This window comes from Xyrauchen texanus, chromosome 23, assembly GCF_025860055.1.
Source record: "Xyrauchen texanus isolate HMW12.3.18 chromosome 23, RBS_HiC_50CHRs, whole genome shotgun sequence".
NCBI classification, from domain to species: domain Eukaryota; kingdom Metazoa; phylum Chordata; class Actinopteri; order Cypriniformes; family Catostomidae; genus Xyrauchen; species Xyrauchen texanus.
The window spans coordinates 37,013,349-37,301,706 of record NC_068298.1 but is presented as its reverse complement, the minus strand read 5'-3'; the positions used below and the strand labels follow the sequence as shown (position 1 = coordinate 37,301,706).

Below are 288,358 nucleotides of genomic sequence, written 5' to 3'. Positions count from 1 at the left end.
TTTTAAGGACCTAAACTCCTAAGAGAAATAGACCAGTGTCTCTTAGCAGTCTTAGCATGCATGCGTTGATCGCCTGTTTTTGTGGGCATGGTTAAATGGAGTATACTTTGAGCTTTGAGCCTTCGAATGTAAGCAAACGCTATCGTACATGTAAAAACCAAAGTATACTTTGGGCTTTATGGTTAGTCTTTAGTATTTATAACTAGCTTTATAAGAAAACAATAGAAATGTATGGTACTCATTAGCTAGGTAAACGTGTGTGTATGTGTGTGTGTGTGTGTGTGTGTGTGTGTGTGTGTGTGTGTGTCTCACCTGCACTCACACTGGTTGTGTTCTGTGAAAGGCAGCTTTACAAGTTCATGCTTCATATATGAGGTCCTCATGAGCTGTAGAGAGTTTAACACAGTGGTCAGGAGTCAGTGTTCAGACAGACATGTACACACATGCACACACACAGATGCACAGTCTGTTCCGCATAGTAATGACACCATCTTTTATCCCTCAATCTCTCTATACAGGACGTGACCAAGATCCAGCCAGATCCATTACACTTGAGACCAAATCCACCCACTTTGAATATGTATGACTAACTCATGCTGTGTGTGTGTGTGTGTGTGTGTGTGTGTGTGTGTGTGTGTGTGTGTGTGTGTGTGTGTGTCTTACTAGCTGTTACATATACATATAAGTAATGGATAATGTACTGTCAGCTGGTAATTATCACAAAATAAACCTTCTCGCAAAGCATAGCAATCTTCATCAGCCTGAAGGACTTTGTTTTGCGATAATGACTTTACATTTTCCTGCTTATTACATGGCTACCTACCAAAAAAAAGAAAAGAAAGAAATGGGTAAAAAATACTGACGTGAGTTAAAATTATTTTATTATGTATAAACAAAGAGACCGTGAAGTGAAACTAGCAGAGTAATGAAGGAAATCTGTTGTCAATAAATAATACAGTTTAGTGCCTATTATACAAAAACATCAGGATGCCACGATTGACCAATCACGTATTCCAGAGAGACATGTTATAAATGTTATATATCTGTAGGGTATGTCAATATTGAAAATTGCATACTCCAAGATAAGTGTATGCAACATGTGTGTGTGTGCACTTAAATAATGTGTTGATATGCAGGTATGTGTGTTTTGGGCAGTTTGTATAAGTAGGGTCATGTTGTATATTTCTGCATAATATAAGCCTGAAACGTTTTTGTTTGTTGGTCTATCCATGTTTAATGCATTCATGGTTATTGTGTATGTCATACAAACATTACCGTTCAGAATAGTTGAAAACTGTTTTCATTTATTTAAAACAATGTGCCCATGATGATAAAGCCCTATTTTCAGCAGTCATTCGTCCAGTCTACAAATCCAAGGAAAGAAAAAGCTTGCACACAATGTCCATAGAAACAATCTTCCAGGACAATTATTAAGAGGACAAAAAAGTGCAAAAAGTGTCCCTGATGACAATGTACATCGAAAACGTTTTGTCCTGCACTTTTTTGGCCTCTCAATAAATGTCCTGGAATTTTGTTTCTATGGACATTGTGTGCAAGCTTTTTCTTTCCTTGGATTCAATTATTTTAAGCCTACTCACCAAAGAAAAGTGGATATTTTTCTTTGGTGAGTAGCTTTTCAGTCACTCACTAAGCTTTTCAGTCTTTGGCACAAATGTTTTGTCCAGACAACAAAGAATATACTGTGTCACGTAATTCTTGAGAAATTCACTTTATTATAATGTTCCAGTTGTTAAAATGAGTTAATGCTTTATGTATCGTGGCAAAAATTAACAATATTTTTCACAGCATTTATTAATCTTTGATAATGTTATTTAATAAAAATAAAAATTTTCATTATCAGTTCATGTTAGTTCATAGTTCATTAAATAATGTTAACAAATACAACTTTTGAGTAAAATATTATTTTTAAAATATGTATCACCGTCACCTGTTCATCATTATCTCCCCTATATCTGGACTGCCCCTTTCATTGTTACTTTGCGAAGTGTTGTTTTGCTCTGCAGACATTACCAAGCGTTATTCCCTGATTCCCGTTATTATCTGGACCTTAGATCTCTGCCTGGACTCTAGACTCTGTGAACCTTTGCTGCCTGCCCTGACCCTTGCCTGTGTCTGATTACGAGTACTGGATTGTCCCTTTATCAGAGCCTGTTTCTGTTTATGTCTGCTTCTCTCTGTTTGATCACATGTGTGAATAAACTACTGCAAATGGATCCAAACGCCTCTGCCTCTACACTACAGAACACTTCGCCATCACAGGATCCAGCAGAGTTGTTCCGCCTAGCCCACAAGGTTTCTTCGCAAGCATCGGAGTTGGTTACACATCGTCAGCAGCTGGTTAAATTGACTACTCTGACTGAGGAACTGGTGAAATCTGTACGAGCACTCACCCCAGCGATCACGGCCGCTAATCAGGCTCCAGCACCCGCCGCACCTGCACCTTCACAGCCTGTTGTGAGTACCTCTTCCAGCAATCCCAAAATGTCACTCCCCAAAAAATTCACTGGATCACCCATCACTTGTAAAGGTTTTCTGATGCAGTGTGAGATTTATTTTAACCAGTCACGGGAGCACACCACCGACGACAGCCGTATCTCCTTTGTGTGATCGCTCCTCACTGGAAAGGCGCTGGAGTGGGCAACGGCGATGTGGTCAGGAGGTCAGCTCTCTACTTTCTCTTATGATATGTTTGTTACTCACTTCAGAGAGGTGTTCGAACACCCAGCGGGTGGAAAGGATCCGGGGGAACTTCTTCTTTCGTTACGCCAGGGAAGCTCCACAGAGGCCGATTACACTCTCGCCTTTCGGACGCTCGCTGCACAGACGGGCTGGGCTGAGGAGCCCCTCAAGCTCTTATACCGAAAGGGTCTCATCTCGGAGCTTCAGGGAGAGCTAGCCTGCCGCGATGATGGAAAGACTTTAAACCAGATTATGGAGCTCGCCATTCGTCTCGATCATCTCATCCGGGCTCGTCGCTCATCGTACAAAACTAACTTCTTTGTTAATCCCCCAGTAAGTACAGAACCCGAGCCTATGCAGATCGGCTTCACCCATATCACTACGGCCGAGCGTGAGAGGAGAAGGCGGCATAATCTATGCATGTATTGCGCTCAACCTGGTCATCTGAGAGCTTCCTGTCCAGTGAGACCTCCTGGGAGACCCACATCCATAGATTCGATTGCGGTGAGTCCTCATGTTTCATCTCTAAACTCACTCATTTTGGAGATTTCGCTATATTCAAATGGAGAGGGTGTCAAAACTAAAGCATTAATTGACTCAGGAGCAGCAGGGTGTTTTGTTGATCTTGCTTTTGCCAAAACTCATCGTCTTCCTCTCGTCTCTTGTGATCCCCGGATGGCAGTTGCAGCGTTGGATGGGCGCCTCCTGGGGACCGGGAAAGTGCGGTACATCACACAACCCCTCACGCTTAACATCGGCTCACAGCACACCGAAACTATACAGCTGTTTACCATTAATTCACCTCTTCATCCAGTAATACTAGGATTTCCCTGGTTGGAGAATCACAACCCCAAGATTTCCTGGTCAGAGAGGAGGATTTCCCAGTGGTCTCCCCGTTGTCAGAAGAACTGCGCACCCACTGTCCAAGGTCCTGAAGCATGCCTCGTTTCATCTACGGAATCGAATCTTCATAAGGTACCGGCAGTTTATCATGATTTAAGCCAGACATTCAGCGAGAGAGAAGCTGATCAACTACCGCCACATCGAGCGGGTGACTGTGCCATTGAACTCCTACCTGCGGCTGTACCACCTCGCGGGAGAGTTTGCCGTTATCTCAGCCTGAGACTGAGTCCATGGAAGCATATATAGAGGAGCAACTGTCCAAGGGCTTCATTACTACCTCTACATCCCCTGCTTCAGCTGGATTCTTTTTCGTGAGGAAGAGGGACGGTGGTCTCCAGCCGTGCATTGACTTTTGGGGCCTGAATGAGGTGACCGTTAAATATCGATATCCTCTGCCGTTAGTTCCTGCTGCCTTGGAGATGCTTCGCACAGCCCGGTACTTCACCAAGCTGGATCTACGGAATGCTTATAATCTGATATGCATACGCAAGGGTGACGAGTGGAAGACAGCATTTTCTACTACTTCCGGCCACTATGAATATCGGGTTATGCCGTTCGGACTTTCCAATAGTCCCTCCGTGTTCCAGGCTTTTGTCAACGAGATATTCCGAGACCTGCTTTACCGAAACGTCATAGTTTACATGGATGACATCTTTATCTATTCTGAGACTCTCGAAACGCACGTTAGGGATGTGCGAGCCGTCCTGAAATGCTTAATTGACAATAAGCTATACGCCAAGATTCAGAAATTCGAGTTTCATCAGACCCAAATCTCTTTCCTGGGCTACATTATCAGCGCCGAAGGGGTCTTTATGGATGATAGCAAGGTCCAAGCTGTGGTCAATTGGCCTCAACCCTCATCTGTGAAGGAGTTGCAACGCTTTCTGGGGTTTGCCAACTTTTATTGCAGATTTATATGGAATTTCAGCATTATCGTGGCTCCCCTCACATCCCTTCTCCGGGGTGAAGTTCAGTTGGTCTCCCGAGTGCACTTCAGCGTTTGAACGGCTGAAAGAGAGATTCACCACAGCTCCCATTCTTCATCACCCTAATCCAGACAGGGAGTTTATCGTGGAGGTGGATGCTTCTAACACAGGAGTGGGTGCGATTCTTTCACAACGCCATGGCAACCCGGCCAAGATGTTCCCCTGTGCGTTTCATTCTTGCAAGCTCAATTCAGCAGAACGTAATTATGATGTGGGCAATCGTGAACTCCTGGCCATGAAGGCAGCCTTTGAAGAGTGGAGGCACTGGTTGGAGGGCGCGCGTCAGCCTTTCACTGTCCTCACGGACCACAGGAATCTGGAATACATCAAATCCGCCAAGCGTTTGAATGCGCGTCAAGCTCGCTGGTCTCTGTTCTTTTTCAGATTTAACTTCAAGATCACTTACAGACCAGGGTCTAAAAACAGGAAGGCTGACGCTCTCTCTCGTCTGTTTGATAGTCCCCATGAACCATCCAAACCTGAGTCTATTCTTCCCTCCACGCTAACTGTGGCACCCGTGCAATGGGATACAATTGCTGAGGTAACTGCTTCACAGCAAGATCACGCTGCTCCGGCAGAATGCCCTGCAGATTGCCTCTATTTTCCTCTCGAGCTTCGCCATCGTGTCCTCCAATGGGTTCACTGCACTCCCAGTGCAGGACATCCTGGTATCACGGCTACCACTCAGCTCGTCTCCAACCGTTTCTGGTGGCCTACTTTGCAAGCCGATGTCATCACTCTCATCCACCAATGTGTTATTTGCAATACCGTCAAATCCTCTCATCTCAAGCCTGCTGGTCTATTACAACCTCTGCCCGTTCCTCAGCGCCCCTGGCCCCACATTGCCGTGGACTTTGTTACTGATCTGCCTCAGTCCCAGGGATTCACTACCATCCTACGGTAGTTGATCGCTTTTCCAAGTCATGCCACTTTATTCCTATGGCTGGATTGCCTACCACCCTTCAAACAGCTGAGGCTCTCGTGAATCATGTGTTTCGTCTCTTCGGACTTCCAGATGACATTGTTTCTGACCGCGGTCCCCAGTTCACATCTAGAGTCTGCAGAAAGAGCTCTGCACTAAACTAAACATCAACGTAAGCCTCACATCGGGTTACCACCCTCAGGCCAACGGTCAGGTGGAGCGGCTCAACCAGGATCTCATCCGTTTTCTGCGCACCTATTGCCACCAGAATCAACACAACTGGAGTCGCTTCTTGGTCTGGGCAGAGTACGCCCAGAATTCTCTGTTGAAACCAGCTACAGGATTAACCCCATTTCAATGTGTTCTAGGCTTTCAACCTCCGCTCTTCCCATGGGCTGGAGAACCATCTGATCTCCCCGCAGTGGATGTGTGGCTACGGTGCAGCGAGGCTACCTGGGACTCCGCCCACGTCCACTTACAGCGCGCTATCCGCCACTATCAGCAGCACGCAGATCGGAGAAGGCGCAGCGGACCTCAATACAGGCCTGGCCAGTGGGTGTGGCTCTCCACCAGGGATCTCCGTCTTAAGCTTGCCTGCAAAAAACTTTCTCCTCGGTTCATCGGGCCATTCAAAATTCTCTGCCAGATCACTCCAGTCTCTTTTCGTTTGGCACTACCAGCTCATTACTGCATCTAACCCACTTTTCATGTGTCTCTTTTCAGACCCGCTACTACTCCCAGGAGAGAGGTGGTCCAGGAGGAGATCGCCCCAGTGCAGGCTCCTCCCATTGAGGTCGGCGGCGCAGAGGCGTACCGGGTGCGAATGGTCCTGGATTCCAGATGCCGCGCCGGGGTACTACAGTATCTCATTGACTGGGAGGGATACGGTCCCGAAGAACGCTCCTGGGTTAGGTCTCAGGATATTCTAGACTCCTCGTTACTCTCCACTTTCCATCGAGACCACCCAGATCGACCCGCACCAAGACCCCGTGGAAGACCCCGTCGTCGGTCAGGTCCTCGCTTCCGGAGCCGCTCGCGGGGGGGGGGCTCTGTCACGGAGCGCTCAGCTACGCCTCCCTCTGGTCTCATCCGCTCCCTCTCTCCGGAGTTTTAAAACTGCACTTCCCATCTTTCCCTCTGGTCATTATCTATCTCCATCCCTGCCTGGTTTATCTGATTATCCTCATCACCGTCACCTGTTCATCATTATCTCCCCTATATCTGGACTGCCCCTTTCATTGTTACTTTGCGAAGTGTTGTTTTGCTCTGCAGACATTCCCAAGCGTTATTCCCTGATTCCCGTTATTATCTGGACCTTAGATCTCTGCCTGGACTCTAGACTCTGTGAACCTTTGCCCCCTGCCCTGACCCTTGCCTGTGTCTGATTACGAGTACTGGATTGTCCCTTTATCAGAGCCTGTTTCTGTTTATGTCTGCTTCTCTCTGTTTGATCACATGTGTGAATAAACTACTGCAAATGGATCCAAACGCCTCTACACTACAGTATGTATACGCAGGTTTGGGAGGGTTACTTTTGAAACGTATTCATTCTGTAAAATGTCATTTGTAATGTATTCCATTAGATTACTCAAGTTCTGTAACGTATTCTAAATACTTTGGATTACTTCTTCAGCACTGGTAGATTTTTTTCACTTGTTTTGTCTATAAAAACACAGTTAGACAAAATACACATGTTAAAAATACATTCTCTGAAAGACCTGAATATCTTATGCAGTGTTGTTTCTAAAACAAGATCAATCAAACTGATCTTATTTTAAGGATTTTTAGGATATTATTTTTGACCTAATATCAAAGGTCTTACTAGAAATAAATAAATTATGATCTAACGTGAATTGTCTTGATAATAAAATATGATCAGCAACGTGTACATTTAAAATGGCTTGAAATAGAATTTAAAGCTGACAATTTACTCAAAGTTTATTTCTATTTCTTCTGCTCCAAACGTACTTCAAAAGTACTTCTCTGTCTGCTCGTATGAATGTGACACATCATAAGAAAGTGTTTCACCGCTGTTCAAATTAATTTTGATCGCATAATTTAGATGTATAAATGTTTTCATCTGAAAGGACTAAATATTAAAAATGGTGAAAGGAATAAATATTAAAAATGGTAAATGGTCTGCACTTATTTAGCACTTTTTCTAACCTTAGAGGTTACCAAAGCACTTTACACTGTATCCCAATCACCCATTCACACACACACTCTAGCCTGCCACTGGGAGCAACTTAGGGTTCAGTGTCTTGCCCATGGATACTTCAGCATGTGGAGTCATGTGGGCCGGGAATCGAACCGCCAACCCTGCAATTAGCAGCCGACCCGCTCTACCACCTGAGCCACAGCCGCCTTTATTGATATATGAATAAAATTATAATTAAAAAGTAATCTCTTTAGTAAAAAAACATTTTTTCTTTGAATGGAACTGTATTCTAAATACCAATTATTTAAATTGTAACTGTATGAGAATACAGTTACTTATATTTTGTATTTTAAAAACGTAATTCCACTACAAGTATTTAGTTATTCCCCAAACCTGTGTATATGCATATATATATATGATTCTGTATATAACGCTTGTCTTGAAATTATGTTAAATCTGTTTACAGGTGTGTTATGGTTTAATAAGGTGACAGTTAAGTAAATGTGATTATGTTAAAAGTGTTAAATGCTTTTCTTTAATGTTTCCTTTCTTAAGGGTTTATAAAGTGGTTCATTAATGGCTAATAAGTCATTTACAAATGCATTATAAATTGATGATATGTAATTATAGCAACAAAAATAATAAGGGAAACTTTCATGCAATATTTGCCAAATGGTGAGCATTTTAACTAGCGTGTTATAGATGCTTAATAAATACACTTATTCATACTTATATTAATCAGAAACATACTGTAAAATGCCCTTATGTCACAATGCTGCAAATAGACTATTATTGGGAGATTAAAAGGAGGGATTATGTCATTTTTGCAACAGTCCGCTTTGTGCTTCTATTCATTAATGTAAAGTCTTGCCTCACTTGTGTTGTTACTTTCTTTGTCACGTTGATGTCAAAAGAATGGTGCTACTCTGAGTGTTGTCCCAACTTACCTAGACCTAGTTACCTAAAGTCCACTGAAAAAAACACTTTTCAGATCTTCATGCTCATTCACATCGAATATCAATTAATAAAAGCCTGATGACCATTAAACCATACTGAACTTTATATACATAGGCTACACTGTTGGAAACTTCTTGACAAATTCTTTATATTTGTCCACTTTACACTTTACTTTACATTTTCATACGTAACTGATGTTGAATAAGTGTTTATAATGTGAGGTAAAATAGCTCAATATTTTCAGGTATTGCATGAAAGTCACCCTTTTTATGCATGTTGTTATAACTGCATATCAATAATTTATAATGGATTTGTAAATTAATTTCATGTCATTAAATAACAATGTTATAAACCCTTAACAAAGGGAAAATTAATGTTAGGTGTTACCAAAGTGTGATAGTGCATGTGTACCTCCATGATGAGTGTGTGTGTCTGTGATGGCACACACTCCAGCGCTTCGTCAGAGCAGCAGCCTCCACAGCGGTGCAGTGTTACACACGACGGCAGGAAGAGGTGATGTGTCTCCCATGGAAACTCCCGCCAAACTTCCACCAGCGTCTCTCTGGGATGACACCCACTTCTTTGATACACATCCAACCACCTCACCACTGACAGACAGAGAAAGAGAGAATGAGGAATTACATGAGAGAGAGAAAAACATACTGCCAAGCAAGAAAACCAAGCACTCTTAAAAATAAAGGTCCCAATGACACCATGCGAGGGCTGGACGTGTGAACGGAGAGCTCTGCGCACATTGCTAGTTTTTAATACTTTTTGTGTCATAAACCAATGAGATTCTGTTCCATAACTGTTCGATGAAGACAAAATGTCAAAGAATTCAAAATCCCCTAAATACATTAAAAGACAATTACATGCTCGAGCTGATATCCCTGACAAGGCCGCAGAACGGGGACTCAGTTTGGATGGTGCAGTGGGAGAGATTCAACGTCGGCAAAGATGGCGAATGTCATTGCTGACTTGGAGGATCTTGCTGTAATATGTCAATCGATCACTGCCAAGGAGACCAAATTCTTTGAGTTGGTTACAAGAGTGAGGGATGTCAAGAAACGGATTGAATATCTGGAGTCATTGATGAGGGAATTAGCTACTAAACCGCTAGTGACCAAGACAGACTTGGAGCGCGTTTGTGAAAAGTTGGAAGACCTTGAGAATCATAACTGGCGAAACAACGTCCGAATTGTTGGAATTTCTGAGACCGAAGAAAGCTGAGATATGGTGATATTCCGAGACAAGCTCTTCCCGAGTCACAACATAACAGGCCATAAACTGGAAATCAAGCAAGCTCACAGATTTCCGGCTCTGAGATCTGCTGAGGGAGACAGGCCCCGGTCAATTCTGGCCAGATTTCTTAGATTATCTAATAAAGATCTTGTGTTATGCGAGGCAAGGAGTAAAGGAAGGCTTTCTTGGTAAACCACAGCATTTTCTTGTTCCCAGTCTTTGCGAATTCGACAAGAGAGAAACGGGATTGATTCAAGGAATTCAAGAAACTCTTACATCAACAGAATGTCGCTTTTGCACTGATGTTCCCAGCCAATTTGAGAATAGATACTAAGGATGGCCGCAAAATATTTACATGCCCACAGCAAGTGATATCCTTCATAAAGACAATGGAATGAGTAAGTCACTGTGTGACGCCCTCGATGCAGCTGAGTGGACCTGACTCACTAAACATTCTGTTCGAGGAAAATGTTGTGCTGGTTCCACCTAGCGGCTGGAGTTTGTTTTGTGGAATAACACTCCTTCGGGACAGTATGTGGATGAATCTGCACGTTCTTTGTGCTTATTTCTCCTATTGGATGGAGTTTGATTTATAGATGATTTTCTGTTGTGTAATTATGTCTCAAAATGTGTTAATAGAAACACCGGCCTTGAGCAATCCGACGGCAGAAGTGTTGGGTGGGCTCTTGCAGGCGTACATGGACTGTTTGAGTTTAGAGGGATGGATGCCAGTTGGTGCTGTCGTGCACAAGGTTAATGGGTACATTTTTGGTCTTTATAATTTTGTTTTTGACACACAATCAATTTTTTCTAATATGTCAAAATGTGAAATGTTAATATGAGTGGATTGTCTCTCTCCACGTGGAATGTGAATGGGTTGGGGCACCCCATAAAAAGAAGGAAAGTTATTTATTTTCTTAAACTTAAGAAATATGATATAGTGTTTCTTCAAGAAATGGGGTGGACATGTTTTCTTTAATGCTGGCTCAAGTAAGAGCAGGGGAGTCATTATACTGATAAGTAAACATCTACAATTCAAATGTCTCAAACAGATTAAAGATAAATTAGGAAGAGTCATTATTGTTTTAGCACAAATTCAAGGGCAAAGTTTGATTTTGGCTAATATTTATGTACCTAACATTTTATAGATCTTGAAAGGATGTTGCAAGCCGCTGGCACCCCTCATGAAATAATCCTGGGAGGAGACTGTAATCTTTTGATGGACTCAGTCCTTGATCATTGTGAAGGAAAAGTGTGTAAGCCCCCTAGAGCAACATTGACGCTTCACAGGATGTCTAAAAATCATGGTCTTACAGATTTTTGGAGACTTTTGAACCTATCTGGTAGGGACTATACATTGTTTTCCTCTGTCCATAAGATTTATTCTAGAATAGATTTTTTTATATATATCTAAGTCCCTCATTTCATCTGTTGTGGATTGTTCAATTGGAAACATTTTAATCTCAGATCACGCCCTGGTGAGTTTAGAGGTGTTGCCGCATACGGAGAAAAAGAATGTATCCCTTTTGCAAAATCCAACAAATGATAATGGCTGAAATCAGTGTCTATATGGAGACCAACTGGACCTCAGTATCCTCTTTGGGTGTGGCTTGGGAGGCACTTAAGACAGTTCTTAGGGGTCGGATCATAGAGTATGCCTCATTCATCAAAAAATCCAAAGCATGGGAACTCGTGGAGTTGGAAGAGAATATTAAAAGTGCCGAGGCAGAGCTGAAGTGCCATATGCCGTCTGATGGCCTCATAGAATTGACCTGATCCTGTTTTTTTGCGGAAGGTGGAGTTTTGGCTATTCAGGTCAAGGCAGTCGAGGGACAAAGCAGGGAAGCTTTTGTCTAGATATATAAAGCAGAGAGAGCCTTTTTCTACCATTCCATCAGTGAAATCTGCTGTTGGTGAAATATTTACCCCAGCCATTGATAATAATAATGCTTTTAAAGAATTCTATCTTGATCTCTATAGTTCCATAAGAAACTTTGAAGAAATTGAAGAATTTGCAAAATAATTATCTTGATTCTGAGATAAACTTGGAGGAGCCTGGCAAGGTAATTAAGGCCATGCCTTTAGGCAAGGCTCCAGGGCCAGATGGTTTTGCCGCTGAATTTTTTAGATCTTATGCTACAAAACTGGCTCCACTTTTGTTAGAAGTTTATACGGAATCATTAAAGAATGGAAAGCTTCCGCCAACCAAGACACAAGCCTGGATCAATCTGATTCTTAAAAATAGACAAAGATCTAAGCGAGTGTAAGAGTTACCGTCCAATTTCCCATATCCAGCTAGACGAACAAATATTGTCAAAAATTCTGGCTAACCGATTAAGTAAAGTTATGACATCTCTTATACATATAGATTAGGTGGGGTTTATTCAGGGCAGCAGCTCTTCTGATAACATTAGGCATTTCATCAATATCATGTGGTCAGACTCCGGTCGTGGCCATCTCACTTGATGCCGAAAAGTCGTTTAATATGGAAAATGGGATAATCTTTTGAAGATTTTGGAAATATATGGGTTCGAAAATACTTAGATTGGATGGATTAGGTTACTTTATAGACACCCGGTAGCGGCGGTACAAACAAATTGATTAATTTCATATTATTTTACTCTGGATAGGGGCACCCGACAGGGTTGCCCTCTTTCCCCATTATTCTTCTGTCTTGCATTTGAACAATAAGCATCCATGATTTACACAGATGTTATTTTATTATTTGTCTCTGACCCCACTAGATCTATGCCTTGCCTCCATAGAATTATTAATTCCTTTTCTAAATTCTCAGGATACAGAGACAATTTGTATAAATCCGAAGCTTTCGCTCTGATAGCGTACTGCCAAGTAAGGGTTTTCCATCCAGGCACTTTCCAGTTGCCCAAACATTTGGGCATTTTAGTCCCAGAAAATTTGTCTGATTTAGAGTTCATTTTGACCCCTTAATAAAAATGTTTTCAAGCAATGTGGCCAGGTGGGCTTCATTACATTTATCTAAGATTGGGAAGGTTAATGTTATTTTTTTGTAATTAACATTTCTTATTGATTCATATGTACATGACAAAGAAAAAACAAACACATATACCAGGAATCAACATTTTACATTCAAACCCCACTAATACAATCCCACTCTGACTACTAAAGAAAACCCCTATGGTCCCAAATAATAACACACACACACACAACCCCAAAAACAAACAAACATATATATATATATATATATATATATATATATATATATATATATATATATATATATATATATATATAATAATAATAAAAGTACATAATTAAACTAAACGCTACACTCTCCACATCTCCTCCCAGAGATCTCCCCAAAAAAACGAACTAAAATAAAACATATTTTTTAACAAATAAGTCCCTAAACGCCAGCCTTCTACTTACCACTTCCTCAAATGCTGCTTCCCTCCCCATTTCCCCACACCCCTCTGAGAAGAAGGCGCTCCATTCGACTTCCAACCCCTTAAAGTTATTTGCCAGCCGATCATGAGACTGGTCAGAACCCAATTTTTAATGTGATTGTCCCCCAAATGTATGACCATCCCATCACCCAAAATACAGAGTCTGGGACAAAGTCAAATTTGAATGTTCGAAACGTCACACAAATAATTCCGAACCTTTAACCAAAAATCTTGGATCTTAACACCCCCTAAAAAGACATGGGTTGTTGGTGCTACTACCAAAAACAGTACAGATCATGTGACGTAGCTGTAAATACCTATAAAACTGAGATCTGGGAATCCCAAAATGATGACCCAAATTCTCAATAGATCTCAACACTCTCATATAGGTCGCCGAGTGTAGTAACCCCCTCACAATCCACTCTGACCAACAGAAACGGGACTTGTTGATACATAATTTAGGGTTCAGCCAAGTGCTTGAGGCAATATATAAATACATGTCTGAATTAAATAATCTGGCCACTCTTGTCCAAATCACATACAAATGTGAAATAATGGGGTGTGACTTAACTTCTCCGATTGGTTTGATAGAAAGGATTTGCAATGGAGAAATAGGGGCAAGGACTTCCTTTTCAATAGAAAACCAGGGAGGGGCTCTTTCAGGTGGAAGTGACCAATGAGCCAAATGCCTGAGACTGAACGCATAATAATAAAACAAAATCTTGGGTAGGCCAAGACCACTTTTTTCAATCGGCCCATGTAAATTGTTGAAATGTCGTATGGGACGTTTAACATTCCAAATGAAGGACTTCGCTATGCTATCAAATTGCTTGAAATAAGAGAGGGGGAAATATATAGGGAGTGACTGTAGAAGGTAGTTGAATTTTGGAATACAGTTCATTTTAATAACATTAACCTTCCCAATCATTAATAAATGTAATGAAGCCCACCTGTCCACATTGCTCGAAAACCTTTTTATTAAAGGGTCAAAATTAACCAAATTACATGCTCTAAACAAGACAAATTTGCTGGGAATAAAATACCCAAATACTCAATGCCCTGTTTGGCCCACTGGAAGGTTCCCGGCTGAAAAGCTGTTACTGGGCAGTACGCTGTCAGAGCCAAAGCTTGGGATTTAGACCAATTGACTTAGTATCCTGAGAACATGGAAAAGGACTTAATAATTCTGTGGAGGCAAGGCATCTAGTAGGGTCAGAGATAAATAATAAAATATAATCTGCATAAAGCAGAAGCCTATGTGCCTCTGGAATCACCCCTGGAAAATCATCTTCCTTTCTTATCACGGCTGCTAATGGTTCCAGGGCATGATGGAAAAATAATGGGGAAAGAGGGCAACCCTGCCGAGTGCCCCTATTCAGAGTAAAATAATATGAAATTAATCCATTTGTTTGTACGCTGCTACAGGGTGTCTATAAAGTAACTTAATACAACAATAAATGTACTCCCAAACCCATACATTTCCAAAATCTTAAAAAGATAATCCCATTCTACCATATCAAACGCCTTTTTGGCATCAAGTAAGATGGTAGCGACAGGAGACTGATCATTCGCTACTGACCACATGATATTGATGAAATGACTAATGTTATCAGAAGAGCTATGTCCAAGAATAAACCCCACCTGATCTATATGTATAAGAGGTGTCATAACTTCACTTATCATATTTACCAACATTTTTGACAATATTTTTACATCTAGCTGGATCAGGGAAATTAGACGGTAACTTTTACATTCACTTGGATCGTTGTCTTTTTTAAATAATCAGACTGATCCGGGCTTGTGTCATGGTTGGCGGAAGCTTTCCATTCTTTAATGATTCCGTATAAACTTCTAACAAAAGTGGAGCCAATTCTGTAGCAGAAGATCTAAAAATGTAATTAGCAAAACCATCTGGCCCCGGAGCTTTTCTTGTAGGTAAGGCCTTAATTACCTCATCAAGCTCCTCCAAGGTTATCTCAGAATCAAGAGACTTTTTTTGCTCAGTCGTCAGTTTAGGTGGTTCTAATGGTTCCACAAATTTTCTAATATCTTCATCAGTATACGAAAGACTTGGAACTATAGAGATCAAGATAGAACTCTTTAAAAGCATTATTAATATCAATTGTCAAGGTAAATATTTCACCACCAGCAGATTTCACTGAGGTAATGTAGAAAAAGTCTCTCTGCTTTATATATCTAGCCAAAAGTTTCCCTGCTTTGTCCCCTGACTCAAAGTATGACTGTCTTGCCCTGAATAACCAAAACTCCACTTTAAATAGTATTATATCTGTATTTCTATCAGGTCAATTCTCTGAGGCCATCAGACAACATTCGGCACTTCAGCACTGCCTCTACACTTTTAATATTCCCTTCCAACTCCACGAGTTCTTGTGCTTTGAATTTTTTGGTAAATGAGCCATACTGTATGATCCGACCCCTAAGAACCACCTTAAGAGCCTCCCAAGCCACGCTTACAGAAGAAACTATGGACCAGTTGGACTCCATATAAACATTGATTTCAGTCTTTAACATTTGTTGGAAATCAGGATTGATCAAAAGGTATACATTAAAGCGGCAACTATATGATTTGTTTTTCTCCGTATGTGGCAAAATCTCTAAACTCAACAGGGCATGATCTGAGAATAAGATGTTTCCATTTGAGCAATCCACAACAGGATTTAGATATAAAAAAATTCTACTCTAGAATAAATCTTATGGACTGATGAAAAAAATCTATATGCCTACTATATGGGTTTAAAAGTCCCCAAATATCTACAAGATATTGCAAAGATTAAAGTCTCCTCCCAATATTATATCATGAGGGGTGCCAGCAGTTCGCAACATCCCTTCAAGATCAATAATAAAGCCCTGATCGTCAATGTTAGGCATGTGCTAAAACAATAATGATTCTCCCCAATTTATCTTTAATAAATGAAATTTGAATTGTAGATGTTTATTTATCAACATAATGACTCCCCTGCGCTTACTTGAGCCAGCACTAAAGAAAACATGCCCACACCATATCTTCCCAAATTTTTCAGCTTCCTGCAAGGAAAGATGTGTTTCTTGAAGAAACACTGTCGTATTTCTTACGCTTAAGAAAATAAATAACCATCATCTTTTTATAGGGTGCCCCAAACCATTCACATTCCATGTGGAAAAGATAACCCACTCATATTTGACATTTTTTTTATAATAGAAAAAATGTATTATGTGTCAAAAACAAGATAATAAAGACCACATTTCCACATTAGTACGACAATGAAAACACAAAAATCCCCCAGAAAAAAAAAGAAAGAAAAACATGCGCATTAGCCCCGCGCACGACTAAAAGGTCCATGTACGCCTACGAGAGCCCCTGTGACAACTTTGCCATCGGATTGCTCAAGTCCGTTGCTTCTGCACAAATGTTGTAAGGCAAAATGACATAACAGAAAATACTAATTCCAACCTATATAAAGCCGTTCAGTTTCCTTGGACAGACAAAAGTGAGCCCGCTGTTTATGAGCGCAGCAGATGACATAATCAGATGACAGAATCGTTCATGTCCTGTCTCCCTCAGCAGATCTCAATTTCTCAAAATCTGCCACTCTTGTAACCAACTCAGAGGATTTTGTCTCCATCGCCGCAATTGATCGACGTATTGCTACGAGATCCCCCAAGTCAGCAACAATATTCGTCAGCATCACAAACATGTTGGACTGTTGACACTGGATTTCTTCCCCCACCGTGCCATCCAAATTGAGTCCCCGGTCAGCAGGTCCATCAGAGGTTTTATCTTGAGCACATAAGTGTCTTTTAATGTCCCAGAGTCTGAGGATTTTGACTTCTTTGCCATGTTTACCTCAAAGAACAAATCTGAAAATAATTAAAACTAGCAAAGTGCGAAGAGCTCATCACTCACATGTCTGCTGCATGCATGGCGTCGCGTAACCCCCGAAGGTTAATATTGTTAAAATGAATTGTATTCCAAAATATAACTACTTTTTACAATATCTCCCTGTAGATGTCCCCTCTCTTTTTTCAAGCAATTTGATAGCATAGTGAAGTCCTTCATTTTGAATGGTAAACGTCCCAGATTACATTTGAATAATTTCGGATGAATAATGCTGGAGTCGGATATAGTCCAGTTTATTGTCCAGGGAGCAAACATTTGAGAGCAGGATAGACGGGAGAGCCGGCCGGCTAGGGTTTGTTTTTAGCCTAGCATGGACCCCCGCCCTCTTTCAGGCTTCGCTTTCGCACACCGCTTACGACATCCTCTCCCCCGGCCACCGGCATCGGCGACGCCGAGGGCTGGAGGCCTGGTCTCCGCAGCAAGCCGAGTACGCGTAGCGCCTCCTGCAGGTCATCATGCAGCTTGGTTTTTGCATGAGTCTTATATTTGAGTAGTGTCTGGCGATGGTAGACACGAACACTGGTTGCTCCGATGTCCATGTGTTGCAAAAGTCGGGCTTTTTTAACAAAAATAGCACCATTGTGGATCCGGAGTGGCTGATGCGTGCTACCGCGCCGCCATCTTAGAGTTTCCAACTAGAGACTCTATGCTAGTCTCTAGTTACTGTTCATCGCTGTTGGAGCTTGTGACTGTTAGATGCAGACCTTTTTATCTACCACGGGAATTCACCACTGTTTGCATAACCGAGTTTACATTCCCCCAGCTAACGCTAAGGAAGCGCTCTGTGAACTGTATGGGGCTATGAGCGAACTGCAGAACGCTCACCCCGACGGACTGTTTATTGTCGCCGGAGATTTCAACCATGCAAATCTCAAGACAGTGCTCCCTAAATTCCATCAGTATGTGGACTTTGCAAGAGAGGGCGAACGGCTTGATCTTGTTTACACAAACATCCCAGGCGCGTGCGGGCGGAGCCCCGCCCCCACCTCGGCTACTCAGACCACATCTCTGTTATGTTAATTCCAGCATACAGACCGGCTCGTCAGACGCACAAAACCGCTTCAGAAGCAGGTGAAAACCTGGCCAGCAGGAGCCATCTCTGCTCTTCAGGACTGTTTTGAGTGTACTGACTGGCACATGTTCAGGGAGGCTGCAACATATGGCGATTCTACCAACTTGGAGGAATACACAGCATCAGTGACCAGCTACATCAGCAAGTGCATTGATGATGTCACTTTCTCCAAGACCATCACCACACGCTCCAACCAGAAGCCGTGGATGACTGCGGAGGTGCGCACGCTGCTGAGGTCCCGAGACTCCGCCTTCAGAGCAGGCGATAAGGCAGCCCTAAGAACAGCTAGGGCCAAACTGTCACGGGCAATCAGAGAGGCAAAGCGCGCACATGCCCAGAGAATCCACAGTCACTTCCAGGACAGCGGTGACACGCAGCGCATGTGGCAGGGCATCCAGGCCATCACCAACTACAGGACAACATCAGTTGCCTGTGACAAAGATGCCTCCCTTCCAGATGCGCTGAACGACTTCTACGCTCGGTTTGAAGTGCAGAACGACGTGATGGCGAGGAAGTCCACCCCTCCTCCTAACGACCAGGTGCTCTGTCTTACCACGGCAGATGTGAGGAAAACTCTACGTAGAGTCAACCCACGGAAGGCTGCTGGACCAGACAACATTCCTGGCAGAGTGCTCAGAGGATGTGCAGACCAGCTAGCAGATGTTCTTACCGACATCTTCAACATCTCTCTGAGCAGCGGCGTCGTTCCAACGTGCTTCAAGGCCACCACCATCATCCCCATGCCAAAGAAGTCTTCAGTGTCCTGCCTCAACGACTACCGTCCCGTCGCACTTACACCCATCATCATGAAGTGCTTCGAGAGGCTCGTCATGAGGCAGATTAAGACCCAGCTGCCCCCTCACTAGACCCACTGCAGTTTGCGTATCGTTCAAACCGTTCAACGGATCGATGCCATCACCACAACTCTCCATCTGGCCCTCACCCACCTAGACAATAAGGACTCATACGTTCGAATGCTGTTCATAGATTTCAGCTCAGCATTCAACACAATCATTCCCCAGCACCTGATTGGAAAGCTGAACCTGCTGGGCCTGGACACCTCCCTCTGCAACTGGATCCTGGACTTCCTGACTGGGAGACCTCAGTCAGTCCGGATCGGGAACAGCATCTCCACCACCACCACACTGAGCACTGGGGCCCCCAGGGCTGTGTGCTCAGTCCACTGCTGTTCACTCTGCTGACTCACGACTGTGCAGCAATGCACAGCTCGAATCACATCATCAAGTTCGCCGATGACACGACCGTGGTGGGTCTCATCAGCAAGAACAACGAGTCAGCATACAGAGAGGAGGTGCAGCGGCTGATCGAACTGGTGTAGAGCCAACAACCTGTCCCTGAATGTCGACAAAACAAAAGAGATGGTTGTTGACTTTAGGAGAGCACAAGGTGAACACACTCCGCTGAACATCGACGGCTCCTCTGTGGAGATCGTCAAGAGCACCAAATTCCTTGGTGTTCACTTGGCGGAGAGCCTCACCTGGTCCCTCAACACCAGCTCTATCACCAAGAAAGCCCAGCAGCGTCTCTACTTTCTTCGAAGGCTGAGGAAAGCACATCTCCCAACCCCCATCCTCACTACATTCTATAGAGGGACTATTGAGAGCATCCTGAGCAGCTGCATCACTGCCTGGTTTGGGACTTGCACCGTTTCGGACCGCAAAGCCCTGCAGAGGATAGTGAGGACAGCTGAGAAGATCATTGGGGTCTCTCTTCCCTCCATCAAAGACATTTACAAAAAACACTGTATCCATAAAGCAACCAGCATTGTGGACGACCCCACACACCCCTCACACAAACTCTTTACCCTCCTGCCGTCTGGCAAGAGGTACCGAAGCATTCGGGCCCTCACGGCCAGACTGTGTAACAGCTTCTTCCCCAAGCCATCAGACTCCTTAATACTCAGAGACTGGTTTGACACACACTTGTCCTGAGTTGCACTTTAATTACTGTCACTTTATAACTGTCTGCTACCTCAATAACTGCTATGTGCATAGAACATTATCTCATAGTATGTTATGTTTATGTTTACATTTTTAGAAACTGTCATCTTTTTGCACTACTGAGTACTGGTCGGCGCTGCACTGTCTATTGTCCTGTTCATTGTCAGAAATTTGTTGTACTGTCCTGTACTTTTTGCACATGTTTGCACGTGCACTTTATATAGGTATATATAGGTAGTTTATATAGGTATTGTATTTCGTTGTGTAGTCTCATGTGGTCCTATGTTGGTCCTTTGTTGTTTTTATGTAGCACCATGGTCCTGGAGGAACGTTGTCTCGTTTTGCTGTGTACTGTACTAACTGTATATGGTTGAAACGACAATAAAAACCACTTGACTTGACTTGACAAAGGTGGGCTAGGCCTACCCAAGATTTTGTTTTATTAGTATGTATTCCATCTCAGACATCTGGCTCATTGGTCGCTTCCACCTGAGAGAGCCCCTCCCTGGTTTTGTATTGAACAGGAAGTTCTTGCCACTGTTTTGACATTGCAAAGCCTTTCTATCAAACTAATCTGCGAAGTTAAGTTACACCCTATTACCTTGAATTTGCACTCGGTATGGACAAACGTGTCCAGAGTGTTTAAATTCGGACATTTATTTAAATGTTGCCTCGAGCATATGGATGAACCCTAAATTGTGTATTGACAGGTCCCCTTTCTGCTGGTTAGAGGGAGGTTACTACACTCTGTGACATATATGAGAGTGGAGTGTTGTGATCTTTTGAAAATTTGGTTAAACATTTTAGGATTCCCAGATCTCAGTTCTATAGGTATTTACAGCTGTGCTACCTACTCTGTACTATTTTTGTGTGTGTGTGTCTGTGTGTGTTATTATGTTGGGGGTCAGGGTGGGGTTGTTGAATGTGAAGGGATATTAGTGGGGGTTGAATGTTAAATGTTTACTTGCAAAAAAAAAGGTTCCAATGAATGAACATAAGTCCGTAAGGATTGAAAATATATCTTTCCACAAACTTTTGTCAGAGGACAAAAATTCTCCAGAAACTTTTAGAAAATTAGACATGACACTAGACACTAGGAAATTAGTGCTATATATTTATTCCTCAAAGCATTGTTTTCAGTTACTGTATGTCAAATTAAAAAGGTTGTCTATCCTGGCTTAGGTCCATTCAAACAAAAAAGCCTTAGTTTTTAAAGCCTTAGGAGAAACTTCTCCATAAAGAACTTTATATTCTCTAGTTCTTTAGAAAAACCCAGAAACCAAAACACTGATCTGAAGATCTTATAATGAAACATACTGCTGCTTGTGCAAGAGCCCTGTGCGTCACTGTATATATGTCAAAAGGGCCCTCGTGTCTGTATTGTGACCCGGCATGTATGCGCATTGCAATGCAATGAGGAACCTTTGACGTCAGTTGACTGATGTAAAGTCAATCTTGAAGCTTACAGTATCAAAACAGTTTAAACCTTATAAATAATACACACACATCATTAACCTAACAGAAAAAGAGTGAAAGCATGGCTCAATACCTTCTCCAGCTCTGTGGCTCTCGGTCAGCTTCCAGTGCTCTGACTAAAGGAAAGAACACAGAAACCATGTGAGACACAACATAGAGCAGGAACAATAAAAAAACTGCATATTTGGTTCTATGAATGGAAAAATAAAAAGCTGGTTCCGGTGTCTTAACATATCACTGAACGTGTGAATAATGTTTTTTTCCTGAATCAGCTGGCTGTGTATTTGTGCCAGAGCAGGACAAAGGTGGAAATTAGCACACATTCACGCAATCATGCCCCTCTATACAGTGGGGTTCACACTCTGAAACAACAAATTTATAACTCGCTTTTTGCATCCCTTCGTGGACATTTCATCCAAAAAATGGAGCTCACACATGCCCAGATGCACAACAACACTTAGTGCTTTGGCCACTGGGGGCATTGTTTCACATTTAGCTAAGTACAGACCGATTTCAGCTAAAGAAATGTTAACCTATTGTTTCCGATTTCACTTGTGAGATCAGTCTGGTTTGTCAGTGACTGAAATGAGATAATGAGATTTAAGAGCTATGGCATAGGGGGACATTTTCAATGAATAACTACTTACATTTCGGTCTGTTCCTCACACAAAGCTATCATATACTTCAGACATCTTGGAATATAGTGTACAAGTCATATGGACTACTTTTATGGTGCTTTATGGTGCATTTTAGAGCTTGGAAGCAACTGGTCACCATTCAATTTCATTGCATGGAAAAGAGCACCTTGAAGATTCTGCTAAACTTCTCTTTTTGTGTTTCATGGAAGAAAGTCATACGGGTCTGGAACAATGTGCAGGTGAGGAAAATGATGACAGAATTTTTGGGTGTATTTTGGTATTTAACATTGGTTTGTAACAGTATGTTTGGGGAGGCATCCACAGATTCTGTGTTGAAATATGAAGGCTGAGTCAGTCCATTCATCTACCGCTTGCCTTTGTGCCACTGTGAAATACAGCAGCCAGGCTTAGAGTTGGCAAGGCAGACTGGCACACACACACTAACATTCACTTACTTTCTTAGAAACACACTCACACACACTATAAATGTCAGAGATGCCAGATTTTTTCAGTAGCAGTTGGTTGGTTTTGGCTCAGTCAGGCTTCTCTTTGTAAGAGCCCTTGATTTAGAGCACCAATGATGAGCTCAGCTGCCCTGCTCTCCCACAATCCTCCTCCACCTGCAGCCTGGGCGTCAATCTGGTGACTGTGAATGCATTCAAGTGTTCGGAACTGAAGTTTTCAATCTGAACAACAGATGTCAAGCTATCATAGGTCTACATGTCTAAACTAAGCTAAACGCTAAACTGTAAACACAAGATATATTCATATTCTACACCTGCATACAGCAACTTCGGTATCACTAATATCAGAGTTTTCAAAAAGGGGGGTCCCAGAAGGTACTGCAGGGGCAGTCGCGGATCTTGGCATAGGCAAAATAGGTCAACATGGTCACGCGGGAAGCCAGCACGTTGTTTTCGAGAGTTCTTGTACCCTAGGATCAGCCACATTATGTCGAATGACCAACACATTTTTCAGATATTTTGCATTGGCTTCAGCGTATTAACCTTCCACTGTGGTGTGACAAAAGTGCGTTGCGACAGCAGTTTAAGAGACCCAGGTTCGTATCCCTCGTTGAAACTAGGCGGTAATTGCGTTTGCATAATCAGTGATGAGTTAAATTTTCCCCTCTAACATCACATTTTACTCCACTGATGGATAGGTTTAGGTTTAGGTTTGGGGTTTGGGTTGGGGATACAGTTTATAAAACATGCATTTTCTTCTCTGTATTACTGCCTGTAAAGTTGCTCATGTCTGACCTCGCCTAGGGTACCATGTGAGTCAGAACCGCCACTGTGCAGGGGATCTCTTGACTGATAAGCTTATTTAAATAATATTAAAAAATATACATTCTATATTTCAACATGTATTTTTAAATGTGTGGTTGAAATAAACAGCAAATGATTTCATATTTGATTGATTCTACAGAGCATAAAATCATAAATCGATTTGAATTTCCTTCCTCTGTTGGTCAGTAATGTGGCACTATGTGATATAGCATGTAAAATTAGGCTAGTTAACTGAGGAAAATGGTTTACCATTAAAGGAGCAATATGTAACATTGACATTAAGTGTTTGAAATGGGTATGGCAGTCCAAATTCAAAATATTTGGGAGAATTTTCTCCCCCGCCCCCTCCTCCCCAGACTCAAAGCTCACACAGTTGCCAGGTTGAGGTCACGCAACAGGAACAAGCAAACTGACAATGGCAAGCGACGAGCCTTAAATTTTTTTACAACTCTGTCAATGTTAGCTAGATGTATTGCTGGCTTCCACGGCTGCAGCGCACTGTGTTTGCTCGCTAACTTGTTCAAAATCTGGCAACCTGGTGTGTTGAAATACTATTAGGAAATGGGCAGTGGGGGGATCATGCAGGCCAAAACACAAACAGAAATGGACATTTCAAAATAGAATATACAGGCTGTAGCATTGTTTTCGTGGAAGCCAGTATTTCAACTTAGCATGTTTCCAAAATCTCTAATAACCTAATGATAATATTGTGCTTTAGTACAGTAAATATATTACATATTGCTCCTTTAAGTAATAATCTTTGTCAATGTCATTAATGGAAGATATAAACAGGGTTATTTAGAAAACTGAGCATTCATGTATATTTGGGAGGTCCCCTGGGATGGGTGACAATCTGGGTGGGGTGGTATTCCTTGGTTCGGACAAGGTTGAACCATCATCATTGCCAAATGCAGTCTAAAATAAATCAATCACGTGTCGGCAAAACACAACAGGACAAATTATGACTTTCTTGTATGGAGGAGCTGCATCATTATGAAGATTTAAGATATGATTCCACAAAGCACAGCTCCGGTCACACGTACGCCGACCACATAACGCGCAGGAGCTGCATACACTTAATATCAGCTTTTTGATTCAAATTCTATAACTCTGAAAGCTTATATAGACCATATCCAATAAGTGCTATATACTGTCCTAATGGCTGTAATGTTGACAAGAGCATGTGCAAGTGAAGATAAAGATAAGAAATTCTGTGTGTCTCAGTTTGAGACCCAGCATAAAAGAAATTAAAAATGCATAATTAGTGTTTATGGCATAATAGCATTACAACATATATATATATATATATATATATATATATATATATATATATATATATATATATATATATATATATATATATATATATATATAATGTTAAATATTTTAACACTATTATTTTATGACTATTATTATCATGACATCATATCACAATGGTATCTTATATTAATATTAATAGTGACCACGCCCCCAAACATTTGGTATCACTGCTAAACCCAGTTGTGCTCTTTAACATCCACCAGGACTTAAAACAGTGCAATGTAAACATATTAGGCACTATAGCTACTGAATATAAAATGAATTGCTGGGTCTCAAAAGGATTTTATTATGGCATTATAGCTTTAAACCCAACACTTGTGCCATCATGCCACACGTCAATGACCGTCAGGTTATTTCAACACAAAAATCGTAAATCCTAAGAAGAGTGTTGTGCATTAACTCAGCTCTATAAACTTTGATTTTACAAGCAGTAGTTTGGAATATGTTATGGGAAAATATACGTGTCAAGTGAGCCATCCCAGAGTAGTTCAACTGATCAAACAGAAGCTTAAAGACTCAATAAAAGAGTGCAAATAAAGGGTGTCTAAATAATGGGTCACACTTCACAGCAGTGTTCAAAGTGTAATCAAATTAGTAATTACTAAGTAATTCTTAAATATTTATAAAATAATATGCACAATATATATTTTTTTAAATATATATAATACTTTTAAATAACATTTTAGTAAAAATGTAAAAAATATATGTATGTTCAACAATATAAAAACATAATTATTAAATAATTATTTAAAAAAATGTGTAAATATTTAAAGTTATTTTGTGGAGCTGACCATCTTCATTTGCTGTTGTTATGACGATAGTATAGGCTTATTAATTATTATAGTAGCCTAATTTCTGCAAACTCGACACTGTAATATAAAGTGATACTGTCCAATCTTTTAAAACAATAGTAATAATTCTGATATTCATTTAAACCGATGTTCTTACCGGTGTCTTGGCACAGTATGTGGGCATTCCAGTAAGTGACACGAAGTGAAACATTCCCAGAATAACTCGTAGCTTCATCCCCATTGTTTGAGTTGACCAAGAAAAGTCAGAAATAATTATATGATATAACCGGTCCAACGTCCAGTCCTTACAGTTATTTAATGACTATTGCCAACTTTCACAACGAATCCAACATCTTTAATCCAAACAGGCACAATTTACTGAGTAGATTTTCAAATAACTGTGCGATCGTCGTTCCTCGTCGTGGTTTCATGAGAAGATGAACACCCCCAGACAACATTAAATAGATGAAGTTTTAAAAGCAGATGAAAAGGGGACACAAGAAAGGCTCCTTGAGATGTACAGAAACAGTATTCTGCCTTAAAGAAGGTCGCATTCATTATAAATAGTTAATAATAAATTCCAATGATCTGTATAGAGTTTGCACGCGCCGGTATAATATTAAGCATTTCATTGACAAAAATCCCGCTCCTGTTATAATACGTCCTAATGATCCAAGGAACTAGATATCCAATAACAGATATACATATATAAATCCTCAAGAAACGATGCTGTGTGGCTTCTGAAGGTCCCTGTCCCTCCCGTCTGGCATTTCAGACTCGCTTTGAGCGGCGCATCCCGTGCTACTGAAGGGCACCACGGAAATCATGCCCACCTAAAACCCGTGATGACGTTTGCCTTGACAGACACAACACCACATAATACTATAAAACACACGACATAGACATAAGCTATGTTGCATGTGCACAATGTAAAGCACACACGACCATATGGTATGAGAGAAGTGCACCCTTGGTATGGTTAGTTCGTTTTTCCTATTCTCTTCTTTGCCCTTCAGGACTCAAGTAGGGGCGCACACGCGCCGCAACTCTCGTCGCGCGTCACCGTCGCGCTCGTGGAACTTTTCTTTTTTTCGACACGCAGAGTAATGCTCGTGCATCGTGAAGTGGACAATTATTAACTAACTATCTTCAGTCTGTTTTGAGTGTTTTTCTATGTCAGGGTGTTTGTTTTGGGTTCTATTTTTTAAAGGTGACTTGCAATTCTCAAATAATTTATCGTTTAATATCATACAACCATAGAAGATAATCGCTCCTTCAATTATTCAACCATAAACTAATATTCTCAGAACATTGCAGAGAGGTTTTTGTTTAACAACCTTAAAAAAAATTTGACAAAAAGTTATGTTTTTATAACAATAAACTAACCTACCCAGAATGTTGCTTTGAGGTATTTATGGTGCAACTCAAAGAGAACTTATACAGAAAGTTCACTAAAGGTCATTTTTATGTTTCAGTCACATAACTATCAATTACAATGATGTGATGATCCACAGTTAAATAATACATTTCTGTTATTTTATTACATGCTGTGGAGGTAAGGGTGTGATCGAGTGCCTGTCTGGGGAGAGAGAAAGCAGTAAGGACATCCAACTGAGATGAATTGTAACTAATTACAATCTCTATGTTCACAGTGAGAGTCAGGGCAGATAAAAGACCAGTCCACAGAGAGAGAGAGAGAGAGTCTGGCTAGCACAGAGAGTCTCAGCGAGCACAGTCTGGCTATAGAGACGGGCCGCCGCAGACAGACATGGCTACCCCGCGAGGACAGACTGTGCTCCCAATGCATCCTGGGAGTGATTGAGACAGAACTACACTTCCTCACAGAATGCCCAAAATACCAACCAATTAGAAACAAATATTACCACAAATTTAACAATATATGCCCAGAGTTCAATGAATGTACCCCGACACAAAAAATGTGTTTTATTCTGGGTGAAAAGGAAGAATGTGCCAATATAGCTGCAAGATTTGTAGTATCCTGTAGAAACCTGAGGGACAACCAGAACTAAAATAAAATAAATAAATAATACGAATAATAATACATGAATGTATTGATGACCCCTGACCCCAATCCCCGACCCCTGTATCCAAACCTGTATAATGTTGCATTAATGATGAATATTATCTCTTTATAGTTATTATTGTTCTCGTGCTTGTTCAGTTCCTGTTCTGTTTTTCTATGTAATTGCTTTGGCAATACAAAATGTCTTTGTCATGCCAATAAAGCTTGTTGAATTGAATTGAATTGAATTGAGAGAGACAGACCAGAGTCTTCATGTCTTGTGTGAAGCTGTATAGCGGTTCCCGCTCCCTCCTTTATCTGCCCAATGCAAACCTTTATTACACTGGTGCCAAAACCTGAGCTGCTCTGGAGTTGTCTTTGCCACTGGAGGAAGTGTTCACCAGGCCCTCATGGATCTGCGGGCGGAGCAGCAACAGCGCTTTGAGTTACTCCTTCAAGGCCAAGAAGAGAACCGACGGGTGTTGCGGGGGGTGGGGGTTGCATGTGGCGCCGACGAAGATGGGGGTGCAAGATGAGCCGGAGACCTTTCTGGAGCTCTTTGAACACACGGCCCACACTCTGGAATGGCCGTGGGCTCAATGGGCATTCCACCTCCTACCACTGCTGACCGGGGAGGCCCAACTCGCGGCCCAACAACTCCCAGTTGGAAACCTCCTGAGGTACCCTAAGCTGAAGAAACCATCCTGCAGCGGGTCGGCCGCAGTCCTAAAGAGCATTGCCGCTGACGCTGAGCAAAATCGACCACCCGTTTGCCCTGACTCAACAGCTCCACAACGCCTGTCGGCAGTGGGTCCTTTTCCGAGGAGCCCAGCAACGTCAGGGGTGTCATCGATCTCATGGTACTGGAACAATTAATCTCCAAACTACCGAAAGGAACTGTGGAGTGGGTCCAATGCCACCGACCGGCATTGCTGGAGGAAGAAGTGCAGTTGGTGGAGGACCATATAGCGGCATACCCAGGAGCCTTCAAGCCCCCCTCTCGTTCTCTCTCTCTGTCATCCCCACCCCCACCCCTGCCCCCTCCCCTCCTTCTTTCCAACCTATCTCTTTCCCCTGGAAATGGTGGAACAGTCTCCCGAGACCGGTGCCCTGGCCTCGGAGGTGTACTAACACTCCTGTCTCTCTCTCCCCAGCTTTACCCATTGTGGATTCAGGTTAAAACCAAACCTCCATTCATTAATGCTTGGTTCAAAATGGGGCATTGGAGCATTACATTGAGGCTGTGTTATTTCCCACCTCAAACATCAACCAATTTTGGGTACTAATTAGGCAGATTTTCCTGAATCATGTAAAGGGGTTGTGTTTGGATGGGACCTGTAATACAGTAATGCGGTCTGGGGTGTTCAATGCGCTGATGAGGGAGGCGGAGCCGGGGCCATCTACGTCAGCTCCGCATCAAGATGATGTATCAAGATAAAGCCCCACTGGGGATTTCCCTCTGGAGCAGATGCAAGATGAGACTCTTAAGCACGTGTTTGACCAAGTGAAAGTAATTGATGGTCAGCGCCTTCAGCCGTGCACTGCACTCACATATCTGTAATTCTCAATTATAAATGATCGGTTGTATAGAGTGACACAGGATTCTCAGACAAAAGAAGATACATAGTACCAAGGAGCTGTCGGGAAATGTTGTTTCAGGCAGCTCATCATAGTCCGATGGCAGGTCACTTGGGACAGGGGAAAACACTAAGCCGTGGCCCATTTCTACTGGCCAGGCATTCGAGGGGATGTTAGCCTGTGGTGTGTGACATGCTGCGAATGTCAGCCGGTGAATCCACTGGCCACTCCAAAAGCACCATTGCGCCCTCTTCCGTTGATCAAGGTTACCTTTGGCAGAGTTGGCATGGACCTTGTCGGACCATTAGAATGGCCTGCACACGGGTATCACTTTGGTTCTAGATGACTACGCAACATGATGCTCAGAAGCAGGGCCTCTTCACAACATCTCAGCATTTAGTGTTGCAGAGGCATTCTTCAGAATAGTCTCCCGAGTGGGGATTCTGAAAGAAATCGTCACAGATCAGGGCACTACTATTATTAGGTATGAAATCGATTCGGACAAGCTTGTACCATCCACAAATGGACGGCTTGGTCTTACAATTTAATAAAACCTTAAAAAATATGATTCTTAAGTTCATGCTCAAAAATGCTCGGAATTGGGATAGGTGGCTCGAACCCTGTTATTTGCAGTACAAGAGGTCCCACAAGCCTCCACTGGGTTTTCCCCATTTGAATGATTATATGCCCCGTGGCCAGTCAGACGTCATGAAGGAAAATTGGGAGGAGGGACCTTCAAAGAGCAAAAATTTAATTAAATATGATCTTGACCTGAGAGCAAAACTCCACACACTGGGGAGACTATCACAGTAGAATTTGCTACAGGTGCAAGAATGGCAGTCCCGGCTGTATAACAGGGGAGCTCAGCTACAAGAATTTGCACCGGGAGATAATACAAGTACTTGTATTACTGCCTACATGGATCTCTAAATTTCTTTTGAGAACACACGGCAGGTTGGGGAAGTCGATTATGAGGTAGTACAGGTAGGGGTGGGGCTTGTCAAATTTACCACCTCAACCAAATAAAAGTTGGTTGAGGAGATGAGTCTAAAAGCCAATCAGTTCACCCCCGTTCCTTGCGGAGACCACCTCTTGACGTCACAATGTATGGAGGTTCCCAGGTTGCAAAATAATTGCTCTGACGTGTTCTTGCCTCACCCCGGCCGCATGAAACTCAGCCTGGTGGTTCTGGTGCATAAGAGCGATGGCTCGGTCCAGTTCTGTGTTGATTATAGAAAGGTCAACACGGTGTCTAAATTTTATGCTGATCCAATGACTCGTATTGATGAACAGCTTGATTAGTTGGGCTCGGCTCGCTTTTATTTGACACTGGCATTGACAAAGGGATATTGGCAGGTCCCCTTAATGCCAATGTCCCGTGAGAAAACGGCCTTCTCCACACTGTTTGGATTACACCAATTTGTGACCATTCCGTTCAGTTTGTTTGGGGCCCCGGCAATGTTTCAGCATCTTATGGACCGAGTCCTCAGACCACACGCTTCATATTGTTATACAGGTCCTTCTCAAAAAATTAGCATATTGTGATAAAGGTCATTATTTTCCATAATGTAATGATAAAAATTAAACTTTCATATATTTTAGATTCATTGCACACCAACTGAAATATTTCAGGTCTTTTATTGTTTTAATACTGATGATTTTGGCATACAGCTCATGAAAACCCAAAATTCCTATCTCAAAAAATTAGCATATTTCATCCGACCAATAAAAGAAGTGTTTTTAATACCAAAAAAAGAGTCAACCTTCAAATAATTATGTTCAGTTATGCATTCAATACTTGGTCGGGAATCCTTTTGCAGAAATGACTGCTTCAATGCGGCGTGGCATGGAGGCAATCAGCCTGTGGCACTGCTGAGGTGTTATGGAGGCCCAGGATGCTTCGATAGCGGCCTTAAGCTCATCCAGAGTGTTGGGTCTTGCGTCTCTCAACTTTCTCTTCACAATATCCCACAGGTTCTCTATGGGGTTCAGGTCAGGAGAGTTGGCAAGCCAATTGAGCACAGTAATACCATGGTCAGTAAACCATTTACCAGTGGTTTTGGCACTGTGAGCAGGTGCCAGGTCGTGCTGAAAAATGAAATCTTCATCTCCATAAAGCTTTTCAGCAGATGGAAGCATGAAGTGCTCCAAAATCTCCTGATAGCTAGCTGCATTGACCCTGCCCTTGATAAAACACAGTGGACCAACACCAGCAGCTGACATGGCACCCCAGACCATCACTGACTGTGGGTACTTGACACTGGACTTCAGGCATTTTGGCATTTCCTTCTCCCCAGTCTTCCTCCAGACTCTGGCACCTTGATTTCGAATGACATGCAAAATTTGCTTTCATCCGAAAAAAGTACTTTGGACCACTGAGCAACAGTCCAGTGCTGCTTCTCTGTAGCCCAGGTCAGGCGCTTCTGCCGCTGTTTCTGGTTCAAAAGTGGCTTGACCTGGGGAATGCAGGGATGTTTCTACTCCAGACTCAGTCCACTGCTTCCGCGAGGTCCCCAAGGTCTGGAATCGGTCCTTCTCCACAATCTTCCTCACGGTCCGGTCACCTCTTCTCGTTGTGCAGCGTTTTTGCCACACTTTTGCCTTCCCACATACTTCCCACTGAGGTGCCTTGATACAGCACTCTGGGAACAGCCTATTTATTCAGAAATTTCTTTCTGTGTCTTACCCTCTTGCTTGAGGGTGTCAGTGATGTCCTTCTGGACAGCAGTCAGGTCGGCAGTCTTACCCATGATTGCGGTTTTGAGTAATGAAACAGGCTGGGAGTTTTTAAAAGCCTCAGGAATCTTTTGCAGGTGTTTAGAGTTAATTAGTTGATTCAGATGATTAGGTTAATAGCTTGTTTAGAGACCCTTTTCATGATATGCTAATTTTTTGAGATAGGAATTTTGGGTTTTCATGAGCTGTATGCCAAAATCATCAGTATTAAAACAATAAAAGACCTGAAATATTTCAGTTGGTGTGCAATGAATCTAAAATATATGAAAGTTTAATTTTTATCATTACATTATGGAAAATAATGACCTTTATCACAATATGCTAATTTTTTGAGAAGGACCTGTATATTCCCTGTCTTTGTCTAGACTTTTATGTTGAAATTCTTCTGTGACATGGCAGCCAAAGAATGAGGATCGAAATGCAGCTTTATTTACAAAAGAATAAACAAACTAACTCAGAATATAATGAAAACAAAACACAGAGAACCAGGCACAGAGCATCCAACAAAACATGCAAAGACTGACAAACTAACCAAGGGAAACAAGGGCTAAATACACAAAAGAAAACATGGAACACCTGGGGAAACAATCAGGGAATGAGGAACACCTGGGTAACAATCAAGGAGAAATAATCATGAAATAAAACTACAAAGGACTACAAAACTAACACTAAACAAGAATTTCAACATAAAAGTATAGAACAAAGACAGGGAATATATGACACATATGCAGTTTATTTGGATTACATCATAATTTATAATGATTACATGATTGGCAATGGCATGTGCAGCATCTGAGGGCAGTTCTGAGGTCGCTGTTACAAGCAGGGCTCACAGCAAACGCAGTGAGCCAAAGAAGTGCGCAATTGGTCAGGTGGAGGTATGGTATCTGGGGTTCCACTTGGATCATGGGCAGGTGCAACCCCAAATTGATAAAACCACAGACATTGTGACCTGCCCAAGACCCAAGACCAAAAAGGAGGTGAGACATTTTCTGGGGCTGGCCGGTTACTATAGAAGGTTTGTGCCTAATTTTTCCAATGTCACCAGCCCACTGACAAGCTTTCACGCGTTTATAATTTTTTTTCACTGAACATTTTTATTATCATTCAGTAATTTTTTTTAATAAACAGAGAGTTGACAGACAACAATGACTGACAGTACAGCATTTAATTAAATGTAGAAAAAAGTTAAAAGTATATGGAATTTGAACACATTATGATGAATAGGTGACTGTGAGCATAGAAGAAGAATAAAATGTAACCTTCCAACTTTAATAACTTATCTTAATATTGTGTCGGGGTGAGCAAGAGACAGACACAGCGGGTATGGAATCAGGCCTCAGACAGGCATTTATTGAATATATTAATAAACAGAAAAGGGGGAATAAAGTGTCCAAATAGAAAGTGTCCAAAAGAAAGTATAATCTGTCATCTTCAAGGTGCATGTGGCTATGTGAAGGAAGACAGTGCAGAGTAGGTAAAGTCCAGGTGTAGTGGGTGGGATCCAGCGGCAGCAACGCGCTCCCCACCTTGGTACGGGGTGCGAGGGTTGGCGGCCATACTACAAGTCAAATGCACACAGGGACAAAGATCTTACTTTTTGGAGAAATGTCCTCTGGTCTGATGAAACAAAAATGGAACTATTTGGCCATAATGACCAGCGCTATGTTTAGCTCATGACATTTTATCAAATAAACTTTGTCTCCACCGTGCATTTTGGAGATTTTAATCACATCTTGATGTTTCCATCAAACATTGTTTAAGCAATATTCCAAAATGTGCATAAAAATATGCGGATGAAAATCCCTATTTACTTTGTAACTGTTTATGTCACTGCACAGTACTTATAGAGACCAACTCTAGATAGTAACCTTTGCGGAAGAATGGAACTTACTTAAAAGCAACTTCACTACATTGTGTTTTACAAACCCTTTAGCAGTGACTAATTTCACAATAAAGCACAGCCTCTTAAAAAGCACAGTACCTTATTGCTTAAGTACAATATCCTCTACTTGGGCTACGTGTTCATTGTTAGGCTTGAGTTGAACAATCACTAAGCTGGTTGATTCAACAAACTGGTGAACTGTGACATGCACAGAATGGGGAAGCAGGGGCACAAGCCCCTTTTATTCACAAATCTAAAGGTGCCCTTCTCGAAATTTGTATAATTACATTAAAATAGTTAAATAATAATGAAAAAAATCTCGTAATAATCTCACAGTAACAGTAATAATGTGTTATTATGAGGTTTCTTTGTAAATCGTGGGTGTATTAAAGAAAATTATGTGTAGGTGGCTTCTAATCGCAAGTGATCCTCCCTATGTCCTATTTACTCCAAAGTGCAGTGGGTACTCTGAAGGGAACATGGAATTACTGTATGAATGTGACCTTCTTCAGGTGGAAAGGCCCATTCATTTTCTCACTTTGTTGGAACGAGCTTTCAAGTGGCATTCCCTTCTGCAGCAGTGCTCTTTGAGGGAGCAAAAATTTCGTTTTGAATTCACCCCAGAGCATCGAAGTCGCGTCACGGAACATCAGCCCTTTAATTATTCTGTTTGTGTTTCATGAAGTTACAAACAAAACACAACAGAAGATATCTGTTTACGTCATGTAAACTATAAAAGCTTTTTTCTCCAGGCCATTACTTGATATTAATTTAATATGTGAATGAAATAATGTGTTGCTTTCTACTCGCCAACTTTCCGATCGGAAACTGTTTGAACATTTGTGTAGAGTAAATAATTATAAATCACCTGGTAAGTGTTGGTTATATTGCCTGTGTGCATTGTAAAGTCTTTAAAATGACACCAATTTTGTGTTAATGAGGCGAGTAGTTATTAACAGTGGTGTAAAGTAAAGAATTAAAAATACTCATGTTACTGTAATTAACTACTTTCTTCCAAGAATTTTACTTTAGGTAGTTTAAAATGTGTATACTTTTACTTTTACTTGAGTACATTTTAAGTGCTGTAACTGTACTTTTAATGTGCTTTTTTCCCACCATCTTATGTTCGCTAGGGAGAGTCTCGTGACTTCTGTCAAATCAAATCACACGTTAAAAACTTGAACAGCAGCTGCAGATCTGGCGCTAACTGTTATGGATGTGGAGAATGCCTCAAGTATATTTTACAGCTGAACATCTCGGCCGCACCTGAAAGGGCTTTTCGCAGTGAAAAAGGCCAATTGCCTGACTGTATCATGTGAGTTTAACTTGCTCTAGCCATATATCAGCATTAATCCTGCCTCTAATTTCAAGAAACATATAGAGGTAAATGTAATATTTCTGATTATTAGATTCTGTGTGTCTATAATGTAGCCTGTAGTTTAACTATCTATAACAATTTATTGGGCTGCTGTGAGAGATTAATGCAATGTTATCAATAGTGCTGGGCGATAGAACAATCTTGATGTGTATCTGAAAAAATAAAAGAGATATGTCCGCGATATCGATGATAAACTTCTGAGTAATTTTCTATACTTCGAGTATACATATATTCTACATCTAGAATAGGGGTGTTCATTACATCAATCGTGATAGCAAAAGCACCACTGGTTGGTTGATCTAGATAAAAAATATTTCCTGACATCTGTACCTGCACGCGGTTTGATTCACAGGCAGCTAATGTTTGAGCACTTATGCGGTTATGTGCCTAAAGGATCAAATACACTTTAAATGGTCTGCACTTATATAGTGCCTTTTTAAAATTAGCAGTTTTCAAAGCACTTTGCACTTCATCTCATTCACACACTATTGATGGCAGAGCTGCCATGCAAGGCTCTAGCCTGCCATTGGGAGCAACTTGGGGTTCAGTGTCTTGCCCATAGTGTCTTGCCCAAGGACACTTCAGCATGTGGTGTCAAGTGGGCCGGGAATCGAACCACCAACCCTGCGATTAGTGGACAACCCGCTCTACCACTTGAGCCACAGCTGCCCCTTTATACTTTAACCAATTTATAAATCCACCAATGCCCATCTTGGTGAGGCATCACTGTAAATTTAGTCCGTCTGGTCGAAATTAGACGTATGCTGTTGGACATATCAAATGCTGAACTTGAAGTGTACCTGTAACCGGATTGAGCATATGTCATATAAAGACTATTAATCAAACAACAGTAACAAGGAAATGAAAAAAAAAACACACTACTTTTGGCTGAATAACTTCAGTAGCTTTAAAAGTATTAATGTAACATCATTTATAATAATATTTGTAATAATATTGTTAGGTTTTTTTTTTTTTTATAATACAGACCCCTGATGTAGAGATTGTGTTCATTTGTATAATAAATAACCAGGATAGAGATGATAAAATAATTTCTAATTAGATCAACATTTGCAGAGCAATACTTCAGCAGAACATTCCACCAGTCACAAACTTCAGAAAATTGTCCATCATGCATTAGAATGAGAACACAACTATTTCTGGGCTTAAAAGATATAAGATCTACATTGTATCTCAAAAGGAGGACAATGTGGACCCCCATGTGCTATTTTAAGAAATAATTCACACGAACATGAAAATTCTCTTATCATTTACTCACCCTCATACCATCTGTCTATGACTTTCTTTCATCAGAACACAAATTAAGATAAAAAAAGCACATAAAGGCAGCATAAAAGTAGCCTAATCCATGTGACTCCAGTAGTTAAATCCATCTTAATTTGTTTTCTGCTTAAGAAAGAAAGTCAAACACATCCGAGATGGCATGAGGGTCAGTAAATAATGAGAGAATTAAAATTTTTGTGTGAACTATCCCTTTAAAGCCTGATGTGGCCCCTGTACCAAACAAATTACTCTACCGCCTTTATTGTGCCAAGTGACCCTGCTTTTTATTGTTTTGTTTTTTTGCATTCCTCACATGTTTTATGCGCAACAATAACTCTCGCAGTTGGCATTAGGGGAAATTTAGACCCTACACATAAACTGATTTTAATGTAATTATTTCATACTTTATTTTATTGAAAACTTTCATCTTTTCATTTCTGTAATCATATGCCCTTTTAATTTTTTAAAATCAGATTCAGGTAGTGTTTACAGTATCATAGATAAGTGATTTATTTTAAAAGTTGTCAATCACAAACACCAATAAAATACCTATATTTTGTATTCTTTCTGGCAAATGGCCATAAATGGGAATGTAAACTACGGTATGTGTGCCTCATTTTTAAATCGCAGCATAGAGTTTTATTATAAAGGTCATAACTATTGCAACTCAGTACTCGCTACTCATGAGTTCTTTTAAACAAGCTACTTTTTTACTTACTTGAGTAGTTTTTAGGACAGGTACTTTTACTCTACTCAAACTACATTTTTTAAGAAGTAACAGTACTTTTACTTGAGTATTATTTTTCAGTACTCTTTCCATCCCTGGTTATTAATTATGTACATATCTTTTTCAGCACGGAACGTCAAAAGTATGCCAAAACATGTTTGTGTATTATTATTTAAGCGACTCACAGTTACAGTAATTTCTTCATTTATTTTCTGCCGACAACATGAATAATAAATCATATGTAACTAAACATGTTCACATACTTTGAACTCATTTTTAATGCTACAATAATTTAATAAATGCTTTAGAATCCAGAAATGACATTGCTTTTGATTATTTATGAAACATAGTTAACATTTTGGCAGTGTACTCACAGAACGACGCTGACACATCAACACAGGTCAGATAAAATGTCCACTCTATGTATTGTGTTGTAAATAATCAACAGATTAATACTCGACTGCTACCGCATTTACGACATCAGATGGCACACCTGCAGTGTAGACAGCTTTATTTATTATAATGGGAGCGGTAGAGTCCTTTTCAGTGATAGAAATGTAATACGTCTTTTATAGAATACTGCCATTAACTGAAGGAGCTGTCTGATTCAGCCAAAGCAAGTTTGCCTTTTAGTTTTTAGTAGACTAATCACTTTCAGAAAAATACCATGGCCATTTTTGGACATGTAGGCTACCCATTCAAAACCATGGTGAGAGGTCAGAATGGAGTCAGCAGAGATAAACTGATAATGTGAGGGTGCAGAGATGAGAGAAGTGAAAAGAGTGATGAGACAAGAAAAATGCTTAAATAAAAAAATTAAATAAAAAAAAAAACATTATAATAAATACAAAAAATCAGTGCCCTTTTTCGCCCCTGTCCCTGCTGAGGTCTGTGGTGAACCTGTAACAGCTCACATTAACCCTCCCCACTTTGTTTGCATGTGAAGACCCTCAACATCAGCCACAGGTATGTTTGGGTTATACCCAACATAGAAACACGTGGGCTGCAGGAATGCGGGCTGTTCTATCTCTCCTGGACTGCTAACATCATTAGACCTGACAACCGCAAAGAACCCTTTCAGAGTATAACTATCGAAAGTCCTTCGTGAAAAGTCACAGTGGTGAGTAGAGAAGGTCCAGTCATTGCATGTCCAAATAAACAACCCAGGCCAATGTCACAAGATTTCACTCTTGATACTGGTAAACGATGGGTGAAGGTTCCCCATAGCACAAGATTGAAAGATCGGCACTTTAATAATTCAAAATGTTTGATGTAACGTGTGCTCTTGTACAGACAGACAGGAAGAAAAAAACACTGAATCTGTCCCTAATTCATTCCTGAGAGCTGGTATCTCCAAGATCAGACCTGAGCAAAGAGGAGCACCTGCATATGGGTACATCCACTATCAGAAAACCACATCAGACTGTGTCCCAGGCTGAGGAGTCACAGAAGATTGTCAACATCTGCATAGGGTTTGGAAATGTGAGACATCCGTTATGTGTTCACTGCAGTGGTTCTAGAAAGCTGCAACGAAGAACATCTTAGGTGGGATGACTTATGATGTGTTAAAAAAGTGGGACAAAAAAACTACTAGATCAGTTGTTCTCAACTGTGGTTTTACCATAAATATCAAGGTTAAAAAACGGTAACTGTAACAGAACCATGGAAAATTGTAAAACTTGTTTTAAGGGAGCGCAAAACGTATTATGAGTGCAAAACATATTGCGAGGGAACCCAAAAGTTATTGCAATGGAACACAGAGTGTAGCCTATTGTGATGAAGTGCAAAACATATTGCAAAGCAAAACTTTTGTTTTCTGAAGAAAATGTTTGTGTTATATACATTAGTAAAACTCACTGCCATGACATTAGGGTGTTGTGGGAGATTTCCAGGGCATTGTTATGTGGTTGCTAAGGTATTCAAATTGATGTTCAAATAATAATAAAAAAAAAACGTGAAAAAAAATGTGTTTAGTTCAAATTCCGGTCTCATAACTGCTATAATAATAGTGATGCTTCCCAAAATTAACAACAGGCAGAAAAACACACATATGCATACAGATGAAAAAGAAATTAAAAACCTCTGGAAATAGTTTATTGGACTTCCATATAATTTTAATTACTCATCACTGCAGGAAACAATGAAAAACAGAAAAATAAGGCTCTCATTACAGTGATCTCATAATCACTAACAATCGTGTGTATGTGGTCATTTAGGCTGGTTGTCTATTGCAGAATATCCATTTAATGTCAACCCAAATACTTCATTCTGAAAGAAAGGCAACCAATCTTATTTGAGATTTCACTCCTTCAAGGTGTACATGATGTACAGCATGGATCTATTACAAAAAATGTCCAAAGCGCCATTCACTCATGTTTGAGATAAGATTTGATGTGGCACTGGAAAATAACCAGCACCTGAAATACAACTCAAGTCTTTATGATACCACATTAGAGAGCACTGTTCTGCCTTCTAGTACCCCCAATACACACACACACACACACACACACACACATGTTGGGTTTCCATGTTTTAATGGGACTTTCCATAGACATATACATGTTTTTTATACTATACAAACTATTCTATCCCCTAATCCTAACCCTACCCCTAAACCTAACCCTCACAGAAAACCTTCTGCATAGTATGATTCATAAGCTGTTTTCCTCATGGGGACTGACAAAATGTCCCCACAAAGTGATAAATGCATGCTCACGCACGCACGCACGCACACACACACACACACACACACACACACACACACTTAACTTAACCAAGTGCACAATGTACAGTGTTTTCATGCACTACTTTATCAGGAATACAATGTTTCCATAACACCCTTTCCAGGTGCAGTTACAATGCCGACTGTAAATCCAGGCAATACAGAAGATATACAGGTGTTTTAGACATCTGATGAGCAACCATATTCTCCTACAATCTTCCTTGCTGTCTGTGACCTTAATCTGACTGCAAGAACTGTTAAAAAAATAGGGGGCAACATTGCCGTGCTGGAAAGACGGAACATTTTGAAACAATCTACAAGCATTCGCCATCTAAACTGAGACAGCTTTATCTGGGGATTTTTTTTTTTTTAATCCCCTTTCTCCTAATTTGGAATGCCCAATTCCCCCTACTTAGTAGGTCCTCGTGGTGGCGCAGTTACTCACTTCAATCTGATGGACCTTTTTTGAGTATCTGACACAACGTGACCAAAACTATTACCACACATTACTATTTCACCTTCAACATTCATCCACCCACAAGCACTCTCTCAACAAACCCTGTGTGATGAGTTCCCCAGGCTGTCTGATCTTCTTTATTTTATTTCTCTTCTCCATTATTGCAGATCTTGTATCACTCGAAGAAATATGCATGTTTCTGTATCAAGATCTCCTGTTGTTTCTTAAAGCTGTTCACTCTGAAGAAGAATAGAAAGCAACATGATATAATGATTCAGTCATGAAACACTACATGGCACAAGCCACTTTAACATATTTAGCTGTTCGCCAATCGGCTCACATACGCTATGGCCCAATCGGATAAGTCCTTTGACATGTAATCTGTTAGCCAGCTAACTTCCATACTCTCTCTTTGCCTAACATTTCAACTGCCACAGTTGTTTGCAGGTAAACGTCTAGGTTACTAGTGTAATCCCTGTTCCCTGATGGAGGGAACGAGACGTTGTGTCGATTGTAGTGACACAAGGGGGCTTCTTTTGAGAGCCTCGGATACCTCTGAATATGAGAAAAGGCCAATGCCAAATTGGTGAACAGAATTTGCATGTCCCGCCCCCAGATATGCGGGTATAAAAGGTGGGGATCGTGCAACTGTTCAGTCAGGTTCTGCACTGAGGAGCCGAGAATAAGGTTTAGCCATTACAGCGGCTTGGTACAGTGTTGTGGCAAGGGGGAAACAATGTCTCGTTCCCTCCATCAGGGAACGGGGGTTACACTAGTGGTGGCTGGTGGTAGGCCACTTAGATCTTCCACGACCCGTCCGAGGGCCAGACGTGGAGGTTCCAGAGGTCTGGACGCGGATGGCAGAGAGTGCCCCGTCTCTGAGAACGAAGGTTCTTCCTCAGGGGAATCCGCCAGGGAGGTGCTGTCACTAGGAGCGTGAGGTCCGAGAGCCAAGTCCGAACAATGACTTGTTCCCCGTCCTCCCTGACCTTGCACAGTTGGGATCCCGAGGGGAGCCTCCGATAGGGAGTACCAGAGCAGGCAGTGGGAGTTTTCCTGGGAAGCAAACAGGTCTACCTGTGCTTCGCCGTATTGCTCCCAAATCAGCTGGACCACCTGGGGATGGAGCCTCCACTCTCCACTGAGCATGGCCTGTCATGACAGTGCGTCTGCTGCCGTGTAGAGGGTGCCTGGGACATGAGTGACCTCAGTTGCTGCTGACTCCAGAGGAGGAGATGGCGGGCGAGTTGTGACATTTGACGAGAACGCATGACACCTTCGTGATTTATGTACGCTACCGTCGTGGTGCTGTCTGAATGGATCAAGACGTGCTTGTCCTGAATCAGTGGGAAAAACCTCCGCAGGGCAAGAAATACAGCCAGCAACAGTTGCAAACGGTGCCCCAACCCAGTTGGGAGGCATCTGCGGTGACCACGACGCGTCTGGACATCTGCTGTGGGGGGGGACTCCTGTTCGCAGAAAACAGAGGTCTGTCCAGGGGTTGAGTAGCTGACGGCAGGAAGGGTTGAAGATCACATTGTATGTGCCGTGGTGCCATGCTCATCTCGGGACTCGAGTCTGAAGCCAGTGCTGAAGCTGTCTCATATATATTAACCTTGAGTTTCTTTAGTCAATCCAGCTGAACCGTGGCTTAATGGAACTACTCGATCCTGTTGTGTAGAACAACTTGACATTGCTTTTTAAAGTAAATCCATAAGTTTGTTTTTATTTTTTGAGTGTGTATATAATTTAAAATGATTATGATTATTGATTGTTATTGATCAGTCAGTATTGGTTTGATGTACTGACATCCCTATTATCGCTGGGTATTGGTACAAATTTCCAGATTCCATTTTCAGTAAATAACAACTTCAATTTCATTCTGTTCCTCACTTAAAGCTTTAATGTATCTTCAGAAGACTAGGAATATAGAGCATGAATCATATAAACACTTTTTTCTTTTAATGGAGCTATTTTGTCCTTTTTGGTGCACGACAGCATCTACCCCCATTCACTTTTAACATCAATTAGAGCAATGCAAACATAGCAGTGCCTCCTTTTGTGTTCCATGGAAGAAAGTAAGTCATATGGGTTTTGAACGACATGAGGGTGAGTAAATGATGACTTTTCAGGAGAACATATTCCTTTTGGGCAAAATGTTCCTTAAAAATCTGCCAAAGATGCTGCCAAATTTCATCACAAAATCTGATAACTCTCCTTAACATTTCAACACTGTCTCCCCTCATGGCCTCAAAAGCAACAGCTTTATTTTTTAAAGGCAATGATCCACTTCCTGAGGCCTACACACGTCACTTCAAAGCTCTCCCCACCTGGCTCTTTTTTTGGATTCATTGTCGATCTCAATGATGATCCTGTCCTTCTCATCCATGAAGTTATTATGGACCTCTTCCACCTTCCTGCATGATAGATAAACCCAGAAGTCAAAGGTGAAAAGATTTACTGCCAACATATATATTTAGAGGGGTAACAAACATCCACAATAATTTTGGGTTCCCATTGAAACCGGCTCATGGGCACTTACAAGGCAGTAAAATATTTGATAAATTTTCAAAACATTTCAAGTGCACTTCTGCTTTGCGTCAGCCAAGCAATGTCTGTTTATAGAAGATACTAAATCTCAGTTGCCTGAATTCAAGGTGTAAAAACATTTGGCTGATACTGAAAAGCATAACTAAACATCAGGGATTTTGGGAAACTAGTGAACACACTCTGGGGTTTGTCTGGCTCTGGGAAAGATGAAATGGGTTTCAAAAACAAAACATTATTATCATGTTCTCATCTGAAACACAAATGGAAGAAAAACAAAGCACTTTTGCACTGTGTTTCATACAAACAGTTGCAAAACACTTCAGTTATCAGTGTGGAATCATTTCAAATGATGTTTTCTTTCATATGAATATGTGAACCATTAGCCTCCGCATTGAGAGGAAGAGAGAAACAGGTATTTTAGCCATTGAACTATAGGTTATAGACAAACAGTAGTAACAGCCTTAACAAGCTTAATCTAATCTAATCCCAATGGAAAAACGAAAGGCACATCATACATAATTTCCATTTGAATATTCTGTTTCACACATTATGGAGGTTAAATTCAATATGAAATAAATATGGATCTTTTTTACACATTACTTATTGTGCATGATTCAGAAGTGCATGTTATTTCAAAGTAAAAGTTTTTTTTTTTTTTTACAATCACAAAGTTTTTTTTTATTTGTCTACTAACAATGTCTTAACAGAATGTCATTTTCTTCTTTTTTTTCTGAAAGTCCTTAAAATTCCCACCACAGAGTCATTTCCAGCACTTCTCACATTCTGTATTGAGTTTAATAGAATTATGTGCTAGAAATGACATTTGTATCATTTTGGAGATAAATGGCTAATTCCTTTATCACGTTAAGGCAAATTTTATAGCTAACATTTTATGTATCCTAAATACACAAAATTAAATCATATTTACATAATTTGGCAAAATTACAGCTTGATTGGAAATGACGGGCAAAAACAATATTCTGCTTAGAAGTGATTTTAACCTTGATATTTCCTTACAAATTCTCTTGATTCTGAGATAACCCTGGAGGAGCTTGTCAAGGTAATTAAGGCCTTGACTACAGGCAAGGCTCCGGAGCCCGATGGTTTTGCTGCTGAATTTTTTTAGAGCTTATTCTACAGACCTCGCTCCACTTTTGCTAGAAGTTCATATGGAATCATTAAAGAATGTAAAGCTTCCGCCAACCATTAAGTTACTTTATAGTCACCCGGTAGTGGCGGTACAGACAAATTGATTAATTTCAGATTATTTTACTCTGGACAAGGGCACCCTTCAGGGTTGCCCTCTTTCCACTTATTGCTCTATCTTGCCCGTAACCATTAGCAGCCGTGATAAAAAAGGAGGATGATTTTTCCAGGGGTGGTGGTGGGAGGTGTGGCACACAAGCTTTTGCTTTACGATATTTTATTGTATATATTGTATTATTTTGGTCTAAATCTGAAGCTTTGGCTGACAGCGTACTGCCATGTAACAGCTTTTTGACAAGGTGCCTTGCAGTGGCCCAAATAGGGCATTAAGTATTTGGGTATTTTATTCCCAGCAAAATTGTGTGATTTAGTTTTTGTGTGAGTTAATTTTGACCCTTTAATAAAAAAAGGTAAAAAATAAATAAACGTCCCAGATTACATTTCAGTAAATTACATAGGCCGATTGACAAAGGTGAGCTAAGCCTACACAAGATTTTGTTTTATTATTATGCATTCAGACTCAGATATTTGGCTCATTGAACGCTCCCACCTGAGAGTGCCCCTCCCTGGTTTTGAATTGAACAAAAATGTATTGCCCCATAATCACCATTCCAAAGCCTTTCTATCAAACTAACCAGAGAAGTTAAGTTACACCCAGTTATCTCGTATTTGCACTCGGTATGGAAAAAAGTGTCCAGAGTGTTTAATTCGGGCATTTATTTAAATGTAGCCTCGAGCATATGGATGAACCCAAACTTATGTATTAATAAGCCCCTTTCTGCTGGACAGAGTGGATTGTGAGGGAGGTTAATACACTCAGTGGCCTATATAAGAGTGGAGTGTTGAGATCCTTTGAAAATATGGTTCAATATTCTGGGATTCCCAGATCTCAGTTCTTTAGGTATTTACAGCTGCGCCACCTGCTCAGCACAATTTTTGGGAGTAGCATACAGCCCCCCTAAAGCAGCAGATACTCTGGGTGTGTACTGCTTTTGGAAAAGGTCATAAGTCATTAGTGTATTACTCCTTGCTACAGCCATGGCCAAAAGTATTGGCAGTGATATCAATTTTGTGTTTTGCAAAGTTTGCTGCTTCAGTATTTGTAGATAATTTTTTCACATGTTTCTATGGTATACTGGAAAACAATGATAAGCATTTCAGGAGTTTTAAAGGCTTTTATTGGCAAAAACATTCAATATGTGCAAAGAGTCAGTATTTACAGTGTTGACCCTTGTTCATCATAACTTCTGCAATTCGTTCTGGCATGCTGGATATCAGCTTCTGGGCCAAATCCTGACTGATGGCGATCCCTTCTTGCCTTATTAGTGCTCAGAGTTGATCACAATTTTTGGGCCACTCGCCTTTTGAGAATTGACCACAGGTTCTCTATGGGATTAAGATCCGGGGTTTGCCTGGCCACGGATCCAAAATTTCAATGTAATGATCTCCGAGCCACTTCATTATCACTCTTGCCTTGTGACATGGAGCTCCATCATGCTGTAAAATGCACAGATCATCACCAAATTTCTCCTGGATTGTTGGGAGAAGTTGCTCTTGCAGGATGTTTTGATACCATTCTTTATTCGTAGCAGTGTTTTTGGGCAAAAATGTGAGAGGGCCCACTCCCTTGGATGAAAAGCAACCCCACACATGGATGGTCTCAGAATGCTTCACTGTTGGCACAACCAAAAATGTTAGAACTCATGGTAGCATTCACCTTTTCTTCTCCGGACTATCAATTTTCCAGATGTCCCAAAAAAGTCGGAAGGGGGCTTCATCAGAAAAAATAAATTTGCACCAGTCTTTTGCTGTCCAATCCTTGTACTTCCTGCAGAATTTCAGTCTGTCCTTGATGGATTTCTTGGAGAGAAGTGGTTTCTCTGCTGCCCTTCTTGACACCAGGCCATTGTCCAAAAGTCTTCGCTTCACTAAGCGTGCAGATGTACTCACACCAACCTGCTGCCAATATTGAGCAAGCTCTGCACTGGACACGATTCCATAGCTCCTCCTCAGGAGGAAACGGTCCTGGCGTTTGCTGGACACTCTAAGATGTCCTGAAGCCTTCTTCACTGCAGTTGAACCTCTCTCCTTGAAGTTCTTGATTATTCGGTAAATTATTCTTTCAGGTGCAATATTCTTTGCAGCAATTTCCTTGCATGCGAGGCCATTTTGATGCAAAGCGATGATGGCTGCACGTCTTTCTTTAGAAGTAACCATTCCGAACAAGAACACAATGCTTGGAAGCACTTCTTCCCTCCTTTTATAGCAATCAGTCTGCTCTTAATCTAAACAGAATGATAGAGTGATTTCACCTGACTAGTACTCATTCACACTTTCCCAGGTGCTGCTTCTGGAGAATAATAATAATAATAAAAAGAAATTACTTTCCTTTTGGAGCTTCAAAGTTCTGGTCACCATTCACAAGCATTGTATGGACCTACAGAGTTTAAATATTCTTTTAAAAATCTTTATTTGTGTTCAGTAGAAGAAAGACAGTCATACACAAGTAGGATGGCATGTGGGGAGTAAATGATGAGAAATTTCATTTTTGGGTGAACTATCCCTTTAAAAGTGACGTGTGTCATTTCAGTGACACTGCAATCTGTTTGTTTGAGAGGCTCGTCATTGCAACTTTTGGCTCAACCAATGGCATTTGGGGTGGTACTATCTGTCTGTCTGAACATGAAGATGGGGGAAGCATTTGGGAAACCTATTTTCAAAAATAATCATTATTTTAGCAATTCCATTTGATGCTACTAGTGCTGCAAAAATAAAGCAATTTTAAAGAATTCAATTGATAAAAACATTGATTAAAGAGGATCAGATAATACATTTTTCATGTTTGCATGGCTTATCTTTCTGACCTTTTCACCTCTCTGCTCTCACTTCTGTATGTCACATAGATCATAAAGCTTATATCTGCCTCTGAAACAATGAGCCTGTATCCCCTTCTTGTACCCTTATGTTATGTCCCATCAAACACACACACACACACACACACACACACACACACACACACACACACACACACACACACACACACACACACACACACACACACACCTAATCTCACAGTCCTCCTCCACTCACCAACACAAACATATATTTCATCCAGCCACTTTTTACACAATTGTCCCTTTCCTTTTTTGCTCTCTGTAGATGTCTCAAAGACATGCATTTATTTATTTCCACCTCAATAAATAGATACAAGCCACAATGATTTAGCAAAGGATGGCATTCAAGATTAAAAACCTGTGAACTGGACATCTCATAAATTAAGGATGTAGTATGGGAACAGACAACATTGCTTGTGTCTCAGCCTCAATGAAACAGCCTCCTCTAGGGGCGAGCAGGAGAATTACTAGACCACAGAAATGTCAAGTTTTCTTCTGTACAGTTGCACTAAATCAGCACCTTTTTGTATTGTGTTGTGGCCCTCATGACCCTGGCTGATCATTTCAACAGAGAAAGTCTAAAGAATCTGAACAAGAAAGTTTAATGTGTTGGGGCTAAAGCTTTGCGTGCTTCAGCAAGGTGCTTAGTTCACCCAAAAATGAAAATTATCTCATCATTAACTCTCCCTCATGCCATCCCAGATGTGTATGACTTTCTTTCTTCTGCTGAACACAAATAAAGATTTATAAAATAATATTTCAGCTTGGTAAGTCCATACAATTCAAGTGAATGGAGACCAAAACTTTGCCGCTCACTTAAAGGCAGCATCAAAGTAATCCATAAGACTCCAGTGGTTTAATCCATGTCTTTAGAAGTGATATGATAGGTGTGGGCGAGAAACAATATAGTCCTTTTTTAATGTAAATCTCCTCCATTGACCAGCCCCGACCAGTAGGTGGCAATATGCACGAAGAATGCAAATGACGAAAAACAAAAGAATGTGGAAGTGAAAGTGTACATTTCAGTTAAAAAAATTTATATTGATCTTTTTCTCTCCCACACATATAATATAACTTCTGAAGACATGGATTTAACCTCAGGAGTTTTATGGATTACTTTTATGCTGCCTTTATGTGAATTTTGGACCTTCTGGGATCTGGTTACCATTCACTTGCATTATATAGACCTACAGAGCTGAAATATTATTTTAAAAATCTTTGTGTTCTACTGGGATGGCATGAGGGTGAGTAAATTAGGAGAGGATTTTCATTTTTGGGTGAACTATCCCTTTAAATTACCTGATGTTAATGATGTGAATGAATAGCTATCAAACCTAATCTGTCAGTTTAAAATAAAGTCAAATTATTTAATTCTGTTCTTCAACCAAAATTAATTCACATCCTGAGGTGCAAAGGCCACATCACTACGCAACCACCTCAGGGTGTGAATACATTTTCAAACAAATCAGTGGTTCAACCATCGTCATCGTTTACATTTACAACTCAACATTACAGCAATGTTAATCTCCAAAATGCACATCAAAAATGTATACGCTCGCTTGAGGTGGATACATTTTGTATTCGATCATAAGAAAAGCTCATAAATTACGATGGAACACAATTATTGAACACACTTCTACAGAATTTATAAGGAATACAAGATGCGCATCTAAAAAAATGTATGTGACTAAATAACACGTTCATAACTGGACTAACCAGCAGAAAAATCATCGCATCTGAAATGTTGCTCTTGTCATCCTGAAATATTGGTGTCCTGAAAGTCCAAAGCCTGCAACGTGTTTGCATAGCAAATAAATTGGTTACAAACTTGAACTGTGTCAATGAGCAGGTTTATTCAGGGTTCCCATTCTTTTCAAGGCACAATTTTCGAGGTGTGTGTATATTGTTAAAATGTTATTAAATTTCATCATCAAAATGGTGTAAAATCGAATTAATTAATTATAAATTAATTAATTAATAAATTCTTAATCAAATTAAAATATAATTATTTTAATAAATTAAATGTTAATGTTATTTTTAGCAAATGAAGTGCTTTATCAAAATCCTCACAGCACCATCCGAATCAACACTGAAGATATCTGTGACGAGGAGGGGCGCGTGGCCAGGCCGTGAGTATGCATTCCCGTGCTGAACTGTCCTAATCATCCGGGAGGGGGATAAAGGCGAGCCGGAGGCGCCTGTTCGAGAGAGAGAGAGAGAGAGAGAGAGAGAGAGAGAGACTGCTGTGTGTTTAAGTTGATTTATGTCATTAAAAGTTTTGTTGACTGCTCAGCTGGTTCCCGCCTCCTCCTTGCCCGTCCTTACCCATTATAATATTTTTGTCAAATGAAGTGCTGCAAAACAGTACATCTCAGATGTGAGATATTGCTTTAATACATTATTATTACAACTACTACTACTATTATTATTATTTAATCGAATTAAACATGATCTTTTTCCCATATCACACGTTATTAAGAATCTCAATTGGAGTCACGTAATGCCATTTTGTGTCAGAAACCGGTAAGACTCGATACACCATCATTTGTAACTGTTCTAGGAAGACAATATGTCAAATAATTCAATATCCTCAGGCTCTGGAGACATTAAAAGACACTTACATACTCAAGCTGAAGCCCACGAGCAGCAGGCCGAAAGCCAGAGACTCAATTTGGCCAGTGAGGTGAAAGAAATTCAGCATCTGCACATTCTTTGTGCTTATGCATCCTATTGGTTGGAGTTTGTTTTGTGGAGTATTTCTTGCAGGACATTGCACTGACATATTTGCCTCCACAGAGACAGCCCACTGCCCTCTTTGGCATGGAGTACCATGTCCCAAGCCCCGATGTGAGGGGATGCCTTGGCCCACAAGTGCCCGACGAAATGCAAATATGCTTTCCCCTGGTACATCTCCTCCACTCTGTCATCAGCACAGTCAGAGATGACAAGAAAACGGTTCTGTTGGTTGTGCCAAAATGGCCTAACCAGCCATGGTTTCCAGAAATGATGGAGATATTTGCCGGCCCTCCATGGGAAATACCGCTGAGGAGGAATCCGCTCTCTCAAGGGCAGGGTACGATTTGGCATCCCCAGCTGAAGCTGTGGAACAAACACGTATGGCCCTTGAACGAAGCATAGCGCACATGCTGGAATTGGCTCCGTCTATAAGGAACAGCATTTTGCAAGCTAGAGTGCCGTCTACGAGTCTATGGACTTAAATGGCGTGCGTTTGCGGTTTGGTGCTCTTCACGCAACACAGACCCGGTGAATTGCTCCATAACAAAGATCTTCACATTCCTTCAAGAGCGGTTGGATGCAGGTCTTACTCCATCAACCCTTAATGTCTAGGTACTGATCATATCGGCATTTCATGCCCCAGAGGCTGGTTCTTCTATTGGCAGACATGATCTGATCATAAAGCTCCTTTTGGGACTGAGGCGCTTGAACCCCCCTCACTCTGCTACGGTACCAACATGGGACATAAATCTGGTGCTGATGGCACTCACAACAGTTCATGTCTGGAATTCGGTCTGGGGCTTTCAAAAGCCACCATCAAACACACAAAAGGCTATATGCCTAAGGTGCTTTCCACACCCTTCAGGCCTTAGATAGTGCACGTACAAGCTTTCTCTTCTCCACTGTCTAATTCAGGTGAGGACCAGTTAGCACATTTATTATGCCCTGTGCAGGCATTGCAGTTTAGACTGTCAGATCAGCTCTTTGTTTGTTATGGAGGATCCACAAAAGGCATGTCCGTCTCCAAACAAAGGCTCCCTCATTGGATCATTGATACAATCGCCCTCGCTTATGATTCACAGGGCATTAGATGCCCTATTGGTTTAAAGGCACATTCAACTAGAGGCATGGCTTCCTCATGGGCATGGACAAACGGTATATCCCTACAGGATACATGCTTTGCAGCAGGACGGTCTTAGCAGAACACATTTGCAAACCTAGATGTTGCATCCATTATTTCATGAGTCCTCTCTGTCTTGAGAGCTACTATTCCTTCACCCAGTGGGTGAGCCTGAGCTCCTTGAAACGGGGCTCCGTGAAAGGGCGGGGTAGTGTCCAAAGGATAGCCCAGGCACGGGATGGGTCAATCAGCCACTCGCGCTTCCCTCGAAAGTCCACGGCGCAAGGGGCGGAGGCATCACTAGCGGCCTGTCTTCCCAGGCCCACAGCAAGCATGAGGGGTTCACCCCCGGCGACTCATCAACATGTCTGGGGGTCTGAGGAACGGATCCGGCGGCACACCATCTCGTCCTGCTCCGAACCCTCCCAGATCTGGTCCTAGTGTGTGCACACATGGAGATTTAAAGCCAGCTCTGAAGAGGTGCGCTCTGCGTTTTAAAGACAGCAGTGATTAAGCATTATTCCCATCTTGTGTGATTCATTCACGCTGACTAAACAAGGCTTATTAATTATGCACCTCTTCTTGCTCTCCTGCTTAACTCCTGTCGTAAGCCTGGCTAAAGTGCAGCCCAAAGAGGCGGGGTGATGATGACGAGCTGGAGGGGCGGATCATTCCTCCACATTGGTTACTCATGTAGCCTCGATTCCCTGAGATGAAGGGAACGAGACATTGCAAAACTTGGCCGCACTACTACGTCAGATTTCGAGGAATGAGTGACGTGTTCTTGTCCCTTAGTCACAAATTCTGAAGAAATTACATTTGAACAATATCTCATTCCCCTACATGAGTAACTGGAGATGGTTTTGTGAGTAACAGTGAAAACACAGAAAAATAGCAGAGGAACTTAAATTTGTCTGAGAATTTTGTGTAAATCATGTAACATACTTTCATTGCTAATCTAAAAACATGTTTGGTCTGTGAACAATAGATGATTTTTTGGTTGTGCATACCTGTGCGCAGTAGAGAGAGAGAGAGAGAGAGAGAGAGAGAGAGAGAGAGAGAGAGATCAGCCACTGAGAACTCTTGCAGTACCACAAACAACTCTGACAGACACACAGATGAGCTTCAAACTGCATGACGCTCCCACACAAATAAACTTCATGTAGATGAGAATCTAAAGAGCAGGGGGAGATCTGTTTTTGAAATATGTGAGACATAGCATATGCTATAAACTGATTAGAAACAACCATTCAAATATGTGTTCATGTTATAGGAATTCGCTTTTGAACACCATAACATTGTTGCTGTCTGAATGCTTTGTCATATGTTATGCTGAGGTTTCATCATGTTCAATGCATGCTGTCTTTTGTTTAAGTTCCAGCATGCTGAATGTGTTTTGTGTCTGAGTGAGGCTTTATCATGTTGAATGCATGTTGTTTTGGAGGCGGGGGTTTGATCGAGTGCCGATTTGTGGAGAGTGAGGTACCGACCACTGTAGAAAATCCCTAAATTCTCTGGAATGAGGAAGCGGGAGATGGCATACTTCGTTCCAAATTACAGTCTTTATTGAAACACAAAAACCTTTGCTTTTCAGCAGAACGCTCTCAAACGCGCACACACACACACTCTCTGCTCTCTCCCTTCTGCCACCGTCTCCTCCCCTATTATCTCAATGTCACAGTTCACTGGGAATACAGACAGGTGTTGGCACAGATGTAAATCCTTAACCACTCTTCACGGACCTCATTATCCACAGATCGGTGCTCGAACCCCCCCCCCCCGCCTCCACAGTTGTGTTTAACTTTCGGCATGTTGAATACATGTTGTCTTTGGGTGAAATTGTATCACGTTGGATACATGCGGTTTTTGGATGAGCTTGATCTTGTTCAATGCATGTTGTGTTTGCTTAAAGCTTTATCGAGCTGAATGCAGATTTTGTTTGAGTTAGGTTTTATCATATTGACTGAAGGTTTACACGTTGAATGCCTGTTGTGTTTTGGTGCGAGTGCATACCGTTCAGCAGGGTCCCATTGAAATACAGCCTGTCAGCAGCTCTGCAGGAGACCCTGAATAGACAGACACACACACACACGTTTTTTCATATCATGGTGTGAACCTCCCATCGACATAATGTTCGACAATAAATAAACCCCACACCCATGTGTAGTTCTTTTGTGTAGACATGATTTAGTCCCTTTTTATGTAGCCGTTTTCCCACAAGGTTGGTTCCCATAATATAGATTTTTCATAAATTTTACTCTCACTGTAGGGGACATGACAAAGGATTGCGCACACACACGAGCCGGAGGAACCAGTTAGATAGGGAGAGAGACACATGAGGCCGCTGTGTGTGTCTGTTTCCGTTGTTTTTAAGTTGATTTATGTCATTAAGGTTATGTTGACTGTTCTGCCGGTTCCCACCTCTTCCTTGCCCATCCTGAACCCTGTTACATTGGTGACAAAGCGCTGCCCTCCGCCAGGAAGGGGGTGAGACGTTACCATCCACCAGGGGTTGGAGGACTCGACAACATCCGCCAGAGGAGCAGCGGCTGTTGTCCACCAGAGGGCGGAGGAGTGGCTGAGGACCAGGCGACAGCGCATCCGGGGACCGGAGAATGATTTTTGCTCTCTCTCTCTCTATCTTTCTGTCTCTCCCCCTCACTCTTTCCCTCCCCCGTCTTCCTCCCCTCGCCTCTCCCAGGGCTTCAGAAGGGCGGGAAAGACATGCCAACAGAAGGACGGCCGGAAGTGCAACACCTCACCTCGAGGAAGGGAGGGGAGACTGTCAAGCCAGAGGTTTCCCTGGGCTGAGATGGGCGGTGGACGAGTATGACGAGGAGGGGGGTGTGGCCAGGCTGTGAGGATGCACGACTTGCGCTGAGGTGTCCCAAGTGATAAAAATTCACTCCTTGTCCATCCTGAACCCTTTTACACTGAGTTAATGATATTTTCTATCCCCTAAATCTCTCACAAACCTTTTTGCATTTTTACATTTTCATTAAAGGTTTTTAATGAAAAATACTTTTATATTTAAAAAAAATATTTATTTATATTAAATAAAGTTGTTTTCATCATGGGGACCCTTGTCTGCTTTCATAAAAAAATTCAGATTTAGGGTTTTTCAAAGTTTCAAGAATGTGGACAAAATCTGTCCCAAAACACTGAGTGTAATGTAATTATGTGTCCTATCTAGTCACTAAACCTGGGAAACTAATATGAATATATGGTCAATACATAATGAAATACTTTAAAGGATTATTCCAGGTTCAATACAAGTTAAGCTCAATCGACAGCATTTGTGGCATAATGTTGATTACCACAAAAATGAATTTAGACTCATCCCTCCTTTTCTTTTAAAAAAGAAAGTAATCAAGGTTACATTTAGATACTTACAATGGAAGTGAATTGGGACAATTTTTGGAGGGTTTAAAGGCAGAAATGTGAAGCTTAGAATTTTATAAATGCACTTATATTAAATCTTCTGTTTAAAATCATCATTTTATGTGCATTTTATGATTTACATCATCAAGACAATGACATTGTAAAATTGGCTAAGTGATTTTATCACACTAAAATCATGTTTACATGAATATTGTTTACATCTTGTGGCTATATAAAAAAAATAAAATAAATAAAAATAAATATAAAAGAATTTTAATTGTCCAACATTACTTTCCATTACTTTCCATTGTAAGTGCCCTCTCTGTAACCCAGATTTTGGCTTTCCCTCCTTTTTTGTAGGGACCAGTCGAAATATTTTTTTTTAGTAAATCAACATTATGCCACAAATGCTGTTGCTTGACTTGAATTGAACCTGGAAAATATAACAAGAAAAACATCATTGTCTGTGTCTCGTTTGGAAAGATGCATGCTCCGGAGGTCGCATTTGACGGCCGCATACGTCATCGAGGCAGTCTCGTTTGAGAAAAGGGAGTATATATAGTAGGACACTTCGAATACAGCCTTCTTTCGTGAGAATTTGGAGGACATACACAACCTACAATTCTTTGCTTCAACGGAAATGTCAAAAAACGAATTACGCCAATTTGCCCATAAATATGATTTTCAAACGCAAGTAATGATAATTCCGAAAGTTGAAGTACCTCAGTAGACCGGTGCACAGGGGCGTGTCTAGGAGGAGGCTGGGGGAGGCAGTGCCTCCCCTAGGATAAGCTCTGCCTCCCCTGAGAATTTGAGAAATAATCTGTCCATCTGATGATAAATTACAATTTAAAAGTGGATTGTTTTGTGCATATTTTTCCATCGCTAGCAGATGAGTGAGGTCTGACACAACAAAAATCCAGTTTTGGCGCTGTTTCACAGTCTTGTGCGAGCTCGGCGTACCAGCTCAGAAAAAGTGCATTATGTCAGAACAGAACGCCAATGAAATGTTTACCTGGCAGAGCTTTAAAGCACGAGCAAACAATGAACTTTTGTGATTGCGAATAAGTGCAGTGTCCTGTGAGTGTAACTCTACCGCTGCATTAACATATGATGTGAATGTACGTCGAGTTTTCGGGGACTGATCGAGGTGCCAGAGCTGCAGAATGTGCGGCGATGAGAAAGCAGTGTGCAGTGCACTGTATGCGGTGCACGAGCAGCGCGAGATGCTTTCACATATGCTGCGTTACTTTGTAGGCTAACTGATCCGCGGCTGTACCGTACCAGAAACACATAGGCATACTCACTATTTTTTTTATTTCAAATCCAGAAGTTATCAACAACTTTTATTTAAAAAAAAAAAAAAGTTTTGTCTGCATTGCGTTTCTCTTTGTACACATATACACTCTTTAATAGACGTATTCACGTTAAAACCCAATTTAATCAACGTATTCAATGCATTACTTCTATACAGATGTATATATTAATTTGCTCGAGCAATTAAGTGGAAAAATATTTAACCATGTATTTATATTAAAATTGCAAACATTTTAAATTAAAACTTAAAATTGACAAAAACAGCAGACTCATACCTTTTATTTTGCATTTAAATTTTAATACAATAAATCATTTCACAAAGAACTTGTTTTTCCACCTCCACGAATGAGACTAGAGTCGTTCATTATCCCGCCTTGTTGAGGTAAATTTTAGTTTTCCTTGCTTTACCCCGGTCTTAAAGTAAAAATGAGACTGTGAAAAATAGTAGTATAATTAAATACATTTATCTAAGTCTATTTTGACTATAGGTCTCAAAACTCCTCCAGTAGCCCCTTAAATAAAAAACGAACAGTCCTAACTAGAACGTTCATTAAAAAAAATGTAGCCTATTGCTTTTCTATAGGCCGTTATTGGGTGTGTCAGTCTGCTGCCGGATCATATTAACAACCAGAGTGCGCAGTAGTCACAGTCGTCAGCACTTACAACCAGAGAATAACATAAAAATACTGTTGTCATACCGTTCAAATGAGCATATCAAAATTTTTTACCTGGGGCCGCATTCACAAAGAATCTTATAAGAGGCTACAAGTAGCTTCATAACTTTAGACTCCTAATGTGTTTTACTAAGAGTAATTCACAAAGCATTTTAGCCCTAAAAGTAGCACCTAAGTCTGGAACAGCTTAGAAGAAGAAACAAATGAATTTACCTCTTGTCTATACAAACGTGACTTCAGATTCATTTAAAAAACTCTCTCGTCTCGGTTGCCTACTTGTGTAGCACGTCTTCTCACAAGCAAACACCTGTCACTCATCACCAGGCAATCACCGTGATCAGATATATGAATCTGTCAATAATAATAATAAATAATAATAATATCATCATCATATTATTAATGTTGACCTGGTTTAACTAACTTTTATGTGATAGCCCTATAGTCTAATAGGGGCCCTGTGCCTATCTCTGGGTTCCTGACTTAGAAAAAGATATGCACTAAAACAGATTGTGTGTAGTATAGCTTAATTTTGCGCCGATTTTTTCAATTGTTTATGTTGCCCCCCCAAACAAGCCAAATGCCCCCCCAAACATGATATCCTGGTAACCCCTCTGCCGGTGCAGAGTAAATAACATGTATAATTATATTAATATTTAATTAAAATAAAGTATTAGACAAAAAGTACACCTGTAATATATATTTTATTTTCTCTTTACATCATTATAACTCTCCTAAAATGTACCTCATACACTCCCTTTCAGAGGGACTTCGTTCCCTTCTCACTCAAAGCGCTGGCACTTGTTAAAGTGTGGCGTGCTGTCATAGCAACTATGTTACGTTCCATTTCCGTTTGTCCTATGAAGGCCGTCTCGTTTATTCGAGACTTGTTAAAAGCAGGACACTCTGTATACTGCAGCCTTCAAAGGACGCGTCCTACCTAGCATGCAGCCTTCCAAACGAGACACAGGCATTGTGAGCTCTAAGTGAACTGAGCATAGGCGCAGTTCATGGGCATAGCCGCACAAATTCAGCTGACTCGAGCCTAGTTTCCATCCACCTTTTGCGCTATTTTGTTAACGACAAAGTGAAAATGCGAAAATAAAATGGCGACATTTGCCGCCTTCTGCCCGTTTCCACTCAAATGGCATTTTATCAATAAAAAGGGTGTGCGTGGTGACGTCATGTTTAAAAAAACACTATGTCGCATAAGTTTTGGTTTAGCGCAAAAGAAATCTGCCCTCAAGCCGTTTCCATTCAGAAATGTGTCGCTAATTCGCCACCCAGATGTCCCTAGTTTTTTTTCCTCCTAAGTTTTGGTAAAATGAGGAGAGTATTGAGACAATTCATTAAAAGTGAATGATGAATTGAAGGTAAAATGTTCCACTTTACCTTCATTTTAATTTCACAAATAAAAGCAATCAGAAGAGGAGGACTTGCAATCAACACTTCTGATTGGACTGTAATATTGGTCCTGATGTTGCCCCTATCGCAGGTTGGCACCGGTTCCGACCTGAAAGCGGATCGTCATGGCCCTGTTCAAGCTGGCAACCTGCCGGCAAAAGTAGTGGCGGAAACGTTCTGTCTCAGTATAAGGACCACCAATCGATGTGTAAATGCTGTGTGCACAACTATTAAAGAAAAAAAAATGATGTGGTGTAATATCAGGGTTTACATATGATACATTCCTGATATTCAATATTTTGAACAATCATCTAATCTAAAGCATCACAACTGCGTTATGTCCCGCATATTTCTCCAGCAACTTTTAATGACCAACTGAACTTGATTATCATCTAAAATTTATTTTAGCTTCAAAAAGCAAATTTATATTTTCTGAAGAAGCAGTAAATGTGATCCGAGGTAAAGAGGGTTAGATTTAAAATATTTAAACGTTTTAAAATGTTCAAAAGCTCGTTTTCTGAACTCTGCATTGGTTCTGATAGTTTATAGACTAGAAAAAAGTGCAGAACATTTGGAGAATGTAATTCAGGCTACTTTTTTCATCAACAGAACAGGGTAAAGCTAATTTTGTGAAAAGAATATAGGTCTCAAAATGTATATTTTTTTCATTTGGTAATTATCTTTTTTTATTTAATGCCTTTTTTTCGTTTTGTAATTAATTTTTTTATTCAAATTCTTTTTCGTTTTGTAATTTATTTAATTTTATTTATTTAAATTTATATATATATATATATATATATATATATATATATATATATAAAAAATCTTTCAAAAGTAAACCAAATAATAATTTAATAGAATTGGCCTGTAGGCCTAAGTGTTCCAAAAAAAAAAAAGAAAAGAAAAGAAAAAAGCACGCTGAAGCTTTTCTCCTAGTATTGTGTATAAATGTTTTGTGTACATTTGATGTATCGACATAGAGTTTATGCTCTTGAGTTAAACAGAAAAATATTATGTCGACATTTGTGACTTTTTAGCAATAATGTGCGTTTCCATCAGCTTTATGCGTGTTCGCTGTCCTTTTCTGCATAGCGCGGTGCCGTTTTGTGGTCCGTTCTGCATAATGCGGTGGCTCATTTTAGCTTATCGCGGCCCATTCGGCACGTTTCGCGGCCGGCACACCGGCCCGCTCGGTTCTCCCGATGGCCAGTCCTCCCCTGATCGGACCAAAAATGCGTTGTACCACCGGAAAAATCAAAGGCCTTTAAAACAAACAGAAAAAAAGAGTGAGAAATAGATATGACTACATTTTATGTATTTATGTACAACCGCCCATCTGCAATTGGTCAGCTAACAGAAAGTCTCGCCCCAAACTCATGCCGTTGGCTGATCCAATGTTGCTATATTCACATATAATAATATTAAAATGAAATAAAATATAATAGTCAATGCTGACCTCAGAGAAAGAAGGAAAGTGATGGACAATGTAGGCAGCTCTGACACGATGCTCTGCTTCACTGTTATACTGAATCGCTTCAAGCAGAGGAACACCATTCATAATCGTTAACTCCACAAGCACCTGTCAAGAGAAGCAGGGCCCATCATAAGCTTCATAAAGTGATCCGTGAGAAGGGTTCTTGTTCTGTTTACCTGTGGGCTATTGGATAGCAGCATGTGCAGCAACTCCAGGCCCAGAGTCACCACCTCAGACTCGGCCATCTTCAGCGTGGCACAGAGGGCAGTGAGCAGCCCCTCCTGAATCAACCCAACACAATATTGAGTGCCATGATGGCCGATATTACCTACAACTCTCAGCACCTGTTTCAAAACAGACAGCATACAGGGAATGAGAGTGAGAACTGAAATAAGGGTGTGTCTGTTAAAATAATGTTGATGTGACAGTGAACATGAGTTTTTTTGGACCTTAAAAAAATATTGTTCATGTGGTTCATGTCGTGTATTATGTGATTATGCCAATCTGTCAAAACAGTGATTAACTATGAGATTCAGCATCAGAGCATTTAATTATTGATCAGAATCAAACTAGTATCAACAGAGCTCAACTACTGAGACTGTCACTTCGGGCTAATGTTCACCATATCTTACATTCATATATCTTGTGCATGTGTTTTTATGTCTTGCAAACTTAAACATTTGGTTTTCAGTGGTAAATAGAATACATTTGCACATTTGTCAGTTGGGTTCAGCCTACATTGATGAGGTTTGTACTGAGCTCTTGGGAGGAAGGGATTTATTTTCTGAAATAATTTTTTTTCCACTCAATAAGTTTTGGATGCACTCACAATAAACTAAAGGAATATTCTGGGTTCAACACAAGTTTAGCTCAATCTAGCATTTGTAGCACAATGTTGATTACCACAAAAGTTGGTTTCGACCCGTTTCTGCTTATCTTTAAAAAAAAAGAAGCAAAAATCACAGTGAGGCAGTTGCAATGGAAGTGAATGGGGCCAACTCGTAAATGTTAAAATATTCACTGTTTCAAAAGTATAGCAACAAGACGTAAACAATATTTGTGTTAACATGATTTTAGTGTAATAAGTCATTTACTGACCTTTTCTGTCTAAAGTTTTAAAATGGTCTATAACTTCGTTGTCATCTCAAATACTACACAAGTTTTAACAGAAAAATGAATGTAGATGCTTTTATATAATTTATAAAAAAATATTATACAATAAACTTCACATTTACTCCCATTGTAAGTCTCACAGTTACCAACATTTAAAAAAAAAAAAAAATTAAAGAAAAGAAGGGACGAGTCTAAATACACTTTTATGGTAATCAACATTATGCCACAAATGCTGTCGATTGAGCTTAACTAGTAATCATATTTTGTTTTGTTTTATTTTTTGGTCTAAAACCCTGGTTTGGAAACAATTAATCATGGTTTTACTACAGTAATACTTTAATTTGTGGTATAATAACCATAGTTTAATGATTGTTAAACTGCTACAGTTACCAAAGGCAACCTTGACATTAAAAATAAACTCTTTACAAAAAATATTTTAGGTTGATGACTTCTTTTAAGGTCAGACTTTAACGTGGGTAAATTTAATATCATGCACCTCACATTTTTCGTTTCTGACAGTGCAATTACATATTTCATTTTAAACTCATGTATATATGCACACACATTCGTCACCATTGAGTTGATTCCTTTAGAGAAAGACAGAAGCTGATTCAACACAGGAACTAGTTTAAGAGCAGCAGGCCACTGGAACCATCTGAGAAATATAAATGACATTCTGACAATGGTGTTTTCTCCAGTCAAACAATAGTTTATTTTAGTTTGAATATTTATTTTAGTTTTAGTTTGAACTGAAATAATTTTGTAGGAAAATGACGTCACATTTGAAATGTGTCCTGCGCACCTGTGAGGTTGTTGAGGGTCCACAGGCTCTCTCTACACAGAGCTGGGTGAGGGTGAAGATAAGCCTGGCTGAAGACACAAAGGACGGTGAAGAAATGAGTGTCCTCTGGCATTACATCACACCCTTCACTCACCAGCAGGTTACCAAGGCAACGCAGGAGAGGACAAATGAGCTGCAAAGCAAAAAATTTATGGACCTGAGAGAAGCAAGAATTATTCCTATGAGAGGAATTTTTTCAGATGATGAGAGTTATCACGTGTGTTTTGATGAACCAACGACATCATAGTGCTGAAATAAAGGTGTCATTGGTTCATCTTGAGGGCTGAAGCTCAATTATTGTCTGAGGCCAGCTGTACCAGCATGAGTGAATTTCATGAAAACATGTCCAGATCACATTTCATCACAAAATCAAAAAACAAATATTTTGAAAAAGAAAATAAAGATTTATAGTAACATACTACAAGTATTGCACTGTTACATTATTTTCATGACATTAAGCCCCTTAATAATTCTCAATATTACTTAAATATGTCCAGATGTTTTGCATTTGATTATATATATATATATTGTAATTCTCATTCATTATTCTCAAAGGTGTTTCTCATTAGATTCTTATTACTGAAATGCTAATATATATATATATATATATATACATATATATATATATATATATATATATATATATATATATATATATATATATACATATATATTTTAACTGACCCTTTTTATGTTAAATTTCAAAAGCTTGTAATACAGGTGAAACTCGAAAAATTAGAATATTACATGAAATCAATAAAAAAAAAAAAGGATTTTAAATACAGAAATGTCGGCCCTCTGAAAAGTATAATCATGCATATGTACTCAGTACTTGGTTTGGGCCCCTTTTGCATTAATTACTGTCTCTTATGCGGCGTGGCATGGATGCTATCAGCCTGTGGCACTGCTGAGGTGTTATGGAAGACCAAGATGCTTCAATAGCGGCCTTCAGCTCTTCTGCATTGTTTGGTCTCATGTCTCTCATCTTTCTCTTGGCAATGCCCCATAGATTCTCTATGGGGTTCAGGTCAGGCGAGTTTGCTGGCCAATCAAGCACAGTAATACCATGGTCATTGAACCAGGTTTTGGTACTTTTGGCAGTGTGGGCAGGTGCCAAGTCCTGCTGGAAAATGAAGTCAGCATCTCCATAAAGCTTGTCTGCTGAAGGAAGCATGAAGTGCTCTAAAATGTCCCGGTAGACGGCTGCGTTGACTCTGGACTTAATAAAGCACAGTGGACCAACACCAGCCGATGACATGGCTCCCCAAACCAACACAGACTGTGGAAACTTCACACTGGACTTCAAGCATCTTGGATTGTGTGCCTCTCCTCTCTTTCTCCAGACTCTGGGACCTTGGTTTCCAAATGAGATGCAAAATTTGCTCTCATCAGAAAAGAGGACTTTGGACCACTGAGCAACAGACCAGTTCTTTTTTTCTTTAGCCCAGGTAAGACATTTGACATTTGAAGCCCATGTCCAGGACCCGTCTGTGTGTGGTGGCTCTTGATGCAGTAACTCCAGCCTCAGTCCACTCCTTGTGAAGCTCCCCCACACATTTGAATGGCCTTTTCCTGACAATCCTCTCCAGGCTACGGTCATCCCTGCTGCTTGTGCACCTTTTTCTTCCACACTTTTCCCTTCCACTTAACTTTCTATTAATGTGCTTTGATACAGCACTTTGAGAACATCCAACTTCTTTTGCAATTACCTTTTGAGGCTTTCCCTCCTTGTGGAGGGTGTCAATGATGGTTTTCTGCACAACTGTCAGGTCAGCAGTCTTCCCCATGATTGTGAATTCAACTGAACCAGACTGAGAGACCATTTAAAGGCTCAGGAACCCTTTGCAGGTGTTTAGCTGATTAGAGTGTGACACTTTGAGCCTACAATACTGAACCTTTTCACAATATTCGAATTTTCTGAGATTCTGAATTTGGGGTTTTCATAAGCTGTAAGCCATAATCATCAAAATTATATCAAATAAAGGCTTGAAATATCTTACTTTGCTTGTAATGAGTCTATATAATATATTAGTTTCACCTTTTAAGTTGAATTACTGAAATTAATGAACTTTTGCACGATATTCTAATTTTTCGAGTTTCACCTGTAAATGCTCTGTTAGCTTTATCTCTCTACTTTTCTTAAATCATTCGTCTAGGTTTTAGCTAACATTAGAACAAATATTTTCATCCATTATCCATCACATTATACAGATCAGAAAAGCAGGAGACCCCATAAAACCCATAAACATGGAACCACAACGTTGTGTGTGTGTGTGCGCAATTATGAGTATGAGTGTTTTTTTAATAACATTTTGACCTTTTCTACAATTTTATGGTGAGGCATCTCAAAAAAACTGGATGTCTATGGGACTTCCAGATCTGTATATTGTGATAGAGGGTAGTAGAGAAAAACATATTTTTTGTGTGTGTTAGTTGGCAGTAAAAGTAGGCAACTTGATGAACTATTTAAGACCAAAAGTACTGTAGAGAGATACAAACAGAGCCAGTATTACAAGCTTTTGAAATTGAACATAAAAAGGGTAATGTTTCTGTTTTAGTAGGGACTTTTTTTGTAGCTTTGTGTATAAATACATGAAATTTTTTAAAAAAATTACATTGCCAGGTTCAGATCACCTCTGTGGAGTTAGTTAAGTTGATGTAAATCAGTGTTAAAAATTCAAAAGGGGTCGAATTGACACATAAGACCAAGGAAGGGTTCATTTGTTTAGCTTTTTGTTCCACATATGAATATGCACAAGTTTGTGATTGACTGAATGATTGATTAATGACTGAAATTCATTGAGAAACACTTTAATATGATATTGATGTGTTTTTCTTGACCAAGGCAGTTGGCTCAAAAATGTAAATACTTTATACTACTGAAAAATTGAGTGCCTTGCAGTATGCACAGTATATACAGTATGTTTGTGAAGTGGACAATGAATGACCAGCTCCATTCCATCCACAAGGTTTTCTCGAGCAACAGCACCTCCTAATGTTATTAAGACAGCAGTGCACTGTGAGAGGGCCCCTAGACAAGCAGCATTGAGTGATCCACATTACTGCAAACCAGAACATCAATGTCAAATTTCAACCTTCAAAGGAGAATTTATGTAATCTAAAAGAATGGAAAAATATGTTAAAAACAGGTTTGAAACCATTGTCCATTATTTTCTGGCACTGTTGAGAAACAAGCTTTAATGAATGAAGAAAAGGCCACCACACCTGCTGACTAAATAGTGCAAACACCACGCACACTCAATTGCTGCTCCAAACCCAAACGCTGATATCAAATGAGGGAAAATTCCATTGGCCATGACTGCTCTGTGGGGTGTAAAATAAAATAAAATTACAACACAATACAAGATCATGTTATTTGTCATGAACCACAGTATTATATTACATCATATCAGTTTCAGTTTTCTTGCAGTTTGGACGTGAGGAAGATAACTTATGGGATGATTTGTTCAGCAGCATCTTTACCCTGCTGCAACTGGTATGAGTTGAAGCCAACGGCCTGGTTTCTGCTCAGCTCAGAGGAACACCGAATGGTTTTACATACCACATACAAATTTAAACCTTGAGGTGATAATATAATGTTAGCAAACTAAATGTAAACGTACCTGAAAGCAGTTTGTCAGTGCAGAAATGAGCCAGGAGCTTCTCTCTAACTAAAGCGCTGTCAGGACACAGGTTTCCTAGAGTGTATAAACAGAGTTCCTAAAGGAAAACAGACTGAAGAGAAAAAGCTCAATGAAGTCTACTGCATCCCTCTGATACTGATTTTAAAGCAAGCTAGCCACTGACTGTCAGCTTAGTGCTCTGACAAGAGAGGTAGGTGAGGAGATACGGGCCAGCAGGCAGACAGGCCTGGCCAACGCTAGGGTGAGGAGAGTGAGACAGCTCATGGAGACAGTGTGCTGCTTCCAGCCGACACTGGGCATTATGACCACTGAGCTGCCCCAAACTGGAATACTATAATATTAAATTCTAAAACATTAATGTTGACTTAACAAAATAGTTTTTAAATAGTTTTAAAAGTTTAAAAACTACTTGTTGACAGTTGGGGTTTGAATTAAGGAGCATTTTGTTGGCAAATTGAACATTCCGTCAATGTAAGTCTATGGGATTGTTCTGATTTTTTATGTACCACTGTATGAAAACCTTAAGTCCCGACAGAGACCATTTAGCAGATATGGGACACATCTATTAAAATGAATGGGAGAAATTGGAACACTCAACTAAGAAGCTCCAATGGTCAACAGATGTAGAAATTAAGTCCCGCCTTACCATTAAAAGAGCCAATCACCTTTTAGATACAGACAACACCTGTCAATCTACTCGAGAACACGCATGCACAATAGCTCTATAAGCCGGATTTTTTGCGGAATATGAAAAAAAATCATATATAAAAATCACAATTTATGATTCCAGTATTGTCAGATTTTATTGCTGATTTGAAATAGGTTCTTTTTCTCCCCTTTTCACCCCAATTTGGAATGCCCAATTCCCAATGTGCTCTAAATCCTTGCAATGGCGTAGTGACTTGCCTTAATCCGGGTGGTGGAGGATGAATCTCAGTTGGCTCCACATCTGAGACTGTCAATTCACACATCTTACCACGTGGCTTGTTGATCCTGTTACCGCGGAGACATGTTGTGCATGTGTGGAGGCTTCACACTATTTTACGCGGTATCCACACACAACTCACCTCATTCCCCACCAAGAGCGAACCACATTATAGCATTATAATGGTGTGTCCTTACAAGACGAGTTTGTAGATTGTTCATGCATTCACTGCGAGAACATGACCATGGCAGCGTTGCAGTCACAGCTCTCCGCGTCGCTCCTTCTTCCCACGGATTGAGGACGACCCGGCTGGCGATGAAGGCAATTTGGGGATGACGACGGGCTCGGATTCGCCGGGCAAATCCCCACGAACCACCCTCCCCCCGGCACGCTCGCTTGCTTCCGTCCGAGCTCGGGATGAGTGCGGTTCGCCTCGCGGCCAGCCAGCATTCCCCCTTGAGCCCCGGAATTGGATGATGACATCGCCACTGCATCGGAGAGCGTCCAGCGTCTGAAGTGGAGGACTCGACTGGGCTGCCGCCTTGGGGCCAGCCCGCCCAGTCTGAGGCTGACACGCAGATGGCTGACATGCTTGCCCGGGCTGCAATGAGCGTGGGCTTGGACTGGAACCCTCCGTCCTCCCCACAGCCTTCATGGCTCGACGACTGGTACCTCGGCTCAGGGCACTGCTCCCATAAGTGCATGACAAGATAATACGGTTATGGAGGGCACCTTTTACTGCCCGGAACTGCCTTTACAAGGAGTGGACTGAGGCTGGAGTTACTGCATCAAGAGCCACCACACACAGACGGGTCCTGGACATGGGCTTCAAATGTCAAATGTCTTACCTGGGCTAAAGAAAAAAAGAACTGGTCTGTTACTCAGTGGTCCAAAGTCCTCTTTTCTGATGAGAGCAAATTTTGCATCTCATTTGGAAACCAAGGTCCCAGAGTCTGGAGGAAGAATGGAGAGGCACACAATCCAAGATGCTTGAAGTCCAGTGTGAAGTTTCCACAGTCTATGTTGGTTTGGGGAGCCATGTCATCGGCTGGTGTTGGTCCACTGTGCTTTATTAAGTCCAGAGTCAATGCAGCCATCTACCGGGACATTTTAGAGCACTTCATGCTTCCTTCAGCAGACAAGCTTTATGGAGATGCTGACTTCATTTTCCAGCAGGACTTGGCACCTGCCCACACTGCCAAAAGTACCAAAACCTGGTTCAATGACCATGGTATTACTGTGCTTGATTGGCCAGCAAACTCACCTGACCTGAACCCCATAGAGAATCTATGAGGCATTGCCAAGAGAAAGATGAGAGACATGAGACCAAACAATGCAGAAGAGCTGAAGGCCGCTATTGAAGCATCTTGGTCTTCCATAACACCTCAGCAGTGCCACAGGCTGATAGAATCCATGCCACGCCGCATTGAGGCAGTAATTAATGCAAAAGGGGCCCAAACCAAGTACTGAGTACATATGCATGATTATACTTTTCAGAGGGCCGACATTTCTGTATTTAAAATCCTTTTTTTTTTATTGATTTCATGTAATATTCTAATTTTCTGAGATTCTGAATTTGGGGTTTTCATAAGCTGTAAGCCATAATCATAAAAATTATATCAAATAAAGGCTTGAAATATCTTACTTTGCTTGTAATGAGTCTATATAATATATTAGTTTCACCTTTTAAGTTGAATTACTGAAATTAATGAACTTTTGCACGATATTCTAATTTTTCGAGTTTCACCTGTACATATTGCACCTATTGTATACTTAACACATTTTTCTGTTGAGTAGTTTGTAGCTTAGATAGCTACATTTGAGTAGCTTGCCCAACACCACCTTATGGTTTCAGAGTATAAGAAACCCCAGTTATTGAACTAATTTAAATTCACTAAGAAAATGCTTAGACCTAAACAAAAAGTCCTTTTGTTACTTTCTGCAATCAAAGCAACTGCAAAATTTTTTTCTCTCTTCCAAATACATGTTTTCAATGTATATTGTGCACACCTCCCACTTTCTTGAATGGCAAACTCATAAAATCCACTGATATATAAATAGAACTGGATTGCTGACACAATGGTAAACTGCCAACAGGAGGTGAAGACACTGGAAGTTTTCGAGTGGCCATTTTATTATGTTAAAATTAGAATTAGAGCCAAAACTTACCTCAGCGTGCTGCTTCAAGTTGAAGCTGTGACTTTAATCTTTAAATATCAGCTTATCTTGGTGTTAAATGAAGAGATTGCATGATTAAACTATTCTTTTTTTTTTACTTTGTGGAGCGAAGAAATTGTTTCACTTTGAAAAGTTTGATGCTGCTGCACTTGAGTGACAGCTCGTCACTCAAGTGGGAGCGTCTCATCAATAATCTCTCAATAAATTACACATTAATTCAAATTAAACCCAGTAATGTAACGACAGTAACGCCACACATTGTAAAGTAAAATTAAAACAATTTATTACAAATTAGCTAATTTTGCACAATTGTGCAGTTAACTTGCTTTACTTGAATCATTAAAATCGCTGGAATTGGTGCTTTTAGCTAATAATAATAAAAAAAAGCATATACATTTGCTGTGGTATTACAATAATTAATTTGCAAGAACAAATCTACAAATTAGAAAAAACTGTAAATTTGTTATTTTTTCATTACCCATTTAGCGATCTTGCCACCTGTGACCTCATTACACAGTATACATGTGACTTGACAGTGGTGTGCTGTGGTATTTTTTTATTCGTAAAAAGTGTGCAGTAGCAGAAAAGTTTGGGAAACACTTCCATATATTACTAATGAATGGAGAGCCGAAAAATGACAACTTCGCAAAATTGTATTTGACCTCTCTTATAAAACATCCAATTAGGAAAGGTGGTTAATTAATCACGTTTATTAATAAAAAGTGGTACTAACGTACTAAACTATCTCCTCCATTGATATCCATTAAAAAATAACAGCATCTGGTCTGCTCGCCAGTGTACAGCCGTGTTATGCGTTGTTTTGCTAACTGGAAAAAATAAATGTTTCCTCCCAACAAACATTTACCATGGTAAAAATATTCATTCATTGTGGGGTTTACTGTATTAACAATAACATTAGTAAGTATAATATTTTGGCGGAAGCTATGGTTACCTTTGTTGTAGAGTTGTGTGTTGTGTCGGACATGAGCTTTTATTTTGGAATTTCGAACTTCCGCTATTTCTCCAGTCACACTTGCGTTTGGCTTCATACTTCATAGAAGATACCTCGAGTAAACGCTAGCGATTCACCTCGATGCCGTTTGTAATACATCTTAGAGTAAATTCAGAGTTTTATAACGATTTTCAAGGTAGGTAATTTTACAAAATGTTATCTTTACGATGCAAGTAGTATATAATCTTAGACGTTAAAATGTATCATGTATTCAAACTGACTCAGCAGAAAGGCCACATGTTTATACAGCATTCTTTAATATAATGACTGTAGTGTTGTGCATTCATTCAGAATGTGGTATGTTTATTGATGCACGTGATGGGTACACACTATGTAATTGTTATTCTGGGGTGATAAACATATAGTTGCTTGTGATGATGTTATTTGGGAAAGTCTCACTTTGTTCATTCTTGACATTCCACACTATGTACCTATCGTAACTCGAATAATTCCCATTTTCAGGTGACAGTATTGTGAGAGATTTATATCCACCATGTCGAAGGCAACCAAACGCAAGCACGTAGTGAAAGAAGTTCTGGAGGATTGCGTCACACCCACTGAAGAGCAGCTCATCATGAGGGTACATCGGTCACCTGTCATCACACTTCTGATTTTTAATTTTAAATGGATTGCAACAGTGTAATCCAAGAGATTAAAAGGGACTGTACTTCAAGTTAGAAATGAAACAAACAGGTTTTATGTTACATCAGCTGTAATATTCATCTTTTGGACTTATATGGAGGAAATCATTTCTGATCAATTGGTTCTTGAATATTTTTTCCTCGACATTTATAAAGCCTTTGACAAGGTAGCACACCAACTTTGTCAAATATTTAGATTCTTTTGGATTAGGAAATAAAGTCATTAATGCCGTGAAAATGCTGTTTAGAAGTCTAGTTCTATAATATTGAATTTGCGCATCTTTAACAGAGAGATTACAATTTGTTTTAAATAAAAAGAAACCGACGAGTCATACCAGTTTAAATACAATTAAAACTTTTTCTAGCATTTCTGGGCTTAAACTTAATTGATCTAAATGTGAAATAATTTGTCTATATGAAACCTCAGAGACTCGTCGACAGTATACCAGCTCAAAATGATGTGAAGTATTTGGGAATTCATATAACAAGAATTTGATTATCAGAAAACATTTGAATTTCTCATCTGGACTGCTTAAAACTAGAAGTATATTTAACAACTGGCTTCAAATAGATAGGTCAATATTAAGTAGTCTTTTTGTCCAAGGCAGATGGATTATGTTTAGAAAAAATTGAAAGAAATTAGTATTCCTTGATATAATTTGAAGAAAAAAGAAAAGAAAAATCGTAAAAATTAAAGAAAAAGTTCTTGTAAATAAAAGATGTGATCAGGGTTCAAAATAAATACTATAAATACAATAGTTGCTTTTTGAAACAATCGGTTATCGTAAAATCCACTATCAGTCGACCTCTAGGAAACAGATAATATTTATTGCAGACTTATTTTCTAGTAAAGGGGATCTTTTATCGTGTAAAGAGTTTTGACTGTTTCCTTTTAAATTATGAGATATGCCAGAATCTATTTGTTGAGTAAATCCTTTAATAATACATTTATTTGACAATTATTGGATTCCAGAAATTCAAACTCCCCAATAGGAAAATTCTATTGGATCACCTTTATTGACTATATACATTGGAGAAAAACATGGATGTTACCATACAGCTATTGTATGTAAAGAAATTCTCTTCAAAATTGCACAGAATTTACCCTTGTAATGCACTACTCTCTAAGTACTGTGATGTGAGTGATACATCATGCACCTTTTGTGAAGACAAGAGTGAAAGCCTTGAGCACCTGTTCTTTGTGTGCAATGACTTCTGTTTTTTGGTGTGAATTAAGGATGCATTGTGGGGGTTTGGGTAGCTCAGCAAGTACTACCACACCTGGAGTCACAAGTTTGAATCTTGGGCATTCTGATTGACTCCAGTCAGGCTTCCCATGCAACCAATTGCTATGGTGGGTAGAGTCATGTTGGGTTAACCTCCTTGTTGTCGCTATAATGTGGTTCTCGCTGTAGGTGAGTTGTGCGTGGATGCCGCGGAGAAAAGTGTGAAGCCTCCACACGAGCTATGTCTCCGCGGTAATGCGCTCAACAAGCAACGTGATGAGATGCGCAGGTTGACGGATTCAGATGCGGAGGTAGGGCTGGGGCGGTATGGCTTTTTTCTAACCGCGGTTGAAAAGCAAGATATTCCCGCGGTATAGCGGTAAACCGCATTAAATACATTACATTGGATCAGAGAAGTCTTAGGCTACAGTAGCCTAGTAGTCAGGTTTGCCGATGTGCGTTACTATTTATTTATTTATTTTTATCCCTGTGCGCCAATCGGAAACGGACTTCACTGCTGATATTCTGGGGATACAACATAGCCAATAGGCTATAGCCTACTAGGGACTTTAGCCTTTAAAATATCTTTGCTGCATTGGATCAGTCTCCTTTCTAGAACAGCCAAGAGCTTTCTAGCCTCGCGGCAGCAGCGCCTTGCATCGCTCAGACCTTAAAACAGTCAGCGCCGCGGATGCGGTTTTGAAAATTTATCAAAAAGCGTTGGTGCGGACAGATGAGTTTTGTGATGCGGTTGCGGATTAAATAATAATAGCCCATCCGCGCATCTCTAATACAAATGGAATGTTATTATGTGTCATGGAACATTGCGCTCCCCAACTCGCGAAAGGTCGGATTTGCTCCATATTTTGATAAGTTTTGTTTAGAAAACCTTGAATCCATGTAGGCTAATATCATTAGACATAATCCATATCATTAGAATCAATGAATCCATGTCATTAGACACAACGAATCCATGTCATTAGACACAACGTGCACACATGTGCAGGCCAATGTTTTTTTTGTTTTTGTTTTTTTGCGGTGACGACGGTGACAAGCTCAGACCCGCGGTTGGAGTCACGTGACCGCGGTATTGCGGTAATGCGGTAACCGTCCCAGCCCTATGCGGAGGCAACTAAGATTTGTCCTCTGCCACCCAGATGGAGGCGAGTTGCTACGCCACCACAAGGACTTAGAGCACATTGGGAATTGGGCATTCCAAATTTGGGAGAAAATCCAAAAATAAATAAAGTATGCATTGTTTTTCCAGTTTAATGTTGAGCTATAATTTTTATCTTTAGGACAGTTTTGTTATTATATATAAAACAAAAATTCATATTTCTCTTCAACTTTAATGTTTGTACGCTTACACTGTTTAATTCTGTATGTTCACAATTGTTTTATTGGAAAAAATGAGGGTGCATTGGCAATAGAGTTTTGAATGTGCTTTTGGGATGTGAGAGAAATTGTCAAGGCAAATGTACATCTCTAATAATCTCATGCCCCATGTGTATCACACAGGTCTTGGGAAGTAACGGCAATAACCTCCATGAAGCTGTGACCGACAGTGGTGAGAAATTTCTGATCAGCATGCCTACAAAGTTCCGCAAGAACATCTGGATCAAACGCGGTAAGTTTTTTTTATGGAATTTTCTGTGGGTTTTTATAATGGCAATTTTGAATTTATGAGTAAAATAATATCTGTGGTGAAAACGTTTTGCTCTAGAATGTAAATTGCACACGTCATACCTCAATAGTGGATTTTGAAGCTGTCGTGTTTTTTTAAAACCGCATGTTGCTAGATAAGGACTACGATGCTTTTCCATTTCATCTGGCATGTACACTCAAATGCTTGTGGTATTTGTAGTCCTTATTTAGCAACTCATTGGCAACAAACATTGGGGGGAAAAAACACAGCAACTTCAAAATTCACGTTCAAGATATGACTGTTTAATTTATGTTATTGAACAAAACATCTATGTACCTTTGTTATGTTTACCACAGACCTTATTTTACACACAAAAATAAAATATTATAAAAAACTAGAACCCATGGCTGATTAGACTTCTGGATTTGTCTACAAATTGAACTGCTCTCTTCTTATATTAAAAGTAGGGCCCTATGAAACCTGTTTATTTTTTACCAAATTCTGTGTTTTCACTTTTATTTTCTCTGAATTCCGGGTTTTAAAGTTTCATTACATTTTATCATTTAAAAAAAACTGTCTAATCAAATGAATTTATAGAATTTTAATAAACTGAAAACAGAACAATTACTTATCAACATTTCAATGAATTATTTGTATTAAATGAAGAGCTTCTAAACTGATCCTCACTGCACAATACAAAACACAACCTTTGAGTTTGTTTTTTTTAATGTATTTGTTATGTCAGATACAGTGCTGCACAGTAGAGCAGTGTTTCCCAAACTTTTTCTGCCACTGAACAATTTTTACAAATAAAAAATACCACAAAGTGGCATTCAACATCCTAGTGTATAGTCAGGACATTAATAACATGAAAAATTACAATTTGAGAATTTTTTTTTTTTAGAACTTTTTAAACGCCTTCAAAGAGTTCTCATCAAAAAATCCTCCACGTGCAGCAATGACAGCTTTGCAGATTCTTGGCATTCTAGCTGTCAGTTTGTTCAGATACTCCGGTGACATTTCACCCCACACTTCCTGTAGCACTTGACATAGATGTGACTGTCTTGTCGGGCACTTCTCACGCACCTTACAGTCTAGCTGATCCCATAAAAGCTCAACATGGTTCAGAGGCAGAAAACTCTTTTCCAATTATCTGTTTTCCAATGTCTGTGTTTCTTTGACCACTCTAATCTTTTCTTTTTGCTTTTCTGTTTCAAAAGTGGCTTTTTCTTTGCAATTCTTCCCATAAGGCTGCACACCTGAGTCTTTTCTTTGCTGTTGTACATGAAACTGGTGTTGAGCGGGTAGAATTCAATGAAGCTGTCAGCTGAGGACATGTGAGGCGTCTATTTCTCAAACTAGAGACTCTGATGTACTTATCCTCTTGTTTAGTTGTACATCTGATCTTCCACATCTCTTTCTGTTCTTGTTAGAGCCAGTTGTGCTTTGTCTTTGAAGACTGTAGTTACATCTTTTATATGAAATCTTCAGTTTTTTTGGCAATTTCAAGCATTGTATAGCCTTCATTCCTCAAAACAATGATTGACTGACGAGTTTATAGAGAGAGGTTTTAATTTTTTTATTGTTGCCATTTTTGACCTAATATTGACCTTAAGACATGCCAGTCTTACTGTCATACTGTGGCAACTCAAAAACAAACACAACGCTTCGTTTAATGAACCAAATAGCTTTCAGCTGTGTTTGATATAATGGCAAGTGATTTTCTAGTACCAAATGATCAATGATTACTCAAGGATAAGGTGTTGGAATGATGGCTGCTGGAAATGGGGTGTGTCTAGATTTGATCAAAAATAACTTTTTTCAAATAGTGACGGTGCTGTTTTTTTTACATCAGAAAGACACTTGTACATGTCCTGACTCTACTTTGTGATCAGTTTAATGCCACTTTGGTGAATTAAAGTACCAATTTCCTTCCGAAACATCAAAATCTGTACATTATTCCAAACTTGTTGCCACCAGTGTGTGTGTGTGTTTTGGTGGCACATGGGGGACCTTCATAAGGCAGGTGGTTTTAATGTTGTGGCTGATCCGTGTATAAGACCATAATTTGTTTAATTAAATGTCAGCCTTTTTGTGGTTTAATGGTCACACTAGGACATATCACAATTTTAATTTGATTATTTGTGCATGTATACATTAATTTTATCCCAAATTTTTCCATTTCCATGGCATTCCGTATTCTGTAGTTAATTCAGTTTTTTTTTTACCTGGAATCTGCGATTCCGTCAGTGTTTTCTGCAAATCATAGGTCTCCAAAAACATTTGCTTCTCTCTTTTAGGGGACTTTGTCATCGTTGATCCCATCAAAGAAGGTGGAAAGGTGAAAGGAGAAATCAGCTCTATTCTTTATCGGGACCACATGCAGTACCTGAGGAAACTTGGTGTCTGGTAAGGCCATTGCGTGTCTTTTTAACCTCCCAAAAATGTAAATTCTCTCATGATTTACTCCCCCTCATGCCATCACAGATGTGTATGGTTTTCTTTTTCTGCTGAAAACAAATTAAGATTTTTAAAAGAATATTTCAGCTCTGTAGGTCTATACAATGCAAGTGAATGATGGCCAGAACTTTGAAGCTCAAAAAGGCAGCATAAAAGTAAATCCATAAGACTCCAGTTGTTTAATCCATATCTTCTGAAGCAATATGATAGGTGTGGGAGAGAAACAGATCAATATTTAAATCTTTTTTTTACTGTTAATCTCTACTTTCACATTCTTTTGTTTTTGGCGATTCACATTCTTCATGCATATTGCCACCTACTGGGCAGAGAGAAGAATTTATAGTAAAAAAGGTCGAATTGATCTGTTGTGGTGTTTTACTAATATTGCTGTTGCTTAAACATCCTGACCTGCCCAACATTGTAACATTGGCATTTTTGCAATTCAGTTTGGTGTCACTAGTGTTGCAGAAATGACACACTTCACCTTGAATCAAATATCTGATTCAATGGTATAAATGTGAGTGAAAATTGTCATTGCTCTTAGTCAGTCGTCACTGCTGTTTATATATGACTGTATATTGTATTTGCTCCAGTATTGCTTTTAATCCCAACAATGAGGATTCCTGTTAACATGTTTTTCAATATCTGTTGAACAAGTAAAAGCTAAAATGTGTTTAGTAAACTGTAGTCACACTTCACACAGGCCAGAAGGATTCCAGGAAGGCTGCACATCCAGTGAGAGGAACAAGGGATTAACATATGAGAAAAGCGAAAGGAAAACTGAGGAGGAGGGTGACAGCGACTCCGAGGATGATGACAGTGATCTCTTTGTAAACAACAATCGTGCCACGGTTCTCTATAGCGAGAGTGATGAAGAGACTGATGAGTAAAATAAAGAGGAAGATGAAAGAATAAAAAATGGCCTGTAATTGCAGAAATATTGGATATGTATACAATAGCATGACCAAGATTAGAGATTTCAATGATAATGCAACCTACATTGGGATTTTAAACCTGAATAATACCAGTGATGCGTGAGACTCAGGGTTGGAATTAGTTTTTTTTTTACATTTAATTTGTGTTTCAAATCACAAACTAATTTCTTTTTGTTAAAAGAAAGATTGTGTATCATAATTGTAAATAAGCTTGTTATAAACTTGATTACTTTTGTATGCTCATTTTTTCTCCTACATTTGTCAAATAAAATGTATATATCAGAATGACATCTGACAATAGTAGTAGATTCACAGTGAAATGATCGATATATAAGGGTCATTGATTAGTGAGGTGTTTTTTTTTTTTAATAACTTTAAAAATGTCAAGCGGTGTAACAATCAAGGTTAATGTATTAAAGGAATAGTTCAGCCAAAAATGAAGATTCTCATTTACTCATGCCATCCCAGATGTGTCTGACTGACTTCTGCTGAACACAAATTAAGAATTTGAAAGAATGTCTCCACTCTGTCGGTCCATACAATGCAAGTGAATGGTGACCTGAACCTTGAGCCTCCAAAAACCACAAAGGCAGAAAAAAATAATCCATGACTTCAGAAGAGATATGATAGGTGTGAATGTTTCAAAAGCAAAGTCTTTTTATAAACTGCCATAACATAAAATTTGTAACACAATTAATTGTAAGTCAAGCTTATATAATGTAAGTGATATAAAAATAGACAAAACACAAAAGGAACACAATGAAAATTGAGACATTAAGTTTCCCCGTGAAATTTTGCCCAATGGTATAAATTAAGTCAAACAAATAAAATATATATAAATATATAATGCATCAAGAGGAGAATTGAGACTTAAGATTTCCTTCTTGAATTTCTCTCAAAATGTCACTTTAGGTAGGAGTCCATTCTAGAATTGGCAAGATTTGTCTTCATGTGTGATAATGAACATGCATTTTATTTTTCTCAAATGAGAGCTTCTAATATGTTTAAAACTTTACATTGAATGTCCTTTGTATTCTGTGCATTCATGAATAACTTCTATTTTATAAGCTTGACTTGGACGCTATGAATGTTTATAAAAAGACCTTGCTTTTGTCACTTTACTTGAAGCATACCTAATATAAATACATACACCGATCAGCCAAAACATTAAAACCACCTGCCTAATATAGAGTAGGTCCCCCTCCTGCCGCCTAAACAGCACCAACCCACATCACAGAATAGCATTCTGACATTATAACAATGTTATAAATACAATGTTGAGAAATACACAAACCAGCCCGTCTGACACCATAAATCATGCCACGGTCCAAATCACTAAGATCCATGCATTTATCTAATCAGCCAATCATGTGGCAGCAGTGCATACAATCATGCAGATACTGGTGATGAGCTTCAGTTAATGTTGACATCAACCATCAGAATGGGGAAAGTTTTGATCTCAGTGATTTGGACTGTGGCATGATTGTTGATGCCAGGCGGGCTGGTTTGAGTATTTCTGTAACTGATGATCTGGGATTTTCACACACAACAGTCTCTAGAATTTACTCAGAATGATGTCAATAACAAAAAACATCCAGTGAGCGGCAGTTCTGCAGATGGAAACACCTTGTTGATGAGAGAGGTCAACAGAGAATGGCCAGACTGGTTCAAACTGATAACGTCTACAGTAACTCAGATAACCCCTCTGTACAATTGCTGTGAGAAGAATATAATGTCAGAATGCTCTTCTGAGATGAGGGTTGGCGCTGTTTTCTGCAGCTTGAGGGGGACCTACACGATATTAGGCAAGTGGTTTTAATGTTGTGGCTGATCGGTAAAATTTGATGTTGGCCATGTTATTTGTTAAAAAATGTATAATAGTAGACTATTCCAAACTACTTATGCCAACATTTCTTTTTTCAAGGATTTCAGCTTTTAATGAGACTGTTTTTACTGTCTCCAGACAATTACACCACTTAGACATTTTTGCATCAGAAAAAAATATCAAACTGACTTTGAACTGCCAGCAGACATATCATCCTGTAGCTATAAACTGGTTGCCCACTGAAACCAAGCAGGGTTGTGCCTGGTCAGAACCTAGATGGGAGACCTCCTGGGAAAACTAAGGTTGCTGCTGGAAGAGGTATTAGGGAGTCCAGCAGTGGGTGCTCACTATACTGTACACTATACTGTAAAAAAGCACCATCCTTCGGATGAGACGTTAAATCAAGGTCATGACTCGCTGTGGTCATTAAAAATCCCAGGGCACTTCTTGTAATGAGTAGGGGTGTAACCCCGATGTCCTGGCCAAATCTCTTGGCTCTCATCAATCATAGCCTCCTAATAATCCACATCCACGAATTGGCTCTAAAAATCTACTATGTCCTCCTCATTAATAGCTGGTGTGTGGTGAGCATACTGGCACACTATGGTGGTTGAGGAGATTGCCCCTATACTATGTAAAGTGCTTTGAGTGTCTAGAAAAGCACTATATAAATGTAATGTTCAGAGGTGAGAAGCAGATCAATATTTCAGCCCTTTTTTTTTTTTTAACTGTTAAACTCCACTTTTACTTTCACATGCTTTTGTTTTTGCCGATTCACCTTCATAGAGCATATTGCCACCTACTGGGCAAGGAGAAGAATTTATAGTAAAAAAGGACTTAAATATTGATCTGTTGTGGTGCTTTACAAATAGACTTTGAACTGCATTCTAGTGTATTTCTAAATATGTTTACAAATCTGGACAAAAAGGAGTATTAAAATAACTGACCCATAGAACTAGAAGTGAGATAACACATAGTTTTATAAAAGTACAAGAATTATAACCCCTTTGAGAAGCAGCAAAATGATTTCAATTATAAAAAAAGTTACAAAGATTTAAAACTACATAGCAAAAAGCCTTCAAGTATGAGTTCAAAATTAATACAACACACCATGTAATGTATAACAGCAAAAAAGCTTTTCAAGTTGAGGAAGAAAGCTAATAGCTTGTTTAAGACACACATCAGGGGGTGACCAACCCTGCTGGAGAGAGCACACCTGATCAATGTGTAATCAAACACACCTGAACCAGTTTATCAAGGTCTTTAGGATTTTAGGATGTTGGAGCTAAACTCTGCAGGAAGGTAGCTCTCCAGGAGCAGGGTTGGTCACCCCTGCAGTACATTATGACTGTTTGGCATTTAAATACAGGTAATTTAAATCTGCTGGGTGACAACTTGATTTGACTAACAAAAAAACCTGTTGAGACTTGGATATAGTCCACTTCAATCAATCAACTCCTCAGTGATGCATTTCTACATCTGGAGCTGGGCGTCGACGTTTCAATCCAAAGTCTGAACATTTCAGCTGGGCTGCGCTTGTGCACTAGGAGGATGGTGTGATTTGCACAGGGATCCTTGGACTCTTCTTTGGGGAAGTCAAAGGTGAGGAAGGCAGGGTGGTTGATAGGGTAGACCCCTAGTCTTTTTAAGCACATGCCCAGGTAAACGTCATCAATAGGGAATAGGTGAACCCATTGTGACACCTCCAAAAGCCGATGGGCCAGAGAACCGGAGTAAACCACTCCTCCTCCACCAGGATATGATGGGTACAAGCCTTTGTAGAAGCTCTCCGGGATGTAGTACTTAGCCTCGTTAGAGCGTATCGGCATTGCATTGTTTATTATATCCCCTACAACAAACCCCTCCATTTCATTTGTCTCCGTAGACTCTTTCAAGTGTCTTTCATCAGCCTTTTCCTTCTCTTTCAGCAAATAGTCTAGGACAGCAGGCATCCTAACAAAGACATCATCATCGCCCTTAAAGATGAAGTGGGCATGTGGGCAAAGCCTTGAGAACCAATCCCAGAACAGCACATCCTTCAGTGTAAGGTTGAAGAAAGTATCCATAAAGTCCCACTGGATGATATCGGCATATTTATTAGCCTCTAGTTGTAATTCCTTTTCAGTACGCAAGTCTTCTGTCTTCCCCAAAAGAAAGACCCTGCGAACAAGTCCTTGTCTTCCTTGGCCCTTTACCATTCCTGTACGCCCCCATGTTTGTCTTATTGCTTCCCTGTTCTCAAAGTTCGCAGTCTGAGTTTTGATGGCCATGAGCAACATTGGAGCCTGAATCTTTGCCAGCGGTCCGTGGTTGCACACATCTTTAGGGGCAATGATTAGCGGATAATCTCGACAGTGCATGGTGGCGACAAAATTTTTCATCTGGGTTGGTAGAGTTGAGTAATCAGGAATTTTACTGATTATCGCAGAATCCGGAGAACATCCAGTCCCCTTTCCTGTGGCCAAATTACTGGAGACATGTGCAGAATTAGCCAGTCCAGGCCTCAGGATTGGGTTATTCTGGCGATCTGTAACATGCTGGATAAAGTTCCATAGTGCTCCACTTTCTAGCTCGGTCCTCCAGAAGGACTTCTTGGGGTGGGGAGCCAGATCACTGGAGTGTTTAAGCCCACTGGCAACAAATCGTAGCGGTAGCACAGAAACTTTGGGTGTGCTGTATTTAATGGCAAAGAACAAAGCTATTGTGACATAGAGGTAGACTGGGAGCAGCAGTATGCATGGTGAACAGCAACACAGGATCCGGCGGCGATATCGACACAAACATGAAGCCATATACTGAGGAAAGAACGAATAAAAGACAGGTGTTACTGTAATAATAACAGTAGATAATTCAGATATCATCATCATCATCATCATCATCAGGTAACAGGTAATTTAGTACATTTGTAATTAAAAATGGGTTAGTGCAACCCATTTACCATGGTAATCATAGTGCAAAATGTCATAAATAAAGGAGCTTTAACAATTGTATTTTGGTGGAAGCTGTTTACCATAATTTTGAAAGGGCATGTTATATAAAATAATAGAATATATAAAAATAGTGACTTTATAGAGTAAAACTTACAGCATGAAATCTAGCAAAATATAGCATCAAAATCGTTTTTTAAAAAAATGTTTTTTACTGAATTTATTTTACTATATAAATATAGCTATATAAAGATATAACTTAAAATTATATTTTACTTTGTAATTAAAAACTATACTTAAAGTATAGTTTTATTTTTTTATAGAAATAAATGAAGATATCATTTATATAAAAATATTTATAATGGCAAAAAACTACACTTGCAAAATAACAGGTTTTGCATAAAATTATTTAGCATAAAATGAAGTAGCCCAATATGCAGCATATTTTTAAACTAAATGAAGATATAATTTATTTTCAAATAGTTTTAATTTTAATTTAAACTATTGTTAAAAAAAAGTTGTATATATTTTTTGTCAAATAAAATTCTTACAAACATACTTTTTTACCTACCAAATAAGAGATTTTGATCTCATTCTGACAAATCACAAAGGCAAAACGTTTAAATGTGTAAAACCATAGCGAAAATGTTATTATTTTCTTTTATCTCTGTATTTATATATTTATATAAGTATTTAGACTTGATTGGTACAAAGCCAAACGATTTTCATTCAAGAAACTTACCACGTTTTGTTCTGGTGATAGATTTTCGCTTGTCATTCACACCGCCGCAACAATCATGAATGAAGCATGCGGGAATTTCAAATAGTCCATACACCCATACGAAAAAAACAAATACAATCCGCCGTGTTCAACGGTAAACTCGTGTGACTCGTGCAGAGCTTGTGAAGTGACCGTGCCGCTCTCAGGTGCGAAACTCACCTGTGTGTGTGTGAGGCCACGCCCACGATACTCGTCATCAAATTAAAGCTGTAGTGATAGGATTATTATGGCAATAGGCAAAACGAACCCATGATTCGTAAAATAATCAGATGATATTCACACATAGCAATGCATCTTCTGATAGATTGCTCCTTATTGTGCTTTCATTCACCTATCAAATGTGTTATTTGACTAGTGTGATGGGTTATCATTACTGAAATGTTTGCCTTACAGAAAACCTAACTGAGACCTTAGACCCTTAAAAATACCTTTTTTACCATTTTTAAAGGTAAGTGGTGGCACACAATTGATTTAAATTCTGGGATCTCCAAGTTAATTTTTTTTTGTTTTTGAAATGTCTTCTCTCTGTCATTCTGGTTTGTCTAGAAAATCAGCTTTTGAATGCTGTTCAATGATGGGAAAACTAAATCCATTTAGTATTTTAACACAAGGCAGTATTGTGTAAACACAAATTTAACATCTATTGATTACAAACTACAACTATCTGGCCACTCCCTCCAAACAAAATGTGAAGAGAGAACCTCAGCTGAAACTTTTTGTAATTGATTTCAAATTTTAAAAAAATAATTTTTCCTCCCCTTTTCTCCCAATTTGGAATGCCCAATCTCCAATATGCTCTAAGTCCTCGTGGTGGCATAGTAACTCACCTCAATCTGGGTGGCAGAGATCAAATCTCAGTTGCCTCTGTGTCTGAGACCATCAATCCGCACATCTTATCACGTGGCTTGTTGAGCGTGTTACCACAGAGCAGGACTTGATTGGGAAGAGAAATCGGCCTGATATTTTACACGGCCAACTGTTGGGGCAAAATGTTGTAGAGAGGGGTTGTTCGCTGTCCTTTTCTGCATATTGCGGCATCGTTTTGTTGTCCGTACTGCATAACGCGGCGGCTCATTGTTGCTTATCGAGGCCCATTCCGCACGTTTCGCGGCCGACCCACCGGCACGCTCCGTTCTCCCGATGGATATTCCGCCCCAGATAGGCCCAAAACTGCGTCGGCCCACCGGGAAAATGCCCGGTATGCCAGATTACCAGTCCAGCCCTGCCGTAGAGACATAGCGCATGTGGAGGCTTCATGCTATTCTCCGCGGCATTCACGCACAACTCGCCACACACCCCACATAGAGTGAGAACCACATTATAGTGATCACGAGGAGGTTGACCCATGTGAATGTACCCTCCCTAGCAACCAGGCCAATTTGGTTGTTTAGGAGACCTGGCTGGAGTCACTCAGCACACCCTGGATTTGAACTCATGACTCCAGGGGTGGTAGTCAGCGTCAATACTCGCTGAGCTAATCAGTCCCCCAAAATATATTTGAAATGAATCAAAAGAGCAAAATGTTATAATGTAAAAGGGTCATTGACAAATATTTGGATATTCGAGGTGTTAAAAATGGAAAAATATTTTTAAAATAACTGTTTAAACAAATTTGTCAGGTTTGCATCAGTTTAGTTTTTGTGTTCATATAAGTTTCATTCGTTTTTGAAAAACATTTCTAGCAATACATATGTACATAAAACATTGCTTTGAATATAGTACATAGGCTATATCTATCTGTCTGTCTGCCATCCGTTTGTCATCCATCCATCGGTCGGTCAGTCTTCTGTCTGTCTGTTTATCATCTGTCTGTCTGTCTGTCGGCCGGTCTGTCCGTTCATCCGTCCATCATCTGTCAGTCTGTCTGTCTGTCTGTCTATCTCTGTCTTATACAAATATCATAGAAAAAGAAAACTTTTAGATCACTTTGGTTTTAATAATTAATTTTCCTCAATTCCTTTTACTATCACTCAGAAGTAAAAACCTATGTGGGAACCACCAGAAAAAAATGTGTCCCCTTTTATTAAGAAAATGATTCAAAGAGATTGAAATGTCTAAAAAGAAAATTTCTATAATCAGGATTCTATGGATAACTTAACAATGAAACAACGCAGGACTTTAAAGTTTTTAAAATCAAACTGGAATATTGTTGTAAAACCAGAAGTTAAAGGTTCAGCCATAGTAATTATGGATAGCAGCCAATATCTTATAAAAGCAAATTGTCAATTAAGTTCTCTTTCAAATTCCGTACAGGAAGAGACCCAAAAAACACATAAGACAAGTAGTAAATACTGTATGAGATTAAGATACCATGGACATGGACGGTTCCCTTTGAAGTTCCGTGTGGTCGACCCAAAGTATCGTACTATTGCTTTGAGTAATGTCGGGTGGCAGAAAATACTGATTATTTTTTAAATCCTCCATCACAGAAGCATCCCAGTTACATAAAGGATACATTTCATTTTGTGCAGTGACTTATTGTAGTGACTGAAAATACATTTTTGTATTCTATTGGTATTGATAGTACTGCTACAGCCTTGGGACTCAAGGAATAAAGAACATATTTGAGCAGTGGTGATATCTCAGGGCCAGCAAAGCCTTATCTGCTGGCCTAACATGCCAAATAAATCAATATTATTAATCCTATCATTCTCAATCACATTTTTGCCTTTGTATTTTTAACCACTTTCCACTATTAATTAATCTACACACAAATAGAGAAAAACAAAAAGATTATCCAGTCAGAATTTATTCCTTGATGCTTACAAGCAAAGTGTGACAACTGTTTCACAAATCACATGCCCGAAGCAGCAGATGAGTTTGAGACCCCCCCACACCCCCAGCCTTCAGAATTTCTACAGAATCCCTCAACAGTGCAAATGAATGAGCAACTAAAGTCAGATTGTCATATTCATCAGCCAATCAGATTGATTTATTTGTTCTTGGTGGGTGTGATCTTAAGGATATGTTCCTGTGTACGTCCTGATTTTGCCAAGTGGTTGTTGTTCCCGTGTACGTCCTGACCCGAGGTCAACATCGTGTAACAGAGAATAAAGCTGTGATGACTCGAGCTCAACATTGATAATATGGTCTGAGCACAACTTCGTGTAACAGAGAATAAAGCAGCGATGACCTGAGGTCAACATTGATACGATGGTCTGAGGACAACATCGTGTAACAGAGAATAAAGCAGCGATACCTGAGGTCAACATTGATACGATGGTCTGAGGACAACATCGTGTAACAGAGAATAAAGCAGCGATGACCCGAGGTCAACATTGATACGATGGTCTGAGGACAACAGACATTGTTTAGTATTGGCTTGGTGGCTTGCTAGCTTGGTCATGTTTTCTTGCTAGCTAAGTTTTAGTTGTTGTTTTGTAGCTAGGCATGCTTTAAACCCTATTAACATCAGATTTTTTCAGTTTGAGCCAGAAAGTTAGCAATGCTCATCAGTTTTGGCTGGTTGCATACCTGACTATGCAGTATTGCTTCAGTAGTTGGTCTTTTACGAGTAACTCAATTCTTAAGTCAATAGAAATACTACATAAGAAGGCGATAAAAGTGTTTGATAAAAAACCCCTTTCATTTCACCACTGTAATATAAATAAGAAACATAATCTATTGAGTTTTTAAAAATTGTAATTTTTTTTAAGTATGCGTGCTTTGTTTATAAGGTCTGGCATGGCCTTGCTCCACCTCCATTGAAGGAGTTTATTAAACAGAGGGGAGATTGTGGTATTGGTACCAGGTCTGTCAGTAGAGTGGACTGGGAAGTACCAAGTAGGCGAACATCCTTTGGCCAGAAAGTTTTATCAGTGATGGGGAGCAAATATTTTAATAGTTTGCCACAGTCAATACGACAATGTTCTACTTATCACACTTTTAAAGAACATCTTAAGGAGTGGCTTATGAAAAATCAAGTGTGTATACATTTTTCTTAGTAATTTTTGTGATGTGTTTTTATGTATTGTGTTTTTTAGTTGAGTCTTGTGTATATTGAGTATTTGTTATTTGTGTGTACCTGCCTAGGGACTACGGACGTAAATTAGCAATACTGCTATAATCCGGCTTGTTTACATCTTGTATTCTGTACAAATGTTCATCAACATGCTTTGTCCCTATCAAATAAAAAAAAAATAAAAAAAAAAAACTCACCTATGCAAACTAATGTTACCTTACTTCCATGGTGGAAAAATACTAATCTAAATAGCAAATATGCATTTTATTATCATCATAATAATAAAGCAGCAGTATCACAGTATCATAAGAAAATATGAAAACTCTGATGTCGTTCTCACCTTGTAACTCGCGCCTTTTTCAGGACGTGCAACATTAGTTAGTGCAACATTCTGCATATAAGTTTCTATCTTGGTATCTTTTAACAAATTCTGCTACTTTGAGTAGTCCCAGTGTACAAACTTTTACATATGGGTCGCCAGGAGCCGGGCAAAAGTTTATATTCTTTTTTTAGTGATCATTCAGTTGCAAGTCAATCAGTCAGTCAGTCTGCCTGCCTGTCTGTCTGTCACCATCCATCTGTCAAACCATCCCTTTGTCTGTCTGTCCGTCATCTATCTGTCTGTCTATCTATCTGTCTGGCTGTCTCTCAGTCGGTCGGTCACCGTTCATCCATCCATCCCTCTGTCTGTCTGCCTGACTTGTCAGTCTGCCATCCATCCATCCATCCATCCATCCATCCCTTTGTCTGTCTGTCCGTCATCTATCTATCTGTCGGTTGGTCCATCCATCCATCCATCCATCCCTTTGTCTGTCTGTCCGTCATCTATCTATCTGTCGGTTGGTCCATCCATCCATCCATCCATCCCTTTGTCTGTCTGTCCGTCATCTATCTATCTGTCGGTTGGTCCATCCATCCATCCATCCCTTTGTCTGTCTGTCCGTCATCTATCTATCTATCTATCTGTCGGTCGGTCGGTCGGCCGGTCACCGTCTGTCTGTCCATACATCCCTTTGTCTGTCTGTCTGTCATCTATCTATCTATATGTCGGTTGGTCCATCCATCCCTTTGTCTGTCCGTCATCTATCTATCTATCTGTCTGTCTGTCTATCTATTTTTTTATAAAATAATAATAATGAATATTCTTCACTACTCATGGCAATTTCTTCTTTTCAAGAATTTCAGCTTTGAATGAGAATACGATTTTTTTAATTAGATTTTTTTTACTGTCTCTGGATGGTTACGCATGACATTTTGCACTTTAAGCCCCAGAAAAAAATATAAAAATGACTTTGATCTCAGTAACTGAAAACATATACAGTTGAGGTGTATGTAAGTAACGATATCATGTGAATTGCATTTGTGATGTATTTATGAATAGCACATGAATAAACATTTTCCTCCGTAGGCTGTAGAAATGAATGGTCTTGAATAGAATCTAGAATTGTGTTCTAAATATTCTAGCTCTGATCTTCACTCTTAGACAACTTACCCACCATTGACTGCTGTCAAAATTGTTGTAACTTCTTCATACCAGGCATTATTTGAAGGTGACAACAGAAGAAAAAACCCTTGACAGAGTCTTTGTCAAGCAGGTTTTTTGTAACACAGTTGATTCTTGGCCTCATTACAACAGGTTGAGTAGGGGTAGGTAACTGCGTTGTTTGCGTTTGTCTCTTCTGATGTGCTTCTTTTAATATTGTATGTAATCAGCTAAGTAATGCAGGCCAAACTTCTAATGTTGTTTATCAACAGCATTGCACTAAAAATAGCACAGTGTAACGTCATGCCCAAGCACATTTTGGGGAAATTTGTAACTAGTTACTATGATTATAAACAAACTCATGCTTTATATAGAAAAAAAGCAAGATATACATCTTATGAAACATGTATTTTGGAAATGTTGCTAGACCTATTATTTGTGTCCGATTATTTGTTTATTTGATCAGAAAGTGTGTAAATTATGTTTTAATATTGAATGCGTTTCAATGAGGCATTCGTTTCTTATAGTCTATGGAGTACTAATGGATATAAATCTAGAATTCAATTAGATTCTCAACTAAGCTTTTAAATGGATGTAAAGGTTAAAAAGTGCACATCCAGTGTAATGATCAACTAACAGATGGTTTCAAACAGCTGGCGTGCATAACAGTATGCCACTCAGATAATGTAGGCCTTCCTTTGTAAAAAGGGTCAAAACAGCCCTTGTTATATTCTCTATTGGAACATATTGACTGAAAAACTGTACAAAACATAAGGTTAGCTAGCAATACTTATTAGGTTTACATATAGCTATGTTACCTTTACTAATGTGTAGTTACAACACATTGTAGCTACTATAACTTATAGTAAAAATAATTAAAGAATATTATCTCTCTGTTTGATGGAGTACTCTTTTGTTAATAAATGAGGCTGGACATAGAAATGCATCTATTCTCTGACACATACATGTTTATTAAGTTCTGTTCTCTGGTTTGTGTGCAGCTGTGTTGTGTTCTGTTGTTAGTATCGCTGTGGTGGACCTGTTTTTAGATGAACAAAATTAGTTTTCGCTTGAACGCCCCGTCTTGTGACAGATACTGCTCTTGTGCAGTCTCATTAAATGGAGGAGAACAATGGTCGGTCAACAGTTTTACTAAATAATACATTAGATTTCAGTTTGTTTCTCACCAAACCTTATCGTATGCTTTCATAACAATCATGAGTCTCATGGAATAATTAATTAGACTTTGAACTTGAATTATACTTTTGCATCCTCTTGAAGATTGAAGAGGTGATGACCATAAACTGTCATTGTGTGACATCACTGAGCGTAATGTTTTTTATTTTCACTGTTTCTCCCTTTGTGTTAAGAAAAAGAAAGTAATTCAGATGGGGTTGTAACAAAACAGGAGTGAGTATACAATCACATTTTTGGGTGAACTAGCCCTTTAAGCTAATAAGAGCATTGTAGTTTTGTTTCCTTAAACATCACTTTCCGAGCATCGGGCAATGGAATGCCTTTATGGTTGGAGATCGGAGATATCATGAAGGAATACCCCACATCCAAATTTGAATGCATTTGAATGAGTACCCATGGGCAAAGATGGTAATATGCAGTTCACATACTACTTGGGTTGCATGTGCCAGCTAAACTATAGCTCTCTCCAGCTATAGTGTTTCCTTGAAAATGATAATTTAATAAAAACACAAAAAATTAAACAAAAAACTAAACAATAATAAAAAAAAGAACATGACATACTGTACAACCTGATGAATTCATTTTTAAAATGGTAGGAATTAAGATTTATTTTTTTTCCATATGAACAAGTGATTCGATTTTAAGTACTATTTTTGAGAAAACTTGCAAAAATGTCTAGCATATTCCAAGTCAAGAATGAACATGAAAAAAGGGGATTTATTGCTGAATGTCAAATAAAAACTACACTTTCACTGTATAAATATGACTCGGTTGCTGCGGTAACCATGCATCCAACTACCTGAACCACTAGAACATGCAGAGGGAGAGATGCCTTCACAGGCAGGGAGGAAGAACAGGAGAAACAGAGAAAGACAGGAAGGAAAGAAATCAGTGAGACAAGTGGTCCTTTAAATGAGTGTGTTTAAAGGTGAGTACATAGAATTAATCTTAAGTAAGTGTGTGTGTGCGTAAGTGTAGGTATCTGCGTGTGTCTAAAAGTCCAAGTGAACATTTGCAGGTAGGTTTTTGCCATTTGCCTTTTTAAATGTATTGTAGATTGTTGGATTCTGAAAGGAGATGTTTACTCTTTATAATCTACGTCTAGTGATAGCCAAACACACGAGCAAATCCCCAGCTTACATACAGATATACAGTGGCATTCAAAAGTCTGAGACCTTTAAAGCTTTAGAACAAAGTTTTAGGACTTAAAACACTTCCAGCTCCAGCTCGCAAGTAAATTCGAGACAATAACCATATTCGCTACAAAAGGTCAGATTTCCTTGCTTCCATTAAAGCACACATGGTGCTCTTTGGAACATTCTCAAGTCATGCTGGATAACATGATCATCAAGTTTTGCACAGACACGAAGAATCCATGTCTGCTCGAGAGCTTGCTGTCATTAAAGAATAAAGGAGACATACTAAATACTATGTAATACAATATAATGAAGCAATATCACACAAACAAGAGTGCTGTTGTATAGAATATCAGGTAATCACAGCTGTCCTGATAATCAGTACAAAACCACAATTTACGAGTGTGATATTGATTATATACTCCAGTTCTATTAAGTTAATATAGAGTAACTTACATTTCAGACACAATATAGCCAGTTATTTAGTGTAATTGCATAAAGTGCGCATTGCGTTTCTGGAGTGACAGAAACAGTGAAGCAATGCTGTGCTGTTATACTAAATATCAGCACTCTTGGAATGCTGCTTGATCAATCAGATGAGATCACTTTAAAACAGATGCAGTTTTAAATAGTTTGGTAACTATTCACATTAATTTTCTCTTTGATAAGGGTTAATTAATGGGTTTATTAATGACTAATAAATAATTTACAAATGCAAAGCATATCATTGGTATACAGTTATAACAACATGAATCAAAAGGGCGACTTTCATGTAATACCTGCCAAATAGTAAGCATTTTAAGTTGCATGTTATAAATGCTTAATAAATACACTTATTCATGCTTAGACTGTAATGATCAAAAACATAAAATGCCCCAATTCTTGATTTATGTCAAAATGCTGCAAAAAAATAGACTATTATAGTGATATTTGAAGGATGTATTATGTCATTTTGCCACAGTCTGCTTTGTGTTTATATTCCTTATTGTAATGTCTTGACACACTTGTCACGTTGACGTCAAAAGGATGGTGCAGCTATGAGTCCAACTTACCTTGTCCTAGTTACCTAAAGTCCTCTGCAAAAACACTTTTCAGCTGTTCATGCTCATTCACAGCACATCATTGTGGAGTGGGGGAGTGTGGGGTGGGGGGGGGGCGGGTCGGAATAACGCGCGCGGGATATTCCGACCCGGCCCCGCCCCCATCCCCTCCACAATCGTGTAATAAAGTCTGATGACAATTAAACCATACTGAACTTAAACAAGTTGATAATATTAGGAACTCCTTAATAAATGTTTAAAATGTGTCCAGTTTACATTTAGGAACATTTTAATAGGTTACTAATGTTAAAATATGTGTTATTAAATATTTATAACCTTTAACAAAGGAAACATGAATGTAAAGTGTTATCAGTTTAGTTAACATATGTTGGCAGCTTTATATAAACGTAAATTTTCATAGGTTACTAATGTTGAAGAAGTGTTTTTAAGTATTTATAACATGAGGTTAAATGGCTCAGTATTTGGCAGGTATTGCATGATAGTCATTCTTATTATGCATGTTGTTATAACCGCATATCAATGATTTATAATCCCTTTGTAAATTACTTCTAAATGAACCCCTTTATAAGACTTCAACAAAGGGAACATTAATGTAAAGTGTTATCAAGCATTTTGACTAGTTTGCCTTGCAATTGCGTTCAATCTAGTCATATAATCAACTTTTCCTGTGACAGACATGTTTGGCTAAACTATGCTCAGATTCAGAGAAAACAGACTCAGACCGAGTGTTAGCGTAGTTACTTTTAGTGTTGGTGTAGTTACTGTGTTTTGCCTTTATAGGGCAGTAGTGGTCTTAGACATTTGGACCCCACTGTATGTCAAAAGAGAGGACACAGCTTTGAACAACCCCACCAAAAACAAAACAGGAAGACAAGCTAACAAATATATCAATGGACCATTCACAAACACAGCTGGTCTTATCATCCTTCATAGTCTCACCAGCATGACATGGACACAACAGTAGTACTCGATCTGTTCCAGTTGGACAGGTGCTTTATGGGTAATGTAGTTTTTGATGGAAAGTCCTGAGACACAGTGCGGCTTAAAGCTGCTGACATAGGAATGGGAACGTGTGGGCTAAGGGGAGTGATGTAGGTCCTTGTAGGCTAGAATCAGGCTGGATTGGTTCCCTCACAGGCAGCACTGCGGCCAATGACTACACATGGAAGGAAGATTACAGTGCAATGAGCTCATCTCACCACAAGGGGGTGGAAAAGTCACCAGCATGTCTCTCTCTGTTGTTTAAAAGGTATAGTTCACCCCAAAATGTAATTACTGTCCTTTTTTTTTTGTACCATCATGTCGTTTTAACCTGTACGCTGATATTATTCTGTCAAACTCAAAACAAAGATTTTTTACACCACAACAGTTCATAATGACGATGCTGTGAAGCTCAGAGAAGGGAGTGAGGGGCATACCTGTCAACATTTGGGTACCAAAATCCGGGAGACATCTGGGATGGCAGAGGCAGGCTAAATACATACAAATTGTGCCGTTGTGATTTAATGTGCTGAGTTATGTAATTTTTCCCACCGTGTCCGATATTAAAACCAGTGCGACACACTTTGCAAAAGGTGTGGGCACTGTCGATATGGCTTCGAGATATGAAATTAAATTCTTCCTTCCAGCTGTTGTTAAATATACATATATATTCAGTTTTTTTTTCACCAGAGCACCACCTGAGTCTTCTCTGGTGGGGGGAAGGTCCTTTTCTGCATATCGCGGTGCCATTTTGTGGTCCGTTTTGCATAACGCGGTGGCTCATTTTAGCTTATCACGGCCTATTCTTCCCGTTTCGTGGCCGACCCACTAGTCCGCTCGGTTCTCCCGATGGCCAGTCTGCCCCTGATCGGCCCCAAAGTGCATTGGCCCACTGGGAAAATGCCTGGTATGCCAGATTACCAGTCCAGCCCTGCTTTCCATCTACCAGTGATGCTTGATTCAACTTCCCTTGCCTACTACCTGCGCAGATATCAACAGCACAACTGGGTTGTATTGTAGGTTGTCAGGTTGAGGTCACAAATAGGTTGAAATTTGTATGATATGTCGATTGTGTGAGTAGGATGTGTTTCATACAAGATCTGGCAACTGGACAACCTTGGAATTATATATTGATGTGATTATTCATATAACAAGGGCCATACAAATTACAGGAGTTTCCCGGGAGAAATAACAAAACGGGAGGGGGTCGGGAGATGGGTGTGAAATAAGGGAAACTCCCGGGAAAAACAGGAGTGTTGACAGGTATGGTGAGGGGTGGTGCGCCATATGCCATTTTGCATTGTTTTCCAAGCCTTCTAAAGCCATACGATACGTGGAATAGACTGAAATTAAAGTTGTTATTCATCATAATGTTTCTCCATTACGGAAGCTCTGAGTTCTCATTTGTGTCTGTGTCAGATCCATAAATGGAGAATATGCGGAATAGAGAATGAGATTTAAGGGCTGCAGCGGAAGGGAAGATTTTATCTAAATAACAACTTAAATTTCAGTCTGTTCCTCATATAAAATGATCAAATGGCTTCAGGAGACGTGGAAAATAGTGCACAAGTAACATGGACTACTTTTGGTACTTTTACAGTGTCTTTGAACTTTTCTGAGATGCATGAAGATTCTTCAAGAATTCTCTTTTATTCTATGGAACAAAATAACGCCATATGGGTTTGGAACCCCATGAGGGTAAGTACATGATGACCACATTTTCATTTTTGGGTGAACTATCCCTTTAACCCATTAGTGTAACATTATTTAAGAACAAAACTGAAATCATAAAGTAATACAAGCATACTCACACACATTTACAGGAACACTAGTACTCATAGGTGTATGTCTACACTCACAAACACACACATACACACACTCAAAACGTTAACCTGAAGACATACACAATGCTACACGCACAAACTAAATGTTTCCTCACACAAAAAGGCAGCCACTACTGTGTACACAAAGATACATACATATACACTGAGATTAAAAATTCAAACGCTACTCTCACACACTCACAGAAGTGTAAACACATTCATTGGACGTACAGACTACCATTTTTGAAAACCCTGAACACCAGGACCGATACTGTGACCCAGCGCCGTGCCCTGTGAACTCCTGCAAACCTCTGTTTCCATGGAAACAATATGCAACGACCAGTTGAGAAAAACAATAAACTAAACTAGAACAAAAATCAAAAGCAAACAGCGATCTGATTGATTATGTTGGCACAGAATGAATGAACCACTCTGTGTGGTTGGTGTTCACATGAATCTACATCTGTTGCATTTTAACATCTGTTACGTGTGGATGTCAATCCTACTCATGAAAACAAACACCTTACACAAAAAGTGATTCGATATTGCATGGTGTCTGAATAATATCACAGTTCAAATGGGGAGATCCTGAACAAACAAAACAAACTAAAAAGACAGTGAAACATGTCTATAAAACCCAAGAGTCTGTTTAAGAAAGGCTACAAAAACTCAACTGAACCTCCCTCATCGGCAAACAGCAAAAGGCACCACAATATTATTCAATTTCTAACTCGTGAAAAAATTGGCACGTAATTCTTTTTCATAATGCTGTAAATCAAAAAATGAAATAACATACAAATAGTTTTCCCCCTATAAAAAAATTCTTTGCTGCTAGCAAGTAGACAATATTTGCTGAAATGAAAATAAATATTTCATTTGTTTAGAATATCTGTCTGTTATATAAAATAAAAAATATTTCTCGTAGGTGCAGGTCTATAGCATATCATTTGTTTTTCACTCCTAGATACATTTGTTCATCCTTGTTTTGTTAGTCTTTTTTAAAGGGGTGCATTGTTTGGTCTGGACCGAGACTGCGACAGTTTGTTCGTTGGCACGTTGCCATGGGAACCAGATCGTCCTGTGTCACTGTAAGTCCGTGTGTCATTGGCACGGCATATGGTGACTGGCTCGGTGGCGTTCATGTTCTGCATACTGAGAAACGGCGTGCTCTCGCCGTGGCCGAGGTCGCCTACCTCATCATCCTCCCACTCGCTGTCTGACAGGCAGCTTTGCGAGCTGTAGTTTCTGGATGCTGATGCACGCTGCGATACGTGTCCGTTGTGTCGCGATCTCCTGCGCCAACGATGGCCACTGCTGCTCTTTTTCGGCTGCTCTCGTGAGGTCATGTACTCCTGTGTGGTCTCGTAGTCCTCATCATCCACAAAACGATACGGGCTGGATGGAAGGGAGCCTGTGCTCTCTGCCGCATAATATGGCCGACGGGAGCGCCGGTAATGGTGCAGAAGTGGCAGGTTGTCATCAGGTGAATAGGCTCCCATGGCAACAGCGGAGGTGGCGGGCGGCAAGCAGAGGGCATGGTTGGCGTTGGGTGTGGTAATCTGGAAGGTAGGCACCTGCGGGGGCAGTGAGGAGTGGAAGTCCACTGGAGACAGACGTGCTGGCGTGGTCAGAGCAGACACATACCTGAAAAGATACAGAACACAAGAGGGTACAGGTAGAAAAGAAAAGGCTACTGGTGAAGTAGAAAAATAACAAATAATAACCCTCAATCTTTGGCCCAAAACATACTCTATGCAAGTCTGTGAATGCACTACTAACTACGCAAGCAATATTTTGTAAGTTGTTGCATTCCAAAATATGTCAGACCACAATTCATGACACAACGCATAGTATGCATTACATTCTCAGCATAGCCAACATTAGTTTGAGCTAGTTTGAGCTGTTTCTTTTTCAAGTCAACTACTGCCATGGCAGAGCACCAGTTTGAAAAAAAAAATCTTGCTGAGCAAGTAAGATATATTTATAGCAACTTTCCTGATTATTAAGTTTAATGGCACAGACTTTAGAAGGTAACTCCATTGAGTTCCTTGAGTTCTAATTTTGTTCCCACCACAGCAATGCAAGAATGCACATTAAGAATGCTGAAACAGTTTGTGCATTGGCAACTCATTGACCATGCATTCCCATCCGCATTTGCTAGTATGTTTCTAGCCCTACAACATGCCTAACATTCATATTTGGTAAGACACCCAACAACAATTCATACTGATCTCAACACAAGAATCATGTGGGGCAGCTTCTAAACAGACCATGGTTCACATTTATTTACATTTATAGAAAGGGCTGTCACGCTATAAATAGAGGCTTGTTGAGTTTTCCGGCCAATATGCCAAGTTCCTAACCAGTTGGCGTCTTGATCATTGGTTACGTAAATGTGGCCTTGGTCTGAGTCTCATTACTTAATGTCGTGGTCTAGATCTTGTTCACGGCTTGTGATCTTGTACAGGAACACAGTCTATTCCTAACACACTAAAGGTGGTACCTCAAGCACAGGTCAGAATAGTATCTTCACCATTCTCTAGAAGTCACTGAACATGTCTGGCATGGGGCCCTATGTGGTAATGTATATAAAAAATGTAAAGCAATGAAAATATGTTTACTGGATTCTTGGTTATCTGAAATGAATGCTGAAATAAATTCAGAACTCTGTTCCCATAATGATGACTGTATTTCACCTGTGGAAGTTTGCAGTGCAAAGCTAAATGTGACTGAGCCTGTAGTCTCATTTCATGTTTGACTTTGCAAATATAGAATTTCTGTTAATATAAGGTTTAGTTTCCTCATCTGATTTTTTACAGTTACTTAACCAGCAGGAGAGAACGCATGTGTACTATAAATATGCACAGCTCATTTCTTTTGTAAAGGTGAACACTTCTTTTGTGATGATGACTTACCTGTCACTGTGAGGTGAATCCCGCAGGGAGTCATAAGAGTCTCCATACTGTAGGGGACACTGTGTAGTGTCAGGATAACCAAAGTATGCCTCACGGCGAGCGCGTGCCTCCATACACGCCGGGCTGCTGCATTTACTTGTGCCGATGGAAGAAGACATTGCCCCTGACTGACAGTCAGAGTGTATGCTGTCTGTCCGTTCCATACTCCAAGTGCGCTCCTCATGTCTGAGAAATGGGAACAACAGAGAGAGAAGATATGTGATGGGGTATATGCAAGAGATAATCCACAAGTTCAAAGAAACAAGAGAAAATTTGAGAGAAACAGAACAGTAAAGCCAAGACCAAAAAAATGTGTTAAGGAAGGAAGGAAAGATGGGTGGATGGAAATGAAGTAGGGTAACTGGGCTGTTAAATGGGTGGAGGGATGATGGATGGATGGATGCAAAGATAGATGGATAGGTGGATGGATGACAGGATGGATGGATGAATGGATAGATGGAAGGGTGGGTGGATGTATGGATAAAACGTGGATGGATTAAGGGATGGATGGATATATGGGTAGATGATTTATTGGATGGATGGGTAGGTGGATGGATGAAGTGATGGATGGATTGTTTGATGGGTGATAGGTGGATGAATGACGGAATGGATGGATTCTGGGTGGATAGATGATGGGTGAATGGATGAAGGAATGGATGGATGATTGGTGGATGGATGGATGGAAGAATGGATAGATGGATAAAGGGATGGATGGGTGGATGGATGATTGGTGGATGAAAGAATGGATGTATGGAAATTATGTAGGATAGCTGGGTTGGTGGAACATAAATTGGTAAGTGAATAGATAGATGGATGGAAGCTGTGTAAGATTGATGGGTTGGTTAATGAATGGGTAAATAGACAGATTGATGGGAAAATGTATGTATTGATGGAGCGATAAGAAATAACAGTCCGTACCGGTGACTGGAAGCGTGAGAAGCTGTGGAAGTGTGGTGGGACCTCGATGACATTTGACTGCCTGAGAAATTGCCTGATGTCTCTGTTCCTTGTCGTATTACTCGCTCAGTTGCTGGTACATTCTTTGATATATACTGCAATAAAAAAATAGTCATGAGATTGGTTGTCTGAACCCAACTTCAGCTGTCCCCTCTTACCCCTGCTGAACTGCTTTCACACTGGGTTATGTTGTTCCAAACTGGAGAACGTATGCAATATTCTTTCATCATCAATATGAGCACCACAACTGTGTCACTGCTAAATATAAACAAACAATTTACTTCCAGATTCCCCTTACATCCAGCAGATTGTACTCAAGTGTTGTTCCTTCATTCGTACCATGGTGAGATTTGATGATGGCTTTCACAGCAATCAAATTAACCAAACTTTATGGCCAGCTGAGCCCACGTCTACACCAAAGAATCTAGTGTGAAAGCAACTTTGAATTTTTTTTATGGTTGTTTCCCTGTCGAAAAGACCAGAATTGCTGGTCATCAGCATATGTTGGGATTGGGATTCAGGTAGGCAGCATGGGATACTGGCATGCTGATGGCCTCACCAGGCTTCTTAACCTGCTTAATCAGCAAGACATCCATGGACATCCATGGATCTCAGAAATCATAAACCCGCCCCTGAGCATAACTCAGCATGAAAATGTAAGCTGGCCTAAGATGGTCTATTCCGCATTGTTTCCAGAATTGCTTCTTGTGATGACCATGACTTCAATCTGCATATAAAGAACTAGCTAACTTGCAATTTAATACTGAAGGAATACTGAATAAGGCATATTGCTTTCATAATAATAATAAGATTCATCAATAATATTGAAAACATGCAAATGATTTATCAACAAACATAAAATTAGGCCCAGAAAAACTCACTTCCACCATGGGGATTTCCTCCGAGACAGGGCCTGGGTGGTTGGGTCCATTGGCCAGCATACGGTTTGAATGCTCTGAACACATGTTCTGGTGCAGGTGGTTATGCATCTTCTTCCTTTGTTTCCTGTTGAGAGATCCATTCTGTAATGTGATCTGCATCTATACCACTTCAGCAATGGCACAGCGCCCAGTTGAAAGAAACACTTAAGCTTAGAAACCCTTAGTTACAATAGCCTTACAATTATAATGTTTCGATTACTTGTGTAAAAAGACATTGCATCAGAAGCTGACATTATGGGAGAGCCCATCAGGAGTCGGACTTAGAAACCCTATACCATCACACCGATTTGGTTGGTGGTTATTTTTATTTGATTGGCTGGATTTCTCTTGTCCCATAAAAGCAAAAAATCAGTAGCAGTGGCCAGCTACACATCTCATTCCCTCTTCTCAGGGATCCAAGTTTATGCTAGTAGCCAAAACGTTCCCTTTCAAGAAGGTACTTTTGACGCTGCATCAGAAACTGACACTACAGGAGCTGTATACCATAAAATTGAAGCACTGATTTGCAATGCCTACTAGCCATTATAGGGTAGTCAAAAGCATTGCCCTAGCCACCCCTTTATATTGAGAAATAGGAAGGGATGTGGGAGCAATAAACCAATGGCTCAATGCCACGACAGAGACACTAGACATGCTGGGTAGTGGAGGGTTATCTTAACACCTATATCCCAGTTAGTGGGAAGGATGGGAGCAGAGTGATCGCCTGGCCAACATGTTCGTGAAACATCGTACACATACTCTCATTCACCTGAGTGGGAATAAAGAGACCACAGAGTAACACCAATACTAACCAATTGGTCAGTAAACAACAGTCTTCCTCTGTAAAGATCTGGGGAGAGAGGGAAGTTATAAAACCTGGCAAGGTGTTAAGGGAAGCCCAACTTGGAACCAGACATACTGTAGGTCTTCTAGAGACACGGCCTTTGCCGAAGACCATGCCTAGGAGGAGGCCATACTCATGGTAGAATGGGCTTTTATGCCCAAGGGACATTGAATGCCTTGCAAGTAATATGTAATTGCAATAGTATCCACGACCCAGTTGGAAATTCTTTGCTTAAAGATGGTCAAACCCTATGTGCAGCCTCCAAAGCAAACAAACAATTGTTCTGATAACCTGAATTGACAGGCTTTTTCAATGTACTTGTGCAAAGCTTTTACTAGGGAGAGCATTTGTTGCCTCATCACCTTGTCCAACTCAAAGAGAGGGAGGGGAGAATGCTCGTAGGATAACAACCTAAAGGGGGTTGCCAGCACTTTGGGCACAAAAACTTCCCTGGGTGTAAGAATGTCCTTTGACAGACCTGGTCCGAACTCTACACAGGTGTTATTGACTGAACATTTGTCTGATGCCAAAGCAATTAACAGCACAGTCTCCAAAGTGAGTATGCATATGCTCACCACCTCTAGTGGCTCAAACGGGAAACCCAGAAGTGTGTTTAACACCAGCACTAAGTAACAGTCCTGGATGGTAGTGTGGTGAAAAAGGCTCTTTTCTATCTCATACCAAACAGGCATCTTCTGACCATCAGTGGTCACTATGGTAGTAACATAAACAATGAGCATGGATTGAGTGAGTCAATGCTTTGTGTCCTCACTCCGGGAGGGGCACCAATTTACAAAGAGTCTCCACTTCAAGGCATAAGGCCACCTCATTGAGGAGGCCCTGGTCTGTAGTGTGGTGTTTAACACCGTTTGCACAGCCCTTTAGTGTCAGATGATCCCTGTTTAGAGCCCAGACAGTCTCAATAGCTCTGGCCAAGGATGCCAGATTGTGTCTTAAGCTTGCAAGAGCAGATCTGACCTCAAGCAAATGTCCCATGGGGAAGCATCCACAGCTCTACCACATCAGGAACCAGTGGCTGTTGTGTAATTTGGCATGGCTAGTATCACTGTTTACTTGTCTTTCCGTATCTTGCACAATAGTGGCCATCAGTGGCTAAACGCCACTACCTATTGGGGTAACCTAGTCGGCTCACTTTTGTGAACATGTTTGTTACTTGAGCAATTGACGAAGTATGCCAGTTGTGCTGCTAAAACAGGGCTGTTAAAAACAGGGCTTAAAAATAGATGGTACACTCTCTTTTCTGGCTGAAAACAGCAGGGAAAGTGAGATGATGATTTCTGACAATTTTAGCCAGGGGTGTTATTCCACTGACACCATTCCTCCCATAGACCTGCCAATTTACTGGCCAAAGATATTGGTGACTGGGGTGCCAATTTATGTCATGGTGCTTTTAAGAAGTACCACAAAGGTGGCTGAACTATAGACTTGAACTCTCACTCCATAGGGAGAACATCAAGTCAAAATGTGCAATTATGGAAAGGATAGCACAGGCGGCATAGCAAGGTGAATGGTGAACACCTTTATTATGCCAAGGTTCTCTCCAGCTTGAACCTTGTAAACCTACATAGGAGAGTGGACTGAACACTTTAGTTGGCCTTGTGTGCTGACATGGCCACTGAGTTACTGAATGGGCACCAACACACTCTTTATCCAGTTGCCATTGTTTTTAGGGCTCAAGTGAAAACCTCAAGAAACTCAGTCTCAGAGGCCACTATGTCTGTTTCCCACCCTCAACAGAAAGTGCCTCACCTAAGTGCATTCATATTGCACTAATAAGAGACCAGCGATATAGCATTACCTTTATCTCTGCCGAACATGAATATTTTATGTGGCACTTGTAGGGTGCCAATCATACACCTAATACGAAAGTGTGCATGCAAGGTTTGAGACGTCGAGCCAAACATCATGAGTTTCATACGCTCATATGGAATGCAATCAGTCTCGATAAGCTCTGTTAGAGAACAGCTTTCAAGCCCGTCAGCAAGAGTGATGTATCGCTTGCAGATGGAAAACACATGTGAAACATTTCTGTCTTAAAAAATTACTTTTCAGCAAGTGAATCTTTTAGTTTTCTTCAATACACTCTAGTAAAAGTTTGTTCACTAAGATTTCAATTCTTAAAATAAAGTTTTGTATAGGAGGCTTGTTAAAATGTAATGCCTATATTAGGGTTAGGGTAAGACATATTATGACATATTATTATATCATATTATGATATTTTACAGGTCCGCCATGTTGTATACGTGTTTGAATTACCAATAAACAATTGTAAAGTACAGTACTTAATAAACTGGATTTTCCAGAAATAGGTATTATGATATGATTATTAAATAGATAAACCATTTTCTCTTAAATTTTATTCTGTTAAAAATAACCATGATATAAATGACTCATTTAGCATATAAGATGTTGATTGTCCCACCACCCCTAATGTGGATAATGTTTTTAAAGATATGCTTTTATATTTTAATCTGTGAGTGTGCAAAGCTCTTTACTGATCTATTGATGAATAGAGCTCCTGGGGCTTACTTGGTTTTGCAGTATGCCACCACACACAGGATGCCAACAACCAGCAGTGCCACACAGATGCCTGTTATCGTCAGCACACGTTTTTGGTACAGCTCCTCTGCCTCTGAATGCAAAAGATATGTGGACAAGCACACACATATGCACAGACATAGACACACATATAAACACATATAAACAATGCCCATTGAGCACAAAGACACACACACATACAAACACACAACCATTGAATCAGTGGCAGCCTTTAAGCCACAAAATAGATAAAGTCAAACAAACCCATTCAGGCCTCAACACTTTCTACATTTGATTAAAAAAAACATAGCTGAAAACATGTTAGTTATATTTGTAATAGCTAAAAATAAACATATCCAAAACTAAAAACTTAATTTCTTAATGGGCACTGAGGGCTAGAATACATCTCTCTTAGCTAATATCAGGCAGCATGCATTATCCTATATGTAATCCAATGATTTTGGAAGACAGAGTGATCTTAGCCTATATTCTTGCATGAGAGCATACCTTTAAGGGTTAAAACACACACAAACAAATGTTTTCTAGAAGAGTTCTTTAGAGAGCTATTCATAAAACTCTGTTGAAAAAAATCAGTCGGGAATAATCAGGGCTTAGAAACGTACAGTTCTCATATAAATATTTACAGCAAATTCAAGCTAAATGTGCATTAAAGTCCACACGAAACCAAAGTTGACCCTATTGCATAATACATGTTCAGCATTCATTATTTCACGTTATTCCCCCCATAAAACACAACAAATATTGTTGTAATCTTTCATTTAAAAGCTCCACTTCTGCAATGACTTTCATTTTTGCCTAATGTTTTGGCTTATTTGGCTTCATGTTTGAACCCCTCCACTCCAATTTCCACCTTTCATGATCTAATCAGTTCCCGATGGATAAAATCAAAACCTATTCCCACCCTGTATCAAGTCCCTGTTCTCACTGAATATTCCGTTTTCATTTAGAAATCACATTACAGTTGCACAATGTGTTGTGAACGCTAGTTCATGTTGACTTTAAATCTGATGAAGGGCTCCTTTCAATAAAAGCTTCAGGTTTAATGAAGACCATCTATTCAGATGTTTTGACCACATTATGTATATATATATATATTTCTAGATCTGATTTTTAAATATGATAATATTAGAAACATCCTCTTGTGTACTGCAAGTGGGCAGCAACTGAGGAAACATATAGAACATGGAGATACGAAAAACGAAAAAAAAAAAAAAAACGAGAGGAAGGAGAGGAGACAAACGAGGGCCAAACAGTAGGGAATGAGTGTGTAATAAAAGAGAAACGCAGGGAGGGAAAAGGGAGGGGGCGGTTGAGTCAGACACTGATATTGCATTGCATGCTTGTTACAGGAAACAGACAGAGTACAGAGTATACAAGAGAAAGAAAACTTAGTGCGAGATGTCTCCACACTAACTGCTAATGTACTCTAGTGCAGAGAGAAACAGAGAAGAGATGCAACACTCATTTTTGTCTCACTCGTCTCTGAGATTTATGGTACGTTGTAGGCAGGTAAAAAGGGAAATTATGTTTTATTAAATGTAGTCATTAATGGAGAATTAGAAAGTAGATCAGTAGTTCCCAACTAGTTTTGATTCAGGACCCAGATTTTAGTTTGGACATCAAGTAGCAACCCAACACAATAACAAAATTGTTAATCCTACAAAAGTAAACAAAAATGTTCTTAGAGTCCAACATTGAAAGTATGTCTGTCAATCAATAAAAATGTTGAATTTAATTAATGACATGATATGCCACTTAATTAATTGACTTAACCACAGTTTATTGCAAATGATTTGCCAAGAAAGGCCCCCAAATAAAAATAATTCAATTTGATCTATATTATACACAAATGCGTCAGATGAATGCTTTTGGCATGTCTCACTTGGTTGCGTTGCATCAAAAACACAACATTTTTCATGTTAAAGCTATGTCAAGTTAAATGTAGTTTGAAATGTAGAAAAACATGCCCTGAGACCCCTGCATTCAGAGTTGCGCTCTGTCCATCTGTTTTTGTACACCTCCTTATTTTGTGCTGTCTGCTGTAAGTTTGGTTTGTTGCCTGAATAGCTGGAGTTGCGTTTACTGCCCCGACTGACTATGACTCTTAAAAACATATGATACTTCAGGCCAGGGCTGGACTTGGAAGAGAATTCAGGCCTGAATTTTACATGGCAACTGGCCCAAAACAGGAGGGGTGGGCTGTCTGAGTCTGCATATCGCGGCACCGTTCTGCGTAATGCGGTGGCTCATTTATGCTTATCGCGGCCCATTCGGCACTGTTCACGGCCGACAGTGATAATCGCACTGAATCTCTGAATCACAATTTTCATTTCTAAAGGTCTCTTGATTTTCGATGGCTTCATGCAATTTTCAACCAGTAATTTACATGTTTATCCTTGGTGAAAGCAAATGCATATTTAATGCAATCTGGTTTTTATTTTTTTTAGTGGTAGTTTTATTCTTGGTTATCGAAGATTAAGTCATATCACACAACCTGGGGTGCATTTCCCATACAATGACGTAACTCAATGCATAACCACCAAAGCATGCATCAATGTAGAAATGAACTAGTTAATAACCGTAGTATGTCGCACAACCATAGTTCAAATCACATTGGTTTCCCAATATAGAGCTACGCAGGGGGTGGAGTAATACCTTCCGCAGAGATCATACAGAACGTATACCAAAAATATATATATGCACATTAGCAAGGCGTTTAATGTAAGAAAGCTGCTGAAGACACGAAAGCGGCATGTGATATGTAATGAGACAGATGCATTGTACTTCAAAAGTGGAGTTTCCCTCTACATCAGACTTTATAATTCACATGCAAACTCTTCAATGGTTGCCATTCAATTTATATTATTTTAATAGAAATTCAGTTTGAAGTGATCTTACAACATGACAATTATGATCCCTTCAAAGTGCCCTACAGAGGTTGATTTATTGCATTTGAAACACAGCCAAGAATGCCACTTACTTTATGTGATAACATTATGGGTGTAAGATATCTTCTTTGACAGAAACAATGTGTATGAAAGCGCTTTCTCTTAACAGTTTTTAATCCCTTAAACTGCGTAAGGAAGGCTGCATTAAAATGTTCATGCCGTTTCAGAACAATGCATTTGCAAACTCCAGAATAAACACTTAAATGCATGAAAAAGTCTTGGTTACTTAGAATGTAACCCTGGTTCCCTGAGTGGGAACGAGACACTGCATAAATGCTATGTGACAAGTCTAAGTGTCACGTGGCCTGAAGCCCTTATACAATCACCCCAATTTATTGGCTGATGGCACTTAAGCGACGCCACTATGGAGCTACGTCATGGGCTCCATAAAAGCACTCACTTTCATAGTATCGAGTCAGATTTTCTGCAGATTTTCTACAATACCTATGCAGCTGCTAGAGAGTATGGCCAGCTATGCAGTGTCTCGTTCCCAATCAGGGAACAAGGGTTCCGTTCCACGTAACTGAGATGTTCCCTTTCGTAGGAACACAAGCTGCGTAATCACTATGGGAGCGATATACATTCACGCTAAGCCTGTGGCAAGCATATAGTGCTGCACCAGCGAGCTAAAGCATCCAAATAAAAAGAAGGAATTATGAGGTTACTCTTGTTCCACCAGAGAAAACCTGGGAAGCAGGAGTCAATCCCTTGTCCAGATTATAAAATCTAACAAATGGATGTGGAATTGACCTCCCTATTGCCATACAAATGCCCTCCAAGGACACACCTCTCACCAAAGCCTATTAGGATGCCATGCTCCTCGTAGAATGGGCTCGAATACCCAAAGGCGAATGTAAACTGCGCTCTTCGTAAGCACTTGAACTTGCATCAATAAGCCAATGAGACTTTGCTTGGACACAGAAACACCTCTGATGCAGTAACCAAAGTGGAGCACCCAATAGCGCCTCTAAAACAACAGATAAATCCTATAAAGTTAAGCGGATGGGACAAAAAGTTATAAGCCTGTGTACTCCATGCATAAAACGAAAGACAAGAGAATGTCTACAGACAGAGACTCCATTGATAAGTGCATGCTCAGCTGCTATAGCACCAACATTTTAAGTCAACCCCGGCCCTGAGACATTTCTGCAAAAATTCCAGCACTGTACCGTCAGGGCAGTGAACTGGATTTTCACCTTGTGCCATACACCAAGAAGCAAAAAAACACCAGCTGAACATATAAAGCCTCCTAGTTGATGGAGCTCTAGCATTTAGAATAGTATCAACCACAGCGGGGGATAACGAATCGGTTACCTTACGTAACCTCGGTTCTCTCTAGAAGAGGGAACGAGTATTGCGTAAGCTAGCTTACGCTACGGGAAAGATTCATCTTTTCTGAGATATTGAAGCCAAAAAATTATCCTTAATTTTGTATCCATTGTCAACGCAGTGCAGCAACTTCATACCTTGAGCGGGCTAGCTAGCGAGCTCATAGGTTGCTCTGCGGCAACTGCTGCAGCCTATAGACGAACTTGAGTGAACTTGCGTCCAATGACAGGCGCTCACGCCGTCACTGCATCAAAGCCCGCCAAAATGGGTGTGGCTAGAGTGCATATAAGCGTAAGTTCGTAGGCTGGAACCCTGGTTTTCATTGAATGAAGCGAAAATCGCTCGTGGCGCGAGCACGGACGGCTACGCAATACTCGTTCCCTCTTCTAGAGAGAACCGAGGTTACGTAAGGTAACCGATTCGTTCTCTTACGAGAGGTTCTCTCGTATTGTGTAAGCTAGCTTACGCTACGGGAACCCATTGTCAACGCCGTGTGCGCCAAGCATCCACTGCATGAGCCCCGGGGGTGGGGGGGACCCGGGGGAGCCCTTGTGAGTGGGAAAATAATATTTGGCCGGCAAGAGTGCGGGCCAGTGTGTGTGTAATACATAAGCACATAGTGGGAAGGAAAAGACAGAGCGGCGGTGCCGGTCTGTGTGGAATGTGTCCCATCAGTGCAGCTCACCAGGGGAGCTGTAGCGTATTAAACCGCTAGTAGTTTCGCCTGCAGGGCGGGCACTTCCAGATTGTAAAATCTGACAAAGGTGGAGGGGGAAGCCCAGCCCGCTGCCACACATATGTTGTGAATGGAAATCCCGCTGGACCATGCCCACGAGGAGGCCAGGCCTCTAGTGGAGTGAGCCCTAATGCCTATTCTTTTGACGCGTACGCGGCAGCAATAGCGTCCACTATCCATCTAGACAGTGTCTGTTTCGAGGCGGCGAAACCTTTGGTGCACACTCCGAACGAAACGAAAAGCTGCTCAGAGCGTCTGAAAGAAGCGGAGCGCGCAGTATACAATCTCAGTGCTCTGACTGGGCAAAGGAGATTGGCGTCGCATTCGCTATCGGATGCTGGGCCAGTCCTGGGCCAGTGCGTCCTCGCTTTTCGAGAAAAATACTGGGCAGTGAGAGTTCTCTTCTGACGCAAAGAGGTCTATGTCTGCTCTGCCGAATATGCTCCATAACTTCTGGACTGTTTGAGCGTGCAGGGACCATTCCCCTGGGGGAATATTGTCTCTGGACAGTCTGTCTGGGCTGTCGTTCAGATGGCCTGGCACGTGCGTCGCCCTCAGCGCGCGCAGGTGGCACTGGGACCAACTCAGTATGCATTTTGTCAGATGGAAGAGGTTCCTGGATCTGACACCGCCCTGACGGTTTAGATAGGATACCACAGATCTGTTGTCCGAACGGACCAGGATGTGGTGACCCTGAATGATCGGGAGGAAGCGCACGCAGCGTGCATCGACCGCTATCATTTCCAGACAATTTATGTGAAGGAGCTTTTCCTGAACTGACCATAGGCCAAAAACCGGAGAGCCCTCGCGAGACCGCGCCCCAACCCGTGTTGGACGCGTCTGTCGAGATGACTTTTCGGCGAGATACAGCTCCCATCGTCACTCTCCGCTGATACCATTCGGCCACTGCCCAGGGCTGCAGAGCTGAGATACAGGTCTGAGTCACTCTGATCGGCTGGCGGCCCGTGGCCCAAGCCCGGCGATACTCGCGGGTGTTTAGCCAATGCTGAAGCGGGCGCATGCACAGTAAGCCCAGCTGAAGTACTGCTGCGGCTGAGGCCATGTAACCTAGCATTCTCTGAAATTTTTTCAGAGGCGTGAGGCTGTTCATCTGAAAGGTTGCGGCTAGTCACTGAACACGGCGCGCGCGCTGTGTAGATAAGCGAGCCGTCATCGCCATGGAGTCTAGTTCTATTCCAAGGAAGGAAATTGCCTGACTGGGCTGTAGTGAGCTCTTGGTCCAATTGACTGCAAGGCCCAAACTGATCAGATGACTGAGGAGAACTGTCCTGTGAGACAGAAGCTCCGTATGTGACTGTGCCAAAATCAGCCAATCGTACAAATAGTTCAGAATTCGCAAGCCCTGACTCCGCAGGGGTGCGAGCGCCACATCCATGCACTTCGTGAAAGTACGGGGTGCTAAAGACAGGCCGAACGGAAGGACGGTGTATTGATAAACCTGGCCGTCGAAGGCGAATCTCAAGAATGGCCTGTGACGGGGATTTATCTGAATCTGAAAGTAAGCATCTTTCAGATCGAGAGAAATAAACCAGTCCCCCGGCGCACATGCGCGAGGAGTTTCCTGATTGTAAGCATTTTGAACGGTCTTTTTGCGAGCACCTTGTTCAAAACCCTGAGATCTAATATTGGTCTGAGGCCGCCGTCTTTCTTGGGGACAAGAAAATAACGGCTGTAAAACCCCGACTCGCTCAGAGAAGGTGGCACTCTCTCTATGGCCCTTTTGCACAGAAGGTTTGCTATTTCTGAACGAAGCATGCAGGCTGCTTCCGTGTTCACAATAGTTTCGAGCCGCGCTCTGAAGCGGGGAGGGCGGCGATCGAACTGTAGCAAATAGCCCTGTTTTATTGTGCTTAACACCCATTTGGAAATCCCTGGGATAGCTTTCCACGCTTTGAAGCGTAACGCTAGAGGGTGAATGGCCAAGTCGCCCTGATTGCCGCACACAGCGAGCTGAACAGAATGTGCTTATGCATGACTGCTCGCAGACAGCAGGGACAGGCTGTTCTGTGAGTGACTTCCCGATTGAGGTGAATGGGGAAAGAGTCACATCTGTGAAGTGATGCGCGAGCATAGTCACGGGCATGGGACTTACATACAGAGAGGTGTTTGCTGGCCGTGTGACAGAGCGGGCAGAGAAGGGGCGCGCGCACGGATTCGTGGGCGCGTTTATTGACTCTAACACTCGAGCTGGCTGTGCCTGCTTTATGTGAGTGGGCTCTGATAGGGACACGGGAAGTGTAATGCTTGTGTGTAGGGGTGAACACTGGATTGTGGGCACATTTTCTACACATAAGGCATGTTTGCTTTTCACAAAATTTATTTTGTCCGCCGTGAAAACGGCATTTGAGTGCAGGCAAGCGGCAGTATCACCGGCTTGTTAGCTGCTGAATCCACGACTGCAGTAGCCTGAGAGAAGGGGACTGACAGGGGGCGAAGCTTTGACGGTGGTCCGGCCGCGGCGGGACTGAGCCGTCGTTTCCTTAACAAAGCTAGGAGGACTTCGGTTGCTCAGGTTTCAATGCAATCTTAGGCCGAGGCCCGCGGGGGGGTGGCGGTCTGCGGCGGCTGTCTGAGCGCGTTCTAGGGTGGCCGCCCTGTCGACGCTGAGAAGTCTGGCTTTGCTGAGCTGGGCGCTGTGAAGAGGCTTGTGCAGGAGGCTGGTCATGTGGGCGGCCTGCAGAGGAGCTAGCGCGACGAGGCAGGAAGAGATTCATGGCTTGGGTGGCTTTCTGGACTTCCGAAAAACGGTCAACAATGCCACTCACCGCGGAACTGAAGAGACCGGACGGAGAGAGCGGCCGTTGAGAAACGTGGAGCACTCAGCTTCTCCCATATCGGCTAGTGTTATCCATAGGTGTCTCTCGGTCACGGTCAGCGCGGCCATGCACTTCCCTAGGGCTTGAGCTGCAGCTTTGGTGGCGCGAAGGGCGAGATCTGTCGCGCTCCTTAGATCTGAAACAGCCTCTGGGTGCCTGCCTTTCTCATCCCATTCTCGGAGAAGGTCCGCTTGGAGGATCTGTAAAACGGCCATGGAATGCAGAGCAGATGCGGCTTGGCGGGCGGCGCATAGGCGCGCCAACACAGGCGGAAGTAGTTCTGCAGGCCTTAGACGGGAGCACTGGCTTAGACCGCCATCTCGCGGAGGGCGGGCAAAGGTGTGCTGCTACCGAATCCTCGACCGGGGGATGGAAGAGTAGCCCCTCTCGGTGGCGCCGTCCACCAGAGCAAGAGAGGTGGAGACGTGGGATCGGTTCCTGGCCGAGAGAGGCGCATTCCACAATTTAGAGAGCTCGGCGTGGAGTTCCGGCAGGAAGGGCGCGGCCCGGGCCTCGGGCGCCGCGCGGCGACGGCTCTGAAGAAAGCAGCCGTCGAGTCTGTTGGGAGCCTGCTCAGATGGCGGTGACCACTCGAGCCCGAGGCAGTCAACGGCCTGTGTAAGGAGGTGCGTTAGTTCTTCCTCGACTCCGGCGCGGGTCCTGCTGGATTCCTGGGCCGAGGAGGAGGCTTGGGAGCCTGACCACTCCTCGCTGTCCAAAGCCATGATGGAACAGCAGCCCTTATCCTCCGCCTCGTCATCCGAGATGGCAACAGTGCGGCCGCTCGGCGGCAAACTGCGCGTCCCGGGAGGGCGGGAAGGGTGAAAGCGAGGCTCGAGGGAGAGGCTCCGGCGAGGTAGTCGCTTCTAACACCGGTTCCGGCAGCCTTTGGGAGCGGCGCTTCTTTCTGCGTGGTGAAACGAAAGGCTTCGGTTTTGAGTGCTTCGAGTCGAGCCCGCAGGGTCAACATCAGAAGCTCCTCGCAGAGGTCGCATCCGCCGCCAGCGAGGGCGAGCTCTGCATGTTCCAGTCCCAGGCAGAGAGCGCAGATGAGGTGGCGGTCTCCGGCGCTGAGAGGGGCGCCGCATGAGGCGCAGGTGGTGCGAGGCATCTTAAAAAAGACGCTCGTTGCTCTTTTTGTGAAGTTCGCTGAGGAACTTGCTTGCTCTAAAAAGGATACGTCGCTGGATGGCGTAGCTCGCAGGACTGCTGAAGGTGGCGAAGACGGCCGGCTTCTTCGAGCGCTGTTCAAGCTTGCTAGATGCCCCTCGAACGGCGACACGGCTTCTGCAGTTCAGAGATGCGAAGAGCTTCGCTGAATAGATGAAAATCAGGGTTCCAGCCTACAAACTTACGCTTATATGCACTCTAGCCACGGCCATTTTGGCGGGCTTTGATGCAGTGACGGCGCGGGCGCCTGTCATTGGACGCAAGTTCACTCAAGTTCGTCTATAGGCTGCAGCAGTTGCCGCAGAGCAACCTATGAGCTCGCTAGCTAGCCCGCTCAAGGTATGCAGTTGCTGCACTGCGTTGACAATGGATACAAAATTAAGGATAATTTTTTGGCTTCAATATCTCAGAAAAGATGAATCTTTCCCGTAGCGTAAGCTAGCTTACGCATTACGAGAGAACCTCTCGTAAAAGAACCCATATTTCTAAATAACATCCCATTGAGGGGCCATATCCATAACTTCCACAAGTCTGGCCGGGGGCACCAAATGGTAGAAACGTGTAAAGATGCGCTGTCAGCCACTGATGCACCAATGCACTGATGCAGTGCGATTTATCGCTTGAAGCAAACAGGTCTAATTCCTCTCTGTCGGACCTTCTCCAGATTTGTTCCAAAATTTGAGTATGTAATGTCCACTGCCTGGGCACCAAGCCCTGTTGGAATAGCTCCAAATTCAAATAGCCCAGTACATGTACAGCTCGTAGAGACAGAACATTGTCCCATGCCCACAGAAGAATGCAACTCCCTGGTGATTGATGTAGGACACCACCATCCTTTTGCCTGAATTGATGAGGACATGCTGTCCTGAATCTCTGGAAGGAAAACGTTAACACCAGCAGCACCGTGACCATCTCCAAACAACCAATATTGCTGCTGACCCGTCTAAAACCCATAGGCTGGATGACCCTCGTATACATCAACCCAACCCATGGAGGAGACTTCTGTCGTTATCACCTTGTGGCGACACACCTGTCCCAACAGAATGTCCGACATCAGAAGGCGGGTCCGTTTCCATGGTAACATAGTTTGGTAGCACTCACGTGTCACTTTGAAGAGACGGAACGCATGTGTCAGTGATTGAAGTCCCTTAGTGGAGTTCATCCAGCACTGAAAAGGTCTTGCATACAACATGCCCAGGGGAATGACAGTGGAAGCCGCAATCATGAGCCCCAAAAGCCTGTGAAATGTTCTCGCAGGGAGAATGCGTCCCACTCTGAACATCGCTAGACACTTGCATACTGACAGAAATATGAGCTGGAAACAGGCACGCTTGCATTGCCTGCAAGTCTAGCTCCATACCTATACACAGAGTCTGTTGTTTTGGCAACAGGATGCTCTTGTCTAGGTTTACACACAGAGCTAGATTGCTTAAATGGCTCAGAACAACATCTTGATGGTAGGCAGCCAAAGTCTCCATGTGCGCTAACACCAACCGATCATCGAGATAATGCAAAACGCGGATGCCTTGAAGCTTCAAGGGCATCAACGCTGCATCAAAGCATTTTGTGAAAATGCGTAGTGCCATTGCAATTCTGAGCGGAAGGATGCAAAATTGGTACGCTTTGCTCCTGAATGCAAATCTAAGAAAACGCAAAGGTGGTTACTCACCTCAATCAAGGTGGTGTAGGACAAGTCTCAGTTGCTTCCACTTCTGAGACAGTCAATCTACACATCTTATCACGTGGCTCCACGGAGACTCACAGCACGTGGAGGCTCATGCTATTCTCCGCAATCCACGCACAACTTACCCCATGCCTCATTGAGAGCGTGAACCACTAATCGCGACCACAATGGGGTTATGTGACTCTACCCTACCTAGCAACCGGGCCAATTTGGTTGCTTAGGAGACCTGGCTGGAGTCTCTCAGCACACCCTGAATTCAAACTCGCGACTCCAGAGGTGGTAGTCAGCGATAAAAGTTGCTGAGCTATGGTTGAAGGGAATTTGATAAAGTTTTGGCTTTATTGTATTATGCATAAATAATTAGTAAATCTACAGCAGGGATGCTGACAGAATAAAGCTTTTCCCTAGTATTTTCAACAAGAAAAAGTGTCTAAATTTTGGGGGGAATATTTAATTGAGAAAAATGTTTTGCCATTCATTATGGGGGACAACGTGTGGTGCTTATGTTCACTTTGTTTTGCGTGCACTTGTACTTGATGAACATCGAATTCTGTTATGCATGTCTCAAACCTTTGGTCATGAAGACAGAGGCCGAATTCGATCAGGCAATTGTAAATAGCAGTCACTTTTAATGTATTTACAGCAGAGAATGCCAGATAAACCATCTTCCCAAGCAAGGAACAGGGAAGAATGTGCGATCATGGAGGGAACTGAGAGCAAGTAGGTTCGCCACAATGGCCCCAGCATTCTTTATGGGGGGACAATATGTGGTGCTTATGGTCACTGTGTTTTGTTTACACTTGCACTTGATCCAACAGCTGACTTAAAAGAGTGACATCCATGCAGCCACTGAAAGAAATCGAGCAGAGACAGCAGTGCATGACTCTTGTCTCGCCAGAATGCCCATATGGTCCACGAAAGAGCGAAAGATAAAACTCATTAAAATACCTTGCATCTCCTGACAGAATCCAGGAAGAATAATTGCACCGACTAAGCATTCCACGTGTTGGATCGTCATCATTCCTTTGGGGAATATTCTCTTATTCCAGCCCCCTCACTAAATGCCTCCTATTAATTCTTTAACATAGTTTACAGTTAATAATAGTTAATTATTAAATCAATTATTATGTCAATACAGTTAATTATTTTGATTAAACTAAATTCAGTTAAAATAATTATTTGATGTAGTTTTAGACTACAGTTTAAGAATTTGAAACAACTTTTGATATAAATTACACCGTCATCTGAATTTCTACATTAAAATTACAATGATGACTTTCACATTGACATGTCCCTGTCCCCCACCCCTATGGTTTTTCAACAAATCACACCAATGTGAATTAAAACAATGGTACTTGTACCCCAAAATAACTATAGTGCGACTAGAGTAAACTGTCGTAACCAGAATTATTAAAATATATTTTTTTATTTTTCACCCAATTTGAAATGCCCAATTCCCAATGCGCTTTTAAGTCCTCGTGGTTGTTTAGTGACTCGCCTCAATCTGGGTGGCGGATGATGCGTCTGAGACATCACATGGCTTGCTGAGCGCGTTGCAAGCGAACTCCAAGGGTGGTAGCCAGCATCTTTACCACTGAGCTACCCAGGGCCCTATTACAATATTTATGAACATTTTGATTTTTCTGTATTATTACTATAGTTTTACTATGAAAATCATGGCTAAAGTTTACTGCAGTTTTGCATTTACCATTGTTTTTCCCCTGCTATTTCCCTCCTGACCATATAAGAACAGACCAGTTTTGGGGTTGCGACCCACCAGTTGAGAACCACTGAACTAAACTTGATGTTTGCAGCAGTATAAGGCCTAGCTAGAACTTAGAACGTCAAGAGAGGCTATAGTACAATCACTGTAACACGGCCTCTTGCGGCTTTTTACTTTTTATGTAAGAGTAGACTCGGCTCATCCAATCAGATATCTGAGTCAGAACTATTTGTTTTTTCGAAATATTCATCTACTAGTCCACCCTGCTGGAAACAAACAAACAAACAAAAAATAACAGCTTAAACCAGCCTAAACTGGTTTGCTAGTCTCAAGCCTAGCCAAACAGGTCTTCAACTGGTCTAGCTGGTATCCTAACTGGCTAAGCTGGTTCTCAGTTGGTCTCCCAGTTTGACCAGCTAACAAGTGACCAAAACCCTTCTAAAGCCAGCAAACAGACAAGTCCGGCCAGGTTGGGAGACCAGCCAAAACCAATGAAACAACTTAGGCTGGTTTAAGCTGTTTGTTTCAGCAGGGTAACGTGTATCTTTCCATATTCCCAAAATGAGTGTTACTTTGAGTTGAAAAAGTATATCAGAAGCTGAGGATGCATTTGTGCTCAAATATAGGACAGAGAAAATAGAACGAGACGAATTCTGATGTAAAAAAGCTTTGTCACACTAGGTCATAAAATTATATCATGAGCCTTAAAAACTAAAGAATCAAACAAATAATAACTTCATACCCATGATTTCAATTCCAAGATGCTCTGCCAATGCAGAAAGTTGACAATGTAAAACAAAGAAAAAACAAGAAAACAGGTTTCAGGTAAAAATGTCCACTTGTTGAGGTAGAGGCGGCTTATGCGATTAGTAGTGTTGTTTGTTTTGGTTTTGTTTGAGACACTGAGGTGAGTGACTGTACGTTCCAGTAACAGACAGACAATGCAGACAAACACCGGCCAACTCCATATTCCTCATGAAAATGAAAACGAAACAAACAAAAATACCAATAAACAACACAACACCTTTCCTGTTAAGAATACATACAGTGAGCAAGCGTGCAAATGCATGCAGACACAGACAGCCACACTTACTGCCATATTTACTAGACCTCATTTCTGGGTTAAAGATTTAAGAAAAAACAAATAAACAAACAAAAGCATTACAGAGAAAAGCACAATGTATAACACAAAAAAATTCAGTCAATAACAAATGAGTGTAGACACAAATAATGTAGTTTCTAATGACTTATAGGCAAATCGACAAACAGATGGCTTTTGTTTAATCACAATGTTACATTTTCATAATACAGAACGTGTCCAAATTCATCGAATTCAACACATCTTCAGCTACAGCATGCATGATACTGTTTCTCTAGCAATATATTACTGTTTGGAAAGCAGTAGTTCAAGAGGTCAAAGGGTCATGCATCATGCCTCAGTCACTGTTAAAAATCTGGAAAAACAGTATCAAAATCACTCAACAACCACAATCTTACATGAGTCCCTATCAAACATTTCATAAATCTGTCTGATAGACGAAGTTCACACTCTTGATTATATCATGTCTTGTTTAATGTATACTGTATAATGTATAAAAGTAACACAAATTGTAATATATTGGAACCTAATATACAATAAAAAGCGTCATGCTTTATTTTTTTAATTAGCACATTATTGGTCCACTTCTTTTGTACTATTTCTTATCTTTTGATATATTATCTCTTTAATAATATATCAATACGCTATCCATATCCTGTAATATCCCTTTAACACTTCAAATCAATGACGTTCTACTTACATTTCTCCAATAAGTCAAACTAAATAAAAACTGAAATGGACATACAGAGGCAGAGACTGTACGTGCACACGCACATCATAGCCAGCATGCAGCTTCAGGGCAGAGTGACAGTCAGATAGACAGACAGATAGACAAACAGACAGGAAGAAGAAATGGACATACTGTAGAAACCGGCCATAACGGAGGTTTGACAGCGTTCGCCGGTATAATCGTTTGGACACCTGATGGAAGGAAACAAACCAACAGAGGAAGGAAGGTACGAGAGGGAGGGGGGAGAGCAGAGAGAGAAAGAGAGAGAGAGAGAGAGAGAGAGAGAGAGAGAGAGAGAGAGACGAGAGACATGCAGTTAGAACAACAGAGAACAACCCATGTGACCCAACTCAAGGCAGAGCTGTTCCTCCAGATGATGTATACTGGATGTAAATACATGCAAACGGAAGTACTACTTTACTGATGGGTTCATCAGCTTATTCAAACACACCCCATTAAGGTAATATGAGATTATTCAGTTATATCCACCACAACATAGACAGCCTATAATATTACTTCTGCACAGGCAATGTAGCAAACACACAGGTGAACTAAGTTACGTGCAAGTCAGAATGCAGATCTCAGGTTGTGAATAAGCCATTGCTGTAATGGAAATTTTACCCTCTAAAAGTATGAAGAATTCACAACACACTAAGTAGCGAATATTACACTGTACTCATTATATGCTGTTATTGCAGGAATTTATTTTCACAAGGTCTTATTTAAGTTTAATGCATGTTTAACCTCTTGAGACCAGAGCATGTCTGCTGTGTACATTTTCCATTTCTCTTTTTTATTTGTAACATTTTTTTTTAGAGCAAATAGTTTTCCTATTTCCTACAAATTTTAAAGGGATAGTTCACCCAAAAACGAAAATGATCATATTCACCTTTATGATATCCCAGGTGTGTATGACTTTCTTTCTTCACCAGAACACATTTTAACAAATATAGAAAAATATCTTAGCTTAGTAGATCCTTAAAATGCAAGTGAATGGAGATTTCTCTTTTGAAGCTCCACAAATCACAGACAGTCAGCATAAACTTCATCCATACAACTCCAGCTGTTAAATTAATAACTTCTAAAGCGATACAATTAATGTTGGTGCAAAAAATATAAATTTTCAAGTACTTTTGTTTTTACTCTAAATCATGCTTCCATTCTTCAGCGGTGAGCACATGTGATGTAATCACATTGGCACTTGAAACACGCAAGATTCAAGAACTAAGGCATGTGCGACACAGCCGGAAGAGCAGCGCTGTTTACAAGTGAGAAGGAGGAATGCTGTACAGAAGCTTCAGTGGTTTTTGTTTAGATCTGTTATTATCTGTTTCTTTAAACACAATGGTGCGTTTGTGTGCTTATCCTGGATGTCTCAACAGAGTGGAGATTGTGAGAAATCTCCGTATCCATGTCAACACGAACACGTCACATGAGAGACCGCTTGGACTCCACCCTCTCGACACTTATCTTTTTTTTTGCACCAAAAGCGATCATATCGAGTCGTATGGATGAAGTTTATGCTGACTGTCTGTAAATTATGGACCTTAAAAAGAAAACTTGCATTTTAAGGACCAACTGAACCAAAATATTTTTCTTCAAATGCGTTCTGGTGAAGAAAGAATGTCATACACACCTGGGATATCATGAGGGTGAGTAAATAATGAGAGAATTTCATTGTTTGGGTGAACTGTCCCTTTAATGAATAGAACCGTAATGTACAGTGATAACAAAATCAAATATAACAAAATCAATATTAAAATGAAGTGAAATGAACCACAGATGTGTTAATTTTGAAAGGTATTCAAAATAACTAATATGTTTTTTTTGTGCCATAATGCCCCATAATCCACATACTGTAAGCATGCACCAGTATCAAGGAGGGTTTGGTAATTACACACGGAACACGGCAAAACCAGCACTCTTTCACTCGCGATGAAGTTGCAATATCTGTGAGAGAAATATGTTATGCATACTGTATTTTATCTCACCTCATTGAGAAGTGCCCTGGCAACACTTTGTTGTATAATTCAGATGCAGTTGGACTATACATTGTGATCAGTTGAATGCCACTTTGGTGAATAAACGTACCAATTTCTTTCCATAAGAGCAAACTCTGTACATTACTCCAAACTTTTGGACACCGGTGTAGATAAACGAGTGATAAAGTAAAAATGGCATTTGTGTTTATTTTGATTTGTGTCTGTCTTTGATCTGCTTTATCTGAGATCCTAGTTTTAGAGAATGCATTATTTTATGCATCATTTAACAATACACAATCATTTAATCATTTGTTGTTATTTTTAATTTAATTAGAATTGAGTAAAGTGCTTTGTGTAGCCTATGGTTTATGACTACATAGACTGCATGACACCTTCTGTTAAATTTCATTTTGCACTTTATTTTACCTGGCAACTAATTTGCGCACTCACAAGCTCCCAAGTGCTGGCTGGCTTTTTAAAAAAAAAAATTATGGCTTTTTTAAATCTCTATAAAGTCGATATCTATATATAACTCGAGAAATTCCTCTTCATGTTATCAGCAGTCTGCTATGAGCTCATTAAAATTTTGTATGATTGGTTGTGAATAAAACATTTAGATTATTAGTTAAGCCTGACGTGACTGCCGTTAACGTGAAAGTGGCAGGATTTTTGTGTAGGCTTACAGGTGTATCACTTGTTATTTAATATGTATTTGTTTTAAATAATAAAAAACTGTTAAACACCCAAAATGATTAATAGAAAGTTGGCATATTATAAAAGAATGTGGGTCTTCTCGGGTCCATCTGGTAAAAACACATTAATTAAAAAATTACCCAAGACCTACTATCAGTCCCGACCCATGTCCGAGGCACTCATCAACATTTTGTGTGTGACCTCGGGTCGGACCTCTGATTTTTGGATTCAAGTGTACACGTGAAGACTTCTAGCATGTAGTGAAGCCAAAATACATCATCCATGCATGTGGATACTGGGTTGCAAGAGGTTAAATGAATAAATGTTTATTTAAATCTTTTTAGTTTTGACTACAGTTCAAAAGACTAAAATTATAACTAAAACAAAAATCTGTGTAAAAAATATAGATTAAAATTCCAAGTCTTCAGAAGGCATTCAATCAACCTAATCTTGTTGACCGAATTTGAAAAACACTGCCCCAGACCATAAAGCAGAAAGTGTTTTAGACTTATATAAACAAGTGTGCCATCCATTTATATCCAGGAGAGGTCACTAGAAGCATGTTGTAAACAGAATCGTTTTCAGCAGAACAGGGTGTAAAACAGTGAAAAGAAATGCTTATTTTATTTCATCTACCCCCCCCAACCAAAACCCAAATCTAACCACAACCATTAGGAGAGACAAAATGCAATGTAATTGATAAAAATGCAACCTCCTTATCATGCTCGTGATTGTTTAAACAAACGTGATTTGAATGGGGATCCAACTGTGGTCTCTTTTGCAACTAACACCATGCGCTAACAGTTGCACCACAAGGGAAAGTAACTATGGTGAAAACATGTCTGATAAAAGACATGTCAGAGAGTCGGCATACTGTTGCTGATCCTAGGGTACCGGAATTTTTGGAAAAGCATGCCGACTTCCCGTGTGATCATATTGGTTGTATAAGATTTGGAGAGAAAGAACCAGAAATGTACAGCATGTCATTTTTCAGAGGAAATCTTGACGTCTGTTGCACATTAATAAGCAACATGAGACAAGCTTGTTCACAGTAGCACGTTCACGTGAGAATATGCATCATTTTTTAGTACTAAACAGCTCAAGTTCTTACCTGAGCAAGCATGCATGAGGGTGATTAAATTACTACAGAACTTTTTATTTTTGAGGCAATTTGATCAAATATTTTATATATTTTTTAAAAGTTGCAAATTTATGTAGCTAATGAATGTCCTGGAAATTATCACATTTATTTTTGTTCAACGTGATTGAATCCAAAAAATTTCAATAACTGTGCAATGTATTTCTTGAATCTTGAGACCCTTTGTGAACAGAAAAAAGCACATTTTCACAGTGAAGTGCTTTAAGCACAGCTTACTTTACACTATTGACATATTTCCTACTGAAGCATGAATTTGGGGCAGGATTTGTTGAACGGCTTGTGCCATTCTTCAAATTATTAATTTGAAGAAATGTTGGCATGCGGTAAGACTGTCTCGCTGCCATTCAACTCTCTAAATCTTTCTCTGTAACAGCAATAGCAAACTGCAAGTGGTAACATATTCAAAAGCAACTTTCTTCATTTCAAGATTACTACATGGATTTTCTTCTATATTGTGACTCTTGTCGCAAACTCAGTGCGGTCATATATGGTCAATATCGAGCTCAATGCATGGAAAATGAAAACACCTGTCCCAAACATCTAGTGCTTCCTTTGTTCTGTGGATATATCGGCATATGTTTGCCTGTCGGACAATTTGCTTCGTACTGCAATGTACTTAATAATGGAAAAGCGATTATCCCAAACGCCTCTTTCAAAAACAAAACAACCAAACTGCCGAGGAATCGTTCTGGATACCTGTTTGTCACACTCCTGCTTGCGGTGGATGTGCATCTTAATCCCGGGCCAACCGCTGGTGACGTGGGCCCAGTTTGACATCATCCAGCAGCACTTGCAGGGAATGTGTATCACTATCCTAGATTGGATGATATTACACAAACTTTCTACTAACAGCAATCAGCTTAACATCGAAGCCAGTATGGGGCCTGGGTAGTTCAGCGAGAATTGACGCTGACTAACACACCTGGAGTCGCAAGTTCGAATCCAGGACGTGCTGAGTAAATCCAGTCAGGCTTCCTAAGCAACCAATTGGCCCGGTTGCTAGGGTGGGTAGGGTCACGTTGAGTTAACCTCCTCGTGGTCACTATAACGGAGAAGCGATCTATCTACAGGAGTCTGCAGTCTGCAGTTGTATGTAAGTGTGTTTATTTCATTGTTTTTAATGTTGTTATAGTGGTATTCATTGCTAGATCAGGTGCTGTTTGTGTACTGTCTTGAACGCGGGTCGCTTAGACGTGTGTTTGGTGTGTGTGCGCGCTATATTTGTGTTGACTTGTCCCATAGTATTGGCTGATAGAATTGCTAGACTTGTTTAAACTTGTCACGTAGGATTCGTTGCTAGATTTGCTTAGACTTCGGGTTGGTTATCCTGTGTGTGTGTAAAACTTTCGTCGTTTTAGTGTCTGCAAACAGTGCTTCACTGGTTTCAGAGTATTATTTATTGCTAAGTGCAGCATAATTTATTTGCGCTGTACAGAAGTTGCATTTGTTCCCGCGCAACCCTGCGTTTCGGTTTCGGGTGACCACGTGACTAGCTTTGTTGTGATAAGTAGCATTAAGGCGTGGCTGCTTTTTTCCACTGAACGGCTCGTAAAAGTTGTTATTTATTGGACTTAATGCTGACGCGGAAGCGGCAGCGGAAGTGGCGGCCCTCGTGTGAAGACCTACTTGGGTAAAGACCAGCGAGTCTACCTGTGCGAGTCCACCGAGCAAGGACACTGACAAGGCGCCACTCACCAAAGCACTTAAGTATTTTTCTATTCTATCTCTTTTATTATTTTACTTATACATACATATTAACATGTCTAGTTCACTAATAACACATGCCTTCAAGCACATCCCTGTTATCTGTTGTAGACCGTTCACAAGATACAGATGCAAGACAAAACGCAACCCACACAACCTACGGCCGCTTTGCACTTCAACACCTGCTCCACTCTCATTCTCAGTGGGACTCTGGAACTGCCAGTCTGCTGTGAACAAAGCTGCCTTCATTCCAGCTTTCGCCACGCAGTCCACCCTCAGCATCCTGGCACTGACAAAGACATGGATACGTCCTGAGGATACAGCAACACCTGCTGCTCTCTCTAACAACTTCTCCTTCTCCCACACCCCTCGACATACTGGTAGGGGTGGGGGAACAGGTTTGCTCATTCATAATAACTGGACTTTTTCACCACATGCTTCACTATGTAACAATACATCTTTTGAATTCCATGCCATTACTACAATGCAACCCACAAAATTACATGTTGTTGTCATCTATCAGCCCCCAGGTCAGCTGACAAGCTTTCTTGAGGAATTGGATGTCCTGCTGTCCTCCTTGCCAGAGGATGGCAGGCCACTTGTGGTTCTTGGTGATTTCAACATACACCAGGACAAACCCCAGGCCATTGAACTGAATACTCTTCTGGCCTCATTTGACTTGGAAAGACTACACACCACAGCAACTCACAGGTCGGGCAACCAGCTGGACCTCATTTTTACACGTAACTGTACCACCTCTAATATTCTTGTTACACCTTTACATGTTTCTGATCACTACTTTGTTCAATTCAACATGATTCTCCCATCCATTGTAAAACCGACCCCACCTTTGGTTTCCTTTCACCGTAACCTCCGTTCCCTCTCACCCTCTCGCCTTTCCACTGATGTCTCTGCCTCTCTTCCCACAATAAATGTATTTTCCATGCTTGATGTGAACACTGCCACAGACACACTTAGCTCTACTTTAACAACCTGTCTAGACAACATCTGTCCTCTCTCCTCTAGACCAGCACGGACTACACCACCCAGCCCCTGGCTGTCTGACGTCCTTCGTGAACATCGGACTGATCTCAGGGCAGCTGAGAGGAGATGGCGGAAATCTAAAGATCCAGCTGATCTAGGTAAATATCAGCTTCTGCTCGCAACTTTTTCAAATAACATTAAAACTGCAAAAACTTCATATTACCAGACCAAGATCAACAGCACCACAGACACTCGTAGCTTGTTTAGAACATTTAACACACTTCTCTGCCCTCCCCTCCACCACCTGACACATCACTGACAGCAGATATATTCGCCACATTTTTTACTGATAAGGTTACAGCCATCAGCAATACATTCACAGCACCACACCCTGTCAAACACCTGGCTCCTGTATGCAACCATTCTTTCCCTATGTTCTCTCCTTTAACTGACACTGAGGTCTCTAAACTCCTCCTCTCCAACCACCCCACAACCTGTTCCCTTGACCCCATTCCATCACACCTTCTCCAGGCCATCTCTCCGTCCATCCTACCGGCACTTACACACATAATTAACACATCCCTTCTTGCAGGCACTTTTCCCACTACATTTAAGCAGGCTCGAGTAACCCCACTGCTGAAAAAACCTGCACTTAACCCCACACAGATAGAACAATACAGACCAGTCTCTCTCATCCCATTCATGGCAAAAACACTTGAAAGGGCAGTTTTCAATCAGATCTCCGCCTATCTCTCACAGAACAAGCTGCTGGATGACAATCAGTCGGGCTTCAAAAGTGGACACTCCACTGAGACTGCCCTGCTGTCTGTCATCGAGTCGCTGAGACAGGCGAGAGCTGAATCAAGATCGTCCGTTCTGATTTTGCTGGACCTTTCTGCTGCCTTTGACACAGTCAACCATCAGATCCTACTCTCCACCCTCTCTAAACTGGGTATCACTGGAACTGTGCTTGACTGGTTCAACTCTTATCTCTCAGAAAGGTCCTTTGAGGTAGCATGGAGAGGGAAGTATCCAAGCCACACAAGTTACTTACTGGGGTACCTCAGGGATCAGTGCTTGGGCCACTTCTCTTCTCCATATACACAACATCACTGGGACCCATCATCCAGTCACACGGTTTCTCTTACCACTGCTACGCTGATGACACGCTAACTCTACTTGTCTTTCCAGCCCAACGACACCACAGTGACCGTTCGAATCGCTGCCTGTCTGGCAGACATCTCGGCCTGGATGAAGGAACACCACCTTCAACTCAACCCTGCCAAGACCGAACTCCTTGTCTTTCCAGCCAACCCGGCTGTTGAACACAACATCACCGTGCAGCTGGGTCCAACTACAGTTTCGCCTTCCAAAACGGTCAGAAATCTAGGGGTAACCATTGATGATGAGCTAAATTTCACAGACCACATTTCAAAAACTGCAAGATCTTGTAGATTTACACTCTACAATATCAGGAAGATAAGACCCTTCCTCTCTGTACATGCCACACAACTGCTCGTTCAGTCCCTTGTCATAACTAGACTGGACTACTGTAACACTCTCATTGCAGGCCTTCCTGCATGTGCTATTAGACCTCTCCAAATGATCCAGAATGCAGCAGCACGTCTGGTCTTTAATGAACCTAAGAGAGCACATGTTACACCACTCTTTGTCTCTCTCCACTGGCTGCCGGTTCATGCCCGTTTTAAATTCAAGGCCCTGATGCTGGCATATAAAACAGTCACTGGGTCTGCTCCAGCATACCTTAAAACATTTATGCAGAGCTACGTTCCCACCAGAAGCCTGCGGTCGGCTAAGGAACGTCGCCTTGTCGTACCAAAACAAAGAGGCACCAAAACACTTTCCCGGACTTTCAGTTTCATCATACCACGGTGGTGGAATGACCTTCCCAACTCAATCCGGAAGCTAACTCACTCTCTATCTTCAAAAAACGGCTAAAAACACATCTTTTCCAAAAGCACTTAACCGGTCAATAAAAAAAAAAAAAAAAAAAAAAAATAATATATATATATATATATATATATATATATATATATATATATATATATATATATATATATATATATTTACATTTCTTGTTGCACTTAAATCTGTTTTGTATACTATTATGATGATAGTGAAACTTTGTAATATGGCACTTTTTTTGTACCACTGTCTCCCTAAGATGATTCGCTGATGTTCTTCCTCTTTTGTAAGTCGCTTTGGATAAAAGCGTCTGCCAAATGAATAAATGTAAATGTAAATGTAAATAACGTGGTTTTCGATCTCGGTGGGGCACGTGGTGAGTTGTGTGTAGATGCCGCGGTAATGCACTCAACAAGCCATGTGATAAGATGCTCGGATTGACGTTCTCAGATGGGGAGGCAACTGAGGTTCGTCCTTTGCCACCCGGACTGAGGCGAGCCATTACGCCACCACAAGTACTTATAGCACAGTGGGAATTTGGCATTAAAAATTGGGGAGAAAATGGGAGGAAAAAACAAAACAAAAAAATTATCTAAGCCAGCAGACTGGGTGAGCTTTTAACTAATTAAATACCAGTAACTACATCACTAGCAGTTATCTTGCCAAGATATATGCCATCTTTCATGGCGAATCATGTGCAAAGGATTAACCCCGCATCACCAAACAAGTTTAAAACACAAGATAAATCCTATAATTGTAAAGCACCGTGGCTTTCAACTTCTCAGAATAGTAAACCAGTCTTGAATTTTCTGTGACTCCCATACAAAACCAAGTGGGTTATTCATTTGAACAAGTGATATTCCTAAAAGTAAACAAGTACAACACCTTTTATATGAATCAAATTTGGATTTCCTATGACTATCAGAAACATGGCTACCCCAAAACTCCCCTGCTGACATAATAAAGGTATATAATATATATTGATGAGAATGAACTGATGGTCGGTGCGGCGGTGTTCTATTTTATGTCAAGGATAGTATAAGCTGTATGCAAAACCAATGGTCATGTGTTAATGACTTGGAATGTATTGGTCTCAAATTAACTCTTTCAGTCTAAATGTCATTCACTGTGATTGGAATTTATAGACCACTGTCTGCAAAAATCATGTTTTATGATAAATTAAAAACTCTTATGAAAGAGTGTGATACTAACAATGAGATCATTTACTAAGAGATTTTAATATAAATTGGAATGACAAAGCAAAAAGAAAAGAGCTAAAATGTAAAAATCAAGTAATTTAGATTTTCAACAGATTATTTAAGGCCCGAATAAGATAACTAGTTCCTCAGAAACGCTTATTGATTTGGCTTTCACTAATAGACCAGAAAGAATAAAGAAATCTTACAATCTGGTTAGGATTGTCTGACCACAATATGATTCGGATTGTAAGAAAGCTCCCTAAAAGAAGATTGAGTCCATCAGCCTACAAGAAGCTAGAAGACTATAAAAGTCCTAATAGTCAGTTAACCAATTTTGATAAATCAATTAAAGAAATAAATTGGAATGAGCACTTTGTACAGAAAAGTATGGATGATTATTGTAATTCTATTATGGTGGAACTGCAAACTACTATAAATAGTTTTATGAGGAAATTAAATGTAAACCATCAAAGAAACTATCTATCATGGTTAAATGAAAAAAATCTATTACTTATGAAACAATGGGATCATGCTCTCAAGAATAAGATGGAACATGAGAGACATTTATTTACCACACTAAGAAATAAGGTTGTAAAAGAGCTCAGTAAGGCAAAAGCACAATTTTTCATGAAGGCTATTATTGAAGCAAAGGGAAATGCCAAAGAAATCTGTCCGAATTTAAAGAAATTGACAGAGAAATCTAATACCATATTATTCAGTCACTCCCCTAAATACTGATGTTCCCATTCTGTTTTTTAGAGAAGTGACCATCTCCAAAGTACATATGATTATTTCCTCTCTCAACTTTTATAGTACAAAAGTAAATGGGATGGATACAGTATTTATCAAAACCCATAAGAAGGCACTCATTCCTCCTATTTCAAAAATTGTAAATTGGTCCATTAATGAAAGAGTGTTTCCAAGTGCTTTGAAATCTGCAATAACTATACCAGTGTTTAAATTAGGTGAACACACGGTTATTGGTAATTACAGACCCATTGGTATCCTTCCAGCAGTATCAAAAATTGCAGAAAAATTTATCTCTGAACAGATAATATTACATTTGAATAGTACTTCATTCTCATTGCATCTGATGCAATTTGGGTTTAGAAAACATCATTCCACAGAAACTGCTAATTGTTTTCTTCTGGAAAATATTAAAGCTAAATTGGACAAGTGAGGTGTGGTAGGAGCTGTTTACCTGGATTTAAAGAAAGCCTTTGATACAGATAAACATGGTGTTCTAATTAACAAGTTATCAAAGTTAAATTTTTCACCTATTGTAATTAAATGGATAAAATCATACCTCTGAAACTGATAGAAAACAATGTGTTCAGAAGACCATAAAACCTCACAAATGGTTGATCATTTTGTTGGCATACCTCAAGGTTCAACACTGGGTCCATTGTTATTTAGTTTGTATATTAATGACCTGCCTGAAGTTTGCCCACCTATTGTAAACTGTCAGATGTACGCTGATGAAACGGTTGTATATTTACATGTTAAAAACAAGAAGGAAGCCGCACAAGAATTATCAGCTTCAATGGCCAATATCACTAATTGGTTAACAAACTCATGTTTACAACTTAATGTCAGCAAAACTGTATGTATGTTTTTTTTTCCTTCAAAGTCTGCAAATAGAGATCCATACCCAGATGTTATAATAGCAGTGAGAAGACTATCGGTAGTGCATGAGTATTAATATTTAGGCATAATAATAGACTATGATCACACTCAAAACACAAGTTAAAAAAGTTAACTTGTGCTTGTGTTATCAGAACCAAAGATAGGACCACATTACAATCAGTGGAAAGACTCTATAAGCAGGCTTTGAAAACATTGGATAAAAAGTCATTCATATCATCATTGTAAAATTGTAATTAAATATGATATCTTAAACTGGGAAAATATGATCAAATTTGCAGATATTGTACTGGTTTGGTGCTTATGTGTTTTTGTTTTTATGTGTCTATGTGCTAATGTGTCTGTGCTTACATCTACAGTATGTGTCTTTGTATGTTTCTTTAATGTTGTACTGTATATGCCACATGGCTATATTATTGTTTCATTATCTGTATGTGCATATGTGCTTTTGTCTATGCTTGTGAGCTGATGTGCTTATGTGCTTTGTACGTTTTCTATGCCTTAAACCTGTCAGGGATTGCAGATGAAAATGAGCCTGTTTGGCTAAATCTGGCACATACATGATGGACATAAGTGCTAATGTTAATTCATGTGCATTGTCCCTTTTTTAAATAAAATAAACATAAAATAGCCAATAAGCACAGACACACACACACACACACACACACACACACACACACACACACACACACACCACACACACACACACACACACACACATGTTGTGTTTCCATGTTTTATGGGGACTTTCCATAGACATAATGGTTTTTATACTGTACAAACTTTATATTCTATCCCCTAAACCTAACCCTACCCCTAAACCTAACCCTCACAGAAAACTTTCTGCATTTTTACATTTTCAAAAAACATAATTTAGTATGATTTATAAGCTGTTTTCCTCATGGGGACCGACTAAATGTCCCCACAAGGTCAAAAATTTCGGGTTTTACTATCCTTATGGGGATATTTGGTCCCCACAAAGTGATAAATACACGCTCACACACACACACACACACACACACACACACACACACACACACACACACACACACACACACACACACACACACACACACACACACATTCCTCTGTCCATTGTGCTGCTGTCAGAGAGTGAAGCTGTACAGAAACAGAGCAATCTCATCCTAGTTTGGCCGCTTTTCCACTGACTTGAGATCAGAACAATGATCAAACTGACCCTGTTACTATCCATAACTAACCCACATACAAAAACAGCGCATTGCGGAACTTCACTTATGATGAGGCAGGAGCTGTTGTGCAATCATTAAGATGAATCAGATTCAAGCGAATAAAACATTAAAACATGTCAATGTTTTCAATCACACTACACTAAATAGAAAGAGCAAAGAAAACATATCTGTGATCTATGGATACATCCCAAGAAACCTCTGAAAAACAGCGACATTTCATTGCCAAACTCCTGAGAGCACGTTCCAATCAGAAGTGATAGTCCCTATGCCCTATTCCCTTCAAAGACAATTGCCCTCCACTCTGAGGGCTTCAGGGGGCTGAAAGGTGATAATGGTCAGTCACAACTCACTTCTACAGTGAATATTATTGGAAATTCTGTTTGGAAAGTCCCCACAACATGGATTGTGCTCTCTTTGGAAGGAACCATCAGCATTCTAGAAGGCATTTGATTGGAAAAGTTGCTCTAGTGCAGTTTAACATCATGATTTGATTGTGTCTTTCTAACTGGAAGAGCGAGACTGCAGAATTTACATTCTTAAATCTTCTGAAAATGAATTTGACCAACCTTGAGAAGCACACTGACATATAGATGACCCTAAAGCTTATAGATATGGAATAAAAGCAGTCTTTAAGGTGTGCCTTTAGCCCCATTGTACCCTACTGATGTAAGTGTTTGGCCATACCGCTTACTCCGCCCCTAAAAGTGAAGCTTCAGTGATGTTGAAGATAAACTCCATCTCAATTATGTAAGTTAATCACTTTGTCCAGAAAGCCAAGACTAACACACACTATTTCCAAATAAGAGAGTGTGTCCCTGAGGGCCATCAACCCTTATAGCTGGTTCAAACGCTCTTTACTGTAAATTAAAGAAACTGACTCTACAAGTCACGGTTAAAGGATGACATCTCCCCAAAGGGTTTGAGATTTAAACAGCTTTAATGTGTTTGTTTCTCTTCCTTTAAAAAAATTGGCATACACACCAAACACCGTAAATCTGAGCTGCCCTCTCCAAAATCGCTGATAAGAGCAATGCATTGTGTCTCTTGTATCACAGTGGAGCTGTTACTCAGCATACCTAATGATAACAGCAGGATGCATTGACAGACTTGACAGAGGACACAGCAGTCCATGTTTCACCCCACACACTGTATTGAGAGAATTAACTACAGTCCCATTAAAAACAATGGAAAAAAATATAAAACCACTGATTTAAAGTTGTTGATTTTAAGCATAGAAACAATACATTTAAAGTAATTAGCAAAATATTCAGATACATACAAATATTTAGGCTACATAGTTTGAGAGTGTAGGAAGACTGACTTGCTAGGGTCTTTTGATGTGCTTTGTTGGCCACGATTCTGTGATTGGTGGATCTCTTTTCAGGATCATGGGTAGTGTAGTTCTTCAGCAGAAATTCAACTATTAAACACGATTTATTTTTAATTAAGTTGAAATAATGCGGACTGATGGCTTCAACAGAAACATTTACCATCGATTAACAACCTTTAGAGCTCACTGTAGGTCTGTCTTGAACTGTTTAGAAGTTATCATCAATAATTAATTCCCCTATGGAAAACAATTATTGGAATTGAATGAAAATCATACTTTTGCACTCCATTATGGAGAACATAGGGAAGTAACATCATAGGAAGTGTGGGCAGGAGTCTTAAAATACAGGAGATGTTTGTATAATTTTTCTTTGTGGTTGTTCACTGAAAAGTAATAGTAAATGAAATGTACATAAGAAAAAATACTTTTAAAGTTATCTAAAAAAAAATATTTTAATTGGAGCCAAGTGATGTCAAACCAAAGTTTCTGGAAACACTGTGAAAGTATAAATAATGTAACCCCCTAAACATACTCCTGAAACAAATATGAATTTGTGGGATTGGTATGAGTAAGATATGTGAAAAACAAAAAGAACGTGGAAGGAATGTGTGTAACTTACTTGCAGGACAGCTGATTTATACCATTTATAAAATAACAGTCGCCACCGTTAACGCAATATGTCTTCTCCGTTTCATTGCACTTCCTGGCATGACTTGAGCCCGGAGACAATGTGGTGGATACTATGGAAACACACACACACACACACACACACACACACACACACACACACACACACACACACACACACACACACGAGAGAGAGAGAGAGAGAGAGAGAGAGAGAGAGAGAGAGAGAGAGAGAAAGACCAATATGAGTATTATACATTATGACAATGTGGGAAAAGTCTCAATGGCTATATTAAGAATGGAATACCATAGTTGTTCTTAATACATACCACACCATGATTTTTTTTTTAAACAGTAGGAACACTTTACAATAATGTTCCCTTTGTTAAATGTTTATAAAGGGTTTTATTTATTACAATTAATTAATATACTAATGCATTATAAATCACTGAAATGCTGTTATAACAACATGCATAAAAAGGGTGACTTTATTGCAATACCTGCCAAATTGTGAGCCATTTTACCTCACATGTTATAAATGCTTAATAACTCTTATTCAACACTAGTAACCTATATAAATCTACCTTAATGTAAAGTGAACACCTATTTATTGAGAAGCTGTTAACACGAGTATTTACATAAAGTTCAATAGGGTTTGAAGGTCATCAGGCTTTATTATATGATATTTGCTGTGAATGAGCATGAAGAGCTGAAAAGTGATTTTGCAGAGGACTTTAGGTAACTAGGACTAGATAAATTGGGACAACACTTGGAGTAGCACCATTCTTATGACATCAGTTCCTTTTAATCTCACAGTAATAGTCTATTTTGCTGCATTGTGACATAAATCATTTATAAGTTAAAATGTTTCTTGGCAAGTATTGGATGAAATGTGCCCTTTTTATGCATGTTAACTGCATATAATTAATTTATAATGCATTTCTAATGGACTTACTAGTAATTAACCTTTTATAAATCCCTTACAAATGGAACATTAATGTAAAGTGTTACCAAAATGGTATATGGAACAGTGTGCAATTTTCAGTATGTATACCTCACTGCATAGTATGTTTATTTTAGTGAATTGCATCTAGTAATCATCTCATAAATAAATACAGTCATTTTGCATGTAAAAGAAATATTCTAAAAATCTTTTATCTTCTGACAGTCTGTGCTCAGGCTGTATAGTTCCCCTTCTGTTACTCACTCAACGTTGTGTCGAATGTAGTGACACAAGGTGTCTTTCTTGAGAGCCTTGCATACCTCTGAACTTAAGAAAAGGCTAATGAGAAATTGACAGACAGAATTTGCATGTTCCACCCCCGGACATATGTATGCCGACACGGTATGCGTCTGTCGGTCAGATTTTTTCTTCAGAGCCGAGCGGTTGTGCAGCAGCAAGCTGAGTCTTACTATTGTTCCACTCACCTCTATCAGAGCATTGCTGTTGGATCTCGTTACCAGTGGCTTTCTCCCTCTCTGCACGCTGTGCAGTCCACGCCCCTGGGCGCTTTAACAGCGCTTCTGTAAAAGAGTGTATACCTCTAAAAGAGAAGTATCTTTCCCCTCTAAAAGAGAGTATTTTCACTCACAAATAAGCAATACACAGCAGGCATTGAACGTCCTTTTCAGGACACATCTTTTTAAAGATGTCTTTCCACCTCTGTGTAGTTCTTGGATGTGGATGTGTTTTCGCTCCACTCCTGATGGTCATAAGTGCTGCCTCATGTGTCTGGGCTGCGATCACACGGAGGCAGCATTTATGTATGGTTTATGTTCTCATTGCGAGAACATAGCCATGGCAACATTGCGGTCGCGGCTTTCTGCCGCCGAGGGAATAAGGCCGGCGTGTCCAGTGATGAAGGCGATTTGGGGAGACGGACTTGGTTTCGCAAAGTAAATCCCCACAAACCACCCGCCCCCAGCACACTCGTTTGCTTCCGTCCGGGTCCGATGCAAGACCGGCTCGCCGAACAGTCCGTTGTCTCATTCGGACCCCGCAAGCTGGATGATGATTGCGCCACTACATCGGAGAGCATCACAGCGGCATCTGGTGCTAATGACTCGTCTGGACTGCCACCTTCGGGTCTGTTCGCCCAGTCTGAGGCTGACGCGCGGATGTCGCTATGCTTTCCCGGGCCGCCATGACTGTGTGAGGCTGAACTGGAAATTTCAGTCTTCCCCCTCACCCCTCACGGCTAGTCGATTGCTTCCTTGGGTCAGGGCGCTGCTCATAGCCATGCCCCCCCCCTCCCGGTTTCTATCTTCCCGGAAGTGTATGACGAGGTCATGGAGGGCACATTTTACTACCCAGATCTGACCTCCTCGCGCATCCTCTCTCACTACACTTGACGGTGGGGTGGCCCATGGGTACACGGAGGTTCCCGAGGTGGATAGGGCAGTTACGTTCCAAAAAGGCGGTGGGTTGCAGCCAATCTTGGACTTGCGAGTTCTCAACCGGGCTTTACACAAACTCCCATTCAAAACCTGCGTTCGGCATCAGATAGGTTTGCAGCGGTAGACCTGAAGGATGTGTACTCCATCGTCTCCATTCTGCCTTGACATCGACCCTTCCTATGGTTCGCATACCTCCCATTCGGCCTGTCCCTGTCCCCTCGCAACTTCACCAAGGTCGCAGAAGCAGCCCTTGCCCTGCTATGGGAAGTGGGCATCCGCATACTCAATTACCTCAAAGACTGGCTAATTGTAGCTCTCGAGCGTTACTATGCGCTCACATGGACCAGGTGCTCAGGCACCTCAGCCATCTAGTGCTTCAGGTCAACTGGGAAAAGAGCAAGCTCTCTCCGGTTCTGAACATCTCTTTTCTTGGCATGGAGTTAAACTCAGTCTCAATGACAGCGCGCCTCACGAACGAGCACACTCAGTCAGTGCTAAGGTGCCTCGCTCTCTTCGAGCCGGGCACAGCAGTTCCTCTAAACAGTTCCAGAGGCTCCTGGGGCATATGGCATCCTCAGCCGCGGTAACGCCGCTCGGATTGATGCATATGAGACCGCTTCAGCACTGGCTTCAGATTCAAGTCCTGAGATGGGCATGGCGCACGGCACATACCGTGTGTTAATTACCCCTTCTTGCTGTCAGACTTTCAACCCTTGGACAGACCTCTGTTTTCTGCAGACTGGAGTCCCCCTATAGAAGGTGTCCAGACATATCGTGGTCACCACAGACGCCTCTCAACTGGGCTGGCGTGTTTTGTCAGGTCCAAGCTGGTAGAACTCGATAATACGGAACAGCCGACCGGGTGTTCCGCTTGCACTTAGTGCCATTCACCAAAGTGATCCATTGTGCTCTCTCTCTCCCAGGTTAGCCACTAAGCTCTCGCTTCCTGGATGTTCTTCCTCCCTAGCCTTCTGGCCTGCAACCAGACCCACTACGATCCTCAAGTGCTCTGTACTGGGGTAGGGCTCCACAGGCCTAATTACCAATTCAGGCAACTCCCTGTGATGTATTTTCCACAGTTAGGTCCCCCTGCTGGCGGACCCACATCTCCCTTGGGCAGTCCCTCTGCCCCCGGTCGCTGTGTTTGTAGAGCTCACCTGCCACCATGCCACTTCCACGTGTGGCTTGACAACGCATGTGACATATTGGCCACACGTTACCTCCCCCCAGTCTTTTCCCCCTGAAAGAATAGGAACGGAATAGGTTGCCTTCCCCGACGCATTTCATAGCATTAAGATTTATGCTTTATGCACTACTATGCACTATGACGAGAAACATAGAGAGAAAAGGCCGCAACTGGCCGGCTTGCTCCCATGATAGTCATGTCGACTGTTCCCCCCTTAGGGGTGCTGGGAACCTAAGCTCTCTATATGACACCTTTATCTGGGGGCATTGGGGAGGGATACGTGCGGCCGATACAGTTACTTCTAGCACGCAGTACCTTGCTTGCACCTGTGTCAGCAGTTCACGTAACACGGTCTAGTGCATAGCATTTTTAAATGAGACCACCTTATTCTCAGCTCCTCAGTGCAAAAACCTGACTGACAGACGCACGCCCGCTTCCTTTAATACCCGTATGTCTGGGGGCGGGACATGCAAATTCTGTCTGCCAATTTCTCATTGGCCTTTTCTCAAGTTCAGAGGTACGCGATGCTCTCAAGAAAGGGACCGTATAGATTTGCATACTGTGCATACTAGTATACATACTGCATAATATCTTTCAAAAATAGTATGTTAAAAAGTAGTATGTCACTATCCAATATCAATACAGACAGAAAGGTAATTTGGTCTCAAGAGGTGGAGCAGAGGCTGATCCAGCATGCAATTATTTAATTAATCTGAATAACAGACTTTCAAAAAACCTTCAGAAGTAATTTAAAATACAGTTTTGTAAACTTCAGAGTAAAAAAAACTTCAGAGTATTAGAATTCTTCCTTTCTTTATGAGAAAACAACTGCTAAATATTTCTTATGGTAACAGGACTGATACCTCATGCACACAAACATAAAAGGCACTGTATCATTGCGTCTATAAACTAGAGTGAGACACACACTGCCAAATATGGCAGATGGGAGGATGTTCTCGCAGTCATCGCTGGCTCACAGCCACACAGAGGGTTTAGATTTTCTGCAGTGTGTCAGAGTCACGCAGATTCAAGCTGTGCACTGCAGACACGAGCACATCACATCTGGATCTCTGCAGCCACAGAGGTGGAGAAACCATGATTGAACTGTCTTCCCCGACACACAACCACACAGAGTAACAGACTGGCAGGTGTGAAAGACAGAGAAAGAGAGCAATACTAGCGCACAGCTCACTGTACAGTATACTGCATTATAAAAACTTAAAATAGTATGTGAAACAGCATGTAGTATGCAACAAGAATTGTTTCCAAAAGTAGTATGACTTCACAACATTGCATGTTAAATTTAGCAAGTAGCATCCAGTTTTATTTTGCATATAAAACATTATCATGGCTGTGTTTTAAATGGAATACTAGCCTACTATTTACTGAATTCTGCACAGTTTATATTGCCAATTAAATGTCTTTTTATAATACATGAACTGATTATACAATGACTTCAAATGGTTGTATGCTGTAAATACAGTAGTTGAATATGATTGGGGAGCAACGAAATACACGTAACTGCTTTACCTATTTTAAGGACCTGTGTTCCAATACAGTTACAATCTAAATATTTATTAATCAGAATACAGTTACATTTTGATTACTGAAGGAATTACTTGCAAGTTTTGTCTTGTTTTCCAGCATAAATATTGAGAAAATCGAAGATAAAGTTTCTTGAAACAACACTGCATAAAATATTGAAGTTTTTTTTCTCATAGACTGTATTTAGTCTCTATCATTTGTAAATCACTTGTTTATAATTAATACATGTAAAACCAATCTGCCAGTGCTTAAGAAGTAATCCAATGTAGGAGACAGATAGACATGCTGCGATAAGAAACAAAACAAAGCTATGTGCTCTCACAAGACAAAAAAACACCCGAATGGCATGAGCGCCAATCGCCAAGAAAATAAGGCAATATATGCCTATGCCAACCGTCAAACAAGACGAGAGAATGCGTATCAACGCCAAACAAAGCGATGTTACGCATTCTCACACTAAACAAAACCTGAGTGTACATCGCAAGGCAAATGCCATGCAATGCACGCAACAGGCGACAAAAACAAGATAGGACACCTGTGTGAGAGTTCGGCAACAAACAAACCTGACAGCTTAGGCCGAAGTGACTGAACATCAGCACAACATGCTGACAGCTCAATGCCCGGCATCCCAAAAGGGGAACATCAATACAAAAGAGAGACAAAACGAACACTAACAGAAAACAGAAAACACAACAGAAAGGTAAGGAAGGATGGAAACCAGGGAGGGATCTTAAGGAAAGGGGAAGAGTACGGTGGCCTGGGGGGAGGCATCAGGGTGGAGGCAGGGTCTGACGGCCTGGGAGAAGTCCTCGAGACAAAGGTAGGGTCTGGTGGCCTAGGAGGAGACCTCAGAGCAAAGAGCGGGGTCTGGCAGCCTGGGAGGAGGCCTCAGGGCAGAGGGGACAGAGTACTGGATGGTGGCCACTGGACATGGGTCAGAGGACCAGGCGGCAGCTGCTGGACAGAAGTCAGAGGACTGGCTCAGGAACGGACGAGGCTTCAGATGCCAATCTGGGATGGACGAGGCTTCAGACACTGGTTCTGGGATGGACAAGAAATAAAACCATAAAAGCCACGTGCTCTCACAAGACAAAAAAACACCCGAATGGCATGAGTGCACATAGCCAAGAAAATAAGGTAATATACGCCCATGACAACCGACAAACAAGACAAGTGAATGCGTAGCAAGGCCAAATAAAGCGATGCCATGCATTCTCACACTAAACGAAACCTGAGTGTACATCATGAGGCAAATGGCACGCACTGCACGCAACAGGCGACAAAAACAAGACGGGACACCTGTGTGAGAGTTCGGCCACAAACACACCTGACAGCTTAGACTGAAGTGACTGAACCTCAGCACAACATGAAGATAGCTCGCAACTCGGGCACGCAACGCAAGCATGTGAGGTGCACCCGTGTTCGCGAGAGTCAGACAAACTATTGACACGAGTGCATGCTAACAAGATGAAATACGAGCGATGCACCCACAACAATAACAGACAGACATAAAGCATCAGTGTCCGGATTTTGACACAGACCGAACCAGACTGGAAGTCAAGACCCAGACACCATACTGCAGACATGAAACAAGACAGACGGAAGAGCGACTGAAACCATGTGCTCACACATAGACAGACAACAAAACACAAGACAGACATTGGACGCTGATGCCACAGTCCTGTCATACAAAACTCCAGACTGACTGACTGACAGGACCGTGACACCCAACCATGTAATTATCATATAACCACATCACTGCAGTGTGTTTAGTAAGTCCCACAGACACATTACATTAACCCCTACATCCTAAACCTAACCTTAACCTTACCTTAGAAAAAATAATCTTGGTTTTCCTACAGTAACCATAGCATCACCATGGTATTTTGTTTTAAATTTACCGTAACCACAAAATTAATTAATGGTTACCATGGTTATTACATTAAAACTATGGTTTCTGCCTAAAAACATGGTTACTGCAATATTATAATAGCAATACAGTGATGTAATCTACACACAAACGCTGCCGAGCCACGTGCACGAGTGCAATCAACAGACCCCAACTCCGGATCAAACCCTTCTCTGCACTCCTTGACATTCACTGTGACCAAATCACTGCAATGAAATTAACATTTATATAAATTTGTATCTATTATTTTAAGAACTATTAAAGGAAATGTTAAGAGTGGAAACAGGAAATCGGATGGGAAAAAGAGTGGGAGAAAAGGCAAAACTGAACCAGGGTCACTAGGACAACACTACACATCCACACACTGTCTTTACACCCCATGCCACTGCAGCGACATCTGTTGGTTAGTTTGTGTATATTTCTCTGGCTCCACTAGACTATTAAGGTGCAAATAGCTGCACTGTGTGGCAGATGCTATTTACACAAGGGTGCAAATAGACACTCCATTAAATTAATCAAAAATACTTCCACAAACAATCGAAATGTTGAAAATGATTATGACTTAAATTACTATGAAATAACTGTTTTATATTGTTATTTATTTTTTAAATATAATTTTTACTCATGATGGCAAAGCCCCATTTGTAGCAGTCATTCCTCCAGTTTACTAAGAAAATAACATGTCACGTAATCCTTTTTTTTTCCTAATGTGCTAATTTAAGAAACACTTCTTATTTTTAGAACAGCTGAAAACAGTTGTGCTATTTACATATGTTGTAACAGTTGTACATATGAACATTGCAATACATAGTCTTTTTAAGTGAGTTTACACAAAGCAAGAAAGAATGGCCTAAAATATTTTTTTTTTTAAAGAAATGCATCTGTCTATTGTTCTTTTGAGAGATGAAGGCTATTCCGTGCACTACTGTCATAAAAGAAGAAAGAAAACTGGATCTAAACAGAACAGAAAGAGGAGTGGAAAGCTAAGATACACCACAACAAGAAGACGAGTACAACAGAGTCTCTAGTTTGAGAAACAGAATCCTCACAGGTGCGAAACTGGCAGCTTCAATAACCAGTACATGCCAAACACCAGCTTCATCTGCAGCAGTGAAGAGAAGACTCTGGGACACTGGTCTTTTAGGCAGACTTTCAAAGGAAAAGTCACATCTGGAACTGGCAAATAAGCAGAATGGGTGGATGGATGAGTCTAAGTTTGAGGTGTTAAATTGTTTGATGGTTAAATCTGTGACAAGTTTCAGATCATGGGATTAAAACTTCACGTGGATTTCCGAAGTGTTATTCAATATGATTACTTTCTCAAACTAGTAAAAAGCAGAGAAGTATGTTCCCCTTCTGTCACTCACTCGACGTTGTGTCAAATGAAGTGACACAAGGGGTCTTCCTGGGACGCCAAACGTACTTCTGAACCTAAGAAAAGGCCAATGTCAAGTTGGCAGACAGAATTTGCATGCCCCGCCCCGGACATACGGGTATAAAGGGAAGCGGGGCACTGAATGCCAGTCAGAAGTTTTCTTCTGAGCCGAACGGTTGTGCAACAGCAAGCTGAGTTCACCACTGTTTTTACCTCTATTGTGATAAGCACTGCTGTTGGATGTACGGCACGTTTCCAGCTGGCGTTCGCTCTCTCTGCATGCTGTGCAGTCTACGCCCCTGGGTACTTCGACAGAGCTTTCATTGCCTGAGAGTGTTTCTCCTCCTAAAAAGAGTTTATTTCCTCTAAAGGTTTGAGTTCCCACTCATAAAAGAGCAATACACAGCAAGCGTTGAACCTTTTCAGGACGCGTCTTTTTAAAGATGTCTTTCCGCCTCTGTGTAGTTCCTGGTTGCGGTTGATTCCGTCTGAGCTCAGGATGAGTGCAGCTCGCCTCGCGGCCAGCCGGCATTCTCCCTTGAGCCCCCGAAATTGGATGACGATATCGCCGCTGCATCGGATAGCGTCACAGTCTGATGCTGATGACTCGTCTGGGCTGCCATCTTCGGGTCTGCTTGCCCAGCGCGAGGCTGGACTGGAAACCTCCCCTCACGGCTGCTCGATCGGTTCCTCGGGTCAGGGCGCCACTCATAGCCATGCCTCTGGCTGAACATGGTCGAGCTCTGGCTGAACATGTTCGAGATGTGCGACGTTGACAAGGTGTGCTTTCTCAATGCTCCCGTCTCCCAGCTTGGCCTCCCTGTGGCTAAACAACAGGTAGCTCCGCCTCAACCCCGGCCCAGCTCTCAGCCCCAGCGTCGAGCACCTCGCAGGTGGCGTACGCCCCCCCGTCTCCAGGACCCCTTCCAGGACCAGGAAAGCTCCAAAGCGCTCCTGAGATGGGCGACCCAGGCAGTCAGACGTTCGCTCCGGAGCTGGTACCAAGACCACTCCATCTCCCGGTGGAGGGCCGGGAGGAGAATCCTTGTTTCATTTGCCGCACCGCCTTCAGGCTGCGGCACCCACATTCTCTATAATTCTTTCCTCACTCCCTGGGTCATCCAGCTGGTGCGTGCCGTTCACACGACACCCCGGCCCCCGGCCCCAAAAATCTACAGCCCCGTGACTGCTCAGCCCCGGGTGCGCAGACCAAGGTAAGTGCTTTGAGTCTTTTATCAGCACCCAGGCCTCAGGATGCTCTTCTGCCTCCCCACGCGCTATTACCTGCCGCGAAGCCCCGCCCAGTATGTCAAAAGCGATCGTCCCGTTAGTGCCCCTCACGTGGAGTTTGGATGCATCAAACTCGGCTACGCGATTCAGTTTGCCCGGCTCCCACCTCGTTTCAGCGGTGTTCGCTCCACTTCCGTGTGCGCCGAGAAAGCCAGCTTGTTACGAGCAGGAATCACCTTATTTTCAGCTCTTCAGTGCAAAATCCTGACTGGCACTCGGTGCCCCGTTTCCCTTTATACCCGTATGTCCGGGGTGGGGCATACAATTCTGCCTGCCAACTTGACATTGGCCTTTTCTCAGGTTCAGAGGTACGTTTGGCATCCCAGGAAGACCCCTTGTGTCACTTCATTCGACACAACGTCTCGTTCCTTCCCTTGGGGAACGGAGTTTACAACAGTAACCATGACAATTACAATTTTAAAGAAGTTATTATTAGTTTGTATGGGATTACTATTTTTGAGTAACTTACCCCACACTGTTCGTGTGTACAGAAAATGTGCATACTATGCACAGTACGCATACTACATCACAGTAATATGCTATTTTGATTGTAGTATACAGTAGGCAAGCTCAAGATGTCATGTGGTGTGTGTGTGTGTGTGTGTGTGTGTTACAGAGAGAGCTGAGGCCTCACTGTTAGTGTGTGTGTGAGCTGACTAAGCTGTAGGATTTGTGAGTGTATAGACAGATCATCCCTCGGTGTATGTGATCTGACAGAGCATCTGCTTGTGTAAGTGTGTGTTTGGCGGTTAATATGACATTGAAATTCCTGAAATACTTGTTCTTGTTCTCACCTCCCAGACACCAGTGGTACTGGGCACAATTCCTGTGTGTCTGTGTGTATGTATCAGTCCCAAACTCATGTAATTTCTTTCCTCCTGTGTACTAATTAGTGTACTATATAATACAATACTATACTATACCTTACCATGGCTTTGATAAACTTCATGAAAATAAGTCTTTTAGATTTAAAAGAGTCTGTGACAGTATGCTCCATGCATCTGGTTGAAAATAAATAAATAAATAAGTAGCTTAAAATGTGCTTTTGGTAGTGAAACTAGCTACTTTCTCTTAAGTGTAGCTTCCAGCATAGTTGGTAGCTTAAATTGCTATATTTTTTGAGTAGCATGCGCAACACTGTATCTCCAGTATCACCAAAAATTCTGAGAGAGATTCCCTATGTTAAATACAACTTTACCTAGTCATTCACGTGCACTCGTAATGATGATATTTCTGACTTTACTTGAAGGCTGCATTCATTCTTTCCTTAAGCAGTCCTAGGTCATGGTCACACAATTTTAGAACAATTTCACCATTCAACTAAATTCGTCAATGATCACACCATCCAAGACAGCCAGAAATCTTGGGGTTGTGTTTGACGATCAGTTAAACTTCAGGACCAACATCGCAAGGACTGCCAGATCTTGCAGTTTTGCTCTGTACAACATCAGGAAAATCAGGCCCTTCCTTTCTGAGAATGCCTTGCGCTATCCAGGCTGGACTACTGCAATGGCCTTCTTGTAGGCCTTTCTGCACATACAGTCAAACCTCTGCAATTGATCCAGAATGCACCGGTGCGATTGGTCTTCAACGAGCCCAAGAGAGCGCATGTCACACCTCTCTTTATCAAACCGCACTGGCTGCCAATGGTTGCTTGCATTAAGTTCAAGGCATTAATGCTTGCTTGCAGAACAACCACCGGCTATGCACCCCCATATCTACACTCACAACTTCAGATCAACGTGCTCTCCAGAAGTTTGCATTCTGTGGGTGAATGGCACCTCATAGTGCCATCTCAAAGAAGCAAAAATCACTGTCCAGGACTTTCACTTTAACTGTTCCTTGCTGGTGGAATGACTTCCCAAACTCGCCCAAGCAGCTGGTTCTCTAACATCTTTCAAAAAGCATCTAAAGACCCTTGACCCAATCCATTTAGTGTACTGTCTTCTACTTATTAATAATAAAAAAAGTATCTCGTCCTCCTTGCTAAGGGTACTTTTCTAAACAATGAACTAGTGTTACTAATGTCTCTCTAGGATGATTCACTTCTGTTGTTCTCGAAGAAGGCGTGGCGGATGTTGAGCATGTGTGAAACCAGCAAAAAACTAACTGCCAAGCAAACTCTTTTTAATGCTGCACTTATACTCTGTGAGTGAAGTTAAAAAGAAACTCACCGCTAAAATTATATCATTGTCCTTTTGAATACTCAGTGTAACTCTGTATGATGCTCTGCCCACACAGAGGACACTGCCAAACCAATCAACATCCTATTGGTCAACGCGATAAATTCTCCTGTCAAATTTAAAAAGTTTACCAAACTGGAACTTCATACAAAATCTGTGAGGGTAAATTCTTTACCCCCGGTAGTCCATTGAGCGAATATCACAAACGCACGGATTCCCCTTGAGATGACTGTATTCCACCCGCCAAATTTTGCAGTGCGAAGGTAAAAGTGACCGCGCCTTAAGAAGTTACTACTTATGAGTTTGAAAGTGTTAATTACAAATTTAACTTACTGGCAACATAAGCGTTTTAAGCTATTTTAGCATTTAGCATGTAAACATTGCCTGCTTTATCTATCAACGATCCTATCGTTCCTGTGTGGCCAGTAGCTTAAATTTTGGGATATAGCATAAAAATGCTCAATGTTAACATGCGAGTGAGCATATAGTTTTCAAAATGCACCTAAAAAACTTGTTTGAGGAGGATTATTTTATTCAGTAATAAGATGTCATAAACTTATGCCGCTTATATTCCTATTGTATATATAAATAAATATAAAGGTTAGTTGCACATCAAAAAGTCATGTGACTTTGCTTCAACTAGCCATGTTGATTATGTGCACTGAGAATATTATCGCATAGCATCTCAAATGTTGCTCTGGTTATTCTGAAATGCCAAAGCCTGTCATCAAAATGATCTACTATATTACCTCATAGGTCTTATGAGGCATCTGTCACTGAACGCTAGCAAACATGAAGTTTGTCAGCATGCATGCCTGTTATCTTATCATAAACCAGTTAAAATGTATTTTTTGGCAAGCTTTATCACTATACGTCATCAACAGTACACAAAATGCACTCAAAACTAAACTATCCTCTCAACATTTACAATTGCAAATTGCTATGATCAATCATAGTAGAAGTGAACGATATCAGTTCACTTCTACAAAGATTTTGGAATTGAAATGTCCACAATTCAAAGAGTATGGTGTTGAAGAAAATAGAGAGAGAGAATGTATATGTGTGGATATAGTTCATGTAATTCAAAAGTGTCAGGTAAATCCCAGCAGAACCTACAGCCGTGAGCCCACACTGAGTGATGCAGCAAAAGACTGAACCACCACCTGAGCCATGCCATTTCTAAACTAGCTAATTAACACACATCCACAGCAGAGAAGAGAGGATGAGCGTAGAGCGAGAAGAGATGTCTCAGAGCTCACAATAGCTCTGCGTCTCTAAAGGTCACACATCAGTCCAACAGGAAATGGAGGAGAGCACAATGATATCACAGCTAACATTCGAGCTTCCATCTGTCTGAAACATATGTCTTCTTCTACAGTGTCTCTTATGTCTCTTCTACAACAGTGAATGTGTGTGTGCCATTGAGCAGCAAACATTGTTGGCCAGTAACCACTTTCACTTTCTCTGTTCTTCCACAAGGGCTAAGAAAATCAAATCCTCCTTTCCTCAATTCTCAGTGTATTTTGATGTAGTCGTATTAGATACTGTAAAGTATACTTGTAAAATCTATTCATTTAAAGGAATAAGTGTTACACCAAGGCCTGTACTCTTGAAAGGGATCGATTTGGAGGTGGAGGGTCCATCATGGTCTGGGGCGGTGTGTCACAGCATCATCGGACTGAGCTTGTTGTCATTGCAGGCAATCTCAATGCTGTGCGTTACAGGGAAGACATCCTTCTCCCTCATGTGGTACCCTTCCTGCAGGCTCATCCTAACATGACCCTCCAGCATGACAATGCCACCAGTCATACTGCTCTTTCTGTGCATGATTTCCTGCAAGACAGGAATGTCAGTGTTCTGCCATGGCCAGCAAAGAGTCCGGATCTCAATCCCATTGAGCACATCTGGGACCTGTTGGATCGGAGGGTGAGGGCTAGGGCCATTCCCCCCAGAAATGTCCTGGAACTTGCAAGTGCCTTGGTGGAAGATTGGGGTAACACTTCACAGCAAGAACTGTCAAATCTGGTGCAGTCCACGAGGAGGAGATGCACTGCAGTACTTAATGCAGCTGGTGGCCACACCAGATACTGACTGTTACTTTACCCCCAGATACCCCCCTTTCTTTAAGGACACATTATTCTATTTCTGTTAGTCACATGTCTGTGAAACTTGTTCAGTTTATGTCTTAGTTGTTGAATCTTTTTATGTTCATACAAATATGTACACATGTTAAGTTTGCTGAAAATAAAAGCAGCTGAAATTTAGAGGACGTTTCTTTTTTTGCTGAGTTTATAAATAAACTCCCTATACAGAAAATAACTACAATTGGTCCAGCATTGAGATAAGTAACAAATGACACATCAATGCCATCTATATGCTGTTTCAGCAGCATTTAGACAAACAATTGACATCATTTTAATGACACTGAGAAACTTTAATTGTCATTAGTCATGTTTCCATCAAAGTTACGAATACAATTTACGTGATAAATCTAAATATCACAAAAATGATTTGAGAATAAAGCAGCCTTTCCTTCCTGTGTGAACCTCTTGGGAAATTGCGAAATAACATGAAAATGGAAGTTAAAGCCACTGGCTCTTTTATTAAATGTAATAAATTACTTGCGGTTTAGAGCGCACAGACAAAACGCTCTGACAAACGTAATCTTTGCTAGGGTCTGGGAGCTAAAACGTTTTCAGACAGTGCTGGGAGGTAATAGTAACCAATCATGATGACAGGCTTTACATCCGGCATTTCAAAACCAGAGTAACATTTGAGATGACACTAATGATATTCTCCAAGCAAATTCTGTGTTCACACAGCAAAGTCACACAACTTTTTTAATATGAATATATATTCCTTTATATGCTTTACAGGAATCTATTCAGTAAATGTGTTTCCACATAGTTTATGCACACATCTTCCACCACAAGTAAGTATATTTTTAGGGGATGGAAACTAAGCTACTGAATTAAAGATACACATACATATACTCTTTATGAGTTAAAACAGGGAACTTTTCTCATGGAAAAGTCACTGCTATGGCCATAGCATTTTATGCAGTTGTTAAAGTGTTCTGGGATGTTTGCTAGGTGTTTGTTAACTGATTCAAGACAACAGAGCCCGATCTCAAGTCTCTCTGTTGTTCTGGTCCCAAGATTTAGCTCCTTGGGAGAGTCTTTGGGATTTTTTGGTCTGTTGATCATAACTCCAATTGCTTAGAAAATTAAATTAGATTTTTATGAATATGGAATGAATAGAAGTTTGTTCAAATTCCTACCCAAAATATGAGCAATAGTAATAGTAGGGGTGGGATATATATATATATAAATTATATTATAATATTCTTGACATTTTTGGGTCAATATGCACATTCTAGGAAAACTGAATAAAACACTTATAAAAATATAATCCAAAGTCAGGGTTGGGGAGTAACGGAATACATGTAATGGGATTACATATTAAAAATACAAAATATAAGTAACTGTATTCCACTACAGTTACAATTTAAATCATTGGTAATTTAGAATAAAGTTATGTTCAAAAAGTATTTTGATTACTGAAGAGATTACTTTGCATTTCATTGTCATTTATTTATTTTAATATTTAGTCCTTTCAGATGGAAAACATTTATACATATAAATGATGTGATCCAAGTGCATTTGAACAGCGGTGAAACACTTTCTTATGATGTGTTACATTCATACAAGCAGACAGAGAAGTACGTCTGAAGTAAGTTTGAAGTATGTTTGAAGCAGAAGAAATAGAAATAAACCTTGTGTAAATTGTTAGCTTTACGCTAAGCTAAAATGCTATTTCTACTCATTTTACATGCGCATGTTACAGACACGATCACATTTTTTATCAAGAAAATTAATGTTAGATCATAATTTCTTCTTTCTAGTAAGATCTTTAATATTAGGGTAAAAATCATATTCTTGACAATAATTTTTGTATTGTTTTCCTGTAAAAATATAAAAAAAAATCCTTAAAACAAGATTAATTTGATTGATCTTGTTTTAGAAGCAACACTGCATAAGATATTTAAGTTTTTCAGAGAATGTATTTTTAACATGTGTATTTTGAGTTTTTATAGTCAAATCAAGTGAAAAAAATCTACCAGTGCTGAAGAAGTAATCCAAAGTATTTAGATTATGTTACTGACCTTGAGTAATCTAACAGAATACGTTACAAATTACATTTTACAGCATGTATTCTGTAATCTGTAGTGGAATACATTTCAAAAGTAACCCTCCCAACCTGATTGTGTGTGTGTGTGTGTGCATGAGACAGAGAGAGCACTCTTATCTAAGACCGTGAGGAAAAAGGCAACTTTCAATGCAAAAATAATGCAAAAGTTACTGTACTAATGATTTATAAAAATATAATGATTATAATTAGGGCTGTCAATTTAACGCATTCATTCAGTGAGATGAATTATATAAAAAATAACATGTTAAAAAATGATGCAAAGAATTTTCCGACAGTACCATCAGAGAAATTTAAGTTTGAAGTAACACATTCATGTTTAACCAAACTGACAGCAGACAGCTCAAGATAAGTACGTGTTCTTGTGTTCAAACACAGCTGGACGGAGTGCAACTCTGAATGCACTGGTCACGAGACATATTTTTCTAAATTTTAAACTGTTTCAATTGACACAGCTTCCTAAATACACTTGTTACGCATCCAGGGTGAGATGTTTTAAAAGTATTCGTCTGATGCGTGCGCCTTAGAAAACCTTTATAATAATTCTACCTCGAACATGTCGTTGGGCACCCCAAATGAGTGCATGGTAATTCATTAGCAATGAGATTACTTTTTAAAGTAATTATTAAAGTAATCATGTTACATTTTTTTAGAGAAGTAATTAGTAATTTTTAGCAGATTACTTTATTTGAGTAACTTACCCAACATTGTTCCCAACCATGCAGCTGCATTTTCAAAACCGTGTTAGAAACGAGACACTAAATCTTCTACCGGCTGACACATTTCTACCGATTTAACTAATATATAGTCCACTCTTAAGTAATAGTGACGTTTGCCTTAGCAAACAAGACTAGTTATTATTTAAATCGTGCTTGACCAATTAGAGGCAATGTATGGGCTCTTCCTCTGCCCATTTTTGGTCCCCACGTTTTATACCTCTTTAGTTCTACTACATTATTCAATATCTAAGGTGTGTACAGTACTTGGGGATGGCCGATAGTTTCGCTTTTCTGAAATGTGTGTGAGTGTGTGTGTACGGACCATATCAGCATATGTCTTCCCAGGAGGGAGATAGTGAGTTTATGCAATCATGACTGAAAGACAATAATGTTGATCAGGTGCTTCGCTGGCAGTGCATCTGTTCTCAGCTTTAAATAGATCTGGAGCAAAGCTTTTAAACACTGCACATATTTCCTTGCATCCCGCAGTCCATCCTGGTACGGCAGGATATTAGCTCCATTAGCCTTGTATTGGAGCCAAAGGATGGATGTGGACAGGCGGGAGAACATGATTCACACTCCATAGAGGGAGGGGGGTCGCGGGGAAGGCCGTAAGTCACACAGGGGCCCGTACGGGGCATCCAATCCACTCAAGCAGGTAGCGATCAATGACATTGAACCACTAACAGGCAGTCACTATTCAGGGAACATTCAAAGACATGTCCACAGCAAGAGTAATCTGCACACACACAAGCACACACATGCACACACTGCAGAAATGCATGTGAAGGGTAATAACAAGTGGAGTGAATGGAAGGAGGAATGGATGGTTGAAGGAGAGAGATTGTCAGGAAGGAGAACAAGTGACGGGAAAGAGAATTAAAGAGAGGCATTTAAACAATGGGTATTTATTTTTAGAAAGGAAGTAGTATGCAGAGTATATACTTTGCATAGTATGTGAATTTTAAGTATGCATGTGCTCGTGTTAATCTCACCAGCGGAATTACTGATGAAAATGTTTGTTAACGATGTTTTTTTAATCTTATTTTGTCAATGAAAAAGATGCATCATGATGATTATCAAAAGGTCAATTAAGTATAATGCTGATGAAAATACGGAAAGAAAGAATCTAGAAAAATGAATCAATCAAATAATCCAGTCACAGTACTTAGTGTATTTCACTGCTTGTTCTGCAAGAGCTGGATGCCTGTACAATGAACTTTACTAAAGGGTTAATAACCTCACTCAAACACATGTGAGATTAATCAACAATATCCACAACATAAATGTAATATTACAACTTACATCTGCACAGAGAATGAAGTGAATGAACAGGTGAACTTGAACTTTGTTCCGCGCTAATCAGAATGCATAACTTGTGATTACGAGAGAGAGAGAATGACGTGGAGCTGCTCTGTGTTTATGTTTGTGTGTTTTCCTTTCAGTTTATTATTAAAAATACTATTTATATTGCCACGCTGGTTCTCGCCTCCTCCTTTCCCTTAACCCGCTTTATATTCAGTATTTTAGTGTATACAATTATTTCAGGAGCTCAGGTTTTTAGGACAGATTTCTTTTTTGTATAATCTGTATTTTTATTTGTGTCATATTAAACATATTCATCTTTAACATGTTTGATTCGTGTTTAAGTAGATTTAAAATTTTCTGAATATTTGAATATTTGGCTAAAGTTTGGTCTGTTACAGTTTGATACAAGTTTGTGTCATTTTGCACATTATTGTCAACTAAAATATTATTGAATTTTAATATATAAATGTTTTATATGCCATTTAAAAATGGATGAAATATTGACAAAATTTAAAGGACATTTATACATGTGGTAATTAACACTAATGTACTCAGATGACCAAATACATTTAGCAAAATATGTAGTACACAACTGTATTCCTTAATGCAATGGACTTCACTTGACCATCTCTCTACAATGTGATAAATGAAGCAGAAATATTATCAGCCGTGATTAGTAACATTTCTATTTCAACACATTTGATTGCACAGCCAAAAACAAAGACAATTTTGTACAAAAGTGAATTGAAAATGCAAAACAATTGGACAACACACACATGCATTATGATGAGGTCACGGGAAAACAACACAGCATTCTGCAGTTTGAAACAATAATGCCTACTATTTTACTATTTTTGCCAAGTCAATTTTATTTTTAAAACGCAGTTTTGTGTAAAAATGTAAAAAAGTGCATTACAAAAATAAGATATCTAATTTAAAAAGAAAAAACATTAAGCACAACCCAAATTCCGAAAAAGCTGGGACAGTATGGAAAATGTAAAAAAAAAAAAACATTTATTCACACTGTGTATGGAAGTAAATTAATGGCAAATATCTTTGAAACAAAAAAAGCACACTGAATTGCACTAATTGAAATATACACATTGCATTAACGATGATTTGGGGATGAAATTTCATATGGTTGTATATTTAGGCTGTGAATATTTCAACTGAAAACTTTTCACACAAAATGTCATCATTGAAATTCAAAAATAAAAAAATTCTATCTTTATTATTCAACAGTTAATATTCGGTCCATTATCTTTCGCTTAGCAAATTTGCCTCTAAAATTTCAGTGGTTAAAATTTGGATGGAAATTCGCTTTTGTCATCAATTTACCTCCATACCTGTGCTATATTGAAAGCAACAACAACGCTTATATATATATATATATATATATATATATATATATATATATATATATATATATATATATATATATATATATATATATTTTCACTCATTTCCAATCAGATTTTTGGACAGTTTTCTTTTGTTGTATAGTCTTACATATTAAACGCATTCATCTTTAACATGTTTGATTCATCTATAAACAATTGTAAATTGTTTATACATTTTTATGAATATTTGGTAAAATTTGGTCTGTTGTCCTTAATTTACCTCCATACATGTGTTGTATATGATGACCTTGTGATTTATAATTTTTTAATATATTCACTCATTTCTAATTAGATGATTGCAACACACCCCCAAAAAGTGGAGGCAGTCAAGTGTTTACCACTGTGTAACATCACCATTTCTTTTAATTTCACTTATTAAGTGTTTGGGCACTGAAGACACAAGTTTGTTTGCCACATTGTAAGCTTTATAATGCACCACACAATCGAGACAAGTCAAGATTGCAGGAACACCAGTCTAGCATCTGCACTCTCTGCTTACTCAGCTATGCCCTTGTAATTCGGGCAGTATGTGGTTTGGTGTTGTCCTACTGGAAAATGCAGGGACGTCCCTGGAAAAGATGTGTACATATCTGTCTGCATTAATGGTGCCCTCACAGATGTGTGAGCTACCCATGCCATGGGCACAGACACACCCCCATACCATGACAGACACTGGCTTTTGGACCTGATGCTGATAACAGCTTGGATGGTCCTTTTCCTCTTTGGCCCAGAGAACATGACGGCTGTGTTTTTAAAAAAAATATTTGAAATGTGGACTCGTCTGACCAAAAAACATGGTTCCACTTTACTTCTCTCCATCTCAGATGAGACTGACACCAGAGAAGTCAGCGGCGCTTCTGGACAGTGTTGATGTATGGCTTCTCCTTTACGTAGTAAAGACTTAACTTGCCTCTGTGGATGTAGCGGTGAATGATGTTGACTGACAAAAGTTTACAAAAGTATTCTCGTGAATTCAGTGAATATTAACACTCCAAACATAGCCATACAACCTACTATATTTGTAGTAAACAGTTGTGTATGCTGCAAACAGTGTTTGGTTTTTCTACCTGTTTACATGTTTAAAGATGCAATAAACAACCAGTGCACATTTTGTGTGTTAATATATGCTCCTGACATGACCTTTAATTTCCAGTGTGACCAGTGAAGCAATATCCTTGGGTCAAGACAGTTACAATAACATATTTACATCTGAGATGATAAATGGATCGCTGAATTAAACAAGCAAAGTAGTGAGGTCATGTGACAACAATGAAGCATACTGCTTAAAACAATTAATGTTGCATACTGCAAAATATTAACAATTTATTTTTAACAAATAGACGGAAGCATGACTATACATGTAATAGTCTACTGTATACAGTCAGAGATTGACAGGCAGTGGATGCAGAGCTGTGTGTGCGGGATTGTGTTTTATGTCTGTTTGCGTCAGACTCATTAGGTTGCAGGTATCAGTGCTAGCAGTTGATGGAGACTCATTCTACAGTTTCTTATCCTCTTTATTTCAAACAGAACTCTGTGGATCCAGAATATTCAGTTTAACATGAGTGTGTCCACGTGCCTTTGTTTATACCCACCTGGTCTCACAGAATCACTATAACTACATTTACGTGGCTCTTTGTACATATCGTGGCAGTCCACTAACACTATTTTTTTTTTACTCTCACTCTCTGATGAATTGTGCCCAATAAAACTAGTGAGAAAGGAATCATTTACCACCCAAAATTTAATTCTATCATCATTTATGCACCCTGATGCCATTCCACACCTGTTTGACTTTCTTCTGTGGTTCACAAATGAAGACGTGTTGAAGAATGTACATATTTATTTTCCCTGTACAATGAAAGCATGTATTGACAAGGGGCTGTCAAGCTCCGAAAATGGCAAAAAAGCACCATAAAAGAAGTCCTTTGTAATTTCCATATTCGTTGATACTGTACACTGGCTTTTGAGATTCAGAGGGCAATTTTAAGTGAATAACAACTAAATTAACGGTCTGTTCCTCAAGCAAAGCTTTCATGTGACTTCAAAAGCATCGGTGTTACTACACCCTTTTTAGCAGGGCTTCAGCCCCCCTAAAATGAATCTCAGCACCCCTAAAAATCTGTGACTTTGCAGAAGTGTTTTGAACAGCTGCAGCCGCAATGCTGCACTTGTTTGAATCACGAGGTGTTTTGGTGGCTTTTCTTGCCTGTAATAACTGACTACAGTGACAGCCAATAGCATTGGAGTGTGGGCTGTTAAGGAGCATATCATTGGGTTGACCCACTAAACGAATAAGCCCTCTTTCCTCATTCAATTCATGATGAGCGAGGATCAGCATCATTATGACCTACTGACAGAGTATGCTGCTCGTTTAGTTCGGTAATCTTGTTTAACAAGGAGAGAAAGGGGCTGAATTTATTAAGAGTAAAAGTGACTAATGACATTACAATGACATCAGGACGTAATTAAAACCTGTAATTACTTTTAGGACATGTTGTCTTTTTTTTATTCCTTGATGGTCATGCACAGCAGTTCACAAAATGATATACTTTGTTGTCACTTGCAGGGAAAACGCTGCTATATTTAAACACTGCTAAAGTCTCTTAAAGACACAGTCATTTTAATAAAGTATAATTAGACATCTCTGTGCTTTATTATCAATAGTTTAATGAGATAAAATACATAAAAAACATTAATTTGTTGCCACCTGCTGGAGTAAAATTATGATTTACAAAAATAGTTATCTGAACAAATCTTATATCTATATATTTCCATATCTGTCTATATATATATTTACATACATACAAAATACCTTTATTGTACCTGGGTTATTCTATTGAAATTACAATCTCTTTTCTGAATAATTTTTGTGCTGCTTGGAATAATTAGAATCTACAGTATACTGTTATGTTAGATTTTCTATAATATATATATATATATATATATATATATATATATATATATATATATATATATATATATATATATATATAAACGGAATAGATGTCAAATTAAAAAATGAGTATTTGAATGGTTCTTTAAACAGTTTCAGTTTTTAATAAAGTTATAAGTGTGTTAATTATAGAAAATGACAAAATTCTAAATGAATATTAGCCAGCTATCTTGAATGATGTAAACACAGTAAAAAACAAAAAAACAAAACATTATCTATGCTAAAGAGTGGAATACATTAAATGTGCATATCTAATAGTGTCAAGATTGAAATCCTAGAATCGCCCCTGTTCACAATATTTGGAATATAGCACACAAGTCGTATGGACTGCTTTTATGATGCTTATTTGTTCTTATAGGAGCTTAAATATTTTGCCCAAACCTTTCCATATGTGTTCCACTGAAGAAAGAAAGTCATACGGGTTTGGAACAACATAACAGAATTTAAAATTATGGCTGTTCCTTTAAGGATGTAAACAGGGTCAATTTTGAAGACTTTTGGTATGCAGCTGAAGAATTCAGTGACCAGCTGGCTTCACGTCACACAAACATATAGACAAAAACGTAAACACACACACTCTCCTTCTTAATGACCCGTCTTCAAGGACATTGTGTTTAGTCAATGCCATTATTGCCTTTTATAAGAATCTCTCTTTAACACACACACACACACACACACACACGCACACACACACACACACACACACACACGTTGCTGCACCTATTATTATGAATAGTCTCCATGAACATAATTTTATACCATACAAACTAAAGATTATATCCCCTAACCCAAACCCTAACTCTACCCCTAAACCTACCCCTCACCATAAACATTCTGCATTTTTAAATAAAAAAAAATAAATAAAATATATTAGTATGTTTTTTAAGTGATTTGAATGATGGGGACACTAAAAATATCCTCATAAATCACATTTATAGCATATTATCTTTGTAATTACCAGTTTGTAACATAAAAAAAGTCCTCGAAAACCACTTAAACCTGCCCACCCACACACACACACACACATACACACGCACACAACTTTTCTCTTTATTCTCAAATACTGCAGAGCATTACCCTGGTGACCCTCCATATGGCCACTAGAGCAACTCTCTCTCTCTCTCTCTCTCTCTCTCTCTCTCTCTCCCTAGTTGTGTGTGTACTGTTATTTATAGTTGATATCTTTGCACTTATAGACTAAAATGGTGTTGGTTCCTGGAGTGCAGAATCTGCCAAAATGACACAATTTATCTTTATTAAGCAAAGGGAATCATCTGCAGCCACACACACACACACACACACACACACACACAGAATTTTCTTATTGACACAAAAACAGAAATGCATACAACACAAGCAGATAAAAACTACCTCTCTCTCTCTCTCTCTCTCTACACACACACACACACACACACACACAAAGAAACACGCACACAAAGAAACACACACATACACGTATCCTAAAATGACCATTTTAGCTTTCACAGTTAACTTATAATAGATCTCAGATTATTAAACACCCCAATTACCACACAGAGCAGAGAAGCACACACACACACATGCACACACACCCACACACACTGTGACAAACACACATCCTACAGCAATCTGAATTTTCAGACGTGTAGCTCCTGCCACTCACTTAATCATTATTTTATTCATTCATTCACTCACCCACTACATTTTCCATTCATTCATTCATTCACTCATACAAACCCTCAATCTTTCACTCACTCGTTTGCTCATTTATTCATCCATCCACTCTTTCATTTACTTCAATCATTCATTCACTCTTACACTTAATTCATTCATTGAATTATTAATTCATTCACTCACTAAATTGTTAACTTAATTATTCATGCCCTCAGACACCATTTATTAATTCACTGTTCCTTCACTAAATAACTCACTAATTTGATAATTAATTATTCATGATTCATCATGATTTCATTTGATCACTAATTTTTTAACTCACTTGCTAATTCATTCATTCATTCATTTCAATAATTTATTCACACATGTATTCATTTGATTATACATTCACTCCTTAACTTCATTCATTCATTGGTTCATTCACTCAATCAATCAATCACTTAATTGTTAACTCGTTTATTTATCTCGCTTATGAGTCCCTCACTCACTCCTTCACTACAATCATTCTTTCACTTACTAATTTGTTCATTGATTCATTCATTAGCTCAATAGCTCATTCTTTCACTCAGTTTTTTTCTTATTTAATTCATTAATTTATTCACTTCAATCATTCATTCACTCACTCATGTTTTAAAGTGTTTGTTCATTCATTCATTCACTCACTCACTCCTTTCCTTCATTCATTGATTGATTCATTCATTGACTTAACCATCAACTTGTTTATTTATTTTATTCCCTTAGTCACTAGCTCACTCAGTCACTCATTCACTACAATTATTTATTCAAGCCTTAATATATCATGTATTCATCCATTTACTTAATCACCCACTTGCTAATTAATTCAGCCACTTCAATCATTAATTTGCTCATGCATTCATTTGTTTGTTTATTAATTTACTCCTACACTTAATTTATTGATTGAGTGATTGATTAATTCATTCATTCATACAATCGTAAATGTGTTTATTAATTCATGTTACTCACTCATTCATTCATGTACTACTTCACTGCACCCATTCATTCACTCACTAATTGTATTAATTATTTTTACTCACTTGTTAATTCATTTACATTAATCCCCCTTCACTCATGCCTTAATTTGTTTGTTTGTACATTAATTTGCTCCTTCACTCAATTTATTCATTCAGTAATTTATTCATGCACTCAATTGTTCACTTGTTTATTTATTACTTCAGTTACTCACTAATTCATTAATTCAATCCTTCACTACACTCACTCACACATTTTTTCTATTAATTTATTCAATCAGTTGTTAATTTCATTCACTCATTTCAATAATTCATTCACTCACACAATTTGTTTGATTGTTCATTTCTTCACTCACGTCACTACATTCATTCATTCACTCACTCACTCACTCACTCACTCACTCACTCATTCATTCATGTATTCATTAATTAATTCACTCAGTAATTCATTTATTCATTCACTCACTCACATAAATAATTAATTCACTAATGCATTTATCTGTTTGTTTAATTGTTTATCCATTCACTCTTTCAATTAGTTTATTTATTTATTCATACCCTCATTCACTCACTCACTCACTAATTCATACTTTAGTTTATTAATTGACACTAATTTGTTTGTCGATACATTCATTCCCTTACACATTTCATTGATTGATTCATTCACTTATTTGTTCATTCATTCATTTATTCGTTCTCTCTCTCCATGACACTCTGCTGACACATCAGATAATGGATGGGTTTGGTGGAAAGCTAGAGGACAAAGACCCCCTATTTCACAAACCACTCAACCATTACTGCACTTAAGATGAGCTAGATAGAGTTCACATTAGTCATACACACGCACACGCATACACACACACAAACACCAAATGCCTCGGGCTGATGTGATATACTCCAGGGACTGAAGCAGGTGTGGAGATCCTTAAGTAAAACAGCAGAGAAGAGAGGTGTGGACTTCACACTAGCATGCAAACTTGCATAATCCACCAAATATCTCCACACCAGCACAACCATACACACACCCAATGAACACAGTTCAACCTATGTTACAATAACTTTTGCAAACTAAGCAACCAACTTAAACTAAGCATTAAACTTAATTGTGTAAGTGTGCTTGGCACCGTTTCTACTACAGACAGAAAGATAAATCAAATCAATGGGGGATGGGGTTTGGGGGAGTTGGACATGCGGATTGGAGGTGTACCTGTGGATGTAGTTTAACTCAGTGCCTTTTTGCTTGACATACTGGGAAAATCAAAAGAAATTAGCCAAGACCTCAGAAAAAAAATTGTGGACCTCCACAAGTCTGGTTCATCCTTGGGAGCAATTTCCAAATGCCTGAAGGTACCACATTCATCTGTACAAACAATTGTATGCAAGTATAAACATATAGTCTCCTAGAGATGAATGTAGTTTGGTACGAAAAGTGCAAATCAATCCCAGAACAACAGCAAAGGACCTTGTAGAAAAAGGTAGACAAGTATCTATATCCACAGTAAAACGAGTTATATATCAACATAACCTGAAAGGCTGCTCAGCAAAGAAGAAGCCACTGCTCCAAAACTGCCATAAAAAGCCAGGCTACAGTTTGCAAGTGCACATGGGGACAAAGATGTCCATTGTTATGTTTGTAGGAAAAAGGGTGAGGCTTGCAAGTTGAAGAACATCATCCCAACCGTGAAGCATGGTGGTGGCAGCATCATGTTGTGGGGGTGCTTTGCTGCAGGAGGGACTGGTGCACTTCACAAAATAGATGGCATCATGAGGAAGGAAAATTAAATGGATATATTGAAGCAACATCTCAAGACATCAGTTAGGAAGTTAAAGCTCGGTCGCAAATGAGTCTTCCAAATGGACAACAAGCATACCTCGAAAGTTGTGGCAAAATGGCTTAAGAACAACAAAGTCAAGGTATTGGAGTGGCCATCACAAAGCACTGACATCAATACAATAGTACATTTGTGGGCAGAACTGAAAAAGTGTGTGCGAGCTAGGAGGCCTACAATCCTGACTCAGTTACACCAGTTCTGTCTGGAGGAATGGGCCAAAATTCCAGCAACTTATTGTGAGAAGCTTGTGGAAGTCTACCCAAAACATTTGACCCAAGTTAAACAATTTAAAGGCAATGCTACCAAATACTAACAAAGTGTATGTGAACTTGTGACCCACTGGGAATGTGATGAAAGAAATAAAAACTGAAATAAATAATTCTCTCTACTATTATTCTGACATTTCACATTCTTAAAATAAAGTAGTGATCCTAACTGACCTAAAATAGGGAATGTTTTCTATGATTAAAAGTCAGGAATTGTGAAAAACTTAGTTTACAACAGCAACATGCTAAAAGGCAAGAATCTCTCGTGTTTTCTTAAAAAAAAGGTACAATTCTAGTGTAGTTTGACCAAAGCAGAATAAAAGGACATCTGAATGATCAAAAACAGCCATAAGAATAACATATAGACAGGCCCCATCTGCTTCAACAGTTATCTTACAAAGCACATCTATGTGCAAACTGCATATGCAGAGACACCTGCCGAATGCTGAGTAATATAATTGCTGGTCTCCTGTAGCTAAGAGGTAAGCAAGAGGGAAATAATGATGGTGCTATTACTGCTTTGGACGTTGACGTAGCTGGTGGTGTTCTCTCTGCCCAGTGAGTTTTCTACCACACAGGTGTAGTTCCCAGAGTCCTCCAGTCTCACTCTGCTGATGTGAAGCTTTGAGTTTTTCCTGCACAGATGTGACAAAGAGAAAGAGAGCGAGAGAGAAGTAAGTTTATATGAAGATTGAAATATGAAGAGAGACAGACGATAAGTCGAACAGGTCAGGGCCAGGGTAAAAATTATATACTGTAAAAAGAGAAAGAGAGAACAGAGAAAAAAACAGAGAATAGACAGATGCTCTAGAGGTGAGAAAAACAAATCAAACGAGGTAGAGAAAAAGTACTGGTAAAATTCTTTACATTTTCCTTGCTAAAATACGGTAAACTGGCTTTTTCATCATACGCGTGCAGGTGTTCTTGCATCTCGTGTAGAGCTGATGTTTGTCATTTTTGCCATGTTAAATGTATTTCTTGTGTTCTGGAATTTGTTTGAAAGCAGATTATTTTTGCAATTCTGTTTGGTGATGCTAGTGCCGCAGAAATGACACTCCTCAGCTTAAATGTGATGTTTTTAAGAAGGACATGTTTCTGGAACAACATACCTGTTGATACTGGAATAACATTCCCATAAACCAGTCAGATTTAAGACTAGAGATAGGCTGCGGTTATGGGCTTGAACAACATTCAGCTCAACCTATAATTTCCATTCTAATTTTAGGGTAGGGTTAGGTTAAGTTAGGTTGCATTTGGAAATGTTAGGTTAGGTAAGGTTAGGGAAGGATTAAAGGAATAGTTCACTCACCCTAACCCTAAGCCTACCCTACCTTAAAGGAATAATTCACCTAACAATGAACATTTGCTGATAATTTACTCACCCTCAGGCCATCCAAGATGTATCTGAGTTTCTTTCTTTATCAAAACAGAATTTAAGATTTTTAGGTTTACATTTCAGGCCTCCTCCATTAAACAATGCAAGTGAATGTACTGAACCCAAACGACTGATTATTTTAATAAAAAACTAAACTTATATACTTTTTAACTACAAATGTTCGCTTCCGTACATCTCTGTGAAGCACGCTCATAGAGGGATGACATAAGCTCGTTGGTAAGGTCACACACATTGAGGAGGAGGAGGCAGGAAGCGCGTAACTGTTAAAAATCGTAAATGCTGTTTTGATGAAGAAAGAAACTCAGATACATCTTGGATGGCCTGAGGGTGAGTAAATTATCAGCAAATGTTCATTGTTAGGTGAATTATTCCTTTAAGTTAGGCTTAGGGTTAGGGTGGGGTAAGGGTTGGTTTAGGGTAAGGGTGGGGAAAGGGTAGGTTTGGGGTAGGTTTACAGAAAGTTAAGGGTAAGGGTTAGGGTCATTTAAGTTAGATTAGGTTAGGATAGGAAAGGTTGGCTTTAGGGAAGGGTAGAGGTAGGGTAGGGCTAGGACATGGGGTCTCTTTTGGAATCAGTCTGATATTCAGATTGTCTCTTAGTCCCTCTCCTTAGGTCAGTATGTGAACAGCTCATTAGAAGAGTGAAGCTCTTGAAAGAGCTCAATCTGGAGCAAAACATAGAAAAAAATGGCAGTCCTGTGCACCGCTGGACTGTCCTTACTTTACCTCCATCATTATCAAAATATCCCTGTCCACCCTGTCAGCTATCTGTGTAAGTGTGCCTACGGATGCGTGTGTGTGCCTGTGTGTGGATTTGCAGTTTCAGCACACGCACATTTGAAAAATTACACAAGGGACCAGTGAAAAGGCAATCCTGTTAGAGTGAGCTGCTTTCTGCAGAAAAATGCAGCTCAGCACTTTTTCTCGGAGAACAGAAGCGGACCGCCATGTTACAAAATGCCCTGAATTCTCATGCGCTTCCATGAAAGTATGTATGTTTCTCTGTGGCCACTGTATATTGAATGCAGAAGACAAAAACAGACAGGAAATGCATGGATACATATGGGTTGTATATACAGCTACTTGTACACTATTGATTTTTGTTTCAAATGGCTAAATGACATTGATGCAATGTTACAGTGATATGCACAGCTCAGCAACTTTAAATTCGATCTTTATTCCCATTTCAGAGCACACCACCAAGAAGATTGCATGATTATACAACTCTCATGGAAGACTAGATTATGTAGACTCTAGAGTGCATACTGTAAACTTAGTCATATGTTTTTTTATTCCTTTCTCCACCTACGGATGCCACTGAAGATAACTAATGCATGTTCAGGCCCACTCACTCTGCCTCAGAAACACCAGTAACCCACGGTCCCATCGGCAAGGGAAACACTGAAGAAAGTCAAGCGAAGTTACACACAATTCATTGATGGCCTTTTCATGAAGTGGCTCATCAGAACCTGGTTCCTGGTGAGATTCAATCCCAGGATCGTGTAGGTGGAAGTTTCTAGATGAAATGTACACTACAAAAACTTCTAGGTTACGTATGTAACCTCCGTTCCCCGATGGAGGGAACGAGACGTTGTGTCAGAGAAGCGACACTAGGGGTCTCTCTTGAGCGCCGATATTCACCTCTGAACTATAAAAAAAGGCCAATGAGTGTTGGCAACCAGTATTTGCATGTCCCACCCCCGGACATACGGGTATTTAAGCGGCGCAAATACGGGAGTTCATTCAGGATTTTTCTGAGGAGCCGGAAATGGTCCGGCCACAACAGGGGCTCGGCTCAGCGACGTGGCAGGGGAGACACAACGTCTCGTTCCCTCCATCGGGGAACGGAGGTTACATACGTAACCTAGATGTTCCCCTTCTGTCGCTCTCTCCACGTTGTGTCAGAGAAGCGACACTAGGGGTCCACTTAAAAAGAGCCATGCGCTGAGCCGTGTACGTGATCCGCTGATACAGGAGCGAGCAGGTATTCCTACGTGCAGAACGACCAACTGTATCAGGCTGCATGTACCCTTCCCCAATGCCCCATTTAAGCCATCAGGATTCCTTATCGTTACCCTGGAGGGGGGAACAAGGTGACGGCCGCCAACATGGGAACGGGCCAGCCTGGCTGGGCCTCTTTTCTCTCTATGTTTCTCGCATAGAGCAACTACGGCCGGGGCCCTTACACGCATTGAGGGAAGGGGTCTTAGCCCTTATTAGGGCGGAGAAGACCCTGCGGAGGCCACACCTACCCAGGAGGGGAGGCAAATTTTGAGTGGCAAATACATTGCATGGCCTATACTTAGGTCTTATGCGGAACAGTAGTGTGGTGGTAGATCCAGCCTCGCAGAGGGGGGAAGCATACAGCACGGCACCCTAGGCAGCTGTAACTGCCTAAGGAAAACACAGAGTCAACTCTGGTGAGGGGACAGAACCGTGGTTTTACACACAGGGGGAGTCCGAACAGGAGGCCTTACCTGTGGGGCACCTATACCAGTACAGGGTAGCTAGTGGTACCCGCAGTGGTTTGGGTCGGCGAGTTCCTCTGCAGAACTGGACTCAAGTCTGGAGCCAATGCTGAAGTGGTCTCATATGCATCAACCCCAGTGGCGCGGCCGCCGCGGAGGATGCCATATGCCCCAGGAGCCGTTGGAAACGTTTCAAAGGGACCACGGTGCCTGGTTCGAAAGAAGCGAGGCATTCCAGCACTGACTGAGCACGCTCGTTGGAGAGACGTGCTGTCATTGAGACTGAGTCTAACTACAAACCGAGAACAGAGATGCTCTGGACCGGGGTGAGCTTGCTCTTTTCCCAGTTGACCTGAAACCCTAAACGGCTGAGGTGCTCGAGCACCTGGTCTCTGTGTGCGCATAGTAATTCCTGCGAGGAGGCCAAAATGAGCCAATCGTTGAGGTAATTGAGTATGCGTATGCCCGCTCCTCGTAGCGGGGCAAGAGCCGCCTCTGCGACCTTCGTGAAGACGCGAGGGGACAGAGACAGGCCGAAGGGGAGGACCTTGTACTGATACGCCTGGCCGTCGAACGCGAACCGTAGAAAGGGTCAATGTCGAGGGCGAATTGAGACGTGGAAGTACGCATCCTTCAGGTCTACCGCTGCGAACCAATCTAGATGCCGGACGCCAGATAGAATTTGTTTCTGGGTAAGCATTTTGAACGGGAGTTTGGACAAGGTCCGGTTGAAAACTCGCAGGTCCAAGATCGGTTGTATGCCGCTGCCTTTCTTGGGTACAACGAAGTAAGGGCTGTAGAAACCCTTCTTCGTTTCGGTCGGAGGGACAGGCTCTATCGCGTCCTTGATTAGAAGGGAGGCGATTTCCTTGCGCAGGGAGTGGGCATGTTCGCCGTGCACTGCGGAGGAACGAACGCCCACGAAGGGGCGGAGACCTGGCAAACTGAATTGCGTAACCGAGTCGGATGGTCCGGTGCAGCCACCGTGACGAGCTGGGCAGTGAAAGCCATGCCTCTAAGCTCCGTGCTAGGGGCACCAAGGGGACGAGTATTTTGGACGTACCCGGCGGGGCTTCGCAGCGGTGCGGAACAGGTAACATGGCGTCGGGAGGCGCTGTGGCATCCTGAGGCTCTGGTGCTGAGAATAAACTCAAAGCACTTACCTTGTTCCGCGCACCCGGCAGGGGGCGGGTTCATGACTGAGGAGGAGGTCTGATGCTGGTGTCCTCTGGACTCATCTGAACCGGCCGGCCGGGGAACAGTCGTGGGGCTGAGGGCGGAAGCACCGCATCCTGGGCGCCGAGACTGTTGAGGCCTGAAAGCAAAGTGCCGTGAGAACGGCATTTGCGGGCCATGTGACCCAGAGGTAAAGGAAATAGCTCTTTTATTGAGAATTTGGGTACCGCAGCCCCCGTCAGGGGGTGCAGCAAATGAAAAAACAAAAGATTCTCCTCCCGGCCCTCCACCGGGGGATGGAGTGGTCTTACCACCTCCGGAGCTAACTTCTCGTCCTCTGGGTCCGCTGTCTCAGGGACGCTTGGGAGCCTTCCGGGTCCTCGAAGGGGTCCGTGAGGCAGGGGGTGTATGCTTCCTGCGGTTTGCTGGATGCCGGGGCTGAGAGCTGGGCCCAGGTTGGGGCGGAGCAGAAGGTCTTCTGGCCACGGGAGGACGCCCTCGGCGAGCAGGTGGGGCCTGGGCCATGGCGGCAAGCTTGCGGCGTGGCATGATGTGCGAAATGGCCTCCGTCTGCTTCTTCATCAGGGAGAACTGCTGGGCAAAGTCCTCAACGGTGTCGCCGAAGAGGCCGAACTGGGAGACAGGGGCGTTGAGGAAGCGAGTCTTGTCAGCTTCACGCATCTCAACCAAGTCCAGCCATTGCTGACATTCCTGGACCACCAGAGTGGCCATCGCCTGCCCGAGTGCCTGCGCTGTGACCTTCGTCGCTCTCAGGGCGAGGTCGGTCGCTGAGCGCAGTTCCTGCAGCTTGTCGGGATCAGGGCCACCCCCGTGCATGTTGCGAAGTGCCTTGGCTTGGTGGACCTGCAGGAGAGCCATGGCATGCAGGGCGGAAGCGGCGCGTCCGGTAGCGCTGTAAGCCTTCGCGGTGAGCGAGGATGTTGCTCTACAGGACCGGGAAGGGAGTACAGGGCGGCCCTGCCAGGTGGTAGTGCTTCCGGGACATAAGTGGAGCGCAACAGCTCTATCCACCTGGGGGATCTCCGTGTACCCGTGGCGCGCTCTGCCGTCGAGGGTGGCGAGGGCGGATGAGCAGGTGGCAGTGCGACGAGTGGAGAGAGGTGCTCTCCACGAAGACGTCAGCTCATCATGCACCTCCGGGAAGAAAGGAACCGGGGCGAGGCTGTGAGCGGCGCCCCACGCCCAAGAACCAATCGTCCAGCCGTGATGGCTGTGGGGAGGATGGAGGGTTCCAATCCAGGCCCACGCTGTTGGCTGCCCGGGAAAGCATATCGGACATCTGTGCGTCGGCCTCCTCCTGGGCGTGCAAGCCCAAGGCGGCAGCCCAGAGGAGCCCTCAGCATCAGAGCCCATGCCCTCCGATGTCGCGGCGAACTCATCTGCTTCCATCGCAAGAGGGTATGCAGACTGGCTGTGAGGCGAGTCGCCGCCACCTCGAGCGGGACGGAGTCAACGAGCGTGCCGGGCGCGGGTGGTCCGAGGGGCGTACCGGCGGAGCTGCACCCGCTGCCATCCCCGAATCGCCTCCATCGCCAGCCGCATCGTCCTCAATCCCGTGGGAAGAAGGAGCGACGTGGGGGGCGGCTGGAGTGGCTTGCTTACGGTTGTAAGCAAGCCGCGACCGCCACGTTGTCATGGTCATGTTCTCGCAATGAGAACATGAACCATCCACAAACGCAGCCTCGGTATGATCGCTACCCAGACACACGAGACAACGCCTGTGGCCGTCGGAAGCGGACAGTACTCTACCGCATCCAGGAACAACACAGGGGCGGAAAGGCATCTTTATAAAGACGTGTCCTTAAAAGGACGTTCAACGCCGCTGTGTTTTTTTCTCTTTTAGAGGAAATTACTCTTTTAAATAAAATCACTCTTTTATGAATGAAAGAACTCGTGAGAGATCTTTCTTATCTGCAACTGTCGATGCGCTCAGGGGCAGGAAGTGCACAGCCGTGCAAACAGGAGAAAGCCGCTGTTGTGCGCCGTAGAATCCAACAGCATGCAGCAGAGGATAGCAGGAACTCGGTGTGTAAAACGCAGCAGTCTGCAAACACGACCATCAGCTCCGAAGAAATTTTCTGAATGAACTCCTGTATTTGCGCCGCTTAAATACCTGTATGTCCGGGGGCGGGACATGCAAATACTGGCTGCCAACTCTCATTGGCCTTTTTTCATAGTTCAGAGGTGAATATCAGCGCTCAAGAGAGACCCCTAGTGTCGCTTCTCTGACACAACGTGGAGAGAGCGACAGAAGGGGAACTGTGTGTTACTCACATTCATACTAAGCATAAGGTCAAAAGCTCATTAGGACTTACTAAACACCTCTTTTTCTCTCTATTCTCATACACTACGTTATGATATCGACACACTTTTACTCTAACGCATCGTTTGAAAAATGAGATTTTTTTTTAACACATGTATTATAGACCTTCCTACTTATATGCGCTTATTCTGATATAATCAGCTTGCATGATAGAGCACTGGACTTTGAACCCAGCAGACCGAGTATAAGACCGCTCAAGAACGCAAGCTGACACATGACACCACAGTGATATAGAAAGATATTTCTTCAGAATATGTCTTTTTCATTTTTACTTTTGCATTTTAAAACACTATCGGTTGGGTTTAGGGGTTAGTTGGGTTAGGTTGTCTTTGTTATCATCTCATTTATATTTTAAAACACTATTGGTTAGGTTTAGTGTCTAGGGATGTACATTTTACTCATTAAAACCTCCAAATCCACCTTCAAATGCTCATCTGAATACAACCTAATTTCACTAGGTTTTGGCGCTGTCAGCTGGACATTTAACTTTCAAACTGCAGCCATACCATTGATATATATATATATATAGAAAACGTATTAGTGTGGACTATGCCTAACAAACATCATCAGCGAACAGATCAGCTGAAAGTTCACTGAAACTGAGGTAAGATACAAACAGACATTTTCAGACTTATTTATTGTGATCATCAAAGTGTATGTTCAGAGTTACTTGTTTTATGTTTTTAAAAGAAAAGTGCCTTTTTCACGTGCTCTCTCCCTCTATCACGTGCAAAGTAAAGTTGGTTCAAATTAAACTGATACACAAGATTTAAATGGCAGACGAACACATAGGCCTATTTATGACATGTATCCATGACTACAGAGAGCACTTCAACTTGAAAACAAGCAACTCCAGGGCATTTAAGGTGATTTAGAAATCCCTGTGTGACTTTTTTAAAGACAAGTTTTTAACCTTGTTTACATGTCCATATGGTGTTTTTTATATGCTAGAAGACATACTATAAGTGAAATCAGCAGTCAACACCATGGCTGAGCATTTTCACCTTGGAACAGCAGTGTACCAAAGACAATCTCAAAAACACGGATTCAGACAGACAGGGTTTCATACGTCACAGGGAACCACTCCTGTCAACTTGTGGGGTGGGGCTTTCCATATCAATAGCATACGCTACGGCGACGCAAGGGGTATCAGGAGAAGCCAGGTGTTAGTACGTATCGGTATTTTGCAAGACATGTTCTGTTTTTGGATACAAAGCTGCGAAAGGACAAATGATGAGCCTTCATGTATTACCAAAGGATCTGAAAATCCAAGATAATTGGGTGCAGTTTATTTGGAAAAATTGTAATGTCCCAGCAAATCTTCCAAAGAAAACTCAGGTTTGCAGAAGTCATTTTCCAAATAACGGTTGCAAAATTTTTACCCAAAAACAGATGGGTTTTGCCTCTAAACGTATATTGAAGCCCAACGCGGTTCCATCAATTTACCCAATTTACACAGTGAGCCCGAGCTGCAGGCGAGGGGTGCAGGGGGTGAGTGGAGATGGAGGAAGGACTAATTTACATATTCATAGATCCGTGCATACTAAATGAGTCAAAGGTGTAGAGTTATATCTAAGTCATTTTAAGGCATGAAGGGATTATTTTAATGGAAAAAATCAGGGGTTAAACCAGTGACTGTAGAGACTTTAAAAGTCCCTTTCTGGGGTAAGGACGTATTGTCAACCTAAACCAGCAGATATTACTGCTTTTCCTACTTGCATTACAAATTATGGACAGTTTTGCTGCACCCTTTTTGTTGTGCTGCACTGAAAGACTGAACACGGGGACAGGGGAATGCTTTGACATCACGATCAGTGTATGTCTTCTCCCTCGTTACGAATATTATCCATAATGAGCAAATTAAACATTAAACATGATTGTCACTAGAGGGCAAAATGCAAATGTTGCATCCACAGGTCGTAGAGGGTGAAACAGGTGTTTTCGACAGTCAGTCAGTGATGATCTATGAGAGTTTGGACATAATAAGATGGCCGCTCGAACACTTCTGGTGGCTTCCCCTCCAGCAGGCAGTTTACCATTGCGTCAGCAATCCAGTTCTATATATATATATCAGTGAGCCAAATGTGTAATACACTATGTAAATTAAGTTTTTGCAAAAACATAGCAATACCCACGTAAATTTCATGAGACCAGGCTGAAAAAAATTATATTTTGTCAATGATTTCTTACCCACTTGTTACCTCATATTATTTTTAGGGATGTCAATTTGATGTGATAAATCAGTGTGATTAATTATGTAAAATTATGTATTTATAATTAATCATGTTCCCAGACCATAATATGGAATATTCGTGCCATAGGAGCAAGCATGAAGCATGAAGTACCATGTATTTTCAGCAGGGGGCAGTAGGTGGTACTCCAGACATAGGTAACATGCAGCTGTACAGAGAACAAACCACACACAGGCTTCCTCTAGCAACAGCACAAGATGGAATACCTTCTTGCGTTCAACAGCTGGACGGAGCGTAATTCTGAGTGCAGGGACATGAAACGTGTTTTTCTCAAACTATGTTTAGCTTGACACAGTGACAAAAAAAAACGCTGTTTTTGACACGACACAACCAAAACGAGGCACTCCAAAAGTGTCCGTCTGATACAAGTGGACATTGAGATGTCCTTAGAAAAGCCCTTATAATAAATCTATCTCAGACAGATTAACAAATTCACTTGCAAAATGGATTTCTGTGGATGTAGGCCAATGATAGGCTTATGTTCAATAATATAGAAATAAAAATGATACTGCCTTCTAAAGCCACTTTTTGTCTTGTCTTATCAAGGTTTTACTCGTCTGACAATATAATGTAATTCATTGTAATTATCTGAAATATTATGATATAGTATGAACATTCTTCATAATTTCTCCTTTTGTGTTTCACAAAAGAAAGTCAGTCATACAGGTCTGGAATAATATGAGAGTAAATGATAAATTCATTTATTTTAATTTTTTCAGGTGAACTATTCCTTTTAAAAGAAGCCTGCATCTCTCTCTCCCTTCTGAGAAGCTCTGAGTCTATTTACAAACTGGGACAATCTTCTGCTAGAGTCGATGGGAGATGTTTTTTTAATACCTCTGATGCTAAGAATAGTTCTGCCATTGTATGAATACTGTGTTTTGGTGTGTGTGTGTGTGCGTGTGTGTGTGCATTAGATTTACTTGTTGGATTTGATTTTGACGTCTTTTCTCTTGTGGAGCTGGCTGCCATCTTTGTACCAGTTGAAGGAGGGGCTTGGATTGCCTGCGGCATCACACTTCAGAGTCAGCTTTCTACCTTCCAGTAGCAACTGAGAATCCATGGGCTTCACCTTCGGAGCTGATGCTACAGACAGATAAAAGAGAAAGATTATGAGCGGAAGGTGGTGAAAATGTGGGGTTGCCCCTTGGGAAAAATAATCCCAAATGAGATCTTTAATTAATCAGTTGTTTCTCTTGAGTAATGAGATTAAATGGGTTTCTCTTAGACAATAATTAAACTAAATGGAGAGTGAAGGCCCAGGTATACTTTTTTTTTGCACGATCAGGATCGTTTCGCAATGCGTGCGTGGATCAAGAAAATTTAGGTAGTGCGGGTTCAAGCCCTGCTGTGCTGATCACGCAATTTGCGTCACACATACTGTGCGCGGAGCGAGCCGCAACACAGACACCCAAAGTATACTTTGGCTTTAAGTGGAGTCTTTGCTAGATTCTCCTGCATCTCAGATCTTTCTCCTGAGAAACAGACCAGATTAATCACATTTGTGCCTCCTCTAGAATTAAGAAAGAGACCTCAACAATGTTCCAAAATGCACATAGATTTGCCAAGATCCCAAAATTTTGCAATCAAACGTCAAGGATTTTGATTCTCATCAAATTCACCCAAGTCCAAATTATCAGAGCTATGCTATCCAGGTGTATCTCAAGAAAACTGTCAAATTGTCACATGTCCAGGTCATATTTCACCCCAAAATTAAAAGAAAGAAATGATATATAGTATTGTGCAAAAGTCTTAACAGAAGGCACATCATATTTTTAACAAAAAACCTTTGTCTTTAAGTGTATCCGTAGGAAATATCCATTTTAGATTTCAACATTCCCTTTGCAAATAGAATTGAACAGATGTAGAACAAGGAGCCCTACCACACATGATCTGACCCCCACAGACCCCGAATCTCAACATCATTGAGTCAGTCTGGGATTACAAGTAGAGACAGAAGCAATTGTGCTGTTTGTCACACCAAATATTGATTTAGCTTTTTTTATTATTATTTACTAGACTTTGTATCATGATAATAGACAAAGGAAAGGAAAAGTATATATGGCATTGTTCTTGAAGACATCCTCACTATATCAACAAGTGACTAACACTTTTGCACATCTTTATGTTTATCCTTTTTTATATATATATATATATACACAACATATATATATATATATATATATATATATATATATATATATATATATATATATATATATATATTTTAAATACATACAGCAATGAGAATCTAATGAGATTGAAAAAAAAATTCTATGATTGAGAATCACCCATCCACATTTTAGGACAATATGCGAATTTTAGGACAAACACCCGACACTTCATACTCAAATGGAAAATACAGTAAGTGAGACCTCCAGTAAACATGAGAAATGAAAGAGCAACCTCTGAGCAATATAATGTTCCTCTGGGTGGAGGTGAGATGGATTGAGGTGACAAGGGGGAGAGAAAGAGAAATTAATGGAGAAGGGGGAGGGGGTGTACAGACGGAGGAAAAGGGAGGGATTGTGGCAAGAGAGGAATGCAAGAAAAAGAAAAACAAGAAGGTATGACGGCTAAAAATGGAGGGAAACATGTTGAGAGACAGATGCAGACAGGGGGATGAAGAGAAGGCATGATTTATACAGAAGAGTGGAAATCAGTGAAGGGAAGAACTGAAAAAAGAGAGTCCTTATGAGGACTTTCCATAGACATAATGATTTTTATACTGTACGAACTATAGATTATATCCCCTACCCCTAACCCTCACAAAAAACTTTCTGCATTTTACATTTTCAAAACAAACAGTTTAGAATATTTTTTAAGTGATTTGAATGATGGGGACACTAGAAATATCCTTATAAACCACATTTATAGCATACCCTTGTAATTACCAGTTTGTAACCAAAATAAATGTCCTCGTAACCCCCAAAAAACTGCCAAAGTCCCTAGCCACTCAACATTTTCACTAGCCAAAATCCCCCACCCCACATAAAGTGATAGAAGTAACTGGAGACTGTAACTGCATGCATTTGTTTAGACATTTAAACAAGAAGGATATGAGTTCAGCAGGACACAGCCCTTATGATTAAGGTCATCTCCTAGAATATCTAAAAGCAAATACACTGCTAAGCCACAACAATAAAACCACTGACAAGTGAAGTGAATAGCATTGATTATCTCATTACAATGGGACCTATCAATGGGGTGGGTTATATTAGGCAGCAAATGAACAGTCAATTCTTGAATTTCATGTGTTGAAAGCAGGAAAAAGGGGTAAGCGTACTGATCTGAGCGACTTTGACAAGAGCCAAATTGTGATGGCTAGGCGACTGGGTCAGAGAATCTCCAAAACAACAGGTCTTGTGGGGTGTTGCCGGTATGCAGTGGTTAGTAGCTACCAAAAGTCGTCCAAGGAAGGACAACCGGTGAACTGGCGACAGGGTCATGGGCGCCCAAGGGTCATTAATGTGTGTAGGGAGTGAAGGATCGCCTGTCTGGTCTGATCCCACAGAAGAGCTACTGTAGCACAATTTGCTGAAAAATGTAATACTGGCCATGATAGAAAGGTGTTCACTGTCCTTTACTGCATATCGTGGCACCGTTTTGTGGTCAGTTCTGCATAACGCGGTGGCTCGTTTTAGCTTATCGTGGCTCATTCTGCCTGTTATGAGGCCGACCCGCTGGCCCGATCGATTTTACCAATGGCCAGTCCGCCCCTGATCGGTCCCAAAGTGGGTCGGCCCACAGGGAAAATGCCCAATATGCCAGGTGACCAGTCCAGCCCTGCATCTATTCCAGTTACCAGTTAGTGTTGCTGCACTCAAAACATTTTAGTTTGGATGATGATGTGTATTTTATAAACCTTGTAAACGATGTTATTGCATGGCACCCTGTTGCATTGTTACCTCATCAGTGGTGATTATAATGTCAGGGCTGTCTAGCAGTTTGAGAGTTTCGACCCTCCATATACTGTAGCTCTTTAAAGTAGAAGATTCTCAGTAGAATTCAAATGGGTCACAAATGTTTTGTGGTCCCCCAGGCCACTGCGAGTGAAGCCTGTCTGAATCAAGCAAGTTTTGCTCTGTGCTGTCCCAGAACTCTGGCGATCTTATCTCAGGAGCCTGCTGGTGTGTGAGCTGCACTGGTTAGCATGAAAGCATGCTTCATTTGCCCTGCGGAGATGTACATGCAACTTATAGGAGGCATTTTTACTGCTTATCGAGCGCTACAAGTAAGATAAATACAATAAAATTTGCTTCGGCTGTGGCCACCCTGCTTATGTATTTGAAGGGTGGTTGCTTTTAATGTCAAGGCCTGTTTGTATGACTAAAATAACAATAGAAAACAAAAAAAACACACTGTTTCTTCCAAATACTTAAGAGGCATAAAAGATTTGGTGATAAAATAATGCTTTATAAAGGAGACAACAGTAAAAATAGTCCAGTCTAACACAAGTTGTACATGTGAAGTGTTAATAATTCTATTAATTTAAAAGTACTCATGGATAGTGAGTATTGAGTACTGAGTTGCAAAACCTATGCCCCATTATAATGAACACTGTACGCCAACTTTTAAAATACATCACTTATCTATGAAAAAATGCTACATTAATCTGATTCCAAAAAATAAAAGGGAGACGTGATATCAGAAATGAAAAGTTATTTTCAGTACACTGATCACCATTTTAAATCGTAATGTATGAAACAATGACATTAAAATCAGTTTATGTGTAGGGTCTAAATTTCCCCCAATGCTGACAGAGAGTTATTGTTGTGCATAAAACATGCTCAAACAATGCAAGGAATGCCAAAAAATGCTAAATAAGCAGGATCACTTGGCATGTCATGTCCTGCACAATAGAGGAGATAGAGCAGGCATGGGAAAAGTTATTTGGGACAGGGGCTAAATCACACTTAAAAAGGAATAATTCACCCAAAATTTTAAATTCTCTCATCATTTAATCACACTTATGTCATCTTAGATGTGTTTGAATTTCTTCTGCAGAACACAAATTAAGATTTTTAGAAGAATATCTCAGCTCTTTTGGTCCATTCAATGAAAGTGAATCGGTGCTAAAATATTGAAGCTCCACAAATCACACAAATCAGTATAAAAGTAGTCTAATCCATGTGCCTTCAATATAATAAATAAATTGATCAATTGTCACACATTATACATACATTTCTGCATATACATGGTGAAATTATTTATTTTTCACATATCCCAGCTAAGCTGGCGTCAGAGTGCAGGGTCAGCCATGATACAGCACCCCTGGCGCAGAGAGGTTCAATGGCCTTGCTCAAGGGCCCAACAGTGGTGTCTTGGTGGTGTTGGGGCTTGAAACCCTGACCTTCTGGTCAGTAACCCAGAGCCTTAACAGCTGAGCCACCTGATGTGATTCACATTCTTCATGCATATCGCCACCTACTGGGCAAGGAGAAGAATTTCTAGTGAAAATAGCAAATCTAGCAAATCTTCTTTTGAGATACAATGTTCAACAGTAATTTAGATCTTGTATCTGTTAAGCCCAGAAATAGTTGTGTTCTCATTCTAACGCATGATGCACAATTTTCTGAAGTTTGTGACTGGTGGAATGTTCTGCTGAAGTATTGCTCTGCAAATGTTGATCTTTATAAAGGCTAAGCAAAATTAGAAATGATTTTATCATCTCTACTTCCTGGTCATTTATTATACAAATGAACACAATCTCTACATCAGGGGTCTGTATTATAAAAAAACGAAAAAAATAAATAAAAATAAATATATTATTATTAAAAATGTCATTGTTATATTCTATTACATTAATACTTTTAAAGCTACTGAAGTTATTCAGCGAAAAGTATTGAGTGGTTTTCTCGTTTCCTTGTTATTGTTGTTTGATTAATAGCCATTACATGAGATAGCTTACTAGACAGTGTTCAGTTCGGTTACTTGTACACTTCAAGTTCAACATTTTGATGCAAATATGCTTTTTTCCCACTGTTTACATTCACTTTAGACAAAAACTACTGTGTTCACATTAATGCCTCATCAAGACTGGCATTGGCAGAATTATAAAGTGCATTTGATCATTTAGGCATGCAACCGTATTAGCACTCAAACATTAGCCGGCAGCCACCTGTCAATAAAACAACACAGCTACAGACGTCAGGAAATAGAAAGTCAATCTTTTATATTCATCTAGATCAACCAACCAGTGGTGCTCTTGCTATCGTGATTGATGAAATGAACATCCCTGTTCTGTATGTAGAATATAGGCTAAATATAGGCTTCCTCAGGGGAATTTGCCAGGGAGGTGCTGCCACGAGGAGCGTGAGATCCGAGAACCAAGTCCTAGTGGGCCATTAAGGACCTTGCACAGCACCAGTGCAAGAAGGCTCACTGGTGTAAATGCGTACTTGCACAGCCCCCGGGTCTAGCTGTGTGCCAGCACGTCTGTCCCAAGAGGGGCCTCTGTTAGGGAGTACCAGAATGGGCAGTGGGAATTGTCTTGGGAGGCAAAGAGATCTACCTGTGCCATGCCAAACCAACCCAAAATCAGTAGGACCACCTTGTGACAGCGTGTTCACTGCCATGTTGAGGTTGCCCGGGATATGAGTGGCGTTCAGCAACCTAAGAGGAGTCCAAAGGAGGAGATGGCGGGCGAGTTGTGACATAAGATGAGAGCGCACGCCGCCTGGGTGAATAATGTACGCTACCATACGCTGCTGTCTGAACGGATCAAGATGTGCTTGCCCCGGATCAGCGGGAGAAACCTATGCTGGGCAAGGAATACAGCCTGCAACTCTAGGCAGTTGATGTGCCAACGCAGCTGGGGCCCTATCCAGGAGCCAGTGGCTGCGTGCCCGTTGCACACGACGCCCCAACCCAATTGACACGACACATCTGGACACCTGCTGTAGGGGGACTCCAGTCTGTAGAAAACAGAGGTCTATCCAAGGGAGGGTTCCAGTCCAACCCAACACTCATGGCGGCACAGGAAAGCATGTTCATGCTCTCCGATGCAGTGGCGATGTCATCATCCAACTCAGGGGGCTAAAGAGAGACCACGGGCTGGCCGTGAGTTGAGGCAGTGAGGCGAGCCGCACTCACCTCAAGCTTGGACGGAAGCAAGCGAGCGTGCCGGGGGATGGGTGGTTCATGGGAAGGTACCCGGCGAAAACCAAGCCCGCTGCCATCCCCAAATTGCCTCCATCGCCAGCCAAGTCATGCTCAATCCTGAGGGAAGAAGGAGCGACGTGGGGGGCGGCTGAAGTGGCATTCACTTTGAGAAATGAAAGCCGGGACCGCAATGCTGCCATGGTCATATTCTCACAATGAGTACATGAACCATCCACAAACGCTGCCTCAGTGTGACCGCTACCCAGACACACGAGGCATCTTCTATGACCATCAGTTTTGGAGAGATATCGACCGCATCCAGGAACTACACAGAGGCGGAAGGGCATCTTTCCAAAGGCGAGTCATGAAAAGGATGTTCAATGCCTGCTGTGTATTGCTCTTTTGTGAGTGAAAATAAACTCTTTTAGAGGGAAAATACTCTATGCACTCTTTCAACCGAAGCGCTGTCAAAGCGCCTAGGGGCGTGGACTGCACAGCGTGCAGAGAAGGAGAAAGCCGCTGGTAATGCGCCGTAGATCCAACAGCAATGCTCTGCTTATAAAGGGGAGTGAAGCAGTACTGAGACTCAGCTTGCTGCTGCACAACCGCTCGGCTCCGAAGAAAAAATATGACTGACAGACACACTTTATACCCATATTTCCGGGGGCAGGACATGCAAATTCTGTCTGCTAATTTCTCATTGGCCTTATCTCAAGTTCAGAGATACACGAGGCTCTCAAGAAAGACCCCTTGTGTCACTACATTTGACACAACGTCGAGTGAGTGACAGAAGGGGAACTACTCATAGGCCTGTCTAAACATTAATAGAGGTACTTGTAGCCTTACTACCATTATGCATCATGCAATTTGTTACTGTCTTGTAAAAAGACTATAGATGAGCCGATTTGAACCAACGATTGGCGAAAGAAAGAAGAGGAGGAGGAAGAGAGATAATCTCTCATTGCACACTCTTACTTTAATCTCCTTTGATAACCAAATTGTAATTATTTATTAGGCATATTTATTAAAGTTTTAAACTGCATGGTCACATAACTCACGCATGTCTTTTTAAATAATCCATTTAAATAGAAAATATTGTCTTTCTATTTCCATTACAATTATACTTATCAAAGAAGGCTAATATAACATTAAACATTATGTGTTTTTTAAATTTAGACCTATAACTCCGCATGCACAGTCTGCTAGTCTTAACAGTGGATTTTTTTTCAATGTTCAATATAAATATTCAATAAGATGTAAAAACATTACACAGATCCAACAATGTATCAATACTATTATTGAGTCATAAAGACAATAAATACAGGTGAAGGAAAAATATTAATAACTGAACTAAAAAAGAAAAACGTAAAAAACACATATAAACCAACACAGATTTATACGTAAATAAGATTAAGATGATAAATAATCAAATAAATAAAAATTATTGTATTTTTTTATAAGTCATGTGTCAGGACAGTTCTCACCATATAAGAAAGGATTTACACTTTTTAATATTAAAAAGGCTCCGAAGCCTTTATACTTAGCATATACGAAACATGTACATTCCCCCTACTGGTCAATCGCAAGACAACCACTGGTCGATCTCGTAAACAGGTAAAACGGTAAAGGGAGTAGAGAGAGAAAATACTCAAATAACAGAATTCTTAAAGATCACTTTTTATTTCCACATTTCGTCTCCCACGCAGGTGGATTTCCAAAACATAGGATGGCAAGAGAAGACTCATTAATATTTATGAGGAAAGCTCTTCCTGATTGGTTACGGTTATAATTATGGGTAGGGTTATTGATTGTGCATATTGTGCATGAGGAATTGTAGTGTAAATTAAGCCTGATAAACCTGCCACTGTCTGTGTCATTAATATTAGCACAATAACAAGAAATCCATTCATTGCTCTTGGCTGGATAACTTTAGTAGCTTTAAAATAAAATATGAATGTATTATAATCAGTGAAGACATGTAATCCATGAGAATGTAAGAATGTTTACTTGAACACTTGATACTACTGTCAGAATTTTAAGCACAGTTTTATTAATTTGTTTCTTTGTTCTTATTTTATTATTGACTGTTTCCTTGTCTTGAATAATGACTTGAACTTGAAACAATGTTTACCCAATTAACAAATGAATCAGTATTCGTCTTTGCAATGAGAATCACTGGTATTGGTTCCAACTGGTGATGTTGGTATAAAGACGACACTGATTACAATGTATATTTAAATTGCGCATGGTAGATCTTACTGTAATAGCATTATGAAAAAGTAGATCTCATGCCATGAAAGTGTGAGCACACCTGTCCTAGTGTGATTATTAAACCACAAAGGCTGTGATTTAATAAGATAAATATTTAGTTTGCACATGCTGTGTGCTTCATATGTGAGCGCTTGTGAATGTGTGGAGCAGGTGTTGTGCTGACACCGGCTGCTTATACGGAAAACACCATCATGAGCATTGCATGCTCTGTTTGTAGCAGATGACAGCGAGCGCTAATTCACTTTGTAGAGTGAGGCACATACAGACTACATATTTATTGAATTAAATAGCAGCCTCTTTCAGTTTAATAATCACATTGAACTGAAAGGGAGAAGCTAATGTTAAAACTACACAGAAACACTCCAAAATAAAAGCTTACATCAAAATAAAAGCTACATTTAAATGGAAAAAATTATGACAGAAATATATCAGTACTGTATAATTATACAATATTCACTATAATACTACTACTACTACTACTACTACTAATAATAATAATAACAAATCAAAGGTATTATATTATATTATATTTCAGCAATATCTCATATCTATGATGCTCTGTTACGCAGCACTTTATTTGACCAAAAATTACTAAAATGTTGCAATTTGGATTGTGCTGTGAGGTTCTGTATTAAAGTACTTAATTTGAAAATAATAACAATAATAATAATAATAATACAGTATTATGTTGAAAATTAATTGTTCTGTTTTCATTTGATTCAAGTTTTAATTAATTCATTTATTAGACTCCATTTTGACAATAGAATTTAAATAAAATGTTGATGTGGAATTTAGAAAAACACTTATCAGTATCAGCAAGTATCAAAAAGGAAGTATCGGTACTCATGCTCATTCTCAAAAAAATGGTATCGCGACATCCCTAATTGTGGCCAGAGTGTATCGAGACCGAGACAAGACCAAGACTTTGTGGAGTTGAGACCAAGTCTAGACCAAGACCAGACCAGTGATAGTCCCACACTGCATGACACACAAGTTTTTAGTTTTTTGAACCAACAACAAGCATTGTATAAATGTGTGCTATTTTCTAACCACAGCTAAATCTAGAAAATAGAACAAAGAATGCCAAACATATGCAAAGCAGCCTATTTAAAATTAAAAATGTTAATATAAGTGAGGCGCATTACTCTGTCTCCACCCTCTTCTGTCACATCTCTAGCTCTCTCACTCAAGCAAGGAAGCGTTACTGCGGCATGTAGCGTTTATGTCGGAGCTGACATTAGCTAATGTTGATGTAACGTAACTTTATATACATTAGCTACATAGCTTTATGTGGCCTGTCTCATCATTGTTTATCACAAGCAAAAACGTAACTTGGAAACAACAATTTGTCACTGCATGCCCTGTCCCCTCAATCTCTCACAAAGTTAACACTGCATTATTTATATCCCTCAATATATGTTAATTCAAATAGGTAGCTTGCACACCTAGCTAGGTGGCAAATAGCTGGCAATCAACTGAATCCTGCGCCCTAAAATACAGTAAATACATAGGTAGCTAATATGTATAGCTAATACTCGCTAATCTCTTTGGGTGAGCGGTGAAGATGAGTTTAGGTACAGATGCTGCATTCCATTGAAATCGGATGTGCTAATGTTAGCTAGCTAGCTTTGCTAGAATCACTTACACTTAGCTTACCTTTCTTTATGCTTCCTTTCTAAGTGCTGATAAAAGTTTGATGTGGTCCCAGCTGTTTTGTTAAGCATTGCATTGCAGCTTACATGCTGCTGTGTGTTTTCTTATTTGGACACTTTTTTGCAGATGAACTCTTTGTAGTTTAGGTCAGTGTTTCCCAATTTTTTTTCTGCTACGGCACACTTTTTACAATTAAACAATCCCATGCCACACCACTATCCCACATAACAATTGTCAGTAGTTTTCCTTTTCAAGAACTTGTCCATGTTTTCTGTCTGTCTTAGTAGTGTGTACTCATAATGTTTAAAATTCGACTATGCTAAAAATGCAACTAACATAGGTACGCTGTATAATGAGGTCACAGATGCCAAAAGCGCTAATTGGATAATGAAAAACCAACAAATTTGTGTCTTTTCCAATTTTTTGATTTGTTCTTGCAACAGCACAGCAAATAATTTTTGTATTTGTTTTTTATTAACTGTATTTTCCTGAATATAAGTCGCACCGAGTCAATCTCGTTGTTGATAGAGAGGAAAAAAACACAGAATTTGCACTGACAGAGGTTAGATCCGGAAGGCACTAGGACCCAAGAGCAGCCACCCGGCCTCCATTCACCGGTTCAGATGTCAAACGTGATGGGTGAAGATTACAGTACCTCAGAGTCTACACATTCTGTAGATTCTGTGTTTTTGGAATTTGCTTTTAGTAATCGTATGTAACAGTTTCTCATATTCTTTTTATGTTTCATGAGAGAAACAAGACAAGTAAGCCACATCTGTTCATAACATCTGTAACTCTATGCAGTGCATAAATAAACAGATTTTGGTTTTGAGTAAAACAGTACACCTGTTGTATTCTATTCATTCATTGACTGAATGTTTTTACTACCAGTTTGATGATGAAGCATCATTTTGTGGGCATGTGAGAAGTTTGCACAAGAGTTTGTTAGAACAATAATGTTATGATGGACAAAATATTTAAACTGGTTTCATAAAATACTTTGTAATGGAAAATGTACTGAATTGGCAACTTTAAAACTCTTCTACCATCTCTATGCCTTCACTAAAATACCAGAAATAAAACGGTATAATTTTCCATGGCACACCTGATAATCTTTCACAGCACACTAGTGGGCACAGTGGTTGGGAAACACTGGTTTAGGTTGCCAAATTGTATTACAGAAGATTTGTCTGACATCTCTCAAACAGCCACAGTTTCTTCTCCTGTCTCCCGCATTCACTTTCTTGGAGTGCATGTGAAGGGGGGTGGGGAAAGGTGACAGCCATTAACAGTAACAAAAATTTCAAATTAGAAATGAGTCAAGTTATTGCTTGAAGAAGGTTTTACATCCAATCACAGTAATGACAACATTGCACAGGCAATTTAGTGATATCCCTGCAGTTGTGGTCTTGAAATAAAATCCAGAGTCCTCTTTGTCTGAGACTGTGACAAGACCGAGACCTTCAAAAAAACAGTTCTCGAGTACTACAACACTGCATTGATGTAATTGTCCTTTGTTAGTTGGCTGATGAAGGTTTCTGTTGGCAATTAAATGATAGTCTATGTATTCCATTATAAGAGTGTAGTCCATCAGTAGACAGAGGTGATGCAGGCAGAGATTAATGAGGTTCATCGCAGTTCAACCTGAAGGTCATTTCGATGAGGTTCGGTGGGGTCCATCCTATGTCCAAGCCTCATGCAGTAGCATATGACGTTTCCCATGTCTTACAGTTGGCATCAGTTTATCCTCTGAAGTCAAAAGACTGAAGTGATGTCTGGCTGTAGTATGTCATCATCTTTCAGGAACAGAGCTGGATCTGGCTGGCTGTTTTAACCTCGGGATATGAATCCCAAGGTTGACACATGGAAACAAAGAAATTGCTATTAGTGTAGATGCCATTCAAATTTATGCAGAGTTGTAGATCATGATGGATGTTTCTGGTTCCGGCAGACCTAACTAAAGCAGACTAATTGTGAGTTGAAGGATTAATTAGGTGTATGCCTGACTGAATAGATGAGTCTTTAGTCTAGACTTAAACTGAGTGTGACTGCATCTCAAACAATGTAAGGGAGACTATTCCATAGTTTAGGAGCCAAGTTTGAAAAGGATCCACCTCCTTTTGTGGATTTTGATCTTCTTGGAATTTTTAACAAGCCAGAAATGTGTGATCGTAATGAATGTGATGGAATATAGCGTGTCAAAGGTCACTTAAGTACTGTGGAGCTAGACCATTCAAAGTTTTGTTTTGTAGTTAACACATTTTTTTAATTAATATGAAATTAATAGGTAGCCAATGTAACGATGATAGAATGTGGCTAATATAATCATATTCCTTGGTTCTAGTCAGCACTCTGGCAGCTGCATTTTGAAACAATTGAAGTTAATTTATTGAACTTGCTTTACATCATCCCAGTAATGCATTACAATAATCTAGTCTTAACGTCATGAATGGATGAGTTTTTCGGCATCGGCAACAGAGAGCATGTATAAGCAGAAAAGGTGGCAGTACTAAGATCTAAAATCACTAGAAGAGAAATGCAGCCATGATCAGATGATAAGAGCAAGTCATTTGTAACTCTGATAAGTGCAGTCTCTGTACTGTAATGTGGCCTAAATCCTGATTGAAATTCTTCATATATAAAATTTTTCTGTAGAAATGAACATAATTGTGAGGACACTACATTTTCTAGTATTTTAGACATAAATGGTAGATTTGAAATCAGTCTATAATTAGCCAATTCTCCAGGATCAAGCTGTGGCTTCTTAATAAGCGGTTTGATAATGCTATTTTAAAGTTTCTTGGGACATGTCCTAAGGATAGTGATCAGTTACAAATATTAAGAAGAGGTTCTGAGATTTTTGGGATTACTCTTTAAAGAGCTTAGTTGGTATTGGATCTAACATACATGTTGTGGCTTTTGATTTTTTGACTATAAACCTCGTCACCAGGAAGGGGCCAGAGCATATTACAGTGTCTGACATAATTTTTGCAGGTTACACACCTCTTTAGCATTATCTCTAGTGATCTCCAACTGGCCAAGCCAGACATCGTTAGTGCTGACATGAAAAATCTACATTTAGCATTAGCCAGCACTTGTCAATTTTATCTGATGTCAGACACTCTGGCACCCGAAATGCACTTAACATTAGTGGATGGAGTCTCTATTTCCACGTTCCTTACAATAGAATCACCAATTATATAGAGCTCTTTTAAAATGATTTTCAGTGGGTGCATCATTGAGTGGTGAGAATCGATTGGAAACCCTAACAGGAATGGGAGATTGGTGTCGCTTTGCTGAGGGAGTATGCTGCCAAGACGTCACACAAATTCCCTGCTTCGGGGGCTCTTCAGCCAGAACCAAAGTGTGTGTGTTGCTCGCTTTACTACCAGCCTCCGAAACAGTATCTACCTGCTTCTCTTTCTCACTTATCTCTACTAGCATTCGGATGTTTGTCTCTAACTCATTAATCTTCTCTGTCAGCTTGACTAATTCCTTACATTTATCACATGTAAATCCCTCACTGCTGATGGAAGAAGCTATAGTAAACATGTGGCATGTAATACAGGAAGCAAAAAAAATGAGAGGGTGCCATGACTTACTGCAATTGTTTGTTGTTATTGTGGTTGCTCTTGAGCAGCGAAGGTTTGAGATCGATGTGTTTCCTAATCAGCAGATGTTTGAGATTGATGCAATAATCCGTGTAAAACACAGTTGAGAAAACTAATGCAAACAGTCAAGACGCAAGATGTAGTCAAGCGGAAAAAAGAACGAAAAAACTAAACAAACGGGTGCACGCTGTAAAATACACACAGATGAAACAGTAGAAAAGTAAAAAACCCTAAAGCACCCTGTAAAATGGCAAAAGATAAAATGATGAACATGTAAGAATAAGAATAATCAATGCTAAGCTGGCTAGCAAGCTACAAACACTTGTGGAGCATGCTGTTAGCAACAGGAACAGGAAACAGTGTTTTTTAAATTACCTACTATAAGGTCATTTTGTTCATTTTGGACACAGTCATTTACAAGACTGTAGAGTTTAAGACTCTGTGATCTGTGCAGAATATTCACTTAATTTAAGTAATGTTGAAGTGCACATGCCGTTGCATGGCAATGATAATATACAATTCTCTGGCATCAGTGTGTGTGTGTAAACATAGAGCTGGATAAGGTTGTGGATGTGCATTAATAATTTTGCTCAAATCAGCAGTTTCTAATAGACACACACACACACACACACACACACACACACACACACACACACACACACATACACACACACACACACTTTCTCTGTCCTTCAAGGTTCATGTGTAAAACTGTCTAGTGGGACACACACTCATTTACTTAGCTATCTAAATGGTCATAGACTTCTTCAGTGCACAAGTGCCCTGCCATGTTTTCTGACATTTTGGTTCCGGAAATGTAAGCGCAGCTTAGTTCTAGCGGGAAGACTAGCAGCTGTTCATCACCACACCATTAGCTGGGTAATTCCTAGCCAATCGCATGTAAGCCATTGCTTTTATAAGTCTGCTCACAATCTATCACATTGCTGTTTCAGTGTGCTAACACGGCAGGGGGGTAGGCTCCTCGCCCCTGCCACCTATCTCCGGCAGGATATGACGGTTCCGAGTACAACTCCCTCAGACCACCAGACGGGGCCTACGCCAATGAGAGACATTACTTTTCTGTTTTACATTCATCAAATAAATGGCATCTTAAACCTCACTCAAGCCTGCGTGTCTTCCCGATAGAAGTATTTTTCCATAGGGATTTTAGAAAATTCTTTATAAACAAGTTATAAGCCATGAACCAAACCAGTTTGCTCAGAGGTGAGTTACAATTGCCGCTTTTCCCCCATCCGGCTGGTCAGTTCTCGTTGCAAAACCTTACTGTGCCGATTCGGGCCAGTTGGGATGGTTATGGTTTGTTTATATATTTGGTGCAGTGAAATCTGGAGAATGCCCATAACAGTCCTTTGTTTATACAGGAAAGACACGTCCCACATCACAAAAAGGAAAGCACTGAGAAAAGGCGAGAGGTTTATCATCATGAGGGCTTGTGTACTGTATGCCACCGGACACAAACATGCAGAAAGATAGTTCCCAGACTAGCTAAAAAGGATATTTATTGGCAAATAATTATATAAGTTTTATATGAAAATAGTATTTCTGAATATATTGATAGATTTTGAGTTTTAATGAGCTAATAATCTAATTCCTCATGAAAAATGTGTAGAAAAATAAATATAGGCTACAATAGTTTACCTATCATCATAAAATTATGAAGATACACTAAACATACACTATTTTTTATTAACTTTTATTATATTCACCCAAATATTAGCGAACTTGGCAAGCAAGAAACAACTAAAAGTGCTATAAGTTAGCTTGGCATTGGCAAATTGATAATCATGTGTCTCACGTACTAAAGCCATTCAACCAGCACAGCCGAGCACGGTTGAGCTAGGTTAGCTAACCATGTAGAGAATTTTGAGCCAAGAATGGTGCTATTGTTACAATCTTTGATTTGAAGGAAAAAAGTATTTGAAAATAGACAAAATTATAAAGGTACAAGACTGTGTACATAAGGGAATGAACAACAATCCAGATACATACATCACCAAAACTTGAACTTCATACGAAATCCATTAGGGGAAATTCTTCGCCACCAGAAGTCCATCATGCGAACATTCGCCATGCAAAGGTAAATCTGATCACGTCTTAACACAAAATACCTTTATTTATAATTTATGCATTTCACACTTTTTCATACCATTGGCAAGTATTTTTTATTATCTTAAGCAAAAACCTCACAAAAGTTTGTTAGATTTATGCAAAAAATCAGGGGGAAAAACACAATTTGCCAATGGGATAAGAAAAATAAACACTATTCAAGAAAATATTAATACAGCTAAAGGCAAACAAACCTGATGTTGCAACATCAAATAAAACATGGAAGAAACTTTGATACAAAACACAGAACTGTCCACTGGGATGCCAGCAAACCCACTACTTAAAATCCTTAGAACGATGAATAATATCAGCACAAACGTTTTACCTTTCCAGACGAGGAGGAAAGTCTGGAAATAAAACTTACTCCATATGAAAAAAAAAAACATCTAAAATCTTCAAAATCACAATTGTTTCTATTTTAAAGTGACCACATTACAGGAATAGCAAATCAAGACTTTTTTTTTTGCTGTAGTCTCTTGTTTCTCAGATTTTAAGAAAACCCTAGCAATAGTAAAACCCAAAATGTGTCTCACCTGGAGTTTCAGAAGAGATCCCAACAATGTCTTAAACTGCGCTTTGCCAAGATACTATATAAGTCTGCACTCAAAAGTTTTTAATACCATAACGTATCTATTCTCTGCTGAAAAAGTAAGCTGGTTTACTAATCTTAGCTGGTCTCCCAGTCTGGTCAGACATGTCTGTTTTTAAATGGATTTGGGGCACTTGTCAACTGGCCTGGCTGGGAGACCATATAAACCAGCTATTATGAGCAAATCACCATAGGCTAGTTTAAGTTTTCAGTATGGTTATTATTTCTCCTAAAGAATGGAAGGAGAAACATCTGTGGCAAAGTTACATGAACGACATTTAACAACACCACAGTGCAACATTGAACATTATGCTTGTGATATACAGTTTCCAAAATTCTTTGAAAATAAGGTCAAAATTTAACATGCACTAGACAACTTTGATTATTCAATTTCACTTCACACCAGAGCTCAGTTTTTCAGTTACAGTTTTTCTGATATACGAGGGCTTATCTCACCCCTCATTCTTCCCTCCTGTGATCCATCCTTTCTTGTCTCTGTCTTTCTCCCTGGCTGTTCCCTCTCTCCCTTCCTCCTGCAGTCCCGGTAGCTGATCTCTCTCATGCTGAGATGGGATTTTGAATAGTAAGCTAAGGAGACAGTCTGTGTGTGTGTTTCTGCACACTAACTCTGTAGGACAGACCCACCCCTCATCAGACTCAGCAGGGATACACCTACTGATGGGTGGAGTTTGGAAGATTGCCAGAATGCTCATAAATTGAGAAACAAAGAAGAAACAAGTTACGAGCTCACAGGAGAGGAAAGATGTAGAGAAAGACGGACAGAGAAAGAGCGAGATAAAAAAGAAACAAGACAGAGAGAACCGAAAACACGAAGCTGGAGAGAGAACAGATGATGAGTAGACAAGGGAACATGGATGAAAAGAGATAATTAGAGGGTCTGTTATATGTATTTGTGGCTCATGGGAGGGAACACGTGAAACCAACCGGCAGATGAATCTGGCTCAGTACTGAGTCGAAACACAAAAACATAATACAAGTAAATTTAGTGTAGGGTGGGTTAAAGATCTGGACTGGTTGTAGGTGTACAACCTAAGGGTTGATCCATGAACAATCACCATTGTGCCCTTAATCAAGACACTTAACCTCTGATTACTCCAGCGGGATTGTCCTTGTAACCTAAAGCTGGTGTTTCAATACTATACCTAAGCTGAGTGGTCCAACTAGTGTTTTTTCAACACGCAGATACGGTACACTTGAGCATTTCAACCACATCAATATGGGATGATGGTCCTCTTTAAGTGTCTCGCCGCTAAAACATGGCACAATAGGTGTCCGGTATGGGACACCTACATTTCTGTCAAAACATGAGACATCCTGGTTTATATGGGGCATTTGGCTACCCTAGGTCCAGCTGAACATGTCAACTTCTAACTTAACCAATGGTGAGAATTTGGGATGCGACTACCTGTTTAGCTGAACAATTGGAGGGATGGGGTGTTTGGGGTGGTAGGAGTGTTTTGTGGAGTGAATCACACAGAAATGACACACTACAGCTTTAACATGACACTCACTGATGAAAACGTCTAGGTTACGTATGTAACCTCCGTTCCCTGATGGAGGGAACGAGACGTTGTGTCAGAAAAGCGACACTAGGGGTCTCTCTTGAGCGCCGATATTCACCTCTGGACTATGAAAAAAGGCCAATGAGAGTTGGCAACCAGTATTTGCATGTCCCGCCCCCGGACATATGGGTATTTAAGCGGCGCAAATACAGGAGTTCATTCAGGATTTTTCTGAGGAGCCGGAAATGGTCCGGCCACAACAGTGGCTCGGCTCAGCGACGTGGCAGGGCAAGCCATCAGGATTCCTTATCGTTACCCTGGAGGGGAACAAGGTGCTGGCCGCCAACCTGGGATCGGGCCAAGCCTGGCCGGGCCTCCTTTCTCTCTATGTTTCTCGCATAGAGCAACTAAGGCCGGGGCCCTTACACGCATTGAGGGAAGGGGGTCTTAGCCCTTATTCAGGGTGGAGAAGACCCTGCGGAGGCCACGCCTACCCGAGAGGGGAGGCAAGTTTAAGTGGCAAAACCATCAGAGGCCTGCTTAGGGCCTATGTGGAAAAGTCGGTGCGGTGGTGGATCCAGCCTCATAGAGGGGGGAACATACAGCACGGCAGCCGAGGCAGCCATGACTGCCTAAGGGAAACACGGGAGTCAGCTCGCCAGAGGGGACAGAACCGTGGTGTTACACACAGGGGGAGTCCGAAGGAGGCCTTACCTGTGGAGCACCTATACCAGTACAGGGTAGCATGCGGTACCCACAGTGGTTTGGGTCAGCGAGTTCCTCCGCCGAACTGCGACCCACGAGGGCTAGGGAGGAATCGACCAGTGTCCCAAACCTGAGATCTCCTGGGAATGAAGGCGCACTGTTTCCCCTGGTTAGGGGGAAGGGCGCTAGGTGCAAGCGATTCACCCAGTCAGATCGTGGCCGTGCCACTGAGTTCTACGGGCTCGGTACCTGAGAAAACACGGGACGATACTGACTCAACTCGGAGATTGTAGAATCTCGCAAAAGTGTTAGGTGTTGCCCAGCCCGCTGCTCTACAAATGTCTGCTAGGGCAGTGCCCCTAGCCAGTGCCCATGAGGACGCAACACTCCTGGTGGAGTGAGCTCGGACCCGCAAGGGGGGGGCACGGCCTGGGTGTGATAAGCCAGGGAAATGGCGTCGACAACCCAGTGGGCGAGTCTCTGCTTGGAGACAGCTTTCCCTTTCTGCTGTCCCCCAAAGCAGACGAAGAGCTGCTCAGAGCGTCTGGTGCTCTGTGTGCGGTCCAGATAAATACGTAAAGCACGTACTGGACACAGCAGTGAAAGGGCTGGGTCTGCCTCCTCCCGGGGCAGCGCTTGTAGGTTCACCACCTGATCCCTGAAGGGGGTGGTAGGAACCTTGGGCACATAGCCCGGTCGCGGTCTTAGGATCACGAGAGTATCTGCCGGACTGAACTCCAGGCAAGCGTCGCTAACAGAGAACTCATGCAGGTCCCCGACCCTCTTGATGGAAGCGAGCGCGATCAGCAGGGCAGTCTTGAGAGAGAGGGCCCTGAGTCCAGCTGAGTCAAGCGGCTCGAAGGGGGGTCTCTGGAGTCCCGTAAGGACGACCGAGAGATCCCAGGAGGGGAACAGGTTAGGCCGGGAGGGAGTTATCCTCCGGGCACCTTTTAGGAACCTGACGATTAAGTCGTGCTTACCAACAGACTTGCCGTCTATTGTGGCGTGGTGGGCCGCGATAGCGGCGACATACACCTTGAGGGTGGAGGGGGACAGCCTCCTCTCCAGCCTCTCCTGAAGAAACACGAGCACTGACCTAACTGCGCACTTCTGCAGGTCTTCGGCTCAGGAAGAACACCAGTCCGCGAACAGATGCCACTTTAGAGCATAGAGATGCCTGGTAGAGGGGGCTCTGGCTTGATTGATTGTATCTATGAAGGTCGGTGGTAGGCCGGCTAGATCTTCCGTATCCCGTCCAAGGGCCAGACGTGGAAGTTCCAGAGGTCTGGGTGCGGGTGCCAGAGTGTGCCCCGTCCCTGAGAAAGAAGGTCCTTCCTCAGGGGAATTCGCCAGGGAGGGGCTGTCGTGAGGAGCTTGAGGTCCGAAAACCAAGTCCGGGTAGGCCAGTAAGGGGCTACCAGAATGACTTGCTCCTCGTCCTCCCTGACCTTGCATAGCACCTGTGCAAGAAGGCTCACTGGGGGGAATGCGTACTTGCGCAGCCCCGCAGGCCAGCTGTGTGCCAACGCATCTGCCCCGAGGGGAGCCTCTGTCCGGGCATACCAGAGCGGGCAGTGGGAGGTTTCTTGGGAGGCAAACAGGTCTACCTGAGCCTTGCCGAACCGGCCCCAAATCAGCTGGACTGACTGGGGGTGGAGCCTCCACTCTCTGCCAGGCAAGCTTTGTCTTGACAGCGCGTCCGCTATCACATTGAGGTTGCCGGGGATGTGAGTGGCGTGCAGTGACTCCAGTCGCTGCTGACTCCAAAGGAGGAGACGACGGGCGAGCTGTGACATGTGGAGGGAGCGTACTCTGCCTTGGCGGTTTATGTAGGCTACGACCCTGGTGCTGTATGTCCTGACTAGGACGTGTTAGTTCCGAATTAACGGTAGAAACTTCTGCAGGGCCAGAAAAACAGCCAGCAGCTCTAGGCATTTGATGTGCCAGCGCAGCGGGCCTCGGTTCCACCGGCCTGCGGCTGCGCGCCCGTTGCATACGGCGCCCCAACCCAATTTGGAGACGTCGTTTGTGACCAGAACGTGTCGGGACACCTGCTGCAAGGGTACTCTTGCCCTTAGGAAGCAGAGGTCTGTCCAGGGTTTGAAGATTTGGCGGCAGGCAGAGGTAACTTTTATGTTGTGCGTGCCGCGGCGCCATGCTCGTCTCGGGACTCGAGTGGTCTCATATGCATCAACCCCAGTGGCGCGGCCGCCGCGGAGGATGCCATATGCCCCAGGAGCTGTTGGAAACGTTTTAGCAGGACCATGGCGCCTGGCTTGAAGGAAGCGAGGCATTTCAGCACTGACTGAGCACGCTCGTTGGAGAGACGTGCTGTCATTGGGACTGAGTCTAACTCCAGACCGAGAAAAGAGATGCTCTGGACCGGGGAGAGCTTGCTCTTTTCCCAGTTGACCTGAAACCCCAAACGGCTGAGGTGGCTGAGCACCTGGTCTCTATGTGCGCATAGTAACTCTCGGGAGTGGGCCAGTACTTGGGTAATTGAGTATGCGTATGCCGGCTTCTCGGAGCGGGGCAAGAGCTGCCTCTGCGACTTTCGTGAAGACGCGAGGGGACAGAGACAGGCCGAAGGGGAGGGCTTTGTACTGATATGCCTGGCCGTCGAACGTGAACCTTAGGAAGGGGCGATGTCGAGGGCGAATTGAGACGTGGAAGTACGCCTCCTTCAGGTCTACCGCTGCGAACCAATCTAGATGCCGGACGCCAGATAGAATTTGTTTCTGGGTGAGCATTTTGAACGGGAGTTTGGACAAGGTCTGATTGAAAACTCCCAGGTCCAAGATCGGTCGTAAGCCGCCGCCTTTCTTGGGTACAACGAAGTAAGGGCTGTAGAAACCCTTCTTCATTTCGGTTGGAGGGACAGGCTCTATAGCGTAGAACGGCATTTGCGGGCCAGGTGACCCCAGAGACAACAAGGAAATAGCTCTATAGAGTGTAAAGAATTTAACAAAAATTCTCCTTCCGGCCCTCCACCGGGGAACGGAGTGGTCTTACCAGCTCCGGAGCTAACGTCTCGGTCTCTGGGTCTGTCATCTCAGGAGCGCCTGGGAGCCTTCTGGGTCCTCAAGGGGGTCCGTGAGACGATGGGCGTCCAACTTCTGCGGGGAGCTCAACGCTGGGGCTGAGAGCTGGGCCCACTCACTTGTTAGTTGAGACAGAGCACCACTTTCTTTCTTTCTTGAAAGCTGCAGGAGGACGCCCTCGGCGAGCAGACAGGGCATGGCCCCTGGCGGCAGGTTTGCGGCAGGGCAGGATGCTTTTTTGCTTGAAAATAGCCTTGGTCTGTTTCTTCACCACTGAGGACTGCTGGGTGAAGTCGTCAAATGGTGTCGCCGAATGGACAGAGCTGGGAGATGGGGGCGTTTGAGAAAGCATGCTTTGTCTGCCTCCCGTACTGCCTGTCCATCATTGCGTTTCTGGACCACGGAGTGGCCATCGCCTGTTTGAGTGCAGTTCCTGCAGCACGTCAAGAACAGGACTACCTAAGTGCAGATTTGAAGTGCCCTGGCCCGGTAGACTTGCAGGAGGGGGCCATGGCGTGCAGGGGGGAGCGGTCTGGGACCGTTCTACCACCGAGGGTAGCGAGAGCGGAGGAGCGAGGAAGCTGGGGTTGCTCAGCTCGTCATGCACATCCGGGAAGGAATCCGGGGGGGGCGCGGCTGTGAGCGGCGCACATGCCCGCGGAACCAATTAAGCCCGGGGAAGCATAGCGGACCTTCTTGCGTCAGGCTCAGACTGGGCGGAGACCCGAAGGTGGCGCCCCAGGCGAGTTATCCGCATTCGGCGCCGCTGTTATGCTCTCCGATGCAGCGGTGATGTCATCATCCAATGCCGGGGAGCTCGAGGGACCGGCGGTAGGCTGTTAAGCGGACCGCACTAATCCCGAGCTCAGGGGAAGCAGGCAAGCGTGCCGGGGAGGCGGGAGGTTTTCGAGGGGATTTACCCGGCGAAAGCGTCCCGTTAGTCTCCCCAGATCGTTCTCCATCACCCGCGGCGCCTGCCTCAATCCCATAGGAAGGAGGCGAGGCGTGGGGGGCGGCTGAAATGGCTCTCTCTCACTACAAGAGAAAGTAGAGATCGCAACGCTGCCGCGGTTATGTTCTCACTCTGAAAACATAACCAATTGGAGAGCATGCTCATCCCGAGCTCGGACGGAAACAAGCAAGCCTGCCGGGGAGGCGGGGGGTTTCGAGGGGGTTCACCCGGCGAAACGGAGCCCGTCACTGTCCCCAGATCGTTTTCATTGCCCGCGGCGCCTGCCTCAATCCCGTAGGAAGGAGGCGAGGCACGGGGGCGGCTGAAGCGGCTTTTTCTCACTACAAGAAAAAGCCTACGACCGCAATGCTGTCATGGCTATGTTCTCGTACTGAAAACATAGACCATTCATAAAAACGCTGCCTGCGTGTGATCGCAACCCAGGAATGCAAGGCAGTTTTTATGGCCGTCAGAGGTGGGGAGAATCAACGCATCCAGAAACTACACAGAGGCGGAAAATCGTCTTTAAAAAGACGCGTCCTGAGAAGGATGTTCAACGCCGCTGTGTTTTGCTCTTTTAGAGCGAAATTCACTCTTTTAGAATAACTCTTTCGAGTTGTCTGCGCTGTCGAATGCGCCCAGGGGCAAGAATGCACAGCCGTGCACGAATGAGAAAGCCGCTGTTGTGCGCCGTCAGATCCAACAGCATGCAGAGCGTCAGAGGATTAAACAGGAACTTGGTGTGTAACTGCATGCACGACCATCGGATCCGAAGAAATTTTCTGACTCCCGTATTTGCGCCGCTTAAATACCCGTATGTCCGGGGGCGGGACATGCAAATACTGGTTGCCAACTCTCATTGGCCTTTTTTCATAGTCCAGAGGTGAATATCGGCGCACAAGAGAGACCCCTAGTGTCGCTTCTCTGACACAACGTGGAGAGAGCGACAGAAGGGGAACACTAGAATATGTTGTGGTCTGCATCCAGCTGTGCTGGAGTCTCCTTAATCAAAAGCAGCAAGACTTCCTTGGTCAACTAGCTTCACCAGAAAGATGATAAGCTTGATAATCTCCACCAGCTAAGCTTTGATTAAAATATTTATCCATACTTGCTGGTAAAGCAAGCTCATACAAGTTTAAAAATGGTAAACTGGTTTTTGAACCATGGTAGCTGGTTTGTTGCTGGTCCAAGTTGATCTACGAGCCCTATCCAGCTTGACCAAAATGGTCTATCAGATCAACTCCAGTCCATCAAGTGTGTATTTGAGCTGATCAACCAACCAGACTACCTTGGAATTCATACATTCACTAAAAGTTTGTTCTGTGCATCATTTGTTTGCCGATACAGTGCATTAGATAACAAAATATTAGGATAGTGGCAATCGCATTCATACATTTCAATTAAAAATTTTCTTGTTGCCCCTGTAACATCTGAATATAGTATTAGCTGGATTTTCCACCAGGAACCAGATAGACCAGCATCATGGTATTGAAAAAGTTCTGAAAAACCTCACATGGTTTACAGTATAAGTATCCCTTTATGCCCGATTCACTTAGCAGTGCCTCACATGCAAATAAACTCCATGAGGCACTTGAGGCAGGCGAGGTGTGCTGTGTTAACCTGGAGAGTGTGGAGAGGTCACCCTCGTACATCTGTTTAAAAAACTGGCCAGACACAGTAACTATTAAACAACCTAGCAAAGACTCATCTATGATCTCATCTCCACTGCAATCCTCATTACAAGCCTGTGTATCTGCAATTTAGCTATCAGTTTCCATTAGTGTCTCCCTCCCTATCTCTCTTGCTCTCTCTCTCTCTTGCTATTTTCTACACCACATGCTAACTAGGGATGGGTCAGGATGGTCAAGCAGTCAACTAATTATCCAACAAGGATATAAATCTAATCCAGTGTAATTATACAGGGTTTCCTTAAAAGCAATGAATCATTCAGACAACCAACCCACTAGTTGATTTTGAATATATGTAGTTTTATACATCCCTAACACTATGTCCTAGCCAGGTGCGATGCAATAAAGCAGACAGTGATCGCACTGTGAAGACGGTGATGGTAGGTCAAAAGTTCCGCTTCTGAAATTGGTCTGTGCTTACCAAAATTCAAAGCACTGCCTCCAGTGGCTGAAGCAGGAATGCATGGGCACACCTGAGCTCCATTTTCCAGTTGAAATGTCCAAAGGGAGTGCAAAAAGTGCATTGTGGTGATGACACATGTCAGTGCAGTAACTGAGCAGAATGGTGTCAACTTCAAGGTATATGCGGTTGTAACACATAAATATCTTTGTGATCATGTTGTAAAGTAACAAGCAAAAAAATTTCCTTTAATCTCTTCCTTGTCAATCTGTTGTGACCACAGTGGCAGAGTGTGAAGACATTGTGTTGATTGCTTGGTTTCCATTTTTGCGCTGTTGTGATGGGTAGATGCCCAGATTGAAATCTTACTGCTCAAAAATCACATACCACATTACTGTACATTAAACACAAGATATTTTCCATTTGGCTGTATTGTGTCATGTTGTGCCACATTTTCACGTTCAGTGTGGACAGACAAATTGCTTGTCACTGAAATTGTATTGCATCGCATCTTGGGTAATGCTAACATTATAATATGACCTGACCCACTCTGCAACAAAACATACTTATTGGCAAACAAATAATGTGACTTAAGACCCATTAAGAGTACACGATTTTTCCAACTGTTTCTCGGCTAAGAGACTTTAAGAAACAGATGGTAAATCCAGTGGTCAAGAGCTACCCAAGTTTCTGCATATTTGATACAGTGAGTTGTTTATATTTCCACTTTCTCCAGAACCAGAATAGTTTTAGTCTCCAGAGATCCTGCTTCTCTCTCTCCTTCAATCCAGGAAGAAAAGACCAGGGCTATACTGACACTAATACTCTGGATGAAGTGAAACTCATCCAAGTGTGCATGCAAGAGTGTACGCACACACACACACACACACACACACACACACACACACACACACACACAAACACACACATACTCATGCACATACACAATCAATGCATTCGAACTCTCAGAGGAAAAACAAAGAGCGAGTCAACAGTGAACTTGATAAGAGGAACATGAAAGCTTTTCTGAGACGCACGTGTATGAACTACAGTAAAGAGCTAATATCTGGGAGATGTGTGTGTGTCAATGTATGTTTGTGTGTGGGTAAAGTCTTCAACACAGCTATTCTGTCTACTCCATTTATGAAAGAATGTCACCAACCATAGTGAGAAAGTAAGAAAAACAAGGGAACAATAAACAGAATTTAGACAACAACCCATGCCATCTCTAAGATATTGTCCTTGTCTCTTGATTTGGCTCAGGTCCCCTCGACAAATTCAATGTCGTTCCCCAGACGACAATCGGCAGCCCAATTTGCACAATTGAAAGGTATTATATATGTCTGTAGCACAAAAGCTGCATGACAAAGTTTAACTTTTGGGTTTAGTTTAATCCTGAGGGTTTGTTCAAATTCCTAATCCAAAGTATGAGCAATAGTAATAGTGATGCTTCCCTTAGCAAACACCACTAATAAACAGGTAAACAATGAATCTAACTGACTGGTAATCAAACAAGCTGTGAATACCACACGTTCACCTAGCTTTCTAAGTGAAGATATAGTAGGATATACTTTCTGGGGGAATTTACAAAGAACGAATTGCGGCTGGTAAAAGCGCAGTTTATTTGCACTTGTTGGTTTAGCAACCAATTTACAGGAGGAATTATGCAGATCAGGCTTTGCCGCAAACACACACACAAAATCTGTACTGAATGCAATTTGCATGGAGCAATTCTGATCTTGCAGGCTGGTTCTGAGCACTACATATCGGAGGATGCAGCATACTACTGTAATCTGGACTGTACGGCATCACTTCCCTACTGTGATCCAGACACCTGAATCATCTCTTTCAAATGCTGGAAGTTTGCTTGATTACACCGCGGAACCCCACCGTGAATTTAGCCCTTATTTACATTAAGCTAATTATAAATACTATGGACTAACCGAAACCCTAGCCCTCCAACAAGAAAATGAATGCTTTTCACTATTAAAATAAGACCTTTTACATTTTTTAATGGTATAAATAATGATAATAATAAAATGATTGAACTGTTTGTCCAGTTGAGGACGGTTTTGTCACATTTAGTCAGCTTTGCCCCTGAAGTATAGCAAAATAAACATGGGCACACACAAATCGTCAACCATATGACTGGCAAATGATATTAGTCCGTCACTTCAAGTCTATCTCTGTCACACACAAAATAATAAAGGGCTGACATAAGGTTGACATATGGTCATACGTGACTTGGCAGTGTGTGCCAGCTTCCTGTGACACAGTGTGTGTGTCTGTGTGTGTGTGTGTGTGTGTGTGTGCGTGTGTCTGTGAGTGACTGTCACATAGAGAACCTACAAGAATGAGTGTGCTCAATGATACTGACAGCCAAAAGAGGGCATCTCTATCTCTCTCTCTCTCTCTCTCTCTCTCTCTCTCTCTCTCTCTCTCTCTCTCTCTCTCTCTCTCTAATCTGTTTGTGTCAGAAGCATCTGTAGCTTTCTGTTTCTCCAAAAACTAAGAAAAAAAAACCCTACAATCCAAAACCCTAGGAAACCCTGAAAGAAAAAGTTTGGGGGATGGAGCTTATTCAGCTGAGTATGCATATCACATACAGACACAAAGCATTCATTAACCACTGATCATTACTGTGCATTTGATACACATAGCACCGCTGTGCTCAAGACAATAAGAGGAAATCTACACTGGAAACTATGGATTCAAACTGGCCTGCAGAGAGTTCACTATAAAATACATATAGGCAATGCTAAATACATTTACAGTAGAAACCCTCAGACACACACACACACACACACACACACACACACACACACACACACAGATCATATATGACAGCAACGGAAACCCACAGTGAAATAAAAACAGATAGCATTAAGATATGAGAAAGCAGAGACTGCACTTATGTGTTAGAGACTACTTTGAATTGAAATTAAATAGAGAAAGTGAGGGAGAGACAGGGAGACTGCCCTCATAAGTTGGTTTGAAAGAATATCACATATAGAAGTGTAATAAGAAAAGGGCTATTCAAATCTCCATTCAATGTTTTGAAACTATATAAAAATAAAATGGACTTGTAGTTTTGGCTATTTCAAAATGTCTAAATTGTGAATGGAATACTACTTTACCGCTTACTCCATACTCTGCAGTATACTGTATGTTCGGAGTGGTGGTGGTGTAGTGGGCTAAAGCACATAACTGTTAATCAGAAGGTCACTGGTTCAATCCCCACAGCCACCACCATTGTGTCCTTGAGCAAGGCACTTAACTCCAGGTTGCTCCGGGAGGATTGTCCCTGTAATAAGTGCACTGTAAGTCGCTTTGGATAAAAGCATCTGCCAAATGCATAAATGGATGCTTATTACTATTTTTTATGTGAAACAGTATGCAACAAAATAAAAAACCTTTCCAGCAGTAGTATGCTACATTGTTGTCACATGACCTCACTACAGTACATTGCATGTTTTAACCCAGATATTGATTATTCTCAGAAATACAGAGGTCATTGACAAATAAGGATCCTTCAAAGAATTTCTTTGTAAATTTAAAAAACAAATCTGAAACTGTGCCTTATATTTACTGGCATGTCATTATAATGTATAATACTGTATAATTAAATACATACTGTATATATTAGTGCTGTCAGCGTTAACGCATGCGATTAATTTCAAATGTACAACGCATAAATTTTTCCTAATCGTGATTAAGGCATGTACCGATTTAACATTAGATTCTGACATTTTATTCAGCTCCATGTGGGTTCTGAACATTGGCTAGAGGGTGGAACCTTGCGTTGCGATGTGTTCAGCGGGGACATTAAATTAGTATACACACTACAAACACACAACAGTGAGACCGTACCGGAGAAAGGACCTTTTACCACATAAGCATGTCAATTCTTAGAAACCTGCTGCACAGCTTTTTAACCCATGGAGGGTCTGTTGACGCTCCCCTGAAATTGAACATAATTTAAACTTTGTACCCATTGCCGCCAAGCTTCTGATGTGTTAGCTAATTATTTCCAGACAATTGGGATGAAGTACATTTTCATCGGCAGTGCCATTGCTAAAATTAGAGCGCTTGCTGCTCTGAAACAAATGATGTGCATTCCATATCCTAAGTGAAAAATGACGATAAGTATTGTGGAGGATGAGGGTTTAAGAGATTTAATGTGCATTGCAATGAACCGTAGTTCTATCAATCAGTCAACATCCCACTTAGACTTTGGTCCATTTTTAATGTTATTTAAATTGGTGCTATTTTAGTGAATTTCTGTCTTTGTACTGTGGAGTTTAGAAAACGTTAATAAAGCATTATTGTTACATATTATTTTGTTCTATTGTGTTTTTTCCAATGTAGATAAATGCATTTTGACATGAAATAAGCATGTATAGAGTCAAATTTCTGCTCACTTCACCATTGCTGGTCCCAAGCTTGGATGAGAAAGGAGGGGGGTTGGGCAAGGGGCTAGCATCCCCTCCCCATCAAAACCTATTTCTACAGAAACACAAACCAAAGAATCAAGGAATATTTCGGCCCTGGGAGAGGATGGAACTGGTGAACATATTTCATCTGTTTGTGAAAGCTATATTCACATGAAAGCAGCCAGGCCGACGAACATCATCTCCACCAGGTCCACCATCGCCATTGGAACATGGAATGTCAGAACCATGTATGAGGCTGGAAAGACAGCGCAAGTGGCTGTCCAGATGGAGAGATGCAACCTCGGCATTCTAGGAAGCAAACGTGAGTGTCAAGAGAAACATCAGGACAGACAAGAGAAACTACATGGAGATACTGACAGCAGAAACAGAGAAAGCAGTGAACCATGGAAATATGCAGGACCTGTACGCTACCATCAAGAAGCTCTCCAGAAAGTACAGCAAGCCAGAGAGACCAGTGAAGGACAAAGAAGGGAAAACAATCCCTTCCAAATAACAGATGGGTGGAGCATTTCGAAGAATTACTGAACAGATCATCCCCAGAGGACCCACCCGACATCCAGCCAGCTGACAGTGATCTGTCGATTAACTGAAGAAAATGGGACACATGTGGGGACAGCTTGAGTGACTGGCCCAGGATCGAGATGCCTGGAGATCTTTTGTAGGCGACCTATGCCCCACTAGGTGCAACAGGCTTAAGTAAGAGTCAAATTTCAGCACATTTAAAACCGGAGATTAATCGCGATTAACTATGAAAAAACAAGTTTTTTACCAATCTCTTTTATTAAGACACAGTGCCACCAACCTCGCAAACGTTGGTAAATCCAAATTTTTACAGCATGCTATCTTCTGAACAAACTTAAAAAACACTGGACAAATCATTAATATGCTGTGGGTTAAACTACGGAAAGCCCAAAGGGACAAAAGTTCATAGTGTTAAAAGCACACTACTTCTGATCTTTTAGCCTATCTGAGGCTGAGACAAACATTTGTGGGACCTTTTAGTTTTAGTTTCAGTAACATTTAAATATTTATTATATACTGTACAAGATATCTCACAGATGTAACATTTCAAACTTTTATTATAAAGTGTATTACATACCAAGTTTTCAACAAAGAATGGCCCCAAACATATCCACTCAGGTCCGGACTAAGCCCAAAATATCCACAGGCCCTAACAGCCCCTTATTGAATGATCAATTGGACCACAGCAACATTTTAGCACAATATGTGGACATTTCATATGGTCAATTACACACTGTTGGTGAATATCCCTCTTGAACGGTTTCAACATCTGACTTCGACAGATTTAAATATGGGACAAATCGAGTATTTTACAGGACGGGTGGAAACCCCAATCTCAGCACTGAAGTAGGCAGCATCTCACCTAAGCAGGTCTGGGGATCTGAGCTGCAGTTGAGTGTCTGTGGGACTCTAATCAGAAGAGCAGACGCTTTATTCAGGATCAGTTCAATAATACTGACACTGAGCACAAGCTGAGACTGTGTTTATGTACAGTGTTCTCGAGGACAAACTGAGGGGGTGTATAAAGAGCCCGTCGTAAAGATGAATGTGTGCATGTTAGATTGGGAAAAAATAGTAGTTGTAAAGAAAGTTGTATGTGTGTTTGTGTTATATAAAATATTATATAAGGACATAAGGGGAAGGAGGGAGAGACTGATTAAACACTAGACTTCAATCATCATCACAAGTCTTAGGACATCTAGTCTTATTCTTATTATCTTTAGTGTATCCATCACAAAAGAATAGTTCATTTAAAAATGCAAATTCAGTTATTATTTGAAATGACATGAGGATAAAATGTGTAAATAAGGATGTAAGGTGTAAATAATTAAAGAATGTTTATTTTTGGGTAAATTGTTCTTCTAAATACTTTTATAATTGATTTCTTTTTGTGACATGTAAATGTGTGTGTGTGTGTGTGTGTGTGTGTGTGTGTGTGTGTGTGTGTGTGTCCAGGTAGGGTTAGGGGATAGACTATAAAGAATTTGAAGTATGTACAGTATAAAAACAATTATGTCTATGGAAAGTCCTCATAAAACATGGAAACCCAACAAGTGATGGTGGGAGGTATGTCGCATATGCTTTTGCTTTACAGAGATGATATTTTATTATTTGTCTCTGATCCGACTAGATCTATGCCATGCCTCCACATAATTATTCATTCCTTTTCTAAGTTCTCAGGATACAGATTCAGTTGGTCTAAATCCGAACCTTTGGCTCTGACAGCATACTGCTAGCATAATTGAATTAATGCATTAGCATTAATGGTAAACATCCCAGATTACATTTCAATAAGTTACATAGGACGATTGACAAAGGTGGGCTAGGCCTACACAAGATTTTGTTTTATTATTATGCATTCTGTCTGAGAAATTTGGCTCACTGGTTGCTTCCAACTGAGAGTGCCCCTCCCTGGTTTTGTATTGAACAGGAAGTTCTTGCCCATATCTCGCCATTGCAAAGCTTCTCTATCAAACTATTCTGAGAAGAAATACACCCCGTTATCTCGTATTTGCACTCGGTATTGGCAAAAGTGTCCAGAGATTTTAATTTGGACATTTATTTAAATGTTGCCTCGAGCATATGGCTTAACCCAAAATTACATATCAACAAGTCCCCTTTCTGCTGTACAGAGTAGATTGTGAGGGAGGTTAATACGCTCGGCGACTTGTATGAGAGAGTTGAGATCCTTTGAAAATATGATTCAACATTTTGGGATTCCCAGATCTCAGTTCTTTAGGTATTTACAACTGCTCCACCTGCTCTGTACTATTTTTTGGAGTAGTGTACACCCTCCTAAAGTGGCAGATACTCTGGAAGTGGTGATTACTGCTCTTGGAAAAGGTCATGAGTCATCTGTGTATTACTTATATTTTTTATATATAAAAAATCAAGTGTACATCTAGAGATGCAAGGGTGCGTCTTATGCAATATAAGATTTTACATAGATTCTATTGGACTCCCTGTAGATTGTGTTGGCTGGTCTTAAAGACACACCCACCTGCTGGCAGTGCCAATCAGAAGATGGGGACACAACCCATGTTTTTTGGTGGTGTGTTAACTTCCAAGAATTTTGGTTGAGGGTTCAGAGTTTTATATGTGACTTATTGGACACTCAAATGTCATTTGGTCATTAATATAGGGGGTACATACATAAGAAAATGGGTTCTAGCTACTCTTATGATTGATAGATTATTCTTAGGGGATGGAGGTCGGCTGGAGCGGCCTTATTTCGGGAGTGGTGCACGGAGATGGGCAGGGTGGCAGCATTTGAAGAAATGTCAGATAGAGGGCTAGGCAACCTGGGGGTATTTAATAGGAAGTGGGGTAGTTATTTTACCTGTTTGGAAGGCTCTCAGGGAGGGGCAATGGAGAGATATTTATAGTTTTAAATTTAAATTTAAAAAAAGTTTGATTATATATATATATATATATATATAGAGAGAGAGAGAGAGAGAGAGAGAGAGAGAGAGAGAGAGAGAGAGAGAGAGAGCGAGAGAGAGAGTTTTTTTTTTTGTTGTTGTTTTGTTTTTTCATTTCTTTGAGTGTGTAATTTAGCTTTGACCACAGGGATGTTTGTTGGGGTTCAGGGTGGGGTTGGGGATTGGGAGGGTGAAAAGGAATAAAGGAATGTGAATAATGGGGGTTAAAAGTTGATTCTGTACATATATGTTATGTTTTTCTGTTTTCATTTGTTGGAATCAATAAAAAGTGTTAATCGGGAAAATAAAATGAAGAAAGTTTTTTGTGAGGGTTAGGTTTAAGGGTATTGTTAGGAGATACAATCTATAGTTTGTACAGTATAAAAATCATTATGTCTATGGAGAGTCCTCATAAGGATAGCCACACCAACGTGTGGGGGTGTATGTGTGTGTGTGTGTGTGTGTGTGTGTGTGTGCCAATCAGGTCTGATGATCTCCCCCCAGCCTTCCATCAAGGGCTGCATTCTCAAGGTCAGCTAACTCTCTCTCTCACTCACACACATTTACTCTTTCTTTTCCATACAGACACTTACTCTCTCTTTCACATAATCCCCTCCTCCTCAACTCTTTTCATTCCCTCAGAAGCAAACTGATCTCTCACGTCTGCATAAATACTAGAATAAGTGCAGTTATTTAGCACAAGGTCCATACATGCTGTTCAAAATGCAGCACTCAAAACAAATAACATCACCCAGATCTGCCTCAGCACACATACTGTATGTGACGTGTTCTATCATTTTGAGTTGGAAGTTGCAGTGGTCCATTTAAAAAGAATTGCGATTTCAGACCAAAAACTCAATGGTAATGTACACACACTTATTACAATTTAAAAAAGAAAAAATGTTCTTAAACTACTTCAAAGAGTTCTCATTAAAAATCCTTCATGTGCAGCAATGACAGCTTTCCAGATTCTTGGCATTCTAGCTGTCAGTTTGTTCAGATACTCATGTGACATTTCACCCCACACTTCCTGTAGCACTTGCCATAGATGTGACTGTCTTGTCGAGCACTTCTCACGCACCTCACAGTCTAGCTGATCCCACAAAAGCTCAATGGGGTTAAGATCCATAACACTCTTTTCCAATTATCTGTGGTCCAATGTCTGTTTCTTTGTCCACTCTAACCATTCCTTTTTGTTTTTCTGTTTCAAAAGTGGCTTTTTCTTTGCAATTCTTCCCATAAGGCTGCACCCCTGAGTCTTCTCTTTACTGTTGTACATGAAACTGGTGTTGAGGGGGTAGAATTCAATGAAGCTGTCAGCTGAGGACATGTGAGGCGTCTATTTCTCAAACTAGAGACTCTGATGTACTTATCCTCCTGTTTAGTTGTACATCTGACCTTCAACATCTCTTTCTGTTCTTGTTAGAGTCAGTTGTGCTTTGTTTTCGAAGACTGTAGTTACATCTTTTATATGAAATCTTCAGTTTTTTGGCAATTTCAAGCATTGTATAGCCTTCGTTCCTCAAAACAATGATTGACTGACGAGTTTATAGAGAAAGCTGTTTCTTTTTTGCCATTTTTGACCTAATATTGACCTTAAGACATGCCAGTCTTACTGTCATACTGTGGCAACTCAAAAACAAACACAAAGACAATGTTAAGCTTCATTTAACAAACCAAATAGATTTCAACTTTGTTTGATATAATGGCAAGTGATTTTCTAGTACCAAATGATACATTTAGCATGATTACTCAAGGATAAGGTGTCGGAGTGATGGCTGCTGTAAATGGGGGTCTGTCTAGATTTGATCAGAAATTACTTTTTTCAAATAGTGATTGTGCTGTTTTTTACATCAGTAATGTCCTGACTATACTTTGTGATCTGTTGAATGCCACTTTGGTGAATTAAAGTACCGATTTCCTTCCGAAACAGCTAAATCGAATCGGTTATCTTACGTAACCTCGGTTCTCTCTAGAAGAGGGAACGAGTATTGCGTAAGCTAGCTTACGCTACGGGAAAGATTCATTTTTCAGAGGCGTGAGGCTGTTCATCTGAAAGGACATGGCTAGTCGCTGAACACGGCGCGCGCGCTGTGTAGATAAGCGAGCCATCATCGCCATGGAGTCTAGTTCTATTCCAAGGAAGGAAATTGCCTGACTGGGCTGTAGTGAGCTCTTGGTCCAATTGACTGCAAGACCCAAACTGTTCAGATGACTGAGGAGAACTGTCCTGTGAGACAGAAGCGCCGTATGTGACTGTGCCAAAATCAGCCAATCGTCCAAATAGTTCAGAATTCGCAAGCCCTGACTCCGCAGGGGTGCGAGCGCCGCATCCATGCACTTCGTGAAAGTACGGGGTGCTAAAGACAGGCCGAACGGAAGGACGGTGTATTGATAAACCTGGCCGTCGAAGGTGAATCTCAAGAATGGCCTGTGACGGGGATTTATCTGAATCTGAAAATAGTCATCTTTCAGATCGAGAGAAATAAACCAGTCCCCCTGGCGCACATGCGCGAGGAGTTTCCTGATTGTAAGCATTTTGAACGGTCTTTTTGCGAGCACCTTGTTCAAAACCCTGAGATCTAATATTGGTCTGAGGCTGCCGTCTTTCTTGGGGACAAGAAAATAACGGCCGTAAAACCCCGACTCGCTCAGAGAAGGTGGCACTCTCTCTATGGCCCTTTTGCACAGAAGGTTTGCTATTTCTGAACGAAGCATGCAGGCTGCTTCCGTGTTCACAGTAGTTTCGAGCCGCGCTCTGAAGCGGGGAGGGCGGCGATCGAACTGTAGCAAATAGCCCTGTTTTATTGTGCTTAACACCCATTTGGATATCCCTGGGATAGCTTTCCACGCTTTGAAGCGTAACGCTAGAGGGTGAATGGCCAAGTCGCCCTGATTGCCGCACACAGCGAGCTGAACAGAATGTGTGAGCGCGCTTACTGTGCTTATGCATGACTGCTCGCAGACAGCAGGGACAGGCTGTTCTGTGAGTGACTTCCCGATTGAGGTAAATGGGGAAAGAGTCACATCTGTGAAGTGATGCGCGAGCATAGTCACGGGCATGGGACTTACATACAGAGAGGTGTTTGCTGGCCGTGTGACAGAGCGGGCAGAGAAGGGCGCGCGCATGGATTCGTGGGCGCGTTTATTGACTCTAACACTCGAGCTGGCTGTGCCTGCTTTATGTGAGTGGGCTCTGATAGGGACACGTGAAGTGTAATGCTTGTGTGTAGGGGTGAACACTGGATTGTGGGCACATTTTCTACACATAAGGCATGTTTGCTTTTCACAAAATTTCTTTTGTTCGCCGTGAAAACGGCATTTGAGTGCAGGCAAGCGGGCAGTATCACCGGCTTGTTGGCTGCTGAATCCACCACTGCAGTAGCCTGAGAGAAGGGGACTGACAGGGGGCGAAGCTCTGACGGTGGTCCGGCCGCGGCGGGACTGAGCCGTCGTTTCCTTAACAAAGCTAGGAGGACTTCGGTTGCTCAGGTTTCAGCGCAATCTTAGGCCGAGGCCCGCGGGGGGGCGGCGGTCTGCGGCGGCTGTCTGAGCGCGTTCTAGGGCGGCCGCCCTGTCGACGCTGAGAAGTCTGGCATTGCTGAGCTGGGCGCTGTGAAGAGGCTCGTGCAGGAGGCTGGTCACGTGGGCGGCCTGCAGAGGAGCTAGCGCGACGAGGCAGGAAGAGATTCATGGCTTGGGTGGCTTTCTGGACTTCCGAGAAACGGTCAACAATGCCACTCACCGCGGAACCGAAGAGACCGGAAGGAGAGAGCGGCGCGTTGAGGAACGTGGAGCGCTCAGCTTCTCCCATATCGGCTAGCATTAGCCATAGGTGTCTCTCGGTCACAGTCAGCGCAGCCATGCACTTCCCTAGGGCTTGGGCTGCAGCTTTGGTGGCGCGAAGGGCGAGATGCGTCGCGCTCCTTAGATCTGAAACAGCCTCTGGGTGCCTGCCTTTCTCATCCCATTCTCGGAGAAGGTCCGCTTGGAGGATCTGTAAAACGGCCATGGAATGCAGAGCAGATGCGGCTTGGCCGGCGGCGGCATAGGCGCGGCCAACACAGACGGGAGCACTGGCTTAGACCGCCATCTCGCGGAGGGCGGGCAAAGGTGTGCTGCTACCGAATCCTCGACCGGGGGGATGGAAGAGTAGCCCCTCTCGGTGGCGCCGTCCACCGAAGCAAGAGAGGTGGAGACATGGGATCGGTTCCTGGCTGAGAGAGGCACGTTCCACGATTTAGAGAGCTCGGCGTGGAGTTCCGGCAGGAAGGGAGCGGCCTGGGCCGCGGGCGCCGCGTGGCGACGGCTCTGAAGAAAGCAGCCGTCGAGTCTGTTGGGAGCCTGCTCAGAGGGCGGTGACCACTCGAGCCCGAGGCGGTCGACGGCCTGTGTGAGGAGGCGCGTTAGTTCTTCCTCGACTCGGCGCGGGTCCTGCTGGATTCCTGGGCCGAGGAGGAGGCTTGGGAGCCTGACCACTCCTCGCTGTCCGAAGCCATGATGGAACAGCAGCCCTTATCCTCCGCCTCGTCATCCGAGATGGCAACAGTGCGGCCGCTCGGCGGCAACTGCGCGTCCCGGGGGGGCGGGGAGGGTGAAAGCGAAGCTCGAGGGAGAGGCTCCGGCGAGGTAGTCGCTTCTAACACCGGTTCCGGCAGCCTTTGGGAGCGGCGCTTCTTTCTGCGCGGCGAAACGAAAGGCGGCGCGGCGGCTTCGGTTTTGAGTGCTTCGAGTCGAGCCCGCAGGGTCGACATCGGAAGCTCCTCGCAGAGGTCGCATCCGCCGTCAGCGAGGGCGAGCTCTGCATGTTCCAGTCCCAGGCAGAGATCGCATATGAGGTGGCGGTCTCCGGCGCTGAGAGGGGCGCGGCATGAGGCGCAGGTGCGAGGCATCTTTGAAAAGACGCCCTCTTTTTGTGAAGTTCGCTGAGGAACTAGCTTGCTCTAAAAAGGATACGTCGCCGGATGGCGTAGCTCGCAGGACGGCTGAAGGTGGCGAAGACGGCCGGCTTCTTCGAGCGCTGTCCAAGCTTGCTAGATGCCCCTCGAACGGCGACACGGCTTCTGCAGTTCAGAGATGCGAAGAGCTTCGCTGAATAGATGAAAATCAGGGTTCCAGCCTACGAACTTACGCTTATATGCACTCTAGCCATGCCCATTTTGGCGGGCTTTGATACAGTGACGGCGCGGGAGCCTGTCATTGGACGCAAGTTCACTCAAGTTCGTCTATAGGCTGCAGCAGTTGCCGCAGAGCAACCTATGAGCTCGCTAGCTAGCCTGCTCAAGGTATGCAGTTGCTGCACTGCGTTGACAATGGATACAAAATTAAGGATAATTTTTTGGCTTCAATATCTCAGAAAAGATGAATCTTTCCCGTAGCGTAAGCTATCTTACGCAATACGAGAGAACCTCTCGTAAGAGAACTGTACATTATTCCAAACTTTTGGCCACCAGTGTGTGTGTTTACATTACCGGTCAAACGTTTTGAAACATTTACTCATTATTTATTATAATTTTATTTTTCACATTTTAGAATAAAATTCATCAAAACTATGTAAAAACATAAATGGCACTATGGGAATAATGTTGTGACTAAACAAATTCCAAAATAAATCAAAACTGTGTTCTATTTTAGCATCTTCAAAGTAGTGACCCTTTGCCTAGAATTTTCAGACATGAACCCTTGACATTTTCTCAAACAACATCTTGATGTTGTAGGAGGTCCCATCTATCTTGGGCACTTAATGACTGCTTTTTTTTTTATTACATTTTTGTTTTATAATTAAATAAATAACTATGGTGGCACAATTATATTTTTGTATATTTTAAAATATTTAAACATATGCCTTCAGATCAAAAGATTTTAAAGATCATAAGAAACTTTTCAGTGAAGTACACCCCTCACATTTTTGTAAATATTTGATTATATTTTTTCATGTGACAACACTGAAGAAATGACACTTTGCTACAGTGTAAAGTAGTGAGTGGACAGCTTGTATAACAGTGTAAATTTGCTGTCCCTTCAAATTAACTCAACACACAGCCATTAATGTCTAAAACGCTGGCAACAAAAGTGAGTACACCCCTAAGTGAAAATGTCCAAATTGGGCCCAATTAGCCATTTTCCCTCCCCGGTGTCATGTGACTCATTAGTGTTACAAGGTCTCAGGTGTGAATGGGGAGCAGGTGTGTTACATTTGGTGTCATCGCCCTCACGCTCCCTCATACTGGTCACCGGACAACATGGCACCTCATGGCAAAGAACTCTCTAAGGATCTGAAAAAATTAAGGTTTCTCTACATAAAGATGGCCTAGGCTATAAGAAGATTGCCAAACCCTGACAGCTGCAGCACGGTGGCCAAGACCATACAGCGGTTTAACAGGACAGTTTCCACCCACAACAGGCCTCGCCATGGTCGACCAAAGAAGTTGAGTGCACGTGCTCAGCGTTATATCCAGAGGTTGTCTTTGGGAAATAGATGTATGAGTGCTGCCAGCATTGCTGCAGAGGTTGAAGGGGTGGGGGGTCAGCCTGTCAGTGCTCAGACCATACACCGCACACTGAATCAAATTGGTCTGCATGTCTGTCGTCCCAGAAGGAAGCCTCTTCTAAAGATGATGCACAAGCGGGCCCTCAAACAGTTTGCTGAAGACGAGCAGACTAAGGACATGGATTACTGGAATCATGTCCTGTGGTCTGATGAGACCAAGATAAACTTATTTGGTTCAGATGGTGTCAATCGTGTGTGGCGGAAACCAGGTGAGGAGTACAAAGACAAGTGTGTCTTGCCTACAGTCAAGCATGGTGGTGGGAGTGTCATGGTCTGGGGCTGCATGAGTGCTGCCGGCACTGGGTAGCTACAGTTCATTGAGGGAACCATGAATACCAACATGTACTGTGACATACTGAAGCAGAGCATGATTCCCTCCCTTCGGAGACTGGGCCGCAGGGCAGTATTCCAGCATGATAACGACCCCAAACACACCTCCAAGACAACCACTGCCTCGCAAAAGAAGCTGAGGGTAAAGGTGATGGACTGGCCAAGCATGTGGCATCCTCAAACGGAGGTGGAGGAGCACAAGGTCTCTAACATCCACCAGCTCTTTGATGTTGTCATGGAGGAGTGGAAGAGGACTCCAGTGGCAACCTGTGAAACTCTGGTGAACTCCATGCCCAAGAGGGTTAAAGCAGTGCGGGAAAATAATGGTGGCCACACAAAATATTGACACTTTGGGCCCAATTCGGACATTTTCACTTAGGGGTGTGCTCACTTTTGTTGCCAGCGGTTTAGACATTAATGGCTGTGTGTTGAGTTATTTTGAGGGGACAGCAAATTTACACTGTTATACTTTACTTTGTAGCAAGTGTTATTTCTTCAGTGTTGTCACATGAAAACAAATATGTAGAAAAATTTGAGGGGTGTACTTACTTTTGTGAGATGCTGTGTATATATATATATATATATATATATATATATATATATATATATATATATATATATATATATATTTATTAATATTAAATATATTTATATTTAAGTGTCAACTTGTTACTGAAGCACTGGTACTTTTGACCAGGGCTGGACTAGTAATCTGGCATACAAAGCATTTTCCCGGTGGTCCGATGCACTTTGGGGCCGATCATGGGCGGACTGGCCATCGGGAGGACCGAGCGGGCCTGTGGGTTGGCAGCGAAACGGGCCGAATGGGCCGCGATAAGCTAAAATGAGCCGCCGCTCATTTGTGGTCCCTTATGCAGAACGGACCACAAAATGGCGCCGAAATATGCAGAAAAGGACAGCGAATTTAATCCTATATAAGGTGTGTGACTGCTTCTTGATGAAATTTAGCCAATTTCATTATCTACAGTTGATGTTTGACTCCACTGAAAGATTTTCTTGTGACGTTTCACTGACCAGCTCAGTAGGTGGCAGTAATGCACTGGATAAAACTGGATTGCCAACCAGCAATAAACATCACCAGAAGGAAACTTTCTTGCCCGTGACACAGCTATGGATAAAAAAACAATTTTTTTACTAATAGTACATAAATAAACTGCAACAGTGATGTTGTTGTGTTCAGTCGACAGCTGTTGAGAATGTTCTTCCTAAAGTTTATGCTTCTGAGGGCACAACCAAATGTAAGCACAAATGGTACTGCGGGTACCGTCAAGTTTAATGGGACTATTATCACATTTCGAGGTTTACACAGAAATACATAATCAAATTCTATAAAGTTCCTATCGACACAGGGAAATGTGAAGCAGATGTAATAAAACCCTAAAAATGAAGCACACATTCTTCCTTTAAGATATTAATAGTTAAGGTTAAAAGACTCCAGTCATTAGTTTTTTGAGCCCCTACTCTCCCAATTTGAAATGCCCAATTCCCAATGCACTCTAAGTCCTCGCAGTGGCCTAGTGACTCACCTCGAATCTCAGTTGTCTCCGCGTCTGAGACCATCAATCCGCACATCTTATCACGTGGTTTGTTGAGTGCATCACGGCTGAGACATAGCGCGTGTGGAGGCTTCACGCTATTCTCTGCGGCATCCATGCACAACTCACCACACGTCCCACCGAGAGCAAGAACCACACATTAGAGTGATCACGAGGAGGTTACCCCATGTGAATCTACCCTCCCTAACAACCGGGCCAATTTGGTTGCTTAGGAGACCTGGCTGGAGTCACTCAGCACACCCTGGATTCGAACTCGCGACTCCAAGGGTGGTAGTCAGCATCAATACTAACTGACATCAACATTCAAGAGTCCTTTGTTTTGAGTCGAGTCATAAGTCTATTAAAATGCGTCTCAAATGCGGCTCGAGTTTGAGTCTCTAACACAAGTCCCCATCTCTGGGTTGTGCCCTCACATAGTGTGAGACATTTATTATTACGATTATTATTATTATGCGACTGTGACTTTCATATTCGTATGTGTCTGTAAAAGAGAAACACCTCTATTTAAGTCTGAGATCAGTGTGATATCTGCAGCGCGCAGCTGTCACCATGGTAACCACTCCTGTGAGAGAGAAACAGAGGGAGAAAGAGACGTAATAATTACACAATTAAACTATTAAAGGAGCAGCTAAACCGTTCTCCAGAGCAGATGCTAGCACTGCAGCTCTGCACTCGCAAGGAACAATGAGTGAAACGGTGACATTTGACCTGAACATCACTCCACAGTGCTGCTTTCTGCTCTTTCCATGTTCCCTGTCACATCTCAAGGGCAGAGCGAATATGAATTCTCTTCTCAATATCACTGGCAGCATATACTATTTCACTGAAGAGCCCTCCTGTGAGTTTAAAACACATACACACCTCATTCATTAGTGCTACAAAAACCAACACTCTGTTTCCACGCTCTCTTTCTATTTCTAGTCCAACACTTTAGAAAATGTCAGAGCTGTCTCTATCTCAGTGCCGTGAAAACACTTGATTGTGTATGATCATTTGCCAATTTAAAGCAATTCATTCTTTCTATTTAGACAATCTTGATTTCTCACCACAGATTTATTAATACTGGAAAAGATCAAATGTTTTGAGATAAAGATTATGGTCTTGACGATAGATGACCATTGTAACATGTATTGCTGTTTTTCCAGCATCTGGCGCCACGATGCCACATCTTTAAATTTATTGTAAAAATGCACTTTGAAAAATGGTGCTTTGTTCAATTCCACTGTGCTGCATCTAGCTGTTTCTGAACACTACAACACACCATGTGTAAACAGACCCATATGCTGTTTGAATTCACACTAGTAACAATAACTGTACCTGCAATATTTGGCAGAAACTATGGAGACTGTGTGTGCTTTACACATGGGATCTATACCGGCTTAACAGGCAGAGTCCCAATGGAGCCCAGAGAGGAAATCCAGCTGCTAATTTAAAAAAAATGTAAATGCCAAAGTTGACATAGCAAGTATCTGCAAAGCAAACAGTAACATCTTACACTAGATTTAGAGACACTCACCCAAACCCTGTTCCACATCATCTTCTATACTTATTTACGCTCGAGTCAGTACTGTGCACAGACCTCAACAGGGACAAGGGCAAAAGGATAAAAAAGGCACTGATTTTTTATTTTATTTTAAAGAGTAGCACTTATATAAACTTAACCTTTTCTTTGCTTTTTGAGTATTTAAGCATTTTTCTTGTTTTCTTGTACATATTTTTTCCATTATTTCCTTTTTGACAAATAATAGCCTAATCTTTTATATTCTTAACAAAAAGCTTCATATTTTGTGATAATCCCATGTTTTAAACATGTGTAATAGTAAAACCATTGTACTACTGAAGTATCTTGGAATACTATGACAGTATCATAAAATATGAATATAATCATTCAGTACCATGATATTACCCTGGGAACAGCACATTGTCCTTTTTTTTTTTTTTTTTTTATAGAGCTCTGACCTCTCACCATGGTTTTGAATGGGTAGCCTACATGTCCAAAAATGGCCATGGTATTTTTCTGAAAGTGATTAGTCTACTAAAAACTAAAAGGCAAACTTGCTTTGGCTGAATCAGACAGCTCCTTCAGTTAATGGCAGTATTCTATAAAAGACGTATTACATTTCTATCACTGAAAAGGACTCTACCGCTCCCATTATAATAAATAAAGCTGTCTACACTGCAGGTGTGCCATCTGATGTCGTAAATGCGGTAGCAGTCGAGTATTAATCTGTTGATTATTTACAACACAATACATAGAGTGGACATTTTATCTGACCTGTGTTGATGTGTCAGCGTCGTTCTGTGAGTACACTGCCAAAATGTTAACTATGTTTCATAAATAATCAAAAGCAATGTCATTTCTGGATTCTAAAGCATTTATTAAATTATTGTAGCATTAAAAATGAGTTCAAAGTATGTGAACATGTTTAGTTACATATGATTTATTATTCATGTTGTCGGCAGAAAATAAATGAGGAAATTACTGTATGCTTGCACTAGAGTCACTTAAATAATAATACATAAACATATCTTGGCATACTTTTGACATTCCGTGCTGAAAAAGAAATCAATATAATTAATAACTACTCACCTCATTAACACAAAATTGGTGTATTTAAAGACTTTACAATGCACACAGGCAATAAAACCAACTCTTACCTGGTGATTTATAATTATTTACTCTACACAAACTGTCAAACATACGGTCAAATCATCGGGCCGATCGGACATTTTGTGAGTAGAAAGCAACACATTATGTCATTCACATCCATCCATCCATCCATCTTCAACCGCATATCCGAAGTCGGGTTGCAGGGGCAGCAGCTCCAGCAGGGGGCCCCAAACTTGGGAACCCCGAGGCCTTCCCAGGCCAGTGTGGAGATGTAATCTCCCCACCTAGCCGGGCAGGGTAACTCCTCCTCTTGCCGTTTTTTCCATGGAGTCTTTGTGAACCATTCTAAGTCTGGCCCCCTAACCTGAGACCACTTTGCCTTGGGAGACCCTACCAGGAGCACCTGGCTCCTGACAACTCAGCCCTCAGGATCATAAGGGCACACAAACCTCTCCACCACAATAAGGTGCTGGTTCCCGGAGAAGTATTTCATTCACTCAATATTTTCTAGATTTTCAATAATGGTATTTTATTCAATATTTCATTCACATGTAAAATTAATATCAAGTAATGGCCTGGAGAAAAAAATATTTTATAGTTTATATGATGTAAACTCAAAGGGCACTGCTGCAGAAGGGAATGCCACTTGAAAGCTCACAAGTGATGTAGGGGGGGTGTCACGTCACTTCTTCGGAATTCAATGAAGCTGTCAGCTGAGGACATGTGAGGCGTCTATTTCTCAAACTAGAGACTCTGATGAACTTATCCTCTTGTTTAGTTGTACATCTGATCTTCCACATCTCTTTCTGTTCTTGTTAAAGTCAGTTGTGCTTTGTCTTTGAAGACTGTAGTTACACCTTTTTATGAAATCTTCAGTTTTTTGGCAATTTCAAGCATTGTATAGCTTTCATTCCTCAAAACAATGATTGACTGACGAGTTTCTAGAGAAAACTGTTTCTTTTTTACCATTTTTGAAACGATGTGTGTGCTTTGAAATGATGTGTGTGCTTTGAAACGATGTGTGTGCTTTGAAATGATGTGTGTGCTTTGAAACGATGTGTGTGCTTTGAAACGATGTGTGTTGTGAAAGGCGCTATACAAATAAAATTGACTTGACTTGACTTAATATTGACCTTAAAACATGCCAGTCTAGGGATACTGTGGTAACTCAAAAAGTGATTTTCTAGTACCAAATGATCAATTTAGCATGATTATTCAAGGATAAGGTTTTGGAATGATGGCTGCTGGAAATGGGGTCTGTCTAGATTTGATCAAAATGACTTTTTTCAAATAGTGATGGTGCTGTTTTTTACATCAGTAATGTCCTGACTCTACTTTGTGATCAGTTGAATGCCACTTTGGTGAATTAATGTACCAATTTCCTTCCTAAATAGCTAAATCTGTACATTATTCCAAACTTTTGGCAGTCAGTGTATATTTCAAACTATTCCTTTCAGTAGGTAAAATGCTAACACTCTGTACAATGGCCTAGCATTCACAAAGATTGTAATTCTGTACAGTTGTTGATTATGTTAATGGAATAATAGTCTGTGTGACTTGATTGTATAAACTGCAGGTTCAGCAGCTAATGGCTGTTAGGGTGTTGGTTTTAGAAATGAGCTTGTCTGAGTCGACCTGCTTACCTGAGTCAATGTATTTCTACCAGTTCATTTCAATTAGACATTCCTGAATCCTGACACATCTGTGGGGAGCTGAGTATAGAGTGAATGATGGGGTGAGTGAGAGATAGTGAGGCAGAGGAATGTCATGGAGAGAGAGAGAGGAGATGAGCACATATAGTTAATGAGATGCACACATGCAGAGCAGAAATGGGAAAGCTATTCTCTTTTACTATCCCCCATTACCCCTCTCTCTCTCTCTCTCTCTCTCTCTCTCTCTCTCTCTCTCTCTTCAGTATGGTGAGTCGTGTGCGAGCCACCTCCCCCATCGTTGCATTTAGCCAGAGACTATTTAGCAGAGATGGGCCACTTCTATTAAACTGAATGGGAGAAAATGGAACACCCAACCAAAAAGCTTTTTCAAAAGCTTCAAAAAAGGGTTTTCAAGGGGGGGGGGTCACCAAACTAGATCACGCAGCCTTAAAGCCCAGGGCACCCCTGGGCAGTCAAGAGCCCCCTGGTAGTCAAGGTCCCCTGGGCACTAGCCCCATTGGCCCGGTCGGTAATCCGTCCCTGCCTGTTAATCATCTCGAGAACGCTCATGCATATAAGTTATTTCGGTGTTAATTCAATGTTTCTCCATTCAAGTATATAGTAGCTGCACTGGCACCGACTTGCTAGAAAGACTTTGGTTTATCTTTCTCTCTTTTCACAACTCTCATTTGCTAACCTTCTCCCATCCCCAATTTCCCTAGTTTTTTCACAACAGCATTGCTCTATTGTTCCCTTTCTCTCTTTCTAAAATATCTCCCCCTTCAATTTTCCCATTGATTTGATATATCAATAGCGTGCTGGCTATATATATATATATATATATATATATATATATATATATATATATATATATAGACAGACAGACAGACAGACAGACAGACAGACAGACAGACAGATAGATAGATAGACAGATAGATAGATAGATAGATAGATAGATAGATAGATAGATAGATAGATAGATAGATAGATAGATAGATAACTTTTATTTTCATTCATGGTGGACTGAAGTCCTGACAGATCCGTTGATTTGATTTCTGTCTCTCTAGATAGAAAAAAATTCTTCTGCACATACAAAGTATAAAATCAAATGAAAAATAGAATTATAGGCATGAGTTTCAACTATATTGTATTTATCCAGTTAGACTGGTCTCCAGTGTTTTGTCTTGCAGGATATTTGTCTGCATCACCATAATCTAACCAGGAGGTGGAGCTATTTCTGTAACACTTTCTCTGATGTTCTGCATGTCTTTATGGCTTAGGGCTTGTCAATGAATGTTTAAAAGACTCCTTGCAGAGCAGGGGAAAATGCAGTATTGCGAGTATAAATGGGCTACTGCTATTTGCGATGTAAATTTAAAACAATGCACAACAATGTTGTTCAATGTGTTGATTCGTTTGTGTGCCTTTGAGAGCTCGAATGTTCCTCGTCTTTCTGCTCTGTTTGAAAGAGAACATGACAAAGTTTCTGTGAAATATAAATCAGAGGAAAATGAGAGAAAAGCAACATGGTCAGCTAAAACTCTGCACTCTAGACCGCAGCCTGCATAATTCATACTAGATCCAGATCTCTCTCTTTTTTGCTCTTCAGCACTGACACACGCACACTCTTTCTCAATCCTGTTTTCTCTCACAAGCACATTCAAACTACCACAGTCTGTCTTTCTCTCTGTATGTCTGTCCCTCTCTCTTTCACTTTCTGCAGCAGAGTTTAAGGTATGGTCACTGTGATCATTCACATTGAGTACAGCCCAATTCGGTTGGCTCTTCACTCATATTCCATCTATCCCAATGCCTGTCTCTCTCTGTAGTCTGTCTGTTTCTATATCTGAGTGTACCAGTCTCTATGGATAAAGACTGCTCTCATTTTACTTTTGTGTCAAACAACAAACACTTCAGTAGCACACTGAAAAGAAGCACTCTTTGGGGTTCTGGCAGGTTTTTAGACTGATCATTTTCCTTTTACCAAAGGCATATTTTAGGAATCAGGTTAGGCTTGATATAGTGTTATATGTCTGAAAAATGTTTAAGGTAGCTGTTTAACGTTTAGAGAAAGTTAGGATCGGGGTACAGATTTGAAGTGCATTAGGGTTTGATTGGGGTTAAGATTAGGGTAAAGGTTTGAGGTACACAGGAGTTTAGAGACAGGATTGAGGTAAAGCTTTGAAGTGAATTAGTGTTAGGTTTTGGGTCAAGGCTCAATGGTATACATTTGACGAATATTAGGGGTTAGTAACAGTCACAGTTTAGTAACACATTTTGGGATCAATCCTTAAGGTACATGAGGGATTAGTGACATTTGAATTAGGGTAAACATTTGAGGCACAATAGGGTTTAGTCATGTCAGGATTAGTGTAAAGGTTTAAATTAGCGTTTGGTGAGGGCTAAGATAAGCACAGTCATTCTGTACTGAATCCTGTTGATGCTGTAAATACTCAAAATATCCCAACTGACCTACAATACCTCCTTTTTACTCTCTTTCTTTTTTCAGTCTCTGAGACTTATTTACTCTCTTACTTTTCCCAGACTTTTCAAGGTAAGCAAAAGCCATTTTCCATTCATTAACTAGTAAACTAATTAATAGCTGCACAGTGACTGTTTGGTGATTACAGAAAGTAAGGCAATTTAAGGAGCTTGGATACCACTTTCTAAGGAATTCCTGACAATAGATATTTTCTATACTGTTCTGTTTACTACAGGAAAATATCTTAATATTATTGCACTCTGAGTATTGCATTATTTGGTAAGAGTTAATCTAGGGAAAGGAAATGTACTGAGTTGAGTGTTTTGTTTTTTTGCAAGCTTTATATTATATTAATTTATTTGTTTCCCTGTCTCAACCTTGGGACTCGGGACTTCTATTCTGAGGTCACTAGATCTGGCTGGATCCAGCTCCATTCCTGCTTCGCGTTGGACTCCACTGCTACGTGTAGCTGTGTGATGATGACTAAATGCAGTTGGTGCCAGCCAAACATCACGTCAGTCTATTACGATGGAGAGGATGAATGCCAACACCAACTATAAGACATAGGATACTTCATATGCCATTGCCTGAGCCTTGGAACTAGGATGGGCCCCACCGAAACTCACTGCCATTTTGAACTGCGATGCACCTCATTGATCTCTGCCTGCATCACCTCGGACTATTGATGGACTACACTCTTGAAATGGAATACATAAACTATCAATTATTGCCATTAAAAGCCTTCATCAACCAACTAACAAGGACAATTGCATCTATGTGAACTTCTGCAGTTCATCCAGGATGGACTTCAAAGACATTAGTCATTAATCTTACAGTTCATACAAAATCATTGTTTAAACACTGACCCTTAACACTTACTTAGTTTACTAATTATAAACCATGACTTGCACTATACATAAGTAATATTGGCATTATATTAATGATGTTAGTCAGGGGGGAACTGGCCCCCACAGTGAGTCTGGTTTCTCTCAAGGTTATTTTTCTCCAGTAATCAACATCTTATGGAGTTTTGTGTTCATTGCCACAGTCACCTTCGGCTTGCTCACAAGGGTTTTAAAAACAATTATTATGTAATTACTTATTTTTAAACACAATTCATAATCATATTTGTATCAAACTACACACCGATGACTCATAGACATTATAGACATTACAGTTTTATCGTCTGTTAATGCTGATCTTCTGTAAAGCTGCTGTTAAACGGTGTGTGTTGTGAAAGGTGCTATACAAATAAAATTGACTTGAAATGACTTGATTTTATGCTTAATTTTTGCTGATATTCCTAGAACCAGTTTCTCAAGTTAAAAACTCTTAAAAAGCATTTTCTGCAACCTACATTGATCGTGTCAAATTTTGCAAAGTCTATATATTGGTTAATCGGAATTTTTTTAATGCTTTTTTTTGGACTTTAATGCTGGATTGAACAACTCCACTGAAAAACTCTCAGGCTCACAGCTGCCACATAATGCTGCTGCTGTTGTAGCAAAATCATCTTTCCATCTTTCTTGCATACACCAAATCCCACACAGTTTGCAAAAGTACAATTATTCCCAATTTTAGATATGTACCATTTATATTAGAGATTTTTCCTGACCCTGAAAATGATTCTGATGTTAATTCAACTGCTGTTCCAAAAACTCAACCAGAATTGTCTGGAAAGTACAGGACAGGAAAAAACAGTCCCCTAACATGATTTTAGGGAAATGTTATTACCAATAAAATAATATGCCATTAGAAAAGAAAAAACACAGGAATTAAAGAGTCAATCATTAAGGTTCACACAAGATAATGGGATTATTCAAATAAAATCCATGTGCATGGGATTGAGTATTTGTTGAGTACAAGTACAGAATATGTTATATGTAAACTGCAAAAGCGTAATTTATGGATGGGACGGGTGAGACATGTTCCTACCACTTTTTGCCTTTGCCAATTTTGTCTCCACCATCTTTTTGAAATAGCTTTCATCTGGTAAGTGTCTAATGCAGAAGAAACATCTCCAGTTCTTGAGCAGGAGTTTCCATGTCGTTCGTGTGTATTATAATAAGAGCGATCCAGTACTGAGTGCTTGTTGCTTTGCATGACAGTGGGTGGGGATGTTCTCTTGTGCAACTAGATGCAGACTCTACTCGCTCCACTGTTGAGCAGCTCATGCTCCATCCAAGTTATATCACAAAGCAAAATGCAAACAGGTCTGGATCTAAATGATGAACATCTTTCAGAAACAGAACTTTGGATAACTATAGACAAAATGACATATACAACCCTGTAATTAAAAGAGCTGTTATGTAAAAATGAACATAACTTACAATCATGCCATCTAAGATGTGTATGATTATCTTTTTTCTCACCCAAAACCAATCTGGATCATTTCAGAAGACATTAATTAATCCACTGGAGTATTATGGATTACCTTTATGCTGACTTTATCTCCTTTTTGGAGCTTTAAAGTTCTGGTTACCATTCAATTGCATTGTATGGACCTACAGAGCTTTGATATTCTTAAAAATCTTAATTTGTGTTCTGCAGATGAAAGAAAGTCATACACATCTGGGATGGCATGAGGGTGAGTAAATGTTGAGAGAATTTTTATTTTTGATCTATCCTTTTAAGTTGTATTGAAACCCAAATAGTAATTTAATATGAGGTCATATAACAGCATGCCAGAATTAGCTAACTGTTGCTTAAGAAATTTCACCACCTGAGATTAGCTGATGTATAAATCAACAGATCAAGTCAACAGAAAATGTTTGCTACAGAAGTGCACTGAGCACATGCTAGTACCAATATAATGCAATAAAAATACCATGCAATCAAAGAAAGTTATTAAATTGCTCTTTCACAAGCTAATTACCAAGTCAACTGTCTTAGAGTCATTGCATTCGGAGCACAGCACTGAGAACATTCACCTTGTAGTGTGTCCGACTATAATAGAGAAGGATAGCCCACTATTCTATGGAGTCAGGGCTTATCTGCATTTGAACGGGAATCCCTTTCTTTAGGGGCCTTGCCTCTGCCACCTGATCCCATAACCAACCAGCAAATTTCCAGTTTCCCATCACGTGGTTTCGTGCATGCATCATGCTGCATTATTGAAATAATGTGCTTCGAATGAACACAGGCTACTCTTAGCCTGAAGATTCATGTACATTGCTTGTATTGATTGAAACCCTTTGCCCAAGAGTACAGAATAATTGGTAATTTAATGCATGTCAGGATGATGTGGTCAATGCCTCTCTCCTTTTGTGTGTGTGTGTGTGAGTGAGAGAGAGAGAGAGAGAGAGAGCGAGAGAGAGAGTGAGTGTGTGTGTGTGTGTGTGTGTGTGTGTGTGTGTGTGTGTGTGTGTGTGTGTGTGTGTGTGTGTGTGTGTGTGTGTGTGTGTGTGTGTGTGTCCTAGTCTACAACTAAATGTTTATAACGGTAATTAGAACAATACTGCAGAGACGCCCGCCCAATACACAACCTACGCTTGAGCACACTACTTTCTACTGTATATCTTTCCATTCTGCTCTAGAGAAAAAAGCAATATGTTCCACCACAGTCTCAGAACATGAAAGGTTTGGATGCGTTATCAATTAAAAATGAAGACACCAGTTAATGAACTTACCGCAGTCTTCACACAATATGCTCTCCACATCTTTTTTGAGATTTTTCTCACTGGTGTCCAAAGGAGCAAACGATGCTTTGAATACTAAAGGCTCCTCTGTAGGGTCCATGAAAAAGATATATCTGTGGTTCTTTTCCACCACAACGCACGGAGCCTCGGAGCCGAATTCCCCGACGGTGACGAGCTGTTCGCGCTCCAGCCCGCCGCTGTTCACCGGCCACACGTCCAGCACTTTGACATTCACACTGTAGGGCTCCACGGAGACGTTTGCGGGCAGTGCGCTCACTTCGCCTTCGATCACCACGGCCGATCTGTAAGCCTGGTCCTGCAGAGAATCCAAACTCGGGGCGTAGCAGGCGAAGGAGACCCCGATGAAGAGCATGGAGAAATGCACCGGATCAAGCCTCCTCATGCCGTCTGCTGTGGCTCAGGAGCGGCCGGTGGCGGTGCTGCAGTGCTCTCGGGGCTGACGAGGGGCGAGGACGGATGAGAGGGTGGTGGGAGACTGAGTGCGAATAGGCTCCGGTAGCAGGGCAGAGCGGCAGACCTTGCGCAAGTGTCCATGCCATCTGTGTGTGCTGCTTTCCCCATGCAGTTGCTGATGGGGAAACACCAGCAAGCCACTTAGGAACCGGAAACAGCCCCGGTCAGTGACACTGATCTCGCTGCTGCATTCTCCTTCAACACAATCCCGAATCTCAGTACATATGCATTCATAAATGACGCCTTTACGATATGACCAGATGCTGCAATAGACGTTCCTCTATCCTACCGATGTCATCGCCCTGCGAAATAGAGGTTCTGCTCATGCACAGGAACGATTGGAGTTTAGCGCACATGAAAAACAGAGATGCTGTCCCTCGAGGTGCCTCTTGTCTTGAGGTCTACCGGTAAAAACTGGCGCCTGATTTGCGCTCCAGAAAGCGACGACACGCAACACGCGCGCGGGAGCTGTTTAGCAGCGCGATGCAACAAGCGCGTGCCTCTGCTCGTGCTGCCCGTGCACCGAGCCCACACCGGCAGCTTACGAGCAGATCTCCGCCGCCTGGTCTGTGGAGTCTGCTGGAAGTTCTGGCGTAAATTCGCTAATGGTATAGGAGCAACAGTGCGATCGTCCAACTGTAGGTCAACTAGAAATCCCTCAAAACCAGCCAATGTCACGAGCTCCAATCTATTACGCGGGTAATAGCTGAGCAACACGTATCGATTTCAATTGCTAATAGAGATGAACTAGATTTTGTTTATAAAGATCGTTTCCCAAAGGGTTACATTAACTAGAGAAAAAGAAGTCAGGCCACCGCACACCGCAAATGCGATGACTAACGCTGCGAAAAAAAGCTCTGAATAGAATCGATGCCTGGTGAAAAGTGCGTTTCGCTTTATTTTGATTTAAGAAGAGTCCGCATTCAGGTCACATTCACCATTTTGCCCCAAAAAGCGATCAGCCAGGTGCCAAAGAGACAGCAACACAGCAAACCACCGATCATCCTATCAGCCATATTTACCCCGGCAACAGGTCCTGCGGGTATTTGGCTGAGAGAGGGGCCCGAGGGATATAGTCTTTAATAAGAGGAGGGGACCGGTCATTGCGGCGTTATGACAACTGAAACAAAATGAAAAGAATGATTTATCAACTGTGTGGAGAATTGTTTAGGCAGGGATTGAAGTGGGGTTTGAGTTGAACACGAGGTTGCATCATTGGCTCTGCCAGTAAATGCGTCGCTGGAGAATGAACATGCCATTGTGTTGCTGTCCTTAGGCTGCTGTAGGGCGACATCTGCAGTCAAAAAGCGAGTGTGTATAATTTGCAATAGAAATATTTACTCTGGACTCTTGTCTCGCTTTAAATTGACACAGGCCGATATTGACTACATGTCTATTTTATATAACACTTGTCTATAGTAAACTGAAGACACATTTATCCTCAATTTTAAAACAGGCCTATCATTGAAAGGATCTCAAAAATAAAATTTACGCAAAGTGTGCAGCCAAACGAATATGCCAAGTACAATTCTGACACAGATGTGCTGTGCTTTTCCAGTCTTAAACTTCTATAAAGCAACAACTTGTATTTACTATGGACGCTGTCCATGGTGCTGAACTGCAAATAGACAGATATATGTACTAACATTTATATGTAAATTATATGCCCGTTATTTCATGCCTTTATTATTATTATTATTATTATTATTATTATTATTAAAGTCCGTTTATCTTGACTGATTATATAAGCTGTTCACTGGGGACTTTAAGACATTACAGATATTACAGTATGATTTTCTGTAAAGTTGCTTTGAAATGATGTTATTGTGAAAAGCTCTTCAATATATGTCATCTTAAAATGCATTCGTTTTCAACTGCAGCTCGTTTTCTGAGTCACACTGTTATCTTTGTATATTTCTTTATTTTCCCCCAATTCTAATAGTACACACTTAAATCTTAATTATGTAACAGGATCAATCTCTCTCTCTCTCTCTCTCTCTCTCTCTCGCTCTCTCGTTTAAGATTTGTTAAATACTTCTTTTAATATTTTGAATATGGGCAAAGGTGTACACTTTTGGAAATTTTCCTTATCCTTTTTATAATTACGAGCTATAAAATGTCAAATAAAAGCTTTATTTTAGAAAAGAAAAATAAAACATGGAAATGTATTGTGTGTCCCTAATGTGTTGTAAAATTGTATATGCTTGCCGTGTTTGAGTTAAATGAACAAATTCAAGTATATAGTTCTCTTTACAATATCTATTTAAATAAACGATTGGTAATGTTTAAAATAGTCTAATAGTGCAAAACATTTTGTGAACAGAAAAAAACAATCCCCTCCCAAAAAATTAAATAAGAATAAATAAACAATTGAGGATTTGTATCACAATTTTGCTCGCAACAGTGTATGTGCTCAAAGATTAAAAAAAAAAAATAAATAAAATAAAAAAACTTCACAGAGCATGCGCGTCCACAACTTAAAGGCGCATGAGCGCAAATAAAAAACTTCTCCAACAAGTGTAAATAGGCTACATTTATTTTTTATTTCATGTTGATGATATATAAATATTCGAATATGATCAAGAGAACAAATTGAAATAATAAATTTTCCTTTCAATGTAGTTAAATGCACTGCACGCACTAAACTCATATAAATATAGCCTACTAAATATGCACATACATTTAATGCACTGTCGTTATCGTTATTATGGCTATGTAAATTTATAATATACTCATAAATCAACTTTAAATTACTTTATATGCTGTACTGCTTTACCAGGATCACCCTATATCGCACTTTGCCAATATGGTAACGTGGGATAGAGGATTAGAAGTATTAGAAATCTCTCTCTCTCTCTCTCTCTCTCTCTCTCACACACACACACACACACACACACACACACACACACACACACACACACACACACACACACACACACGCGCGCGTCATGAAAAATATGACATTGACGTGATTTAAACTCTACATCTGGTGATAAAGACAATCCAACATTTAGACAGAATAGCAAAAAGCCTTCAGAATGACTCAATGAAAAAGTTTGCTCCCTAGTGCGCAATTTGAACGCTGATATGACTTTCACCAACAATCCCGTGCTCCAGAATCTCACGGACTGCAGAAGGCCTCCCGTTCAGTGTGCAGATCTCGCGATAGTTTTGCGGTAGCTCAGCGCAGTCACTGGGTGCAGCAGGGCTAAGCGAGACGGAGAGAGAAGGTAAGCGGGTTGGCTGCATCATGGCGGATAGAGACAGTGGAAGTGAGCACAGTGGATTTGCCACAGGCCCCGGCGCAGGCCCTGGACCTGCGCACCCTGGTGAGATGGGTGCAGCATCGCGGCTCCAGCATGACACGGAGGAGCTCGCATCGAAGCGGGTTGACATCCAGAACAAACGCTTCTATCTGGATGTGAAGCAGAACCCCAAAGGCCGCTTTCTGAAGATAGCAGAGGTCGGGGCCGGGGGAAACAAGAGCCGCCTTACTCTCTCCATGTCGGTGGCCGTGGAGTTCCGCGACTACCTGGGAGACTTCATCGAGCACTACGCCCAGCTGGGCCCCAGCAACCCTGACGTGGTGCAGGACGAGCCCAGGAGAGCGCTTAAGAGCGAGTTCCTGGTGCGGGAGAATCGGAAGTACTACATGGATCTGAAAGAAAACCAGAGGGGGAGGTTTCTGAGGATCCGACAGACCGTGAATCGGGGGCCCGGATTGGGAACGTCGCAAGGCCAGACGATCGCTCTTCCAGCTCAAGGACTCATCGAGTTCCGCGATGCGTTGGCCAAACTCATCGACGACTTCGGAGTGGACGAGGACCCCGCGGAGCTGCCGGAGGGCACCTCATTGACTGTGGACAACAAGCGCTTCTTCTTCGACGTGGGCTCCAACAAGTACGGAGTGTTCATGCGGGTCAGCGAAGTGAAGCCCACCTACCGCAACTCCATCACGGTGCCCAGCAAAGTGTGGTCGAAATTCGGCGCGACGTTCTGCAAATACGCCGACGAGATGAAAAAGATCCAGGAGAGGAGCAGGGAGAGAAGAGCGCGAGAGATGCTACCAGAGGGCCTGCACGGAGACGACGGAGACGAGGATTAATGGATATATATTGACAGACGTGCCCGTGGAGATTAGGACATTGACAAGAGATAGAACGAATGACATGATAATCAAACCTTGCTGCAGTGCGAAATGTGAGATCGAATTCCAAGGGATCGCTCTACACACAACCCTCACAGACTTTAACAGTTGCATCTCTTCACCCATCGCCGGATGTTACCCACTTACCAACCATTTAACAGTAAGACGCTGCTATCGATTACATGATGTATATGAACCGTATCCAGGACGGTCCGGGAGTGCGTGTTTTTCTCTTTCCCCACGTGTTTGACACATCCAAGCTATTCTAACACTATTCCAAAGGTGCACATTGAAAAACAGAAATGATAAATGAATAACTACTGCTCACTTTTGACTTCCAGCACAAAAGCTAGCTACATTATTTAGGAACCATGTGAACCAAATGTTCTAAATGAACATCAGAAGTAACCAGGGGCGTAGATAACGGGGGATGGGGGGGAGGTAACCCCCCCATAATCAAAACAAGTAAGTACAAACCCCCCCCCCACCCCCCGCCCAATATTTAAACAACAATTTATGGAAACAAATAAATGCTTCACGCTGCATAACCCCTCCCCCCAATAATGTTCAAGCCAAATCTACGCCCTTGGAAGTAACGGTACGCTGATGAGACAGTGCTGCTGTCTTTTTGTCAACATGCACTTATGTCGATCTATAAAAGCGGATGTCACCCTTTCTTTTTGTTCGGAAAATCTAGATATGTTGTTTACTCGTTTACCTTTTAACGATATACACCAAGCAAATGAGTTTATTTGCACGCGTCATGCAATGTGCTTCGGTAGCCGCGCAGTGAATCCGGGGCGCTCGTGGTCTTGCTAAAACGCCCGGTTGACGTTTGTTCCTGTTAAAAACAAATCCTGTTGCACCATGCCCGCGACATTTGGGCAAACAGTTTCATTGAAGTGCTGACTTAGATATACAAAATATGATTTTGTGAATCAGATGTACTTAGATCCTTATGAAATTACCCACGTTTTCAGTGGGAATTTTTCTTTTTTTGTTGGGACGGGTTGGGTGGGTGGCGAGGGAGGGGGGGACTCTAAAAAGGAGCTGTCCACTAGTGTGAGTCGCGCAAATGCTGGCGGATGCATGCGAACCTGGGCGGAGCGTCCTCTACAACGTCAAAAAAAAAAAAAAAACAACTCTGGTGCCTTATATTCTCTCCACACGTTTACATGCTTTACGTGTCCGACAATTTTACCAATAGCTGTTTGTCTTTCTTTGTTGTTTGGGGTCACAACGGCATTGTTGCTGTACCAATTATGGTGTTTATTAAATGACTTCTTCAACAAGCCAATCAAAGAAAGAGACGCAAAGGGTTCTCCGTCCCTCCCGTCATCGGGAAAACAACGATTACGATTATGTCATTATCAAACAGCTTTGACGTAAACATGGATGTAGTCACCTAAAGGCGGTGGAGGTCTGCTCCCTGTGCTCCGCGTAAAAAAAATAACAGGTAAAAAAAGAAAGAAAAAGTGGCGCGTAAAAAAGTCCAAAAACAGTGTCTCGTGCTACAGCCCAGCGTTATGCTAATGTAGGCCTATATTAGTAGACTAACGACCGAGGCAGTAGTCTATATGATTTTTGTATGGTGCTAATATCCACGTTTGTGGGATTTTTTTTTTCTGCCGGTCTTATAATTTGCTGAATTCGTTATATTGTCAACCTCGTCACATCACTCCTTGAGATTTTACTTTTCTCATTATAGCTAACATTTCCGTGTGCAATATATTTTAGGCTGTGTGCCAATGGCGGCATTTTGTATGTCTGTGTGGATACTCATCCCCTGTAATGACAAAAAATAAACGCATGGACTTGTATTATTTCTAAGAACTAAAACAAGAGGACTAACTTTTCTGGGCAGTGTCAAACTGCCTGAGTCAAAGTTGAGGGTTCTTTTCAGTAATCGAACCATCCGGTGTCATGATAAATAGAGTCCTCATGGGGGGTAACCATTTATAATGCCTGAGCAAAACCATCATGTTATCGTGATAGCATGTCATTGGAGTCTAGGCTAACTGAAATCACAAACAACACATCTTTAATTTCGCAATCAGTAACTTAAGTTATATACTATTATGAGTATCTTATTGTTTAAAAGTCATTAAATGTTGTATTTACAAATTTGTATCGTCATACATCATGAAATGATTTTAAAGGATTTTTACTCAGGTAGTAAATATAGTACCCAATAATAGGTCCCTCAGCCAATGGAATTGCTGTGACGTCAGAGAGAGAGACTGGATTTCTCAGACACCGGCAGTTCTCGTGCACATGCCGTGCATCCCTTCTACGTGACGTAAATGCGACAACTTTGTAAAGTCAAATTTCCTTTTCCAGCTTGGCGGTTTTGTATGGAAGCCCATTTCCACAGCATAAAAAAAAAATTGTGCTTTGGTAAATTAGAATTATGACATACTAAGTTAAAATGTCACGATAAAAAGTCAAAATGTTGAGAAAAAAAAAATCTGAATTATGAGACACTATGGCATAATTTCAAGATAAAAAGTCAAAATAATGACATAAGTCATAATTTCGAAATCTGAGAAAACATTAAATTGTGAATTGATGAAATATGGCAAGCATGAGGATCCACGCAACATTCCTTAAGGCCAAGTCACCATTATTACCCAAGTAAGTAATAAAATCTGCATTTGGGAAGGGGTCGTTTTGACACATTTTGCAATTAGAACCTGGATTTGATCAACATTGATCGTTTATATTGTAAATGTGATTGAGCGATGCGCTTCCTAGACTGAAGGCACAGCACTCAGTCGCATTTACGACATGTAAATACTTAGATAATAATGGTGACTCCTTGGCTCCCAATGTTGTTTGGAGAATCATGCTCGCCATCTTTTACCAATTCAATGCATTCTCATATTTCAATATGAGATATTTTTCAGTATATTGTAATTTGGATTTTTTTATCTCATCATTTTGACCTTTATTCTTAAAATTTTGATTTGCCAAAGAACAATTTTTTTTTTTAATGTGGCGGAAATGGGCTTCCATAGTTTTGAGTGGTTTAATACTCGGTTGCTAATCTGTTTTTTATTTACATTTTTTAAATATCTTTTTAGCCAATGTTAAATGCACAATGCTTCAGTCAGAAGTATTCATAAATATTTGATATAAGAAAATATCTGAAGAGAGTTATTAGGACAACATAAAGTTAAACTCAAATAATCTTATCTTGACATAAGCCAGCTGACTAGCGTTGCTAACATTTGAGGTGAAAAGTCTGTTGCTGTTTCTCAGACCCAAACAGTGCAAATATTCAGTAGTTTCTGCTCTGATTCATGGAGTTTTGTATGAATGAGGCCAGTCTCACACCTTCATATATAGTAAAGCCACCAGCCTACACACAGTTTAGGGTTCCTTGTTAATGATCCCAATGCTAAAGACCTGTTTCATGCTGAGAACATGAGGAAGTCATAAAATCAAAGGATCAAGGCGGTCATTATTTCAGTGTTAAATTGCACAATATTAAACGTACATAGGCACTATGTCTTTCAGTACTTGATTCCACCATACTTCATAACCCCTACATAGATCTCTGTTGGTTAGGCCTATATCGCAGCTCTTCAAGTCTGAAAACTGTGTACTTCTCTTGGAGGGTCTATTTTAAGTATTTATACATATTTTTTATTTGTTTGTTTTCTCTTGAAACCGGTAAGCAAATCTTTCCCTATCACTGCCCAGATCAGATTACGAAACTGTTCAATGTGTGCCACAGTATGCGAATCTTAATGCGAATCAGTAACTCGAATCTTATCAAATATAAAGCGTGACTATAAATCAAATACTGGAAATAACTTTTAAGCCTTTTGTTCTTAAAAAGGGTGTTTTCTAAAGCAGAGCAATATAAATCTGAAACACTCCCTCAAACAGTTACACAAAAGCATTGTTTTGCTCTCAGAAATCCCCCTCAATCAAATCCGCACATGTCTTTTAAAATTCAAGCTCTGTTTTGAGACTATTCTAAAGGTGCTATTGGGTACTAAATGGCTTTGAACTTGCTCAATTCATAACTAGGTGGCAGTGGACAGCCAAGACTTTCTCAAACTGCTCTACCAGCAATGTTACACCTTTGCTTTCAGACCACAGACTAGTATAGTGGTTTGATGCACAACAGGCTGCGGGAAGAAAAACTGTTGGATGGGACTGTGACCGTGTGCTGTAATGGGAGATCCGTTTCAGTCGACTCTCCAATTAGAGGTGCTGATTCTAATGTCTAGTGTATTTCTGAACAAATGTGACTGCGTAAACACATCTGCGGTTTCCATTTCCAGCAGAAACCATTAAAAACAAATGACAAGCTACCATTTTAACTTGTTCTAGATCATCTAATCTCCTCATTACTAGTTGTATTTGTGTGTCTGATAATGATACAGTTTTCCTTCCTTGTTAAACCATGGCCAGTGTCAGACTTTAGTTAGTTCTCATATGTAACGATTCTTTGGTCTCACAAGCTCAAGGCTTCGACCAGCTAAGCATGTAACTGTGAGCATATGTGAGAGTTTTGCGTACCAAGCAGACTGCCCAGGAGTTGTCTGGGATGAGGGTTCTGCATCAAGGGTCAATGCACAAGGAGGATAGTCACATATCCCACCAAACATCTCCTTTTTATTCCCTATCAAATGTGTTGTACCTAAAATTATATATATGACCTGTGATGTGTGTGTGTGTATATATGGTTTGTTACATATGATGCTACACTTTATAAAAAATAAAAAAGATAGCATATATATAAAATATAGATATATATAGATATATAAATATGTATTTGTTTCCTATATATATTCCTACATACATTTAGGAAATATGTATAGGAAAAGCATATTGCTGTTTTTCCTTCGTATTTTATACTTGCAGAAAGCATTGAATCAAATGGATAAAATACTTGCACTTTAAATATATAAAGAAAATAAAAAATCAGCATATTATTTTTGATAGGTGACCTCACATTCAAAGAGTATATAATTACTTTCCAGACTTTGTGACAATTGCTGTTTGGCAGAAATCTATGAAGTTCTTCTACATATTGAAGTCTATTTTGTCTGTGTTACAGAAGGTTTACTAAATTAAACTGCATGATGACTAAGTAGTGCACCAACTGTTATTTTCTTTAGTTGGTTAAAATGTCTGATAAAAAACAAAAAAAATACTGTGATGATTATTCTCATGTGTGTACCCATGTTAAACTTATGTCATACATTCTATTCTGTTTTGCCTTCCCTATATCATTAATATGGTGCTTGAATTGGTTTAGAAATGTTCTACTCTTCATCATCGCCACAACAGTCCTCCTCTGCATCCTATGTTCATTCCCTTGCTGTTTGCGTGTTCCCACGACTCTTTAAATTTGCTTTCTTGGTAACAAGTGTGATTTTGTACAGGTACATATGTTGTTTTTGAGTTGGAAAGCCTTTCTGTCTGAAAATGACTAATTGCAATAAATCATTCATTCCTCCCTGGCATCAATTGGTGTTTGTGTCTGAATACTGTTTGAATCAGCTGCAAGAATAAACCCCATTGACTTGGCATTTTATGGGTCACAGTAGTACTGAATACACTGATATGACAGAGTAATTGTGCCCTGTAAAATAATGGCTCCAAGCTGCTTAAGAACTGTCCAAGGTGCTGATAAAGTGATATCTACTAAGTACTGTAAAATTGCTATGAGAGCCATCAAAGGCTAATTCCAGCTTGCAATCAAGTCAGGTCATTTTTATTTGTATAGCACTTTTCACAACACATCGTTTTGAATCAGTTTTACAGGAAATCATGCTTTAACAGGAAATTAAACTTTAATATCTATTAAGTCTTAGAATCATCATTGTGTAATTTTTAATAGTTAAATAATAATTGTATTTAAAACCCTTGTGAGCAAGCTGTAGGCGACTGTGGCAATGAACACAAAACTCCATAAGATGTTGATTAATGGAGAAAAATAACCTTGAGAGAAACCACACTCACTGTGGGGGCCAGTTCCCCCCTGACTAACATCATTAATATAATGCCAATATTACTTATGTATAGTGCAAGTCATGGTTTATAATTAGTAAACTAAGTAAGTGTTAAGGGTCAGTGTTAAGTGTCAACTGTAAGATTAATGACCAATATCTTTGAAGTTCATCCTAGATTAACAGCAGATGTTCACATTGATGTACTTGTCCTTGTTAGTTGGCTGATGAAGATTTTGTTGACAGTTAAATATGTATTGCATTATAAGAGTGTAGCCCATCAATAGACTGAGGTGATGCAGGCAGAGATCAATGAGGTGCATCGCAGTTCAACCGGCAGGTCATTACGATGAGGTTCGGTGTGGTCCATCCTAAATCCAAGGTTCATGCAGTAGCATATGAAGTATCCGATGTCTTCCAGTTGGAGTTGGCGTCAGTTCATCCTCTGAAATCCATCATAATAGACTCAAGTGATGTCTGGATAGCACCAGCTGTAGTTTGTTGTCATCACTCCAAACAGGAACAGAGCTGGATCTGTTCGGCTCTGGTAACCTCAGATTATGAATCCCGAGGTTGAGACAGGGAAACAAATAGAATAATATTAGCGTAGATGCCATTCGATTTATTGCAGATTTATAGATCATGATCAGGCCTGGACTGGGAAGAGAAATCTGCCCAGGATTTTACATAGCAACTGGCCCAAAAGTCGAGCGGGGGGTTTGCTGTCCTTTTCTGCATAATGCGGCAGCACATTTTAGCTTATCATGGCCCATTCGGTCTGTTTCACGGCCGACCCACTGGACTGCTCGGTTCTCCCAATGGCCAGTCCGCCCCTGATCGGCCCCAAAGTGCGACGGCCCACTGGGAAAATGCCCGGTATGCCAGATTACCAGTCCAGCCCTAATCATGATCACTGTTTCTGGTTCCGGCAGACCTAACTAAAGCAGCCTAATTGTGAGTTGGATAAGAGTTCACAATACTTTGAATGTACTATAATTCGAGAACACTTATGTAAGATATGAATAATGATGGGCTAGAAAGGTTGAAATGGTTTTGTCAGATCCTGCCTATACTCTTAAGCCACGTCCACACTAACACATTTTCCAATTTTTCAGCCACCTTCCCTCCAAACCCTTGTCAAAAAGAGACGACCTCTCACAATCCAATCAGTTCCCGATGGATGTAGTCGAGTCACTGAATCTCCTGTGTCGTTTTACATAGGTAAAATGTCTTTATGAGTGGCAACTGTAGCATTATTAATTATAATGGTAGTCATAATCTAATTGGAAGTGGATGTGGTTAATCTATGGCATTTCCAAAGAAAATCTATGACTTTGCATTACAATTAAGAGATTGTATATGCGATGAATGCTGTTGATTTACAAGTAATGATTAATTAAATTCTTTGTGGCAAAGGAGATTTCTACTAACCAGTGGGGAGGAAATGATGAACGAAAACAAAAGAAGTTGCCTTTTTTTTGTTTTACATGTGAAGAGAAGTCACACTTGAAATGAGATGAAACATATGGATTCCCATAGTCACAGAGATGGAGATCATAAAGTAATCATCACAATCTTTTATTATAACAGCGTCTGAGTTCTACCCTAAACGGGAAAATCAAGTTAGCACAACAGCCAAAGCGAAAAGTAGGCTATAGAGAGGTCCCTTTAAGAAAGCCATTACTAAGAATGTATAAAATTGCAGCTCTTATATTATTCTACATCCCATAAAGCATAAAAGAGCCAAAAGCTCATTCTCTCACTTTCACTGTCTTCATGCTTTAAAACAGGACTATAAAAATCTACTTGCACTTGCTCAAACAAAGTTTGTACCATTAAGTTTCGCTGTCAGCAGAGCTGCTGGCTCACGACCAGAAAGCAATACATTTTCAGGACTGATTTGGGATACTGTTTGTCCTTTTTAAAAGATGCTTCCATATGTGTTTCAATACACTACAGCGATGGAAATGATGACCTGTAGGTTCAAGGTGTGTTGCTTGCAGTCCTGCTGCTCAATGTTTTGTCCAGGCTGACATTTCTGCAGGCACATAGAGACACATGGTGGTCCACTGAATGAAGAATAAGAGGGTGTTGCTTTGAGTCCAAAATGTTTTCCTGTGTTCGAGTTGCACATTTGCATGCTCAGACTCGATAACTTTCAGTCTTCCTTCCTCTCTCGCGCACATACACTCATATACATGTCAATTTACAATGTTTCTTTCAGTCCCATACCCTGTCATGTGTTGAGACACCATAGTTTCCAACATTAAAGGAATATTCCAGGAGTTTTTTCCCTGTAAACAGCATTTGTGGCACAATGTTGATTACCATAGAAATAGATTTGTACTCATCCCTGTTTTTTTTAAGCAACAACTGTGGGTACAGTAAGGCATTAAAAATGAAAGTATAACAAGCAAGGCAAGTGAAAAAAGTGAAAGTGTAGTCAGAAGACTTACATGTTAAAACTAGTGTGATAGAATTAATTGCTAAACATGTCTGTGCAAATATATGTTATATTTGAACTCCTGACATGACCATGTAAAGAATACAAGAAAATGAGTTTTTACTTAACCCTCAAAAACCCATCTGAGCAGAATTGTATGGAGCTAGAACAATGACTAAAGTATTTGAATCTGAATTTTGTTCATTTGAATTCTAGTCATGATATAAAAAATGAACTTCATGTGGATGTTCGTCTGCAGGACTGACGTACATTTTGTGCCATAACTTTTAGAAAAACAATTATTTAGAAAAATTGCCATATCTTTAAAACTATAATGCTTGGTTTTGGCTTGCTTAATGTACTGTAATTTCATGACATATATAACAACCCTTTAACTATCAACATTCATAAATTTAGTGCAGAAAAAATGCAGCGCTGGGCATTAGTGGTAACACATATTTATATTCACACAATGGAGCCTTTTCAGTAAATCAGATGAACTACTTAATATTATTGTTATTTTCAGCTGTTTTCTGTGCTGTTAAGTCATTTAAAAAAATCATTGTTTTTGGTATTCACGGTATATTAAACATTTAAATGAAATAGAAATCTATATTTTTATTATAATGGCTAATCAATATCAATAAATCTCATTAGTTTTAAATATTCAAATGTCTTAACTTTTCATGAATTTACCCTTACTGCTAATAATAAAAATCATGTACTTTGTAAGTTGAATTGTGTAGGAACAAAGGAACATCCACTTACTGCCAACATTTTTTGCAACCCTTAATGCCCAAAGTGCCAATTTTGCAACAATTTCCCCCAAAATATGCATTAAAAATTAAATAAGTATAACCAGTGGCTTTCTAAAAACTTTTAAAGGGACAGTTCACCAAAAATGAAAATTCTCTCATGATTTACTCACCCTCATAACATCCCAGGTGTGTTTGACTTTCTTTCTTCTGCAGAACACAAACAAAGATTTTTAAAAGAATATTTCAGCTCTGTTGATCCATACAATGCAAGTGAATGGTGACCAAAACTTAGAAGCTCCAAAAAGCACATAAAGGCAGCATAAAAGCAATCCATTAAACTTAAGTGGTTTAATCCATGTCTTCTGAAGTGATATGATGTTGTGGCTTAGAAACAGATCAATATTTAAGTCCTTTTTTTTACGATAAATCTCTACTTTCACATTCACATGCTTGGTTTCTTTTGTTTTTGCCAGTTCACATACTTCGTGCATATCGCCACCTACTGGTTGGGGCTGATCAAAGGCGTATACTTGGGCCCTGTCCCAAATGTTACATGTGATGCCTTCAAATCCACATGTCCACACCGTAGGGTGTCCCATTTTACATTTTAGTGCACAGAAGGGTGCTCACAAGCGCCCCTTTGCAACCTCAGTGTGCCCTTCAGCTGAGCCGCATTAGAGTGAGCTCCACAGTGGGCTACCACCCAACAGTCCCCGCTGCTGATCCTCTCGACCAATCACAGCTGACTGGATTTTCCAAGCTGGAGAAAAATCATAGTGGACAAAGCAATGTCAACTGCGGATAAAATATTGATTTCAATAATCGCTTCTTCCTGATTGCAATGACGGATCAGTTGCTTTTCTTGCGTATATAGTATCACATTTTAGTCTGCTGTGTATAACTGGTTCAAATTATTATTATTTTTTGTCCAGAGATATGGAATTACTCCTATACCATTTTAATTTAATAGTTTTTCTTGAGGAAGTTTTATGTTCAGAAAAGTAAGTAAACTAACACAAAAATGTGTAATTGATGTTTCAAAGAGGATTGTAATATTATTGTGAGTCTCTAAAATGTCAAGACAGGAGAGGATACTTTAATGCAAACAGCTTTAGCTTGTAAAATTGCTTATTTTTATTGATATAGCAACTTTCAGTCTAACGATGATATATACCTGAACAAGTGTGTTTTAGTATGATTTTTCAAATCTATGGCAGTGTGTGAGATGAATGTTCTTTCTATACATTTGACCAGGGACTAAAAACAAAATGTTTTTCATTTCGGTTCATTCTGAGCAAAAACTGTATTTTTTCGTTCCAGTTCAGAAGTTCCTCAGCCTCCTTTCCAAAAGTTTACTGGTTAGAACAAAATAAAATAATGGTTAATAACGTTCTATTTAAGATGACAGTACTTTGCGTTAAGGGGTGGCTGAAATACCAATTGCAATGTTGCCAGATCTCTCAAGAGAAACAAGCAACCTGTTCTGGAAAAACAAGCCCAAAATAAGCCACTTGCCTCAACAAAATAAGCAATTCATTTTTCCCTGTGTGGTGGATTTATCGGATAAATTTTTCATAGAAATCATAACAAGTTAATTAACAATTAAGTATAATTTTATTTACAGATCTGCTTCTGAGTCGAATCCCAGCAGCAAAGAATCTGTATTAATGCATCATATCTAACAATAATTCAGTGAAGACATGGACACAACTGAGAAATGTACTTTTTACCTCTAATAATGTTTTCCTTGTACCTAGATTAGCCATGCATGTATATATAGTAATTATATATAGTATACAGTATATAATAGTCATTCAGAGAATGCGACATCCACAACAGGCAATTAGGCAAAGAAATGTGAGATGCAGCAGTTTCCTTCATGATCAGGATGTTACATTTTTTTATCGGGGAACTTGAAGTAATGTAGTTCCAAAATCTATTGTTATAAACCCTTTGGCCTTTAGTTTCATGAAAAAATTATCAGAAACATTTTTAACGGTTATAACCGGTTACCAGCATTTCAAAATAAAGATTTTACTCCAGAACAACTGAACATCAATTTGCTCTGGTTTTTGGTCAAAAAAATTTTGTTCATTTTCCATTTTCGTTCCTTGAACCGTTTTTAGTCCCTGCATTTGACTGTGTTCTAAGCACCTGCATGTAACCATCCATGTGTCTGAATAATGTTTTTTGTTAACTAAAAATCTTTAAATGATTTTAAATGAGTTTTGTTGCTGTAGTTATATGTGTGCTTTGTTTTTCAGAGGTTCTTGATTAAACTGTCTAACGCTTTATTGTCAGTAAATTGTCTGTATTTTCAAATAATCATTTGTGAAACTGCATGTATATGAAAAACATAATGTATGAAAATGCAGTTATCTGAATAAAGCCTTGAAGTCTGTTTCAAATGCACAGGAAGACCACAAGGGCTTAGGGTGCCATTTGAGGCAGGGCCTTGTGGTAAAATACAATTATCATATCACTTCTGAAGACATGGATTAAACCACTGGAGTCTTATGGATTACTTTTATGCTGCCTGTATGTCCTTTTTTGGAGCTTTAAAGTATTGGTCACCATTCACTTGCATTGTATGGACCTACAGAGCTGAAATATTCAGCAAAAAGAAAGAAGAAAGAAAGTCTTATACATCTGGAATGGCATGAGAGAGGGGTCAACTATATCAGTGCTTGGGTCTCTGAGACAAAATCCTAATAAGAATTAGTATATCAGTAATGGACAACCAAAGGTCTTCTGCCTATAACCGTAGTCCCACTACAAAGAAAAAATATAATTTAGACAACTTTACAGCTCAAATAATACACATTTTTAAGGAACAACTAATATAAAAAATCACTTTTATAAAAAATATCATGTTCACATTTCTATTTTAAAAGCCTCAACGTTCAAGGGCCTGTTTACTGTAGTTGTCTCACTGTAACCACGATTTTTGCTTAAAAAACAAAACAAACAAAAACTGAGGTAAAAATGTCTGTGGTAAACAATATACTGTATATACAACAGATGCTGTAGATAGAGCTGAACTTGTACTGAACCTGGAACATTCCTTTAAACATATCCCTGGATCCAATATTGATCATCAGCTATCAAGCAAAGAGTTATCAAACAATGGTACAGAGATAGTAAACTATTTACGGGTCAAATGTATCTTTACAAGTGCCTTCCCATAGTCCACTATTTTTCCCAAATGGAGAAAATAAATGTACAATTAATAAATATAACATAATAAATAATTACAAGGGGTTAGTTAACATGGAGTACTACATGGATCTTTACATGCACCCCAGTGTGCGGCGAAGCCCTTAAACTGGCTACTTTACGAGGCTGATAGTAGGTGCCGCCTCATGAGTAAACCGAATGCTACATCTAAACCAGACCTGTCAATCAGAAAACCATTACTGCACACAGCCTTGTGATAGTTACATATTGTGATGTCACAAAGAGAGTCCTTGGGTGAAACTAATTGATCCGCTAAGTGACATCGTGAATAAATTAAGTTCTAATACCATTACAGTGTGCTGATTGCGATCTCATAATAAAGTCCTCCATACCTTCATAACATGCTCCTTACTGGAATCAAAACAGAACATGCTGCATTGTGATGTCACAGTGCATCTCATTTCAGCAACATGAAATTTCCCTTTCTCTTGACATTCCATGCATTGTTGTGTTGACGTTAATTCTCCAATACGGTCTTGGTCTCCTTTTCCTTTCGTATTTGGCACGTAATGTTCATAGCATTATTAACAATGTGTATTTTTGTTGTAATAATACTAATAATACATACACCGATCAGCCACAACATTAAAACCACCAGCCTAATATTGTGTAGGTCCCCCTAGTGCCGCCAAAACAGCACCAACCCACATCACAGAATAGTGTTCAGAGATTATATTCTTCTCAACACAATTGTACAGAGGGGTTATCTGAGTTAATGTAGACTTTATCAGTTCGAACCAGTCTGGCCATTCTCTGTTGACCTCTCTCATCAACAAGGTTGTTTCTGTCCACAGAACTGACGCTCACTGGATGTTTTTTGTTTTTGGCACCATTCTCAGTCAATTCTAGAGACTGTTGTGTGTGAAAACCCCAGGAGATCATCAGTTACAGAAATACTCAAACCAGCCCGCCTGGCATCAACAATCATGCCACACTCCAAATCACTGAGATCACATTTTTTGCCCACATTCTGGTTGATGTAAACATTATCTGAAGCTCCTGACCCGTATCTGCATGATTTTATACACTGCTGCCACATGATTGGCTGATTAGATAATCACATGGATGATTGTTGGTACCAAGTATTTCTGTAACTGCTGATCTTCTGGGATTTTCACACACAACAATCTCTAGAATTTACTCAGAATGGTGCCAAAAACAAAAAAACAAAATGAGCAAAGTCTATGGTAACTCGGATAACCTCTCTTTACAATTGTGTTGAGAAGAATATCATCTCAGAATGCTCTTCTGAGATGAGGGTTGGCGCTGTTTTCGAGGGGGACCTACACGATATTAGGCAGTTGGTGTTAATGTTGTGGCTGATCGGTGTATAATGGTCATAATAAATGTACTGTACATTGAAATAAGGACATTATAATGCTACGTTTGTATTTTTCTTGTTTCAAGAAACAAGTCAGTCTCATTTATCCAATCCCGCTGAGTCTATGATGCGAGTTCAGAGGTCAAAGTTAGAAGGCTCTTCAGCTTTTGTGCTCCAAAGCATGTTTTTGACCGACCCGTCCATTGGCCCCATGACCTTGGCTAATAGAAGGGCTGGATTTAGTTTTACGCAGGTAACCTTCCTTCCCCTCCACACTAAACAGACTGGCTTCAATCTTATCCAGGTCGTCACTTCCTGCGTGGAACTTTGCCTGCAGGAGACTGACGTATGTTTCGTAACGGCATTTCTGCAGTGACAAAGAAAAATAAATTCAAGATTACCATAAATAAAATGCTTATGCACTTAGATTTGTGTCATATTTAAGACATGTTAAATCTTACATATATTCAAATATATAAAGTGCATATAAACATCTATTAATACATTTGCTATTTTCTTAATGAAATGGAATGGAAATGAATCATTGTCTTTTGAGGGCACTTTATCTTGTGACAAAGGGTTGATATGCTTCAAATGAACAAATCAATGAATACTTATATAGGTTCCATTAGAAACCAATTAGTTCTTCTCCATTAGTTCTCTTTATTGGGTCTGACCTCATAGGCTAAATAGTGCTCTTTGATTCGATATTCTTCTGATTCCTTGCTCTTGGGCGTCAGATCTGGTGGGCTCCTCTTGTGTTCCTCCAATTCCAGAGAGATCTGCTTCAGTTTGTTCTCATGGGATTTCAGTTGCTCCTCCTGCACCAATCACAGAGACCAATCAATCAGAGGCAGTTCCAGCTAAATTATTTTTGATGTGTCTATTTGTACGTATGGCAGCAGTGTCCTGGTGAAATGAACACTAGAGGCACTACAAAATCTGTGGAGAATAAAAATTTGGAGATTAAATGATAAAGAATTTAATATTGAGATGAATTCATCAGAACAATTTAACAGCAGGAACTTTTATCCTTTCTCACAGAAGTGAGGAAGAACAGACGAAGGTGCAGGTTGGCCAGTCAGAAGAAAGGGGCGTTTCAGGGCCACCTACATGCGCAAATTAACTTTTCACCTCTTTTAATTACTTTTTAGATGTAAAATCAAATTATCAAAATGCCATTTTTCTAATATCCTATTTTTAACTTGAGCATAAAATATAAAGTAAAAAAAAAACAAGTCATTATTTTGCTTTTGTAAGTGATTAATCATCTTAAATGAGATTTTTCTGACTCTCATTTATGATTAGGTTTAAGGTTTAGGGTAGGCAGGTGGGTTTTATTGATTTAAAACTCGACCATAAACCTTAAGAGCTTAAAAACCTCATCTGTCATTTTCCTGCGATCAGGATGAATAATAGTGTACAACTTTCTGCCTACAATGTTTTTTTAAATAAATAATCTGAAATAGTCTGTTATAAAAAGTATTAGACAATTTTGTTGTCACATGACCTCATTATTTTGCACTGCATGTTTAATTTAGAGTCCAGTTATAATCTCAGAAAAAAATATATATTATTGTTTTGCATTTTAATCCAATTGCATAGAATAATGTCTTATGTTTTGCCAGTCTGACGGAATTATGAATAAAGATTGATGACTTGAAACAGAAAGTCAAATCTAGCGCATTGCATTGCGGAATACTATGATATCCCATGCAACATTTTATCAAATGGTGTAGGTCATCAGGGTATTCTATGCATATAGAAAATGTGTGTACTGGTCATAGTATACATTATGCATAGTGCTTAAAATAGTACAAGTTGTATGGTAACATGCTGTTCTGAAGTCTCTGATTACTGTTTGTAGAACAGAACACATGGAAGATGTAATCTGCAAATAATATATGTAGTTTGATTATTTGACATTTATATTTAGAATTGATTTTATTTTATATATATATATTTTAATATAATAAATGCATGACTTTGCATTTGTGCTTGTTGGCACATGGACACAGCTGCACTGGAGGAGGACACTGGGGTGTACAGACTGCATACACATGTGTATTTGTGTACCTGGTTGAGTCTTGTTGTGGATGAGGGCAGTAATGGTCTGCAGAATTTCTTCATGGAGCCGATGGCAGCAGGAAATGCCGGGGCCGAGAATAGAGCCGCCACCAGATTCATTCGGAAAATCCACGACATCATCTCCTCCTCACTCCTGCAAACACATACACAGAGTGAAAGTCAAATGATTTAACTAACAGAGGGTGCATATACTATAAGGGATCATATACTTTAAGGGATAATGTAAAGTTAGTCCATCTTTTGTACAAAGTAAAATCGCATCAGCCTGAATAGTGATGGGAATTGTAATGATTTTTTTACAATTCCTGTTATGTTTCCTCTTAACTATTCCAGTTCCTTAGAGTGATTGTTCACCCCAAAATGAAAATTCAGTCATTGTTTACTCACCCCTGTGTAGTTACAACCCCATCTGACTGACTTTCTTTTTCTAAACACAAAGGGAGAAATCATGAAAGAAATGTTGCGCTCAGTGATATCACAAAATGGCAGTTCATGGTGACCACATCTTCAAGCTTCAAAAGGATGCAAAAGTATAAATGAGAAGTCTAATGAATTATTCCATGAGACTAATGATTGTTATGAAAGCATACGATAAGGTTTGGTGAGAAACAAACTGAAATCGAATGTATTATTTCGTGTAACTGTTGACCGATCGTTGCTCTCCTCTGAACTTTCATGAGACTGCACAAGAGCAGTATCTGTCATGAGACGGGGCTTTCAAGCGACTACTAATTTTGTTGATTTAAAAATGGTCCACCACAGCGATACTAACGACAGAACACAACACAGCTGCACACAAACCAGAGAACAGAACTTACTTAACCTGTCTGATGTATTTCAGAGAATAGATGCATTTCTATGCCCAGCCTCATTTATTTGAAACAGAGTACTCAATCAAACAGAGAGAGAGAGGTGGCGGGAATGTCTGTCACCTCTTCTCCATTCTGAACCGGTGAGTGTTTGTGACAGACCTCCGACTGAAGAGATTGATACCTCATCAAAAACATTCTTGGCCAAAATCGAGTAGTTTTTATCAAGTAGGCTAATGAGATGTTGGCTTCAATATACGGTTTTGAGAAAGATGTTAGACTGGTGCCAGTTCATAGCAGACAGGGATTCTCAGGACGTTGCTGAAAATAGAAACCAAGTGATCAATAGAATGTATCGTCGTTCGGCACAGCTGGTTAGGACAAAAACACAAAATATACATTTTATCACATGTTGTTGCTGTCAGGTTAGGAAAAGGTGTGAATGTTCAGCCTCCTCAGTCTTGCTACAGGTACATCTCACTGAGTTCAATTGAGTACTCGGTTATAAATAAATAAGGCTGGGCATAGAAATGCATCAATTCTCTTATGTTTAGTAAGTTCTGTTCTCTGGTTTGTGTGCACCTGTGTTATGTTCATTTGCTGAGGTGGACCTCTTTTTAGATCAAAAGAGTTTTAGAACCCAAAATATGTTAGAGAGAATGTTAGGGACAGACAGTCTCAGTCACCATTGACTTTCAAAATATGGAGGAAAAAAACATTCACTGAAAGTTAATTGTAACTCAGGCAAACATTCTGTTTAATATCTACTTATCGTGTTGCATGGAAGAAAGAAAGTCATATGGGTTTGGAACAACATGATGGTGAATGATGACAGAATTTACATTAATAATAATTATAATTATAATAATAACTCTGTAATACATGTTAAATGTGTATAATGTAATGGACTATAGGGGAGTTAACATCCATTATGTCATTTGTGAAAGTAACGAGTTACTCACTACTTGAGTACTATTTTAATTGGATCCTTTCTTACTCTTACTCAAGTAATTATTTATGTTAATACTTTTACTTGTACTTGAGTAATTATTTTTTAAAGTAATTGTACCTTTACTTGAGTACAGTTTTTGGTTACTCTACCCACCTCTGTTTAATTTTATCTAAGGGTCTTTAGATCTACACCTCTGCCTTTTCAGACACAGAGAAAAAGTAGTGCGACCACACACTTGGTCAATATACTGTGAATTTAAATCCACAATCCAGAAATAATAATATCCACAGAATGTAGAGGGGTTGGGACTCAAAAGAAAACGTATTATTCATTTTTTGGTAAACAACAGCGCATCACCTTCAGCGTTTGAGTCAGAAATGTGTGAGTTTTTGGGCACTTCAGCGGTTCATTCAACGGTTTGAACTGCATGCATTGCAGCCAATCAGAATCGAATATTCAAACAGACTATGTTATAAAATCATATATACAACAGTTAGTTCTGGTCCTCGAATCTGATTGGATGAGAGACGTTCCATGAGTACTGATGTCAGCACTCGGATGCTTCATTTTGTGTATGACTCCGCTTGTGTTTGTGCAGTTCTAAAATAAAGTGTAAGAGCAGTGTAGATGTGTTAAGAGCTATACATGTCTCTTTACATTTATTTTTGTGACATTAATGATTTTAGCCAGCAGGTGGCTCCAAAAGACAATTGTTTTGTGTAATATAAGCCAGTTCAGGTGACATGAAGTGAGTCAGCATCAGTCAGTGTTTTTTCCCATCAGCACAACGTGATCGTGCGGATTATTCTACACTGCTAAAACTAGGAAATAGCTTTAAATAAACAACTTCAGCATTAAGGCTCATCACAGATGAGAGACACAACAGACAGATTAATTACACAAACTCAAGGCGCTTACCTCTTACTGGAGTTTTCACATTGGAGAGGAAATACTGTTAAAAATGGTGGAAGACATAGCGGTGTCTATAGTGAATGACATTTGCTCACCGGCTACTGCGAAATAGGGAGGAATACCCCTGCTTGGACAGCTATTTTTCCACTGAGAAAGTAGGATGCATTTCACCAAAATGACATTATCCTCAGAAAGCTGACTAACTAAATCATCTCTGCATGGGTTTGGCAACAGGTGATTGCACACGCTCCATGTCTCTCTCTCTCTCTCTCTCTCTCTCTCTCTCTCTCTCTCTCTCTCTCTCTCTCTCTCTCTCCCTCTCCCTCTCCCTCTCCCTCTCCCTCTTACACACACACACACACACACACACACACACACACACACACACACACACACACACACACACACACACACACACACACACACACACACACACACACACACACACACATCAATCCTTGTTTATCCAATAACTTGTTTGAAACAGCACAAGCCGTGATACTAGTTCTAAAGTGAGGCTAGGACGCATCATTTGGTTTGAACCAGCAATGTCAGATTCTGATCCATCATGTAAGAAAATAGTTCCTTGCAAAAATTCGTTTTTTATGACCGTACTAACTTTTTCCAAAATTTTTTTTACATTTACTTGTTCATTGAACTGTTGTATATAATCAATATAACACTCGCAATCGTGCTATATGGCCCTAAATCAGCACTGCTGTAATTACCTACGGCACTTGGTCATGAATTAACATTTTTGTTGCAAGATGTTTTTACTGTTTTTTTTTACAAATTTTTTACTTAATACTCACAAGGTATATTATAAAAAAAAACATTTAAGTGCTACTATATCAAAACTATTATGCAAAATAAAAAAATGCAAAACCTTTTACCAAACCCTTGCATAGGTGTGTTAAAGATTTGTTTTTGTCACGAGACACAACACACTGTAAAAGACGAGGCTGAATCCAGCTTCTTAATCGGCAGATTCTTACTCAGTAAAAGGATCGCTGTGCTTAAGTTCTTCTTCGCCACTACACAACTCAATCTCTGGTGAGAAAATCTGAATATTTACTCAACATATTTTGTTGCATAACACGAAATTTGGTGGCAAATGCGAGTGATTTACTCGATATATAGAGCTGCTTGACCCAGCCTATTAGGGCAAACCTACTTGTGCCTAGACTTAGCGCATACTTGCATACTTGCTAAAAACTCTTAACATTGATTAATACAAATAGAGAAAGTGGATTGTGTCAGTGCAGTTAAAGAGTTGTACTGCTTACGGGGCCTGCAGGAGGAACACCCTCCAGTCTGAGGTCTTCAGTTTCAGGACGTTGGCTCTCTTGCTGTAGTCACATGCTCTTGTAGCCAGTGCGTGATGAATCCGGACTGCATTCTTCAGATCTACCTCTGACAGATCTTTATCAGGCTTATACTCATCCTGTCCACACGGTGGAGACATAGAGCAGAATGAGTAAAATATAAAACACCACTGTCAGAGACAATGGGTTCATCTCATTCAGCAATTCAAAGCCTTATTTTCTGTCTTTAAAAGAGATTTTATTTTTAAATGAGTTTTTTCGCTAATGTGCACGAAAGGGAAACGGTCCTGCAAACAGTTAAGAATTAGAGTTTGCTGGAGAAGATTTACAAAGTCATCTTTTTTATATATTTGTTCATTAATGTTCTATTTTATAATAGCATTGTATTTTTTTTATCAGCTACAACACAATTACAAGATTCATATTATTATAATATATAATTCCTATTATATTTCCAGAGTGAAGAAAGAACCAGAAGTGTCAAATACATCAAATATAAACATCTCTTTTTTGATAATTAGTGTAAAAAAAAAAAAAAAAAAACCACACATAATTAGATTAAAAACACAAAATAAAAGTTTATATTTCCAAACTAATACAGGAAGCCACTCGCTGAAATTAGGTTGTGACAAACGTAGCAAGGCCATGTGACAACAATGCAGCACACTTCTAATCTACATTAAACTACTTTTAAATGTTTATTGTTGCATTCTGTTCAGTACAATCTGTTTCACCAACAAATTATTCAAAATAATGCCACCTTGCTCATGCCTTTACTCGTCGTTTAGAATATACTGAGCAGTGTTTGTTAAGTAGCAATCTAGTATTCCATGAAATTCAATGCTTGGAATATATGCAAAGTGCACAGTTTATTCTGTATACTGCTTACTAAAAATAGTATGTGAAATTGTTAGGAATGAGGCAGCGAGGAGAGAGGATCTAAATGCAGGCTTCTTTATTATTAACAAAATACAAAACAAACACAAAAGGAAAAAACCCTCGATGGGGAAACAAACATAAACTAAGAACTCAGGCAGGGAAACACAGATCAGGCTTGACAAAATTCAACGAACGACCAGGAGTGAACAAAAAGCAGGGCTTAAATAACCAGGGAGTGATGACTGAATTAGACACAGGTGAGAACAATGAACAAAATGGCAGTGGTGATGGCAGGTGGATTCTGGGAAGTGTAGTACATTTAACAATGACAAGTGAAACCCAGGGCAGACAACAAGGGAATCGTGACATAGCCAGCCCCCCCCCCCCTCAAAGGAGCGGCTTCCAGACGCTCCTCAGAGAAAAAAAATAAATGAAAAAAAAAAAAAAATCATCCAAGGAGTGGGGGGACAAACAGACAGACCAGAGCAGCACAAGGGGCAAACAGACAAACCAAGGGAGTACAAGGGGAAAACAGGCAGTCCAAGGGGCACAAAGGGCAGACAGGCAGTCCAAGGAGGCACAGGGAGCAGACAGGCTGTCCAAGGAGGCACAGGGAGCAGACAGGCAGTCCAAGGGGGCACAGGGAGCAGACAGGCAGTCCAAGGGGGCACAAAGGGTAAGGACAGGTTCAGGTGGTCTGGGAGCTGGCCACCGGGCAAGGATAGGTTCAGGAGGCCTGGGAGCTGGCCACAGGGCAAGGACAGGTTTGGGGAACCAGGGAGGAGGCCACAGGACGGAAACAGGGTCAGGTGGTCTGGGAGTTGGCCACCGGGCAAGAACAGGGCAGGAGGCCTGGGAGCTGGCCACCCATCAGGAACAGGGTCAGGGGCCCTGGGAGGAGGCCAGAGGACAGGGACTGGGTCAGGGGGCCTGGGAGGAGGCCACAGGTCAGGGGCCGGGTCAGGAGCTGTAGGAGGCTCTGGAAGCAGAGCCGTAGGAGGCTCGGGAGGCGGAGCTGTAGGGGGCAAGGAAGGCTCTGGAGGCGGAGCCGTAGGAGGCTCTGGAGGCAGAGCCGTAGGAGGCTCTGGAGGCAGAGCCGTAGGAGGCTCTGGAGGCAGAGCCGTAGGAGGCTCTGGAGGCTCAGAGGCCTCAGGGGGCGGAGCCGTGGGAGGCTCAGGAGGTAGAACTGAGGGAGGCTCGGGAGGCGGAGCTCTGGAAAGCTCGGGAGGCGGAGCTCTGGAAAGCTCGGGAGGCGGAGCTCTGGAAAGCTCGGGAGGCGGAGCTCTGGAAAGCTCGGGAGGCGGAGCTCTGGAAAGCTCGGGAGGCGGAGCTCTGGAAAGCTCGGGAGGCGGAGCTCTGGAAAGCTCGGGGACTGGCTCGGGAGGCGGAGCTCTGGAAAGCTCGGGAGACTCGGAGGCGGAGCTCTGGAAAGCTCGGGGGGTACTGGCTCTTGGACGGTCAAGGCTACAGCCGCTGGCTCAGGGACATCGGAGGCTACAGCCGCTGGCTCAGGGACATCGGAGGCTACAGCCGCTGGCTCAGGGACATCGGAGGCTACAGCCGCTGGCTCAGGGACATCGGAGGCTACAGCCGCTGGCTCAGGGACATCGGAGGCTACAGCCGCTGGCTCAGGGACATCGGAGGCTACAGCCGCTGGCTCAGGGACATCGGAGGCTACAGCCGCTGGCTCAGGGACATCGGAGGCTACAGCCGCTGGCTCAGGGACATCGGAGGCTACAGCCGCTGGCTCAGGGACATCGGAGGCTACAGCCGCTGGCTCAGGGACATCGGAGGCTACAGCCGCTGGCTCAGGGACATCGGAGGCTACAGCCGCTGGCTCAGGGACATCGGAGGCTACAGCCGCTGGCTCAGGGACATCGGAGGCTACAGGCGCTGGCTCACTGACATCGGAGGCTACAGGCGCTGGCTCACTGACATCGGGGGCTACAGGTGCTGGTTCACTGACCTTCGGGGCTGCAGGCATTGGCTGGTTGGCCGTGGTTAGCGGAGGCTGGAGAGCAGAGGCCTTTCTTCTCCTCCTCCTCCTCCGGGCAGATGAAGTTAGCAGCGCTGGTTCGTTGACCACGGCAGGCGTGGGGGTTGGCTCACTCACCGTGGCTGGAGAGGAAAGCCCAGAGGCGGGAGCTGGGATCTGGAGAGGTGGTTCCCCGGCAGCGAACTCCAAGATGAGTCCCACGTACTCCCACCAGGTGCAGTCTCCGGGAGTTCCCACACCGGTGTTTGGGAACACCGAACCGGTACGCCACCTTCAGAGTGTGGTCATCCCAGCCGGTGCAACTGGCCACGTTGGTGAAAAAGTAGGAGAACTCCCGGACAGTCAAGTCCGCCTGTGTCAGCTCCATGAGGAACCCTGCTAGATCCATAGTTGGTCGTTCGTTCTGTTAGGAATGAGGCAGCGAGGAGAGAGGATCTAAATGCAGGCTTCTTTATTTATTAAACAAACACAAAGGAAAAAACCCTCGATGGGGAAACAAACATAAACTAAGAACTCAGGCAGGGAAACACAGATCAGGCTTGACAACATTCAACGAACGACCAGGAGTGAACAAAAAGCAGGGCTTAAATAACCAGGGAGCGATGACTGAATTAGACACAGGTGAGAACAATGAACAAAATGGCAGTGGTGATGGCAGGTGGATTCTGGGAAGTGTAGTACATTTAACAATGACAAGTGAAACCCAGGGCAGACAACAAGGGAATCGTGACAGAAATAGTATGCAACAGTAAAGGTTTCGAACAGTAGTATGCTACACTGTTTTCACATTGACCTCATTACATGGCATGTTTAATTCAGCCAGTGGCCTCCAGTTATCAATTGTATCATCAACGATTATTTAGCTTTTTTAATCCAATTTTGTGTAAAAATGTGTTTAATGAGACAAGGAGATTTTAACTGTAACAACAATTGATGATATTGCTCATTTGTGACTCTTGAAATGGAAGGTCAGATGGGCACAGTGAGTTGTTGTAGATCATCTGGGAATTCATACATAAAAAAAATGCACATAAAGGTCTATGCTATTCTGTACATAAACAGAGAAAGAGATGATGTAATGACAGAACTGCCTTAGCTATGTTGCAGTGTATCTTTGTGTGTGTGAGTGATTACTTTCTGCAGGTAGAGAATCATTCCCTTCAGCACAGCATAAAACTTCTTCCAGCCTCTGCGTCCTCTCGGGGCTGCAGAGAGAGAGAGAGAGAGAGAGAGAGAGAGAGAGAGAGCTTCACTAATGAGCTGTAGTACTGTTTACTGCAGCATAAACCAAGGAAAGAATATCTTTTACACACACACTGTTCTGAGGTTGAGGTACAGGTAGGTTTACGAGTAAGTGTAGGGTTAGGATTAGGGGTTAGAGTTAGGTTTTGGGAAAGGTTTGGGATAGGGTTAAGTTAACAAATTGCAAATTAAATGCAAGTTCTTTAAATGTAATTACAATGCAACAACATGTACAGTATGTACATAATGAGTACATTGTATCAAATGGTAAAGTACATAGTACTTAAGGCCACATAATATAACATGGGTCCGATGTTTTTATGTTTATATAAAAAAAAAAAATCTAATTAATTGCATGATTTGCACATTAATTTATCGAAATAATTGCAATTAATCACACTGAAGAAGGCCCCACAAAAAAGGATAATTTTGTACACAATAATAAAAATTATTTTTTATTATTATAAGAGACGGGTCACTTCTCCCCACTTTTGGGAAAAATTGGAACACCCAACGGTCACTGGATGTAGAAAGGAAGTCCTGCCTTGCAGGTAAGCCTAAATGAGCCAATCACCTTTTAGATTCAGACATCGCCTGTCAGTCAACTTGAGAACGCTTTTTAGCGTTATCTGAGGTAAAGAAGTGCAATTTATGAAACCAGCGTTGTCAGATGTTACTGATTATTTGAAATATGTTCTTTGATAATAATCTTGACCAACTGTGTTGCCACTTGTTTACAAAGAAAAATAGCTGCTTGACTTTGGTTAAACATAATATGCAAATTTGAAAATGTGTCTCGAGACTTTTCTGTTGTGCTCATTCCAACCGTCTTTCAGTGCAAGAGCACGTCATCTTTGGAACGCTACACTGCTTGCTCTTTCTGGTTTTAAGAGCCGTGTTGTCTGTACATCTGGAGTTGTGCTGACTGCCCCTACACATCAAGGTGGCACATCAAGCTTGAATTGTTCAGATAGGAACATTCCTTATTACAGAACTTTTTTTACATGTTATATTTCATATAATTAATCACACCAAATTAACGGATTAAATAGCCAGTCCTAGTTTATAGGTTTGATATGTTGTCTTGTGCATTTTGCCACTTATTTTGTTATGAACAAAACATAAAGGACAGGAAATGATGGGGAAATGAAGGGGAATGTTACCAGGAAATGTCACAAGCTCGATTTGAACTTGTGCTGCCTGCATGAGCGCCACAACTAAAAAAAACATTATTTTATGGATTTATATCGAAAGCATGATTTTGCAGAGCAAAATATTAGTGTTTGACCAATGCTGATGCATATATTTAGAGAACAGGGTGGCAGATGGATGATATAATGGCAAAATTTTAATGATACAATTTAAAGATACACTACAGAGAATTCTGCCTCTTTTTTCACATCTGTGGTTGACATTTGTTTTTTACATCAGTTGTGCTTTGGCAAAGGTATTCTGCATGGATGACTCTCATGGTTTGAAGCATACCTATGGTTGCCTATGACTGTCATATTAGAGTTGGAAAATTATGACGTCTGAGCAATTTAAGTAACGGTGGGTAAGCAAAATTTTATATTGCGATATTTTTTGTCAATAACGAAATATTTCACGATAAACACATTTATATGGAAAGTGATTCAAAAACGTTTCAAAATGAGTGTAAATGTGCGCAAGATAGAGTGCACTCTCATCCAAGACCACAAGAAAAAGTCACTTTTTAATCATGCAAAAAAGTAATGAATTGTAAATAAAAAAAAATATTGATTATAATATGATAAACAATATTATATTATATTATTTGTAACGCAAACTCTGTTTGGAGTCCACATTTCCTACCATGCAGTGGAATTTTACATGACCGAGAAAGAAACAATAAGTGAAAATTCCTAAAGGTTTACAAATTTTTACAGATTTAACCGGTATGTCGAACACCTCACATATTTGCCAATGGTTCTTCTTTTTTTGTTTTGTATACGGACATGATGTAAACACGTAAGGATGCATAAAGGAAACCTGAAATTTCCCACCAATTTAAACACGGCCGTTCAGAATATAAAATCATTATTTTAGGTTTACCGTCATGACATGGGTTTAAGCATGAACATAATGTTTGTTGTACTGGCTCTATATTGGCATTTTGTTCAATTGTAACACTAAACGAGAAATCCTCTGTAGTGTCTCTTTAACGATGACATGTTACAAAATTGCTGAATTTATTTTAGAATATTTTAGAGGAGATTTTGGTTTCAGTAGATTTTGGAACTGATACACATACATGGTTATTGGTCGATATGATAATCTAAAAAATGGCAACATATAGTGTCTATCAGTACAAAAAACACACACTTACTGCGTCTGCCGTCCATGTCTGCATGGCTTTTGCGTGTCAGAACCCCATGTTTGTAAGTTGCAGCATTGAGTACCAGTGGAATGGCTATGAAAGGGTTACTGCCATCCGTTACCCTGACAACACGTTTCCCCCCCACCTCGCATTGACCATCCACCAGCTCCGACAGGCTCTTCCTCAACTCCTCTTCCTCGCTGCAGAAAACAGCGGGATTAATCACACAAACACACTCAGCATTCATACACGTGTAAAGATATTGTGAACATTACACACATAAGCACCAGAAGTCACATGATAATGTTAGTGCTCTTGAAAATTATATTGATTACTCACATTGCCCACTCCAGCTTTTCGTTCTTTATTGAGTTATAAAGCACCTAAACCAGGCCAGAGACAAATGAGACCATTAGTACCATATGTCTGAAACCGTACAACAACACTACAACCAAACAAACACTAAGAGCCTGTTGTAAAGGGAAAGAATGTTGCTGATTTCAAACAGGCATTGCACATAGGACCGAATATATGAAAGAATATCCACTTGAACCCAATTTAAACACAATTTAAGAACAAACACTTCTTCTTTGTTGCATTCCAGAATATAATTATATTGTTCTCATTATGTTGTTATTGTGTTTAGTGTGTGCTTTAATGAAATCAGTCATAAAATGTGTAGACATGTATGAATGGAAAGCTAAACTCGGTTCCCAAACCAAGTGATCTGCCTAGCTGCCTACTACCTATATTGGCAGCTCTGTTCTCCAGGGTAGCAACTTAACAATCATGGAACCTCATAAGTTACAAATAGCGCTCCGCACAGGAAACGCAAATTGTTGTTGGATTCAGTATAGTTTGACATTAGCATGTTGCTAAGCTAATGGTGAAATACTCTAATAAGAGGAAAGTAAGGGGGCCTGGGTAGCTCAGTGAGTACTGACGCTGACTACCACCCCTGGAGTCGTGAGTTTGAATCCAGGGTGTACTGAGTGACTCCAGCCAGGTCTTCTAAGCAACCAAATTGGCCTGGTTGCTAGGGAGGGTAGAGTCACATGGGATAACCACCTCATGGTCGCGATTAGTGGTTCTCGCTCTCTTTGGGTAGTTCTTGGATGCGGTCGAGTTCTCTCCGCTCCTGACTGTCACAGACGCTGCCTCGTGTGTCTGGGCAGCGATCACACCGAGGCAGCATTTGTGGATGGTTTGTGTTCTCACTGCGAGAACCTTACCATGGCAACGTTGCGATCGAGGCTTTCCTTCCTAAAGAGGAACACCACTCCAGCCGCCCCCCCCCGTGTCGCTCCTTCTTCCCACGGGATTGAGGATGACCTGGCTTGTGATGGAGGCTATTTGGGGATGGCAGCGGGCTCGGTATCCCCGGGTAGATCACCACAAACCACCCGCCACCGGCACACTCGTTGACTTCCGCCCGGGCTCGGGGTGAAAGTGGCTCACCTCACGGCCAGTCTGCTTATCCCCTTGAGCCCCCTGAGCTGAGCTCATCGCTGCATCGGGAGTGTTCCGGCATCTGACGTGGAAAACTCGATTGGGCTACCACCTTCGGGTCGGCACACCCAGTCTGAGGCTGACGGCCAGATGGCCGGCATGCTTGCCCGGGCCACCATCAGCATGGGGTAGGACTGGAACCCTCCGTCCTCCCCACTGTCTTCACGACTAGATGACTGTGTCCTCGGGTCTGGGCACCACTCACAGCCACGCCCACCCCCCCACCACCCAGTTCATTTCTTCTCAGAGGTGCATGATGGGCTGACGAGGTCGTGGAGGGCACCTTTCACTGCCTGAAACTGGCCTCCTCGCTCATCCGCTCTCACTACCCTCGACGGTGGAGCACCCCACGAGTACTCGGTGGTCCCCCAGGTGGACAGAGCGGTTGCGATCCACCTGTGTCCCGAGACGCCGCCACATGGCGGGATCGCCCGGTGATCCCCTCCAAGGCCAAGAAGGTCACAGCGCAGATTCTCGGGCAGGCGATGGTCACCCTCGTGGTCCAGGAATGACACCTCTCGCTGAACCTGGTCGAGATGCGGGACGTGGACAAGGCACGCTTCCTCAACGCCCCTGTCTCCCAGTTCGGTCTCTTCGGCTACACTGTGGAGGACTTCACCCAGCAGTTCTCAGCGGTGACGAAACAGACGGAGGTAATTTCTCACATCATGCTCCTTCTGCTTGCCGAGGGTGTCCCCTGCAGCTTCCAAAAAAACGCGCAGCTCCGCCCCAACCTGGGCCCAGCTCTCAGCCCCAGCGTTAAGCGCCCCACAGGAAGCGCATGCTCCCCGTCTCCCAAATGTCCTCGAGGACCCGGAAGGCTCCCAAGCGTTCCTGAGATGGATGACCCAGGGAACTAGACATTTGCTCCATAGCTGGTAAGCAGACCCCGGTGGAGGGCTGGGAGGAGAATCTTCAGTTCAGTTTGTTTTCTTTGCCGCACCCCTTCGGGCTGCGGTAACCACATTCTCAATAAAAGAGCAATTTCCTCTTTCTCTGGGTCACCTGGCCTGCAAATGCCGTTATCACGGCAACCCGGTGCCACACCTCAACAGTCCCGGCACTCCGGATGGACGGACCTCAACTGTCCCGGACGTGCTCGGACGACTCCCAACGTCATACTGCTTGCTCCGCCCTACTGCGAAGCCTCGCCAGGTACGTCGAAAACAATCGTCCCCTTAGTGCCCCTCGCACGGAGCTTGGACACGTGGCTTTCACTTCCCAACCCGGCTCACCGGTTCCCAACTCCAACTCGGCTACGCGATTCAGTTCGCCAGGCTACCGCACCCTTTCGCCGGCATCCCTGCTTGGGAGATTGCGACCCTTCTACTCAAAGACGCGATAGAGCCAGTCCCTCCAGCCGAGATGAAGAAGGGTTTATACAGCCCTTACTTCATCATACCCAAGAAAGGCGGCGGATTACGACCGATCTTGGACTTGCAAATTTTCAACCGGGCAGGACCTACCACCGCGCCACATCCATGTGTGTTGTAACAGGTCCATGTGACGTATTTTCACCTCCCCTGCCTGGGCAGGATGTGGTCTCCGTGGGGTCGAAAGAAGCCCCTTGTGTCACAACAATCGACACAACGTCTCGTTACGTACTAGTGTAACCGACATCAGGGAATGTCGGTTACACTAGTAATCTAGACGTTTAGTTCCCTCTCAATAGTTTTGTGTTGCCCCACAAAAACTTTAGCATTTCCTTGCAAGTAGTTTTGTGTTCCATCCCAATAAGATTTGTGTTCCGTCCCAATAAGATTTGTGTTCCGCAATTACTTTTGGGTTCCCTTGAAATACATTCTGTGTTCCCTCACAATAGGTTTTGCGTTCCCGAACAATACGTTTTGTGTTCCCGAACATTAGTTTGCATTCCCTCGCAATAACTTACGTCCCCTTTCAAAAAGTTTTGTCTTCCCTTACAAAAATTGTAATTCCCTTGCAATAAGTTTTGTGTTCCTTCGCAATAGTTTGCGTTCACTTGCCATATGTTTTGTGTTTCCTCTAAATAGTTTGCATCAGCTTGCGAAAAGGTTTTGCATTTCTTCATAATACATTTATCGTGTAACAGGAGTTAAACTGTGGTATTTTTTGATAAAAGCATAGTAACCACAAAAATGCACCATGGTTTTATTACAGTTACCATATTTTAATAATGATATTTGTTGTAAAAACATAATAATAATACAGTAAAACTAAAACTAGGGTGATAAAAATCATAATAATTCTGTAAAAAAAAAAGAATGTGGTTACTAAAGATTTGTAATAGTAACACCCATGGTTACAAGTATGGTATTCAAAACCATAGTTTCCAGCCCTTAAGAAAATTACCCTGGTTTAACCACAGTAAACTTTTTTGGTTAAAAAAATGGTTAAAAAACCATGTTGCATGTACCACAAATTAACCGTGGTGTTCCTATAGTAAATGTAACAATTTTGTTAGGCACGACTGACATGATTTTTATGACCATTGTTTTGAATTAACTGTATTATTATAACCACACATTTTATAGTTACAATTTGTCTACTGTAGTAAAACCATTTTTGTGAGGGATTGATAAAGTTATTGAGGGAACTCAAAACTATTTCCAAAAATAAATTCCCTCCCTATCCTCTAACGGGCTCAGTATTATCCACGGATGATACAAACGTTGCTGCCATAGAATTTCACTCAAATGTGTCATCTTAAAAGACAACATATTTAAGATGCCAACCTTCTGGAACTGACTTCATGTTTGGGGTGTGCATTTGATGTCTTAAAATGCTACCTCTGTCGGCAGCTTACTAGGTTTTGAAACAGAGTTGTGTTCTCTTTCTTATAATAGTAATTTTAAGATAGTAAAATTACACATAGTAATTATATGATGATAATATGTAAATAAGCAGCAACAACATTTCTGCTGTGTTCCCAAATATTACCTTGAGTAATTCTTTGGGAAAATCTTTGCCATCATTGAGGCCGTCCAGATTGCTAATGAACTGCTGACATGACATCTTCTTCCCGATGTTCTAGAAAACAATGTAATATTATAACAAGACATCTGTAAGACAGAAAGACTTTTATAAGACATTTTAATTATCACTGATGGAAATCCATGCAAATATTTACTACATTAACCACAATAATTTGTACAACATTTTACTAATATAACTGAGTTAACTCTGTATTAGACACCACTGTCATCAAATTAAGATTTTAATTTTGACATTTTCTGCAGGAAAAGTCTGTACCACAGTGCTAGGGTGTAGTGGGTGGTGACCAGGGCGTTGCTATGGTGTTGCTAAGATGTTTTGAGGTATTTTATAAAAAATGTTAAGTGTGTTGCTATGAGAAAAAGATTCTGAAAGCTTCATACACTGTAAAAAATAGATCCCATGTTACTTTGTATTGATTTTACAGTATAACAATTATGCAGTGGCCCCAAAATAGTCACTGTACTAACTATGGTATTTTGGGAGATACTATGGTTACCATGGTAAATGTGGGGTACAAGAGCGGTTACAAAATCATGAAAAGAGTAACAAAAAAAAGCCCAGATAGATGTGATAAAAAGAAGATCTATTTAGTCTTTATCAGGGGCCAAATCAACAAATTCTGATATACAGTACATGCAGTTCACAAAATGATCAACAGATGGCTGTAGCACACCAGACTGGAGGCCAAACTACTATAAGCAGCACAACACATCTATTTCTCAGTTTGTCTGGCTCCCTCCTACCCCACAGATCTACTTTAGATGAATAATATTCCACGAATGATGGATGAAAACAGATTCTGAAAACACATTAAAGCTGAAGCCATTAAACGAGAAGAGAAAAACACAGAAGAAGAGGAGAGAGAAGCACTTACCACCTGCCGCAAAGTGAGTTAGATGGGGAAGAGAAAATGAAAGAAGAAATGTAAAGAGAGATGTGTTTAAGTCAGAGTCAGAGGGAAATGCTGTATTACACAGCAATGAGAGTCTTGTTCATGAAAATGACACTGTAAGGTACTTCTTGGGTAAGGTCGGTAAGGAACCGAGAGAGATTGTGATTTGTTACCATGTTAATCATCAGGCAGATACACAGACACAGATTAAGCCTGGCTCTAGATTCATTTGCACCGTCAATTGTAAATTTTCATTAATCTATACACATCCAGTAGGCCCATTTACGTTGCTGAGACTTCTATGAAAGAGTGTTTCACCAGGAAAGTATTATATTCTATTTTACATTTTCACATTACACGGCTAACTAGGATACTCGATTCTGAAAAAAATATTTTTGTATAGTGATTACAAAACCATAAATTTGACTGTTGCCTCAGGCAACCAATTTCCTATGTAGTTGTATGCTAGTTTCATGTTTACATATAATTTCGGTTGCATTAAAGTTATAGCTTACGGCAACATTGGCGCAGTGAAATTCAAAAGAAAAATGCTAGAACGTCGGCTAGCATTTTTCAATAAATGGAAACAGTCATTATCATAAAATAAACATATTTGTATAAAAGTTTCTTTGTATTTGTTCGTACATATTTGTGTACAAACATCTGACAAACATCTTTAAGAGAGGGTTCACATACATTCTAAATCTTAAACGTTGAAAACATCTGCTGAATGCCATCTGAAGATCCAGTGGTGTGTCAGGGAATGCATGAAAATGCATACATCGTATAGACTTCTTTGCAACGTATGCATACTATCAGGACAGGAAGGCTGATAAAAATCATAAATGTATGCTCAAGATGCCAGATCAAGTCAAGAATATAATTTACAAGGACAGAGCAAACCCATATTTTAAAGGATTAGTTCACCCAAAAATGAAAACTATCCCATAAGTTACTCACCCTTAATCTATCCTAGGTGTATATGACTTTCTTCTTTCAGCCAAATACAATCAGAGTTATGTTAAAAAAAATATCCTGGCTCTTCCAAGCTTTATAATGGGAGTGAATGGTACCTTAGATTTTGAAGCCCAAAAAAGCACATCCATCCATCAAAAAAGTAATCCATATGGTTCCAGGGGATTAATAAAGGCCCTAGCATTTTTGTAAGAAAATTATCCATATTAATAACTTTCTAAACTATAATCACTGGCTTCCGGTAAAGGCCGTCTGTGCATTCACAAGAGAGTTGAGTTCCAGCGTATGACGTAGGCATAGCGTAAGCTCCATTGAGAAATGACGAAAGCGGAAGCACGTGTTGTTTACAGCAAAGGAAATCGGCGAAAAGTAGTGAGTTGTTTTAGCTATACTGTAGATTTGTATTAGTCATAAAATGTTGCGTTCGTGAGTCTATCCAGTCATTCCAATCATCCATTAATGGCAGCCAACACTCTCAGCCACTGTTGGCATTACCTCGCAGTTCCTGCATGAGCACCACCACATCTACCGTACTGTCCGTCTGCCGCTGCTGCAGCCTCCTCCATCTCCCAGAGTTCCTGGTTGGTGTACTCCGGTTCAAACAAATAGAGCTGGGCAAAAAACTCAATCTCCTCTTCTCTTATATTGAAATCCTCTGACATTTTATGGATATTTTTCTTACAAAAACGCTAGGGCCTTTATTAACCCCCTGGAGCCGTATGGATAACTTTTTTAATGGATGGATGCGCTTCTTTGGGGTTCAAAATCTAAGGTACCATTCACTCCCATTATAAAGCTTGGAAGAGCCAGGATGTTTTTTTTTTATATAACTCTGATTGTGTTTAGCTTAAAGAAGAAAGTCATATACACCCAGGATGGATTGAAGGTGAGTAAATTATGGGATCATTTTTATTTTTGGGTAAACTAACCCTTTAATGCTCTGAGTATATAATATCAGCTATAGGATATCTCAGCAAGCCATTCAGAGCCGCCAACAGAAGAATTTAGAAATATAAGTCAGAATTGAGGGTAGTCTGTTTTCAAGATCAATCTAACATGTGTTTCTTTAATTAAATCAGAGAGGATCTTAAGTAGATACGGTTACCCATCTGTCTCAGAGAATCGTTTCACTATACAGACTACGACAAAATCAAATCACTGTTCGACATTTCCTCTTCCTGTAACTGCATTCCTTACTAACCACAGGGGCTTGTAGATTAATTAAATAATGAGTCTTATAAACTGGTTACTGCCAAACATGTTTGGATTCAACAACTTGGAGAGAGGCCACATGTGGCAATGCATTTGCATGAGTGTGTGTGTTTGTCCATGTGTGTACATTGCTGAATACATACGTGTCCATGCAGGTCTGTGTTAAGAAGCATAAGTGCACAGGTGAGTGTATGAGCTCCATCTATTAAAAACAGACCAAAATAGCATGCTAATTAGATGTAGAAATGGGCAATAATACAATCCAAATTCCAAAATTTATGGAAAATGCTAATAAACATAAAAAGGAGTGTTTTGTAAATTGTATAATTATTCACCCTGTGCTATATTGAAAGCACTACAGCTACACATTATTTTATATTTTATATTGTGAATTAAATATATATATATTTTTTTAAATATACATTCATTTAAAATCAGATGATTGCAACATGCTCCAAAAAATTTGAGACAGTTGAGTTTTTACCACTGTGTAACATTCAACAATTCTTCTAATAACACTTATTAAGCATTTGGGCACTAAAGACACAAGTTTGATATGTTTAGCGAGCAGAATATCCCCCCTTTCATCCATTATGCAGGTCTTCAGCTGCACAATTGTACGTGGTCTTCATTTCCATATTGTGTGCTTCATAATGCACCACACATTCTCAATTGGAGACAGTTCAGGACTGCAGGCAGGACAATCTAGCACCTGCACTATCTGCTTACGCAGCCATGCATGTGTATTTTGGAATGGATCCCTCAGACATCACTGCCTTAAAAACCATCATTTGTCTGTAATGGATATCATGACAAGGGCTCAGGAATACTCATTCACCGCTGCATCCACATATGCAAGTTAAAGGGATAGTTCATCCAAAAATTTAAATTCTCTCATTATTTACTCACCATCCTGATATCCCAGATGTGTATGACTTTCTTTCATCTGTATAGCACAGACGAAGATTTTTAGAGGAATATTTCTGCTCTGAAGGTCCATACAATGCAAGTGATTGGGTGCCAACATCTTGAAGCTCAAAAAGCACATAAAGCCATCATAAAAGTAATCCAAACAACTCCAGTGGATGAATGAATGTCTTCTGAAGTGAAACGCTAGGTGTTAAAATGTTCGCTTCCGGCCAGCTGTGGTATGAAGGTTCATGAGGGTGGAGTTCAAGCTGCCTCTCGCATAAATGCGTTGGCAAGTTCACAAGAACTGATGCATTAAATATGAAAGATAAAGAAGTGCAGTGTTGTTTTCAACAGAGGAGGTTTAATTGGTTTTGCATTACATTTGCATTTGTATCTGTTTAGTTTTTTTTATGTTGCTTGTTTATGCTTATCCTGGATGCCTCAGCCTACTGAAAAACATTACACCCTGTCTGCACCGGGCGCATCCGTTGATGTGACGCAACGGGACAAGTCGACACGAACACTCTAAAGAGTTTATTTGTATCATTGGATGTAGTAGTGCCATTGTGCAGTGCAAAATGGAACGGGACACCTGTTTAATGTCGGCGCGACGCAATGGACCCTTCCAGTGTAGACAGCATCATTGAATATAATGGGTGCTATCGCTTTTTGATGCGATGAGACGTGCAACCAGAGTCCGGTGTAGACAGGGTTCGAGATTACGTCCGCCGGGTATCATCACAAGAGGAAAGACTAACTTTTCAGGTTCCATATCAATGATCCTGAGCGACTAAAGCTGTGGCATCATGGTAAAGGGGTGTGTCAGTGCCCACAGCATGTGCAAGTTTCACATCTGTAAGGGTGCATTATGAAGTGTAAAATACAGCAATGAAGGCCCAATACAATCACTTCTTTCTAAACTTAAACTTCTTTCTTCAGTGCGGAAATGCTTAATAAGTGTTATTACAGGAAATGTGATGTTGCACAGTGGTAAACACAACTACACAAACAACAATGTTTTTGAAGCATGTTGCAATCATCTGATCTGAAATGAGTGCATATATAAAATAATAATAATAATAAAAAATATTTAATTCACAAGGTAAAACATTAAATCATCTATTGTTGTATTGCTATCAATATAGCACAGGGTGAATAGTATTTATAAATTATTCCATTTTGCTTTTATTAGTATCTTGGATACCATCCCATCTTTTTCGTAATTGAGGTTATATGAACACAACAACAGTTGACTACAACAACCAAGACCTGGAAGTCTGTATTTGTAATCTAACTCATTTGTAACTGTAACTAATTTGTGAATGTACAGTGTCCCCCAAAAGTATTTGGACATTGAAGCCACTTTTAAAAATGTATGAATGTAACTGCATCAGAAAAGAAAATGTCAAACCAAGTGTCACCTGCACGCAAATATTGCAAGATCTTTTCTCAACACTAACTTGGCTATTTCCTTTTTTTGCAATTACATGCATTTACCAAATGGTCCCAAAGTGATGTCTTTTTTAGCTGTATGAAGTCAGTTCCCCTCCTCACATTAACTATCAACATGTTCCACTGACATTGGAAAACCAGTCAGTGACAAAATGCTTTTTGTCTTAATGATGAACATTCTGGGTTCTATTTTATTGTCAGCGCTAGGCCTAGTCTTATCCAATTTTTGTGAGAGCGCTAATTCTAAGCAACATTTTTGTCCCAGTGCAAAATGCAAGTGGGCATGGGTGGCAGTGTTTGTGCTATCGCTGGTGCTTAAGGGAATGGACTAATATATGGACGATATCATCGTCCATCGTGATGGCTGACCAACATCACGATGTAGAGCCACCATCGTGATGCCACGCCCCCTTTTGCGAGTCTTGCTAGTGTGACTCACTAATCCTAGTCTCTTCTACAGTTAACCTAAAAACTTTGCAGGGATTGCTCTGTAAATTAAATTGAGAATATAACTAATGCATATATGCTATTTTAAATACTGTAGTATATGCCAGAGACGTGACGTGTTAGTCTGTGAAAATACCGTGTCAGGCAGGCTACACAAATATTGATCTTGACATTGTTAGCTTCTTGTCTTTTTTTACATGTCTTACACTGTACATTTAGATTAAAATATTTTTATGTTGTAGGCTACAAGAAAATAGCCTTTATTAATTAATTATTAGTAGTTGTAGTGTCTCAGAAAATCTTGCTCATTGTCACATAGCTCTTGTATACACTGAAGCGGCAGTTTAAGATAAACCCAGACCAGCGAACGTCAAATAACTTTTGTCTGGTTAATACTTTTAAAGAAAAATTTCCTTGGCCATAAATCCATAATGTCAAATCAAATGAAAGAAACAAGGTGAATATGAATAACACACATTTATTAACAACACTCAGACCGAAACTCGGCATTAACATTTCACTTATAATTAGCAGCACAATTAACTTCAGCACAGGCTATAAAATAAATTATGTTATTGAAATATTATAAAGTGGTCATATGAACTACACAAATGAACGTTTAAAAAATTATACGCAAAATCAAATAGCTCCTCAACGGATGGGAAAAATGCGTAAAGAAGGCTAATATCTTTCACCATAGACCATGTTTAAATTTCGATGTTTCTGGCCAGAAATACCAACATATTCACTTTATCTGGTTTTAATAAGCTGCGGATTGGAGTAACTACACTACCCGCTGTGCTGAAGACCCGCTCTGATGGAGTACTGGTAGCACATATGCACAGATATTTCCGTGCTAATCTTGCCATGAACGGAAACCTTTTGTCGTTCGTTTTCCACCAAGTCAGCGGGTCCTCTTCCCCATCAATGGCCATTTCCTGCAGGTACATGGTCATTTCTGCCTCGACCTTTTGCTCATCAGTGAGTAAAATAACGAAATTATAGTTTTTAAGTGGAAAATAGTATTTATGTAAAGAGATATATTAAAATAAAAAGTGCACAACTCTTCTTAAGTGAAAGCAAAAAAAAAAATGCTTCACGTGTCGGTGCAACCTACTGATAAAGCGCAGACGAGTCATTAGTTGGGTTAGTAAAATAACGAAATTATAATTTTTCATATAATTTTTGAAAATTATATGAAATTATATAATCCCCCCACCCCCCGCCCCGCCCCGCCCCGCCCCACCCCACCGACGAAATCATCGTCCATCGCAATGTTTTACTGTCAACATCGTCAACTGCCAATTTAGGGGACGTCGCCTTACCCTAGTTAATATATTATTGTGTACAGTTACAACAACATCTGAGCTTGATTAAGGACACAAAGGTGACATCCACACTAAGTTTGAAACCTCAGTTTTTAATTTCCTAACGTCACAGTTTTCCAAAGTCAGCAGTTGCTGAGAGGGGAGAAATGCCTTTTTAGTGTGGATGAGAGGCATAAACGTAGTGAAATTAAAACTAAAACATCTTAGTGTGGATGTGACCTAAATCAATGGATATGCACATAGTGTTTTGGAAGACTTGCCCTCTGATGTGAGAGCCTGTGGATTACAGTGGCAGAAGCGTTTGGAGAAGTGCACCAGCACACGTTCTCTCTCCTGTGTCTCTCCCATCAGAGGAAACGCCTTCAGGAAGTTCCTTCAACAAGAGTAAATAACATGGATCATCACATAGAGAACAAATTCTGTTATTGTTTCATGGCAGAGACAATATCTAGGACTTTTTTATTTTGAGGTAACCATTTTATAAAAGCATTAAGGCACTCAAGATAATCCAGGTTGAGCCGAACAATGTCCTTTAGCGGTGGTTATTCTCACAATTACTTGGTTACACTGTTATTTAGGGCTGGGTGATATGGCAAAAAAATTATAATATCAAACTTATAGATGATTAGTATATTAGAATATAAGGCAACCTGGTGAGAGAAATCCAAGTTATTTTCTTTATAGGAAACAAAGGTGTGCAAGAACAATTTACAAATGCGCCAAATGCGCCACAGGGGCAAGTTGTCAACATAGTGTAAATGTAAAATAAATGTAAATGTAATACATCCAGATGTTCAATAATAATGCAAAATATTTCTTAGCCAGTGTAGGTATTCATTTTATCTAAACCAAGTCTATCTAGAAAGTTATCTAGAAATCAATATAAAGTTCTAGAAAGTACTCACTGTTTATAACACTTGTGTATATTCATAACCCCTGCAGACAGAGACGTGCCCTCTAGTGGTTTACGCTGAGTAGCGCAGCAATATAAAACATTTATCATTACAATTCAACTAGCAAAGTTTGTACAAATGATCGCTTGCCAAATGTTGGCTATAGATGCAGTACATGTGATACAAGTCACAGAACAAAGCAATAATTAGCGATCTATCTGAATCATCATGGCAAAAGGAGCGGCGGATATTTGATTCTCTCAAATATAGCCTTATGGGTAAAAAGAAAAGAAAGGACACTGTTCATACACATGCACACGCCGAGGCCAGTTATGGTCTTTAGATGGTGTATACATGAATTATGGAAGATGTTGAGCTGCAATCACACTGTGTACAATTGTATTGGGAATATTACCGCTGTCTTTTATGTACCAGTCTCTGTGTTGTTAACCCGTCACATTCATCTGGAGCGCGCTGCACACGTGCAGCTGATCAGAATGGGAGTGGCATTAAGACAAGCGATATGAATACTTTTTCTCTTCCTTATTCAACCTTTGGTGGATTTACTACGTATCTAACTTTAGTTTTAAAAATAAATAGAACATGTCAAAACACATATTCAATTTAATCGAACAAATTGGGAAAAACCACCCAGCCACACTGTTACTTTACTCTAGAGCTAATCTAGACTGAATCAGAAATACCATTGACTGTCTGTGATAATTCATGTTCTATTCATAATTCACATTGCTCACTATTGCTATTCCAGTGCTCAAATATTGTTAACCACATTGTGTAACCTAAGTTAGTACCTCCTCTTTTTGCAATCCAGGTTTTTAAGTGATAGCGTGCTTTATTTTTCCAGTTTCACAGGCTGTTTGTGGTGGTGAGACACAAGTATGTGACATATGTGAGTGGAAATCAAGTCTTTCCAGAAAATAGGGTTCTTCCCCTTACTGCTGGGTGAACACATTAATAATATGATAGAAATGAGGAAAAATTTTAAAACTTCCCATTTGCCATCGCTTTATAGAACTGTAACACATAACCAGCTGTATTGATATCGCTGTATATAGCTGCAAACAACAAATTTGCTCTGAATGGTTGTGATTTTGAGTATTTCGAGTTCAGTGTTCAGGTTCAGAATGACATTAGGGTTGAACAAAAATTATGAAGGACTTTCATTTTTGTGTGAACTAGTATTTTGACTTACAACCCCAATTCCAAAATAAAGTTGGGACAGAAGTGATGTGTAAATTATATTCACCCTTATATATTGAAAGCACTACAACTAAACATTATATGATGTTTTACCTTGTGAATTTTTTTTCTTTATGTACAGTAATTTCAAATCAGATGATTGCAACATGCTCCAAAACAGTTGGGACAGTCGAGTGTTTACCACTGTGTAACATCTCCAATTCATCTAATAACACTTACTAAGCATTTAGGCACTGAAGACACAAGTTTGTTAAGTTTAAAAAGAGGAATTTCCCCTCTTTCATCTAATTTGCCGGTCTTTAGCAGCACAATTGTACATTACGTATTTGTTGCCATATTGTGCGCTTCATGATGCACCACACATTCTCAATTGGAGACAGTTCAGGACTGCAGGAATCCAAGATAACAGATTGGATGGCCCTTTTCCTCTTTTGGCCTGGAGAACATGATGGCTGTGTTTTTCAAAAACTATTTGAAATGTGGACTCATCGGACCAAAATACAAGGTTCCACTTTTCTACTTTACATTTAAGATGAGACCAGACCAGAGACTTTGGCAGTGCTTCTGGACAGTGTTGATGTAGGGTATCTGTGGATGCAGCGGTGAGGCGTGTTGACTAACAAAGGTTTACTAAAGTTATCCCCAGCACATGTTCATGATATCCATTACATCTGAATTATGTTTTTAAGACAGTGACGTCTGAGGGATCAGAGATCATGTGCGTTCAGAAATGGTTTTCATCTTGCTCTTTACGTGCCGAGTTTTGACCAGATTGCTTGAATCTTTGAACTATATTGTGCACTGTAGAGGAAATGGCCAAAATCCTTCCAATATGTCTTTGGAGAACATTGCTCTCAAAGTGCAGGATTATTTGCTGAAGCATCTGTCTGCAAATTGACATGTCATGAATGATCCTTGCTCTTGAAGGACATGGTATATAGGTCTCCCTATATACCATGACACGATTGCATCATCTGTTTAACGTCTCCTGTTTCACATCGCCTTGTTATTTTAACTCGTCAAACTGTTATTATCGTAAATTGCCCCTGTCTCAAATTTTTAGGAGTGTGTTGCAATCATCTGATTTGAAATTACTGTACAAAAAAAACAATGAAATCCACAAAGTAAAACATCATATAATGTTTAGTTTTAGTGCTCTCAATATAGCAAAGGATGAATATAATTCATTTTGTTTTTATTAGCTTTTTCAGAATTTTGGTTGTAAAAATTTCTGATTTTAAAGACAAAATATACTCACCTCATCGCTCTGTCTAAGGACAACCCTGTGAAGTCAAAGAAGCTCAGGTACTCGGATGCCACCGACTGGCTGAATTCATTACTGCAGGAGAGAGAGAGAAAGAGAGGAATTGTGGGTATGAAGGAAAAAAAGGGTTTCATCCCACTCTCTCACCAATGCAGCATGTCCATACACCAAGGCCGCAACCATGTCTTGAACACTGAGGGGGACCAAACCATTTTGGGGGTAGGGGGTCACGGGCATTCAGGTCACAAATATAATGGTCCTCTTTGGTCCTTTAATATAGTAAATGCACTGAATGCAATCATTTTCTGAATAAAGGCTTGAAAATCGATAAAGGCCCAAAGTTGCTTAATGTTTGGTTTTAAAAGTTTACATGTAATTTTAAAGTTCACTGTGCCTGCATTGCTAGTCATCTTTTCTTTCTTTTTTGTTTGTTTTAATTATTAAAATACCATAAAAATAGTCCATATACCACATAGCTGCTGTATGACCCCAGAAAGCTTGGAATAAAGTGCACAAGTCATACGGACTAGATATAGATGACATACAAATCACATACTGTACATTTCAATCATAAAACAGTGGTCAAATATTGCATGTTTAGTTAGATAATTACATCTCATATGACACAAACACTCTTAACCTGACCTGCTGACACTGAGTGCGTGGAACTGGGATAATCCACGAGGTTCCCGCTTAGCGTCTTAAACTTGAGTCCCGCCTACCTCGATTTGATTGGCTATCTCATATGACATTGACGAGCAGTGTTAGACTACTGAGCATGGTAAAAATGTAACTTTTCTAAACCATCATGTTATTCCTGCAACAACTTAATGACAATAAGACAGTAATAAGGCAGACTGGCCATATCTGATTATTGTCCCCCTCAAATTATATTGTGGTTACAGCCCTGCCATACACACACAAACACTTACTTCTTGCCCAGGTGTCGTGCCACGTCACAGCGCTTAAAGCCCTCCAGGTAAAAGAGCCGCTTAGCCAGTCGCTTGGCACCATCCGCATCGACACGGCAACCGTTGGCGAGAGTATCTGTGCTGCCTCTCTCCAGTGTGTCCACGCACCCCAGCTCTGATTCTGAGTCGCACAGCACATCTGTGAGGTTGGCATCACTATGGCAACAAACAGAGAAAACAATTGCCATAAATGGCTTGATAGAAAATCAAGCCAATACCTGGTTCAAGCTTGTTTGGATGGTGATATCTGGTTTAAACCTGGTTTCTAGCTCAGCAAATCTGGTAATTTATGGTCATTAGCTGGTCAAAGCTGGTTTCGATTCCATTAACAGGGTTTAAATGATTTGCAGTTTGTCGAAGTTAGTCATTTATGGTCATTAGCTGGTCAAAGCTAGTTTAGATGGTGTTTGCTGGGTTTAAATGATTTCTTGTTGGGCAAAGCTGGCCATTTATGGTTATTAGCTGGTTTAGATGGTGGTAGTTGGTTTTACATGGCTTCTAGCTGGGTGAAGCTGGTCATTTATGGTCATTGGCTGGCCCAAGCTGGTTTCGATGATGTTATCTGGTTTTTAATGGTTTCTAGCTGGGCGACGCTGGTCATTTATGGTCAAAGCTGGTTTAGATGCTGGTAGCTGGGGAAAAATGATTTATAGTAGGGAAGAGCTGGCCATTTATGGTCATTAGCTGGACCAAGCAGGTTTAGATGGTGGTGGCTGGTTTTATATGGTTTTCAGTTAGTCAGAGTTGGTAATTTATCATCATTAGCTGATCCAAGCTGGTTTGGATGGTGGTTTCTGGTTTTAACCTGGTTTATAGCTGGGTGAAGCTGGTAATTTATGGTCATTGGCTATTCAAAACTGGCTTAGATGGTGTTAGCTGGGTTTAAATGATTCCTAGTTGGGCAGAGCTGGCCATTTATGGTCTTTAGCTGGTCAAAGCTGGTTCAGATGGTTTTAACTGGTTTAATATGGTTTCCAGCTGTGCAAAACTAGTAATTTATGGTCATTAGCTGGTCAAAAGCTGGTTTAGATTTTGTAAGCTAGTTTACATGGTTTCTATTTCGTCAAAGTTGGTAATTTATGATCATTAGCTAGTCAAAGCTTGTTTGGATGGTGGAAACTGGTTTAACATGGTTTTGTAGCTAGACAAGCTGATCATATATGGTTATTATCTTGTTAAACCAATGGTTTAACTAGCCACCACCAACATACCAGCTACCATGTCCCAAAATACAGTTGACCAAACCAGGTATGACCAATTTTAATTTTTTTCCAGCAGGGTGACAAGACCAGCAACGGTTTACTTCATTTTTTGATGACCTAACCCTAAAATATAAAAAATATCATTTATATTTTTGTACACACTCAACTGATAAAAGCACCCAATCCAAGTCTTTAAAATCACCCAACAATCCCAGTCACTGAATTAGCATTTAGCTCATTGTAGCAAAGAGCATCTTTAGGGAAATCTTTTTACTAAGCGTGAAACAGCACATCTAATTCAACTATTAAAAATCTTGATGTGTACAATTACTTCAAAGGAGGTGAGTGGCTCATTAAGTATTCTTTAAATGAACCTGTAATTTGGGATGAGGAACGTGAGCGTCAGCTTCTATGCCCCGGAGAATACAGAACCAGAGTGAGTAAGTCCGACCATTATTGATGTGACAGACGCTAAGGCTTTTGATACAATTTATTCATGTATTCAATTTCTGTCTGGCTACGGTACCTAGCTAAATATGTGCATAAGCAGAACATGTATAAAAGTTGTATGCATTGTATTTTTGCCATTGTTTAAGGAAGCAAAAGTCACATGCTCACCGTCTTGTCATTCGAAGAGAGAAAGTCAGACAGGTTTGAAATGACATTAAGGGTGAGTGATGACAAAATGTTCATTTTTGGGCAAACTATTCCTTCAAAAATATATGTCTAAAATGTGTTTTTCTGAAGCCAAGTGAGTTGCAAAAGACAAAGACAGAAGAATCATTCTGGTGCATGTTAAAATGATGCTGTCATCACTCAGTGGGCGGACACAATGAGAAACATACTGAAATACAGATGGCATATGCTTACTGGTCAACAGTTTCATCTCTGCGTCTGAAACCTTCTGAATAAATTATAGCTGTCATTTCATTGTGGATGAGTCAATTATTATTATTTTTTTTGCATAATTTGATTAGCACAATTGCATTAGCTCCAAACTCGATAAGGGACTGTAATGTGTTGGTTGCCATGGCGCCAGCAGAACCCGGTGTTCCGGGAGGGAGGGAGGGAGAGAGAGAGAGAGAGAGAGAGGGAGGAGAGAGAGAGAGAGAGAGAGAGAGAGAGAGAGAGAGGGGTGTAATTTGTGTCCTTCCCAAGCAGATGGCCCCTTCATTTGCATTACCACAATGCCATCACTAAACCCAAAAACAAATCTCACAGCCTTTCGCACAGAATAAGATATAAGGACAATATAAATAAAAAACAAATTCAAATATAAGAGATAGTGTACAATCAGGCAGTCATTATTGCACAACAAACCCCAACAAGGTGATCAGGGTCTTGTATTTAATTTGCAATAATAACGGTTGACTGTATGTTAACCCACTTACTACATGTCTACTTACCAAATAAATTATTAAATGGATATGAAATATTGAATTGTGCTGAAATTATTTCATTATGTGAAATATAAGAGATACAAATGACATGAAACTAGCACACCTATGTAGGAAATTGTGCCTGCGACAACAGAAAATTGTACAGTTTAGAATTACACAAAAACATTTGACTGCAGAATGCCACAATTGCCCAATCAGAATCAAGTATTTCAGACTTCATATTTGTTTCTTTTTCTTTATGAGGTTACATTAAAACTGAAACTTTTTACCAGGCCTTTGTCATTTATTTTTGGTACTTTTCAAGTTCTGCCATTTATGTATAGATTTGACAGCCTTGTTCCAGACTCTTTCAATATTAAACTATGAACATCCATTATAAAAATGTATGTATGATTTTCCTGTATAATTAATGTTGAAAATTAACATTATGTTTAACAAGAGAGTACATGTAATTTTTACAGAACACTATTGTTAAAATTACGGTAAAAAAAAACTATAATCGGGTGTTCCCATTATTCCCTGCGTGGCCCATTACATTTCATCATATTTTATGGGAATAGTTATGTTTCTTCTTATTTTTAAAATCAGTTATGTCCATTGGGGTGTTCTGTGTTATAATTGATGTTTAGTTAATGATTATTACATTATTTAAATTTCACATGTGTTACCCTGATGGTGTTTAGTGTTTGTGTGAGTGACACTGAGCGCTGCCTCTACATGTTTATTAGTCATTACTCCTGGAAGGACCTCTATTGATGAACTTCATGTCATCATGTGCTCTTTTGTAACTACTACGGTGATTACAAAATACCTTATAAAGTAAAAAGCTGAATTTTACAGTTTCAGAAGATTAATATCAAGTTTATGACATTTTTTAGAAATGTATATATTAGATCAGACCACAGATTTAAAACACTTTCAGGTACAACAAGATCAAAACTAAAGTTCACTCTATGTACCACTCTATTTCTCAAACTAGAGACTCTGATGTACTTATCCTCTTGTTTAGTTGTACATCTAACCTTCAACATCTCTTTCTGTCCTTCTTAGATCCAGTTGTCCTTTGAAGACTGTAGTTACACCTTTCTATGAGATCTTCAATTTCAAGCATTGTATAGCCTTCATTCCTCAAAACAATGATTGACTGACGAGTTTCTAGAGAAAGTTGTTTCTTTTTTGCCACTTTTGACCTAATATTGACCTTAAGACATGCCAGTCATGCCAGTAACTCAAAAACAAACACAATTTAATGAACCAAATAACTTTCAGTTTAGTTTGATATAATGGCAAGTGATTTTCTAGTACCAAATGATCAATTTAGCATGATTACTCAAGGATAAGGTGTTGGAGTGATGACTGCTGGGAATGCTGTCTAGATTTGATTAAAAATGACTTTCAAATAGTGATGGTGCTGTTTTTTACATCAGTAATGTCCTGACTATACATTTTGATCACTTTAATGCCACCTTGATGAATTAAAGTACCAATTTCCTTCCTAAATAGCTAAATCTGTACATTATTCCAAACTTTTGGCCACCAGTGTATGTATTTACGATACATAAAATATGAACTATTAAATTAGCCTTAGCAAAGACAAAGAAGTCAGTCATTTTATTTCAAAAATGTAAAAAATGTCATTTCTATCAGCATAATTTCCCCAAAAGAATTCTATTCGACACCATACAGAATTTGAGGTTAAAATTACCAAAATGAAAAATGCTGTGATGCATGTGCATAAATTGTTGGACATCATGAGAAGACTAATAATAATAATAATAAAAAATATTGACAGTGTGAAAAATGTTTTAAAGAGGCTTTATCTTCTAGAAGTTCACAGTGCTAAGTGCTTGAGTTTGTCGAAACACTCGTATATGTGAAATATAGATCATCTAATCTAACATATAAGCATGTGTTGAAATGGATTGAAAAATTAATTGTCTGTGATGAACATTACTATAGGGTGATAATGGACTCCCAATAATGTTCTGAGACCACAAAACCCTGTCAGTAAGGCAGAATTCACAGCAGGTCTGAATATTTAACCATATGACTGATTCATTGAACTGTGCTGTATAAAATATAATGAGACTGCAAGCAGGTTTTGGTCAAAGCTTATTTAAAGGGATAGTTTGGATTATTTTAAAAATCTTAATTTGTGTTCAGCAGAAGAATTAAAGTCATACACATCTGGAATGACATGAGGGAGAGTAAATGATGAGAGAATTTTAATTTTTTGGTGAACTGTCCCTTTAAGATAGATTGCACTCTATGTTCAACAATGTGAATAAAGTTTATCTGGGTTCATGATTTACAATCACAAATATGATCCACACTAATCAGACTGTTTCTGTGCACACTTATCCACACAGAAACAGCAGTGAATCACATCAGGAGTCCCTCTGACAGTGCCCCAAACCCCCCCCAAACATCATTGTCTCAGATGTCAAAACAGCTGGTTTGTTCATATTTTAGTCAAATTTCAAAGGTACATAATGAGTGACAAAACCCCATCAGAAAGCAATATGTCTCTGCCTTTGGAGAACTGTGATCAATGCCAAATGCATAAATGTAAATGTAAATCAATAATAATGATAAATTGAGCAGATACATGTTATTGATTTCTGAAGAACTTGAGATGGGACATCACTGAGGACCTACAGGAGCAGAGGAGATATCACAATTAATGTGAAAATAAATGCTATAGATTAATGCAATTTATCGTGCCTCCTGAGCTGGACGTAAATCTGTAATAAAAGTACGTATTTTCCTACCATCATACTCAACAAATCTCAATGGCAGCACAGTCATAGAATGAGAGCCGCTCACACAGGACGTCTTCTTGACAGCTTGACGGAGCAAGGAACTACTTTTATCATGACATATGTCCTAAAATTGCAGCATTTATAATGCTAAAATCAATAGATATGCTCCAAAAGTGTCCATCTAACACACATGTACATTGACTGACAATTAAATATACCGCAGTGGAACGAAAGAACGTGTCCTGTGAGAACAGGACAGGTTGAGGAACTTGGTTGCAAAATGGATCACTGACTATAGGCTTATTTAAATTATGATTTATTTATGTTGATATATTGTGTGCCTCTAGTACTGTACGTACTGTACAACGAGCCACATAAAGTCATTTTACAGAATTGTACATACTGTAACAAGTTTCTATAAGACCAGGTTGGAGATGTAATTTGTTAAAAATAAATCACAGCTCTAGAAGACATCTAAACATTATAAGTGAGTATTGCAGTGCTTGAAGTGGCAGTGCTGATATCACTGATCCTACATGAACCCGGTAGAGCGTGTGTCTGTATGGACCTGTGCTGTTGCTGCTGCTGCTGAGATCGGCAGGAGATTAAACATGAAACTGCTTGTCTGTGACTCACATGCCAGTGTGCTGCTCTGATGCTGTCTGAGAGGGGTGTATTGAGGTGAGAGGGAGTTGCTATGTCCTTGTAAGTGCGCCAAAAATACAATTCCAATAAGTTGAAAAATCCACATGTTGGGATAGAAATGTATATATTAGATCAGACCACAGATTTAAAACACTTTCAGGTACAAGATCAAAACTGAAGTTCACTCTCTCTTCTACATACACAAACAAGAGGCCTCAGGCTATGTATTTATTTATCTATAACAGATTCCTGACCAAAGGGCAATAAAAAAAAAAAAAGTAAGGTGGACTTTAAAACACACAAAAAAAAGAGTTAAATATCACTGCAAACCCTAATCTTGTCATTCCTGGAAAAATCAAGTTGTCTTAATTAACCATTACTTGAAATGTCAATTTTTGGGCTCATAACTCAAATATACTGAATATGTTCCTTATAAAACTTATTTTTCTTAAAAAATCTATAGACTTCAAAGATTTAAAGTGTTAATAACTCAAACGATTGAGTGCAAAATTAAGGCTATGTGGAAACGCTATAACCCCTTGTGCTTTAATTATGTAAATGTAAGTGCTGCGTAGTTCTAGCGGGAAGACTAGCAGCTGTACATCATCGCACCATTAGCTGGTTAATTCCCAGCCAATCACATGTAAGCTGTTGCTTTATAAGTCTGCTCACAATCTATCACATTGCTGTTTCAGTGTGCTAACACGGCAACCTCCACCACCCCACCACCACCAGTTGAGTCCCGTTCTGCACAGGGGTAGGCTCCTCGCACCTGCCTCCTATCTCCGGCAGGAAATGACAGAGAGACTTTTCTGTTTTATATTCATCAAATAAATGTCATCTTCAATTTCACTCAAGTCTGCGAGTCTAATTATGTTCAAATTTATAGAATTATGTTTCCTTGTTCAACTTATGGGGGCTTTTAAATAGTTGTTATTCATAGAGGTTTAGATCTTTTGTAGTAATATTTATATTGTTTTGATGCAAATAGTTGTTTTGTGTGACATCACCGTTTGGGTGATCTATGTCACCTTTGGTCAGGTTGGACACTCTTATCTCTGTCTCAGTCCAATCAATCAATTGAGTAAAGTCAGCTTATTAGTGTTTTCAGTGTACCTAACTATAGGGGAGACCAGGTTTAGTTTTCACATGGGGAAGTTGTCACATTTACACAAATGCTTGTTTAAGCAATGGTTTTGTATGTTTGTTTCGAACACTTAGTTTAAAACTGTCTAATATAAGGATAATCTTCCCAATTAAAATTCCAATGGCATCATATTATTGTAATTGCTCTTGTGTAACACAATAAAACTGGCATACATTCAGGCAAGAGTCAGCAATATGAAGGTAGATTTTTTTATAAATGCCAGCTTGGGGCAAGTTGTCACACTTGTTTTATATGTTGTGATGTTATACCATTCATTAATTACATTTTGTTAGCAAAAACAATGGTTTTACTTTTAATATGTGTCTCTTAATGGTTTTACAGTATACATTTAGCTGAAAAGCCTATTATAGGCTATTTAACCCCATATAAGTAGTTTGCAAATGTGTCTTTTTTCCTGGGCAATAATGGTGTAAATGTTGAATAGTGTTTTGTTATATTTAGTTTTTTAGCAAATTATCCAGATAAATATTTACTGGATTAAAAAGTGACAACTAGCCCCAGTCTCTATGACACTAACAATCTGCCTTATATGGAGAACAATAATGCACGACCTTAACCATCAGATGTGTCCACAAATTGCAAATAATTAAAGGGCAGCAAAGACAAATCTCAGATCCAGAACTGCATAAAGGTCAAACTTCAAAGAATAATTGTACAGACACGCAAGAATACTTATTTACATTTTCTACAGAAATTAAGATCAGACTCTCTGTTTTCGAGTGCATTAGTACAGTCGCGTATCTTTAAAAGTTAAAGAAAGAAATGGAAATGATTGAGTACTTACAGAAGTCCCAGAAGAAAGTCGAAATGAACATCATATTCTTCTTTCCACATCTTTCACCGGAGCTCAGGCGTCAGTCCCGCGCGGAGCGAGAGGAAAAAAACGTTCAAATCCATTCGCCTTCGGGCGATTGCGCATTGGGCAATCGGGGTTTTTCTAACTGAATTAAGTTTTCAATGTAGCTACAGCAACAAGGGGCGTTTCGACAACGTGTCTCGCTGCATGTCGTTCACGTTCTTCGATAGATAAAATTTTTAACCCGGCTCGTTCATACCGAATGTCTGCGCGCTTTTGCGCAAAAGGCTCCCCAGTCTGAAGTTCCTAAAAGTCGGAACACAAGAGGAAGGGGGCGGAGAGAGTCGCTCTGGATGGATAGAATTACTGAATGAGTCCTGCTGGCCCATATTTCCATATTTCCGATGTTGAAGTGCCGATCTGGACCGGAGCCCGGGCCGGGAGCACAATGGCCGTTTGAGTCTCCGTCATTTCTCATGCCAGTGCGCCTTTAATCGGAGTTCTGCCTCTCTTCATCTCTCACTCACTCATTTAATCCTCAATACAAGTAATACGCTACTACTAAACTAATAGAGGATAAAACAGCATAATAAATGACTAAAATAACTACCGTATAAAGAAAATAAAAATAGAAATGTCATTTTATGCAGAAGGTTTTTCTGTTTGTTTTTCAGACTGTAGAAAGATTCTTGATCGGTGCTAATATATGATAGTTCCATTGACATACTAAACATTGACAAATATAATACTCAAATCAGCCTATTTGGCACCAACATACATTCATGCGTTTATCTAATCAGTCAATCATATTGCAGCAGTGCAGTGAATAAAATCATGCAGATACAGGTCAGGAGCTTTAGTTAATGTTCACATCAACCATCAGAATGTGGAAAAAATGTGATCTCAGCGATTTGGAGAGTGGCATGATTGTTGGTTCCAGACAGGCTAGTTTGAGTATTTCTGTAACTGCGGATCTTCTGGGATTTTCACACACAACAGACTCTAGAATTGACTGAGAATGATGCCAAAAACAAAAAACATCCAGTGAGCGGCAGTTCTGCAGATGGAAACGCCTTGTTGATGAGAGAGGTCAACAGAGAATGGTCAGACTGGTTCAAACTGATAAAGTCTACGTTATCTCAGATAACCCCTCTGTACAATTGTGTTGAGAAGAATATAAGGTCAGAATGCTATTCTGAGATGCGGGTTGGCGCTGTTTTCGCGGCATGGGAGACCTAAAAAATATTAGGCAGGTAGTTAATGTTGTGGCTGATCGGTGTATGTATATATATATATATATATATATATGAAGACAGATTAGGTTTTCCATTATTATAAAAAAAAATAAACTATCAGCAAAGTATCTGCATTGCGTTTCATAGATAAACGATAGTTCCAAAAGCAACAATTGGTGTCAATTAATTGGTTGACCTCTAATTTATACTTCCAAGCTCCAAAAAGAAAAAAAAATCCCATAAAAGGATAATAAAAGTAGTCCATACTATGATACGATATCATAGCATGGATATCGTATATTGAAGATGTTTGAATCCAGACATTATGATAAATGGCATTTCAATGATGCCATTGTGTCGAAGTGAAGATTTCAGTTAATGCACGTATAATTCTCTTGTGTCAGCCGTACCTACCACGAGAACTAAACGATCTGTGGGAATGAGTCAGACAGTTGTTACAGAGAGAATGAGCGGAGGCAGCAGTGCCTCTTCACTCTATCTCGGACGTTTTTCCTGTTCAAGCGATATGTTAAAAATACATTTAAACATCTTAAATTAGTTGTGTTTTTCACCAGTCTCTGATCTCAAGTCGAGGTCAAGTCTCGAGTCAATTGTTAGTCCGATTCGAGTCTTGAGTAATATTTTTTGCAACTTAAGTGCGACTATATTCCAAGTCTTCAAATGTCATATGAATGCTAAGAATCTGGAATCAGAATGAGTTTTATTGAGATACATAATTATTGCTCAATGGGGCAGTTTTAACTGTTCATGAGATGGATAGTCTGAGGGAAAAAACTGTTCCTGTGTCTGACGGTTCTGGTGTTCAGTGCTCTGTAGCGCCGGCCAGAAGGCAACAGTTCAAAAAGGTAGTGTGCTGGGAGAGTTTGGTCTAAATTGATTTTACCAGCCCTTTTCCTCACTCTGGAAGAGTACAGTTCTTGAAGGGAGGGCAGGGAGCAACCAATAATCCGCTCAGCAGTCCAAACCGTCCTTTGTTGTCTTCTGCTGTCCGATTTCATAGCTGAACCAAACCAGAAAGTGCAGAGGACAGACTCAATGACTGCTGAGTAGAACTCTATCAACGGTGTGAGTATCAGTAGCTCTCAAATATAATTTCCGCTTGTGTTCAACTAAAAATGCTGCCATTGTATGCATCGCGCCAGGTTTGATGTCATTTTTGCCAAACGGTATTGGTTCTCACATCTCACGCTATCGATCGCGAAGCGACTACTTGACAGCAAATGAGAAGGGAAAATGATCAGTGAACAACTTCAAAATTGGTTTATTACTTCAGAAGGCTTGCATGTAGCGGTCAAGTCTTATGGACTTCATTATTACACATTCCTGGTGCTTTTTTGTCCTTTTTTGAACTTGGCAGTATAAATTACCATCCAATTTCCTTGTATGGAAACAGAAGCTTGAACATTCTGCCTAAGATCTCTTTTTGTTTTTCATGGAAGAAAAAATATGCTAATTAAAATAACTATAATAATAACAACAATATCAGGTCTGAACGAAATAGGAGTGAGTAAATGATAGCAAAATTCCTAATTAGGTGAACTATCCTTTATTAAACTTTATTTTCCATTCCTCCATTCAAGTGTCAGACAGAGGGAGGATGAAGCTAATTATAGACTGTTTAAACTCACTAAAGACTGCCTTGTCTGTGATATGGACAGATGAGGATTTAACAGCAGGCCAAAGAGTGAATGATAAAGACCCATCATGATTTATTCTGACACACACATGTGGAGAGACACAAACCCCCACAATACTACTCTTTCTCTATCTCCCTGACATCCTTTAAGACAGATGATGTCTCCTCTGCGACGAGAGATTATTCAGTGCTACCCTTCTGCACTTCTAATGGCTCAGTGGAGTCTCAAGGACAGCTCACTTTTATCTCAGTTCAGCGGCGCTCCGGGATCTTTTGTCCACATGACGCTAAAGAGGCTTTCTGATCAAGCAAGCATTTCCTGGAGCTAGAAAATTAACTGACACATAGTTTGACGGCTTATGATGAATAAAGTGTGCTGATAAGAAAGAAATAAGACATTTTTGTGTCTTTTCCAAAACATAGTGAGCTTGCTACATAGGCAGCATTTTAAGGTATCATCTCAAAGCGAAGGCTGTTGTAGTCACGCTGTCTTCTAAGATACCTCATTTTGGCCAAATTTTTTAATTCATCAAAGATGGTGGAAAAAGTGAGCGCAATGTTGATTATAAATATATTTCATTCAATACCAAAAGGTATCAATAAACAAATTGACAGTCCAATTAAAAATGGTTGATCTGGGAAAGTCTTGCGAGAGACACATTTCCTGCGACTAAGGTAAGAGTCAGGGGTAACACTTTACGTTAATGCTCACTTTGTAAAGGATTTATAAAGGGGTTAATTTAATAAGTCAGTTACAAATACACTATTAATAATTAATATGCAGTTATGATAACAACATGAATAAAAAAGGACAACTTTCATGCAACACTTCACTTTAACTTCCTTGATATAATTGCTTAATAAATACACTTTATACTTTTAATAATCAAAAACATAAAATCGTGAATTATGTCACAATGCAGCAAAATGGATTATTATAGTAAGATTAAAAAGAGGGATTATGTCATTTTGTGTTTATATTCATGACTGTAATTGACTGTCTCACTTGTGTTGTCAATTTCCTTTTCATGTTGATGTCATAAGAATGGTGCTACTCTGAGTTCTGTCCCAACTTAACTACTGTCCTAGCTACCGAACGTCCTCTTAAAAAACACTTTTCAGCTCTTCATGCACATTCACAGCTTATATCATATAATAAAGCCTGATGACCTTCAAACCCTTTTGAACTTTATGAACATAGGTTTCTCATGTTGGAAACTCCATAATAAATGCTTTATACGTGTCCACTTTATATTACGGTACATTTTCATATGTTATTATCGTTGAATAAGTGTTAATAAGCATTTATAACATGTGAGATAAAATGGCTCAATATTTGGCATGCCAGCCAGATGTTTTTATTAGATTAGATTTGATTAGATTAAACTTAATTGTCATTGTGCAAAATACAAGTACAGAGCCAATGAAATGCAGTTTGCTTCTAAGCAGAAGTGCAAATATCAATATGTATATACATATATATATTTACATATATGTATGTATAAATATGTGAGTATATACAATATGCTTTTTTTTTTTTTTTTTTAGAGTGCAAAGTTATGAGGAGGAGAAGCTCCACAGTCCAGCTCAATGCAAATGTCTATGAATACAGTATGTAACCATATATCAATGAAATATAATGCATTTGTAAATTAGTTATTGGTCAATAGGTCTGGGCAATATGACCAAAATCTTATATCATGATATCACAAATTTTATATATATCACAATGTAGTTACATTTTTTTTTTTTAATTAATAAAAATGGGATTATATAAAACAAACATATTGTAATGCCTATTTTTGAAAAATCCAGTCATTGAATTAAATACTTTATCAATGAAAACTACTTCCTCTTATATCATTTTCTCTTTAATTAGGAACTTGACAAACATAAAGTAAAAAAAAAAATAATAAAAAAATAAATAAATTAGTGTAATACAAAAAGTGGCTATCAACCTTACTACAATATTAAATTTCACATTTCAGTCTTGTTTCAGTATTATTGTTATTATTATAACTTCTTTTTTTAAGTAATCTCTGTAGACAATATTTGAATATCTGTAAGCAAAGCCAGTTTGTTTTCAAATATCTAACATAATTCGTACTGAAGGTTGATGGTGTGTAGTTTAAAAAATCAGGCATGAAAACAACATAATTGTTGCACATGACACATTGTTTTAGCTGTTTACCTCGTCTGAGTTTGTCAGAATGTCAGGCTCTCTTGCCGTTTGAGATGTCTGACTTCCTCAATAGCACTTTAAGGTAAAAAAAAAATACATACTGTGTTAAAACTCAAAGTAAAATTCAAATGTGTCACTCAGGTTTTGAATTTGTGCAACGATAGAGAGAAACCAGATTAAGTAATGAGTGTGATCACATGCTCTGCATTCCCCTGTCTGTGAGCACAATCTGGAAGCCTTCTTGACTTGCGCACATTTTCATGCTTCAGAGACAGCACGCACAACAATCACGTGAAACACAGCTGCGTGAGTGAGATGAGAAGCATATTTAGATCGCGAGAAGAATGCCATTGAATTTGTTCAGTCTCAAATAAAGCCGCTCCGCCTTCCTCCTCCATTTCTCCGACTGAATGTGTACCACGTACGTGTTACGTGAATATAATTAAGTGCACATTTCTAGCATGCGGTGGTGATTTTGCATAACCGCGATCCAGACGATAATCCAAATTGTATACTGGTTGCCAAATTTATACCGGTTTATCGTGTCTCTTTATGTAAAGTGTTACCGGGTTAGGTATAGGGTGGAGGTAGGAGTAGGATTTTATCCAACTAAAGACAATAAACACAATCTCATGACACTTTGCAACAATTGAGAGTTCCCTTCTAGACACTAGATACTCAGTTTTTGTACGCCATGCATTTTTAAGTTTAGTAGAGTATTGAATTGTTAATTTAGCAACATGCTAACGCTAAACTCTCTTGAAATCAATTGTAAGTTTAGTATCCCATTCACTTTGCATAAGGAGTGCTATTTATATGACAACGAGTTGCAGCCTATGTTGAGCATTCCAAATCAGACCACATGCACACTAACTATTTTTTTGTTTGAAAACTCGTTTTCAGTTTCTTCACGTCATCGTTTTCCAAAGTATGCAATAAAATGGAGAGCGTTTACAAAAGGCTCTGTTTTCGGTGGAGGAAAACACTGTTCCAGTGTGGATCAGAGTTAAAAACAGCAAAATCAATGAGTTTTCAAATGAACTGTGGATGTGACATCAGTCATTGACGAGGTAGAATGCTGCCTTAGACGGCAGCTGACTATTTAGTCTGCAACGCCAAGCAAATGAATGAAGATGGCCAAGAATTAAAAATAAAACAGTTTGACTTTCTACACTGTGTCCCATATAGGCCTACAGACATTGTGCACAAACTGTACAATAGTAATAGAATCTAAAAAGTTAAGGGATGGAGGCGTTAATACCTGCAAGAATAATCAAGAAAATGAATTCAAACAAGCAAAATGCTTTTGAAAAGAAAGTGTGTGTGTGTGTGCATGTGTGTGCGTGTGTGTATGTGTGAGCGTGTATTTATCACTTTGTGGGGACCAAATGTCCCCATAAGGATAGTAAAATCCGAAATTTTTGACCTTGTGGGGACATTTTGTCGGTCCCCATGAGGAAAACAGCTTATAAATCATACTAAATTATGTTTTTTGAAAATGTAAAAATGCAGAAAGTTTTCTGTGAGGGTTAGGTTTAGGGGTAGGGTTAGGTTTAGGGGATATAATATAAAGTTTGTACAGTATAAAAACCATTATGTCTATGGAAAGTCCCCATAAAACATGGAAACACAACATGTGTGTGTGTGTGTGTGTGTGTGTGTGTGTGTGTGTGTGTGTGTGTGTGTGTGTGTGTGTGTAGCTCTCCCTGCATCCTGTAGGGATAATCATCATCTAGACAGCACTCACCCGCTGCTCCTACACATAACCAGCATGCAGCGAAACCAGACAGGAAGTGTGTGTGTGATGGGGGTGTACCCTACATGTGTATGTGCTTGTGGGTATGTGTGTGTGACAGGGTAAGACAAAGAAAACGATAATGAGCACCTGATAAAGAGAAATAATAAATGAAAATGTCCTTTTTTGTGAGTAGGTGCTGATTTCAGAGAGGCATGAGGTGGGTGTGATTGTTCCTGTAACATGGAGCCAAAGGGGTAAAACATACAAAATAGTGACTGCCATCAGAGCATCACAAAACAGTGCATCACATTACATCGCATGTTGCATGTTGATCTTCTGTAAGGCAGCCAGGACTGACTGATCAATCACTTAATTGCATCTTAACTGGGGTCAGTCTTTAGGTGTAATGAAGCGTGGCCCTCTGAAAATGAACAGATTGCTCTTAAGATGGCTGGAGAGAGCGTGTGTAATAATATATGTTTGATATTGGTTTCTGAAACATGAATCCCTAATGGGAAATCACTGCATTCAAACATACACTCATACACAGCTAAGAACACTTTGAACAACTGAGGGACTGGATGATGAATAGTTTGGGTTTATGACTCAAAAATGAATATCACTTTCAGTCCCTTTTTGGTTTACTCTGAGCTCTATCCCAGTTTTGGGGAAAACAGGGTTTTTCATTCAACTCTTTCGAATCTGAAAACAGCTCAGTTTAAAGGGATCTGTTATTGTTGCTATTGTTGCCTTCAAGTTCTGCAAAGAGGTTCCTACTTGCATATTAATTATGATGTCATGTGCGCTTAAGTGAATAAATTGGGTGTGTTGGGCAATTTCATTTTTCATTCTTTCTATTTTACTTCGCAACAAAGGCAGGAATGGGAAAAGTAGTTGTAGTCATGCATGCCTATCGCCTCAAATAAGTACATATTAAAATATTTACTGCCAGTTCTTCATCAACAGCATGCAAAATGTATAAAACCTAAGCTGTACAGTAAACATACATGATCATATTACCACTAGCAAATTTTCACCATGATTTTCATTGATACTCCTCTAACTCAAAAGAAATCCAGAGTTGTGCACTGACAAATACAACTTTGTGGATGCGTTCATGTGTGCTCATCCCGTAAATAAGGTTATGCTGGCATGACTTGAAGGCAGCATATTAGTGCTAAACTGTCAACGGCAGTTTGATCTTACAGCTTCAATGTCTTCTCTAAAGACAGTTTCCACCCATACTGTAAAAGAAACAGAAACTGATGAGTTTGATTCAGAGCAGTGATGTCAAAAGTACCGGTACTTTGGTACCAAGTCGGTCCTAAAATAAAAAATATATCATGATACCAGTGTTTCTGTAGTACTGGTAGAACCAAGCATGGAATCAATTCGATAACCATACACTGTCTGACTGATACATGACTGTTTTCAAATGATCACACACAAATTTGACATACACTACCGTTCAAAATTTTAGGGTCACATACTCGTTCTTTATTTTTTTCACATTTTAGAATAATAGTAAAGTCATCAAAACTATGGAATAACATAAATGGCACTATGACATTTTGTTGTGACTAAACAAAATCCAAAATAAATCAAAACTGTGTAATCATCTTCAAAGTAGTCACCCTTTGTATAGAATTTGCAGACATGAACTCTCGACATTTTCTCGAGCAACTTCTTGAGGAATCACGCTGGGATGATTTTTAAACAGAATTTTAACAGAAGTTCCCATCTATGTTGGGCACTTAATGGCTGCTTTTTCTTTATTATTTGGTCCAAGTCATCAATTTCAAAAACTTTTTTTTTTAATACAATTTTAGAATTGAATAAAATTTTATAAATGAATATGGTGGCACAATTATATTTTTGTCTTCAAAACTAATTTCAAACATTTAAGCAAACACCTTCAGATCAAAATATTTTTAAGATAATTTCAGGCAAGTGACCACAAACATTTGAACAGTAGTGTTTTTGGGGTATTTTTTTTTATCAAATTAAAATTGTGATATTTCCTAGTGTGATTAGTGAACTGTGAAAAGACTGCAATCTTAGTCTGCATGAGCTGCGTGCTTTAAAGTGAATGTGTAAAGCTCATAACTCTAAACTCCACAGAATCACATGCTCTGTGTGTTATATGAGATGGCAGAGCAGAGCACTAATCTCCTGTGAAGCGCGTAGCACATGCAAACTATATATTTATATAATTAAATCACAGCATTTGTGCATTATTGGTCACACTGGGCCGTGTAGTGAACAGTTTATCCGAACTTGTAAAGCTTCTGCCAAAAACATCAATAGAACATCACACATCAAAAAAAAAGTTTGTTTCAAAATAAAAGATAGATGCCTGAAATTAAAGAAACAGTATATCAAAATGAAATATACACTGTAGTAATAATAATAATACAAATAATAATGATTAATAATAACAATAATAACAATATTCTTAATACTCATAATTATGCAACATATGCAACATCAGAATTAAGAGTGCTGTTGTACTGCAATGGTTTGTTGAAAAGTAACTGTTCTATGTTCATTTGTTAAATGTTTTAGGAATTGATTTGATTAGACAATATTTTGATGATGAAATTAAATGAAACTATAAAACATGGAATTCTGAAAAAATAAAAATGACAGTATTTAGGAAATAATAAAACACATTTCAATAGGGTCCTACTTAAAGACACTTTTAGTTATATTTTTTGTTTAACACATTACAATATTACCATATTTTTGCTATGAAGAACAATGACATTTCACTGGTATCTGTACTGACTACTGAAATTTTGGTATCGTGAAAATACTAATTCGGAGGTCGCATTTTCCCCTCCAACATTAAATTTTATTCCACACATGGTTAAGTATAGTTTATGAGTTTGGGTTAGAGGGTTCATTTATTAGAACATGTATTTCTCTTCTTTATATTACAGGCTATACAGCTGAAAACAACTCGCTACACAACTCACTTTTGGTGCCACTTTGTAAACATTTCACCCAAACACCCAACAACACTTACCGCTTTGGCCACTGGGGGCAGTTTTTCACATTTCAGTAAGCACAGACCGATTTAAACTTGAGAAAAGTCAACCTACTGTTTCAGATTTCACAGTGAGATCAGTCTGTACAGAGATTCAACTGCAAGAACATTTTCAGTTCTATACATTATTGGTAATAAAATTCACCTAAATTGACTGTGGCTCATGTAACTACCTCTTTGCCAGCTAGCAGAGCTTGCGAGGCTCTATGAATTTGGTAATTAACAGCACATGCTTCTCTTTTTCTTCTTTCAGGACATATAGAAATGTTTCTTTAAAAGCTATTTCAGATTTTCTTAAGTTTAATATACATTTTAATCTATATGAAGTATTGAGTTATGGTCTGAGGACAGATTGTATTTCTTAGTAAGTGACAAAGAAAAAATCTAATCAAACAATACTTATGAGTTAAGCACAATCTAGTGATCATCTCTGATAAATTTCAAAGTGAAAATGTTGCAAATAAAATTAATGGCTAATGAACTTCTGAGCTTCTAAACTTGCTTTGTCTTGAGTCTCGACAATTAGTGCAGCAGTATCCATTTTTGTTTGGTGCGTCTATAACCACTAAGAGATATAAAATATAGGTTTCAAAGCTCAATACTGTCAGATATTCATAAAATATTTGACAACACTTCACATGAACTAACAATAAAAAATAAATTTTATTAATCTTAAAAAAAAAAATTTTAATCAAAAGTTGTATTTAGTTAATGCACTATGAACTAACATGAACTAACAATTAACAATTGTATTTTAATTAATTAACATGAACAAAGATTAATAAATGCTGTAAAAATATAAATTGTTAAGTGTTTGTTCATGATACCTAATGGATTAACAAATGTTAACAAATGGAACCTTATTGTAAATTGTTACCAATTTTTATTTTTTAAATCAGGCAAATTCTAAGCCAGCCTTCACTCTGAAGGTCTGATTTCCACAGTTCACCTGCTATGAGGTAAACAAGGTCACACAGGCTCAGCTGAATTTAGTAGTTTTTCCCAGTATAATTTAAATTAATTGTGTGTATATTTTCAATGTCCCAACCATTAAATATCAAGTCTGTCGGACAAATTTCAAAGGATTTTTTTTGAATATGTCCCTCATTTAAAGTAGGTACACCTAGGAGCTGGTGGGGGGTGACTGCTGCATTTAATACATGTGTGATATACAACATATTGTTATTTTGTCAACACTGTAAATATTTGTATGTATTATTTTTTGTATCGGACCCAAATTGTGTTATTAGAATGCAAAAACATTCATTTTTTTTAAATGAAAGAAGTAGGAGATTGCACCAAAACATAGGTGAATACATCAAAACCTTCAATCAACAATGTACAAGTATAGCCACAATGCAACTCCAAAGCATCAAAGAAGTGCTAATGAACAGCATGTGTGGCTAGTGTAGTTACCAGCCTCTGGTAGACTACAGGCTAATAATGTTAGCGGCTAATGTTGAGAGATGGGCTTTTAATGAAGCGCATTTTCATTTGTCCAGTGCAGAGGTCAACTGCAAGCTTTCTAATATAGTATCGGCCCTTCCAGTCGATAAAATGTAAGTAGATGGTCTCCAGCATTGATACAGAAGGGCGCTAATGCTAGTGTAATGTGCTGATCAGAACTGCAGCAGTTGAATAAGCTTAGTGTAACCATAAACTAGAGCAGGACTCCCATTGTGAGAGAGGAAAGCCAAAGGCAATGATGTCATTCCCTAAAAACAATGCCTCATTCAGCCAGACTACAGGGCAGGAAGCTGCTAGTCATTTAAAACTGAGAAGAGAAAAAACAAAACATCTGCTGCTGCTGTGTCCAGACCAGATGGGTGAAGTGAGAGAGAAAGAGAGAGCGAGAGAGAGAGAGAGAGAGAGAGAGAGAGAGAGAGAGATATAGATAGAGAAACAGCACCTTCTAAACAGCAGTAGACAGCAGCTAAATCAGAGCTATCCATCACTGGCTCCCAGAGGTGGAAATCTTTCCTCTTGGATACTGGCTCAATTTTGGATCCATACAATATACAGAAGTTTCCAGTTGGCTGGGTCACAGCTTGATACCCCCTTCTACAGCAGGATAAAAACAGCCTCTGCAAATAATAGGCTATTCTATTAAATGAGATAATTTCTAAGCAGTTCTGCTATTGTATGTTGTAAGCGGCCATATGTTTCATCAGTGCAGCAATTAGCATACAGTCATTGAGAAATGGACTTGGATCTTGACATCCTAATTACAGATGTGCTACTATCTGTGCTACACAAATAGCAAGAGCACAAGATTTGTGACTCACTAGTTTGGAACAGGACTCAGCAGAATCAATCCAGGTTATTACCTAGAGCTGCATGCCATCTACTGGGCAAACCAAGCAAGAAATAGAGCTCATGAGTGACCAGTCCTAACCACTGTATTCTTACCTGATAGAGTTTGGCATAGTTTGGCCCCCACTCTCTCCATTCCCAGGCAGCTCAATGTGGAATCCATTAGGGATGATCCATTGTGTTGGCTGACTCAGGACATTTTCTGACCTGCTTCCTGGTATAGTAGTCCGTAGCGGACTTCCATAGCTGGCTCCTTCCCTGAGTCCCTCCCTTGTTGGATCCATTCCCAGCTCAGCCTCCCCCTCCTGGTTCTCAGCCCCTTCCTGTACTGTTTCAAGCTCCAGTTCTGGAGGTTCAGGGCCCATTAGGGCCCTCTGCTGGATAAGAGGCGTGAGCGGCGCCTCAAAGCTAACGCAGCTGTCCGTTTCGTCTGTAAGCGACAGTACATCCAGAGAATCCAGACTGCTATAGCAAGTCCCACATCTCAGAAGCTCTGACTCGACAATACGTTCGAACGTGGAACTGAAACCGTCCTGGCTCTCTTTTGTCCTGTCGTAGTCTTCCTCCCCTTCATCCCCTTCATCCTCTTCCTCCTCGACCACATCTGTCTTGGCAACCTGCTCAACAATACGTTCAAATGTGGAGCTGAAACTGTCCTGGTTTAGGGTCACCCCTGTTCCTTCCCCTTCCTCTTTTTCTTCCTCGTCCTCTACTTCTGCATCCACTTCTTCTACAGAGAGCTCAAATGTGGAGCTGAAGGCGTCTAGGTTACCCTGTGCTGAGAGTTCATCCACAACGCCGTCCTCATCTTCTTGTCCTTCGCTGTCATCCTCAACCCCGTTTTCAAACCTGCAGTGACACAGACACCAGTCAACACACTTGCAAACCTCAGGAACTAACCTGTAAAGACAGTCAGCTGCCCACACCCCTGCCAGCCACAAAACACCTGGCTAAAGAGCTGTACACAAATGCTATATTTCTGGCATGCATGGTGCGTGTTCCTATCTTTAGCCGAACTGCTGTCACAGTTCTTCATCGCGACTGCAGTGAAGGAGTCCCAGCAGAGGGGAGCACCATTCAGGACAGCTCCCCTGCCACGAGCAGTGCTCAAAATATCTCCTTATCATTATTTTAACATATGTGGCACACCATTTGTGAGGATCGACACTGGAAATTGCACTGCTAAACACTGCAATACGAGTTTAATATTCTAAATGTTTTGAAAGAAATTGTGGGCCCTGCAAATGAATACATTACTCAAGTATCATTGTGAAAAATTGTAGTCTTGTCATTCATGGGGATTTATTGATCCATTCTGCTTACAGACAGTTGAAGTCTTTTTTTTTTGGGGGGGTTCTCCCCTTTTCTCCCAATTTGGAATGCCAAATCCCCAATGTGCTCTAAGTCCTCGTGGTGGCGTATTGACTTGCCTCAATCCAAGTGGCTCAAAACCATAGGTTGTATGTTTTCGATGTTAAGTCAGTTTTATTTCTATAGCACTTTTCACATTACATATTGTTACAAATGAGCAAAGAGCAAGACAAAAGTTACACAAGGAAAAACTCCTCAAGGGTGTTATAATTTGTAATTTGGTAAAGTTATATATCATTGTATTACTGACCTCAGAGAGCACAGGGGCTTGGTTGATTCCTCTGCCGGGCTTTTGGGCAGTGCCATTTCTGTATCTTCACCTTTACAGATGTCCCCATTGCCAATCTGAGCAAATGGACATGGGCAGCTGCCCTCAGTTTCTTCGTTTCTACTTTTTTCTTCTAATCTCACCTTCTCTTCCTCCTTTTCATTCGTTTGTTTATATCTGTTACTCTTTCCACATGTCTCCAATCCCAAGATAACCTCTGTATGTCTGTCTTGTGTGGTATCTCCACCCCCCTCCCAATTGTCCACCTCATCCAGCTTTGTCCCATTACAGGGCTCTCCATTTCCACCCCTAGGGCTGTCTGTCTCCTCTTCC

The 288,358-nt window shown here is 40.5% G+C and overlaps 6 protein-coding genes, 1 long non-coding RNA gene and 1 pseudogene across 11 annotated transcripts in view; 3 read left to right on the top strand and 5 right to left on the bottom strand.

The window, feature by feature from the left end:
• The window catches only part of LOC127617272 (vascular endothelial growth factor A-like), a 56,331-nt gene extending 29,632 nt beyond the window's left edge, over positions 1-26,699 (bottom strand). For all 3 annotated transcript variants that reach the window (XM_052089218.1, XM_052089219.1, XM_052089221.1), the window contains exons 1-4: positions 25,896-26,699; positions 21,774-21,816; positions 9,038-9,234; positions 313-386 (exon numbers count right to left, since the gene is read on the bottom strand). In XM_052089218.1, coding sequence (XP_051945178.1) covers positions 313-386; positions 9,038-9,234; positions 21,774-21,816; positions 25,896-25,979 — 398 coding nt within the window. In that variant the 5' untranslated portion in view covers positions 25,980-26,699. The remainder of the gene's footprint in view (positions 1-312; positions 387-9,037; positions 9,235-21,773; positions 21,817-25,895) is intronic.
• Positions 26,700-33,524: 6,825 nt separating this feature from the next.
• LOC127663481 (transmembrane and coiled-coil domain-containing protein 6-like) lies at positions 33,525-65,176 on the bottom strand (annotated as a pseudogene).
• A 3,828-nt stretch (positions 65,177-69,004) lies between these two features.
• Positions 69,005-76,324, top strand: eif1ad (eukaryotic translation initiation factor 1A domain containing). The gene is made up of 5 exons (XM_052088983.1): positions 69,005-69,127; positions 69,454-69,571; positions 72,377-72,485; positions 74,804-74,912; positions 75,667-76,324. The coding sequence occupies exons 2-5, from the start codon at positions 69,485-69,487 to the stop codon at positions 75,851-75,853; spliced, it is 492 nt and encodes a 163-aa protein (XP_051944943.1). The 5' UTR covers positions 69,005-69,127; positions 69,454-69,484; the 3' UTR covers positions 75,854-76,324.
• A 2,369-nt stretch (positions 76,325-78,693) lies between these two features.
• si:dkey-160o24.3 (N-acetyllactosaminide beta-1,3-N-acetylglucosaminyltransferase 2) lies at positions 78,694-81,538 on the bottom strand. Its single transcript, XM_052089190.1, has 2 exons — positions 81,393-81,538; positions 78,694-80,518 (listed from the first exon to the last, which is right to left on the bottom strand). Exons 1-2 carry the CDS (start codon positions 81,426-81,428, stop codon positions 79,175-79,177), a joined length of 1,380 nt encoding a protein of 459 aa, XP_051945150.1. The 5' UTR covers positions 81,429-81,538; the 3' UTR covers positions 78,694-79,174.
• An 11,481-nt stretch (positions 81,539-93,019) lies between these two features.
• On the bottom strand, positions 93,020-219,700 carry LOC127617121 (pro-neuregulin-2, membrane-bound isoform-like). Its single transcript, XM_052089024.1, has 11 exons — positions 219,289-219,700; positions 167,820-167,982; positions 157,777-157,895; positions 130,036-130,156; positions 115,717-115,775; positions 114,498-114,521; positions 101,299-101,401; positions 97,866-97,989; positions 96,946-97,079; positions 95,989-96,213; positions 93,020-94,717 (listed from the first exon to the last, which is right to left on the bottom strand). The coding sequence occupies exons 1-11, from the start codon at positions 219,698-219,700 to the stop codon at positions 94,072-94,074; spliced, it is 2,130 nt and encodes a 709-aa protein (XP_051944984.1). The 3' UTR covers positions 93,020-94,071.
• LOC127617122 (uncharacterized) lies at positions 121,420-124,012 on the top strand. Of its 3 annotated transcripts, XR_007967281.1 has the most exons (4): positions 121,420-121,520; positions 121,653-121,833; positions 122,149-122,264; positions 123,298-124,012. It is a non-coding gene; the product is annotated as an uncharacterized LOC127617122 (long non-coding RNA). The 3 variants fall into 3 exon arrangements; XR_007967279.1 differs by lacking the exon at positions 123,298-124,012 and having other exon boundaries at positions 122,149-122,396; XR_007967280.1 differs by lacking the exon at positions 123,298-124,012 and having other exon boundaries at positions 121,653-121,865; positions 122,149-122,396.
• A 2,850-nt stretch (positions 219,701-222,550) lies between the features above and the next one.
• LOC127617138 (transcriptional activator protein Pur-alpha-like) lies at positions 222,551-224,897 on the top strand. Its single transcript, XM_052089046.1, has one exon. It carries the CDS (start codon positions 223,022-223,024, stop codon positions 223,874-223,876), a length of 855 nt encoding a protein of 284 aa, XP_051945006.1. The 5' UTR covers positions 222,551-223,021; the 3' UTR covers positions 223,877-224,897.
• A 6,560-nt stretch (positions 224,898-231,457) lies between these two features.
• Positions 231,458-274,509, bottom strand: LOC127617105 (PH and SEC7 domain-containing protein 2-like). Its single transcript, XM_052088994.1, has 13 exons — positions 274,201-274,509; positions 266,201-266,395; positions 265,263-265,343; positions 262,151-262,263; positions 257,895-257,953; positions 254,616-254,705; positions 250,527-250,570; positions 250,197-250,387; positions 247,742-247,812; positions 243,694-243,851; positions 239,723-239,867; positions 238,324-238,467; positions 231,458-238,013 (listed from the first exon to the last, which is right to left on the bottom strand). The coding sequence occupies exons 1-13, from the start codon at positions 274,248-274,250 to the stop codon at positions 237,807-237,809; spliced, it is 1,548 nt and encodes a 515-aa protein (XP_051944954.1). The 5' UTR covers positions 274,251-274,509; the 3' UTR covers positions 231,458-237,806.
• Positions 274,510-288,358: the final 13,849 nt, after the last annotated feature.

Excerpts from the sequence above, each read along its gene's own strand:
- eif1ad (XM_052088983.1), top strand. The coding sequence starts at position 69,485 with ATGTCGAAGGCAACCAAACGCAAGCACGTAGTGAAAGAAGTTCTGGAG. Across the intron at positions 72,486-74,803 it reads GAACATCTGGATCAAACGCG|GGGACTTTGTCATCGTTGAT; the intron begins GTAAGTTTTTTT and ends TCTCTCTTTTAG. Across the intron at positions 74,913-75,666 it reads CTGAGGAAACTTGGTGTCTG|GCCAGAAGGATTCCAGGAAG; the intron begins GTAAGGCCATTG and ends CACTTCACACAG.
- si:dkey-160o24.3 (XM_052089190.1), bottom strand. The coding sequence starts at position 81,428 with ATGACAAGCGAAAATCTATCACCAGAACAAAACGTG. Across the intron at positions 80,519-81,392 it reads TATCACCAGAACAAAACGTG|TATATGGCTTCATGTTTGTG; the intron begins GTAAGTTTCTTG and ends TTCTTTCCTCAG.
- LOC127617121 (XM_052089024.1), bottom strand. The coding sequence starts at position 219,700 with ATGAGGAGGCTTGATCCGGTGCATTTCTCCATGCTCTTCATCGGGGTC. Across the intron at positions 167,983-219,288 it reads CATATTGTGTGAAGACTGCG|CATCAGCTCCGAAGGTGAAG; the intron begins GTAAGTTCATTA and ends ATCTGTCTGTAG. Across the intron at positions 157,896-167,819 it reads GTCAAAATCAAATCCAACAA|GAAAAACTCAAAGCTTCACA; the intron begins GTAAATCTAATG and ends ACATCTGTGCAG.
- LOC127617138 (XM_052089046.1), top strand. The coding sequence starts at position 223,022 with ATGGCGGATAGAGACAGTGGAAGTGAGCACAGTGGATTTGCCACAGGC.
- LOC127617105 (XM_052088994.1), bottom strand. The coding sequence starts at position 274,250 with ATGTGGAAAGAAGAATATGATGTTCATTTCGACTTTCTTCTGGGACTT. Across the intron at positions 250,571-254,615 it reads TTCCCAAAGAATTACTCAAG|GTGCTTTATAACTCAATAAA; the intron begins GTAATATTTGGG and ends GGCCTGGTTTAG. Across the intron at positions 250,388-250,526 it reads GAAAAGCTGGAGTGGGCAAT|CGAGGAAGAGGAGTTGAGGA; the intron begins GTGAGTAATCAA and ends TGTTTTCTGCAG.